At 42.0% G+C, this 276,785-nt stretch overlaps 96 non-coding genes across 96 annotated transcripts; all 96 read left to right on the forward strand.

Annotated features, from left to right (window-relative positions):
- The first annotated feature begins 6,114 nt into the window (after nt 1–6,114).
- Nucleotides 6,115–6,186, forward strand: TRNAG-UCC (transfer RNA glycine (anticodon UCC)). Its single transcript has one exon. It is a non-coding gene; the product is annotated as a tRNA-Gly (tRNA).
- Nucleotides 6,187–7,537: 1,351 nt separating this feature from the next.
- On the forward strand, nt 7,538–7,609 carry TRNAG-UCC (transfer RNA glycine (anticodon UCC)). The gene has a single exon. It is a non-coding gene; the product is annotated as a tRNA-Gly (tRNA).
- A 1,351-nt stretch (nt 7,610–8,960) lies between these two features.
- Nucleotides 8,961–9,032, forward strand: TRNAG-UCC (transfer RNA glycine (anticodon UCC)). Its single transcript has one exon. It is a non-coding gene; the product is annotated as a tRNA-Gly (tRNA).
- Nucleotides 9,033–53,855: 44,823 nt separating this feature from the next.
- On the forward strand, nt 53,856–53,927 carry TRNAG-UCC (transfer RNA glycine (anticodon UCC)). Its single transcript has one exon. It is a non-coding gene; the product is annotated as a tRNA-Gly (tRNA).
- Nucleotides 53,928–72,499: 18,572 nt separating this feature from the next.
- Nucleotides 72,500–72,571, forward strand: TRNAG-CCC (transfer RNA glycine (anticodon CCC)). Its single transcript has one exon. It is a non-coding gene; the product is annotated as a tRNA-Gly (tRNA).
- Nucleotides 72,572–72,667: 96 nt separating this feature from the next.
- On the forward strand, nt 72,668–72,739 carry TRNAV-UAC (transfer RNA valine (anticodon UAC)). The gene has a single exon. It is a non-coding gene; the product is annotated as a tRNA-Val (tRNA).
- A 1,181-nt stretch (nt 72,740–73,920) lies between these two features.
- TRNAG-CCC (transfer RNA glycine (anticodon CCC)) lies at nt 73,921–73,992 on the forward strand. The gene has a single exon. It is a non-coding gene; the product is annotated as a tRNA-Gly (tRNA).
- Nucleotides 73,993–74,088: 96 nt separating this feature from the next.
- On the forward strand, nt 74,089–74,160 carry TRNAE-UUC (transfer RNA glutamic acid (anticodon UUC)). Its single transcript has one exon. It is a non-coding gene; the product is annotated as a tRNA-Glu (tRNA).
- Nucleotides 74,161–78,349: 4,189 nt separating this feature from the next.
- On the forward strand, nt 78,350–78,421 carry TRNAG-UCC (transfer RNA glycine (anticodon UCC)). Its single transcript has one exon. It is a non-coding gene; the product is annotated as a tRNA-Gly (tRNA).
- A 1,181-nt stretch (nt 78,422–79,602) lies between these two features.
- TRNAG-CCC (transfer RNA glycine (anticodon CCC)) lies at nt 79,603–79,674 on the forward strand. Its single transcript has one exon. It is a non-coding gene; the product is annotated as a tRNA-Gly (tRNA).
- Nucleotides 79,675–79,770: 96 nt separating this feature from the next.
- Nucleotides 79,771–79,842, forward strand: TRNAG-UCC (transfer RNA glycine (anticodon UCC)). The gene has a single exon. It is a non-coding gene; the product is annotated as a tRNA-Gly (tRNA).
- A 1,181-nt stretch (nt 79,843–81,023) lies between these two features.
- TRNAW-CCA (transfer RNA tryptophan (anticodon CCA)) lies at nt 81,024–81,095 on the forward strand. The gene has a single exon. It is a non-coding gene; the product is annotated as a tRNA-Trp (tRNA).
- A 1,348-nt stretch (nt 81,096–82,443) lies between these two features.
- TRNAG-CCC (transfer RNA glycine (anticodon CCC)) lies at nt 82,444–82,515 on the forward strand. Its single transcript has one exon. It is a non-coding gene; the product is annotated as a tRNA-Gly (tRNA).
- Nucleotides 82,516–85,284: 2,769 nt separating this feature from the next.
- TRNAG-UCC (transfer RNA glycine (anticodon UCC)) lies at nt 85,285–85,356 on the forward strand. Its single transcript has one exon. It is a non-coding gene; the product is annotated as a tRNA-Gly (tRNA).
- A 1,349-nt stretch (nt 85,357–86,705) lies between these two features.
- Nucleotides 86,706–86,777, forward strand: TRNAG-UCC (transfer RNA glycine (anticodon UCC)). The gene has a single exon. It is a non-coding gene; the product is annotated as a tRNA-Gly (tRNA).
- A 2,429-nt stretch (nt 86,778–89,206) lies between these two features.
- On the forward strand, nt 89,207–89,278 carry TRNAG-CCC (transfer RNA glycine (anticodon CCC)). Its single transcript has one exon. It is a non-coding gene; the product is annotated as a tRNA-Gly (tRNA).
- Nucleotides 89,279–90,796: 1,518 nt separating this feature from the next.
- TRNAG-UCC (transfer RNA glycine (anticodon UCC)) lies at nt 90,797–90,868 on the forward strand. The gene has a single exon. It is a non-coding gene; the product is annotated as a tRNA-Gly (tRNA).
- A 2,592-nt stretch (nt 90,869–93,460) lies between these two features.
- TRNAG-GCC (transfer RNA glycine (anticodon GCC)) lies at nt 93,461–93,532 on the forward strand. Its single transcript has one exon. It is a non-coding gene; the product is annotated as a tRNA-Gly (tRNA).
- A 1,517-nt stretch (nt 93,533–95,049) lies between these two features.
- On the forward strand, nt 95,050–95,121 carry TRNAG-UCC (transfer RNA glycine (anticodon UCC)). The gene has a single exon. It is a non-coding gene; the product is annotated as a tRNA-Gly (tRNA).
- Nucleotides 95,122–96,301: 1,180 nt separating this feature from the next.
- Nucleotides 96,302–96,373, forward strand: TRNAG-CCC (transfer RNA glycine (anticodon CCC)). Its single transcript has one exon. It is a non-coding gene; the product is annotated as a tRNA-Gly (tRNA).
- A 1,347-nt stretch (nt 96,374–97,720) lies between these two features.
- TRNAG-CCC (transfer RNA glycine (anticodon CCC)) lies at nt 97,721–97,792 on the forward strand. Its single transcript has one exon. It is a non-coding gene; the product is annotated as a tRNA-Gly (tRNA).
- Nucleotides 97,793–97,888: 96 nt separating this feature from the next.
- Nucleotides 97,889–97,960, forward strand: TRNAG-UCC (transfer RNA glycine (anticodon UCC)). Its single transcript has one exon. It is a non-coding gene; the product is annotated as a tRNA-Gly (tRNA).
- A 269-nt stretch (nt 97,961–98,229) lies between these two features.
- TRNAG-UCC (transfer RNA glycine (anticodon UCC)) lies at nt 98,230–98,301 on the forward strand. The gene has a single exon. It is a non-coding gene; the product is annotated as a tRNA-Gly (tRNA).
- A 2,259-nt stretch (nt 98,302–100,560) lies between these two features.
- On the forward strand, nt 100,561–100,632 carry TRNAG-CCC (transfer RNA glycine (anticodon CCC)). The gene has a single exon. It is a non-coding gene; the product is annotated as a tRNA-Gly (tRNA).
- Nucleotides 100,633–101,983: 1,351 nt separating this feature from the next.
- TRNAG-CCC (transfer RNA glycine (anticodon CCC)) lies at nt 101,984–102,055 on the forward strand. Its single transcript has one exon. It is a non-coding gene; the product is annotated as a tRNA-Gly (tRNA).
- Nucleotides 102,056–102,151: 96 nt separating this feature from the next.
- Nucleotides 102,152–102,223, forward strand: TRNAG-UCC (transfer RNA glycine (anticodon UCC)). Its single transcript has one exon. It is a non-coding gene; the product is annotated as a tRNA-Gly (tRNA).
- Nucleotides 102,224–103,405: 1,182 nt separating this feature from the next.
- TRNAG-CCC (transfer RNA glycine (anticodon CCC)) lies at nt 103,406–103,477 on the forward strand. The gene has a single exon. It is a non-coding gene; the product is annotated as a tRNA-Gly (tRNA).
- Nucleotides 103,478–103,573: 96 nt separating this feature from the next.
- On the forward strand, nt 103,574–103,645 carry TRNAG-UCC (transfer RNA glycine (anticodon UCC)). Its single transcript has one exon. It is a non-coding gene; the product is annotated as a tRNA-Gly (tRNA).
- Nucleotides 103,646–104,828: 1,183 nt separating this feature from the next.
- TRNAG-CCC (transfer RNA glycine (anticodon CCC)) lies at nt 104,829–104,900 on the forward strand. Its single transcript has one exon. It is a non-coding gene; the product is annotated as a tRNA-Gly (tRNA).
- A 94-nt stretch (nt 104,901–104,994) lies between these two features.
- On the forward strand, nt 104,995–105,066 carry TRNAG-UCC (transfer RNA glycine (anticodon UCC)). The gene has a single exon. It is a non-coding gene; the product is annotated as a tRNA-Gly (tRNA).
- A 1,182-nt stretch (nt 105,067–106,248) lies between these two features.
- On the forward strand, nt 106,249–106,320 carry TRNAG-CCC (transfer RNA glycine (anticodon CCC)). The gene has a single exon. It is a non-coding gene; the product is annotated as a tRNA-Gly (tRNA).
- Nucleotides 106,321–106,416: 96 nt separating this feature from the next.
- Nucleotides 106,417–106,488, forward strand: TRNAG-UCC (transfer RNA glycine (anticodon UCC)). Its single transcript has one exon. It is a non-coding gene; the product is annotated as a tRNA-Gly (tRNA).
- Nucleotides 106,489–107,671: 1,183 nt separating this feature from the next.
- Nucleotides 107,672–107,743, forward strand: TRNAG-CCC (transfer RNA glycine (anticodon CCC)). The gene has a single exon. It is a non-coding gene; the product is annotated as a tRNA-Gly (tRNA).
- Nucleotides 107,744–107,837: 94 nt separating this feature from the next.
- On the forward strand, nt 107,838–107,909 carry TRNAG-UCC (transfer RNA glycine (anticodon UCC)). The gene has a single exon. It is a non-coding gene; the product is annotated as a tRNA-Gly (tRNA).
- A 1,184-nt stretch (nt 107,910–109,093) lies between these two features.
- On the forward strand, nt 109,094–109,166 carry TRNAG-CCC (transfer RNA glycine (anticodon CCC)). The gene has a single exon. It is a non-coding gene; the product is annotated as a tRNA-Gly (tRNA).
- A 96-nt stretch (nt 109,167–109,262) lies between these two features.
- TRNAG-UCC (transfer RNA glycine (anticodon UCC)) lies at nt 109,263–109,334 on the forward strand. The gene has a single exon. It is a non-coding gene; the product is annotated as a tRNA-Gly (tRNA).
- Nucleotides 109,335–110,685: 1,351 nt separating this feature from the next.
- On the forward strand, nt 110,686–110,757 carry TRNAG-UCC (transfer RNA glycine (anticodon UCC)). Its single transcript has one exon. It is a non-coding gene; the product is annotated as a tRNA-Gly (tRNA).
- Nucleotides 110,758–112,106: 1,349 nt separating this feature from the next.
- On the forward strand, nt 112,107–112,178 carry TRNAG-UCC (transfer RNA glycine (anticodon UCC)). The gene has a single exon. It is a non-coding gene; the product is annotated as a tRNA-Gly (tRNA).
- A 1,351-nt stretch (nt 112,179–113,529) lies between these two features.
- On the forward strand, nt 113,530–113,601 carry TRNAG-UCC (transfer RNA glycine (anticodon UCC)). Its single transcript has one exon. It is a non-coding gene; the product is annotated as a tRNA-Gly (tRNA).
- A 439-nt stretch (nt 113,602–114,040) lies between these two features.
- On the forward strand, nt 114,041–114,112 carry TRNAG-UCC (transfer RNA glycine (anticodon UCC)). The gene has a single exon. It is a non-coding gene; the product is annotated as a tRNA-Gly (tRNA).
- Nucleotides 114,113–114,383: 271 nt separating this feature from the next.
- TRNAG-UCC (transfer RNA glycine (anticodon UCC)) lies at nt 114,384–114,455 on the forward strand. The gene has a single exon. It is a non-coding gene; the product is annotated as a tRNA-Gly (tRNA).
- Nucleotides 114,456–116,716: 2,261 nt separating this feature from the next.
- Nucleotides 116,717–116,788, forward strand: TRNAG-CCC (transfer RNA glycine (anticodon CCC)). The gene has a single exon. It is a non-coding gene; the product is annotated as a tRNA-Gly (tRNA).
- Nucleotides 116,789–116,883: 95 nt separating this feature from the next.
- TRNAG-UCC (transfer RNA glycine (anticodon UCC)) lies at nt 116,884–116,955 on the forward strand. The gene has a single exon. It is a non-coding gene; the product is annotated as a tRNA-Gly (tRNA).
- Nucleotides 116,956–118,136: 1,181 nt separating this feature from the next.
- Nucleotides 118,137–118,208, forward strand: TRNAG-CCC (transfer RNA glycine (anticodon CCC)). Its single transcript has one exon. It is a non-coding gene; the product is annotated as a tRNA-Gly (tRNA).
- A 97-nt stretch (nt 118,209–118,305) lies between these two features.
- TRNAG-UCC (transfer RNA glycine (anticodon UCC)) lies at nt 118,306–118,377 on the forward strand. Its single transcript has one exon. It is a non-coding gene; the product is annotated as a tRNA-Gly (tRNA).
- Nucleotides 118,378–120,980: 2,603 nt separating this feature from the next.
- Nucleotides 120,981–121,052, forward strand: TRNAG-CCC (transfer RNA glycine (anticodon CCC)). Its single transcript has one exon. It is a non-coding gene; the product is annotated as a tRNA-Gly (tRNA).
- A 1,348-nt stretch (nt 121,053–122,400) lies between these two features.
- Nucleotides 122,401–122,472, forward strand: TRNAV-CAC (transfer RNA valine (anticodon CAC)). Its single transcript has one exon. It is a non-coding gene; the product is annotated as a tRNA-Val (tRNA).
- Nucleotides 122,473–123,650: 1,178 nt separating this feature from the next.
- TRNAG-CCC (transfer RNA glycine (anticodon CCC)) lies at nt 123,651–123,722 on the forward strand. The gene has a single exon. It is a non-coding gene; the product is annotated as a tRNA-Gly (tRNA).
- A 1,349-nt stretch (nt 123,723–125,071) lies between these two features.
- Nucleotides 125,072–125,155, forward strand: TRNAG-CCC (transfer RNA glycine (anticodon CCC)). Its single transcript has one exon. It is a non-coding gene; the product is annotated as a tRNA-Gly (tRNA).
- Nucleotides 125,156–125,251: 96 nt separating this feature from the next.
- On the forward strand, nt 125,252–125,323 carry TRNAG-UCC (transfer RNA glycine (anticodon UCC)). Its single transcript has one exon. It is a non-coding gene; the product is annotated as a tRNA-Gly (tRNA).
- A 15,363-nt stretch (nt 125,324–140,686) lies between these two features.
- On the forward strand, nt 140,687–140,758 carry TRNAG-CCC (transfer RNA glycine (anticodon CCC)). The gene has a single exon. It is a non-coding gene; the product is annotated as a tRNA-Gly (tRNA).
- Nucleotides 140,759–140,854: 96 nt separating this feature from the next.
- On the forward strand, nt 140,855–140,926 carry TRNAG-CCC (transfer RNA glycine (anticodon CCC)). The gene has a single exon. It is a non-coding gene; the product is annotated as a tRNA-Gly (tRNA).
- Nucleotides 140,927–142,275: 1,349 nt separating this feature from the next.
- TRNAG-UCC (transfer RNA glycine (anticodon UCC)) lies at nt 142,276–142,347 on the forward strand. The gene has a single exon. It is a non-coding gene; the product is annotated as a tRNA-Gly (tRNA).
- A 271-nt stretch (nt 142,348–142,618) lies between these two features.
- Nucleotides 142,619–142,690, forward strand: TRNAG-CCC (transfer RNA glycine (anticodon CCC)). Its single transcript has one exon. It is a non-coding gene; the product is annotated as a tRNA-Gly (tRNA).
- A 96-nt stretch (nt 142,691–142,786) lies between these two features.
- On the forward strand, nt 142,787–142,858 carry TRNAG-UCC (transfer RNA glycine (anticodon UCC)). Its single transcript has one exon. It is a non-coding gene; the product is annotated as a tRNA-Gly (tRNA).
- Nucleotides 142,859–143,940: 1,082 nt separating this feature from the next.
- Nucleotides 143,941–144,012, forward strand: TRNAG-CCC (transfer RNA glycine (anticodon CCC)). The gene has a single exon. It is a non-coding gene; the product is annotated as a tRNA-Gly (tRNA).
- A 95-nt stretch (nt 144,013–144,107) lies between these two features.
- On the forward strand, nt 144,108–144,179 carry TRNAG-UCC (transfer RNA glycine (anticodon UCC)). Its single transcript has one exon. It is a non-coding gene; the product is annotated as a tRNA-Gly (tRNA).
- Nucleotides 144,180–145,360: 1,181 nt separating this feature from the next.
- Nucleotides 145,361–145,432, forward strand: TRNAG-CCC (transfer RNA glycine (anticodon CCC)). Its single transcript has one exon. It is a non-coding gene; the product is annotated as a tRNA-Gly (tRNA).
- Nucleotides 145,433–145,528: 96 nt separating this feature from the next.
- On the forward strand, nt 145,529–145,600 carry TRNAG-UCC (transfer RNA glycine (anticodon UCC)). The gene has a single exon. It is a non-coding gene; the product is annotated as a tRNA-Gly (tRNA).
- A 1,182-nt stretch (nt 145,601–146,782) lies between these two features.
- TRNAG-CCC (transfer RNA glycine (anticodon CCC)) lies at nt 146,783–146,854 on the forward strand. The gene has a single exon. It is a non-coding gene; the product is annotated as a tRNA-Gly (tRNA).
- Nucleotides 146,855–149,623: 2,769 nt separating this feature from the next.
- Nucleotides 149,624–149,695, forward strand: TRNAG-CCC (transfer RNA glycine (anticodon CCC)). Its single transcript has one exon. It is a non-coding gene; the product is annotated as a tRNA-Gly (tRNA).
- A 96-nt stretch (nt 149,696–149,791) lies between these two features.
- Nucleotides 149,792–149,863, forward strand: TRNAG-UCC (transfer RNA glycine (anticodon UCC)). The gene has a single exon. It is a non-coding gene; the product is annotated as a tRNA-Gly (tRNA).
- Nucleotides 149,864–154,230: 4,367 nt separating this feature from the next.
- Nucleotides 154,231–154,302, forward strand: TRNAG-CCC (transfer RNA glycine (anticodon CCC)). The gene has a single exon. It is a non-coding gene; the product is annotated as a tRNA-Gly (tRNA).
- A 438-nt stretch (nt 154,303–154,740) lies between these two features.
- Nucleotides 154,741–154,812, forward strand: TRNAG-UCC (transfer RNA glycine (anticodon UCC)). Its single transcript has one exon. It is a non-coding gene; the product is annotated as a tRNA-Gly (tRNA).
- A 1,008-nt stretch (nt 154,813–155,820) lies between these two features.
- On the forward strand, nt 155,821–155,892 carry TRNAR-UCU (transfer RNA arginine (anticodon UCU)). The gene has a single exon. It is a non-coding gene; the product is annotated as a tRNA-Arg (tRNA).
- A 1,692-nt stretch (nt 155,893–157,584) lies between these two features.
- Nucleotides 157,585–157,656, forward strand: TRNAG-UCC (transfer RNA glycine (anticodon UCC)). The gene has a single exon. It is a non-coding gene; the product is annotated as a tRNA-Gly (tRNA).
- Nucleotides 157,657–158,664: 1,008 nt separating this feature from the next.
- TRNAG-UCC (transfer RNA glycine (anticodon UCC)) lies at nt 158,665–158,736 on the forward strand. Its single transcript has one exon. It is a non-coding gene; the product is annotated as a tRNA-Gly (tRNA).
- A 1,180-nt stretch (nt 158,737–159,916) lies between these two features.
- On the forward strand, nt 159,917–159,988 carry TRNAG-CCC (transfer RNA glycine (anticodon CCC)). The gene has a single exon. It is a non-coding gene; the product is annotated as a tRNA-Gly (tRNA).
- Nucleotides 159,989–160,427: 439 nt separating this feature from the next.
- Nucleotides 160,428–160,499, forward strand: TRNAG-UCC (transfer RNA glycine (anticodon UCC)). The gene has a single exon. It is a non-coding gene; the product is annotated as a tRNA-Gly (tRNA).
- A 3,173-nt stretch (nt 160,500–163,672) lies between these two features.
- On the forward strand, nt 163,673–163,744 carry TRNAG-CCC (transfer RNA glycine (anticodon CCC)). Its single transcript has one exon. It is a non-coding gene; the product is annotated as a tRNA-Gly (tRNA).
- Nucleotides 163,745–165,260: 1,516 nt separating this feature from the next.
- TRNAG-UCC (transfer RNA glycine (anticodon UCC)) lies at nt 165,261–165,332 on the forward strand. The gene has a single exon. It is a non-coding gene; the product is annotated as a tRNA-Gly (tRNA).
- A 1,183-nt stretch (nt 165,333–166,515) lies between these two features.
- TRNAG-CCC (transfer RNA glycine (anticodon CCC)) lies at nt 166,516–166,587 on the forward strand. The gene has a single exon. It is a non-coding gene; the product is annotated as a tRNA-Gly (tRNA).
- A 1,482-nt stretch (nt 166,588–168,069) lies between these two features.
- Nucleotides 168,070–168,141, forward strand: TRNAG-CCC (transfer RNA glycine (anticodon CCC)). Its single transcript has one exon. It is a non-coding gene; the product is annotated as a tRNA-Gly (tRNA).
- A 1,518-nt stretch (nt 168,142–169,659) lies between these two features.
- TRNAG-UCC (transfer RNA glycine (anticodon UCC)) lies at nt 169,660–169,731 on the forward strand. Its single transcript has one exon. It is a non-coding gene; the product is annotated as a tRNA-Gly (tRNA).
- Nucleotides 169,732–170,913: 1,182 nt separating this feature from the next.
- Nucleotides 170,914–170,985, forward strand: TRNAG-CCC (transfer RNA glycine (anticodon CCC)). Its single transcript has one exon. It is a non-coding gene; the product is annotated as a tRNA-Gly (tRNA).
- Nucleotides 170,986–171,081: 96 nt separating this feature from the next.
- Nucleotides 171,082–171,153, forward strand: TRNAG-UCC (transfer RNA glycine (anticodon UCC)). Its single transcript has one exon. It is a non-coding gene; the product is annotated as a tRNA-Gly (tRNA).
- Nucleotides 171,154–172,336: 1,183 nt separating this feature from the next.
- TRNAG-CCC (transfer RNA glycine (anticodon CCC)) lies at nt 172,337–172,408 on the forward strand. Its single transcript has one exon. It is a non-coding gene; the product is annotated as a tRNA-Gly (tRNA).
- Nucleotides 172,409–173,927: 1,519 nt separating this feature from the next.
- On the forward strand, nt 173,928–173,999 carry TRNAG-UCC (transfer RNA glycine (anticodon UCC)). The gene has a single exon. It is a non-coding gene; the product is annotated as a tRNA-Gly (tRNA).
- A 1,183-nt stretch (nt 174,000–175,182) lies between these two features.
- On the forward strand, nt 175,183–175,254 carry TRNAG-CCC (transfer RNA glycine (anticodon CCC)). The gene has a single exon. It is a non-coding gene; the product is annotated as a tRNA-Gly (tRNA).
- Nucleotides 175,255–176,769: 1,515 nt separating this feature from the next.
- On the forward strand, nt 176,770–176,841 carry TRNAG-UCC (transfer RNA glycine (anticodon UCC)). The gene has a single exon. It is a non-coding gene; the product is annotated as a tRNA-Gly (tRNA).
- A 1,183-nt stretch (nt 176,842–178,024) lies between these two features.
- Nucleotides 178,025–178,096, forward strand: TRNAG-CCC (transfer RNA glycine (anticodon CCC)). The gene has a single exon. It is a non-coding gene; the product is annotated as a tRNA-Gly (tRNA).
- Nucleotides 178,097–178,192: 96 nt separating this feature from the next.
- TRNAG-UCC (transfer RNA glycine (anticodon UCC)) lies at nt 178,193–178,264 on the forward strand. The gene has a single exon. It is a non-coding gene; the product is annotated as a tRNA-Gly (tRNA).
- Nucleotides 178,265–179,445: 1,181 nt separating this feature from the next.
- Nucleotides 179,446–179,517, forward strand: TRNAG-CCC (transfer RNA glycine (anticodon CCC)). Its single transcript has one exon. It is a non-coding gene; the product is annotated as a tRNA-Gly (tRNA).
- Nucleotides 179,518–179,613: 96 nt separating this feature from the next.
- Nucleotides 179,614–179,685, forward strand: TRNAG-UCC (transfer RNA glycine (anticodon UCC)). The gene has a single exon. It is a non-coding gene; the product is annotated as a tRNA-Gly (tRNA).
- A 2,603-nt stretch (nt 179,686–182,288) lies between these two features.
- Nucleotides 182,289–182,360, forward strand: TRNAG-CCC (transfer RNA glycine (anticodon CCC)). The gene has a single exon. It is a non-coding gene; the product is annotated as a tRNA-Gly (tRNA).
- Nucleotides 182,361–185,131: 2,771 nt separating this feature from the next.
- TRNAG-CCC (transfer RNA glycine (anticodon CCC)) lies at nt 185,132–185,203 on the forward strand. The gene has a single exon. It is a non-coding gene; the product is annotated as a tRNA-Gly (tRNA).
- A 96-nt stretch (nt 185,204–185,299) lies between these two features.
- Nucleotides 185,300–185,371, forward strand: TRNAG-UCC (transfer RNA glycine (anticodon UCC)). The gene has a single exon. It is a non-coding gene; the product is annotated as a tRNA-Gly (tRNA).
- Nucleotides 185,372–191,457: 6,086 nt separating this feature from the next.
- On the forward strand, nt 191,458–191,529 carry TRNAG-UCC (transfer RNA glycine (anticodon UCC)). Its single transcript has one exon. It is a non-coding gene; the product is annotated as a tRNA-Gly (tRNA).
- Nucleotides 191,530–194,126: 2,597 nt separating this feature from the next.
- On the forward strand, nt 194,127–194,198 carry TRNAG-CCC (transfer RNA glycine (anticodon CCC)). The gene has a single exon. It is a non-coding gene; the product is annotated as a tRNA-Gly (tRNA).
- A 20,953-nt stretch (nt 194,199–215,151) lies between these two features.
- TRNAG-CCC (transfer RNA glycine (anticodon CCC)) lies at nt 215,152–215,223 on the forward strand. Its single transcript has one exon. It is a non-coding gene; the product is annotated as a tRNA-Gly (tRNA).
- Nucleotides 215,224–216,572: 1,349 nt separating this feature from the next.
- TRNAG-CCC (transfer RNA glycine (anticodon CCC)) lies at nt 216,573–216,644 on the forward strand. The gene has a single exon. It is a non-coding gene; the product is annotated as a tRNA-Gly (tRNA).
- A 438-nt stretch (nt 216,645–217,082) lies between these two features.
- On the forward strand, nt 217,083–217,154 carry TRNAE-UUC (transfer RNA glutamic acid (anticodon UUC)). Its single transcript has one exon. It is a non-coding gene; the product is annotated as a tRNA-Glu (tRNA).
- An 839-nt stretch (nt 217,155–217,993) lies between these two features.
- On the forward strand, nt 217,994–218,065 carry TRNAG-CCC (transfer RNA glycine (anticodon CCC)). Its single transcript has one exon. It is a non-coding gene; the product is annotated as a tRNA-Gly (tRNA).
- Nucleotides 218,066–232,679: 14,614 nt separating this feature from the next.
- TRNAG-UCC (transfer RNA glycine (anticodon UCC)) lies at nt 232,680–232,751 on the forward strand. The gene has a single exon. It is a non-coding gene; the product is annotated as a tRNA-Gly (tRNA).
- Nucleotides 232,752–240,047: 7,296 nt separating this feature from the next.
- Nucleotides 240,048–240,119, forward strand: TRNAG-CCC (transfer RNA glycine (anticodon CCC)). The gene has a single exon. It is a non-coding gene; the product is annotated as a tRNA-Gly (tRNA).
- A 3,623-nt stretch (nt 240,120–243,742) lies between these two features.
- TRNAG-UCC (transfer RNA glycine (anticodon UCC)) lies at nt 243,743–243,814 on the forward strand. Its single transcript has one exon. It is a non-coding gene; the product is annotated as a tRNA-Gly (tRNA).
- Nucleotides 243,815–276,785: the final 32,971 nt, after the last annotated feature.

The raw sequence follows: 276,785 nt of genomic DNA on the forward strand, positions 1-276,785 counted from the left end.
TATAAGAGAGGGGACAGAGGACATCCCTGCCTTGTCCCATTGGTGATTGTGAAAGGTGATGAAAATGTTCTGACGCACCCCCTGGGCCTTGGGACACCCGGAAGCCGGACCCTTTTTGGTGGATGCTGGTGGTTGTAGTCTTCGTGGCGGCGATCCGGTTCCGTGGCTCAGGGCGGTCAAACCAGTGGCGGAACTATTTATGTGGTTTTGATGTTTAAATGTCCGACTACGCCACCCGTGGATTGCGGTCAGAGTGAACCGCCGCTACAGGGCAGATCGCTAAGGCTGGTGTTGTGGGTGCAGCAGAGCGTAGCATAACTCCCCACGGGAGGAGTATAGCCTCAGGGCAGTGTATGCGGAGGATGGGGGTGATGGTGCAGGGCAGCAGCAGTAACGACACGGAGTCAGTGATGCAGTTCAGGGCCTTTACTCACAGTTCTTATTATCCAGACCACGTCTGCAGGTAACGGCTGCCCACGTCGTACTGTGCTCACCAGGTGAGGGGCTCAGACAACTCCCAGATAACTTTGGAGCGCTTCACAGGACCCCCTTTGTGTGTCCTTTGTCTGGCCTTTCTTACCAACACTTCTGTCCGGCTGCCTCGGGCCTCCTCTTGGTAAACTTGGCGTCAGTTTCCCTGACCCTATGTGGTGCCTTCCTAGCGGGTGGAGCAAGGGGCTGCGCCACATAAAATGTCAGAGACTCCAGTTTCTAGCTGAGGGTCGTTTCCTGCCTCCACTAGTTCGGGGACCGGTCTCCCCCTTTGGCCTGACCCCTCCACGCAGGTGGATTCGGGCGTGCGGTGGCGACTCGCCCGTCCGCACCCCTGGGATCCCTTCATTCCTCGTTCCTGGAGCCTTCTCCGCTCCTCTTCCTTCCTTCTCCCTCTTGCAGGCCTGGGCCTCTGTTACTAGGCCCGCCTCCGGAGCAGAGCTCATGCAGAGCCCCTGCTCCCTGCCACTTCTGCTCAGACTTCTCTGCACTGAACTAAGATGGTGCCCACCTTTTATACTCCCTTCTCAATGCACCCAGGAACTGCTTCCTCCCTGCTCCTGCACTACAGGGTTCCCCTTCCTCAGTGTTCCCTCCCCCCACTCCAGCCAGGGACAGGGACTGTCGTGCCCATCTCAGGGGCATATTGGTCGCCCTGCCCCACGGCAATGTGGTGTAATGCATGCAGGTGTCGGGTCCTGATCCACACTCCATCCTTACCTGAGAGTGAGATATCACACCTCTGGGTGAGGTGCAATACGTCTGTAGCAACCGAGCCCTCAGGGTGCTACAGTTCCATTTATCTTCAGCCTAGGTGACGTATTTCGATACAGGGCCGTGATTTTGGCTATAAAAGGGTCCCCTAGACCCCAACCCCAAGCTCTTTAAGAGAATCATATATGGCGTGCCAGGAGACTCTATGGAATGCTTTCTCAGCAACCAACGAGAGTATCTAATTACAAATTTTTAACTGCATCTAGCCCAGGAAATACTTTGTGCCTAGTAGCAGTGTCTGCTAGTCAGCGGATTATCCCGGCTGTTAAGCAAGCTACACCACCTGTAGTTTAGACACTTAATTTTTTCAAAGGAAATGCTTCGGGACCATGGGATACTTAGTGAAGAGCATCAGGAGGCACCCCAAGGCATAGGGGCTGGGACTGGCAGTAGGATGCCTTGCGGTGGACAGCCGAGCTCGATCCTTATAAAAGCTTTTTAACTGCAGCAGCTTTAGTGGACGCTACTGGAGCTGGAATTACCGCGGCTGCAGGCATGAGACTTGCCCTCCAATAGATCCTTGTAAATGGATTTAAAGTGTATTCATTCAAATTAGAGAGACAATTTAAATTAAAAAGCTTAGAGCTGCCTCCACCACAGGGGGGCTCACTCGACCCACCAGCGGACAGGCACCAGTATTGGGAGAGGGGGGCTGGCCGTCAGGGTTCACCGCGGCTCTGGCACAAACCCGGCGACACGGAGGTGGCACGGGCAGAAGCGGACTGGCCGTGTCGGCTTCTCACTTTTTGGATTTTAGAAGGGCATGACATGCCTATATCTGTGTCTCCCCCTCCTTTTACTCCTCCACCTGTTTTATTTTCGCATGACTATATGTACTTGTCACTTTTCCATGTGTTAGTTATGTCTTCTGAGCAGTTTGTCAGCTTTTGGACACCTTTGAAGGTGTTTTCTATGTGTTTCTATGTGTTTTTGTTTGCCTGCCATTGGTTTTAACGGTGTTCGAAGGTGTTCGACGAACAGTTCGACGAACAGTTCGGCGAACACACGGGTGTTCGACGAACCGAACCGAACTCGAACACTACGGGGGTGGCTCAACACTACTCCTCTTTCTTCTTAGAGTTTAGCAACCACGAAAATTAGAAAAAAATTGAAGAGAATATTTCTTAGCTTTTTTTCAACTGTCTCATCTAACTGATCTTCTGCTCTTCAGTTGTTGATTAAACACTTTGTAGGGTTTGTCTCCAATATGAAAGCAATGTCAGGGTTGGCATTGGTGTTATGCTGGTGGGTGTAGTTGCTTTTAAAACAATAGACCATAGTTTAATTCTTGAAGAACTCATTGTTTTTTTGCATTTGGTGGTGTTTGGACTCTTTTCACTTTCTGTGCTAAGGCTTATGCTTTTATTTCTTTCTTGGTAACACTTTAGCTACCTTAGTTGGCAAAAAGCAAAGCTAATTGAGAGAATTTGTAGGCAGAGGTGGAAAAGCTACAAAACTGATTCCAAAAACTCCTCTGTCTTTAGAGTTAGTGTTAAAAATGCCAAAAATGGCAGAGGTCTTTAGGGGTAATTTGGTGCTGGTGCTGACTCTTTGTAATCTTTTTGAGCTAAGGCTCATAGTGTACTTTCTTTCTTGGTAAGAGTTTAGTTACCTTATTGGCAAATAAGTGAAAATAATTGAGAGAAATGTAAGAATTGGTGGAAAAGCTCCATAGCTGATTCACAAGAATTCATCTTTGAGTTTTGGACAATGCTTTGCCTTGTTTTTAAACTTTTTAGTAATTGGCTCTTTCAAGACATATTCAGTCCTCCTTTTTTTAAGTAAAACTTTAGCAGATTTAACAGCCATAATCCCAAACCAGTCAAGTTGGTTCATGCATTGGTGGTATAGTGGTGAGCATTGCTGCTTCCCAAGCAGTTGACCCGTGTTCGATTCCTGGCCAATGCAATACTTATGTAGTTTTATTTCTGGCATATCATACATTTTACAAACTATTTTGTACTGTTAGTGCAGAAAATGTAAAAAAAAAAGGTGATCCTGTAAGTATTAGTGGTATAGTGGTGAGCATAGCTGCCTTCCAAGCTGTTGACCTGAGTTCTCTTCCTGGCCAATGCAAAACATGGGTGTGTTTTTTTTTCAGGCACGTCATAATTTTTACTAAGAATTTTGTAGGGTTAGTGCAGAAAATGTGAAAAAAATGCTGGGTACCTTAAGCATTTTTGGTATAGTGGTGAGCAAACCTGCCTTCCAAGCAGTTGACCTGCGATTGATTCCTGGTCAATGCAATACTTATGTGGGTTTTTTTTTCCTGGCACGTCTTACTTTTTACTAATAATTTTGTATTCTTAGTGCAGAAAATGTAAGAAAAAAACGTGGTTTCTATAAGTGTTGGTGGAATAGTGGTGAGCATAGCTGCCTTCCAAGCAGTTGACCCGGGTTCGATTTCCGGCCAACGCATGAATTGTTTTTCACATTTGGTGATGCTTTTAGTCTGTTTTAATTTTTCGTGTTAAGGCTCATGCTCTTCTTTCTTCTTAGAGTTTAGCAACCACGAAAATGAGAAAAAAATTTAAGAGAATATTTCTTAGATTTTTTTCAACTGTCTCATCTAACTGATCTTCTGCTCTTCAGTTGTTGATTAAATACTTTGTAGGGTTAGTCTCCAATATGAAAGCAATGTCAGAGTTGGCATTGGTGTTATGCTGGTGGGTGTAGTTGCTTTTAAAACAATAGGCCATAGTTTAATTCTTGAAGAACTCATTGTTTTTTTGCATTTGGTGGTGTTTGGACTATTTTTCACTTTCTGTGCTAAGGCTTATGCTTTTATTTCTTTCTTGGTAACACTTCAGCTACCTTAGTGGGCAGAAAGCAAAGCTAATTGAGAGAATTTGTAGGCAGAGGTGGAAAAGCTACAAAACTGATTCCAAAAACTCCTCTGTCTTTAGAGTTAGTGTTAAAAATGCCAAAAATGGCAGAGGTGTTTAGGGGTAATTTGGTGCTGGTGCTGACTCTTTGTAATCTTTTTGAGCTAAGGCTCATAGTGTACTTTCTTTCTTGGTAAGAGTTTAGCTACCTTATTGGCAAAAAAGTGAAAATAATTGAGAGAATTGTAAGAATTGGTGGAAAAGCTCCATAGCTGATTCACAGGAATTCACCTTTGAGTTTTGGACAATGGTTTGCCTTGTTTTTAAACTTTTTAGTAATTGGCTCTTTCAAGACATATTCAGTCCTCCATTTTTTAAGTAAAACTTTAGCAGATTTAACAGCCATAATCCCAAGCCATTTAAGTTGGTTCATGCATTGGTGGTATAGTGTTGAGCATAGCTGCTTCCCAAGCAGTTGACCCGAGTTCGATTACCGGCCAATGCAATCCTTAGGTAGTTTTATTTCTGGCTTATCATACATTTTACAAACTATTTTGTAATGTTAGTGCAGAAAATGTTAAAAAAAAGCTGATCCTGTAAGCATTGGTGGTATAGTAGTGAGCATAGCTGCTTTCCAAGCAGTTGACCCGGGTTCAATTCCTGGCCTATGCAAAACATGGGTGTGGTTTTTTTTCAGGCACGTCATAATTTTTACTAACAATTTTGTAGGGTTAGTGCAGAAAATGTGAAAAAAATGCTGGGTACCTTAAGCATTTTTGGTATAGTGGTGAGCAAACCTGCCTTCCAAGCAGTTGACCTGCGATTGATTCCTGGTCAATGCAATACTTATGTGGGTTTTTTTTTCCTGGCACGTCTTACTTTTTACTAATAATTTTGTATTGTTAGTGCAGAAAATGTAAGAAAAAAACATGGCTTCTGTAAGTGTTGGTGGTATAGTGGTGAGCATAGCTGCCTTCCAAGCAGTTGACCCGCGTTGGATTCCCTGCCAATGCCTGAGTTGTTTTTCACGTTTGGTGATGCTTTTAGTCTGTTTTAATTTTTCGTGTTAAGGCTCATGCTCTTCTTTCTTCTTAGAGTTTAGCAACCACGAAAATGAGAAAAAAATTGAAGATAATATTTCATAGATTTTTTTCAACTGTCTCATCTAACTGATCTTCTGCTCTTCAGTTGTTGATTAAATACTTTGTAGGGTTAGTCTCCAAAATGAAAGCAATGTCAGGGTTGGCATTGGTGTTATGCTGGTGGGTGTAGTTGCTTTTAAAACAATAGGCCATAGTTTAATTCTTGAAGAACTCATTGTTTTTTTGCATTTGGTGGTGTTTGGAATCTTTTTCACTTTCTGTGCTAAGGCTTATGCTTTTATTTCTTTCTTGGTAACACTTTAGCTACCTTAGTTGGCAAAAAGCAAAGCTAATTGAGAGAATTTGTAGGCAGAGGTGGAAAAGCTACATAACTGATTCCAAAAACTCCTCTGTCTTTAGAGTTAGTGTTAAAAATGCCAAAAATGGCAGAGGTCTTTAGGGGGAATTTGGTGCTGGTGCTGACTCTTTGTAATCTTTTTGAGCTAAGACTCATAGTGTACTTTCTTTCTTGATAAGAGTTTAGTTACCTTATTGGCAAAAAAGTGAAAATAATTGAGAGAATTGTAAGAATTGGTGGAAAAGCTCCATAGCTGATTCACAAGAATTCATCTTTGAGTTTTGGAAAATGCTTTGCCTTGTTTTTAAACTTTTTAGTAATTGGCTCTTTCAAGACATATTCAGTCCTCCTTTTTTTAAGTAAAACTTTAGCAGATTTAACAGCCATAATCCGAAACCAGTCAAGTTGGTTCATGCATTGGTGGTATAGTGGTGAGCATAGCTGCTTCTCAAGCAGTTGACCCTGGTTCGATTTCCAGCCAATGCAATACTTATGTAGTTTTATTTCTGGCATATCATACATTTTACAAACTATTTTGTAATGTTAGTGCAGAAAATGTAAAAAAAAAAAGCTGACCCTATAAGCATTGGTGGTATAGTGGTGAGCATAGCTGCCTTCCAAGCAGTTGACCTGGGTTCAATTCCCGGCCAATACAAAACATTGGAGTTTTTTTTTTTCAGGCACGTCATACTTTTTACTAACAATTTTGTAGGGTTAGTGCAGAAAATGTGAAAAAAATGCTGGGTACCTTAAGCATTTTTGGTATAGTGGTGAACAAACCTTCCTTCCAAGCAGTTGACCTGCGATTGATTCCTGGTCAATGCAATACTTATGTGGGGGGTTTTTTCCTGGCACGTCTTACTTTTTACTAATAATTTCGTATTGTTAGTGCAGAAAATGTAAGAAAAAAACATGGCTTCTGTAAGTGTTGGTGGTATAGTGGTGAGCATAGCTGCCTTCCAAGCAGTTGACCCGCGTTGGATTCCCTGCCAATGCCTGAGTTGTTTTTCACGTTTGGTGATGCTTTTAGTCTGTTTTAATTTTTCGTGTTAAGGCTCATGCTCTTCTTTCTTCTTAGAGTTTAGCAACCACGAAAATGAGAAAAAAATTGAAGATAATATTTCATAGATTTTTTTCAACTGTCTCATCTAACTGATCTTCTGCTCTTCAGTTGTTGATTAAATACTTTGTAGGGTTAGTCTCCAAAATGAAAGCAATGTCAGGGTTGGCATTGGTGTTATGCTGGTGGGTGTAGTTGCTTTTAAAACAATAGGCCATAGTTTAATTCTTGAAGAACTCATTGTTTTTTTGCATTTGGTGGTGTTTGGAATCTTTTTCACTTTCTGTGCTAAGGCTTATGCTTTTATTTCTTTCTTGGTAACACTTTAGCTACCTTAGTTGGCAAAAAGCAAAGCTAATTGAGAGAATTTGTAGGCAGAGGTGGAAAAGCTACATAACTGATTCCAAAAACTCCTCTGTCTTTAGAGTTAGTGTTAAAAATGCCAAAAATGGCAGAGGTCTTTAGGGGTAATTTGGTGCTGGTGCTGACTCTTTGTAATCTTTTTGAGCTAAGGCTCATAGTGTACTTTCTTTCCTGGTAAGAGTTTAGTTACCTTATTGGCAAAAAAGTGAAAATAATTGAGAGAATTGTAAGAATTGGTGGAAAAGCTCCATAGCTGATTCACAAGAATTCATCTTTGAGTTTTGGACAATGCTTTGCCTTGTTTTTAAACTTTTTAGTAATTGGCTCTTTCAAGACATATTCAGTCCTCCTTTTTTTAAGTAAAACTTTAGCAGATTTAACAGCCATAATCCCAAACCAGTCAAGTTGGTTCATGCATTGGTGGTATAGTGGTGAGCATAGCTGCTTCTCAAGCAGTTGACCCGTGTTTGATTCCCGGCCAATGCAATACTTATGTAGTTTTATTTCTGGCATATCATACATTTTACAAACTATTTTGTAATGTTAGTGCAGAAAATGTAAAAAAAAAAGGCTGATCCTGTAAGCATTGGTGGTATAGTGGTGAGCATAGCTGCCTTCCAAGCAGTTGACCCGGGTTCGATTCCTGGCCAATGCAAAACATGGGTGTGTTTTTTTTTCAGGCACGTCATAATTTTTACTAACAATTTTGTAGGGTTTGTGCAGAAAATGTGAAAAAAATGCTGGGTACCTTAAGCATTTTTGGTATAGTGGTGAGCAAACCTGCCTTCCAAGCAGTTGACCTGCGATTGATTACTGGTCAATGCAATACTTATGTGGGTTTTTTTTTCCTGGCACGTCTTACTTTTTACTAATAATTTTGTATTGTTAGTGCAGAAAATGTAAGAAAAAAACATGGCTTCTGTAAGTGTTGGTGGTATAGTGGTGAGCATAGCTGCCTTCCAAGCAGTTGACCCGCGTTGGATTCCCTGCCAATGCCTGAGTTGTTTTTCACGTTTGGTGATGCTTTTAGTCTGTTTTAATTTTTCGTGTTAAGGCTCATGCTCTTCTTTCTTCTTAGAGTTTAGCAACCACGAAAATGAGAAAAAAATTGAAGAGAATATTTCATAGATTTTTTTCAACTGTCTCATCTAACTGATCTTCTGCTCTTCAGTTGTTGATTAAATACTTTGTAGGGTTAGTCTCCAAAATGAAAGCAATGTCAGGGTTGGCATTGGTGTTATGCTGGTGGGTGTAGTTGCTTTTAAAACAATAGGCCATAGTTTAATTCTTGAAGAACTCATTGTTTTTTTGCATTTGGTGGTGTTTGGAATCTTTTTCACTTTCTGTGCTAAGGCTTATGCTTTTATTTCTTTCTTGGTAACACTTTAGCTACCTTAGTTGGCAAAAAGCAAAGCTAATTGAGAGAATTTGTAGGCAGAGGTGGAAAAGCTACATAACTGATTCCAAAAACTCCTCTGTCTTTAGAGTTAGTGTTAAAAATGCCAAAAATGGCAGAGGTCTTTAGGGGTAATTTGGTGCTGGTGCTGACTCTTTGTAATCTTTTTGAGCTAAGACTCATAGTGTACTTTCTTTCTTGATAAGAGTTTAGTTACCTTATTGGCAAAAAAGTGAAAATAATTGAGAGAATTGTAAGAATTGGTGGAAAAGCTCCATAGCTGATTCACAAGAATTCATCTTTGAGTTTTGGAAAATGCTTTGCCTTGTTTTTAAACTTTTTAGTAATTGGCTCTTTCAAGACATATTCAGTCCTCCTTTTTTTAAGTAAAACTTTAGCAGATTTAACAGCCATAATCCGAAACCAGTCAAGTTGGTTCATGCATTGGTGGTATAGTGGTGAGCATAGCTGCTTCTCAAGCAGTTGACCCGGGTTCGATTTCCAGCCAATGCAATACTTATGTAGTTTTATTTCTGGCATATCATACATTTTACAAACTATTTTGTAATGTTAGTGCAGAAAATGTAAAAAAAAAAAGCTGACCCTATAAGCATTGGTGGTATAGTGGTGAGCATAGCTGCCTTCCAAGCAGTTGACCTGGGTTCAATTCCCGGCCAATACAAAACATTGGAGTTTTTTTTTTTCAGGCACGTCATACTTTTTACTAACAATTTTGTAGGGTTAGTGCAGAAAATGTGAAAAAAATGCTGGGTACCTTAAGCATTTTTGGTATAGTGGTGAACAAACCTTCCTTCCAAGCAGTTGACCTGCGATTGATTCCTGGTCAATGCAATACTTATGTGGGGGGTTTTTTCCTGGCACGTCTTACTTTTTACTAATAATTTCGTATTGTTAGTAGTGTTGAGCCACCCCCGTAGTGTTCGGGTTCGGTTCGGTTCGTCGAACACCGGGATGTTCGAGGAACTGTTCGTCGAACTGTTCGTCGAACACCTTAGAACACCGTCGAACACCGTTAAAACCAATGGCAGGCAAACAAAAACACATAGAAACACATAGAAAACACCTGCAAAGGTGTCCAAAAGCTGACAAACTGCTCAGAAGACACTCTCTTTAAAAAAGCCGGCCGGGAAATTAAGCAGCGGCATACACCGGTACCCGACAATTTAGACAAGAAGGAATAGAGCATCACACATAGATTAGATAGATAGAAACATGTCAGTCACACATATAAGAAGCACAGTGACAGTGTTGGTTACTGCACTTGTCATTTAGTGTAAAGGATTTATTAAAAAAAATATTAGTGTTTTCATGCACCGTCTCTTTAAAAAAGCCGGCCGGCAATTCAGCATCTGTACCCGACAATTTAGAACAGAAAGAATAGAGCTTCACACATAGATTAGATAGATAGAAACATGTCAGTCACATATATAATAAGTACAGTGATAGTGTTGCTTACTATACTTGTCATTTAGTGTAAAGGATTTATTTAAAAAAATAATAGTGTTTTCATGCACTGTCTCTTTAAAAAAGCCGGCTGGCAATTCAGCAGCGGTACCCGACAATTTAGAACAGAAAGATAGAGCATCACACATAGATTAGATAGATAGAAACATGTCAGTCACATATATAATAAGTACAGTGATAGTGTTGCTTACTGTACTTGTCATTTAGTGTAAAGGATTTATTTAAAAAAATAATAGTGTTTTCATGCACTGTCTCTTTAAAAAAGCCGGCCGGCAATTCAGCAGCGGTACCCGACAATTTAGAACAGAAAGATAGAGCTTCACACATAGATTAGATAGATAGAAACATGTCAGTCACATATATAATAAGTACAGTGATAGTGTTGCTTACTGTACTTGTCATTTAGTGTAAAGGATTTATTTAAAAAAATAATAGTGTTTTCATGCACTGTCTCTTTAAAAAAGCCGGCCGGCAATTCAGCAGCGGTACCCGACAATTTAGAACAGAAAGATAGAGCTTCACACATAGATTAGATAGATAGAAACATGTCAGTCACATATATAAGAAGCACAGTGACAGTGTTGCTTACTGTACTTGTCATTTAGTGTAAAGGATTTATTTAAAAAAATAATAGTGTTTTCATGCACTGTCTCTTTAAAAAAGCCGGCCGGCAATTCAGCAGCGATACCCGACAATTTAGAACAGAAAGATAGAGCATCACACATAGATTAGATAGATAGAAACATGTCAGTCACATATATATGAAGTACAGTGATAGTGTTGGTTACTGTACTTGTCATTTAGTATTAAAATAAAGGATTTATTATTAAAAAAATTGGCGTGGGGTTCCCCTTAATTTTAGGCTCTAGCGGAGGTTAAGCAGACGGCTGGGGCAGATGTTTGAAGCCTGGGAAGGGCGTAATACCCATGGAGCTTCCCAGGCTACTAATATCAGCCCCCAGCTGAATACATAGCCTTTACTAGCTATTAAAATGGGGGACCCCCCAAAAAAAATGACGTGGGGTCCCCCCTAATTTAATAGCTAGCAAAGGCTAGGCAGACAGCTGGGGGCTGATATTAATAGCCCAGGAAGGGAGCCATGAATATTTGCCCCCTCCCAGGCTAGAAACACCAGCCGTCAGCCGCCCCAGAAATGGCGCATTCATAGGATGCGCCAATTCTGGCACTTAGCCTCGCTCTTCCACGCTGCCCTGGTGCGGTGGCAGGGGGTAATAGGGTTGGGGTTGATGTCAGCTTATAATGCCAGCTGACATCAAGCCCAGGTTAGTAATGGAGAGGCGTCTATAAGACACCCCCATTACTAACCCCATAGTCAAAGTTAAAAGAAAACACAAACACTCAGAATAAAGTCCTTTAATTGAAATAAAGACACAATCCTTTATTGTTCTAAATTAAACCATACTTACCATCACGCCCATTCCAGCTGAAGCCAACGATCTCCTGCAATAAAAGAAAAATAATAAAGCAACCTCATCCTTACCTTTCCATGGTTCCCACGAAAGCTTCAGCTCTGCTACATCGAGATGACAGGCTGGACCGCAGCAGAACGCTGCCATCCAGCCTGTCATCCCGCAGACATTGAGAAGCACAGGCTTGCTTGCGCTGCTCAGCGTCTCTCTGTGACGACATCCAGATGAGCCGAGTTCATGTCCAATGAACTCGGCTCACCTCATGCACGTCACTGACAGCGTGGGAGAATTCTCCTGCACTCAGCGCTTCAGCGTGGGAGAATTCTCACACTGAAGCGCTGAGTGCAGGAGAATTCTCCCACGCTGTCAGTGACGTGCAGGAGGTGAGCTGAGTTCATTGGACATGAGCTCACCTTATGCACGTCACTGACAGCGTGGGAAAATTCTCCTGCACTCAGCGCTTCAGCGTGGGAGAATTCTCACGCTGAAGCGCTGAGTGCAGGAGAATTCTCCCACGCTGTCAGTGACGTGCAGGAGGTGAGCTGAGTTCATTGGACATGAGCTCACCTTATGCACGTCACTGACAGCGTGGGAGAATTCTCCTGCACTCACCGCTTCAGCGTGAGAATTTTCCCACGCTGTCAGTGACGTGCATGAGGTGAGCCGAGTTCATTGGACATGAACTCGGCTCATCTGGATGTCGTCACAGAGAGACGCTGAGCAGCGCAAGCAAGCCTGCGCTTCTCAGTGTCTGCGGGATGAGAGGCTGGATGGCAGTGTTCTGCTGCGGTCCAGCCTGTCATCTCGATGTAGCAGAGCTGAAGCTGTCGTGGGAACCATGGAAAGGTAAGGATGAGGTTGCTTTATTATTTTTCTTTTATTGCAGGAGATCGTTGGCTTCAGCTGGAATGGGCGTGACGGTAAGTATGGTTTAATTTAGAACAATAAAGGATTGTGTCTTTATTTCAATTAAAGGACTTTATTCTGGGTGTTTGTGTTTTTTTTAACTTTGACTATGGGGTTAGTAATGGGGGTGTCTTATAGATGCCTCTCCATTACTAACCTGGGCTTGATGTCAGCTGGCATTATAAGCTGACATCAACCCCAACCCTATTACCCCCTGCCACCGCACCAGGGCAGCGTGGAAGAGCGAGGCTAAGTGCCAGAATTGGCGCATCCTATGAATGCGCCATTTCTGGGCGGCTCACGGCTGGTGTTTCTAGCCTGGGAGGGGGCCAATATTCATGGCTCCCTTCCTGGGCTATTAATATCAGCCCCCAGCTGTCTGCCTAGCCTTTGCTAGCTATTAAATTAGGGGGGACCCCACGTCATTTTTTTTGGGGGTCCCCCATTTTAATAGCTAGTAAAGGCTATGTATTCAGCTGGGGGCTGATATTAGTAGCCTGGGAAGCTCCGTGGGTATTACCCCCTTCCCAGGTCTCAAACATCTGCCCCAGCCGTCTGCTTAACCTCCGCTAGAGCCTAAAATTAAGGGGAACCCCACGCCAATTTTTTTAATAATAAATCCTTTATTTTAATACTAAATGACAAGTACAGTAACCAACACTATCACTGTACTTCATATATATGTGACTGACATGTTTCTATCTATCTAATCTATGTGTGAAGCTCTATTCTGTCTGTTATAAATTGTCGGGTACCGCTGCTGAATTGCCGGCCGGCTTTTTTAAAGAGACGGTGCATGAAAACACTATTATTTTTTTTGATAAATCCTTTACGCTAAATGACAAGTACAGTAAGCAGCACTTTCACTGTACTTCGTATATATGTGGCTGACATGTTTATATCTATCTAATCTATGTGTGAAGCTCTATTCTTTCGGTTCTAAATTGTCGGGTACAGGTGTATACCGCTGCTGAATTGCCGGCTTTTCATGTTTCACTGTTGGCACTGTTCCCATCGATTTGGGCAATCACTGTAATGCCACAACCACCATGGCTGTGGCATTACAGTGAGTGGCAGACAATCCCTGCATGATTGGTGCTCTAAATAGCGCCAGACATGCAGGACAAGCTTTTGGTGCAGGAACAGTTATCGAACATAACCTCGAACAGCCGAATTTTTTGCAAATCGTTCGGGTTCGTCGAACAACTCGAACACCGCCCAAAACAGCTCGAATTTGAGATTGGCGAACAGTTCTAGTCGAACACCGCTCATCTCTAATTGTTAGTGCAGAAAATGTAAGAAAAAAACATGGTTTCTGTAAGTGTTGGTGGTATAGTGGTGAGAATCGCTGCCTTCCAAGTAGTTGACATGAGTTCGATTCTCAGCCAAGGTATGAATTGTTTTTCACATTTGGTGATGCTTTTAGTCTGTTTTAATTTTTCGTATTAAGTCTCAGGCTCTTCTTTCTTCTTAGAGTTTAGCAACCACGAAAATGAGAAAAAAAATGAAGAGAATATTTCTTAGATTTTTTTCAACTGTCTCATCTAACTGATCTTCTGCTCTTCAGTTGTTGATTAAACACTTTGTAGGGTTAGTCTCCAATATGAAAGCAATGTCAGGGTTGGCATTGGTGTTATGCTGGTGGGTGTAGTTGCTTTTAAAACAATAGGCCATAGTTTAATTCTTGAAGAACTCATTGTTTTTTTGCATTTGGTGGTGTTTGGACTCTTTTTCACTTTCTGTGCTAAGGCTTATGCTTTTATTTCTTTATTGGTAACACTTTAGCTACCTTAGTTGGCAAAAAGCAAAGCTAATTGAGAGAATTTGTAGGCAGAGGTGGAAAAGCTACATAACTGATTCCAAAAACTCCTCTGTCTTTAGAGTTAGTGTTAAAAATGCCAAAATTGGCAGAGGTCTTTAGGGGTAATTTGGTGCTGGTGTTGACTCTTTGTAATCTGTTTGAGCTAAGGCTCATAGTGTACTTTCTTTCTTGGTAAGAGTTTAGTTACCTTATTGGCAAAAAAGTGAAAATAATTGAGAGAATTGTAAGAATTGCTGGAAAAGCTACATAGCTGATTTACAAGAATTCATCTTTGAGTTTTGGACAATGCTTTGCCTTGTTTTTAAACTTTTTAGTAATTGGCTCTTTCAAGACATATTCAGTCCTCCTTTTTTTAAGTAAAACTTTAGCAGATTTAACAGCCATAAGTCCAAACCAGTCAAGTGGCTTCATGCATTGGTGGTATAGTGGTGAGCATAGCTGCTTCCCAAACAGTTGACCCAGGTTCAATTCCCAGCCAATGCAATACTTATGTAGTTTTATTTCTGGCATATCATACATTTTACAAACTATTTTGTAATGTTAGTGCAGAAAATGTAAAAAAAAAAAAAAAAAAGCATATTTCTAAGTGCAATATTCTCAAAGTGCATTGCAGTTTAACATGGCAGTTCGACAGTGCAGGGGACAGGTAAGCACTGCCAGATACTCAAGTAAACATGCTTCCATTTCAGTTCTAGTATATTATTTATTTTCCATATTTCTTTGCTTCATCTATGTTCTAACCCTTTCATCACATCGATCGCCCTTTTACACATTCTGTGGACTCTCTCCACATCAGTCCCTCTCTTCTCTCCTTTCCTATGTACAATGCCCAGGCCCTACTGAGATTTTGCATTCTCTCCAAACCATCCATTACCACCATACAGTGCACAAAACACTCCCATAAATTACTCAACCACCTGCTCTTTCTCTTTTTTTCTCCTTCTCCTAGTTGCTGGTGACATCTTCCCTAACCCCAGCCCTCCTTCCACTAGTATTTATAACTCTTTCCTGCAGCATATAGATATCCTACTAATCTTATTAACATTCATTGTTCGCTTTTTTCTTTATCATTTATCTATGCCCTCTGGAACTCACAGTCACCGTGCAACAAACTCCCCCTATAGCAACGACTTCTTCCTTTCGCATTACTTTATTCTCATGGCTCTCACTGAAACTTGGATCCAGCAGTCAGACAACACCACCACTGCTGCTCTCTCATATAATTTTCACACATACCCCGACCTGACAGCAGACAAGGTAGAAGTAGTGGTCTGCTCCTTTCATCACAACGTGCTTTACAGATTATCCTCTCTGTACTCTTGCTTATGTTATCTTCCTTACTTAAAATTGCGTAAAAAACATATGGTACTTTGCAGACATTTGGGTCAAAATAATTACTTGTCAAACCATTATCAGGTTACTGTGATGACTGGTGTGGGATACATCCTTTCACACACATAAAATCTATGGGAGACTGCCAACCTTGGCTAACCACTCATTTTTGGTTCATTCCAATCTCAGGGATATTTGAGGAGTTTTTCCTAGAATTGATATTTAGAGAATAGGAATGATGTCCTTTGTCACTTGTATCAGAGTACTCGGCACTCAAAATTATGCACAAAATTGATGCAATTTTTTTTTTTATTTCATTATTTCATGAAGCAATCCAAAGTGAATGTGACGTTTCGTCCTTATACACTCAGGCCTTTATCAAACACTATGACACAAAAATAAAATAGAATCAAATTAATTATCAATTGTATGATATGCAGTCTATTAAAATGTCATTGCAATCCTTGCAAAATTATTTATCAAAATATATTCATAATAATTTATATTATAATAATTTATCATATCAATGCTGCTCCAATCAATTACATTCCACATAAATAACAAATATATAGTTACCATGACTTTATTGGACGATATCTCTTGAAATCCCTTGGGTTGCAGTTGTGATTCAGACATAAGATGAATGTCCAGCTGGAGAGTAAAGACAAGCAAAGAAAAGACAAGGGGATGGGGGGGGGCACAACAGAAATCAGAAAAGGACAGAAAAAAATCTATACATACATATATAGTACATATGAATCCAGAGAACATTTAGATTTATGGGAATTTCCAAGGGATTTATGGGAATGTCCAAGGGATTTAAACAAGGGACCTCATACCTCCAACTTCTGAGTCATGTTCCCTCCACCACATCTGTACCTTAGGTCGTGTTATACTTAACTGAAACCAGGGATTGATGACCCATCCGACTAGAGTCAATGAAGCAGATAAATCACGGGGCACATCCTTTCCCCAAAATTTAGATGGAGTCCATTTTCTCATTGTGTATGAAGTTTAGTGTTAATACCTCCCGTGGCTCCAGAGGTAAGGCTAACTACGGCATAGTCCTTGCAGATACTGGGCTGTGTGTGCAAATCCAACAGTCCTTGAGCTTTTCTCCTTCCATGCTCTTTATAGGAAAAGCATGATGTCAAATAAGTTTGTTGTCACAGTCCATAGTTAAAACTTTATCCAGAGTCTCTGTAGGGTGCAATAATCCTGCTACTCCCAGCAGGGTGATTGAAAGGACAGTCCTTCTGCCGACTTTTTTGCAATGACTGACATGGATCTAGGTGGGCCTTGCCTCAAGCTACTCTGAGGTGGATGTGGTCAGCTGGGCTCTGAATGGGCTGTCAAATCGTGGATCTAGGCTCTTTCTCACGTGTCTGCGTATGACCACCCAATCACCTGGATTCAACTGATGCACATCTGTATTTGCATTAGGATCGGGAGTGGATGAAAACACATGTTTATGCATCACATCAAGTCTTTTATGCAAGGCCTGGACATAGGCTGTCATAGTACCGTGTTGCATTTGTAGCACCTGTGGCAAGTACAGACCCATCATTGGGACACTTCCAAACAGGACTTCAAAAGGAGACAGGTTTGTCTTTCTATTTTGAGTGTGTCTGACTGAAAAAAGTGCAAGAGGCAAGCGCTCTACCTAGTTCTCTCCTGGGTCTGCCATGGCCTTTTCAATTTTTAGTTTAAGTGTCCCATTTAACCTTTCCACTTTCTCACTGCTTTGTGACTTATATGGGTGTGAAATGATTGATTTACTCCCAGGGCCTGCATAACTTCCTTCATTATTTCTCCAGTGAAGTGTGTTCCCCTGTCACTCTCTATGGTTTCTCGAACGCCATATCTGCAGCTCAGTTCTTTCATCAGTTTGTCTGCAGTCATTTTAGCATTGGCAAATTTTACTGGATAAGCTTCTGGCCAGCCAGAGAAGAGATCTACACATACCAGGACCAGGGGCGGACCTACCGCCAGTGCTGCCGGGGCAGTTGCCCCGGGGCCCGGCGGTGCAAGGGGGCCCTTGCTGGGTTGTTAACTTTCAGCGATCAAATTTTGTGTGTGCTTTCACCTTGATTATGCCAACTTGGACTGGTAACATCAATGCCTCCATTAATTATTTCACCAGTTCTGCATTTTTAATGGGCTTCCGAGCTGATGTAAGAAAATCTCTGTGTAACGGGTCTGGGAGGTGGAACCTCTGAGCAACTATACAAAGGGGCAGTCCTTGTAAGGAAGCGGGTGGCTCCCAGGGAAGGCGGGCAGGCAGTCACGACTAGTGACGGGGACAGTCACTGGGTAAGAGGGCAGGAGGTCACGGCAAGTGACGGGGACAGTCTCTGGGTAAGAGGGCAGAAGGTCACGGCAAGTGACGGGGACAGTCTCTTGACAGGCGGGTGGTCACAGCAAGTGACCGCTGAGCCTCCAGGTAGGCTAGCAGGCAGGTAGCAGGTGGACGCTCCCAGGTGAGCGGGCGAGAGTCTCTGGACGGGCAGGTGGTCAGAGCAAGTGACGGCTGAGCCTCCAGGTAGGCTAGCAGGCAGGTAGCAGGTAGGCGCTCCCAGGTGAGCGGGTAAGAGTCTCTGGACAGGCAGGTGGTCACAGCACGTGACGGCAGAGCCTCCAGGTAGGCTAGCAGGCAGGTAGCAGGTGAGCACTCCCAGGTGAGCGGGTAAGAGTCTCTGAACAGGCAGGTGGTCACAGCACGTGACGGCAGAGCCTCCAGGTAGGCTAGCAGGCAGGTAGCAGGTGAGCGCTCCCAGGTGAGCGGGCAGACAGGTCCATAGACAGACTGGCAGGGCTGGTAGGCAGACTGTCGGACCGCAGGAATGTCAGCAGAAAGACACGTATCAGGCAGGTATCAAGCAGGAAACTGGCAGGTAACTGCCAGGTAACTGGCAGGTATCTGGTAACGGGACCTGAGGGCTGAAGCAGAGTGATAGGCTATGCAACAACATTGCTCCGGCACCTCCATTTTGGAGGAGGTGCCTTATATATGGTGAGGTCCTCCGGCCATTGGCCGGGGACTCCTTAGGACGGCGCACGCGGCCCCTTTAAGAGAGGGGGAGCGCGCGCACGCGCCCTAAGCACAGTGGCCGGGAAGCAGCGCGCGCTGCCAGCAGAGCGGGAGGAAGACGCCGGGCACGGAGCGGAGAGGTGAGGGGAACAGCGTCCCTGCCTAGCAGGAGGCAAGGACGCCGACACTACACTCTGCTTCTCCAGATAATGCCATAATCATGTGAAATTCCTCATCCATAACTCGAATATGTGTAAATATTAGCGACTTTACATGCAGCAGCTCTACACACCTCAGTGAGTGCCTTCAACTCTGCCTCCTGCGCTGACATGTGAGGAGGAGCGGTTCAGCTCAGATTACCTGATGTGAGGAGGGAGTGGCTCAGCTCGGATCACCTCATGTGAGGAGGGAGTGGCTCAGCTCGGATTACCTCATGTGAGGAGGGAGTGGTTCAGCTCGGATTACCTTATGTGAGGAGAGAGTGGTTCAGCTCGGACTACCTCATGTGAGGAGGGAGTGGCTCAGCTCTGATTACCTCATGTGAGGAGGGAGTGGCTCAGCTCGGAATACCTCATGTGAGGAGAGAGTGGATCAGCTTGAATTACCTCATGTGAGGAGGGAGTGGCTCAGCTCAGATTACCTCATGGAAGGAGGGAGTGGTTCAGCTCGGAATGACTCATGTGAGGAGGGAGTGGCTCAGCTCGGATTACCTCATGTGAGGAGGGAGTGGCTCAGCTCAGATTACCTCATGTGAGGAGAGAGTGGTTCAGCTCGGATTACCTTATGTGAGGAGGCAGTGGTTCAGCTCAAATTATCTCAAGTGAGGAGGGAGTGGATCAGCTCGGATTGCCTCATGTGAGGAGGGAGTGGTTCAGCTCAGATTATCTCATGTGAGGAGGGAGTGGCTCAGCTCAGATTACCTCCTGTAAGGAGGGAGTGGTTCAGCTCGGAATGACTCATGTGAGGAGGGAGTGGCTCAGCTCGGATTACCTCATGTGAGGAGGGAGTGGCTCAGCTCGGATTACCACATGTGAGGAGAGAGTGGTTCAGCTCGGATTACCTCTTGTGAGGAGGGAGTGGTTCAGCTCAGATTATCTCATGTGAGGAGGGAGTGGCTCAGCTCAGATTACCTCATGGAAGGAGGGAGTGGTTCAGCTCGGAATGACTCATGTGAGGAGGGAGTGGCTCAGCCCGGATTACCTCATGTGAGGAGTGAGTGGCTCAGCTCAGATTACCTCATGTGAGGAGAGAGTGGTTCAGCTCGGATTACCTCATGTGAGGAGGGTGTGGTTCAGCTCAAATTATCTCATGTGAGGAGGGAGTGGATCAGCTCGGATTACCTCATGTGAGGAGGGAGTGGTTCAACTCAGATTATCTCATGTGAGGAGGGAGTGGCTCAGCTCAGATTACCTCATGTGAGGAGGGAGTGGATCAGCTCAGAATACCTCATGTGAGGAGGGAGTGGTTCAGATCAGATTATCTCATGTGAGGAGGGAGTGGATCACCTTGGATTACCTCATGTGAGGAGGGAGTGGATCAGCTCAGAATACCTCATGTGAGGAGAGAGCGGTTCAGCTCGGATTACCTCATGTGAGGAGGGAGTGGTTCAACTCAGATTATCTCATGTGAGGAGGGAGTGGCTCAGCTCAGATTACCTCATGTGAGGAGGGAGTGGATCAGCTCAGAATACCTCATGTGAGGAGGGAGTGGTTCAGCTCAGATTATCTCATGTGAGGAGGGAGCGGTTCAGCTCGGATTACCTAATGTGAGGAGGGAGTGGATCACCTTGGATTACCTCATGTGAGGAGGGAGTGGATCAGCTCAGAATACCTCATGTGAGGAGACAGCGGTTCAGCTTGGATTACCTCATGTGAGGAGGGAGTGGTTCAGCTCGGATAACCTCATGTAAGGAGGGAGTGGCTCAGCTCGGAATACCTCATGTGAGGAGAGAGTGGTTCAGCTCGGATTATCTCATGTGAGGAGAGAGCGGTTCAGCTCGGATTACCTCATGTTTTGAGGGAGCGGTTCAGCTCGGATTACCTCATGTGAGGAGCGAACGGTTCAGCTTGGATTTCCTCATGTGAGGAGGGAGGGGATTAGCTTGTATTACCTCATGTGAGGAGGGAGCGGTTCAGCTCGGAATACCTTGTGTGAGGAGGGAGTGGATCTGCTCGTCTTACCTCATGTGAGGAGGGGGTGGTTCAACTTGGTTTACCTCATGTGAGGAGGGGGCGGTTCAGCTTGGATTACCTCTTGTGAGGAGGGGGTGGTTCAGCTCGGATTACCTCATGTGAGGAGGGAGCGGTTCAGCTCGGATTTCCTCATGTGAGGAGGGAGTGGATCAGCTTGGATTACCTCATGTGAGGAGGGAGCGGTTCAGCTCAGAATACCTTGTGTGAGGAGGGAGTGGATCTGCTCGGATTACCTCATGTGAGGAGGGGGTGGTTCAGCTTGGATTACCTCATGTGTTGAGGGAGCGGTTCAGCTCGGATTTCCTCATGTGAGGATACTACTGCATAACCAGGGTAGAATCTCCTATCCTGGTGGTATCTGGAGCCATCTACAAAAAACTCAAAATCTGCATTAGGAACAGGTTTATCATGAACATGTGAAAAACCCACTGTCTCTTGACTCATTAGTTCTATGCAGTCATGTTCGTGCATCATGTCAAAGTACTCTTCCTCACTTGCTAACACTGTCACCAATTCGCCCTTTTCTGAATCCACAGACATAATGGTGGCTGGATTCAAAACATTCCATCTTTTGAGGGTGACATACTCAGGAATCAGAAGAGCAAATTCAAGTCTGAGCTGTCTGGCTGTAGACAGGTGTTTCGGCTGAACTTGTATGAGTATGGCATGGATGTCATGTGGGGGGTAAATTGTCAAAGGCTAAGTCAATGTGATCTCACATGGCTTTAATAGCAGCAGTGCAGCAGCACCTACAGAATGGATACACGTGGGAGATCATCTGATCACTGGATCTAATTTTGCTGAGTAGTAAGCTATTGGCCTTTGTCAGTCACCATGCTGTTGTGTCAGTGCAGCTGTCGCATTACCTCTTTGTTCCGTCCAAAGCAAGAAAAATGGCTGGTTATAGTTTGGGATGCCTAAGGCCCGGGCTGACACAATGAGCAGTTTGGGAAAGTGAAATTAATCAATAGCTTCCTGAGAGAGAACAAAGGGGTCTGAGGACAAACAATCATAGAGTGGTTGCATCATTTAAGAAGCAGACATTATCCAAGGCCTACAATAGGACACCAAACTTAAAAAGGTACGCAACTGTCGGTGCAACCTGGGTAAGGCGAGATTTTAAACTGCCTGTTTTCTCTCTTTAGTCAGGCGTCTTGTACCTTCAGCAGTACAATGGCCTAAAAACATCACCTTTTGTTTGCAAAATTGTAATTTGTCACGTGAGACTTTACAACCTTTTCTGCTAAGAAACATAGCATGGAAACTGTGGCTTCCTTGCAGGATGTCTGGTCCGGACAGCAGAGCAAAAGGTCAACACATACTGTAATAGCACGATCTGTGGATGAGGCGGTTGCCACTGCTCCGGGACCCTGCCATTGTTGATGAATAAATGGTAGGGGAGTTCATTCCTACTTGTGGGAAGACTGTCCAGCAGTACTGCTTCACTTCATGTGTGAAGGTAAAAAGGTACTGACAGTCAGGGTGAAGGGGCACCAAGAAAAATGCATTTGCCAGGACAATTACTATGAAACATTTTGAAGTCGCTGGGATCTGTGACAGTAATGTGTGCGGGTTAGGAATAGTGATGAGCGAGCATGTTCGTTACTGATCAGTGCTCGCCCGAGCATCTCACTGGTCGACATGCCGAGTATTTCCGGGGTTGCTCGGCGGGAGCTCGGGTCTCCTCCCTGCATGTTTGGCGCTCTTTACAGAGCCAATGAACATGCAGGGATTGCCTGCCACTCACTGTAATGCTGTAGCCATGTTGGTTGTGGCATTACAGTGTGTAACATACCTGGTGGCGGGCTTGCATGGTGCACCATCTCTCACTATTAGAGATGAGCGTTGTTCTACTCGAACTGTTCGCCAATCTCAAATTCAAGCTGTTTTGGGCGGTGTTCGAGCCGTTCGGCGAACACAAACAATTTGAGAAAAATTTGGCTGTTCGAGGTTATGTTCGATAACTGTTCGTGCACCAAAATCATAACTGGATTTTTTCTCAGTAATGATGAAAATTAATGTTAATACACAGTTTGAGTGTACAGCAGGGTGGGGGGAGGGGCAGGGGATGGATCTCTGCAGGAACAATGAAGATCTCCATTTTTTTTTCTCTTTCCCGCATTTGCAGTGGGGAGGTGCAATCTGTCAGCCTATCAGCAGCGCACACACGGAGCGAAGTGCTTTTTTTCACACAAGCAAGGGCATGTGTCATTGGCAGTGTATGTCACATGTCCTTGCCCTATAAGACCAAGCCATTTTCCCCGTCGCCACCATTTTCTCACTGCTGCAGCTGCGTGTTAGACGGCACCGCTGTTGCTGTGTGCGCTATACCTTGTTAATTTCAAGCCAATTTTCGCACAAATCTACAGATAGCTTGGGAGTAGGGAATAGTTGTGATTGCAGTCCTTTTAAGGACTAGGTTACAGCATTTCCTACGACTTTTATCAGGCAGGTCTGTGCTCTTAAATAGATAGATTGTGGGAGTAAAGACTAATTGTAATTGGAGTCCTTTTCAGGACTAGGTTACATTAGTTCCTATCAGTTTTGCCAGGCAGGTCTGTGCCAGTGCTGTGCAAGTTTTTTTCACAGCATTTGGCTGAATCTAGCAAAGCTAATCCTTTTTGGCCTATTGCAGAGTGTGTTAGTCAGTGGAGTAGCCTATCTGTGTTGCAAGATATACCACCTGTGTATAGAATACCAATTTTTTTACTGCACCTAGTGAAGTAAAATCTTTTGGGCATAGCATCATTCTATTAGTCCATCTATACTGACCTCCATAAGGTTGCAAACTGAATATAATTTTTTTCTGCACCTACCTCTGAAAAAATATTTGGCCTTCTAGCAGTGTGTGGGTATCATTGTATTAGGCCATCTATACCAAGCTCCACCAGCTTTTCAATTAATAATAATTTTTCGCTGCATCTAGCCCTGAAAATAATTTTTCTTCCCAATAGTGGTAGCAATAGAAATATGGGGCGCGCTCCTGGCTTACAAAAATATACGCTTCATAACAAAAAACACCAGCTTAGCGCACTGCATTAATAAGATGGCATCATCGTCTCTCCCAGTGCTAGGCCTACTACCCAGGCTAGCATTCCTGTGCCTAAAACACAATGTATAGGTCCGCGCTAGCCACTATGCTGAGGGGTCTAAAGCTGCTGCTAACGCTTTATAACAATTCAATTGGCAGATTTTCACAGAGCTCTTCCACAATGCCCACCCATCGGGACAACAGTTGCCCACCTTTCCTATGGGATCTAGTGGCGAATAGTTGATGCCATTAATCAGAGCGTCAGTTGCCCCGTCGACGTGGCAAGCATACGGTAAGGCATGGGAAGAGTGGACACGACTAGTAGCAGGCAGACGGGTTGACCAATGTGAACAAGCCAGATCACAAGTCACCATAGAATTTCTCCACCAGCTAATGATGAGGGGCATATCAGGGGCGTCAGCGCAGCGGTGTCTGACCGGAGTAGCATTTCACTTCCAACTACTGAATTGGGGAGATGTGACAAAGATTCATCATCAGACAATCCATAAAAGGGTGGAAAAGGGGTCAGCCAAGTCAGGAGTGTAGACGTCCCGTCCCGTGTCACTAAAACTGATTTCTCACATCATATCCCTAACACCATTAACATGACACTCACAATTTGAAGCAACACTACTGTCTACTGCATTTGTGATCGCCTTCTTCGGGGCGCTATGCATAAGCGAATTAGTCCCTCAATCCAAAATTAGCACCAGTGGAGGCTTATTACACCAGGACGTAGTCATAGCCAATAATGCAATACGTCTACGCATACACAAATCGAAAATGGTTCCAGCGGGCAGGGGCACTTGGGTACTTCTACAACCCACAAACGGTACACTGAGTCGGGTAACAATAGTAAAACCATATCTAACCATCAGATCACAAAGTAATTTGTTCCTATCACACATTGATGGGACGCCATTAGCAAGATACCAGTTCCAAGCTATATTTAATAAATGCATAACATCGGCAGGGAACCACCCCAAAGATTACGGGACACACTCATTCCGCATAGGCGCTGCCACAGAAGCAGCAAGAGCAGGACTGTCAGAAACGGAAGTTCAGAGGATAGAGAGATGGTGATCCACGTGTTTGGCAAGATACATAAGACCGGACTTGTTATCCTAACGTGGTTTGTTTCTTTTACAGCTGACGCTAAGCCAACAGTGTGGGTGATAGGCCACTCGTATATATATTGGGCAGATTAAAGGGCGAAAGTCCGCCCAGGCGGGAGGAAATTAGAGTTTCATAACACATATTTCAACTGGAGAGGTATTAGAGGCCTGCTATGGCCACAGGTACTAATGGAGGTAATCAAGGTAGGGAGAGAGGCAAGATGTCTGGTCATCTTAGTTATACAGGCCGGGGGAAACAACCTAGGTCATCACAAGAGCGCATAACTAATAGCAATAATGAAACTAGACACTGAGCGCTTCAGAGAATTTTTCACAAAACTAGCTATAGTATGGTCAGAGATTGTGCCGATAGCGGTATGGCAAGGTGCGCGAGACATCACGGCCATCGAACGGACAAGGCGGGTAATAAATATTCGGATGGCAAAATTTAGAAGAGACAGAGGCGGTGTAGTGGTACGACACCGACAACTGGAAGGAGATAAAGCAGGCCTCATACGGCCCGACGGTGTTCACTTAATGGATATTGGACTGGACATATTCCTGTCAGGACTCCAGGACGGAGTGGAACAAGCGTTAAGAGTGATGGGTGGGGGTCAGAGTCCTGCATACGAGTACGCAGGATCCTCCGTGGCCTGGAAATAGAAAGGACATGTTGGAGAGTTACACTTGTTGGCCAAGTTGCGGGAGTGGAGACCCAGGGCATGCTGCAACAAGCTGAATTATTTTAGAAATAAAATGTCTTTCTAATGGAATGAGTATAAAGAGTTAATAAAGCTGTGACCGATCCTCACCCATCCAGTTGTAAGAGTTACATTATTGTATTGTCAAGGAAAGGGGGGTGGTAGGGGGGCTGAGCGTCTGGGTTTGGTTGGGGGTCCCCACAGTCTGCCTAGGCTAGATGCATTTAAAAATTCTTATTAGATACACAGGCGGTGCAGCTTGCTTCGCAGCTGGGCTACTACGCCCAAAGTATTGCCTAGGCTAGATGCAGTTAAAAATTCTACGCTGACTAGCAGACACTGAAGATTTGGAGCAGACCTCTGAGTAAACAGCTCTTCAGACTCAATCATCTGTGTTACTCCAAGCCATAGTGTATGTAGTTTCTTACAGTTAAAAGGGGGGGGAGCGAACCAACCCACCTGGAATTGACGATGCCAACGTCACATAAGACACAGCAAGGGGACTCCAAAAAGAGTTTCCATTTTTTCCCAAAATTGTGGCACAGACACCACTTAACCCTAGAACGCATACCTGGGGCCTCGCAGTCCCGCCCTGTTAATTGTTTTCTATTTTCTGCAAGATTACTTTAGTTAGAATTTTGAAACTCTAGGTATTCTTCATGTATATAGTTGTTTGTCATTTGAGTTTGAGTTATTCAATGTTATTTGCACACGGGCATAAAAGGCCCCAGGTATATGAAAGTGTAGATTTTTATGGTCATGCGTTCTAGGGTTAAGTGGCATCAATTGCCCCACAGTTGCTTAAAACGGTTGGTGAGGTGATATTACCAAATCCTCAAGATTTTAGCCTCCCAAGGATAACATAGGATTAGAAAAGTCCTTGCGAATCCATGATTTGTTCATCTTTATGAACGTGAGTCTGTCTACATTCTCAGTGGACAGCCGCGTGCGCTTATCTGTCAGCACACCATCAGCAGCGCTGAACACACGTTCAGAGAGAACACTGGCTGCAGGGCATGACAAGATCTCAAAGGCATGAGTGGCGAGCTCCGGCCATTTTTCCAGATTGGAATACCAAAATGAGCAAGGGTCCAGTGACACAGTCATGGCTTCGATGTTCACTTGGAGATACTCCTGCACCATCCTCTCTAGGCATTGACTATGTGTCAGACTTCTTGTCTCCTGTGGCCTTGCAAAGGATGGTCTAAAAAAGTGGTGAAACGATTTCACAAAATTGCTGTTACCAGCAGATACTGTGTTACTGTTACGGTTTGAGTGATGAAGACTCGACAGTCCCGCGGTTGGCAAGTTAGAACTGTGAGATTCACTTCGTGCACCACTGGTGTTTTGTGGAAAAGCACATATAAGATTCTGCAACAGCGTCTGCAGATACTCCTGCATGCGTCAATCCCTTTTTATGGCAGGAATTATTTCGGCAAATTTACTTTTGTACCGGGGATCTAAGAGTGTGGCAACCCAGTAGTTGAGATTACTTCGAATTCTGCAATCTGAGGGTCATGTTGCAGGTAGTGCAGCAAGAAGGCACTCATGTGTCTTGCGCATCCAGGAGGACCAAGTCCTTGTTGTGTTGGTAGCGAGGTAAGAATCATGCTTCTTTCCTCTGCCCTCTCCCCCCAACCTCGCACAACAGAAATGTGATCAAGGTCTCCCTCATCTGATGAGTCTTCCATGCCCATCGCCAGTTCATCCTCCACTTCTTCCTCAGCTCCTGCACCTTCCTCAACAGTTTGGCTACTACCATGCGCCCTGTTTAATCCCTCTCCCCCACCCTACCATGCCTGCCTCCTTGGTGCTGCCAACCATCTGGACCTTGGAGATGTTATCCCTTCCGCATACGACTCCTCCTCTACTTCCTCCACCTCCTCTTGTCCGACCACCTGACTCTGAATTCTGTTTAATGTGTGCTCCAGCATGTAAATCACCGGAATAGTTATGCTGATAATGGCATCGTCGTCAGCACTAAACATCTTCGTCGCCATTTCAAAACTGTGCAGAAAGGTGTGTGGCGCCCCTGAGGGTGCAGTCACCACAGAGTTACTGCATCTCACCCAGAGGTGTGGTATCTCACCCTCAGGTAAGGAAGGCGTATGGCTCGGGACCCTAACACCTGCATCCAACACATACCCGCAGTGGGGTTAGGGCGAGATTGCTCCTAAGGGAGAGCACAGTCCCAGGTCCCTAGCTGGTGGGAGGATCCTATGTAGTGGGTGCTTAGGGGAGCAGCTTAGGGGAGCACATGACAGGGAGAGTATAAATAGGAAGCCATCTTAGAAAGAGCAAGCCAGTCAGAGGAGGAAAAGTGACAGGAGCAGAGGCTCGGCATGAGCTCTGCTCCGGAGGCGGGCCTAGCCTGGGAGGCCCAGGAATGAAGGAGAGAAGAGAGGAGTGGGAGCAGGAAGGCTCCAGGAACCGAAGGGACCCTAGGGCTACGGGCCGTGCAGAAGGCCACCTGTACTCCCGCTGCTACCAGGAGGTAGAGGGGTCAGGCCAGATAAGGGGAACCGGTCCCTCAACTAGAGGAGAAACAGCAAGGCTCAACTAGAAACCGGAGGCTGCAGCATTTCATGTACTGCAGGAAAAAGTCCACACCAGTCTCACTAAGAAGGTAGCCACATAGGACCCAGAGGACGGAACACAAGTCGCCCGCCAAGGCCCGAGGATACCGGATAGAAGTGTCACTGGGTGTGAGGTGCAGGGAGAAGGCCAGAGAAAGGACACACAGAAGGGGGTCCTGCTAAGTACTCCGGAGCTATCTGGGGGTGGACTGAGCCCCTCACTGAGTACGCACAGCACGACGGGTGAGATAGCTCTGGTACCTGTAATCTGGACTGCAACAACTGTGAGTAAAGATCTTGGGACTGCATCACACGGACTCTGTGTTCATTACTGACTCCCTGCACTACAACCACCATCATCCACCCACACTGCCCTGAAGCTACACTCTTCCTGTGGTGAGTAATAATTAGTGTTGAGCCACCCCCGTAGTGTTCGGGTTCGGTTCGGTTCGTCGAACACCGGGATGTTCGAGGAACTGTTCGTCGAACTGTTTGTCGAACACCTTAGAACACCGTCGAACACCGTTAAAACCAATGGCAGGCAAACAAAAACACATAGGAACACATAGAAAACACCTTCTAAGGTGTCCAAAAGCTGACAAACTGCTCAGAAGACGCTTTCTTTAAAAAAGCCGGCCGGCAATTCAGCAGCGGCATACACCGGTACCCGACAATTTAGACATGAAGGAATAGAGCATCACACATAGATTAGATAGATAGAAACATGTCAGTCACATATATATGAAGTACAGTGACAGTGTTGCTTACTGCACTTGTCATTTAGTGTAAAGGATTTATTAAAAAATATAATAGTGTTTTCGTGCACCGTCTCTTTAAAAAAGCCGGCCGGCAATTCAGCAGTGGCATACACCGGTACCCGACAATTTAGACATGAAGGAATAGAGCATCACACATAGATTAGATAGATAGAAACATGTCAGTCACATATATATGAAGTACTGTGACAGTGTTGCTTACTGTACTTGTCATTTACTGCAAAGGATTTGTTAAAAAAATTAATAGTGTTTTCATGCGCTGTCTCTTTAAAAAAGCCGGCCGGCAATTCAGCATCTGTACCCGACAATTTAGAATAGAAGGAATAGAGCATCACACATAGATTAGATAGATAGAAACATGTCAGTCACATATATAATAAGTACAGTGATAGTGTTGGTTACTGTACTTGTCATTTAGTATTAAAATAAAGGATTTATTATTAAAAAAAATTGGCGTGGGGTTCCCCTTAATTTTAGTCTCTAGCGGAGGTTAAGCAGACAGCTGGGGCAGATGTTTGAAGCCTGGGAAGGGGGTAATACCCACGGAGCTTCCCAGGCTACTAATATCAGCCCCCAGCTGAATACCTAGCCTTTACTAGCTATTAAAATGGAGGACTCCCCCCAAAAAAATGACGTGGGGTCCCCCCTAATTTAATAGCTAGCAAAGGCTAGGCAGACAGCTGGGGGCTGATATTAATAGCCCAGGAAGGGAGCCATGAATATTGGCCCCCTCCCAGGCTAGAAACACCAGCCGTCAGCCGCCCCAGAAATGGCGCATCCATAGGATGCGCCAATTCTGGCACTTAGCCTCGCTCTTCCCACTGCCCTGGTGTGGTGGCAGGGGGTAATAGGGTTGGGGTTGATGTCAGCTTATAATGCCAGCTGACATCAAACCCAGGTTAGTAATGGAGAGGCGTCTATAAGACACCCCCATTACTAACCCCATAGTCAAAGTTAAAAAAAAAACACAAACACCCAGAATAAAGTCCTTTAATTGAAATAAAGACACAATTCTTTATTGTTCTAAATTAAACTCTACTTACCATCACGCCCATTCCAGCTGAAGCCAACGATCTCCTGCAATAAAAGAAAAATAATAAAGCAACCTCATCCTTACCTTCCCATGGTTCCCAGGACAGCTTCAGCTCTGCTACATCGAGATGACAGGCTGGATCGCAGCAGAACGCTGCCATCCTGCTTGCCATGCCGCAGACACTGAGAAGCGCAGGCATGCTTGCGCTCCTCAGTGTCTGACTGTGACGGCATCCAGATGAGCCGACAATGAACTCGGCTCACCTCATGTACGTCACTGACAGCGTGGGAAAATTCTCCTGCACTCAGCGCTTCAGCGTGAGAATTTTCCCACGCTGTCAGTGACGTGCATGAGGTGAGCTGAGTTCATTGGACATGACCTCGGCTCATCTTTATGCCGTCACAGCCAGACACTGAGGAGCGCAAGCATGCCTGCGCTTCTCAGTGTCTGCGGGATGACAGGCTGGATGGCAGCGTTCTGCTGCGGTCCAGCCTGTCATCTCGATGTAGCAGAGCTGAAGCTGTCGTGGGAGCCATGGAAAGGTAAGGATGATGTTGCTTTATTATTTTACTTTTATTGCAGGAGATCATTGGCTTCAGCTGGAATGGGCGTGGCGGTAAGTAGAGTTTAATTTAGAACAATAAAGAATTGTGTGTTTATTTCAATTAAAGGACTTTTTTCTGGGTGTTTGTGTTTTTTTTAAATACTTTACTAGAAATTCATGGTGGTCATGTCTAATATTTGCGTGACCCCATGAATCTCGGGCTTAGGGCCAGCTGATAATGCCAAGCTGGCCCTAACCCCTTTATTACCCAGTGAGCCACCGCACCAGGGCCCTGGATGAGTTGGGTACAGCGCCAGAAGATGGCGCTTCTATGAACGCGCCATTTTCCGGGGCGGCTGCGGACTGCAATTTGCAACGGGTGGGGCCCAGAAAGCTTGGGCCTCCCTGCGCTGCAGATTCCAGCCCCCAGCTGCCTAGTTGTACCTGGCTGGACACAAAAATAGGGCGAAGCTCCACGTATTTTTTTTTTAAATTCATGAAATTCATGGAATAATTAAGAAAAAAAGGGCTTCCCTATATTGTTGTGTCCGGCTAGGTACAAATAGGCAGCTGGTGGTTGGGAGCAGCCCGTTCCTGCCTGCTGTACCTGACTGGACACAAATATAGGGCGAAGCCCCACATCAATTTTTTTTTCATTATTTCATGAATTTCCTGAAATAGTTTAAAAAAAATTGACGTGGGGCTTCGCCCTATATTTGTGTCCAGTCAGGTACAGCAGGCAGGAACGGGCTGCCCCCAACCACCAGCTGCCTATTTGTACCTGGCTGGACACAACAATATAGGGAAGCCCCTTTTTAAAAAAATTATTTCATGAAATAATTAAAAAAAAATTGACGTGGGGCTTCGCACTATATTTGTGTCCAGCCAGGTACAGCAGGCAGGGACGGGCTGCCCCCAACCACCAGCTGCCTATTTGTACCTGGTTGGACACAACAATATAGGGAAGCCCTTTTTTTCTTAATTATTCCATGAATTTCATGAAATAATTAAAAAAAAAAATGCGTGGGGCTTCGCCCTATTTTTGTGCCCAGACAGGTACAACTAGGCAGCTGGGAGCTGGAATCCGCAGCTCAGGGAGGCCCAAGCTTTCTGGGCCCCACCCGCTGCAAATTGCAGTCCGCAGCCGCCCCAGAAAATGGCGCGTTCATAGAAGCGCCATCTTCTGGCGCTGTACCCAACTCATCCAGGGCCCTGGTGCGGTGGCTCACTGGGTAAAAAAGGGGTTAAGGCCAGCTTGGCATTATCAGCTGGCCCTAAGCCCGAAATTCATGGGGTCACGCCAATATTAGACATGACCACCATGAATTTCTAGTAAAGTATTTAAAAAAACATAACACCCAGAATAAAGTCCTTTAATTGAAATAAACACACAATTCTTTATTGTTCTAAATTAAACCATACTTACCGTCACGCCCATTCCAGCTGAAGCCAACGATCTCCTGCAATAAAAGAAAAATAATAAAGCAACCTCATCCTTACCTTTCCATGGTTCCCACGACAGCTTCAGCTCTGCTACATCGAGATGACAGGCTGGACCGCAGCAGAAAGCTGCCATCCAGCCTGTCATCCCACGGACACTGAGAAGCGCAGGCATGCTTGCGCTCCTCAGTGTCTCGCTGTGACGGCATAAAGATGAGACAAGCTCATGTCCAATGAACTCGGCGCACCTCATGCACGTCACTGACAGCGTGGGAAAATTCTCCTGCACTCAGCGCTACAGCGTGAGAATTCTCCCACGCTGTCAGTGACGTGCATGAGGTGAGCTCATTCATGTTCAATGAACTCAGCTGACCTCATGTACGTCACTGACAGCGTGGGAGAATTCTCACGCTGAAGTGCTGAGTGCAGGAGAATTCTCCCACGCTGTCAGTGACGTGCATGAGGTGCGCCGAGTTCATTGGACATGAACTCGTCTCATCTTTATGCCGTCACAGCCAGACACTGCAGAGCGCAAGCATGCCTGCGCTTCTCAGTGTCTGCGGGATGACAGGCTGGATGGCAGCGTTCTGCTGCGGTCCAGCCTGTTATCTCGATGTAGCAGAGCTGAAGCTGTCGTGGGAACCATGGAAAGGTGAGGATGAGGTTGCTTTATTATTTTTCTTTTATTACAGGAGATCGTTGGCTTCAGCTGGAATGGGCGTGATGGTAAGTATGGTTTAATTTAGAACAATAAAGAATTGTGTCTTTATTTCAATTAAAGGACTTTACTCTGAGTGTTTGTGTTTTCTTTTAACTTTGACTATGGGGTTAGTAATGGGGGTGTCTTATAGACGCCTCTCCATTACTAACCTGGGCTTGATGTCAGCTGGCATTATAAGCTGACATCAACCCCAACCCTATTACCCCACTGCCACCGCTACAGGGCAGTGGGAAGAGCGAGGCTAAGTGCCAGAATTGGCGCATCCTAAGGATGCGCCATTTCTGGGGCGGCTGACGGCTGGTGTTTCTAGCCTGGGAGGGGGCCAATATTCATGGAACCCTTCCTGGGCTATTAATATCAGCCCCCAGCTGTCTGCCTAGCCTTTGCTAGCTATTAAAATAGGGGGGACCCCACGTCATTTTTTTGGGGGGTCCCCCATTTTAATAGCTAGTAAAGGCTAGGTATTCCGCTGGGGGCTGATATTAGTAGCCTGGGAAGCTCCGTGGGTATTACCCCCTTCCCAGGCTTCAAACATCTGCCCCAGCCGTCTGGTTAACCTCCGCTAGAGCCTAAAATTATGGGGATCACCACGCCAATTTTTTTTTAAATAAATCCTTTATTTTAACACTAAATGACAAGTACAGTAAGCAACACTGTCACTGTACTTATTATATATGTGACTGACATGTTTCTATCTATCTAATCTATGTGTGATGCTCTATTCTTTCTGTTATAAATTGTCGGGTACAGATGCTGAATTGCTGGCCGGCTTTTTTAAAGAGACGGTGCATGAAAACACTAATATTTTTTTTAATAAATCCTTTATACTAAATGACAAGTACAGTAAGCAACACTGTCACTGTACTTCATATATATGTGACTGACATGTTTCTATCTATCTAATCTATGTGTGAAGCTCTATTCTGTCTGTTATAAATTGTCGGGTACCGCTGCTGAATTGCCGGCCGGCTTTTTTAAAGAGACGGTGCATGAAAACACTATTATTTTTTTTAATAAATCCTTTACACTAAATGACAAGTACAGTTATCAACACTGTCACTGTACTTCTTATATATGTCACTGACATGTTTCTATCTATCTAATCTATGTGTGAAGCTCTATTCTGTCTGTTATAAATTGTCGGGTCCAGATGCTGAATTGCCGGCCGGCTTTTTTAAAGAGACGGTGCATGAAAACACTATTATTTTTTTTGATAAATCCTTTACACTAAATGACAAGTACAGTAAGCAGCACTTTCACTGTACTTCGTATATATGTGACTGACATGTTTCTATCTATCTAATCTATGTGTGAAGCTCTATTCTTTCGGTTCTAAATTGTCGTGTACCGGTGTATGCCGCTGATGAATTGCCGGCTTTTCATGTTTCACTGTTGGCACTGTTCCCATCGATTTGGGCAATCACTGTAATGCCACAACCACCATGGCTGTGGCATTACAGTGAGTGGCAGACAATCCCTGCATGATTGGTGCTCTAAATAGCGCCAGACATGCAGGACACGCTTTTGGTGCACGAACAGTTATCGAACATAACCTCGAACAGCCGAATTTTTTGCAAATCGTTCGGGTTCGTCGAACAACTCGAACACCGCCCAAAACAGCTCGAATTTGAGATTGGCGAACAGTTCTAGTCGAACACCGCTCATCTCTAGTAATAATACCATTGCAGCAAAACCACCAGCTTCAGAGGACTGTTCCGCAGCGGCGGCCCCTTTGGCCGCACTCCACAGGTGGCGTAGTCGGACATTATAAAATCCATATATACAAATTACCGTTGGATTGACCGCCCTGGGTCACGGACCGGGTCACCGCCACAGTGACTACAACCCCCAGCGTCTACCGGCCCGGCTCCGGGTACCCTACAGCCCAGGGGGCGCGTCAACATCATAGGTCCCTGATCTGAGACCACTCCTGCTGTGTGATTTGCCCCACCTCTGGATCTCGTTGGCCCAGGCTATACGTCAGAAAGTATTGCACCAGGGCTTGTCGGTGCTGCCACAGTCGCTGCAACATGTGCAGAGTTGAATTCCACCGTGTCGGCACATCGCATTTCAGCCGGTGAACTGGCAGGCCCAACGACTTCTGTAGAGATGTAAGTCGCTGAGCTGCGGGACGCGAACGGCGGAAGTGAGCACACAGCGACCGTGCCCTCTGCAGAAGGCCATCTAGTCCGGGATAGTGGGCTAAAAATTTATGGACAACCAGGTTCAACACGTGAGCCATACAAGGCACGTGTGTAACATTGCCCCGGCGAAGGGCCGCACCCAGGTTTGCAGCATTGTCGCACACGGCCTTCCCTGGTTGCAGGTCCAGTGGAGACAACCATTCATGAAACTGGGTCTCCAGAGCTGACCACAAGTCCTCAGCTGTGTGACTCACATTTCCCAGACATTTCAAAGTAAACACTGATGCCGTTGAGCCCTGCTGCCAGCATAGTAAGGAGGTGCGCAGTTAAAAAGCAGGTGGCATTACCAGACAGGCTTTGGGTGCAGGTGGAGGACCGAGAGGAGGTTGAGGAGGCAGAAGCAGTTGAGGAACTTCTAGATAAAGAGGATTGATGTACAACTCGCGGGGACGGCAAGATTTGGACAGCAGCCCCTTGTCCTGCTGTCACCATAGTTACCCAGTGCCCTGTCAGCGACATGTAACGCCCCTGTCCATGCCTACTCGTCCAAGTGTCTGTGGTGAAATGCACCCTGTCACACACAGAGTTTCTCAAAGAAGCGGTGATGTTGTGTGCGACATACTGGTGGAGCGCAGGCACACCTTTCTTTGAGAAGTAGTGCCGACTGGGCATCTGGTACTGGGGCACTGCGACGGACATAAGGTCTCAAAAATCCACTGTGTCCTCCAGGCGGAAAGGCAGCATTTCTGTAGCCAACAGCTTGCAGATGGTGAAATTCAACCTCTTAGCTTTCTCATGGCTAGGAGGAAATGGTCTTTTACTTGTCCACATCTGAGGGACCGAGGGCTGGCTGTTGTGCTTTGACGGGGTTGAGTAGGGTGTCCCTGGCAAACTGCCGGTCTGTGAGGAAGATGCAGGCGGACATGTTAGGTTGCCTTGATCCAAAGGTGGTGCTCTCGATGTCAGAGAGCTCTCAACACCAGCAGGTGTTTCCACTTCCCAATGAACTGACGATCTGCCAATCACACTGGCTGTTGCAGGTAAAGAGGTGGCAGGTCTGCGTCCAAAAACATGTGTGACTGCTGTCCCCCCAGTCACAGAGGATGAAGAGGCCGCGGATGCACAAGATGGGGCAGACGGTGGTTGGCCCAGCCTGCTAGGCCGCATTGTAGCACAGTGAGCTTCCCACTGCAACTTATGCTTCATATCCATGTGACGGTACATGCATGAAGTACTCAAACTATGGATTTTTTGGCCTCTACTTAGCTTTTGGTGACAAATATTACAGATAACACGAGTTGGGTCATCCTTATCGATCTGAATAAATGCCCAGGCTATGCAAGGCTTAGAGTCCATGCGACCTGAAGAGCCACTACGACTTGTGGTCAGAGGCGGAGTTGTGGTTGAGGATGCAGTTGTTGACGTGCTTCCAGTACTCCGTCTCTGTCCAGGAAGGCGCAACCTAACCTCGTCGTCAATAGCATCTGTGACGCCCCGCTGCGCTTGGTATCACAGATCCTAGAAGAGTGTATTGATGGAATCCTCCACAAGAGGCCCCCATAAACATTCACACATCTCCACCTTCCACCTCAGACCAGCAGAGGGAGCCCGTTAGGGATATAAATAGGGAAGGTGGAGCTAGGCAGTTCAGTTCCTCTGAAGAGTTCCTGCAGTAGAGAAGCCTAAGAGAGGTCAGTCTGCAGTGGAGCTCAGTCTAGTCTAGAGAACTCAGTTAATAGTTCAGCAGTGGAGCACGAGGCTCCTGCTAGCTAGATTCAGGGAGCCCAGATAGAGCTTAAGGTGTGCCAGCGTCATAAGATCGGTGAAGCGCGGCAAGCTGCCGTTAGTGTGTATAGCCTATTGAGGGCCCGAGTAGGCCGAAGGCGAGTGGCGAGTTAGTACATAAGGGGCAGAGGAGCTTAACCAGCTCACCCCGAAGCATTTACCGGACACCGGATCCGAGCTTACCGGGATCTCTATGACCCAGTAAGGCATAACCGGAATCCCTGGAGAACTACAAGTCCCAGGATCGCTATGGTGCTGATACGTAACAGAGCCAGGAGACGCTTAGGCCCCGCATACTGGGAGCGTGAACTTCAAGAGAAGGCCCTACCACAAGGTCAGCCAGCACAGGACAGAGACAAAGTTAGGCCTAGCTCCAGGCAGGTCAGAAACTTACTGCGCAGAGGCAAGAAACAGGAGGCCCTACACCCGCTCATTGGGGAGGATCCTGATATGCACCCTTCACCCTACAGTGCTCCAGGATGTGTCTGAATTTCCTCCAGTAAAAGGTACTGAAGTGACTACTGTGTCCGTTTCCGTTCTTGCTCTGACCCAGCTGGGTCTCGCCTGTCCTGCATTCCCCCTGCATACGCTGCCCTGAGACCTAGCTCCACCTGTGGGGAGCTATACCATCGAGCTGCCTTATCACGGGCCTCAGTGGACTGCTGCAGCGCTGGTGCTTCTCACCAGATACCACAGGTGGTGTCACAAACTCTTATAAAATTAACAATTATCCACCCTTTTAAAGAGTGACCCCAGGGTACGGGCCAGGGAGCCGACCACCGCGACATCCCAAAGGCCAGGCAAAGGCCCGGGTGACCTCATCGACTGGCTGACTGTGGGTTGACAGTAAGTGGGATCTCCAACATTGTCATCATCACCCTGTGTGTTATCACACCCGTCGTCCTCAAAGCCAACCTCTTCCTGCCCTGACCGAAAAGTCAAGTTGTCGCTCCAATCAGGTATTTGAGTCTCATCATCGTCTTCATCATTGTCTCCACCAACAGGAGTTAAAGTTTGGGAACGAGGGTCTACATTATGCTCAGAACCTTCTTCATCTGGTCCTGGATCCGACTTATAAAGATTCTGGGCATCAGTGCAGATCATTTCCTCGTCTGGATTAACAGAAGCTCTGGAGCAAACCTCCGTTTCCCAGGCTATAGTATGAGTAAACAGCTGTGCAGACTCAACCATCTGTGTTACCCCATACTCAGACGGGCAGCTGGAGACTTGGGAGCTGTGAGGAAGCAAGTGCGATTGGGGTGACACCTCTGAGGACTGGAGTATTTGTGATGTTGAAGTTGAGGTGGAGGAGAGCCCACTTGAAGGAGCACTTGATATCCGCTGAAGCACCTGCTGTTTTTGTGCCTCATCTGGAATTTGTAGCGATGGGCGTGTCCGTAACAAAGGGATCGTATGACATTGTCCACGAAAAGAAGTCGACATGTTAGTTTGGCTGGAAGATGGTCTTTCTTCTGCAGATGTTACTCCCCCCCACCGCGGGGGGCTCGACCCACCAGCGGACAGGCACCAGTATTAGGAGAGGGGGCTGGCCGTCAGGGTCCACCGCGGCTCTGGCACAAACCGGGCGACACGGAGGTGGCACGGTCAGGAACGGACTGGCCGTGTCGGCTTCTCACTTTTTGGATTTTAGAAGGGCATGACATGCCTATATCTGTGTCTCCCCCTCCTTTCACTCCTCCACCTCTTTTATTTTCGCATGACTATATGTACTTGTCACTTTTCCATGTGTTAGTTATGTCTTCTGAGCAGTTTGTCAGCTTTTGGACACCTTTGAAGGTGTTTTCTATGTGTTTCTATGTGTTTTTGTTTGCCTGCCATTGGTTTAAACGGTGTTCGAAGGTGTTCGACGAACAGTTCGACGAACAGTTCGGCGAACACACGGGTGTTCGACGAACCGAACCGAACTCGAACACTACGGGGGTGGCTCAACACTACTCACTATGCAAGACCGCAAACTTGTTCATCAGTCCAGTCTGCTAGCCTTGCTTCTTTCCAAGCAGTCTGTCTCTGTTCTGGCTGCTTAGGGCGGCGGCCTGGTCACTTCCTGCTTCTTGTAGCTGCTGTGGGCATACGCTTAATGCGTCCTCAGCCTATTGCTGTCAGTCATTGGATATTTAAATCAGCTCCACATACAAACTGGTGCCTGAGCAACTTTAGCATTCAGTGTGCTTCTAGACTCTGAATGTGCCAGATCCTGTTCTGTTTTTCCCTGCTTGTCTGCCTTCCTGGAGGCTGTATTTCCAGGCCTGTCTGAACACGCTCCTAGCCAGTTCGTTTCTGCCTCTGGGGGCCGTATACCCAGGCTCGTTCCTGTATTTCACTGCAGCAACAGTTCCTGTCTGAACTGTCTCCTAACCTGTTACTTGTTTTGTCTCTATGTCCGTTTCCTCCCTTTTTCTGCAGTGTCTGAACCAGCACTTGGCTTTACCTAGGATCGTTCCTGTATTTCGTTGCAGTAACAGTTCCTGTCTGAACTGTCTCCTAACCTGTTACTTGTTTTGTCTCTATGTCCGTTTCCTCCCTTTTGCTGCAGTGTCTGATCCAGCACTTGGCTTTACCTAGGCTTGTTCCTGTATTTCGTTGCAGTACAGTTCTTGTCTGAACTGTTTCCTGGCCTCTTACTTGTTTTGGCTCTGTGTCCGTTTTCTCTCTTTTTCTGCAGAGTCTGCACCTGCATCTAACTCCTACTCGTTGTCGCTGTACTTCTGTTTGTGAGTTTGGAGTCCACTCGCTACTTCTTTGCAAGTACCTTGTATGTATCTGGTTCTGCCTTTCCTTTCCAGTCTGTTCCGTGTGAACAGAGCCCTGTCCCCTCTGCTCTGTCTTTGCTCACCGCTTTGGCGGTTTATCTCTGCTCTGCCTTACTTACCGCTCTAGCGGTTTCTGCCTGCTCTGCTCAGCCTTGTCCACCGCACTTGCGGTTTCGTTCTGCTCAGCCTTGTCCACCGCATCTGCGTTTTCGTTCTGCTCAGCCTTTTCCACCGCACTTGCGGTTTCGCTCTGCTCAGTCCTGTCCACCGCACTTGCAGTTTCGCTCTGCTCAGCCCTGTCCACAGCACTTGCGGTTTCGCTCTGCTCAGCCCTGTCCACCGCACTTGCGGTTTCGCTCTGCTCAGCCCTGTCCACCGCCCTTGCGGTTTTGCTCTGCTCAGCCCTGTCCACCGCACTTGCGGTTTCGCTCTGCTCTGCCTTGTCCATCGCACTTGCGGTTTCGCTCTGCTCAGCCCTGTCCACCGCAGTTGCAGTTTCGCTCTGCTCAGCCCTGTCCACAGCACTTGCTGTTTCGCTCTGCTCAGCCCTGTCCACCGCACTTGCGGTTTTGCTCTGCTCAGCCCTGTCCACCGCACTTGCAGTTTCGCTCTGCTCAGTCCTGTCCACCGCACTTGCGGTTTCGCTCTGCTCAGCCTTGTTCACCGCATCTGTGGTTTCGCTTTACTCTGCTTGATTACCGCATCTGCGGCTCTGAACCCGTCTCCTAGTCTATACTGGACCCTGCCCAGCCTGTGCTCTAACCTGCCTGTTCCTGTATTCACTGGTGTGGGTCAACAGCCGTGTCCGGGGTCTGACCTGGAGTCGCCCCTGGTCCCTCTGCTCGGTTCCTCCCTGGTGCACAGGCGTCGTATGCCGTCGTGCGACCTTGGTCGGATCGGGTAGATACTTAGTTATGCCCCTCCAGGCACTCTCCAGTTGATGGTCCAGTGAGATCACTAAACATGCACACGCCAGCCAGTTCGGGCATGTGCATAACAGTTTGCTCAGGCCATGGTTCCTGTTGAGCCCCACGGCCCTTCGCTCTCTGAGACATTTTGAATCTGTTTCCAGCGAATACGTGCATTAAAAATAAATAAATAAAAATTTTTTTTTTTTTTTCTCTAACTATGGCCCAGGCGATGTATGCACTAGTTCAAATGGAGCTTTCTGCACTCGTTCCTGCGGATCCGCCACGGTACTATGGGGATCCTAAACAAAGCTGTGCATTTGTGGAGCAATGCATGCTGGATTTCAAGTTCTACCCTCTCTATTTTCCTACCGATTGGTCTAAAGTGGCATTTATGTTATCCTACCTAGCGGGTGATGACTTGAAATGGGTCACCCCCCTATGGGAAGCATGGGATCCTATCGTCCTTGACCTGCAGGCCTTCCTGGTGGCCTTTCAAATGGTCTTGGACAACCCTAATCCTGGGGACTCTGCTGAAGTTGCCCTTCCCAGTGTCCCGGAGCAGCCCCGATGGGTGATGTGTGTGGGTAGCGCACCAGTTCTCCTGCCCAAAGAAACTGCTGCCCTCCCAGAAACCAGACTGAAGATGGTCCCTGAGCAGGAACTCTGCATCTTTAATGAATCTGGCGATACGTCCATCGAGGCGGAGGATACACCAAAGTCTCTGCACCCCTCTAACCTGGCGGAGGACCTCCAGTTGCTTCCTGAATCCTCCGGGATGCTACTTGTTAACGAATGGAGAGAGACTTTCCTACACCCTGTACCGGATACCTCGCCCACTACATCCAGTGAGCTTGACCAAGTGTACTCTGAAACAGTGGTTACCCCCGAGTCTCTGCACCCCTCCAACCAGGCAGAGGACCTCCAGTTGCCTCCTGAATCCTTCGGGGTACTGCCTGTTAACGAATGGAGAGAGACTTTCTTACACCCTGTACCGGATACCTCGCCCACTTCATCCAGTGAGCTTGACCAAGTGTACTCTGAAACAGTGTTTACCCCCGAGTCTCTGCACCCCTCCAACCAGGCGGGGGACCTCCAGTTGCCTCCTGAATCCTCCGGGGTGCTGCCTGTTAACGAATGGAGAGAGACTTTCCTACACCTTGTACCGGATACCTCGCCCACTTCATTCAGTGAGCTTGATCAAGTGTACTCTGAAACAGTGGTTACCCCCGAGTCTCTGCACCCCTCCAACTAGGTGGAGGACCTCCAGTTGCCTCCTGAATCTTCCGGGGTGCTGCCTGTTAACGAATAGAGAAAGACTTTTCTACACCCTGTATCGGATACCTCGCCCACTTCTTCCAGTGAATTTGACCAAGTGTACTCCGAAGCAGTGGTTACCCCCGAGTCCCTGCACCCCTCAGGCCAGGCGGAGGATCTCCATTTGTTTCCTGTATTCCCCGGGGTGCTACCTGGTAACAATTGCAGTGAGACTTTCTTACACCCTGTACCTGGTACTGCGCCTACTTCATCTAGTAAGCATGGCAAAATGTACTTCGAAGCAGTAATGATCCCCGAGTCTCCGCACCCCTCTAACCAGGCGGAGGACCTCCAGTTGTCTCCAGAATCTACCGGGGTGTTATCTGATAATAAATGGACAGAGACTTTCCTGTTTGCTGTTCCTGGTACTTCACCCACTTCATCTGTTGCTGAGGTTGGCTTGATGGGAGGAAGCATCCTAGTTACCAAGATGATGAGACCAGTTTTGTTTCCTCTAGTGGACAGAAGAGGTAATCCGCTTGAAGAGAAGGATTGGTCTCCCAATTCTCTGTGGAACACTCTTGCAGGCTTAAAGAAGAGGGGGGCGTAAGGGGGGGGGTACTGTAACATACCTGGTGGCAGGCTTGCATGGTGCACCATCTCTCACTATGCAAGACCGCAAACTTGTTCATCAGTCCAATCTGCTAGCCTGGCTTCTTTCCAAGCTGTCTGTCTCTGTTCTGGCTGCTTATGGCGGCGGCCCGGTCACTTCCTGTTTCTTGTAGCTGCTGTGGGCACACCCCTAATTCGTCCTCAGCCTATTGCTGTCAGTCATTGGATATTTAAACCAGCTCCACATACAAACTGGTGCCTGAGCAACTTTAACATTCAGTGTGCTTCTAGACTTTGAATGTGCCAGGTCCTGTTCTGTTTTTCCCTGCTTGTCTGCCTTCCTGGAGGCTGTATTTCCAGGCCTGTCTGAACACGCTCCTAGCCTGTTCGTTTCTGCCTCTGGGGGCCATATACCCAGGCTCGTTCCTGTATTTCGCTGCAGTAACAGTTCCTGTCTGAACTGTCTCCTAACCTGTTACTTGTTTTGTCTCTATGTCCGTTTCCTCCCTTTTTCTGCAGTGTCTGAACCAGCACTTGGCTATACCTAGGCTCGTTCCTGTATTCTGTTGCAGTAACAGTTCCTGTCTGAACTGTCTCCTAACCTGTTACTTGTTTTGTCTCTATGTTTGTTTCTTCCCTTTTGCTGCTGTGTCTGAACCAGCACTTGGCTTTACCTAGGCTCGTTCCTGTATTTCGTTGCAGTAACAGTTCCTGTCTGAACTGTCTCCTAACCTGTTACTTGTTTTGTCTCTATGTCCGTTTCCTCCCTTTTGCTGCAGTGTCTGAACCAGCAATTGGCTTTACCTAGGCTCATTCCTGTATTTCGTTGCAGTACAGTTCTTGTCTGAACTGTTTCCTGGCCTCTTACTTGTTTTGTCTCTGTGTCCGTTTTCTCTCTTTTTCTGCAGAGTCTGAACCTGCACCTAACTCCTACTCGTTGTCGCTGTACTTCTGTTTGTGAGTTTGGAGTCCACTTTCTACTTCTTTGCAAGTACCTTGTATGTATCTGGTTCTGCCTTTCCTTTCCAGTCTGTTCCGTGTGAACAGAGCCCTGTCCCCTCTGCTCTGTCTTTGCTCACCGCTTTGGCGGTTTATCTCTGCTCTGCCTTACTTACCGCTCTGGTGGTTTCTGCCTGCTCTGCTCAGCCTTGTCCACCGCACTTGCGGTTTCGTTCTGCTCAGCCTTGTCCGCCTCATCTGTGGTTTCGTTCTGCTCAGCCTTGTCCACCGCACTTGCGGTTTCGCTCTGCTCAGCCCTGTCCACCGCACTTGCGGTTTCGCTCTGCTCAGCCCTGTCCACCGCACTTGAGGTTTTGCTCTGCTCAGCCCTGTCCACCGCACTTGCGGTTTCGCTCTGCTCAGCCCTGTCCACCGCACTTGCGGTTTCGCTCTGCTCTGCCTTGTCCACCGCACTTGCGGTTTCGCTCTGCTCTGCCTTGTCCACTGCCTCTGCAGTTTCGCTCTGCTCAGCCCTGTCCACCGCACTTGTGGTTTCGCTCTGCTCAGCCTTGTCCACCGCATCTGTGGTTTCGCTCTGCTCAGCTTTGTTCACCGCATCTGCGGTTTCGCTTTACTCTGCTTGATTACCACATCTGCGGCTCTGAACCCGTCTCCTATTCTGTACTGGACCCTACCCAGCCTTTGCTCTAACCTTCCTCTTCCTCTATTCCCCGGTGTGGGTCAACATCCGTGTCCGGGGTCTGACCTGGAGTCGCACCTGGTCCCTCTGCTCGGTTCCTCCCTGGTGCACAGGCGTCGTATGCCGTCGTGCGACCTTGGTCGGATCGGGTAGATACTTAGTTACCCCCCTCCAGGCACTCTCCGGTTCATGGTCCAGTGGGATCACTAAACATGCACACGCCAGTCAGTACGGGCATGTGCATAACTCAGTGATTGGCTGGCCGCACAGTGTCATCAGGTGTATTTCAGACCTGGCGCCGCCTTGCTCGTCACAGTCACTCCGGATCAGACAGAGTAGGGAGAGGTGCTGCTGAGCTAAGGAGAGATTTGCTTGTTTTTAGTTAGCGCAGGTGTACCAAACTATATTAGAGACACGTATCCATCTCAACAAACAGTCCTTCTGAGGACTAATCCATCGGAAGAGATATCAGACAGGCAGTGTTTATAGGCAGGCAGGGTATATAGCAGACTGCAGAGCACAAAGGACAAGAGGCTCCATCCCAGTTCTGTCTGCTGCTGCTGTTAGATATTTCTAGACAAAGGCCCAGGTCTCAGGGGCCAGGAATAATTTTTTTGGGATCTTAATCCTCATTATTTGCTTATAAAGCAATCCAGAGAACACAGTTTTTCTGTGCCATTTGCTTGTTGGCACTGCAGAATACAGCCAGGTCCTTTCCATATTACAGCGCTAGAAATCCAGCTATTTAAAACGGTGTTTTCTCTGTCACACGGATCACATATACGTTTTCAGAAAATGCTGCCATTTCTGGCCTCCATTTAAAAAAAAATTTCAACGTGCCAGTGAAGCGATTGACACCATATTGCTGTTCAAAATAGTTACCTACAGACCAGGTATTTAAAACTGTGTTTTCTCCTTCACACGGATCACATATACGTTTTCAGAAAATACTGCCCTTTCTGACTTCCATTAAAATGAGTTTCAGTGTGTCAGTGAAGCAATTGACACCAGATTGCTGTTCAAAATAGTTACCTACAGACCAGGTGTTTAAAACTGTGTTTTCTCCGTCACACGGATCACATATACGTTTTCAGAAAATACTGCCATTTCTGGCCTCCATTAAAATTTTGTTTCAGTGTGCCAGTGAAGCAATTGACACCAGATTGCTGTTCAAAATAGTTACCAACAGTCCAGGTATTTAAAACTGTGCTTTCTCCGTCACACGGATCACATATAAGTTTTCATAAAATACTGCCATTTCTGACCTCCATTAAAAATTTGTTTCAGTGTGTCAGTGAAGCAATTGACACAAGATTGCAAATCAAAATAGTTACCTGCAGGCCAGGTATTTAAAACTGTGTTATCTCCGTCACACGGATCACATATACGTTTTCAAAAAATACTGCCATTTCTGGCCTCCATTGAAGATTTGTTTCAGTGTGCCAGTAAAGCAATTCACACCAGATTGCTGTTCAATATAGTTGCCTACAGACCAGGTGTTTAAAACTGTGTTTTCTCTGTCACACGGATCACATATACATTTTCACAAAATACTGCCATTTCTGACCTCCATTAAAAATTTGTTTCAGTGTGTCAGGGAAGCAATTGACACAAGATTGCAAATCAAAATAGTTACCTACAGGCCAGTTATTTAAAACTGTGTTTTCTCTGTCACACGGATCACATATACGTTTTCACAAAATACTGCCATTTCTGACCTCCATTAAAAATTTGTTTCAGTGTGTCAGTGAACCAATTGACACCAGTTTGCTGTTCAAAATAGTTGCCTACAGGCCAGGTATTTAAAACTGTGGTTTGTCCGTCACACGGATAACATATAGGTTTGCTCCAAATTCAGTCATTTGTTGTGAGCTTGGAATATATTGTCCTCCATTTAAAATTGGCAAGGCACGTGGCAAGGGACGGGGAACTGGACGTGATGGTGATGATGGTGCATGCAGAAGCCGAGGCCGTGGGAAAGATGAAATTGTGCCACAACAAACACCCACATCTTCTCGCTCGACCTTCCTGTCCCAATTAATAGGGGACCGCAGAACACCACTATTGAACACAAAGCAGTGTGAAAAGGTTGTTGGTTGGATAGCGGATAATGCTTCCAGTCACTTAGCCACCACCACCACCTTGTCTTCCACACGGTCAAGTCTCAGTAGCTATGAGTCTGGACCGCATATTCCTTACCCTGATCCTCCTTCCTCCCACCATGCCGAGAGCCCAGAGACAACTGATCCCACAATTGGACACTCTGAAGAGCTGTTCACTTTTCCATTAATAGATTCGGGTCTCTCGCCCGGTCCACTTGAAGTGGGGCAAGAGGAGATCGCATGTAGCAATGCCCAAATATTTGAGCAGCCACGGTCACACATAGACGACGGTGGGAAAGCGTAACAAGAGGTGGATGATGATGAGGCACAATTGCAGAAAGTCAGGAAGAGGACCAGGGTGCGGAAGTGGAAGACGAGGTGGTGGATGATATAGTAACTGACACAACCTAGCAGGAAGACATGCAGAGTGAGGAGAGCAGCACACAGAGGGAGGAAGGCAGAGCACCCCAACAGGCAGGCAGAAGCAGTGTGGTGGCCGCAGAAAGAAGGCAGGCAACCGTTCCCCGTAACCCCAGCATGAAGGAAGTTGCTAGTACAACTGTTAGGTCTTCCCGAGTCTGATTGATTTTTAAAGACTCTGCCGATAACCCCAAAAAGGCCATTTGCACCACCTGTCAGGCCAGCATCAGCAGGGGTGGCAAAACGACCAGCCTGACCACCACCAGCATGATCAGGCACAAGGCAGCAAAGCACCCGACTTTGTGGGCCGAACCCCAGGGTCCAGTAACAGTGTCTGCGTGTGGCACCATTGCTTCTTCCTCTGTTGTGCATGCAAGAAAATCCCCTGTCCATGGTGCATGCGAAGATGCATCCTGCCCTACACCTGTCACTGCACACTCTCAAGTAGCAGCATCAGGAAGCAAGTCCACGTCCTTGTCCAAGTGCAGCGTTCAGTTGTCCATACCGCAGTCTTTGAAATGCATGTGCAAATACTCAGCCAACGCACCACATGCCACAGTGCTAAATTCCCACATTTCACGACTGCTTGCGCTCGAAATGTTGCCTTTTAGGCTCGTGGAGACGGAAGCATTCCGCAACCTGATGGCGGCAGTCGTCCCTCGGTACTCGGTCCCCAGCCGCCACCATTTCTTTTGGTGTGCCATCCCAGCATTAAACAAGCACGTGTCCCAAAACATTAGCTGTGCCCTCAACAACGCAGTTACTGGGAAAGTCCACCTAAGTGCTTGTGGGCAGGGATGGTACATCTCGCTGATGGCACACTGGGTTAACATAGTGGAAGCCGGGACCCAGTCAGACCTTGGGACGGAACACGTCCTCCTGACGCCAAGGATTGTGGGCCCTAGGTCAATCAGGGTTGCCCCCACAGTCTACACCTCCTGCACTTCATCCTCCTCAGCCTCCTCCTCCTCTTCAGCCTCCATCTCCAAAATGACCACATCAGTCACAAGCTGGAAGCACTGCAGCCCTGCCTCGGCCAAGCGGCAACAGGCTGTGCTGAAGCTAATATGCATAGGTGACAAACCGCACAATGCTGAAGAGTTGTGGACAGCTCTGAAAGAGAAGGCAGATCTGTGGCTCACACCACTGAACCTACAGCCAGGCATGGTTGTGTGTGACAATGGCCGGAACCTGGTGGTGGCTCTGAGGCGAGGCGAGCTCACACACGTACCATGCCTGGCCCATATGCTTAACCTCGTGGTTCAGCTGTTTCTCAAATCCTACCCGGAGCTGCCGGATCTGCTTGTTAAAATACGCCGCCTGTGTGTCCATTTTAGAAATTCACCTACAGCTTTCGCTTCCCTTGCCGTGTTTCAGCAGCGTTTGTAGCTTCTGGCTCACAGACTGATATGTGATGTCCCCACGCGTTGGAATTCTGCACTGCAGATGTTGGGAAGGATTTGTGAGCAGAAGAGGGCAGTTGTTGCGTACCAGCATCAACAAGGCCGTCAGTATTCAGTTCAGACTCCACACGTAAGACCTCAGGAGTGGACATGGATGTCAGACATATGTACCATCCTCCAAAACTTTGAGGACTCCACCAAGATGGTGAGCGGCGATGATGCCATAATTAGCGTCACCATCCCGATTCTCTGTCTTCTGAAATGCTCTCTGCTCACAATCAAAGAGGATGCATTGCAGGCAGAGCACGATGAGATGGAGTAAGGAACCATGCAGGGTAATTACACACAGCCCAGCCTCATCTCATCCTAACGTGGATTGGGTGACAATGAGGAAGAGGAGGAGGAGGAAGAACAGGAGCTAGTTTCATGCGATATAGACAGTTCTACCTGCACAACTGTCATACAGTCTGTTCAGCGTGGATGGCCAGAGGACAGAGAGGAAGAGGAGGAGGAGAGCATGGTCAGTCTTCCACTTCGTGAGGACACGGAAGTCTTGCCTGTTAGCAGTCTGGCACGCATGGCTGAGTTTATGCTACGCTGCCTTTCCCATGATCCTCGCGTTCTCAAAATTTTGGGTGACAGTCATTACTGGTTGGTGACACTTCTAGACCCACGCTACAAGGAGAACTTTATATCTCTTATTCCTGAGGTTGACAGGTCTACAAAAATGGGGCTGTACCAGAAGGCTCTTGTTGCGGGACTATTAAAAAAATTCCCATCTGAAAACGCTGGTGGCAGAGGGCACAGTTCGTTGGTCAACCAAGGAGTACAGGCGAGAGAGACACAAATGCAATCCAGCAGAGGCAGGGGAACACTGTCAAAGTTCTGGGACAGTTTTCTCAGACCCTCCCATTGCACAGGCCCTGAGGTGCAGGGTACTCTCACAAGGAGTGAAAAGTTTGGGAAGATGCTGAGAGATTACCTTGCCAACTGTACCAAGGTCCTCCGTGATTCCTCTATGCCTTTTAATTATTGGGTATTCAAGCTAGATACGTGGTATGAACTGGCTCTCTACGCCTTAGAGGTCCTGGGCTGCCCTGCCGCCAGCGTTTTATCAGAGCGGGTTTTTAGTGCCACTGGTGGAAATATAACTGATAAGCATATCCACCTGTCAACTGAAAATGCTGACAGGCTGACTATTATTAAAATGAACAAGGGCTGGATTGGACCAGACTTCTCAACACCACTGAATGATAGCAGCGTAACCTAAACTCAAATCCAGTGTCATTTTTTGGGAGGTGTGTTCCCATGCACCTCTTCACACACACATGGGTATACGCTTCCTGATTTTGGCTATTTGCTCTTGTCCTCCTCCTTCTCCTCATCCACATCCTCCAGCACCATATCACCAGGGTGATCGTGGTCTGTGATGTAAAACCCACATCATTTTTTTAAAAGGTGTTTATGATGCCTGTAAAAAAAAAATTATACAGTATGTTCATGCACACCCCCCAGGGGTAAATGTTTGTCAGCCCATACACTTACTGCATGGGCATTCCAAGTATACGAGACCTGCTCCTTTCTAATGGGAACATTTTTTTATGAGACCCTCTAAGTCTCTTCCAAGAGGCATTGGAGTGCCTCCCATATTTTGGCTGCCCTTGCATTCACTGAATAGGACAACACTTTGGGAGACCCTCTGTTTTCTAATGGGAGTTTGTCGTTACTGTGGGTCTGCTCTATGTGTCTTTAAATTCGTGGGGTTTTCTTAAAATTGGTCAGCCATTGGACTCACTGCATACCCTGTAACTGTATAGCAGACCCTCTCCTTTCTAATGGGAATTTGTGGTTACTGTGGCCCTGCTCTATGTGTCTTTAAATTCTTAGTGGAGTTTTTCCTAAAATTGGTCAGCCATTGGACTCACTGTATACCCTTTAACTGTTTAGCAGACTTTCTCCTTTCTAATGGGAATTTGTGGTTACTGTGGCCCTGCTCTATGTGTCTTTTAATTCTTTGTGGGGTTTTTCCTAAAATTGGTCAGTCGTTGGACTCACTGCATACCCTTTAACTGTTTAGCAGACTTTCTCCTTTCTAATGGGAATTTGTCATTACTGTGGCCCTGCTCTATGTGTCTTTAAATTCTTACTGGGGTTTTTCCTAAAATTGGTCAGCCGTTGGACTCACTGCATACCCTATAACTGTATAGCAGACCCTCTCCTTTCTAATGGGAATTTGTGGTTACTGTGGCCCTGCTCTATGTGTCTTTAAATTCTTTGTGGGGTTTTTCCTAAAATTGGTCAGTCGTTGGACTCACTGCATACCCTTTAACTGTTTAGCAGACTTTCTCCTTTCTAATGGGAATTTGTCATTACTGTGGCCCTGCTCTATGTGTCTTTAAATTCTTACTGGGGTTTTTCCTAAAATTGGTCAGCCGTTGGACTCACTGCATACCCTATAACTGTATAGCAGACCCTCTCCTTTCTAATGGGAATTTGTCATTACTGTGGCCCTGCTCTTTGTGTCTTTTAATTCTTAGTGGGGTTTTTCTTAAATTTGGTCAGCCATTGGACTCACTGCATACCCTATAACTGTATAGCAGACCCTCTCCTTTCTAATGGGAACATATCATACTTGTTACTGTAGCCCAGCTCAATGTATCTTTAAATTCTTAGTGAGGTTTTTCCTAAATTTGGTCAGCCATTGGACTCACTGCATACCCTATAACTATATAGCAGACTCTCTCCTTTCTAATGGGAATTTGTGGTTACTGCGGTCCTGCTCTATGTGTCTTTAAATTCTTAGTGGTGTTTTTCCTAAAAATTGTCAGCCGTTGGACTCACTGCATATGACGCGCCCCCTGGGCCAGTGCTGTAGTGCGGCGCGCGTGCGCGCGGGGAATACCCGGAGCCGGATCCGATGGGGGTAGTAGTCTTCGTGTGGCGGTGACCCGGTCCATGCCCAGGGTGGTCAAACTAAGTGGCAGTTATTGGTATGATGGTATTAGTGTCCGACTACGCCACCTGTTGAATGCGGCTATGAAGCCGCCGCTGCAGGGCAGTCCGCTGAGGCCGGTGGTACGGATGTGCAGCGTGGATGGTATAACCCCCAACGGGAGGGGTATGGCCTCAGGGCAGAGGATGAGGTTGATGTTGGGAGTGATGGTGTGGATGTCCCAGCACTAATGGTGCGACAAGGAAGCACGGAGACGCGAGGGTACAGTTCAGGGTCTTTACTGATGGTACAAGGCAAATTCCCTCGGGAGTACTGGCTAGTAGTTGGGGCCTGGTTAGTCTGCGAGTAAGCCGGAGTTCCCCTGGCCAGGTGGAGTTGTAGGCCTTCCCGTTAGTCTGTACCCTTCCTGGCTACCCTGCTTTCGGTGGTTACAAGTAGCCCACGTCCCTGGGTATACCGTGTGGTGCTCACCCGTATGGCTGGTGACCTGGGGCCTCCTGTTAGCCTCCGCTCCGGGATGGCGGTGCTGGTCCCTTCGTTGTGACTGAGCCTCCGGGCTTTTATGGCCAGAGGACCTGGAATCCCCTGCCGGATGGATTCTGCTGCTGGGTATATCTTAGTCCCCACAGCCTCGGACTCCTGTGTCCGGTTTTAGTACCTTCTCCCAGGGCGAGCTCTGCACAGCTCCAGCCCCTGGTGCTTCTCCTTGGCTCCTACAGAGCTCCTGATGTCTATCTGTCCCTGTTTCTGCGTGTCCAGACCAGACTCCGTCTCTGTCTGGAACTCCTCTCTCCTAACCCTGCCTCAGCCCCAGTTTATGTAGGGGAAGTTCTTCCCCTCCCAGGACTGGGCAGGAGGTGTGGCATGCTTAGGATTCCTGCCCAGGAGACCTCCCACCTGCTCACAGACGTAATATTGCTATTACTGTGGAAACCAGACCCCTGGGGTGCCACATTCCCCCCTAGTGAAATTTAGTACTCCCGGACTAAACATATTTTTGAAAACATAACAGGGTATAAACAATAACAATTAAATACATGAGATGGTCACGGCGTGTCCGTAACCGGGAAGCAATAAGGGTGTCCATTTCACCAAAGAACAGGGAGCTGTAACCAGGTAGGGGTCTGTACTGCCCCGAGTCTTTAACAGTCTGTAGTTCATTCCTGGGTTACGCTCCAAACATATTTACAACAGAGTTCCGGTTACTCACTGTCCATAACCTGTCAGTCCATATAAAGAAATGTGTAACTGAAAAACATAATTAGCAACGGCTACAACAAAACAGGTAAACGTAAAATAGTTAAAGCAATTAGCCAACTTAGATTCTCCAACGTACGGGCATCTGGCCTCTGGTAACCCTAGTGGACCTACGGAGCTCACTAACTGGTGCTGCACTACAGGGTGTAGGAGATGTTATGGGCAGGCTGGGCAGCTTTCTGCGCACTCTTTGGCTCACTAAGGGCACGGCAGGCTCACTACTAGCAGAGGGTTGATCCTCCTGTACTGCTGGTGTGGACTCTTCTGCCTCTTGGGCCGGCTGCTCTTCCAGCTCTACTTGTTCTTCTGTAGGCACTTGCGGGGCTGGCTGGAGAAAGGTGAGGACGGGTACCACAACAGCACCGTTTACTTGTGTCCAAGACCGGGGGAAGTCTCCGAGTACAGTCCTGATCATTTCTTCCCTTACCTCTGCGGGTCGAGGGTTTTCTTGATCTTCTTCTTCAGGGTTTTGCAGCTGCTCGGGACACTTCTTCAGGTGGTCTCTGGAGACAACGGCTGTGGTTTCTCCTCCATCCTTACTGATCACGCAAATCTTTGGGTTCTCATGGCTTGATGGCAGTACGGTGTACGGGTCCTTCTCCCACTGGTCGTCCAACTTGTGGAGCCGTCTTTTCCTCTTCAAGACCTGCTCTCCAGGTACCAGGGGAACAGCGGGAGCATACTGATTATAAGCCCTCTCTTGCCTTTCTCTAGCTTGAGACAGACTTCGCTCCACGCTCTCCTGCACTTTCCGATACTGCTGCTGCCGTCCTGTATCCCAGTCTGCCTCTGGCGAGGTGTCCTCGGGCGTCAGGACTCCCATATCCAGGTCGATAGGCAGCTTACCAGGCCTCGCTCTCATTAGGTAAGCCGGGGTACAGTTGGTAGAACCTACAGGGATGTGGTTGTATAGGTCCACCAGATCAGGCAGCTTCTCAGGCCACAGACTGCGTTCTTCCAGGGGCAATGTTTTCAGGAGGTCTATCACCACCTGGTTCATCTTCTCGCAGAGTCCATTAGTATGTGGGTGATAGGGCGTTGTTCTAATCTTCGTGCAGCCATACAGGTTGCAGAACTCCTGGAAGACTTCCGCTTCAAAGGCTGGCCCTTGGTCTGTCAGCACTTGGTCCGGGTACCCGTGTGGACGGCAGAAGTGCTGTTGGAAGGCTCTAGCTGCTGTTTGAGCCGTTAAGTCCTTGACCGGGACCACCACCAGGAACCGGGAGTAATGATCTACGATTGTGAGGGCGTAGACATACCCAGATCTGCTTGGAGCCAGTTTCACATGGTCCAGGGCTACCAGTTCCAGTGGCTGTCGGGTGATGATGGGCTGCAAGGGAGTCTTCTGGCTGGCACGGTCCTTCCTTCTTAGGTGGCACGGTCCACAGTCTCTGCACCACCTCTCGATGGCTCCTCTCATGCCTACCCAGTAGAACCGTTCACGCAATAAGAACTCCAGCTTCTTCCACCCGAAATGTCCTGCTCCGTTGTGGTACGCCTCCAGAATCATAGCCGCGTCTCGTCTGGGGACCACTACCTGCCAGGTCAACTCATGCGTTCGAGAGTTAACCATTCTCCGGCACAACTTCTCCCTGTAGAGGAACAGCCTACTTTTCTCCTTCCACAGTTGCTTAGTCTCCTCTGGGGCGTCTGGGTCCAGACTGGCATCGGCTTGGGTCAGCATTTCCTTCACCAGACGGACTGCGGGATCACTGTCTTGCGTCTCCGCCCAGTTGTAGTGGGGCAAGGGATTGAACGTCGCGGAGCGCCTGCCCTTCACACGGTGGGAATACAGGGTAATCCCATGACGGTGGAACGCAGGGAGCTCAACTTCTTCCAGATCTTCTGGATCTTCCCCTACGTCCGGTAAGTTCGGCATTCTAGACAGGGCATCCGCGTTGGCATTGGAGCGTCCTGCCCGGTATTTGATGGTGAATATTTGATGGGTTCATGCATTGGTGGTATAGTGCTGAGCATAGCTGCTTTCTAACCAGTTGACCCGGGTTTGATTCCCGTCCAATGCAATACTTATGTAGTTTTATTTCTGGCATATCATACATTTTACAAACTATTTTGTAATGTTAGTGCAGAAAATGTAAAAAAAAAGCTGATCCTGTAAGCATTGGTGGTATAGTGGTGAGCATAACTGCCTTCCAAGCAGTTGACTCAGGTTCGATTCCTGACCAATGCAAAACATGGGTGTGTTTTTTTTTCAGGCACGTCATAATTTTTACTAACAATTTTGTAGGGTTAGTGCAGAAAATGTGAAAAAAATGCTGGGTACCTTAAGCATTTTTGGTATAGTGGTGAGCAAACCTGCCTTCCAAGCAGTTGACCTGCGATTGATTCCTGGTCAATGCAATACTTATGTGGGGGTTTTTTTCCTGGCACGTCTTACGTTTTACTAATAATTTCGTATTGTTAGTGCAGAAAATGTAAGAAAAAAACATGGCTTCTGTAAGTGTTGGTGGTATAGTGGTGAGAATCGCTGCCTTCCAAGTATTTAACCCGAGTTCGATTCTCAGCCAACGTGTGAATTGTTTTTCACATTTGGTGATGCTTTTAGTCTGTTTTAATTTTTCGTGTTAATTCTCAGGCTCTTCTTTCTTCTTAGAGTTTAGCAACCACGAAAATGAGAAAAAAATTGAAGAGAATATTTCTTAGCTTTTTTTCAACTGTCTCATCTAACTGATCTTCTGTTCTTCAGTTGTTGATTAAACACTTTGTAGGGTTAGTCTCCAATACGAAATCAATGTCAGGGTTGGCATTGGTGTTATGCTGGTGGGTGTAGTTGCTTTTAAAACAATAGGCCATAGTTTAATTCTTGAAGAACGCAATGTTTTTTTGCATTTGGTGGTGTTTGGACTCTTTTTCACTTTCTGTGCTAAGGCTTATGCTTTTATTTCTTTCTTGGTAACACTTTAGCTACCTTAGTTGGCAAAAAGCAAAGCTAATTGAGAGAATTTGTAGGCAGAGGTGGAAAAGCTACATAACTGATTCCAAAAACTCCTCTGTCTTTAGAGTTAGTGTTAAAAATGCCAAAAATGGCAGAGGTCTTTAGGGGTAATTTGGTGCTGGTGCTGACTCTTTGTAATCTTTTTGAGCTAAGGCTCATAGTGTACTTTCTTTCTTGGTAAGAGTTTAGTTACCTTATTGGCAAAAAAGTGAAAATAATTGAGAGAATTGTAAGAATTGGTGGAAAAGCTCCATAGCTGATTCACAAGAATTCATCTTTGAGTTTTGGACAATGCTTTGCCTTGTTTTTAAACTTTTCAGTAATTGGCTCTTTCAAGACATATTCAGTCCTCCTTTTTTAAGTAAAACTTTAGCAGATTTAACAGCCATAATCCCAAACCAGTCAAGTTGGTTCATGCATTGGTGGTATAGTGGTGAGCATAGCTGCTTCCCAAGCAGTTGACCCGGGTTCGATTTCCAGCCAATGCAATACTTATGTAGTTTTATTTCTGGCATATCATACATTTTACAAACTATTTTGTAATGTTAGTGCAGAAAATGTAAAAAAAAAAGCTGACCCTATAAGCATTGGTGGTATAGTGGTGAGCATAGCTGCCTTCCAAACAGTTGACCTGGGTTCAATTCCCGGCCAATACTAAACATTGGTGTTTTTTTTTTCAGGCACGTCATACTTTTTACTAACAATTTTGTAGGGTTAGTGCAGAAAATGTGAAAAAAATGCTGGGTACCTAAAGCATTTTTGGTATAGTGGTGAGCAAACCTGCCTTCCAAGCAGTTGACCTGCGATTAATTCCTGGTCAATGCAATACTTATGTGGGTTTTTTTTTTTCAGGCACGTCATACTTTTTACTAACAATTTTGTAGGGTTAGTGCAGAAAATGTGAAAAAAATGCTGGGTACCTTAAGCATTTTTGGTATAGTGGTGAGCAAACCTGCCTTCCAAGCAGTTGACCTGCGATTGATTCCTGGTCAATGCAATACTTATGTGGGGGGTTTTTTCTTGGCACGTCTTACTTTTTACTAATAATTTCGTATTGATAGTGCAGAAAATGTAAGAAAAAAACATGGCTTCTGTAAGTGTTGGTGGTATAGTGGTGAGAATCGCTGCCTTCCAAGTAGTTGACGCGAGTTTGATTCTCAGCCAATGTATGAATTGTTTTTCACATTTGGTGATGCTTTTAGTCTGTTTTAATTTTTCGTGTTAAGTCTCAGGCTCTTCTTTCTTCTTAGAGTTTAGCAACCACGAAAATGAGAAAAAAAATGAAGAGAATATTTCTTAGCTTTTTTTCAACTGTCTCATCTAACTGATCTTCTGCTCTTCAGTTGTTGATTAAACACTTTGTAGGGTTAGTCTCCAATATGAAAGCAATGTCAGGGTTGGCATTGGTGTTATGCTGGTGGGTGTAGTTGCTTTTAAAACAATAGGCCATAGTTTAATTCTTGAAGAACTCATTGTTTTTTTGCATTTGGTGGTGTTTGGACTCTTTTTCACTTTCTGTGCTAAGGCTTATGCTTTTATTTCTTTCTTGGTAACACTTTAGCTACCTTAGTTGGCAAAAAGCAAAGCTAATTGAGAGAATTTGTAGGCAGAGGTGGAAAAGCTACATAACTGATTCCAAAAACTCCCCTGTCTTTAGAGTTAGTGTTAAAAATGCCAAAAATGGCAGAGGTCTTTAGGGGTAATTTGGTGCTGGTGCTGACTCTTTGTAATCTTTTTGAGCTAAGGTTCATAGTGTACTTTCTTTCTTGGTAAGAGTTTAGTTACCTTATTGGCAAAAAAGTGAAGATGATTGAGAGAATTGTAAGAATTGGTGGAAAAGCTCCATAGCTGATTCACAAGAATTCATCTTTGAGTTTTGGACAATGCTTTGCCTTGTTTTTAAACTTTTTAGTAATTGGCTCTTTCAAGACATATTCAGTCCTCCTTTTTTTAAGTAAAACTTTAGCAGATTTAACAGCCATAATCCCAAACCAGTCAAGCTGGTTCATGCATTGGTGGTATAGTGGTGAGCATAGCAGCTTCCCAAGCAGTTGACACGGTTTCGATTCCCAGCCAATGCAGTACTTATGTAGTTTTATTTCTGGCATATCATACATTTTACAAACTATTTTGTAATGTTAGTGCAGAAAATGTAAAAAAAAAAGCTGACCCTGTAAGCATTGGTGGTATAGTGGTGAGCATAGCTGCCTTCCAAGCAGTTGACCCGGGTTAAATTCCCGGCCAATACAAAACATCGGTGTTTTTTTTTTTCAGGCACGTCATACTTTTTACTAACAATTTTGTAGGGTTAGTGCAGAAAATGTGAAAAAAATGCTGGGTACCTTAAGCATTTTTGGTATAGTGGTGAGCAAACCTGCCTTCCAAGCAGTTGACCTGCGATTGATTCCTTGTCAAAGCAATACTTATGTGGGTTTTTTTTTCCTGGCACGTCTTACTTTTTACTAATAATTTTGTATTGTTAGTGCAGAAAATGTAAGAAAAAAACATGGCTTTTGTAAGTGTTGGTGGTATAGTGGTGAGCATAGCTTCCTTCCTAGCAGTTGACCAGGGTTCAATTCCTGGCCAACGTATGAATTGTTTTTCACATTTGGTGATGCTTTTAGTCTGTTTTAATTTTTCGTGTTATGGCTCATGGTCTTCTTTCTTCTTGGAGTTTAGCAACCACGAAAATGAGAAAAAATTGAAGAGAATATTTCTTAGATTTTTTTCAACTGTCTCATCTAACTGATCTTCTGCTCTTCAGTTGTTGATTAAACACTTTGTAGGGTTAGTCTCCAATACGAAATCAATGTCAGGGTTGGCATTGGTGTTATGCTGGTGGGTGTAGTTGCTTTTAAAACAATAGGCCATAGTTTAATTCTTGAAGAACTCAATGTTTTTTTGCATTTGGTGGTGTTTGGACTCTTTTTCACTTTCTGTGCTAAGGCTTATGCTTTTATTTCTTTCTTGGTAACACTTTAACTACCTTAGTTGGCAAAAAGCAAAGCTAATTGAGAGAATTTGTAGGCAGAGGTGGAAAAGCTACATAACTGATTCCAAAAACTCCTCTGTCTTTAGAGTTAGTGTTAAAAATGCCAAAAATGGCAGAGGTCTTTAGGGGTAATTTGGTGCTGGTTCTGACTCTTTGTAATCTTTTTGAGCTAAGGCTCATAGTGTACTTTCTTTCTTGGTAAGAGTTTAGTTACCTTATTGGCAAAAAAGTGAAAATAATTGAGAGAATTGCAAGAATTGGTGGAAAAGCTCCATAGCTGATTCACAAGAATTCATCTTTGAGTTTTGGACAATGCTTTGCCTTGTTTTTAAACTTTTCAGTAATTGGCTCTTTCAAGACATATTCAGTCCTCCTTTTTTTAAGTAAAACTTTAGCAGATTTAACAGCCATAATCCCAAACCAGTCAAGTTGGTTCATGCTTTGGTGGTATTGTGGTGAGCATAGCAGCTTCCCAAGCAGTTGACCTGGGTTTGATTTCTAGCCAATGCAATACTTATGTAGCTTTATTTCTGGCATATCATACATTTTACAAACTATTTTGTAATGTTAATGCAGAAAATGTAAAAAAAAAGCTGACCCTATTTGCATTGGTGGTATAGTGGTGAGCATAGCTGCCTTCCAAGCAGTTGACCTGGGTTCAATTCCCGGCCAATACTAAACATTGGTGTTTTTTTTTTCAGACACGTCATACTTTTTACTAACAATTTTGTAGGGTTAGTGCAGAAAATGTGAAAAAAATGCTGGGTACCTTAAGCATTTTTTGTATAGTGGTGAGCAAACCTGCCTTCCAAGCAGTTGACCTGCGATTGATTCCTGGTCAATGCAATACTTATGTGGGGGGGGGTTTTCTTGGCACGTCTTACTTTTTACTAATAATTTCGTATTGATAGTGCAGAAAATGTAAGAAAAAAACATGGCTTCTGTAAGTGTTGGTGGTATAGTGGTGAGAATCGCTGCCTTCCAAGTAGTTGACCCGAGTTTGATTCCCGGCCAATACAAAACATCGGTGTTTTTTTTTTTCAGTCACGTCATACTTTTTACTAACAATTTTGAAGGGTTAGTGCAGAAAATTTGAAAAAAATGCTGGGTACCTTAAGCATTTTTGGTATAGTGGTGAGCAAACCTGCCTTCCAAGCAGTTGACCTGCGATTGATTCCTGGTCAATGCAATACTTATGTGGGGTTTTTTTTTTCAGGCACGTCATACTTTTTACTAACAATTTTGTAGGGTTAGTGCAGAAAATGTGAAAAAAACGCTGGGTACCATAAGCATTTTTGGTATAGTGGTGAGCAAACCTGCCTTCCAAGCAGTTGACCTGCGATTGATTCCTGGTCAATGCAATGCTTATGTGGGGGGTTTTTTCTTGGCACGTCTTACTTTTTACTAATAATTTCGTATTGATAGTGCAGAAAATGTAAGAAAAATACATGGCTTCTGTAAGTGTTGGTGGTATAGTGGTGAGAATCGCTTGCTTCCAAGTAGTTGACCCGGGTTCGATTCCTGGCCAACGCATGAAAACGCATGAATTGTTTTTCACATTTGGTGATGCTTTTAGTCTCTTTTAATTTTTCGTGTTAAGTCTCAGGCTCTTCTTTCTTCTTAGAGTTTAGCAACCACGAAAATGAGAAAAAAATTGAAGAGAATATTTCTTAGATTTTTTTCAACTGTCTCATCTAACTGATCTTCTGCTCTTCAGTAGAGATGAGCGTTGTTCTACTTTAACTGTTCGCCAATCTCAAATTCGAGCTGTTTTGGGCAGTGTTTGAGCCGTTCGGCGAACACGAACAATTTGAGAAAAATTCGGCTGTTCGAGGTTATGTTCGATAACTGTTCGTGCACCAAAATCATAACTGGATTTTTTCTCAGTAATGATGAAAATTAATGTTAATACGCAGTTTGAGTGTACGGCGGGGTGGGGGGAGGGGCAGGGGATGGATCTCTGCAGGAACAATGAAGATCTCCATTTTTTTTTCTCTTTCCCGCATTTGCAGTGGGGAGGTGCAATCTGTCAGCCCATCAGCAGCGCACACACGGAGCGAAGTGCTTTTTTTCACACAAGCAAGGGCATGTGTCATTGGCAGTGTATGTCACATGTCCTTGCCCTATAAGACCAAGCCATTTTCCCCGTCGCCACCATTTTCTCACTGCTGCAGCTGCGTGTTAGACGGCACCGCTCTTGCTGTGTGCGCTATACCTTGTTAATTTCAAGCCAATTTTCACACAAATCTACAGATAGCTTGGGAGTAGGGAATAGTTGTGATTGCAGTCCTTGTAAGTACTAGGTTACAGCATTTCCTACGACTTTTATCAGGCAGGTCTGTGCTCTTAAATAGATAGATTGTGGGAGTAAAGACTAATTGTAATTGGAGTCCTTTTCAGGACTAGGTTACATCAGTTCCTATCAGTTTTTGCCAGGCAGGTCTGTGCCAGTGCTGTGCAAGTTTTTTTCACAGCATTTGGCTGAATCTAGCAAAGCTAATCCTTTTTGGCCTATTGCAGAGTGTGTTAGTCAGTGGAGTAGCCTATCTGTGTTGCAAGATATACCACCTGTGTATAGAATACCAATTTTTTTACTGCACCTAGTGAAGTAAAATCTTTTGGGCATAGCATCATTCTATTAGTCCATCTATACTGACCTCCATCAGGTTGCAAATTGAATATAATTTTTTTCTGCATCTAGCTCTGAAAAAATATTGGGCTTCTAGCTGTGTGTGGGACTTGTTGTATTAGTCCATCTATACTGACCTCCATCAGGTTGCAAACTGCATATATTTTTTTCTTCATCTACCTCTGAAAAAATATTGGGCTTCTAGCTGTGTGTAGGATTTGTTCTATTAATCCATCTATACAGACCTCCATCAGGTTGCAAACTGAATATATTTTTTTCTGCATCTACCTCTGAAAAAATATTGGGCTTCTAGCTGTGTGTGGGACTTGTTCTATTAATCCATCTATACAGACCTCCATCAGGTTGCAAACTGAATATATTTTTTTCTGCATCTACCTCTGAAAAAATATTGGGCTTCTAGCTGTGTGTGGGACTTGTTCTATTAATCCATCTATACAGACCTCCATCAGGTTGCAAACTGAATATATTTTTTTCTGCATCTACCTCTGAAAAAATATTGGGCTTCTAGCTGTGTGTGGGACTTGTTCTATTAATCCATCTATACAGACCTCCATCAGGTTGCAAACTGAATATATTTTTTTCTGCATCTACCTCTGAAAAAATATTGGGCTTCTAGCTGTGTGTGGGACTTGTTCTATAAATCCATCTATACAGACCTCCATCAGGTTGCAAACTGAATATATTTTTTTCTGCATCTACCTCTGAAAAAATATTGGGCTTCTAGCTGTGTGTGGGACTTGTTCTATTAATCCATCTATACAGACCTCCATCAGGTTGCAAACTGAATATATTTTTTTCTGCATCTACCTCTGAAAAAATATTGTCTTCTAGCTGTGTGTGGGACTTGTTGTATTAGTCCATCTATACTGACCTCCATCAGGTTGCAAACTGAATATATTTTTTTCTGCATCTACCTCTGAAAAAATATTGGGCTTCTAGCTGTGTGTGAGACTTGTTGTATTAGTTCATCTATACTGACCTCCATCAGGTTGCAAACTGAATATATTTTTTTCTGCATCTACCTCGGAAAAAATATTGGGCTTCTAGCTGTGTGTGGGACTTGTTCTATTAATCCATCTATACAGACCTCCATCAGGTTGCAAACTGAATATATTTTTTTCTGCATCTACCTCTGAAAAAATATTGGGCTTCTAGCTGTGTGTGGGACTTGTTCTATTAATCCATCTATACAGACCTCCATCAGGTTGCAAACTGAATATATTTTTTTCTGCATCTACCTCTGAAAAAATATTGGGCTTCTAGCTGTGTGTGGGACTTTCTCTATTAGTCCATCTATACTGACCTCCATCAGGTTGCAAATTAAAAATAATTTTTTTCTGCATCTACCTCTGAAAAAATATTGGGCTTCTAGCTGTGTGTGGGACTTTCTCTATTAGTCCATCTATACTGACCTCCATCAGGTTGCAAATTAAAAATAATTTTTATCTGCATCTAGCTCTGAAAAAATATTTGGCCTTCTAGCAGTGTGTGGGACTTTCTCTATTAGTCCATCTATACTGATCTCCATCAGGTTGCAAATTAAAAATAATTTTTTTCTGCATCTACCTCTGAAAAAATATTGGGCTTCTAGCTGTGTGTGGGACTTTCTCTATTAGTCCATCTATACTGACCTCCATCAGGTTGCAAATTAAAAATAATTTTTATCTGCATCTAGCTCTGAAAAAATATTTGGCCTTCTAGCAGTATGTGGGACTTTCTCTATTAGTCCATCTATACTGACCTCCATCAGGTTGCAAATTGAATATAATTTTTTTCTGCATCTAACCCAGCCAATAGTTTTGGCCTAATACCACAGTTTGGCCACTCAGCTCTGCTCGGTTCCCATCCATTGTTTTTTTGTGCAAACAACTCCAGAGTTGTTAATTAGTTAACCACCAAAATGAGTGGAAAAAGGCCTGCTGCTGGTGGAAAGGGGAATAGGCGTGTTGGGAAGGGGAAAAAAGGTTGTGTCCGTGGGGTAGGTGTTAAAGCAACAGTAACATCTGCAGAAGAAAGACCATCTTCCAGCCAAACTAAAATGTCTACTTCTTTTAGCGGACAATGTGATAAGATCCCTTTCTTACGGCCACGCCAATTGCTACAAATTCCAGATGAGGCACAAAAACAGCAGGTGCTTCAACGGATATCAATTGCTCCTTTAAGTGGGCTCTCCTCCACATCAACTTCAACATCACAAATACTCCAGTCCTCAAAGGTGTCACCCCAATCGCACTTGCTTCCTCACAGCTCCCAAATCTCCAGCTGCCCGTCTGAGTATGAGGTAGAACAGATGGTTGAGTCTGCAGAGCTGTTTACTCATACTATAGCCTGGGAATCAGAGGTCGACTCCAGCGCTTCTGTGAATCCAGACGAGGAAATGATCTGCACTGATGCCCAGAATCTTTATGAGTCGGATCCAGGACCAGACGCAGAAGGTTCTGACCATAATGTAGACCCTCATTCCCAAACTGTAACTCCTGTTGGTGGAGACAATGAGGAAGACGATGATAAGACTCAAATACCTGATTGGAGCGACAACTTTAGTTTTTTGTCAGGGCAGGAACAGGTTGGCTCTGAGGACGACGGGTGTGATAACGCACAGGGTGATGATGATGAGGTTGGAGATCCCACTTACTGTGAACCCACAGTCAGCCAAGAGATGAGGTCAGCAGAGGAGGTGGAGGAAGATGCTAGTGACGACGAGGTCAGGTTGCGCCTTCCTGGACAGAGACGTAGTACTGGAAGCACGTCAACAACTGCATCCTCAAACACAACTCTGCCTCTCACCACAAGTCGTGGTGGCTCTTCAGGTCGCATGGGTGCTAAGCCTTGCATACCCTGGGCATTTTTTCAGATCGATAAAGATGACCCAACTCGTGTTATCTGTAACATTTGTCAGCAAAAGCTAAGTAGAGGCCAAAAAATACATAGTTTGAGTACTTCATGCATGAACCGGCACATGGACATGAAGCATAAGTTGCAGTGGGAAGCTCAGTGTGCTACAATGCGGCCTAGCCGGCCGGGCCAACCACCGTCTGCCATATCTTGTGCATCCGCGGCCTCTTCATCCTCTGTGACTGGGGGGACAGCAGTCACACCTATTTTGGGGCGCACACCTGCCACCTCTTTACCCGCAACAGCCAGCGTGATTGGCAGGTCATCATTTTCTTTGGAGGTGGTAACACCAGCTGGTGTTGAGCGCTGTCCGACATCGATAGCACCACCTTTGTATCAAGGCAACCTAACATGTCCGCCTGCATCTTCCTCACAGACCGGCAGTTTGCCGGGGACACCATTATCAACCCCGTCTAAGCACAATAGCCAGCCCTCGGTCCCTCAGATGTGGACAAGTAAAAGACCATTTCCTCCTAGCCATGAGAAAGCTAAGAGGTTGAATTTCACCATCTGCAAGCTCTTGGCTACAGAAATGCTGCCTTTCCGCCTGGTGGACACAGAGGATTTTCGAGACCTTATGTCCGTCGCAGTGCCCCAATACCAGATGCCCAGTCGGCACTACTTCTCAAAGAAAGGTGTGCCTGCGCTCCACCAGCATGTCGCACACAACATCACCGCTTCTTTGAGAAACTCTGCGTGTGACAGGGTGCATTTCACCACAGACACTTGGACGAGTAGGCATGGACAGGGGCGTTACATGTCGCTGACTGGGCACTGGGTAACTATGGTGACAGCAGGACAAGGGGCTGCTGTCCAAGTCTTGCCGTCCCCACGAGTTGTGCGTCAATCCTCTTTATGTCAAAGTTCCTCCACTGCTTCTGCCTCCTCAACCTCCTCTCGGTCTTCCACCTGCACCCAAAGCCTGTCTGGTCATGCCACAAGCTTTCTAACTGCGCAGAAGGGATCCTGCACACCTCCTTACTATGCTGGCAGTAGGGCTCAACGTCATCAGGCGGTTTTTACATTGAAATGTCTGGGAAATGTGAGTCACACAGCTGAGGAGTTGTGGTCAGCTCTGGAGAACCAATTTCATGAATGGTTGTCTCCACTGGACCTGAAACCAGGGAAGGCCGTGTGCGACAATGCTGCAAACCTGGGTGCGGCCCTTCGCCGGGGCAATGTCACACACGTGCCTTGTATGGCTCACGTGTTGAACCTGGTTGTCCAGCAATTTTTAGCCCACTATCCCAGACTAGATGGCCTTCTGCAGAGGGCACGGTCGCTGTGTGCTCACTTCCGCCATTCGCATCCCGCAGCTCAGCGACTTACATCTCTACAGAAGTCATTGGGCCTGCCACTTCACCGGCTAAAATGCGATGTGCCTACCCGGTGGAATTCAACTCTGCACATGTTGCAGCGACTGTGGCAGCACCGACAAGCCCTGGTGCAATACGTTCTGACGTATAGCCTGGGCCAACGAGATCCAGAGGTGGGGCAAATCACGCTGGAGGAGTGGTCTCAGATCAGGGACCTATGCACCCTTCTGCACAGTTTTGAAATGGCGACGAAGATGTTTAGTGCTGACGATGCCATTATCAGCATGACTATTCCGGTGATTTACATGCTGGAGCACATGTTAAACAGAATTCGGAGACAGGTGGTGGCAAAAGAGGAGGTGGAGGAAGTAGAGGAGGAGGAGTTGTATGCGGAAGGGCTAACATCTGCAAGGTCCAGACGGTCGGCAGCACCGAAGCGGCAGGCATGTGAGGGTGGGGGAGATGGTTTTACCAGGGCGCATGGTAGCAGCCAAACTAGTGAGGAAGGTGCAGGAGCCCAGGAAGAAGTGGAGAACGAACTGATGGAAGACTCATCAGATGAGGGAGACCTTGATCACATTTTTGTTGTGCGAGGTTGGGGGGAGAGGACAGAGGAAGGAAGCATGATTGTTACCTCGCCACCAACACAACAGGGACTTGGTGCTCCTGGATGCGCAACACACATGAGTGCCTTCTTGCTGCACTACCTGCAACATCACCCTCGAATTGTGAGAATTAGAAATAATCCTGACTACTGGGTTGCCACACTGTTAGATCCCCGGTACAAAAGTAAATTTGCAGAAATTATTCCTGCCATAGAAAGGGATGCACGCATGCAGGAGTATCAGCAGAGACTGTTGCAGAATCTTACATGTGCTTTTCCACAAAATACCAGTGGTGCACATAGTGAATCTCACAGTTCCAACTTGCCAACCGTGGGACCGTCAAGTGTTCAGCACTCAAACCGTAACAGAACCACAGTATCTGCTGGTAACATCAATTTTGCGGAATCATTTCACCACTTTTTTAGCCCATCCTTTGCAAGGCCACAGGAGACAAGAAGTCTGACACATAGTCAACGCCTAGAGACGATGGTACAGGAGTATCTCCAAGTAAACATTGAAGCCACGACTGTGTCACTGGACCCTTGCTCTTTTTGGGCTTCCAATCTGGATAAATGGCCGGAGCTAGCCATTTACGCCTTGGAGATCTTGTCATGCCCCGCAGCCAGCGTTCTGTCTGAACGTGTGTTCAGCGCTGCTGGTGGTGTGCTGACAGATAAGTGCACGCGGCTCTCCACTGATAATGTAGACAGACTCACGTTCATAAAGATGAACAAATCATGGATCCGAAACGACTTTTCTACCCCTGTGTCATCCTGGGGAGAGTAAAAGCTTGATGATTGGTTAAAATCACCCTACCAACCGTTTTAAGCTTTCAAATTACTAATCATGTTTATCTGTATCTTGGCTGGAAAATAATTTGGGCTTTGTAGCAGTGTGCAGCACTGATCCTATTAGGCCATCTATACTAAAGCTTCACCAGATTTAAAATTAATAATAATTTTTAGCTGCATCTAGCCCGGAAAATAATTTTGGGGCTCCGAGATGCGCAAGACACATAAGTGCCTTCTTGCTGCACTACCTGCAGCATGACCCTCATATTGTCAGAATTCGAAGTAATCATGACTACTGGGTTGCCACACTCTTAGATCCCCCAAACTTTTCGATCAACCTTTTCATTTTAATAAAGACCAAAAAAATGGTCATTTTTGAAATTATAAGCATTAGCAGGTTGTTAGAAACTGAAATCAAACAGTTTTCAACTCAAAACTTTATTCTAGGTGATGTTACATTTTCACATAGGACCCCTTGTTCGAAAGGAGCTTCTGAACTCTCTCTCGTCCATTGAATTTGTCAGGTTTTGGATGGTTTCTGCTTCAATTGTTTTGCATGAGGACAGAATACCCTCCCAGAGCTGTTGCTTAGATGTGAACTGCCTCCCGCCATCATAGACACTCCTTTTAATGATGCTCCAAAGGTTCTGAATGGGGTAGAGGTCAGGGGAGCATGGGGGTCACACCATAAGTTTGTCCCCTTTTATGCCCATATCAGCCAGAGATGCAGATGTTTTATGTGCAGCATGAGATGGTGCATTATCATGCAGAAAAATGATCTTGCTGTGAAATACACGGTTCTTCTTCTTGAACCATGGCAGGAAGTGCTGTTTGAGAAAAATCCACATACATTATGGAGTTCATCTTTAGCGCCTTCAGGGATCCTAAAGGGGCCGACAATCTCTCTCCCCATGATTCCAGCCCAAAACATTACTCCACCTCCTCCTTGTTGGCGCTGTAGCCGTGTTTGCGTGGGGTGTCCATCAACCAGCCATCCTCCACTCCATCCATCTGGACCATCGAGCGCTGCACGGCACTCATCCGTGAACAAAACAGTTTTGAAATCAGTCTTCATGTAATGTTTGGCCCACTGGAGCCGTTTCTGCTTGTGTGAAGTGGATAGAGGAGGTCGACAGGATGGCGTATGCACAGCTGCAAACCTCTGAAGGACCCTGCATCTTGTTGTTCTGGGGACGTTGGAGGCACAAGCAGCTTCAAAAACTTGTCTGCTGCTATGACAAGGCTTTTTTGCCGCTGCTCTTTCAACCTGACGTAATTGCCTGTAGGAAAGAGTCCTCAATTTGCCCTTATCAGCACGCACACGTGTGTACTGTGAATCAGCTACATACTTCTTGATTGCCAAGACACTTCATCCTGATCATCGCACAATGTTGATTGTAGTCATGCCTTGACCTAAACACTCCACAATTTGTTGCTTCTCAGCAGCCGACACATCCTTTTTCTTTCCCATTTTGGCAGAAAATGTAGGCTGCTTAATAATGTGAGAGAGCCTTCTTAAGTAGTCTTGCCTTTCATTGGACACACCTGCCAAACTAATTAGCACAGGTGTCTGCAATTGCTTACAGTGATATAAAGAGCCCTGACATGCATCACCATCAATGAGTTTAACTGACAAACAAACAAATTCTTCCCTTATCACTCCTAAACACTTTTTGCATAATAATTTGGAACACAGTGTACATGTGCTTTTCCACAAAACACCAGTGGTTCACGTAGTGAATCTTACAGTTCTAACTTGCCAACCGTGGTCTGTATGGAGTTGTTCAATAAAGGGCCCAAAATTAAGATAACATAGATGGGAGAGGTCTCTATGAATAGGAATTCCTAAGTATTTGATACCCTGTGAGGGCCAGGCAAAGGGAAAGTTGGACTGGATGGAATCCTATATGGATTTGGGGAGGGAGACATCGAGGGCCTCAGACTTCGCTGCATTGATTTTAAAATTTGACCATGTAACAAAGTGATCTATTTCAGCCATAACAGCATGGATGGATATATGTGATTGAGTGATATATACTAGGACATCATCAGCAAATAGAGAGCACTTGTACTCGGTGCCTCCCACCTCAATCCACCTAATATTGGGGTTATGGCGAATTGATGAGAGCAGGTGCTCCGTCACTAGGATGTATAAGAGAGGGGACAGAGGACATCCCTGCCTTGTCCCATTGGTGATTGTGAAAGGTGATGAAAATGTTCTGATGCACCCCCTGGGCCTTGGGACACCCGAAGCCGGACCCTTTTTGGTGGATGCTGGTGGTTGTAGTCTTCGTGGCGGCGACCCGGTTCCGTGGCTCAGGGTGGTCAAACCAGTGGCGGAACTATTTATGTGGTTTTGATGTTTAAATGTCCGACTACGCCACCCGTGGATTGCGGTCAGAGTGAACTGCTGCTACAGGGCAGACTGCTGAGGCTGGTGCTGTGGGTGCAGCAGAGCGTAGCATAACTCCCCATGGGAGGAGTATAGCCTCAGGGCAGTGTATGCGGAGGATGGGGGTGATGGTGCAGGGCAGCAGCAGTAACGACACGGAGTCAGTGATGCAGTTCAGGGCCTTTACTCACAGTTCTTATTATCCAGACCACGTCTGCAGGTAACGGCTGCCCACGTCGTACTGTGCTCACCAGGTGAGGGGCTCAGACAACTCCCAGATAACTTTGGAGCGCTTCACAGGACCCCCTTTGTGTGTCCTTTGTCTGGCCTTTCTTACCAACACTTCTGTCCGGCTGCCTCGGGCCTCCTCTTGGTAAACTTGGCGCCAGTTTCCCTGACCCTATGTGGTGCCTTCCTAGCGGGTGTAGCGAGGGGCTGCGCCACATAAAATGTCAGAGCCTCCGGTTTCTAGCTGAGGGTCGTTTCCTGCCTCCACTAGTTCGGGGACCGGTCTCCCCCTTTGGCCTGACCCCTCCACGCAGGTGGATTCGGGCGTGCGGTGGCGACTCGCCCGTCCGCACCACTGGGATCCCTTCATTCCTCGTTCCTGGAGCCTTCTCCGCTCCTCCTCCTTCCTTCTCCCTCTTCCAGGCCTGGGCCTCTGTTAGTAGGCCTGCCTCCGGAGCAGAGCTCATGCAGAGCCCCTGCTCCCTGCCACTTCTGCTCAGACTTCTCTGCACTGAACTAAGATGGTGCCCACCTTTTATACTCCCTTCTCAATGCACCCAGGAACTGCTTCCTCCCTGCTCCTGCACTACAGGGTTCCCCTTCCTCAGTGTTCCCTCCCCCCACTCCAGCCAGGGACAGGGACTGTCGTGCCCATCTCAGGGGCATATTGGTCACCCTGCCCCACGGCAATGTGGTGTAATGCATGCAGGTGTCGGGTCCTGATCCACACTCCATCCTTACCTGAGAGTGAGATATCACACCTCTGGGTGAGGTGCAATACCTCTGTAGCAACCGAGCCCTCAGGGTGCTACAGTTCCATTTATCTTCAGCCTAGGTGACGTATTGTGATACAGGGCCGTGATTTTGGCTATAAAAGGGTCCCCTAGACCCCTACCCCAAGCTTTTTAAGAGAATCATATATGGCGTGCCAGGAGACTCTATGGAATGCTTTCTCAGCATCCAACGAGAGTATCTAATTACAAATTTTTAACTGCATCTAGCCCAGGAAATACTTTGTGCCTAGTAGCAGTGTCTGCTAGTCAGCGGATTATCCCGGCTGTTAAGCAAGCTACACCACCTGTAGTTTGGACACTTAATTTTTTCAAAGGAAATGCTTCGGGACCACGGGATACTCAGTGAAGAGCATCAGGAGGCACCCCAAGGCATAGGGGCTGGGACTGGCAGTAGGATGCCTTGCGGTGGACAGCCGAGCTCGATCCTTATAAAAGCTTTTTAATTGCAGCAGCTTTAGTGGACGCTACTGGAGCTGGAATTACGCGGCTGCTGGCATGAGACTTGCCCTCCAATAGATCCTGGTAAATGGATTTAAAGTGTATTCATTCAAATTAGAGAGACAATTTAAATTAAAAAGCTTAGAGCTGCCTCCACCACAGGGGGGCTCACTCGACCCACCAGCGGACAGGCACCAGTATTGGGAGAGGGGGGCTGGCCATCAGGGTTCACCGCGGCTCTGGCACAAACCCGGCGACACGGAGGTGGCACGGGCAGGAGCGGACTGGCCGTGTCGGCTTCTCACTTTTTGGATTTTAGAAGGGCATGACATGCCTATATCTGTGTCTCCCCCTCCTTTTACTCCTCCACCTCTTGTATTTTCGCATGACTATATGTACTTGTCACTTTTCCATGTGTTTGTTATGTCTTCTGAGCAGTTTGTCAGCTTTTGGACACCTTTGAAGGTGTTTTCTATGTGTTTCTATGTGTTTTTGTTTGCCTGCCATTGGTTTTAATGGTGTTCGAAGGTGTTCGACGAACAGTTCGGCGAACACACGGGTGTTCGACGAACCGAACCGAACTCGAACACTACGGGGGTGGCTCAACACTACTCTTCAGTTGTTGATTAAACACTTTGTAGGGTTAGTCTCCAATATGAAAGCAATGTCAGGGTTGGCATTGGTGTTATGCTGGTGGGTGTAGTTGCTTTTAAAACAATAGGCCATAGTTTAATTCTTGAAGAACTCATTGTTTTTTTGCATTTGGTGGTGTTTGGAATCTTTTTCACTTTCTGTGCTAAGGCTTATGCTTTTATTTCTTTCTTGGTAACACTTTAGCTACCTTAGTGGGCAGAAAGCAAAGGTAATTGAGAGAATTTGTAGGCAGAGGTGGAAAAGCTACATAACTGATTCCAAAAACTCCTCTGTCTTTAGAGTTAGTGTTAAAAATGCCAAAAATGGCAGAGGTCTTTAGGGGGAATTTGGTGCTGGTGCTGACTCTTTGAAATCTGTTGGAGCTAAGGCTCATAGTGTACTTTCTTTCTTGGTAAGAGTTTAGTTACCTTATTGGCAAAAAAGTGAAAATAATTGAGAGAATTGTAAGAATTGGGGGAAAAGCTATATAGCTGATTCACAAGAATTCATCTTTGAGTTTTGGACAATGCTTTGCCTTGTTTTTAAACTTTTTAGTAATTGGCTCTTTCAAGACATATTCAATCCTCCTTTTTTAAGTAAAACTTTAGCAGATTTAACTGCCAAAATCCCAAACCAGTCAAGTGGGTTCATGCATTGGTGGTATAGTGGTGAGCATAGCTGCTTCCCAAGCAGTCGACCCGGGTTCGATTTCCAGCCAATGCAATACTTATGTAGTTTTATTTCTGGCATATCATACATTTTACAAACTATTTTGTAATGTTAGTGCAGAAAATGTAAAAAAAAAAAGCTGACCTTGTAAGCATTGGTGGTATAATGGTGAGCATAGCTGCCTTCCAAGCAGTTGACCCGGGTTCAATTCCCGGACAATACAAAACCCTGGTGTTTTATTTTTTCAGGCACGTCATACTTTTTACTAACAATTTTGTAGGGTTAGTGCAGAAAATGTGAAAAAAATGCTGGGTACCTTAAGCATTTTTGGTGTAGTGGTGAGCAAACCTGCCTTCCAAGCAGTTGACCTGCGATTGATTCCTGGTCAATGCAATACTTATGCGCGAGTTTTTTTCCTGGCACGTCTTACTTTTTACTAATAATTTCGTATTGTTAGTGCAGAAAATGTAAGAAAAAAACATGGCTTCTGTAAGTGTTGGTGGTATAGTGGTGAGAATCGCTGCCTTTCCATGTAGTTGACTTGTGTTCGATTCTCAGCCAACGCATGAATTGTTTTTGACATTTGGTGATGCTTTTAGTCTGTTTTAATTTTTCTTGTTAAGGCTCATGCTCTTCTTTCTTCTTAGAGTTTAGCAACCACGAAAATGAGAAAAAAATTGAAGAGAATATTTTTTAGATTTTTTTCAACTGTCTCATCTAACTGATCTTCTGCTCTTCAGTTGTTGATTAAATACTTGGTAGGGTTAGTCTCCAATACGAAAGAAATGTCAGGGATGGCATTGGTTTTATGCTGGTGGGTGTAGTTGCTTTTAAAACAATAGGCCATAGTTTAATTCTTGAAGAACTCATTGTTTTTTGCATTTGGTGGTGTTTGGAATCTTTTTCACTTTCTGTGCTAAGGCTTATGCTTTTATTTCTTTCTTGGTAACACTTTACCTACCTTAGTGGGCAGAAAGCAAAGCTAATTGAGAGAATTTGTAGGCAGAGGTGGAAAAGCTACATAACTGATTCCAAAAACTCCTCTGTCTTTAGAGTTAGTGTTAAAAATGCCAAAAATGGCAGAGGTCTTTAGGGGGAATTTGGTGCTGCTGTTGACTCTTTGTAATCTGTTTGAGCTAAGGCTCATAGTGTACTTTCTTTCTTGGTAAGAGTTTAGTTACCTTATTGGCAAAAAATGAAAATAATTGAGAGAATTGTAAGAATTGGTGGAAAAGCTCCATAGCTGATTCACAAGAATTCATCTTTGAGTTTTGGACAATGCTTTGCCTTGTTTTTAAACTTTTTAGTAATTGGCTCTTTCAAGACATATTCAGTCCTCGTTTTTCTAAGTAAAACTTTAGCAGATTTAACAGCCATAATCCCAAACCAGTCAAGTTGGTTCATGCATTGGTGGTATAGTGGTGAGCATAGCTGCTTCCCAAGCAGTTGACCCGGGTTCGATTCCCGGCCAATGCAATACTTATGTAGTTTTATTTCTGGCATATCATACATTTTACAAACAATTTTGTAATGTTAGTGCAGAAAATGTAAAAAAAAAAGCTGATCCTGTAAGCATTGGTGGTATAGTGGTGAGCATAGCTGCCTTACAAGCAGTTGACCCGGGTTTGATTCCCGGCCAATGCAAAACATGGGTGTGTTTTTTTTTCAGGCACGTCATAATTTTTACTAACAATTTTGTAGGGTTAGTGCAGAAAATGTTAAAAAAATGCTGGGTACCTTAAGCATTTTGGTATAGTGGTGAGCAAACCTGCCTTCCAAGCAGTTGACCTGCGATTGATTCCTGGTCAATGCAATACTTATGTGGGTTTTTTTTTCCTGGCACGTCTTACTCTTTACTAATAATTTTGTATTGTTAGTGCAGAAAATGTAAGAAAAAAACATGGCTTCTGTAAGTGTTGGTGGTATAGTGGTGAGCATAGCTGCCTTCCTAGCATTTGACCCGGGTTCGATTCCCGGCCAACGCATGAATTGTCTTTCACATTTGGTGATGCTTTTAGTCTGTTTTAATTTTTCGTGTTAAGGCTCATGCTCTTCTTTCTTCTTAGAGTTTAGCAACCACGAAAATGAGAAAAAAATTGAAGAGAATATTTCTTAGATTTTTTTCAACTGTCTCATCTAACTGATCTTCTGCTCTTCAGTTGTTGATTAAATACTTTGTAGGGTTAGTCTCCAATATGAAAGCAATGTCAGGGTTGGCATTGGTGTTATGCTGGTGGGTGTAGTTGCTTTTAAAACAATAGGCCATAGTTTAATTCTTGAAGAACTCATTGTTTTTTTGCATTTGGTGGTGTTTGGAATCTTTTTCACTTTCTGTGCTAAGGCTTATGCTTTTATTTCTTTCTTGGTAACACTTTAGCTACCTTAGTGGGCAGAAAGCAAAGCTAATTGAGAGAATTTGTAGGCAGAGGTGGAAAAGCTACATAACTGATTCCAAAAACTCCTCTGTCTTTAGAGTTAGTGTTAAAAATGCCAAAAATGGCAGAGGTCTTTAGGGGGAATTTGGTGCTGCTGTTGACTCTTTGTAATCTGTTTGAGCTAAGGCTCATAGTGTACTTTCTTTCTTGGTAAGAGTTTAGTTACCTTATTGGCAAAAAAGTGAAAATAATTGAGAGAATTGTAAGAATTGGTGGAAAAGCTCCATAGCTGATTCAAAAGAATTCATCTTTGAGTTTTGGACAATGCTTTGCCTTGTTTTTAAACTTTTTAGTAATTGGCTCTTTCAAGACATATTCAGTCCTCCTTTTTCTAAGTAAAACTTTAGCAGATTTAACGGCCATAATCCCAAACCAGTCAAGATGGTTCATGCATTGGTGGTATAGTGGTGAGCATAGCTGCTTCCCAAGCAGTTGACCCGGGTTCGATTCCTGGCCAATGCAATACTTATGTAGTTTTATTTCTGGCATATCATATATTTTACAAACTATTTTGTAATGTTAGTGCAGAAAATGTAAAAAAAAAAGCTGATCCAGTAAGCATTGGTGGTATAGTGGTGAGCATAGCTGCCTTTCAAGCAGTTGACCCGGGTTCGATTCCTGGCCAATGCAAAACATAGGTGTGTTTTTTTTTCAGGCACGTCATAATTTTTACTAACAATTTTGCAGGGTTAGTGCAGAAAATGTGAAAAAAATGTTGGGTACCTTAAGCATTTTTGGTATAGTGGTGAGCAAACCTGCCTTCCAAGCAGTTGACCTGCGATTGATTCCTGGTCAATGCAATACTTATGTGGGTTTTTTTTCCTGGCACGTCTTACTTTTTACTAATAATTTTGTATTGTTAGTGCAGAAAATGTAAGAAAAAAAACCTAGCTTCTGTAAGTGTTGGTGGTATAGTGGTGAGCATAGCTGCCTTCCAAGCAGTTGACCTGGGTTCGATTCCTGGCCAACGCATGAATTGTTTTTGACATTTGGTGATGCTTTTAGTCTGTTTTAATTTTTCGTGTTAAGGCTCATGCTCTTCTTTCTTCTTAGAGTTTAGCAACCACGAAAATGAGAAAAAAATTGAAGAGAATATTTCTTAGATTTTTTTCAACTGTCTCATCTAACTGATCTTCTGCTCTTCAGTTGTTGATTAAATACTTTGTAGGGTTAGTCTCCAATATGAAAGCAATGTCAGGGTTGGCATTGGTGTTATGCTGGTGGGTGTAGTTGCTTTTAAAACAATAGGCCATAGTTTAATTCTTGAAGAACTCATTGTTTTTTTGCATTTGGTGGTGTTTGGAATCTTTTTCACTTTCTGTGCTAAGGCTTATGCTTTTATTTCTTTCTTGGTAACACTTTAGTTACCTTAGTGGGCAGAAAGCAAAGCTAATTGAGAGAATTTGTAGGCAGAGGTGGAAAAGCTAAATAACTGATTCCAAAAACTCCTCTGTCTTTAGAGTTAGTGTTAAAAATGCCAAACATGGCAGAGGTCGTAGGGGAAATTTCGTGCTGCTGTTGACTCTTTGTAATCTGTTTGAGCTAATGCTCTTAGTGTACTTTCTTTCTTGGTAAGAGTTTAGTTACCTTATTGGCAAAAAAGTGAAAACAATTGAGAGAAATGTAAGAATTGGTGGAAAAGCTACATAACTGATTCACAAGAATTCATCTTTGAGTTTTGGACAATGCTTTGCCTTGTTTTTAAACTTTTTAGTAATTGGCTCTTTCAAGACATATTCAGTCCTCCTTTTTTAAGTAAAACTTTAGCAGAATTAACAGCCAAAATCCCAAACCAGTCAAGTTGGTTCATGGATTGGTGGTATAGTGGTGAGCATAGCTGCTTCCCAAGCAGTTGACTCGGGTTCAATTTCCAGCCAATGCAATACTTATGTAGTTTTATTTCTGGCATATCATACATTTTACAAACTATTTTGTAATGTTAGTGCAGAAAATGTAAAAAAAAAAGCTGACCCTGTAATCATTGGTGGTATAGTGGTGAGCATAGCTGCCTTCCAAGCAGTTGACCCAGGTTCTATTCCCGGCCAATATAAAACATTGGTGTTTTTTTTTTCAGGCACGTCATACTTTTTACTAACAATTTTGTAGGGTTAGTGCAGAAAATGTGAAAAAAATGCTGGGTACCTTAAGCATTTTTGGTATAGTGGTGAGCAAACCTGCCTTCCAAGCAGTTGACCTGCGATTGATTCCTGGTCAATGCAATACTTTTGTGGGTTTTTTTTTCCTGGCTAGTCTTACTTTTTACTAATAATTTTGTATTGTTAGTGCAGAAAATGTAAGAAAAAAACATGGCTTCTGTAAGTGTGGTGGTATAGTGGTGAGAATCGCTGCCTTCCAAGTAGTTGACCCGAGTTCGATTCTCAGCCAACGCATGAATTGCTTTTCACATTTGGTGATGCTTTTAGTCTGTTTTAGTTTTTCGTGTTCAGTCTCAGGCTCTTCTTTCTTCTTAGAGTTTAGCAACCACGAAAATGAGAAAAAAATTGAAGAGAATATTTCTTAGCTTTTTTTCAACTGTCTCATCTAACTGATCTTCTGCTCTTCAGTTGTTGATTAAACACTTTGTAGGGTTAGTCTCCAGTAGGAAAGCAATGTCAGGGTTGGCATTGGTGTTATGCTGGTGGGTGTAGTTTCTTTTAAAACAATAGGCAATAGTTTAATTCTTGAAGAACTCATTGTTTTTTTGCATTTGGTGGTGTTTGGACTCTTTTTCACGTTCTGTGCTAAGGCTTATGCTTTTATTTCTTTCTTGGTAACACTTTAGCTACCTTAGTTGGCAAAAAGCAAAGCTAATTGAGAGAATTTGTAGGCAGAGGTGGAAAAGCTACATAACTGATTCCAAAAACTCCTCTGTCTTTAGAGTTAGTGTTAAAAATGCCAAAAATGGCAAAGGTCTTTAGGGGTAATTTGGTGCTGGTGCTGATGCTTTGTAATCTGTTTGAGCTAAGGCTCATAGTGTACTTTCTTTCTTGGTTAGAGTTTAGTTACCTTATTGGCAAAAAAGTGAAAATAATTGAGAGAATTGTAAGAATTGGGGGAAAAGCTATATAGCTGATTCACAAGAATTCATCTTTGAGTTTTGGACAATGCTTTGCCTTGTTTTTAAACTTTTTAGTAATTGGCTCTTTCAAGACATATTCAATCCTCCTTTTTTAAGTAAAACTTTAGCAGATTTAACCGCCAAAATCCCAAACCAGTCAAGTGGGTTCATGCATTGGTGGCATAGTGGTGAGCATAGCTGCTTCCCAAGCAGTCGACCCGGGTTCGATTTCCAGCCAATGCAATACTTATGTAGTTTTATTTCTGGAATATCATACATTTTACAAACTATTTTGTAATGTTAGTGCAGAAAATGTAAAAAAAAAAAGCTGACGTTGTAAGCATTGGTGGTATAATGGTGAGCATAGCTGCCTTCCAAGCAGTTGACCCAGGTTCAATTCCCGGCCAATACAAAACATCGGTGTTTTATTTTTTCAGGCACATCATACTTTTTACTAACAATTTTGTAGGGTTAGTGCAGAAAATGTGAAAAAAATGCTGGGTACCTTAAGCATTTTTGGTGTAGTGGTGAGCAAACCTGCCTTCCAAGCAGTTGACCTGCGATTGATTCCTGGTCAATGCAATACTTATGCGCGAGTTTTTTTCCTGGCACGTCTTACTTTTTACTAATAATTTCGTATTGTTAGTGCAGAAAATGTAAGAAAAAAACATGGCTTCTGTAAGTGTTGGTGGTATAGTGGTGAGAATCGCTGCCTTTCCATGTAGTTGACTTGTGTTCGATTCTCAGCCAACGCATGAATTGTTTTTGACATTTGGTGATGCTTTTAGTCTGTTTTAATTTTTCTTGTTAAGGCTCATGCTCTTCTTTCTTCTTAGAGTTTAGCAACCACGAAAATGAGAAAAAAATTGAAGAGAATATTTTTTAGATTTTTTTCAACTGTCTCATCTAACTGATCTTCTGCTCTTCAGTTGTTGATTAAATACTTGGTAGGGTTAGTCTCCAATACGAAAGAAATGTCAGGGATGGCATTGGTTTTATGCTGGTGGGTGTAGTTGCTTTTAAAACAATAGGCCATAGTTTAATTCTTGAAGAACTCATTGTTTTTTGCATTTGGTGGTGTTTGGAATCTTTTTCACTTTCTGTGCTAAGGCTTATGCTTTTATTTCTTTCTTGGTAACACTTTAGCTACCTTAGTGGGCAGAAAGCAAAGCTAATTGAGAGAATTTGTAGGCAGAGGTGGAAAAGCTACATAACTGATTCCAAAAACTCCTCTGTCTTTAGAGTTAGTGTTAAAAATGCCAAAAATGGCAGAGGTCTTTAGGGGGAATTTGGTGCTGCTGTTGACTCTTTGTAATCTGTTTGAGCTAAGGCTCATAGTGTACTTTCTTTCTTGGTAAGAGTTTAGTTACCTTATTGGCAAAAAATGAAAATAATTGAGAGAATTGTAAGAATTGGTGGAAAAGCTCCATAGCTGATTCACAAGAATTCATCTTTGAGTTTTGGACAATGCTTTGCCTTGTTTTTAAACTTTTTAGTAATTGGCTCTTTCAAGACATATTCAGTCCACGTTTTTCTAAGTAAAACTTTAGCAGATTTAACAGCCATAATCCCAAACCAGTCAAGTTGGTTCATGCATTGGTGGTATAGTGGTGAGCATAGCTGCTTCTCAATCAGTTGACCCGGGTTCGATTCCCGGCCAATGCAATACTTATGTAGTTTTATTTCTGGCATATCATACATTTTACAAACAATTTTGTAATGTTAGTGCAGAAAATGTAAAAAAAAAAGCTGATCCTGTAAGCATTGGTGGTATAGTGGTGAGCATAGCTGCCTTCCAAGCAGTTGACCCGGGTTTGATTCCCGGCCAATGCAAAACATGGGTGTGTTTTTTTTTCAGGCACGTCATAATTTTTACTAACAATTTTGTAGGGTTAGTGCAGAAAATGTGAAAAAAATGCTGGGTACCTTAAGCATTTTGGTATAGTGGTGAGCAAACCTGCCTTCCAAGCAGTTGACCTGCGATTGATTCCTGGTCAATGCAATACTTATGTGGGTTTTTTTTTCCTGGCACGTCTTACTTTTTACTAATAATTTTGTATTGTTAGTGCAGAAAATGTAAGAAAAAAACATGGCTTCTGTAAGTGTTGGTGGTATAGTGGTGAGCATAGCTGCCTTCCAAGCATTTGACCCGGGTTCGTTTCCCGGCCAACGCATGAATTGTTTTTCACATTTGGTGATGCTTTTAGTCTGTTTTAATTTTTCGTGTTAAGGCTCATGCTCTTCTTTCTTCTTAGAGTTTAGCAACCACGAAAATGAGAAAAAAATTGAAGAGAATATTTCTTAGATTTTTGTCAACTGTCTCATCTAACTGATCTTCTGCTCTTCAGTTGTTGATTAAATACTTTGTAGGGTTAGTCTCCAATACGAAAGCAATGTCAGGGTTGGCATTGGTGTTATGCTGGTGGGTGTAGTTGCTTTTAAAACAATAGGCCATAGTTTAATTCTTGAAGAACTCATTGTTTTTTTGCATTTGGTGGTGTTTGGAATCTTTTTCACTTTCTGTGCTAAGGCTTATGCTTTTATTTCTTTCTTGGTAACACTTTAGCTACCTTAGTGGGCAGAAAGCAAAGCTAATTGAGAGAATTTGTAGGCAGAGATGGAAAAGCTACATAACTGATTCCAAAAACTCCTCTGTCTTTAGAGTTAGTGTTAAAAATGCCAAAAATAGCAGAGGTCTTTAGGGGGAATTTGGTGCTGCTGTTGACTCTTTGTAATCTGTTGGAGCTAAGGCTCATAGTGTACTTTCTTTCTTGGTAAGAGTTTAGTTACCTTATTGGCAAAAAAGTGAAAATAATTGAGAGAATTGTAAGAATTGGTGGAAAAGCTCCATAGCTGATTCACAAGAATTCATCTTTGAGTTTTGGACAATGCTTTGCCTTGTTTTTAAACTTTTTAGTAATTGGCTCTTTCAAGACATATTCAGTCCTCCTTGTTCTAAGTAAAACTTTAGCAGATTTAACGGCCATAATCCCAAACCAGTCAAGTTGGTTCATGCATTGGTGGTATAGTGGTGAGCATAGCTGCTTCCCAAGCAGTTGACCTGGGTTCGATTCCTGGCCAATGCAATACTTATGTAGTTTTATTTCTGGCATATCATATATTTTACAAACTATTTTGTAATGTTAGTGCAGAAAATGTAAAAAAAAAAGCTGATCCTGTAAGCATTGGTGGTATAGTGGTGAGCATAGCTGCCTTCCAAGCAGTTGACCCGGGTTCGATTCCTGGCCAATGCAAAACATGGGTGTTTTTTTTTTTCAGGCACGTCATACTTTTTACTAACAATTTTGTAGGGTTAGTGCAGAAAATGTGAAAAAAATGCTGGGTACGTTAAGCATTTTTGGTGTAGTGGTGAGCAAACCTGCCTTCCAAGCAGTTGACCTGCGATTGATTCCTGGTCAATGCAATACTTATGTGGGGGGTTTTTTCCTGGCACGTCTTACTTTTTACTAATAATTTCGTATTGTTAGTGCAGAAAATGTAAGAAAAAAACATGGCTTCTGTAAGTGTTGGTGGTATAGTGGTGAGAATTGCTGCCTTCCAAGTAGTTGACCCGAGTTCGATTCTCAGCCAACGTATGAATTGTTTTTCACATTTGGTGATGCTTTTAGTCTGTTTTAATTTTTCGTGTTAAGTCTCAGGCTCTTCTTTCTTCTTAGAGTTTAGCAACCACGAAAATGAGAAAAAAAATGAAGAGAATATTTCTTAGCTTTTTTTCAACTGTCTCATCTAACTGATCTTCTGCTCTTCAGTTGTTGATTAAACACTTTGTAGGGTTAGTCTCCAATATGAAAGCAATGTCAGGGTTGGCATTGGTGTTATGCTGGTGGGTGTAGTTGCTTTTAAAACAATAGGCCATAGTTTAATTCTTGAAGAACTCATTGTTTTTTTGCATTTGGTGGTGTTTGGACTCTTTTTCACTTTCTGTGCTAAGGCTTATGCTTTTATTTCTTTCTTGGTAACACTTTAGCTACCTTAGTTGGCAAAAAGCAAAGCTAATTGAGAGAATTTGTAGGCAGAGGTGGAAAAGCTACATAACTGATTCCAAAAACTCCTCTGTCTTTAGAGTTAGTGTTAAAAATGCCAAAAATGGCAGAGGTCTTTAGGGGTAATTTGGTGCTGGTGCTGACTCTTTGTAATCTTTTTGAGCTAAGGCTCATAGTGTACTTTCTTTCTTGGTAAGAGTTTAGTTACCTTATTGGCAAAAAAGTGAAAATGATTGAGAGAATTGTAAGAATTGGTGGAAAAGCTCCATAGCTGATTCACAGGAATTCATCTTTGAGTTTTGGACAATGCTTTGCCTTGTTTTTAAACTTTTTAGTAATTGGCTCTTTCAAGACATATTCAGTCCTCCTTTTTTTAAGTAAAACTTTAGCAGTTTAACAGCCATAATCCCAAACCAGTCAAGTTGGTTCATGCATTGGTGGTATAGTGGTGAGCATAGCTGCTTCCAAAGCAGTTGACCTGGGTTCGATTCCCGGCCAATGCAATACTTATGTAGTTTTATTTCTGGCATATCATACATTTTACAAACTATTTTGTAATGTTGGTGCAGAAAATGTCAAAAAAAAGCTGATCCTGTAAGCATTGGTGGTATAGTGTTGAGCATAGCTGCCTTCCAAGCACTTGACCCGGGTTCGATTCCTGGCCAATGCAAAACATGGGTGTGTTTTTTTTTCAGGCACGCCATAATTTTTACTAACAATTTTGTAGGGTTAGTGCAGAAAATGTGAAAGAAATGCTGGGTACCTTAAGCATTTTTGGTATAGTGGTGAGCAAACCTGCCTTCCAAGCAGTTGACCTGCGATTGATTCCTGGTCGATGCAATACTTATGTGGGTTTTTTTTTCCTGGCACGTCTTACTTTTTACTAATAATTTTGTATTGTAAGTGCAGAAAATGTAAGAAAAAAACATGGCTTCTGTAAGTGTTGGTGGTATAGTGGTGAGAGTCGCTGCCTTCCAAGTACTTGACGCGAGTTCGATTCTCAGCCAACGCATAAATTGTTTTACACATTTGGTGATGCTTTTAGTCTGTTTTAATTTTTCGTGTTAAGTCTCAGGCCCTTCTTTCTTCTTAGAGTTTAGCAACCACGAAAATGAGAAAAAAATTGAAGAGAATATTTCTTAGCTTTTTTTCAACTGTCTCATCTAACTGATCTTCTGCTCTTCAGTTGTTGATTAAACACTTTGTAGGGTTAGTCTCCAATATGAAAGCAATGTCAGGGTTGGCATTGGTGTTATGCTGGTGGGTGTAATTGCTTTTAAAACAATAGGCCATAGTTTCATTCTTGAAGAACTCATTGTTTTTTGCATTTGGTGGTGTTTGGACTCTTTTTCACGTTCTGTGCTAAGGCTTATGCTTTTATTTCTTTCTTGGTAACACTTTAGCTACCTTAGTTGGCAAAAAGCAAAGCTAATTGAGAGAATTTGTAGGCAGAGGTGGAAAAGCTACATAACTGATTTCAAAAACTCCTCTGTCTTTAGAGTTAGTGTTAAAAATGCCAAAAATGGCAGAGGTCTTTAGGGGTAATTTGGTGCTGGTGCTGACTCTTTGTAATGTTTTTGAGCTAAGGCTCATAGTGTACTTTCGTTCTTGGTAAGAGTTTAGTTACCTTATTGGCAAAAAATTGAAAATAATTGAGAGAATTGTAAGAAGTGGTGGAAAAGCTCCATAGCTGATTCACAAGAATTCATCTTTGAGTTTTGGACAATGCTTTGCCTTGATTTTAAACTTTTTAGTAATTGGCTCTTTCAAGACATATTCAGTCCTCCTTTTTTTAAGTAAAACTTTAGCAGATTTAACAGATATAATCCCAAACCAGTCAAGTTGGTTCATGCATTGGTGGTATAGTGGTGAGCATAGCTGCTTCCCAAGCAGTTGACCCGGGTTCGATTCCCAGCCAATGCATTACTTATGTTGTTTTATTTCTGGCATATCATACATTTTACAAACAATTTTGTAATGTTAGTGCAGAAAATGTAAAAAAAAAAGCTGATCCTGTAAGTATTGGTGGTATAGTGATGAACATAGCTGCCTTCCAAGCAGTTGACCCAGGTTTGATTCCTGGCCAATGCAAAACATGGTTGTGTTTTTTTTTTCAGGCACGTCATAATTTTTATTAACAATTTTGTAGGGTTAGTGCAGAAAATGTAAGAAAAAAACATGGCTTCTGTAAGTGTTGGTGGTATAGTGGTGAGCATAGCTGCCTTCCAAGCAGTTGACCCGGGTTCGATTCCCGGCCAACGGATGAATTGTTTTTCACATTTGGTGATGCTTTTAGTCTGTTTTAATTTTTCGTGTTAAGGCTCATGCTCTTCTTTCTTCTTAGAGTTTAGCAACCACGAAAATGAGAAAAAAATTGAAGAGAATATTTCTTAGCTTTTTTTCAACTGTCTCATTTAACTGATCTTCTGCTCTTCAGTTGTTGATTAAATACTTTGTAGGGTTAGTCTCCAATATGAAAGCAATGTCAGGGTTGGCATTGATGTTATGCTGGTGGGTGTAGTTGCTTTTAAAACAATAGGCCATAGTTTAATTCTTGAAGAACCCATTGTTTTTTTGCATTTGGTGGTGTTTGAAATCTTTTTCACTTTCTGTGCTAAGGCTTATGCTTTTATTTCTTTCTTGGTAACACTTTAGCTGCATTAATGGGCAAAAAGCAAAGCTAATTGAGAGAATTTGTAGGCAGAGGTGGAAAAGCTACATAACTGATTCCAAAAACTCCTCTGTCTTTAGAGTTAGTGTTAAAAATGCCAAAAGTGGCAGAGGTCTTTAGGGGTAATTTGGTGCTGGTGCTGACTCTTTGTAATCTTTTTGAGCTAAGGCTCATACTGTACTTTCTTTCTTGGTAAGAGTTTAGTTACCTTATTGGCAAAAAAGTGAAAATAATTGAGAGAATTGTAAGAATTGTTGGAAAAGCTCCATAGCTGATTCACAAGAATTCATCTTTGAGTTTTGGACAATGCTTTGCCTTGTTTTTAAACTTTTTAGTAATTGGCTCTTTCAAGACATATTCAGTCCTCCTTTTTCTAAGTAAAACTTTGGCAGATTTAACAGCCATAATCCCAAACCAGTCAAGTTGGTTCATGCATTGGTGGAATAGTGGTGAGCATAGCTGCTTCCCAAGCAGTTGATCCGGGTTCAATTTCCAGCCAATGCAATACTTATGTAGTTTTATTTCTGGCATATCATACATTTTACAAACTATTTTGTAATGTTAGTGCAGAAAATGTAAAAAAAAAAGCTGACGCTGTAAGCATTGGTGGTATAGTGGTGAGCATAGCTGTCTTCCAAGCAGTTGACCCGGGTTCAATTCCTGGCCAATACAAAACATCGGTGTTTTTTTTTTTCAGGCACGTCATACTTTTTACTAACAATTTTGTAGGGTTAGTGCAGAAAATGTGAAAAAAATGCTGGGTACCTTAAGCATTTTTGGTATAGTGGTGAGCAAACCTGCCTTCCAAGCAGTTGACCTGCGATTGATTCCTCGTCAATGCAATACTTATGTGGGGGGTTTTTTCCTGGCACGTCTTACGTTTTACTAATAATTTCGTATTGTTAGTGCAGAAAATGTAAGAAAAAAACATGGCTTCTGTAAGTGTTGGTGGTATAGTGGTGAGAATCGCTGCCTTCCAAATATTTGACACGAGTTTGATTCTCAGCCAACGCATGAATTGTTTTTCACATTTGGTGATGCTTTTAGTCTGTTTTAATTTTTCGTGTTAAGTCTCAGGCTCTTCTTTCTTCTTAGAGTTTAGCAACCACGAAAATGAGAAAAAAATTGAAGAGAATATTTCTTAGCTTTTTTTCAACTGTCTCATCTAACTGATCTTCTGCTCTTCAGTTGTTGATTAAACACTTTGTAGGGTTAGTCTCCAAAACGAAAGCAATGTCAGGGTTGGCATTGGTGTTATGCTGGTGGGTGTAGTTGCTTTTAAAACAATAGGCCATAGTTTAATTCTTGAAGAACTCATAGTTTTTTTGCATTTGGTGGTGTTTGGAATCTTTTTCACTTTCTGTGCTAAAGCTTATGCTTTTATTTCTTTCTTGGTAAGACTTTAGCTACCTTAGTTGGCAAAAAGCAAAGCTAATTGAGAGAATTTGTAGGCAGAGGTGGAAAAGCTACATAACTGATTCCAAAAACTCCTCTGTCTTTAGAGTTAGTGTTAAAAATGCCAAAAATGGCAGAGGTCTTTAGGGGTAATTTGGTGCTGGTGCTGACTCTTTGTAATCTGTTTGAGCTAAGGCTCATAGTGTACTTTCTTTCTTGGTAAGAGTTTAGATACCTTATTGGCAAAAAAGTGAAAATAATTGAGAGAAATGTAAGAATTGGTGGAAAAGCTACATAGCTGATTCACAAGAATTCATCTTTGAGTTTTGGACAATGCTTTGCCTTGTTTTTAAACTTTTTAGTAATTGGCTCTTTCAAGACATATTCAGTCCTCCTTTTTTAAGTAAAACTTTAGCAGATTTAACAGCCAAAATCCCAAACCAGTCAAGTGGGTTCAAGCATTGGTGGTATAGTGGTGAGCATAGCTGCTTCCCAAGCAGTTGACCCGGGTTCAATTTCCAGCCAATGCAATACTTATGTAGTTTTATTTCTGGCATATCATACATTTTACAAACTATTTTGTAATGTTAGTGCAGAAAATGTAAAAAAAAAAGCTGACCCTGTAAGCATTGGTGGTATAGTGGTGAGCATAGCTGCCTTCCAAGCAGTTGACCCTGGTTCAATTCCTGGCCAATGCAAAACATTTCTGTGTTTTTTTTTCAGGCACGTCATACTTTTTACTAACAATTTTGTAGGGTTAGTGCAGAAAATGTGAAAAAAATGCTGGGTACCTTAAGCATTTTTGGTATAGTGGTGAGCAAACCTGCCTTCCAAGCAGTTGACCTGCGATTGATTTCTGGTCAATGCAATACTTATGTGGGGTTTTTTTTCCTGGCACGTCTTACTTTTTACTAATAATTTCGTATTGTTAGTGCAGAAAATGTAAGAAAAAAACATGGCTTCTGTAAGTGTTGGTGGTATAGTGGTGAGAATCGCTGCCTTCCAAATATTTGACACGAGTTTGATTCTCAGCCAACGCATGAATTGTTTTTCACATTTGGTGATGCTTTTAGTCTGTTTTAATTTTTCGTGTTAAGTCTCAGGCTCTTCTTTCTTCTTAGAGTTTAGCAACCACGAAAATGAGAAAAAAATTGAAGAGAATATTTCTTAGCTTTTTTTCAACTGTCTCATCTAACTGATCTTCTGCTCTTCAGTTGTTGATTAAACACTTTGTAGGGTTAGTCTCCAAAACGAAAGCAATGTCAGGGTTGGCATTGGTGTTATGCTGGTGGGTGTAGTTGCTTTTAAAACAATAGGCCATAGTTTAATTCTTGAAGAACTCATAGTTTTTTTGCATTTGGTGGTGTTTGGAATCTTTTTCACTTTCTGTGCTAAAGCTTATGCTTTTATTTCTTTCTTGGTAAGACTTTAGCTACCTTAGTTGGCAAAAAGCAAAGCTAATTGAGAGAATTTGTAGGCAGAGGTGGAAAAGCTACATAACTGATTCCAAAAACTCCTCTGTCTTTAGAGTTAGTGTTAAAAATGCCAAAAATGGCAGAGGTCTTTAGGGGTAATTTGGTGCTGGTGCTGACTCTTTGTAATCTGTTTGAGCTAAGGCTCATAGTGTACTTTCTTTCTTGGTAAGAGTTTAGATACCTTATTGGCAAAAAAGTGAAAATAATTGAGAGAAATGTAAGAATTGGTGGAAAAGCTACATAGCTGATTCACAAGAATTCATCTTTGAGTTTTGGACAATGCTTTGCCTTGTTTTTAAACTTTTTAGTAATTGGCTCTTTCAAGACATATTCAGTCCTCCTTTTTTAAGTAAAACTTTAGCAGATTTAACAGCCAAAATCCCAAACCAGTCAAGTGGGTTCAAGCATTGGTGGTATAGTGGTGAGCATAGCTGCTTCCCAAGCAGTTGACCCGGGTTCAATTTCCAGCCAATGCAATACTTATGTAGTTTTATTTCTGGCATATCATACATTTTACAAACTATTTTGTAATGTTAGTGCAGAAAATGTAAAAAAAAAAGCTGACCCTGTAAGCATTGGTGGTATAGTGGTGAGCATAGCTGCCTTCCAAGCAGTTGACCCTGGTTCAATTCCTGGCCAATGCAAAACATTTCTGTGTTTTTTTTTCAGGCACGTCATACTTTTTACTAACAATTTTGTAGGGTTAGTGCAGAAAATGTGAAAAAAATGCTGGGTACCTTAAGCATTTTTGGTATAGTGGTGAGCAAACCTGCCTTCCAAGCAGTTGACCTGCGATTGATTTCTGGTCAATGCAATACTTATGTGGGGTTTTTTTTCCTGGCACGTCTTACTTTTTACTAATAATTTCGTATTGTTAGTGCAGAAAATGTAAGAAAAAAAGATGGCTACTGTAAGTGTTGGTGGTATAGTGGTGAGAATCTCTGCCTTCCAAGTAGTTGACCCGAATTTGATTCTCAGCCAACGCATGAATTGTTTTTCACATTTGGTGATGCTTTTAGTCTGTTTTAATTTTTCATGTTAAGTCTCAGGCTCTTCTTTCTTCTTAGAGTTTAGCAACCACGAAAATGAGAAAAAAATTGAAGAGAATATTGCTTAGCTTTTTTTCAACTGTCTCATCTAACTGATCTTCTGCTCTTCAGTTGTTGATTAAACACTTTGTAGGGTTAGTCTCCAATATGAAAGCAATGTCAGGGTTGGCATTGGTGTTATGCTGGTGGGTGTAGTTGCTTTTAAAACAATAGGCCATAGTTTAATTCTTGAAGAACTCATTGTTTTTTTGCATTTGGTGGTGTTTGGACTCTTTTTCACTTTCTGTGCTAAGGCTTATGCTTTTATTTCTTTCTTGGTAACACTTTAGCTACCTTAGTTGGCAAAAAGCAAAGCTAATTGAGAGAATTTGTAGGCAGAGGTGGAAAAGCTACATAACCGATTCCAAAAACTCCTCTGTCTTTAGAGTTAGTGTTAAAAATGCCAAAAATGGCAGAGGTCTTTAGGGGTATTTTGGTGCTGGTGCTGACTCTTTGTAATCTTTTTGAGCTAAGGCTCATAGTGTACTTTCTTTCTTGGTAAGAGTTTAGTTACCTTATTGGCAAAAAAGTGAAAATAATTGAGAGAATTGTAAGAATTGGTGGAAAAGCTCCATAGCTGATTCACAAGAATTCATCTTTGAGTTTTGGACAATGCTTGCCTTGTTTTTAAACTTTTTAGTAATTGGCTCTTTCAAGACATATTCAGTCCTCCTTTTTTAAGTGAAACTTTAGCAGATTTAACAGCCATAGTTCCAAACCAGTCAAGTTGGTTCATGCATTGGTGGTATAGTGGTGAGTTATAGCTGCTTCCCAAGCAGTTGACCTGGGCTCGATTCCCGGCCAATGCAATAGTTATGTAGTTTTATTTCTGGCATATCATACATTTTACAAACTATTTTGTAATGTTAGTGCAGAAAATGTAAAAAAAAAAGCTGATCCTGTAAGCATTGGTGGTATAGTAGTGAGCATAGCTGCCTTCCAAGCAGTTGACCCGGGTTCGATTACTGGGCAATACAAAACATCAGTGTTTTTTTTTTCAGGCACGTCATACTTTTTACTAACAATTTTGTAGGGTTAGTGCAGTAAATGTGAAAAAAATGCTGGGTACCTTAAGCATTTTTGTATAGTGGTGAGCATAGCTGCCTTCCAAGCAGTTAACCAGGGTTCGATTCCTGGCCAACGCATGAATTGTTTTTAACATTTGGTGATGCTTTTAGTCTGTTTTAATTTTTCGTGTTAAGGCTCATGCTCTTCTTTCTTCTTAGAGTTTAGCAACCACGAAAATGAGAAAAAAATTGAAGAGAATATTTCTTAGCTTTTTTTCAACTGTCTCATCTAACTGATCTTCTGCTCTTCAGTTGTTGATTAAATACTTTATAGGGTTAGTCTCCAATACGAAAACAATGTCAGGGTTGGCATTGGTGTTATGCTGTTTGGTGTAGTTGCTTTTAAAACAATAGGCCAAAGTTTAATTCTTGAAGAACTCATTGTTTTTTTGCATTTGGTGGTGTTTGGAATCTTTTTCACTTTCTGTGCTAAGGCTTATGCTTTTATTTCTTTCTTGGTAACACTTTAGCTACCTTAGTGGGCAGAAAGCAAAGCTAATTGAGAGAATTTGTAGGCAGAGGTGGAAAAGCTACATAACTGATTCCAAAAACTCCTCTGTCTTTAGAGTTAGTGTTTAAAATGCCAAAAATGGCAGAGGTCTTTAGGGGGAATTTGGTGCTGCTGTTGACTCTTTGTAATCTGTTTGAGCTAAGGCTCATAGTGCACTTTCTTTCTTGGTAAGAGTTTAGTTACCTTATTGGCAAAAAAGTGAAAATAATTGAGAGAAATGTAATAATTGGTGGAAAAGCTCCATAGCTGATTCACAAGAATTTATCTTTGAGTTTTGGACAATGCTTTTCCTTGTTTCTAAACTTTTTAGTAATTGGCTCTTTCAAGACATATTCAGTCCTCCTTTTTTTAAGTAAAACTTTAGCAGATTTAACAGCCATAATTCCAAACCAGTCAAGTTGGTTCATGCATTGGTGGTATAGTGGTGAGCATAGCTGCTTCCCAAGCAGTTGACCTGGATTCAAATCCCGGCCAATGCAATAATTATGTAGTTTTATTTCTGGCATATCATACATTTTACAAACTATTTTGTAATGTTAGTGCAGAAAATGTAAAAAAAAAAGCTGAACCTGTAAGCATTGGTGGTATAGTGGTGAGCATAGCTGCCTTCCAAGCAGTTGACCCGTGTTCAATTCCCAGCCAATACAAAACATCGGTGTTTTTTTTTTTCAGGCACGTCATACTTTTTACTAACAATTTGGTAGGGTTAGTGCAGAAAATGTGAAAAAAATGCTGGGTACCTAAAGCATTTTTGGTATAGTGGTGAGCAAACCTGCCTTCCAAGCAGTTGTCCTGCGATTGATTCCTGGTCAATGCAATACTTATGCGGGGTTTTTTTTCCTGGCACGTCTTACTTTTTACTAATAATTTCGTATTGTTAGTGCAGAAAATGTAAGAAAAAAACATGGCTTCTGTAAGTGTTGGTGGTATAGTGGTGAGAATCGCTGCCTTCCAAGTAGTTGACCCGAATTCGATTCTCAGCCAACGCATGAATAGTTTATCACATTTGGTGATGCTTTTAGTCTGTTTTAATTTTTCGTGTTAAGTCTCAGGCTCTTCTTTCTTCTTAGAGTTTAGCAACCACGAAAATGAGAAAAAAATTGAAGAGAATATTTCTTAGCTTTTTTTCAACTGTCTCATCTAACTGATCTTCTGCTCTTCAGTTGTTGATTAAACAGTTTGTAGGGTTAGTCTCCAATATGAAAGCAATGTCAAGGTTGGCATTGGTGTCATGCTGGTGGGTGTAGTTGCTTTTAAAACAATAGGCCTTAGTTTATTTCTTGAAGAACTCATTGTTTTTTTGCATTTGGTGGTGTTTGGACTCTTTTTCACTTTCTGTGCTAAGGCTTATGCTTTTATTTCTTTCTTGGTAACACTTTAGCTACCTTAGTTGGCAAAAAGCAAAGCTAATTGAGAGAATTTGTAGGCAGAGGTGGAAAAGCTACATAACTGATTCCAAAAACTCCTCTGTCTTTAGAGTTAGTGTTAAAAATGCTAAAAATGGCAGAGGTCTTTAGGGGTAATTTGGTGCTGGTGCTGACTCTTTGTAATCTTTTTGAGCTAAGGCTCATAGTGTACTTTCTTTCTTGGTAAGAGTTTAGTTACCTTATTGCAAAAAAAAAGTGAAAATTATTGAGTGAATTGTAAGAATTGGTGGAAAAGCTCCATAGCTGATTCACAAGAATTCATCTTTGAGTTTTGGACAATGCTTTGCCTTGTTTTTAAACTTTTTAGTAATTGGCTCTTTCAAGACATATTCAGTCCTCCTTTTTTAAGTAAAACTTTAGCAGATTTAACAGCCAAAATCCCAAACCAGTCAAGTGGGTTCATGCATTGGTGGTATAGTGGTGAGCACTGCTGCTTCCCAAGCAGTTGACCCAGGTTCGATTTCCAGCCAATGCAATACTTATGTAGTTTTATTTCTGGCATATCATACATTTTACAAACTATTTTGTAATGTTAGTGCAGAAAATGTAAAAAAAAAGCTGACACTATAAGCATTGGTGGTATAGTGGTGAGCATAGCTGCCTTCCAAGCAGTTGACCTGGGTTCAATTCCCGGCCAATACAAAACATCATTGTTTTTTTTTTCAGGCACATCATACTTTTTACTAACAATTTTGTAGGGTTAGTGCAGAAAATGTGAAAAAAATGCTGGGTACCTTAAGCATTTTTGGTATAGTGGTGAGCAAACCTGCCTTCCAAGCAGTTGACCTGCGATTGATTCCTGGTCAATGCGATACTTATGTGGGGTTTTTTTTCCTGGCACGTCTTACTTTTTACTAATAATTTCGTATTGTTAGTGCAGAAAATGTAAGAAAAAAACATGGCTTCTGTAAGTATTGGTGGTATAGTGGTGAGAATCGCTGCCTTCCAAGTAGTTGACCCGAGTTTGATTCTCAGCCAACGTATGAATTGTTTTTCATATTTGGTGATGCTTTTAGTCTGTTTTAATTTTTCGTGTTAAGTCTCAGGCTCTTCTTTCTTCTTAGAGTTTAGCAACCACGAAAATGAGAAAAAAATTGAAGAGAATATTTCTTAGCTTTTTTTCAACTGTCTCATCTAACTGATCTTCTGCTCTTCAGTTGTTGATTAAACACTTTGTAGGGTTAGTCTCCAATATGAAAGCAATGTCAGGGTTGGCATTGGTGTTATGCTGGTGGGTGTAGTTGCTTTTAAAACAATAGGCCTTAGTTTAATTCTTGAAGAACTCATTGTTTTTTTGCATTTGGTGGTGTTTGGACTCTTTTTCACTTTCTGTGCTAAGGCTTATGCTTTTATTTCTTTCTTGGTAACACTTTAGCTACCTTAGTTGGCAAAAAGCAAAGCTAATTGAGAGAATTTGTAGGCAGAGGTGGAAAAGCTACATAACTGATTCCAAAAACTCCTCTGTCTTTAGAGTTAGTGTTAAAAATGCCAAAAATGGCAGAGGTCTTTAGGGGTAATTTGGTGCTGGTGCTGACTCTTTGTAATCTTTTTGAGCTAAGGCTCATAGTGTACTTTCTTTCTTGGTAAGAGTTTAGTTACCTTATTGGCAAAAAAGTGAAAATAATTGAGAGAATTGTAAGAATTGGTGGAAAAGCTCCATAGCTGATTCACAAGAATTCATCTTTGAGTTTTGGACAATGCTTTGCCTTGTTTTTAAACTTTTTAGTATTTGGCTCCTTCAAGGCATATTCAGTCCTCCTTTTTTTAAGTAAAACTTTAGCAGATTTAACAGCCATAATCCCAAACCAGTCAAGTTGGTTCATGCATTGGTGGTATAGTGGTGAGCATAGCTGCTTCCCAAGCAGTTGACTCGGGTTCGATTCCCAGCCAATGCAATACTTATGTAGTTTTATTTCTGGCATATCATACATTTTACAAACTATTTTGTAATGTTAGTGCAGAAAATGTAAAAAAAAAAGCTGACCCTGTAAGCATTGGTGACCATAGCTGCTTTCCAAACAGTTGACCCGGGTACAATTCCCGGCCAATACAAAACATTGGTGGTTTTTTTTTTCAGGCACATCATACTTTTTACTAACAATTTTGTAGGGTTAGTGCAGAAAATGTGAAAAAAATGCTGGGTACCTTAAGCATTTTTGGTATAGTGGTGAGCAAACCTGCCTTCCAAGCAGTTGACCTGCGATTGATTCCTGGTCAATGCAATACTTATGTGGGTTTTTTTTCCCTGGCATGTCTTACTTTTTACTAATAATTTCGTATTGTTAGTGCAGAAAATGTAAGAAAAAAACATGGCTTCTGTAAGTGTTGGTGGCATAGTGGTGAGAAACGCTGCATTCCAAGTAGTTAATCTGAGTTCGATTCTCAGCCAGCGCATGAATTGTTTTTCACATTTGGTGATGCTTTTAGTCTGTTTTAATTTTTCGTGTTAAGTCTCAGGCTCTTCTTTCTTCTTAGAGTTTAGCAACCACGAAAATGAGAAAAAAATTGAAGAGAATATTTGTTAGCTTTTTTTCAACTGTCTCATCTAACTGATCTTCTGCTCTTCAGTTGTTGATTAAACACTTTGTAGGGTTTGTCTCCAATACGAAAGCAATGTCAGGGTTGGCATTGGTGTTATGCTGGTGGGTGTAGTTGCTTTTAAAACAATAGGCCATAGTTTAATTCTAGAAGAACTCATTGTTTTTTTGCATTTGGTGGTGTTTGGAATCTTTTTCACTTTCTGTGCTAAGGCTTATGCTTTTATTTCTTTCTTGGTAACACTTTAGCTACCTTAGTTGGCAAAAAGCAAAGCTAATTGAGAGAATTTGTAGGCAGAGGTGGAAAAGCTACATAACTGATTCCAAAAACTCCTCTGTCTTTAGAGTTAGTGTTAACAATGCCAAAAATGGCAGAGGTCTTTAGGGGTAATTTGGTGCTGGTGCTGACTCTTTGTAATCTTTTTGAGCTAAGGCTCATAGTGTACTTTCCTTCTTGGTAAGAGTTTAGTTACCTTATTGGCAAAAAAGTGAAAATAATTGAGAGAATTGTAAGAATTGGTGGAAAAGCTCCATAGCTGATTCACAAGAATTCATCTTTGAGTTTTGGACAATGCATTGCCTTGTTTTTAAACTTTTTAGTAATTGGCTCTTTCAAGACATATTCAGTCCTCCTTTTTTTAAGTAAAACTTTAGCAGATTTAACAGCCATAATCCCAAACCAGTCAAGTTGGTTCATGCATTGGTGGTATAGTGGTGAGCATAGCTGTTTGCCAAGCAGTTGACCCGGGTTCGATTCCCGGCCAATGCAATACTTATGTAGTTTTATTTCTGGCATATCATACATTTTACAAACTATTTTGTAATGTTAGTGCAGAAAATGTAAAAAAAAAAAGCTGATCCTGTAAGCATTGATGGTCTGGTGGTGAGCATAGCTGCCTTCCAAGCAGTTGACCTGGGTTCGATTCCTGGCAAATGCAAAACATGGGTGTGTTTTTTTTTCAGGCACGTCATAATTTTTACTAACAATTTTGTAGGGTTAGTGCAGAAAATGTGAAAAAAATGCTGGGTACCTTAATCATTTTTGGTATAGTGGTGAGCAAACCTGCCTTCCAAGCAGTTGACCTGCGATTGATTCCTGGTCAATGCAATACTTATGTGGGTTTTTTTTTCCTGGCACGTCTTACTTTTTACTAATAATTTTGTATTGTTAGTGCAGAAAATGTAAGAAAAAAACATGGCTTCTGTAAGTGTTGGTGGTATAGTGGTGAGCATAGCTGCCTTCCAAGCAGTTGACCCGGGTTTGATTCCCGGCCAATGCATGAATTGTTTTTCACATTTGGTGATGCTTTTAGTCTGTTTTAATTTTTCATGTTAAGGTTCATGCTCTTCTTTCTTCTTAGAGTTTAGCAACCACGAAAATGAGAAAAAAATTGAAGAGAATATTTCTTAGATTTTTTTCAACTGTCTCATCTAACTGATCTTCTGCTCTTCAGTTGTTGATTAAATACTTTGTAGGGTTAGTCTCCAATACGAAAGCAATTTCAGGGTTGGCATTGGTGTTATGCTGGTGGGTGTAGTTGCTTTTAAAACAATAGGCCATAGTTTAATTCTTGAAGTACTCATTGTTTTTTTGCATTTGGTGGTGTTTGGACTCTTTTTCACTTTCTGTGCTAAGGCTTATGCTTTTATTTCTTTCTTGGTAACACTTTAGCTACCTTAGTGGGCAGAAAGCAAAGCTATTTGAGAGAATTTGTAGGCAGAGGTGGAAAAGCTACATAACTGATTCCAAAAACTCCTCTGTCTTTAGAGTTAATGTTAAAAATGCCAAAAATGGCAGAGGTCTTTAGGGGGAAATTGGTGCTGCTGTTGACTCTTTGTAATCTGTTTGATCTAAGGCTCATAGTGTACTTTCTTTCTTGGTAAGAGTTTAGTTACCTTATTGGCAAAAAAGTGAAAATAATTGAGAGAAATGTAAGAATTGGTGGAAAAGCTACATAGCTGATTCACAAGAATTCATCTTTGAGTTTTGGACAATGCTTTGCCTTGTTTTTAAACTTTTTAGTAATTGGCTCTTTCAAGACATATTCAGTCCTCCTTTTTTAAGTAAAACTTTAGCAGATTTAACAGCCAAAATCCCAAACCAGTCAAGCGGTTACATGCATTGGAGATATAGTGGTGAGCATAGCTGCTTCCCAAGCAGTTGACCCGGGTTCAATTTCCAGCCAATGCAATACTTATGTAGTTTTATTTCTGGCATATCATACATTTTAAAACTATTTTGTAATGTTAGTACAGAAAATGTAAAAAAAAAAGCTGACCCTGTAAGTATTGGTGGTATAGTGGTGAGCATAGCTGCCTTCCAAGCAGTTGACCCGGGTTCAATTCCTGGCCAATACAAAACATTGGTGGTTTTTTTATTCAGGCACGTCATACTTTTTACTAACAATTTTGTAGGGTTAGTGCAGAAAATGTGAAAAAAATGCTGGGTACCTTAAGCATTTTTGGTATAGTGGTGAGCAAACCTGCCTTCCAAGCAGTTGACCTGCGATTGATTCCTGGTCAATGCAATACTTATGTGGGTTTTTTTTTCCTGGCACATCTTACTTTTTACTAATAATTTCGTATTGTTAGTGCAGAAAATGTAAGAAAAAAACATGGCTTCTGTAAGTGTTGGTGGTATAGTGGTGAGAATTGCTCCCTTCCAAGCAGTTGACCCAGGTTTGAATCACAGCCAACGCATGGATTGTTTTTCATATTTAGTGATGCTTTTAGTCTGTTTTAATTTTTCGTGTTAAGGCTCATGCTCTTCTTTCTTCTTAGAGTTTAGCAACAACTAAAATGAGAAAAAAATTGAAGAGAATATTTCTTAGATTTTTTTCAACTGTCTCATCTAACTGATCTTCTGCTCTTCAGTTGTTGATTAAATACTTTGTAGGGTTAGTCTCCAATACGAAAGCAATGTCAGGTTTGGCATTGGTGTTATGCTGGTGGGTGTAGTTGCTTTTAAAACAATAGGCCATAGTTTAATTCTTGAAGAACTCATTGTTTTTTGCATTAGGTGGTGTTTGGAATCTTTTTCACTTTCTGTGCTAAGGCTTATGCTTTTATTTCTTTCTTGGTAACACTTCAGCTACCTTAGTGGGCAGAAAGCAAAGCTAATAGAGAGAATTTGTAGGCAGAGGTGGAAAAGCTACAAAACTGATACCAAAAACTCCTCTGTCTTTAGAGTTAGTGTTAAAAATGCCAAAAATGTCAGAGGTCTTTAGGGGGAACTTGGTGCTACTGTTGACTCTTTGTAATCTGTTTGAGCTAAGGCTCATAGTGTACTTTCCTTCTTGGTAAGAGTTTAGTTACCTTATTGGCAAAAAAGTGAAAATAATTGAGAGAAATGTAAGAATTGGTGGAAAAGCTACATAGCTGATTCACAAGAATTCATCTTTGAGTTTTGAACAATGCTTTGCCTTGTTTTTAAACTTTTTAGTAATTGGCTCTTTCAAGACATATTCAGTCCTCCTTTTTTAAGTAAAACTTTAGCAGATTTAACAGCCAAAATCCCAAACCAGTCAAGTTGGTTCATGCATTGGTGGTATAGTGGTGAGCATAGCTGCTTCCCAAGCAGTTGACCCAGGTTCAATTCCCGGCCAATGCAATACTTATGTAGTTTTATTTCTGGCATATCATACATTTTACAAACTATTTTGTAATGTTAGTGCAGAAAATGTAAAAAAAAAAGCTGATCCTGTAAGCATTGGTGGTATAGTGGTGAGCATAGCTGCCTTCCAAGCAGTTGACCCGGGTTTGATTCCTGGCCAATGCAAAACATGGGTGTGTTTTTTTTTCAGGCACTTCATCATTTTTACTAACAATTTTGTAGGGTTAGTGCAGAAAATGTGAAAAAAATGCTGGGTACCTTAAGCATTTTTGGTATAGTGGTGAGCAAACCTGCCTTCCAAGCAGCTGACCTGCGATTGATTCCTGGTCAATGCAATACTTATGTGGGTATTTTTTCCTGGCACGTCTTACTTTTTACTAATAATTTTGTATTGTTAGTGCAGAAAATGTAAGAAAAAAACATGGCCTCTGTAAGTGTTGGTGGTATAGTGGTGAGCTTAGCTGCATTCCAAGCAGTTGGCGCGGGTTCGATTCCCGGCCAACACATGAATTGTTTTTCACATTTGGTGATGCTTTTAGTCTGTTTTAATTTTTCGTGTTAAGGCTCATGCTCTTCTTTCTTCTTAGAGTTTAGCAACAACAAAAATAAGAAAAAAATTGAAGAGAATATTTCTTAGATTTTTTTCAACTGTCTCATCTAACTGATCTTCTGCTCTTCAGTTGTTGATTAAATACTTTGTAGGGTTAGTCTCCAATACGAAAGCAATGTCAGGGTTGGTATTGGTGTTATGCTGGTAAGTGTAGTGCTTTTAAAACAATAGGCCATAGTTTAATTCTTGAAGAACTCATTGTTTTTTTGCATTTGGTGGTGTTTGGAATCTTTTTCACTTTCTGTGCTAAGGATTATGCTTTTATTTCTTTCTTGGTAACACTTTAGCTACCTTAGTGGGCAGAAAGCAAAGCTAATTGAGAGAATTTGTAGGCAGAGGTGGAAAAGCTACATAACTGATTCCAAAAACTCCTCTGTCTTTAGAGTTAGTGTTAAAAATGCCAAAAATGGCAGAGGTCTTTAGGGGGAGTTTGGTGCTGCTGTTGACTCTTTGTAATCTGTTTGAGCTAAGGCTCATAGTGTACTTTCCTTCTTGGTAAGAGTTTAGTTACCTTATTGGCAAAAAAGTGAAAATAATTGAGAGAAATGTAAGAATTGGTGGAAAAGCTACATAGCTGATTCACAAGAATTCATCTTTGAGTTTTGAACAATGCTTTGCCTTGTTTTTAAACTTTTTAGTAATTGGCTCTTTCAAGACATATTCAGTCCTCCTTTTTTAAGTAAAACTTTAGCAGATTTAACAGCCAAAATCCCAAACCAGTCAGGTTCGTTCATGCATTGGTGGTATAGTGGTGAGCATAGCTGCTTCCCAAGCAGTTGACCCAGGTTCAATTCCCGGCCAATGCAATACTTATGTAGTTTTATTTCTGGCATATCATACATTTTACAAACTATTTTGTAATGTTAGTGCAGAAAATGTAAAAAAAAAAGCTGATCCTGTAAGCATTGGTGGTATAGTGGTGAGCATAGCTGCCTTCCAAGCAGTTGACCCGGGTTCGATTCCTGGCCAATGCAAAACATGGGTGTGTTTTTTTTTCAGGCACTTCATAATTTTTACTAACAATTTTGTAGGGTTAGTGCAGAAAATGTGAAAAAAATGCTGGGTACCTTAAGCATTTTTGGTATAGTGGTGAGCAAACCTGCCTTCCAAGCAGTTGACCTGCGATTGATTCTTGGTCAATGCAATACTTATGTGGGTATTTTTTCCTGGCACGTCTTACTTTTTACTAATAATTTTGTTTTGTTAGTGCAGAAAATGTAAGAAAAAAACATGGCCTCTGTAAGTGTTGGTGGTATAGTGGTGAGCTTAGCTGCCTTCCAAGCAGTTGGCCCGGGTTCGATTCCCGGCCAACACATGAATTGTTTTTCACATTTGGTGATGCTTTTAGTCTGTTTTAATTTTTCGTGTTAAGGCTCATGCTCTTCTTTCTTCTTAGAGTTTAGCAACAACAAAAATAAGAAAAAAATTGAAGAGAATATTTCTTAGATTTTTTTCAACTGTCTCATCTAACTGATCTTCTGCTCTTCAGTTGTTGATTAAATACTTTGTAGGGTTAGTCTCCAATACGAAAGCAATGTCAGGGTTGGTATTGGTGTTATGCTGGTAAGTGTAGTTGCTTTTAAAACAATAGGCCATAGTTTAATTCTTGAAGAACTCATTGTTTTTTTTGCATTTGGTGGTGTTTGGAATCTTTTTCACTTTCTGTGCTAAGGATTATGCTTTTATTTCTTTCTTGGTAACACTTTAGCTACCTTAGTGGGCAGAAAGCAAAGCTAATTGAGAGAATTTGTAGGCAGAGGTGGAAAAGCTACATAACTGATTCCAAAAACTCCTCTGTCTTTAGAGTTAGTGTTAAAAATGCCAAAAATGGCAGAGGTCTTTAGGGGGAGTTTGGTGCTGCTGTTGACTCTTTGTAATCTGTTTGAGCTAAGGCTCATAGTGTACTTTCTTTCTTGGTAAGAGTTTAGTTACCTTATTGGCAAAAAAGTGAAAATAATTGAGAGAAATGTAAGAATTGGTGGAAAAGCTCCATAGCTGATTCACAAGAATTCATCTTTGAGTTTTGGACAATGCTTTGCCTTGTTTTTAAACTTTTTAGTAATTGGCTCTTTCAAGACATATTCAGTCCTCCTTTTTTAAGTAAAACTTTAGCAGATTTAACAGCCAAAATCCCAAACCAGTCAAGCGGGTATATGCATTGGTGGTATAGTGGTGAGCATAGCTGTTACCCAAGCAGACGACCCGGGTTCGATTTCCAGCCAATGCAATACTGATGTAGTTTTATTTCTGGCATATCATACATTTTACAAACTATTTTGTAATGTTAGTGCAGAAAATGTAAAAAAAAGCTGATCCTGTAAGCATTGGTGGTATAGGGGTGAGCATAGCTTCCTTCCATGCAGTTGACCCGGGTTCAATTCCCGGCCAATACAAAACAGTGGTGTTTTTTTTTTTCAGGCACGTCATACTTTTTACTAACAATTTTGTAGGGTTAGTGCAGAAAATGTGAAAAAAATGCTGGGTACCTTAAGCATTTTTGGTATAGTGGTGAGCAAACCTGCCTTCCAAGCAGTTGACCTGCGATTGATTCCTGGTCAATGCAATACTTATGTGGGGTTTTTTTTCCTGGCACGTCTTATTTTTACTAATAATTTCGTATTGTTAGTGCAGAAAATGTAAGAAAAAAACTTGGTTGCTGTAAGTGTTGGTGGTATAGTGGTGAGAATCGCTGCCTTCCAAGTAGTTGACCCGAGTTTGATTCTCAGCCAACGCATGAATTGTTTTTCACATTTGGTGATGCTTTTAGTCTGTTTTAATTTTTCGTGTTAAGTCTCAGGCTCTTCTTTCTTCTTAGAGTTTAGCAACCACGAAAATGAGAAAAAAATTGAAGAGAATATTTCTTAGCTTTTTTTCAACTGTCTCATCTAACTGATCTTCTGCTCTTCAGTTGTTGATTAAACACTTTGTAGGGTTAGTCTCCAATATGAAAGCAATGTCAGGGTTGGCATTGGTGTTATGCTGGTGGGTGTAGTTGCTTTTAAAACAATAGGCCATAGTTTAATTCTTGAAGAACTCATTGTTTTTTTGCATTTGGTGGTGTTTGGACTCTTTTTCACTTTCTGTGCTAAGGCTTATGCTTTTATTTCTTTCTTGGTAACACTTTAGCTACCTTAGTTGGCAAAAAGCAAAGCTAATTGAGAGAATTTGTAGGCAGAGGTGGAAAAGCTACATAACTGATTCCAAAAACTCCTCTGTCTTTAGAGTTAGTGTTAAAAATGCCAAAAATGGCAGAGGTCTTTACGGGTAATTTGTTGCAGGTGCCGACTCTTTGTAATCTGTTTGAACTAAGGCTCATAGTGTACTTTCTTTCTTGGTAAGAGTTTAGTTACCTTATTGGCAAAAAAGTGAAAATAATTGAGAGAATTGTAAGAATTGGTGGAAAAGCTCCATAGCTGATTCACAAGAATTCATCTTTGAGTTTTGGACAATGGTTTGCCTTGTTTTTAAACTTTTTAGTAATTGGCTCTTTCAAGACATATTCAGTCCTCCATTTTTTAAGTAAAACTTTAGCAGATTTAACAGCTATAGTCCCAAACCATTCAAGTTGGTTCATGCATTGGTGGTATAGTGGTGAGCATAGCTGCTTCCCAAGCAGTTGACCCGGGTTTGATTCCCGGCCAATGCAATACTTATGTAGTTTTATTTCTGGCTTATCATACATTTTACAAACTATTTTGTAATGTTAGTGCAGAAAATGTAAAAAAAAAAAGCTGATCCTGTAAGCATTGGTGGTATAGTGGTGAGCATAGCTGCTTTCCAAGCAGTTGACCCGGGTTTGATTCCTGGCCAATGCAAAACATGGGTGTGTTTTTTTTTCAGGCACGTCATAATTTTTACTAACAATTTTGTAGGGTTAGTGCAGAAAATGTGAAAAAGATGCTGGGTACCTTAAGCATTTTTGGTATAGTGGTGAGCAAACCTGCCTTCCAAGCAGTTGACCTGCGATTGATTCCTGGTCAATGCAATACTTATGTGGGTTTTTTTTCCCTGGCACGTCTTACTTTTTACTAATAATTTTGTATTGTTAGTGCAGAAAATGTAAGAAAAAAACATGGCTTCTGTAAGTGTTGGTATTATCGTGGTGAGCATAGCTGCCTTCCAAGCAGTTGATCCTGGTTCGCTTCCCGGCCAAAGCATGAATTGTTTTTCACATTTGGTGATGCTTTTAGTCTGTTTTAATTTTTCGTGTTAAGGCTCATGCTCTTCTTTCTTCTTAGAGTTTAGCAACCACGAAAATGAGAAAAAAATTGAAGAGAATATTTCTTAGATTTTTTTCAACTGTCTCATCTAACTGATCTTCTGCTCTTCAGTTGTTGATGAAATACTTTGTAGGGTTAGTCTCCAATACGAAAGCAATGTCAGGGTTGGCATTGGTGTTATGCTGGTGGGTGTAGTTGCTTTTAAAACAAGAGGCCGTAGTTTAATTCTTGAAGAACTCATTGTTTTTTTCCATTTGGTGGTGTTTGGACTCTTTTTCACTTTCTGTGCTAAGGCTTATGCTTTTATTTCTTTCTTGGTAACACTTTAGCTACCTTAGTGGGCAGAAAGCAAAGCTAATTGAGAGAATTTGTAGGCAGAGGTGGAAAAGCTACATAACTGATTCCAAAAACTCCTCTGTCTTTAGAGTTAGTGTTAAAAATGCCAAAAATGGCAGATGTCTTTAGGGGGAATTTGGTGCTGCTGTTGACTCTTTGTAATCTGTTTGAGCTAAGGCTCATAGTTTACTTTCTTTCTTGGTAAGAGTTTAGTTACCTTATTGTCAAAAAAGTGAAACTAATTGAGAGAATTGTAAGAATTGGTGGAAAAGCTCCATAGCTGATTCACAAGAATTCATCTTTGAGTTTTGGACAATGCTTTGCCTTGTTTTTAAACTTTTTAGTAATTGGCTCTTTCAAGACATATTCAGTCCTCCTTTTTCTAAGTAAAACTTTAGCAGATTTAACGGCCATAATCCCAAACCAGTCAAGTTGGTTCATGCATTGGTGGTATAGTGGTGAGCATTGCTGCTTCCCAAGCAGTTGACCCGGGTTCGATTCCCGGCCAATGCAATACTTATGTAGTTTTATTTCTGGCATATCATACATTTTACAAACTATTTTGTAATGTTAGTGCAGAAAATGTAAAAAAAAAAGCTGATCCTGTAAGCATTGGTGGTATAGTGGTGAGCATAGCTGCCTTCCAAGCAGTTAACCCGGGTTTGATTCCCGGCCAATGCAAAACATGGGTGTGTTTTTTTTTCAGGCACGTCATAATTTTTACTAACAATTTTGTAGGGTTAGTGCAGAAAATGTGAAAAAAATGCTGGGTACCTTAAGCATTTTTGGTATAGTGGTGAGCAAACCTGCCTTCCAAGCAGTTGACCTGCGATTGATTCCTGGTCAATGCAATACTTATGTGGGTTTTTTTTTCCTGGCACGTCTTACTTTTTACTAATAATTTTGTATTGTTAGTGCAGAAAATGTAAGAAAAAAAAATGGCTTCTGTAAGTGTTGGTGGTATAGTGGTGAGCATAGCTGCCTTCCAAACAGTTGACCTGGGTTCGATTCCCGGCCAATGCATGAATTGTTTTTCACATTTGGTGATGCTTTTAGTCTGTTTTAATTTTTCGTGTTAAGGCTCATGCTCTTCTTTCTTCTTAGAGTTTAGCAACCACGAAAATGAGAAAAAAATTGAAGAGAATATTTCTTAGATTTTTTTCAACTGTCTCATCTAACTGATCTTCTGCTCTTCAGTTGTTGATTAAATACTTTGTAGGGTTAGTCTCCAATACGAAAGCAATGTCAGGGTTGGCATTGGTGTTATGCTGGTGGGTGTAGTTGCTTTTAAAACAATAGGCCGTAGTTTAATTCTTGAAGAACTCATTGTTTTTTTCCATTTGGTGGTGTTTGGACTCTTTTTCACTTTCTGTGCTAAGGCTTATGCTTTTATTTCTTTCTTGGTAACACTTTAGCTACCTTAGTGGGCAGAAAGCAAAGCTAATTGAGAGAATTTGTAGGCAGAGGTGGAAAAGCTACATAACTGATTCCAAAAACTCCTCTGTCTTTAGAGTTAGTGTTAAAAATGCCAAAAATGGCAGAGGTCTTTAGGGGGAATTTGGTGCTACTGTTGACTCTTTGTAATCTGTTTGAGCTAAGGCTCATAGTTTACTTTCTTTCTTGGTAAGAGTTTAGTTACCTTATTGTCAAAAAAGTGAAACTAATTGAGAGAATTGTAAGAATTGGTGGAAAAGCTCCATAGCTGATTCACAAGAATTCATCTTTGAGTTTTGGACAATGCTTTGCCTTGTTTTTAAACTTTTTAGTAATTGGCTCTTTCAAGACATATTCAGTCCTCCTTTTTCTAAGTAAAACTTTAGCAGATTTAACGGCCATAATCCCAAACCAGTCAAGTTGGTTCATGCATTGGTGGTATAGTGGTGAGCATAGCTGCTTCCCAAGCAGTTGACCCGGGTTCGATTCCCGGCCAATGCAATACTTATGTAGTTTTATTTCTGGCATATCATACATTTTACAAACTATTTTGTAATGTTAGTGCAGAAAATGTAAAAAAAAAAGCTGATCCTGTAAGCATTGGTGGTATAGTGGTGAGCATAGCTGCCTTCCAAGCAGTTGACCCGGGTTTGATTCCCGGCCAATGCAAAACATGGGTGTGTTTTTTTTTCAGGCACGTCATAATTTTTACTAACAATTTTGTAGGGTTAGTGCAGAAAATGTGAAAAAAATGCTGGGTACCTTAAGCATTTTTGGTATAGTGGTGAGCAAACCTGCCTTCCAAGCAGTTGACCTGCGATTGATTCCTGGTCAATGCAATACTTATGTGGGTTTTTTTTTTCCTGGCACGTCTTACTTTTTACTAATAACTTTGTATTGTTAGTGCAGAAAATGTAAGAAAAAAAAATGGCTTCTGTAAGTGTTGGTGGTATAGTGGTGAGCATAGCTGCCTTTCAAACAGTTGACCTGGGTTCGATTCCCGGCCAATGCATGAATTGTTTTTCACATTTGGTGATGCTTTTAGTCTGTTTTAATTTTTCGTGTTAAGGCTCATGCTCTTCTTTCTTCTTAGAGTTTAGCAACCACGAAAATGAGAAAAAAATTGAAGAGAATATTTCTTAGATTTTTTTCAACTGTCTCATCTAACTGATCTTCTGCTCTTCAGTTGTTGATTAAATACTTTGTAGGGTTAGTCTCCAATACGAAAGCAATGTCAGGGTTGGCATTGGTGTTATGCTGGTGGGTGTAGTTGCTTTTAAAACAATAGGCCATAGTTTAATTCTTGAAGAACTCATTGTTTTTTTCCATTTGGTGGTGTTTGGAATCTTTTTCACTTTCTGTGCTAAGGCTTATGCTTTTATTTCTTTCTTGGTAACACTTTAGCTACCTTAGTGTGCAGAAAGCAAAGCTAATTGAGAGAATTTGTAGGCAGAGGTGGAAAAGCTACATAACTGATTCCAAAAACTCCTCTGTCTTTAGAGTTAGTGTTAAAAATGCCAAAAATGGCAGAGGTCTTTAGGGGGAATTTGGTGCTGGTGCTGACTCTTTGTAATCTTTTTGAGCTAAGGCTCATAGTGTACTTTCTTTCTTGGTAAGAGTTTAGTTACCTTATTGTCAAAAAAGTGAAACTAATTGAGAGAATTGTAAGAATTGGTGGAAAAGCTCCATAGCTGATTTACAAGAATTCATCTTTGAGTTTTGGACAATGCTTTGCCTGGTTTTTAAACTTTTTAGTAATTGGCTCTTTCAAGACATATTCAGTCCTCCTTTTTCTAAGTAAAACTTTAGCAGATTTAACGGCCATAATCCCAAACCAGTCAAGTTGGTTCATGCATTGGTGGTATAGTGGTGAGCATAGCTGCTTCCCAAGCAGTTGACCCGGGTTCGATTCCCGGCCAATGCAATACTTATGTAGTTTTATTTCTGGCATATCATACATTTTACAAACTATTTTGTAATGTTAGTGCAGAAAATGTAAAAAAAAGCTGATCCTGTAAGCATTGGTGGTATAGTGGTGAGCATAGCTGCCTTCCAAGCAGTTGACCCGGGTTCGATTCCTGGCCAATGCAAAACATGGGTGTGTTTTTTTTTCAGGCACGTCATAATTTTTACTAACAATTTTGTAGGGTTAGTGCAGAAAATGTGAAAAAAATGCTGGGTACCTTAAGCATTTTTGGTATAGTGGTGAGCAAACCTGCCTTCCAAGCAGTTGACCTGCGATTGATTCCTGGTCAATGCAATACTTATGTGGGTTTTTTTTTCCTGGCACGTCTTACTTTTTACTAATAATTTTGTATTGTTAGTGCAGAAAATGTAAGAAAAAAACATGGCTTCTGTAAGTGTTGGTGGTATAGTGGTGAGCATAGCTGCCTTCCAAGCTGTTGACCCGAGTTTGATTCCCGGCCAATGCATGAATTGTTTTTCACATTTGGTGATGCTTTTAGTCTGTTTTAATTTTTCGTGTTAAGGCTCATGCTCTTCTTTCTTCTTAGAGTTTAGCAACCACGAAAATGAGAAAAAAATTGAAGAGAATATTTCTTAGATTTTTTTCAACTGTCTCATCTAACTGATCTTCTGCTCTTCAGTTGTTGATGAAATACTTTGTAGGGTTAGTCTCCAATACGAAAGCAATGTCAGGGTTGGCATTGGTGTTATGCTGGTGGGTGTAGTTGCTTTTAAAACAATAGGCCGTAGTTTAATTCTTGAAGAACTCATTGTTTTTTTCCATTTGGTGGTGTTTGGACTCTTTTTCACTTTCTGTGCTAAGGCTTATGCTTTTATTTCTTTCTTGGTAACACTTTAGCTACCTTAGTGGGCAGAAAGCAAAGCTAATTGAGAGAATTTGTAGGCAGAGGTGGAAAAGCTACATAACTGATTCCAAAAACTCCTCTGTCTTTAGAGTTAGTGTTAAAAATGCCAAAAATGGCAGAGGTCTTTAGGGGGAATTTGGTGCTACTGTTGACTCTTTGTAATCTGTTTGAGCTAAGGCTCATAGTTTACTTTCTTTCTTGGTAAGAGTTTAGTTACCTTATTGTCAAAAAAGTGAAACTAATTGAGAGAATTGTATGAATTGGTGGAAAAGCTCCATAGCTGATTCACAAGAATTCATCTTTGAGTTTTGGACAATGCTTTGCCTTGTTTTTAAACTTTTTAGTAATTGGCTCTTTCAAGACATATTCAGTCCTCCTTTTTCTAAGTAAAACTTTAGCAGATTTAACGGCCATAATCCCAAACCAGTCAAGTTGGTTCATGCATTGGTGGTATAGTGGTGAGCATAGCTGCTTCCCAAGCAGTTGACCCGGGTTCGATTCCCGGCCAATGCAATACTTATGTAGTTTTATTTCTGGCATATCATACATTTTACAAACTATTTTGTAATGTTAGTGCAGAAAATGTAAAAAAAAAAGCTGATCCTGTAAGCATTGGTGGTATAGTGGTGAGCATAGCTGCCTTCCAAGCAGTTGACCCGGGTTTGATTCCCGGCCAATGCAAAACATGGGTGTGTTTTTTTTTCAGGCACGTCATAATTTTTACTAACAATTTTGTAGGGTTAGTGCAGAAAATGTGAAAAAAATGCTGGGTACCTTAAGCATTTTTGGTATAGTGGTGAGCAAACCTGCCTTCCAAGCAGTTGACCTGCGATTGATTCCTGGTCAATGCAATACTTATGTGGGTTTTTTTTTTCCTGGCACGTCTTACTTTTTACTAATAATTTTGTATTGTTAGTGCAGAAAATGTAAGAAAAAAAAATGGCTTCTGTAAGTGTTGGTGGTATAGTGGTGAGCATAGCTGCCTTCCAAACAGTTGACCTGGGTTCGATTCCCGGCCAATGCATGAATTGTTTTTCACATTTGGTGATGCTTTTAGTCTGTTTTAATTTTTCGTGTTAAGGCTCATGCTCTTCTTTCTTCTTAGAGTTTAGCAACCACGAAAATGAGAAAAAAATTGAAGAGAATATTTCTTAGATTTTTTTCAACTGTCTCATCTAACTGATCTTCTGCTCTTCAGTTGTTGATTAAATACTTTGTAGGGTTAGTCTCCAATACGAAAGCAATGTCAGGGTTGGCATTGGTGTTATGCTGGTGGGTGTAGTTGCTTTTAAAACAATAGGCCATAGTTTAATTCTTGAAGAACTCATTGTTTTTTTCCATTTGGTGGTGTTTGGAATCTTTTTCACTTTCTGTGCTAAGGCTTATGCTTTTATTTCTTTCTTGGTAACATTTTAGCTACCTTAGTGTGCAGAAAGCAAAGCTAATTGAGAGAATTTGTAGGCAGAGGTGGAAAAGCTACATAACTGATTCCAAAAACTCCTCTGTCTTTAGAGTTAGTGTTAAAAATGCCAAAAATGGCAGAGGTCTTTAGGGGGAATTTGGTGCTGGTGCTGACTCTTTGTAATCTTTTTGAGCTAAGGCTCATAGTGTACTTTCTTTCTTGGTAAGAGTTTAGTTACCTTATTGTCAAAAAAGTGAAACTAATTGAGAGAATTGTAAGAATTGGTGGAAAAGCTCCATAGCTGATTTACAAGAATTCATCTTTGAGTTTTGGACAATGCTTTGCCTGGTTTTTAAACTTTTTAGTAATTGGCTCTTTCAAGACATATTCAGTCCTCCTTTTTCTAAGTAAAACTTTAGCAGATTTAACGGCCATAATCCCAAACCAGTCAAGTTGGTTCATGCATTGGTGGTATAGTGGTGAGCATAGCTGCTTCCCTAGCAGTTGACCCGGGTTCGATTCCCGGCCAATGCAATACTTATGTAGTTTTATTTCTGGCATATCATACATTTTACAAACTATTTTGTAATGTTAGTGCAGAAAATGTAAAAAAAAGCTGATCCTGTAAGCATTGGTGGTATAGTGGTGAGCATAGCTGCCTTCCAAGCAGTTGACCCGGGTTCGATTCCTGGCCAATGCAAAAACATGGGTGTGTTTTTTTTTCAGGCACGTCATAATTTTTACTAACAATTTTGTAGGGTTAGTGCAGAAAATGTGAAAAAAATGCTGGGTACCTTAAGCATTTTTGGTATAGTGGTGAGCAAACCTGCCTTCCAAGCAGTTGACCTGCGATTGATTCCTGGTCAATGCAATACTTATGTGGGTTTTTTTTTTCCTGGCACGTCTTACTTTTTACTAATAATTTTGTATTGTTAGTGCAGAAAATGTAAGAAAAAAACATGGCTTCTGTAAGTGTTGGTGGTATAGTGGTGAGCATAGCTGCTTTCCAAGCAGTTGACCCGGGTTCGTTTCCCGGCCAATGCATGAATTGTTTTTCACATTTGGTGATGCTTTTAGTCTGTTTTAATTTTTCGTGTTAAGGCTCATGCTCTTCTTTCTTCTTAGAGTTTAGCAACCACGAAAATGAGAAAAAAATTGAAGAGAATATTTCTTAGATTTTTTTCAACTGTCTCATCTAACTGATCTTCTGCTCTTCAGTTGTTGATTAAATACTTTGTAGGGTTAGTCTCCAATACGAAAGCAATGTCAGGGTTGGCATTGGTGTTATGCTGGTGGGTGTAGTTGCTTTTAAAACAATAGGCCATAGTTTAATTCTTGAAGAACTCATTGTTTTTTTCCATTTGGTGGTGTTTGGAATCTTTTTCACTTTCTGTGCTAAGACTTATGCTTTTATTTCTTTCTTGGTAACACTTTAGCTACCTTAGTGGGCAGAAAGCAAAGCTAATTGAGAGAATTTGTAGGCAGAGGTGGAAAAGCTACATAACTGATTCCAAAAACTCCTCTGTCTTTAGAGTTAGTGTTAAAAATGCCAAAAATGGCAGAGGTCCTTAGGGGGAATTTGGTGCTGGTGCTGACTCTTTGTAATCTTTTTGAGCTAAGGCGCATAGTGTACTTTCTTTCTTGGTAAGAGTTTAGTTACCTTATTGTCAAAAAAGTGAAACTAATTGAGAGAATTGTAAGAATTGGTGGAAAAGCTCCATAGCTGATTCACAAGAATTCATCTTTGAGTTTTGGACAATGCTTTGCCTTGTTTTTAAACTTTTTAGTAATTGGCTCTTTCAAGACATATTCAGTCCTCCTTTTTCTAAGTAAAACTTTAGCAGATTTAACGGCCATAATCCCAAACCAGTCAAGTTGGTTCATGCATTGGTGGTATAGTGGTGAGTCATAGCTGCTTCCCAAGCAGTTGACCCGGGTTCGATTCCCGGCCAATGCAATACTTATGTAGTTTTATTTCTGGCATATCATACATTTTACAAACTATTTTGTAATGTTAGTGCAGAAAATGTAAAAAAAAAAGCTGATCCTGTAAGCATTGGTGGTGTAGTGGTGAGCATAGCTGCCTTCCAAGCAGTAGACCCGGGTTCGATTCCCGGCCAATGTAAAACATGGGTGTGTTTTTTTTTCAGGCACGTCATAATTTTTACTAACAATTTTGTAGGGTTAGTGCAGAAAATGTGAAAAAAATGCTGGGTACCTTAAGCATTTTTGGTATAGTGGTGAGCAAACCTGCCTTCCAAGCAGTTGACCTGCGATTGATTCCTGGTCAATGCAATACTTATGTGGGTTTTTTTTTTCCTGGCACGTCTTACTTTTTACTAATAATTTTGTATTGTTAGTGCAGAAAATGTAAGAAAAAAACATGGCTTCTGTAAGTGTAGGTGGAATAGTGGTGAGAATAGCTGCCTTACAAGCTGTTGACCCGGGTTTGATTCCCGGCCAATGCATGAAATGTTTTTCACATTTGGTGATGCTTTTAGTCTGTTTTAATTTTTCGTGTTAAGGCTCATGCTCTTCTTTCTTCTTAGAGTTTAGCAACCACGAAAATGAGAAAAAAATTGAAGAGAATATTTCTTAGATTTTTTTCAACTGTCTCATCTAACTGATCTTCTGCTCTTCAGTTGTTGATTAAATACTTTGTAGGGTTAGTCTACAATATGAAAGCAATGTCAGGGTTGGCATTGGTGTTATGCTGGTGGGTGTAGTTGCTTTTAAAACAATAGGCTATAGTTTAATTCTTGAAGAACTCATTGTTTTTTTGCATTTGGTGGTGTTTGGAATCTTTTTCACTTTCTGTGCTAAGGCTTATGCTTTTATTTCTTTCTTGGTAACACTTTAGCTACCTTAGTGGGCAGAAAGCAAAGCTAATTGAGAGAATTTGTAGGCAGAGGTGGAAAAGCTACATAACTGATTCCAAAAACTCCTCTGTCTTTAGAGTTAGTGTTAAAAATGCCAAAAATGGCAGAGGTCTTTAGGGGGAATTTGGTGCTGGTGCTGACTCTTTGTAATCTGTTTGAGCTAAGGCTCATAGTGTACTTTCTTTCTTGGTAAGAGTTTAGTTACCTTATTGTCAAAAAAGTGAAACTAATTGAGAGAATTGTAAGAATTGGTGGAAAAGCTCCATAGCTGATTCACAAGAATTCATCTTTGAGTTTTGAACAATGCTTTGCCTTGTTTTTAAACTTTTTAGTAATTGGCTCTTTCAAGACATATTCAGTCCTCCTTTTTCTAAGTAAAACTTTAGCAGATTTAACGGCCATAGTCCCAAAACAGTCAAGTTGGTTCATGCATTGGTGGTATAGTGGTGAGCATAGCTGCTTCCCAAGCAGTTGACCCGGGTTTGATTCCTGGCCAATGAAATACTTATGTAGTTTTATTTCTGGCATATCATACATTTTACAAACTATTTTGTAATGTTAGTGCAGAAAATGTTAAAAAAAAAGCTGATCCTGTAAGCATTGGTGGTATAGTGGTGAGCATAGCTGCCTTCCAAGCAGTTGACCCGGGTTCGATTCCCGGCCAATACAAAACATAGGTGTGTTTTTTTTTCAGGCACGTCATAATTTTTACTAACAATTTTGTAGGGTTAGTGCAGAAAATGTGAAAAAAATGCTGGGTACCTTAAGCATTTTTGGTATAGTGGTGAGCAAACCTGCCTTCCAAGCAGTTGACCTGCGATTGATTCCTGGTCAATGCAATACTTATGTGGGTTTTTTTTTTCCTGGCATTTCTTACTTTTTACTAATAATTTTGTATTGTTAGTGCAGAAAATGTAAGAAAAAAACATGGCTTCTGTAAGTGTTGGTGGTATAGTGGTGAGAATAGCTGCATTCCAAGCAGTTGACCCGGGTTCAATTCCTGGCCAACGCATGAATTGTTTTTCACATTTGGTGATGCTTTTAGTCTGTTTTAATTTTTCGTGTTAAGGCTCATGCTCTTCTTTCTTCTTAGAGTTTAGCAACCACGAAAATGAGAAAAAAATTGAAGAGAATATTTCTTAGCTTTTTTTCAACTGTCTCATCTAACTGATCTTCTGCTCTTCAGTTGTTGATTAAATACTTTGTAGGGTTAGTCTCCAATACGAAAGCAATGTGAGGGTTGGCATTGGTGTTATGCTGGTGGGTGTAGTTGCTTTTAAAACAATAGGCCATAGTTTAATTCTTGAAGAACTCATTGTTTTTTTGCATTTGGTGGTGTTTGGAATCTTTTTCACTTTCTGTGCTAAGGCTTATGCTTTTATTTCTTTCGTGGTAACACTTTAGCTACCTTAGTGGGCAAAAAGCAAAGCTAATTGAGAGAATTTGTAGGCAGAGGTGGAAAAGCTACATAACTGATTCCAAAAACTCCTCTGTCTTTAGAGTTAGTGTTAAAAATGCCAAAAATGGCAGAGGTCTTTAGGGGGAATTTGGTGCTGCTTTTGACTCTTTGTAATCTGTTTGAGCTAAGGCTCATAGTGTACTTTCTTTCTTAGTAAGAGTTTAGTTACCTTATTGCAAAAAAGTGAAAATAATTGAGAGAATTGTAAGAATTGGTGGAAAAGCTCCATAGCTGATTCACAAGAATTCATCTTTGAGTTTTGGACAAAGCTTTTCCTTGTTTTTAAACTTTTTAGTAATTGGCTCTTTCAAGACATATTCAGTCCTCCTTTTTTTAAGTAAAACTTTAGCAGATTTAACAGCCATAATCCCAAACCAGTCAAGTTGGTTCATGCATTGGTGGTATAGTGGTGAGCATAGCTGCTTCCCAAGCAGTTGACCCGGATTCTATTCCCGGCCAATGCAATACTTATGTAGTTTTATTTCTGGCATATCATACATTTTACAAACTATTTTGTAATGTTAGTGCAGAAAATGTAAAAAAAAAGCTGATCCTGTAAGCATTGGTGGTATAGTGGTGAGCATAGCTGCCTTCCAAGCAGTTGACCTGGGTTCGATTCCCAGCCAATGCAAAACATGGGTGTGTTTTTTATTCAGGGACTTCAAAATTTTTACTAACAATTTTGTAGGGTTAGTGCAGAAAATGTGAAAAAAATGCTGGGTACCTTAAGCATTTTTGGTATAGTGGTGAGCAAACCTGCCTTCCAAGCAGTTGACCAGCGATTGATTCCTGGTCAATGCAATACTTATGTGGGTTTTTGTTTTCCTGGCACGTCTTACTTTTTACTAATAATTTTGTATTGTTAGTGCAGAAAATGTAAGAAAAAAACATGGCTTCTGTAAGTGTTGGTGGTATAGTGGTGAGCATAGCTGCCTTCCAAGCTGTTGACCCGGGTTCAATTCCTGGCCAACGCATGAATTGTTTTTCACATTTGGTGATGCTTTTAGTCTGTTTTAATGTTTCGTGTTAAGGCTCATGCTCTTCTTTCTTCTTAGAGTTTAGCGACCACGAAAATGAGAAAAAAATTGAAGAGAATATTTCTTAGATTTTTTTCAACTGTCTCATCTAACTGATCTTCTGCTCTTCAGTTGTTGATTAAATACTTTGTAGGGTTAGTCTCCAATACGAAAGCAATGTCAGGGTTGGCATTGGTGTTATGCTGGTGGGTGTAGTTGCTTTTAAAACAATAGGCCATAGTTTAATTCTTGAAGAACTCATTGTTTTTTTGCATTTGGTGGTGTTTGGAATCTTTTTCACTTTCTGTGCTAAGGCTTATGCTTTTATTTCTTTCTTGGTAACACTTTAGCTACCTTAGTGGGCAGAAAGCAAAGCTAATTGAGAGAATTTGTAGGCAGAGGTGGAAAAGCTACATAACTGATTCCAAAAACTCCTCTGTCTTTAGAGTTAGTGTTAAAAATGCCAAAAATGGCAGAGGTCTTTAGGGGAAATTTGGTGCTGCTGTTGACTCTTTGTAATCTGTTTGAGCTAAGGCTCAAAGTGTGCTTTCTTTCTTGGTAAGAGTTTAGTTACCTTATTGTCAAAAAAAGTGAAACTAATTGAGAGAATTGTAAGAATTGGTGGAAAAGCTCGATAGCTGATTCACAAGAATTCATCTTTGAGTTTTGGACAAAACTTTTCCTTGTTTTTAAACTTTTTAGTAATTGGCTCTTTCAAGACATATTCAGTCCTCCTTTTTTTAAGTAAAACTTTAGCAGATTTAACAGCCATAATCCCAAACCAGTCAAGTTGGTTCATGCATTGGTGGTATAGTGGTGAGCATAGCTGCTTCCCAAGCAGTTGACCCGGATTCTATTCCCGGCCAATGCAATACTTATGTAGTTTTATTTCTGGAATATCATACATTTTACAAACTATTTTGTAATGTTAGTGCAGAAAATGTAAAAAAAAAGCTGATCCTGTAAGCATTGGTGGTATAGTGGTGAGCATAGCTGCCTTCCAAGCAGTTGACCCGGGTTAGATTCCCGGCCAATGCAAAACATAGGTGTGTTTTTTATTCAGGGACTTCATAATTTTTACTAACAATTTTGTAGGGTTAGTGCAGAAAATGTGAAAAAAATGCTGGGTAACTTAAGCATTTTTGGCATAGTGGTGAGCAAACCTGCCTTCCAAGCAGTTGACCTGCGATTGATTCCTGGTCAATGCAATACTTATGTGGGTTTTTTTTTTCCTGGCACGTCTTACTTTTTACTAATAATTTTGTATTGTTAGTGCAGAAAATGTAAGAAAAAAACAAGGCTTCTGTAAGTGTTGGTGGTATAGTGGTGAGCATAGCTGCCTTCCAAGCAGTTGACCCGGATTCTATTCCCGGCCAATGCAATACTTATGTAGTTTTATTTCTGGCAAATCATACATTTTACAAACTATTTTGTAATGTTAGTGCAGAAAATGTAAAAAAAAAAGCTGATCCTGTAAGCATTGGTGGTATAGTGGTGAGCATAGCTGCCTTCCAAGCAGTTGACCCGGGTTCGATTCCTGGCCAATGCAAAACATGGGTGTGTTTTTTTTTCAGGCACGTCATAATTTTTACTAACAATTTGGTAGGGTTAGTGCAGAAAATGTGAAAAAAATGCTGGGTACCTTAAGCATTTTTGGTATAGTGGTGAGCAAACCTGCCTTCCAAGCAGTTGACCTGCGATTGATTCCTGGTCAATGCAATACTTATGTGGGTTTTTTTTTTCCTGGCACGTCTTACTTTTTACTAATAATTTTGTATTGTTAGTGCAGAAAATGTAAGAAAACAAAATGGCTTCTGTAAGTGTTGGTGGTATAGTGGTGAGCATAGCTGCTTTCCAAGCAGTTGACCCGGGTTCGATTCCCGGCCAATGCATGAATTGTTTTTCACATTTGGTGATGCTTTTAGTCTGTTTTAATTTTTCGTGTTAAGGCTCATGCTCTTCTTTCTTCTTAGAGTTTAGCAACCACGAAAATGAGAAAAAAATTGAAGAGAATATTTCTTAGATTTTTTCAACTGTCTCATCTAACTGATCTTCTGCTCTTCAGTTGTTGATTAAATACTTTGTAGGGTTAGTCTCCAATACGAAAGCAATGTGAGGGTTGGCATTGGTGTTATGCTGGTGGGTGTAGTTGCTTTTAAAACAATAGGCCATAGTTTAATTCTTGAAGAACTCATTGTTTTTTTGCATTTGGTGGTGTTTGGAATCTTTTTCACTTTCTGTGCTAAGGCTTATGCTTTTATTTCTTTCTTGGTAACACTTTAGCTACCTTAGTGGGCAGAAAGCAAAGCTAATTGAGAGAATTTGTAGGCAGAGGTGGAAAAGCTACATAACTGATTCCAAAAACTCCTCTGTCTTTAGAGTTAGTGTTAAAAATGCCAAAAATGGCAGAGGTCTTTAGGGGGAATTTGGTGCTGCTTTTGACTCTTTGTAATCTGTTTGAGCTAAGGCTCATAGTGTACTTTCTTTCTTGGTAAGAGTTTAGTTACCTTATTGCAAAAAAGTGAAAATAATTGAGAGAATTGTAAGAATTGGTGGAAAAGCTTCATAGCTGATTCACAAGAATTCATCTTTGAGTTTTGGACAAAGCTTTTCCTTGTTTTTAAACTTTTTAGTAATTGGCTCTTTCAAGACATATTCAGTCCTCCTTTTTTTAAGTAAAACTTTAGCAGATTTAACAGCCATAATCCCAAACCAGTCAAGTTGGTTCATGCATTGGTGGTATATTGGTGAGCATAGCTGCTTTCCAAGCAGTTGACCTGGATTCTATTCCCGGCCAATGCAATACTTATGTAGTTTTATTTCTGGCATATCATACATTTTACAAACTATTTTGTAATGTTAGTGCAGAAAATGTAAAAAAAAAAGCTGATCCTGTAAGCACTGGTGGTATAGTGGTGAGCATATCTGCCTTCCAAGCAGTTGACCCGGGTTCGATTCCCAGCCAATGCAAAACATGGGTGTGTTTTTTTTTCAGGCACGTCATAATTTTTACTAACAATTTGGTAGGGTTAGTGCAGAAAATGTGAAAAAAATGCTGGGTACCTTAAGCATTTTTGGTATAGTGGTGAGCAAACCTGCCTTCCAAGCAGTTGACCTGCGATTGATTCCTGGTCAATGCAATACTTATGTGGGTTTTTTTTTTCCTGGCACGTCTTACTTTTTACTAATAATTTTGTATTGTTAGTGCAGAAAATGTAAGAAAAAAACATGGCTTCTGTAAGTGTTGGTGGTATAGTGGTGAGCATAGCTGCCTTCCAAGCTGTTGACCCAGGTTCGATTCCTTGCCAACGCATGAATTGTTTTTCACATTTGGTGATGCCTTTAGTCTGTTTTAATTTTTCGTGTTAAGGCTCATGCTCGTCTTTCTTCTTAGAGTTTAGCAACCACGAAAATGAGAAAAAAATTGAAGAGAATATTTCTTAGATTTTTTTCAACTGTCTCATGTAACTGATCTTCTGCTCTTCAGTTGTTGATTAAACACTTTGTAGGGTTAGTCTCCAATACGAAAGCAATGTCAGGGTTGGCATTGGTGTTATGCTGGTGGGTGTAGTTGCTTTTAAAACAATAGGCCATAGTTTAATTCTTGAAGAACTCATTGTTTTTTTCCATTTGGTGGTGTTTGGAATCTTTTTCACTTTCTGTGCTAAGGCTTATGCTTTTATTTCTTTCTTGGTAACACTTTAGCTACCTTAGTGGGCAGAAAGCAAAGCTAATTGAGAGAATTTGTAGGCAGAGGTGGAAAAGCTACATAACTGATTCCAAAAACTCCTCTGTCTTTAGAGTTAGTGTTAAAAATGCCAAAAATGGCAGAGGTCTTTAGGGGGAATTTTGTGCTGCTGTTGACTCTTTGTAATCTGTTTGAGCTAAGGCTCATAGTGTACTTTCTTTCTTGGTAAGAGTTTAGTTACCTTATTGTCAAAAAAGTGAAACTAATTGAGAGAAATGTAAGAATTGGTGGAAAAGCTCCATAGCTGATTCACAAGAATTCATCTTTGAGTTTTGGACAAAGCTTTTCCTTGTTTTTAAACTTTTTAGTAATTGGCTCTTTCAAGACATATTCAGTCCTCCTTTTTTTAAGTAAAACTTTAGCAGATTTAACAGCCATAATCCCAAACCAGTTAAGTTGGTTCCTGCATTGGTGGTATAGTGGTGAGCATAGCTGCTTCCCAAGCAGTTGACCCGGGTTCGATTCCCGGCCAATGCAATACTTATGTAGTTTTATTTCTGGCATATCATACATTTTACAAACTATTTTGTAATGTTAGTGCAGAAAATGTAAAAAAAAAAGCTGATCTGTAAGCATTGGTGGTATAGTGGTGAGCATAGCTGCCTTCCAAGCAGTTGACCCGGGTTCGATTCCTGGCCAATGCAAAACATAGGTGTGTTTTTTTTTCAGGCACGTCAGAATTTTTACTAACAATTTTGCAGGGTTAGTGCAGAAAATGTGAAAAAAATGCTGGGTACCTTAAGCATTTTTGGTATAGTGGTGAGCAAACCTGCCTTCCAAGCAGTTGACCTGCGATTGATTCCTGGTCAATGCAATACTTATGTGTGTTTTTTTTTCCTGGCACGTCTTACTTTTTACTAATAATTTTGTATTGTTAGTGCAGAAAATGTAAAAAAAAAACATGGCTTCTGTAAGTGTTGGTGGTATAGTGGTGAGCATAGCTGCCTTCCAAGCTGTTGACCCGGGTTCGATTCCTGGCCAACGCATGAATTGTTTTTCACATTTAGTGATGCTTTTAGTCTGTTTTAATTTTTCGTGTTAAGGCTCATGCTCTTCTTTCTTCTTAGAGTTTAGCAACCACGAAAATGAGAAAAAAATTGAAGAGAATATTTCTTAGATTTTTTTCAACTGTCTCATCTAACTGATCTTCTGCTCTTCAGTTGTTGATTAAATACTTTGTAGGGTTAGTCTCCAATACGAAAGCAATGTGAGGGTTGGCATTGGTGTTATGCTGGTGGGTGTAGTTGCTTTTAAAACAATAGGCCATAGTTTAATTCTTGAAGAACTCATTGTTTTTTTGAATTTGGTGGTGTTTGGAATCTTTTTCACTTTCTGTGCTAAGGCTTATGCTTTTATTTCTTTCTTGGTAACACTTTAGCTACCTTAGTGGGCAGAAAGCAAAGCTAATTGAGAGAATTTGCAGGCAGAGGTGGAAAAGCTACATAACTGATTCCAAAAACTCCTCTGTCTTTAGAGTTAGTGTTAAAAATGCCAAAAATGGCAGAGGTCTTTAGGGGGAATTTGGTGCTGCTTTTGACTCTTTGTAATCTGTTTGAGCTTAGGCTCATAGTGTACTTTCTTTCTTGGTAAGAGTTTAGTTACCTTATTGCAAAAAAGTGAAACTAATTGAGAGAATTGTGAGAATTGGTGGAAAAGCTCCATAGCTGATTCACAAGAATTCATCTTTGAGTTTTGGACAATGCTTTGCCTTGTTTTTAAACTTTTTAGTAATTGGCTCTTTCAAGACATATTCAGTCCTCCTTTTTCTAAGTAAAACTTTAGCAGATTTAACGGCCATAATCCCAAACCAGTCAAGTTTGTTCCTGCATTGGTAGTATAGTGGTGAGCATAGCTGCTTCCCAAGCAGTTGACCCGGGTTCGATTCCCGGCCAATGCAATACTTATGTAGTTTTATTTCTGGCATATCATACATTTTACAAACTATTTTGTAATGTTAGTGCAGAAAATGTAAAAAAAAAAAACTGACCCTGTAAGCATTGGTGGTATAGTGGTGAGCATAGCTGCCTTCCAAGCAGTTGACCCGGGTTCAATTCCCGGCCAATACAAAACATCGGTGTTTTTTTTTTTTCAGGCACGTCATACTTTTTACTAACAATTTTGTAGGGTTAGTGCAGAAAATGTGAAAAAGATGCTGGGTACGTTAAGCATTTTTGGTATAGTGGTGAGCAAACCTGCCTTCCAAGCAGTTGACCTGCGATTGATTCCTGGTCAATGCAATACTTATGTGGGTTTTTTTTTCCTGGCACGTCTTACTTTTTACTAATAATTTTGTATTGTTAGTGCAGAAAATGTAAGAAAAAAACATGACTTCTGAAAGTGTTGGTGGTATAGTGGTCAGCATATCTGCCTTCCAAGCATTTGACCCGGGTTCAATTCCCTGCCAACGCATGAATTGTTTTTCACATTTGGTGATGCTTTTAGTCTGTTTTAATTTTTCGTGTTAAGGCTCATGCTCCTCTTTCTTCTTAGAGTTTAGCAACCACGAAAATGAGAAAAAAATTGAAGAGAATATTTCTTAGATTTTTTTCAACTGTCTCATCTAACTGATCTTCTGCTCTTCAGTTGTTGATTAAATACTTTGTAGGGTTAGTCTCCAATACGAAAGCAATGTCAGGGTTGGCATTGGTATTATGCTGGTGGGTGTAGTTGCTTTTTAAACAATAGGCCATAGTTTAATTCTTGAAGAACTCATTGTTTTTTGCATTTGGTGGTGTTTGGAATCTTTTTCACTTTCTGTGCTAAGGCTTATGCTTTAATTTCTTTCTTGGTAACACTTTAGCTACCTTAGTGGGCAGAAAGCAAAGCTAATTGAGAGAATTTGTAGGCAGAGGTGGAAAAGCTACATAACTGATTCCAAAAACTCCTCTGTCTTTAGAGTTAGTGTTAAAAATGCCAAAAATGGCAGAGGTCTTTAGGGGGAATTTGGTGCTGCTGTTGACTCTTTGTAATCTGTTTGAGCTAAGGCTCATAGTGTACTTTCTTTCTTGGTAAGAGTTTAGTTATCTTATTGGCAAAAAAGTGAAAATAATTGAGAGAAATGTAAGAATTGGTGGAAAAGCTCCATAGCTGATTCACAAGAATTCATCTTTGAGTTTTGGACAATGCTTTGCCTTGTTTTTAAACTTTTTAGTAATTGGCTCTTTCAAGACATATTCAGTCCTCCTTTTTTAAGTAAAACTTTAGCAGATTTAACAGCCAAAATCCCAAACCAGTCAAGTGGATTCATGCATTGGTGGTATAGTGGTGAGCATAGCTGCTTCCTAACCAGTTGACCCGGGTTTGATTCCCGGCCATTGCAATACTTATGTAGATTTATTTCTGGCATATCATACATTTTACAAACTATTTTGTAATGTTAGTGCAGAAAATGTAAAAAAAAAACCTGGTCTTGTAAGCATTGGTGGTATAGTGGTGAGCATAGCTGCCTTCCAAGCAGTTGACCCGTGTTCAATTTCCTGCCAATACAAAACATCTGTGTTTTTTTTTTTCAGGCACGTCATACTTTTTACTAACAATTTTGTAGGGTTAGTGCAGAAAATGTGAAAAAAATGCTGGGTACCTTAAGCATTTTTGGTATAGTGGTGAGCAAACCTGCCCTCCAAGCAGTTGACCTGTGATTGATTCCTGGTCAATGCAATACTTATGTGGGGTTTTTTTTCCTGGCACGTCTTACTTTTTACTAATAATTTCGTATTGCTAGTGCAGAAAATGTAAGAAAAAAACATGGCTTCTGTAAGTGTTGGTGGTATAGTGGTGAGAATCGCTGCTTTCCAAGTAGTTGATCCAAGTTCGATTCTCAGCCAACGCATGAATTGTTTTTCACATTTGGTGATGCTTTTAGTCTGTTTTAATTTTTCGTGTTAAGTCTCAGGCTCTTCTTTCTTCTTAGAGTTTAGCAACCACGAAAATGAGAAAAAAATTGAAGAGAATATTTCTTAGCTTTTTTTCAACTGTCTCATCTAACTGATCTTCTGCTCTTCAGTTGTTGATTAAACACTTTGTAAGGTTAGTCTCCAATATAAAAGCAATGTCAGGGTTGGCATTGGTGTTATAATGGTGGGTGTAGTTGCTTTTAAAACAATAGGCCATAGTTTAATTCTTGAAGAACTCATTGTTTTTTTGCATTTGGTGGTGTTTGGACTCTTTTTCACTTTCTGTGCTAAGGCTTATGCTTTGATTTCTTTCTTGGTAACACTTTAGCTAACTTAGTGGGCAGAAAGCAAAGCTAATTGAGAGAATTTGTAGGCAGAGGTGGAAAAGCTACATAACTGATTCCAAAAACTCCTCTGTCTTTAGAGTTAGTGTTAAAAATGCCAAAAATGGCAGAGGTCTTTAGGGGTAATTTGGTGCTGGTGCTGACTCTTTGTAATCTTTTTGAGCTAAGGCTCATAGTGTACTTTCTTTCTTGGTAAGAGTTTAGTTACCTTATTGGCAAAAAAGTGAAAATAATTGAGAGAATTGTAAGAATTGGTGGAAAAGCTCCATAGCTGATTCACAAGAATTCATCTTTGAGTTTTGGAAAATGCTTTGCCTTGTTTTTAAACTTTTTAGTAATTGGCTCTTTCAAGACATATTCAGTCCTCCTTTTTTTAAGTAAAACTTTAGCAGATTTAACAGCCATAATCCCAAACCAGTCAAGTTGGTTCATGCATTGGTGGTATAGTGGTGAGCATAGCTGCTTCCCAAGCAGTTGACCCGGGTTCGATTCCCGGCCAATGCAATACTTATGTAGTTTTATTTCTGGCATAACATACATTTTACAAACTATTTTGTAATGTTAGTGCAGAAAATGTAAAAAAAAAGCTGATCCTGTAAGCATTGGTGGTATAGTGGTGAGCATAGCTGCCTTCCAAGCAGTTGACCCGGGTTCAATTCCCAGCCAATACGAAACATCGGTGGTTTTTTTTTTCAGGCACGTCATACTTTTTACTAACAATTTTGTAGGGTTAGTGCAGAAAATGTGAAAAAAATGCTGGGTACCTTAAGCATTTTTGGTATAGTGGTGAGCAAACCTGCCTTCCAAGCAGTTGACCTGCGATTGATTCCTGGTCAATGCAATACTTATGTGGGGGTTTTTTTCCTGGCACGTCTTACTTTTTACTAATAATTTCGTATTGTTAGTGCAGAAAATGTAAGAAAAAAACATGGCTTCTGTAAGTGTTGGTGGTATAGTGGTGAGCATAGCTACCTTTCAAGTAGGTGATCCGAGTTTGATTCTCAGCCAACGCATGAATTGTCTTTCACATTTGGTGATGCTTTTAGTCTGTTTTAATTTTTCGTGTTAAGGCACATGCTCTTCTTTCTTCTTAGAGTTTAGCAACCACGAAAATGAGAAAAAAATTGAAGAGAATATTTCTTAGATTTTTTTCAACTGTCTCATCTAACTGATCTTCTGCTCTTCAGTTGTTGATTAAATACTTTGTAGGGTTAGTCTCCAATACGAAAGCAATGTCAGGGTTGGCATTGGTGTTATGCTGGTGGGTGTAGTTGCTTTTAAAACAATAGGCCATAGTTTAATTCTTGAAGAACTCATTGTTTTTTTGCATTTGGTGGTGTTTGGAATCTTTTTCACTTTCTGTGCTAAGGATTATGCTTTTATTTCTTTCTTGGTAACACTTTAGCTACCTTAGTGGGCAGAAAGCAAAGCTAATTGAGAGAATTTGTAGGCAGAGGTGGAAACGCTACATAACTGATTCCAAAAACTCCTCTGTCTTTAGAGTTAGTGTTAAAAATGCGAAAAATGGCAGAGGTCTTTAGGGGTAATTTGGTGCTGGTGCTGACTCTTTGTAATCTTTTTGAGCTAAGGCTCATAGTGTACTTTCTTTCTTGGTAAGAGTTTAGTTACCATATTGGCAAAAAAGTGAAAATAATTGAGAGAATTGTAAGAATTGGTGGAAAAGCTCCATAGCTGATTCACAAGAATTCATCTTTGAGTTTTGGACAATGCTTTGCCTTGTTTTTAAACTTTTTAGTAATTGGCTCTTTCAAGACATATTCAGTCCTCCTTTTTTAAGTAAAACTTTAGCAGATTTAACAGCCATAATTCCAAACCAGTCATTTTGGTTCATGCATTGGTGGTATAGTGGTGAGCATAGCTGCTTCACAAGCAGTTGACCCGTGTTCGATTCCCGGCCAATGCAATACTTATGTAGTTTTATTTCTGGCATATCATACATTTTACAAACTATTTTGTAATGTTAGTGCAGAAAATGTAAAAAAAAAAGCTGATCCTGTAAGCATTGGTGGTATAGTGGTGAGCATAGCTGCCTTCAAAGCAGTTGACCCGGGTTCGATTCCTGGTCAATGCAAAACATGGGTGTGTTTTTTTTTCAGGCACGTCATAATTTTTACTAATAATTTTGTATTATTAGTGCAGAAAATGTAAGAAAAAAACATGGCTTCTGTAAGTGATGGTGGTATAGTGGTGAGCATAGCTGCCTTCCAAGCAGTTGACCCTGGTTCGGTTCTCAGCCAATGCATGAATTGTTTTTCACATTTGCTGATGCTTTTAGTCTGTTTTAATTTTTCGTGTTAAGGCTCATGCTCTTCTTTCTTCTTAGAGTTTAGCAACCACGAAAATGAGAAAAAAATTGAAGAGAATATTTCTTAGATTATTTTCAACTGTCTCATCTAACTGATCTTCTGCTCTTCAGTTGTTGATTAAATACTTTGTAGGGTTAGTCTCCAATATGAAAGCAATGTCAGGGTTGGCATTGTTGTTATGCTGGTGGGTGTAGTTGCTTTTAAAACAATAGGCCATAGTTTAATTCTTGAAGAACTCATTGTTTTTTTGCATTTGGTGGTATTTGGAATCTTTTTCACTTTCTGTGCTAAGGCTTATGCTTTTATTTCTTTCTTGGTAACACTTTAGGTACCTTAGTGGGCAGAAAGCAAAGCTAATTGAGAGAATTTGTAGGCAGAGGTGGAAAAGCTACATAACTGATTCCAAAAACTCCTCTGTCTTTAGAATTAGTGTTAAAAATGCCAAAAATGACAGAGGTCTTTAGGGGGAATTTGGTACTGCTGTTGACTCTTTGTAATCTGTTTGAGCTAAGGCTCATAGTGTACTTTCTTTCTTGGTAAGAGTTTAGTTACCTTATTGGCAAAAAAGTGAAAATAATTGAGAGAAATGTAAGAATTGGCTTCAAAGCTACATAGCTGATTCACAAGAATTCATCTTTGAGTTTTGGACAATGCTTTGCCTTGTTTTTAAACTTTTTAGTAATTGGCTCTTTCAAGACATATTCAGTCCTCCTTTTTTAAGTAAAACTTTAGCAGATTTAACAGCCAAAATCCCAAACCAGTCTAGTGGGTTCATGCATTGGTGGTGTAGTGGTGAGCATAGCTGCTTCCCAAGCAGTTGACCCGGGTTCGATTTCCAGCCAATGCAATACTTATGTAGTTTTATTTCTGGCATATCATACATTTTACAAACTATTTTGTAATGTTAATGCAGAAAATGTAAAAAAAAAAGCTGACTCAGTAAGCATTGGTGGTATAGTGGTGAGCATAGCTGCCTTCCAAGCAGTTGACCTGGGTTCAATTCCCGGCCAATACTAAACATTGGTGTTTTTTTTTTCAGGCACGTCATACTTTTTACTAACAATTTTGTAGGGTTAGTGCAGAAAATGTGAAAAAAATGCTGGGTACCTTAAGCATTTTTGGTATAGTGGTGAGCAAACCTGCCTTCCAAGCAGTTGACCTGCGATTGATTCTTGGTCAATGCAATACTTATGTGGGGGGTTTTTTCTTGGCACGTCTTACTTTTTACTAATAATTTCGTATTGATAGTGCAGAAAATGTAAGAAAAAAACATGGCTTCTGTAAGTGTTGGTGGTATAGTGGTGAGAATCACTGCCTTCCAAGTAGTTGACCCGAGTTTGATTCTCAGCCAATGTATGAATTGTTTTTCACATTTGGTGATGCTTTTAGTCTGTTTTAATTTTTCGTGTTAAGTCTCAGGCTCTTCTTTCTTCTTAGAGTTTAGCAACCACGAAAATGAGAAAAAAAATGAAGAGAATATTTCTTAGCTTTTTTTCAACTGTCTCATCTAACTGATCTTCTGCTCTTCAGTTGTTGATTAAACACTTTGTAGGGTTAGTCTCCAATATGAAAGCAATGTCAGGGTTGGCATTGGTGTTATGCTGGTGGGTGTAGTTGCTTTTAAAACAATAGGCCATAGTTTAATTCTTGAAGAACTCATTGTTTTTTTGCATTTGGTGGTGTTTGGACTCTTTTTCACTTTCTGTGCTAAGGCTTATGCTTTTATTTCTTTCTTGGTAACACTTTAGCTACCTTGGTGGGCAGAAAGCAAAGCTAATTGAGAGAATTTGTAGGCAGAGGTGGAAAAGCTACATAACTGATTCCAAAAACTCCTCTGTCTTTAGAGTTAGTGTTAAAAATGCCAAAAATGGCAGAGGTCTTTAGGGGTAATTTGGTGCTGCTGTTGACTCTTTGTAATCTGTTTGAGCTAAGGCTCATAGTGTACTTTCTTTCTTGGTAAGAGTTTAGTTACCTTATTGGCAAAAAAGTGAAAATAATTGAGAGAATTGTAAGAATTGGTGGAAAAGCTCCATAGCTGATTCACAAGAATTCATCTTTGAGTTTTGGACAATGCTTTGCCTTGTTTTTAAACTTTTTAGTAATTGGCTCTTTCAAGACATATTCAGTCCTCCTTTTTTTAAGTAAAACTTTAGCAGATTTAACAGCCATAATCCCAAACCAGTCAAGTTGGTTCATGCATTGGTGGTATAGTGGTGGGTATAGTGGTGAGCATAGCTGCTTCCCAAGCAGTTGACCCGGGTTCGATTCCCGGCCAATGCAATACATATGTAGTTTTATTTCTGGCATATCATACATTTTACAAACTATTTTGTAATGTTAGTGCAGAAAATGTAAAAAAAAAAGCTAACCCTGTAAGCATTGGTGGTATAGTGGTGAGCATAGCTGCCTTCCAAGCAGTTGACCTGGGTTCAATTCCCGGCCAATACAAAACATCAGTGTTTTTATTTTTCAGGCACGTCATACTTTTTACTAACAATTTTGTAGGGTTAGTGCAGAAAATGTGAAAAAAATGCTGGGTACCTTAAGCATTTTTGGTATAGTGGTGAGAAAACCTGCCTTCCAAGCAGTTGGCCAGCGATTGATTCCTGGTCAATGCAATACTTATGTGGGTTTTTTTTTCCTAGCACGTCTTACTTTTTACTAATAATTTCGTATTGTTAGTGCAGAAAATGTAAGAAAAAAACATGGCTTCTGTAAGTGTTGGTGGTATAGTGGTGAGAACTGCTGCCTTCCAAGTAGTTGACCTGAGTTCGATTCTCAGCTAACGCATGAATTGTTTTTCACATTTGGTGATGCTTTTAGTCTGTTTTAATTTTTCGTGTTAATTCTTAGGCTCTTCTTTCTTCTTAGAGTTTAGCAACCACGAAAATTAGAAAAAAATTGAAGAGAATATTTCTTAGCTTTTTTTCAACTGTCTCATCTAACTGATCTTCTGCTCTTCAGTTGTTGATTAAACACTTTGTAGGGTTAGTCTCCAATATGAAAGCAATGTCAGGGTTGGCATTGGTGTTATGCTGGTGGGTGTAGTTGGTTTTAAAACAATAGGCCATAGTTTAATTCTTGAAGAACTCATTGTTTTTTTGCATTTGGTGGTGTTTGGACTCTTTTTCACTTTCTGTGCTAAGGCTTATGCTTTTATTTCTTTCTTGGTAACACTTTAGCTACCTTAGTTGGCAAAAAGCAAAGCTAATTGAGAGAATTTGTAGGCATAGGTGGAAAAGCTACATAACTGATTCCAAAAACTCCTCTGTCTTTAGAGTTAGTGTTAAAAATGCCAAAAATGAAATTAAGGGGTAATTTGGTGCTGGTGCTGACTCTTTGTAATCTTTTTGAGCTAAGACTCATAGTGTACTTTCTTTCTTGGTAAGAGTTTAGTTACCTTATTGGCAAAAAAGTGAAAATAATTGAGAGAATTGTAAGAATTGGTGGAAAAGCTCCATAGCTGATTCACAAGAATTCATCTTTGAGGTTTGGACAATGCTTTGCCTTGTTTTTAAACTTTTTAGTAATTGTCTCTTTCAAGACATATTCAGTCCTCCTTTTTTAAGTAAAACTTTAGCAGATTTAACAGCCAAAATCCCAAACCAGTCAAGTGGGTTCATTCATTGGTGGTATAGTGGTGAGCATAGCTGCTTCCCAAGCAGTTGACCCGTGTTCGATTTCCAGCCAATGCAATACTTATGTAGTTTTATTTCTGGCATATCATACATTTTACAAACTATTTTGTAATGTTAGTTCAGAAAATGTAAAAAAAAAAGCTGACCCTGTAAGCATTGGTGGTATAGTGGTGAGCATTGCTGCCTTCCAAGCAGTTGACCCAGGTTCAATTCCCGGGCAATACAAAACATTGGTGTTTTTTTTTTTCAGGCATGTCATACTTTTTACTAACAATTTTGTAGGGTTAGTGCAGAAAATGTGAAAAAAATGCTGGGTACCTTAAGCATTTTTGGTATAGTGGTGAGCAAACCTGCCTTCCAAGCAGTTGACCTGCGATTGATTCCTGGTCAATGCAATACTTATGTGGGTTTTTTTTTCCTGGCTCGTCTTACTTTTTACTAATAATTTCGTATTGTTAGTGCAGAAAATGTAAGAAAAAAACATGGCTTCGGTAAGTGTTGGTGGTATAGTGGTGAGAATCGCTGCCTTCCAAGTAGTTGACCCGAGTTCGATTCTCAGCCAACGCATGAAATGTTTTTCACATTTGGTGATGCTTTTAGTCTCTTTTAATTTTTCGTGTTAAGTCTCAGGCTCTTCTTTCTTCTTAGAGTTTAGCAACCACGAAAATGAGAAAAAAATTGAAGAGAATATTTCTTAGCTTTTTTTCAACTGTCTCATCTAACTGATCTTCTGCTCTTCAGTTGTTGATTAAATACTTTGTAGGGTTTGTCTCCAATATGAAAGCAATGTCAGGGTTGGCATTGGTGTTATGCTGGTGGGTGTAGTTGCTTTTAAAACAATAGGCCATAGTTTAATTCTTGAAGAACTCATTGTTTTTTTGCATTTGGTGGTGTTTTGACTCTTTTTCACTTTCTGTGCTAAGTCTTATGCTTTTATTTCTTTCTTGGTAACACTTTAGCTACCTTAGTGGGCAAAAAGCAAAGCTAATTGAGAGAATTTGTAGGCAGAGGTGGAAAAGCTACATAACTGATTCCAAAAACTCCTCTGTCTTTAGAGTTAGTGTTAAAAATGCCAAAAATGGCAGAGATCTTTAGGGGGAATTTGGTGCTGCTGTTCACTCTTTGTAATCTGTTTGACCTAAGGCTCATAGTGTACTTTCTTTCTTGGTAAGAGTTTAGTTACCTTATTGGCAAAAAAGTGAAAATAATTGAGAGAATTGTAAGAATTGGCGGAAAAGCTCCATAGCTGATTCACAAGAATTCATCTTTGAGTTTTGGACAATGCTTTGCCTTGTTTTTAAACTTTTTAGTATTTGGCTCTTTCAAGACATATTCAGTCCTCCTTTTTTTTAAGTAAAACTTTAGCAGATTTAACAGACATGATCCCAAACCAGTCAAGCTGGTTCATGCATTGGTGGTATAGTGGTGAGCATAGCTGCTTCCCAAGCAGTTGTCCCCGGTTTGATTCCCAGCCAATGCAATACTTATGTAGTTTTATTTCTGGCATATCATACATTTTACAAACTATTTTGTAATGTTAGTGCAGAAAATGTAAAAAAAAAAGCTGATCTTGTAAGCATTGGTGGTATAGTGGTGAGCATAGCTGCCTTCCAAGCAGTTGACCCGGGTTTGATTACTGGCCAATGTAAAACATGGGTGTGTTTTTTTTTCAGGCACGTCATAATTTTTACTAACAATTTTGAAGGGTTAGTGCAGAAAATGTGAAAAAAATGCTGGGTACCTTAAGCATTTTTGGTATAGTGGTGAGCAAACCTGCCTTCCAAGCAGTTGACCTGCGATTAATTCCTGGTCAATGCAATACTTATGTGGGTTTTTTTTTCCTGGCACGTCTTACTTTTTACTAATAATTTCGTATTGTTAGTGCAGAAAATGTAAGAAAAAAACATGGCTTCTGTAAGTGTTGGTGGTATAGTGGTGAGAATCGCTTCCTTCCAAGTAGTTGACCCGGGTTCGATTCCTGGCCAACGAATGAAAACGCATGAATTGTTTTTCACATTTGGTGATGCTTTTAGTCTCTTTTAATTTTTCGTGTTAAGTCTCAGGCTCTTCTTTCTTCTTAGAGTTTAGCAACCACGAAAATGAGAAAAAAATTGAAGAGAATATTTCTTAGATTTTTTTCAACTGTCTCATCTAACTGATCTTCTGCTCTTCAGTAGAGATGAGCGTTGTTCTACTCGAACTGTTCGCCAATCTCAAATTCGAGCTGTTTTGGGCAGTGTTTGAGCCGTTCGGCGAACACGAACAATTTGAGAAAAATTCGGCTGTTCGAGGTTATGTTCGATAACTGTTCGTGCACCAAAATCATAACTGGATTTTTTCTCAGTAATGATGAAAATTAATGTTAATACGCAGTTTGAGTGTACAGCGGGGTGGGGGGAGGGGCAGGGGATGGATCTCTGCAGGAACAATGAAGATCTCCATTTTTTTTTCTCTTTCCCGCATTTGCAGTGGGGAGGTGCAATCTGTCAGCCCATCAGCAGCGCATACACGGAGCGAAGTGCTTTTTTTCACACAAGCAAGGGCATGTGTCATTGGCAGTGTATGTCACATGTCCTTGCCCTATAAGACCAAGCCATTTTCCCCGTCGCCACCATTTTCTCACTGCTGCAGCTGCGTGTTAGACGGCACTGCTCTTGCTGTGTGCGCTATACCTTGTTAATTTCAAGCCAATTTTCGCACAAATCTACAGATAGCTTGGGAGTAGGGAATAGTTGTGATTGCAGTCCTTGTAAGGACTAGGTTACAGCATTTCCTACGACTTTTATCAGGCAGGTCTGTGCTCTTAAATAGATAGATTGTGGGAGAAAAGACTAATTGTAATTGGAGTCCTTTTCAGGACTAGGTTACATCAGTTCCTATCAGTTTTTGCCAGGCAGGTCTGTGCCAGTGCTGTGCAAGTTTTTTTCACAGCATTTGGCTGAATCTAGCAAAGCTAATCCTTTTTGGCCTATTGCAGAGTGTGTTAGTCAGTGGAGTAGCCTATCTGTATTGCAAGATATACCACCTGTGTATAGAATACCAATTTTTTTACTGCACCTAGTGAAGTAAAATCTTTTGGGCATAGCATCATTCTATTAGTCCATCTATACTGACCTCCATCAGGTTGCAAATTGAATATAATTTTTTTCTGCATATAGCTCTGAAAAAATATTGGGCTTCTAGCTGTGTGTGGGACTTGTTGTATTAGTCCATCTATACTGACCTCCATCAGGTTGCAAACTGCATATATTTTTTTCTTCATCTACCTCTGAAAAAATATTGGGCTTCTAGCTGTGTGTGGGACTTGTTCTATTAATCCATCTATACAGACCTCCATCAGGTTGCAAACTGAATATATTTTTTTCTGCATCTACCTCTGAAAAAATATTGGGCTTCTAGCTGTGTGTGGGACTTGTTCTATTAATCCATCTATACAGACCTCCATCAGGTTGCAAACTGAATATATTTTTTTCTGCATCTACCTCTGAAAAAATATTTGGCTTCTAGCTGTGTGTGGGACTTGTTCTATTAATCCATCTATACAGACCTCCATCAGGTTGCAAACTGAATATATTTTTTTCTGCATCTACCTCTGAAAAAATATTGGGCTTCTAGCTGTGTGTGGGACTTGTTCTATTAATCCATCTATACAGACCTCCATCAGGTTGCAAACTGAATATATTTTTTTCTGCATCTACCTCTGAAAAAATATTGGGCTTCTAGCTGTGTGTGGGACTTGTTCTATTAATCCATCTATACAGACCTCCATCAGGTTGCAAACTGAATATATTTTTTTCTGCATCTACCTCTGAAAAAATATTGGGCTTCTAGCTGTGTGTGGGACTTGTTCTATTAATCCATCTATACAGACCTCCATCAGGTTGCAAACTGAATATATTTTTTTCTGCATCTACCTCTGAAAAAATATTGGGCTTCTAGCTGTGTGTGGGACTTGTTCTATTAATCCATCTATACAGACCTCCATCAGGTTGCAAACTGAATATATTTTTTTCTGCATCTACCTCTGAAAAAATATTGGGCTTCTAGCTGTGTGTGGGACTTGTTCTATTAATCCATCTATACAGACCTCCATCAGGTTGCAAACTGAATATATTTTTTTCTGCATCTACCTCTGAAAAAATATTGGGCTTCTAGCTGTGTGTGGGACTTGTTCTATTAATCCATCTATACAGACCTCCATCAGGTTGCAAACTGAATATATTTTTTTCTGCATCTACCTCTGAAAAAATATTGGGCTTCTAGCTGTGTGTGGGACTTGTTGTATTAGTCCATCTATACTGACCTCCATCAGGTTGCAAACTGAATATATTTTTTTCTGCATCTACCTCTGAAAAAATATTGGGCTTCTAGCTGTGTGTGGGACTTGTTGTATTAGTCCATCTATACTGACCTCCATCAGGTTGCAAACTGAATATATTTTTTTCTGCATCTACCTCTGAAAAAATATTGGGCTTCTAGCTGTGTGTGGGACTTGTTCTATTAATCCATCTATACAGACCTCCATCAGGTTGCAAACTGAATATATTTTTTTCTGCATCTACCTCTGAAAAAATATTGGGCTTCTAGCTGTGTGTGGGACTTGTTCTATTAATCCATCTATACAGACCTCCATCAGGTTGCAAACTGAATATATTTTTTTCTGCATCTACCTCTGAAAAAATATTGGGCTTCTAGCTGTGTGTGGGACTTTCTCTATTAGTCCATCTATACTGACCTCCATCAGGTTGCAAATTAAAAATATTTTTTTTCTGCATCTACCTCTGAAAAAATATTGGGCTTCTAGCTGTGTGTGGGACTTTCTCTATTAGTCCATCTATACTGACCTCCATCAGGTTGCAAATTAAAAATTATTTTTATCTGCATCTAGCTCTGAAAAAATATTTGGCCTTCTAGCAGTGTGTGGGACTTTCTCTATTAGTCCATCTATACTGATCTCCATCAGGTTGCAAATTAAAAATAATTTTTTTCTGCATCTACCTCTGAAAAAATATTGGGCTTCTAGCTGTGTGTGGGACTTTCTCTATTAGTCCATCTATACTGACCTCCATCAGGTTGCAAATTAAAAATAATTTTTATCTGCATCTAGCTCTGAAAAAATATTTGGCCTTCTAGCAGTATGTGGGACTTTCTCTATTAGTCCATCTATACTGACCTCCATCAGGTTGCAAATTGAATATAATTTTTTTCTGCATCTAACCCAGCCAATAGTTTTGGCCTAATACCACAGTTTGGCCACTCAGCTCTGCTCGGTTCCCATCCATTGTTTTTTTGTGCAAACAACTCCAGAGTTGTTAATTAGTTAACCACCAAAATGAGTGGAAAAAGGCCTGCTGCTGGTGGAAAGGGGAATAGGCGTGTTGGGAAGGGGAAAAAAGGTTGTGTCCGTGGGGTAGGTGTTAAAGCAACACTAACATCTGCAGAAGAAAGACCATCTTCCAGCCAAACTAAAATGTCTACTTCTTTTAGCGGACAATGTGATAAGATCCCTTTCTTACGGCCACGCCAATTGCTACAAATTCCAGATGAGGCACAAAAACAGCAGGTGCTTCAACGGATATCAATTGCTCCTTTAAGTGGGCTCTCCTCCACATCAACTTCAACATCACAAATACTCCAGTCCTCAAAGGTGTCACCCCAATCGCACTTGCTTCCTCACAGCTCCCAAATCTCCAGCTGCCCGTCTGAGTATGAGGTAGAACAGATGGTTGAGTCTGCAGAGCTGTTTACTCATACTATAGCCTGGGAATCAGAGGTCGACTCCAGCGCTTCTGTGAATCCAGACGAGGAAATGATCTGCACTGATGCCCAGAATCTTTATGAGTCGGATCCAGGACCAGACGCAGAAGGTTCTGACCATAATGTAGACCCTCATTCCCAAACTGTAACTCCTGTTGGTGGAGACAATGAGGAAGACGATGATAAGACTCAAATACCTGATTGGAGCGACAACTTTAGTTTTTTGTCAGGGCAGGAACAGGTTGGCTCTGAGGACGACGGGTGTGATAACGCACAGGGTGATGATGATGAGGTTGGAGATCCCACTTACTGTCAACCCACAGTCAGCCAAGAGATGAGGTCAGCAGAGGAGGTGGAGGAAGATGCTAGTGACGACGAGGTCAGGTTGCGCCTTCCTGGACAGAGACGTAGTACTGGAAGCACGTCAACAACTGCATCCTCAAACACAACTCTGCCTCTCACCACAAGTCGTGGTGGCTCTTCAGGTCGCATGGGTGCTAAGCCTTGCATACCCTGGGCATTTTTTCAGATCGATAAAGATGACCCAACTCGTGTTATCTGTAACATTTGTCAGCAAAAGCTAAGTAGAGGCCAAAAAATACATAGTTTGAGTACTTCATGCATGAACCGGCACATGGACATGAAGCATAAGTTGCAGTGGGAAGCTCAGTGTGCTACAATGCGGCCTAGCCGGCCGGGCCAACCACCGTCTGCCATATCTTGTGCATCCGCGGCCTCTTCATCCTCTGTGACTGGGGGGACAGCAGTCACACCTATTTTGGGGCGCACACCTGCCACCTCTTTACCCGCAACAGCCAGCGTGATTGGCAGGTCATCATTTTCTTTGGAGGTGGTAACACCAGCTGGTGTTGAGCGCTGTCCGACATCGATAGCACCACCTTTGTATCAAGGCAACCTAACATGTCCGCCTGCATCTTCCTCACAGACCGGCAGTTTGCCGGGGACACCCTTATCAACCCCGTCTAAGCACAATAGCCAGCCCTCGGTCCCTCAGATGTGGACAAGTAAAAGACCATTTCCTCCTAGCCATGAGAAAGCTAAGAGGTTGAATATCACCATCTGCAAGCTCTTGGCTACAGAAATGCTGCCTTTCCGCCTGGTGGACACAGAGGATTTTCGAGACCTTATGTCCGTCGCAGTGCCCCAATACCAGATGCCCAGTCGGCACTACTTCTCAAAGAAAGGTGTGCCTGCGCTCCACCAGCATGTCGCACACAACATCACCGCTTCTTTGAGAAACTCTGTGTGTGACAGGGTGCATTTCACCACAGACACTTGGACGAGTAGGCATGGACAGGGGCGTTACATGTCACTGACTGGGCACTGGGTAACTATGGTGACAGCAGGACAAGGGGCTGCTGTCCAAGTCTTGCCGTCCCCACGAGTTGTGCGTCAATCCTCTTTATGTCAAAGTTCCTCCACTGCTTCTGCCTCCTCAACCTCCTCTCGGTCTTCCACCTGCACCCAAAGCCTGTCTGGTCATGCCACAAGCTTTCTAACTGCGCAGAAGGGATCCTGCACACCTCCTTACTATGCTGGCAGTAGGGCTCAACGTCATCAGGCGGTTTTTACATTGAAATGTCTGGGAAATGTGAGTCACACAGCTGAGGAGTTGTGGTCAGCTCTGGAGAACCAATTTCATGAATGGTTGTCTCCACTGGACCTGAAACCAGGGAAGGCTGTGTGCGACAATGCTGCAAACCTGGGTGCGGCCCTTCGCCGGGGCAATGTCACACACGTGCCTTGTATGGCTCACGTGTTGAACCTGGTTGTCCAGCAATTTTTAGCCCACTATCCCAGACTAGATGGCCTTCTGCAGAGGGCACGGTCGCTGTGTGCTCACTTCCGCCATTCGCATCCCGCAGCTCAGCGACTTACATCTCTACAGAAGTCGTTGGGCCTGCCACTTCACCGGCTAAAATGCGATGTGCCTACCCGGTGGAATTCAACTCTGCACATGTTGCAGCGACTGTGGCAGCACCGACAAGCCCTGGTGCAATACGTTCTGACGTATAGCCTGGGCCAACGAGATCCAGAGGTGGGGCAAATCACGCTGGAGGAGTGGTCTCAGATCAGGGACCTATGCACCCTTCTGCACAGTTTTGAAATGGCGACGAAGATGTTTAGTGCTGACGATGCCATTATCAGCATGACTATTCCGGTGATTCACATGCTGGAGCACATGTTAAACAGAATTCGGAGACAGGTGGTGGCAAAAGAGGAGGTGGAGGAAGTAGAGGAGGAGGAGTTGTATGCGGAAGGGCTAACATCTGCAAGGTCCAGACGGTCGGCAGCACCGAGGCGGCAGGCATGTGAGGGTGGGGGAGATGGTTTTACCAGGGCGCATGGTAGCAGCCAAACTAGTGAGGAAGGTGCAGGAGCCCAGGAAGAAGTGGAGAACGAACTGATGGAAGACTCATCAGATGAGGGAGACCTTGATCACATTTTTGTTGTGCGAGGTTGGGGGGAGAGGACAGAGGAAGGAAGCATGATTGTTACCTCGCCACCAACACAACAGGGACTTGGTGCTCCTGGATGCGCAACACACATGAGTGCCTTCTTGCTGCACTACCTGCAACATGACCCTCGAATTGTGAGAATTAGAAATAATCCTGACTACTGGGTTGCCACACTGTTAGATCCCCGGTACAAAAGTAAATTTGCAGAAATTATTCCTGCCATAGAAAGGGATGCACGCATGCAGGAGTATCAGCAGAGACTGTTGCAGAATCTTACATGTGCTTTTCCACAAAATACCAGTGGTGCACACAGTGAATCTCACAGTTCCAACTTGCCAACCGTGGGACCGTCAAGTGTTCAGCACTCAAACCGTAACAGAACCACAGTATCTGCTGGTAACATCAATTTTGCGGAATCATTTCACCACTTTTTTAGCCCATCCTTTGCAAGGCCACAGGAGACAAGAAGTCTGACACATAGTCAACGCCTAGAGACGATGGTACAGGAGTATCTCCAAGTAAACATTGAAGCCACGACTGTGTCACTGGACCCTTGCTCTTTTTGGGCTTCCAATCTGGATAAATGGCCGGAGCTAGCCACTTACGCCTTGGAGATCTTGTCATGCCCCGCAGCCAGCGTTCTGTCTGAACGTGTGTTCAGCGCTGCTGGTGGTGTGCTAACAGATAAGTGCACGCGGCTCTCCACTGATAATGTAGACAGACTCACGTTCATAAAGATGAACAAATCATGGATCCGAAACGACTTTTCTACCCCTGTGTCATCCTGGGGAGAGTAAAAGCTTGATGATTGGTTAAAATCACCCTACCAACCGTTTTAAGCTTTCAAATTACTAATCATGTTTATCTGTATCTTGGCTGGAAAATAATTTGGGCTTTGTAGCAGTGTGCAGCACTGATCCTATTAGGCCATCTATACTAAAGCTTCACCAGATTTAAAATTAATAATAATTTTTAGCTGCATCTAGCCCGGAAAATAATTTTGGGGCTCCGAGATGCGCAAGACACATAAGTGCCTTCTTGCTGCACTACCTGCAGCATGACCCTCATATTGTCAGAATTCGAAGTAATCATGACTACTGGGTTGCCACACTCTTAGATCCCCCAAACTTTTCGATCAACCTTTTCATTTTAATAAAGACCAAAAAAATGGTCATTTTTGAAATTATAAGCATTAGCAGGTTGTTAGAAACTGAAATCAAACAGTTTTCAACTCAAAACTTTATTCTAGGTGATGTTACATTTTCACATAGGACCCCTTGTTCGAAAGGAGCTTCTGAACTCTCTCGTCCATTGAATTTGTCAGGTTTTGGATGGTTTCTGCTTCAATTGTTTTGCATGAGGACAGAATACCCTCCCAGAGCTGTTGCTTAGATGTGAACTGCCTCCCGCCATCATAGACACTCCTTTTAATGATGCTCCAAAGGTTCTGAATGGGGTAGAGGTCAGGGGAGCATGGGGGTCACACCATAAGTTTGTCTCCTTTTATGCCCATATCAGCCAGAGATGCAGATGTTTTATGTGCAGCATGAGATGGTGCATTATCATGCAGAAAAATGATCTTGCTGTGAAATACACGGTTCTTCTTCTTGAACCATGGCAGGAAGTGCTGTTTGAGAAAAATCCACATACATTATGGAGTTCATCTTTAGCGCCTTCAGGGATCCTAAAGGGGCCGACAATCTCTCTCCCCATGATTCCAGCCCAAAACATTACTCCACCTCCTCCTTGTTGGCGCTGTAGCCGTGTTTGCGTGGGGTGTCCATCAACCAGCCATCCTCCACTCCATCCATCTGGACCATCGAGCGCTGCACGGCACTCATCCGTGAACAAAACAGTTTTGAAATCAGTCTTCATGTAATGTTTGGCCCACTGGAGCCGTTTCTGATTGTGTGAAGTGGATAGAGGAGGTCGACAGGATGGCGTATGCACAGCTGCAAACCTCTGAAGGACCCTGCATCTTGTTGTTCTGGGGACGTTGGAGGCACAAGCAGCTTCAAAAACTTGTCTGCTGCTATGACAAGGCTTTTTTGCCGCTGCTCTTTCAACCTGACGTAATTGCCTGTAGGAAAGAGTCCTCAATTTGCCCTTATCAGCATGCACACGTGTGTACTGTAAATCAGCTACATACTTCTTGATTGCCAAGACACTTCATCCTGATCATCGCACAATGTTGATTGTAGTCATGCCTTGACCTAAACACTCCACAATTTGTTGCTTCTCAGCAGCCGACACATCCTTTTTCTTTCCCATTTTGGCAGAAAATGTAGGCTGCTTAATAATGTGAGAGAGCCTTCTTAAGTAGTCTTGCCTTTCATTGGACACACCTGCCAAACTAATTAGCACAGGTGTCTGCAATTGCTTACAGTGATATAAAGAGCCCTGACACGCATCACCATCAATGAGTTTAACTGACAAACAAACAAATTCTTCCCTTATCACTCCTAAACACTTTTTGCATAATAATTTGGAACACAGTGTACATGTGCTTTTCCACAAAACACCAGTGGTTCACGTAGTGAATCTTACAGTTCTAACTTGCCAACCGTGGTCTGTATGGAGTTGTTCAATAAAGGGCCCAAAATTAAGATAACATAGATGGGAGAGGTCTCTATGAATAGGAATTCCTAAGTATTTGATACCCTGTGAGGGCCAGGCAAAGGGAAAGTTGGACTGGATGGAATCCTATATGGATTTGGGGAGGGAGACATCGAGGGCCTCAGACTTCGCTGCATTGATTTTAAAATTTGACCATGTAACAAAGTGATCTATTTCAGCCATAACAGCATGGATGGATATATGTGATTGAGTGATATATACTAGGACATCATCAGCAAATAGAGAGCACTTGTACTCGGTGCCTCCCACCTCAATCCACCTAATATTGGGGTTATGGCGAATTGATGAGAGCAGGTGCTCCGTCACTAGGATGTATAAGAGAGGGGACAGAGGACATCCCTGCCTTGTCCCATTGGTGATTGTGAAAGGTGATGAAAATGTTCTGATGCACCCCCTGGGCCTTGGGACACCCGAAGCCGGACCCTTTTTGGTGGATGCTGGTGGTTGTAGTCTTCGTGGCGGCGACCCGGTTCCGTGGCTCAGGGTGGTCAAACCAGTGGCGGAACTATTTATGTGGTTTTGATGTTTAAATGTCCGACTACGCCACCCGTGGATTGCGGTCAGAGTGAACTGCCGCTACAGGGCAGACTGCTGAGGCTGGTGTTGTGGGTGCATCAGAGCGTAGCATAACTCCCCACGGGAGGAGTATAGCCTCAGGGCAGTGTATGCGGAGGATGGGGGTGATGGTGCAGGGCAGCAGCAGTAACGACACGGAGTCAGTGATGCAGTTCAGGGCCTTTACTCACAGTTCTTATTATCCAGACCACGTCTGCAGGTAACGGCTGCCCACGTCGTACTGTGCTCACCAGGTGAGGGGCTCAGACAACTCCCAGATAACTTTGGAGCGCTTCACAGGACCCCCTTTGTGTGTCCTTTGTCTGGCCTTTCTTACCAACACTTCTGTCCGGCTGCCTCGGGCCTCCTCTTGGTAAACTTGGCGCCAGTTTCCCTGACCCTATGTGGTGCCTTCCTAGCGGGTGTAGCGAGGGGCTGCGCCACATAAAATGTCAGAGCCTCCGGTTTCTAGCTGAGGGTCGTTTCCTGCCTCCACTAGTTCGGGGACCGGTCTCCCCCTTTGGCCTGACCCCTCCACGCAGGTGGATTCGGGCGTGCGGTGGCGACTCGCCCGTCCGCACCACTGGGATCCCTTCATTCCTCGTTCCTGGAGCCTTCTCCGCTCCTCCTCCTTCCTTCTCCCGCTTCCAGGCCTGGGCCTCTGTTACTAGGCCCGCCTCCGGAGCAGAGCTCATGCAGAGCCCCTGCTCCCTGCCACTTCTGCTCAGACTTCTCTGCACTGAACTAAGATGGTGCCCACCTTTTATACTCCCTTCTCAATGCACCCAGGAACTGCTTCCTCCCTGCTCCTGCACTACAGGGTTCCCCTTCCTCAGTGTTCCCTCCCCCCACTCCAGCCAGGGACAGGGACTGTCGTGCCCATCTCAGGGGCATATTGGTCGCCCTGCCCCACGGCATTATGGTGTAATGCATGCAGGTGTCGGGTCCTGATCCACACTCCATCCTTACCTGAGAGTGAGATATCACACCTCTGGGTGAGGTGCAATACCTCTGTAGCAACCGAGCCCTCAGGGTGCTACAGTTCCATTTATCTTCAGCCTAGGTGACGTATTGTGATACAGGGCCGTGATTTTGGCTATAAAAGGGTCCCCTAGACCCCTACCCCAAGCTTTTTAAGAGAATCATATATGGCGTGCCAGGAGACTCTATGGAATGCTTTCTCAGCATCCAACAAGAGTATCTAATTACAAATTTTTAACTGCATCTAGCCCAGGAAATACTTTGTGCCTAGTAGCAGTGTCTGCTAGTCAGCGGATTATCCCGGCTGTTAAGCAAGCTACACCACCTGTAGTTTGGACACTTAATTTTTTCAAAGGAAATGCTTCGGGACCACGGGATACTCAGTGAAGAGCATCAGGAGGCACCCCAAGGCATAGGGGCTGGGACTGGCAGTAGGATGCCTTGCGGTGGACAGCCGAGCTCGATCCTTATAAAAGCTTTTTAACTGCAGCAGCTTTAGTGGACGCTACTGGAGCTGGAATTACGCGGCTGCTGGCATGAGACTTGCCCTCCAATAGATCCTGGTAAATGGATTTAAAGTGTATTCATTCAAATTAGAGAGACAATTTAAATTAAAAAGCTTAGAGCTGCCTCCACCACAGGGGGGCTCGCTCGACCCACCAGCAGACAGGCACCAGTATTGGGAGAGGGGGGCTGGCCATCAGGGTTCACCGCGGCTCTGGCACAAACCCGGCGACACGGAGGTGGCACGGGCAGGAGCGGACTGGCCGTGTCGGCTTCTCACTTTTTGGATTTTAGAAGGGCATGACATGCCTATATCTGTGTCTCCCCCTCCTTTTACTCCTCCACCTCTTGTATTTTCGCATGACTATATGTACTTGTCACTTTTCCATGTGTTTGTTATGTCTTCTGAGCAGTTTGTCAGCTTTTGGACACCTTTGAAGGTGTTTTCTATGTGTTTCTATGTGTTTTTGTTTGCCTGCCATTGGTTTTAATGGTGTCCGAAGGTGTTCAACGAACAGTTCGGCGAACACACGGGTGTTCGACGAACCGAACCGAACTCGAACACTACGGGGGTGGCTCAACACTACTCTTCAGTTGTTGATTAAACACTTTGTAGGGTTAGTCTCCAATATGAAAGCAATGTCAGGGTTGGCATTGGTGTTATGCTGGTGGGTGTAGTTGCTTTTAAAACAATAGGCCATAGTTTAATTCTTGAAGAACTCATTGTTTTTTTGCATTTGGTGGTGTTTGGACTCTTTTTCACTTTCTGTGCTAAGGCTTATGCTTTTATTTCTTTCTTGGTAACACTTTAGCTACCTTAGTTGGCAAAAAGCAAAGCTAATTGAGAGAATTTGTAGGCAGAGGTGGAAAAGCTACATAACTGATTCCAAAAACTCCTCTGTCTTTAGAGTTAGTGTTAAAAATGCCAAAAATGGCAGAGGTCTTTAGGGGTAATTTGGTGCTGGTGCTGACCCTTTGTAGTCTTTTTGAGCTAAGGCTCATAGTGTACTTTCTTTCTTGGTAAGAGTTTAGTTACCTTATTGGCAAAAAAGTGAAAATAATTGAGAGAATTGTAAGAATTGGTGGAAAAGCTCCATAGCTGATTCACAAGAATTCATCTTTGAGTTTTGGACAATGCTTTGCCTTGTTTTTAAACTATATAGTAATTGGCTCTTTCAAGACATATTCAGTCCTACTTTTTTAAGTAAAAGTTTAGCAGATTTAACAGCCATAATCCCAAACCAGTCAAGTTGGTTCATGCATTGGTGGTATAGTGGTGAGCATAGCTGCTTCCCAAGCAGTTGACCCGGGTTCGATTCGCGGCCAATGCAATACTTATGTAGTTTTATTTCTGGCATATCATACATTTTACAAACTATTTTGTAATGTTAGTGCAGAAAATGTAAAAAAAAAAGCTGACCTTGTAAGCATTGGTGGTATAGTGGTGAGCATAGCTGCCTCCCAAGCAGTTGACCTGGGTTCGATTCCCGGCCAATACAAAACACCGGTGTTTTTTTTTTTCAGGCACGTCATACTTTTTACTAACAATTTTGTAGGGTTAGTGCAGAAAATGTGAAAAAAATGCTGGGTACCTTATGCATTTTTGGTATAGTGGTGAGCAAACCTGCCTTCCAAGCAGTTGACCTGCGATTGATTCCTGGTCAATACAATACTTATGTGGGTTTTTTTTTCCTGGCACGTCTTACTTTTTACTAATAATTTCGTATTGTTAGTGCAGAAAATGTAAGAAAAAAACATGGCTTCTGTAAGTGTTGGTGGTATAGTGGTGGGAATCGCTGCCTTCCAAGTAGTTGACCCGAGTTCGTTTCTCAGCTAACGCATGAATTGTTTTTCACATTTCGTGATGCTTTTAGTCTGTTTTAATTTTTCATGTTAAGTCTCAGGCTCTTCTTTCTTCTTAGAGTTTAGCAACCACGAAAATGAGAAAAAAATTGAAGAGAATATTTCTTAGCTTTTTTTCAACTGTCTCATCTAACTGATCTTCTGCTCTTCAGTTGTTGATTAAACACTTTGTAGGGTTAGTCTCCAATACAAAAGCAATGTCAGGGTTGGCATTGGTGTTATACTGGTGGGTGTAGTTGCTTTTAAAACAATAGGCCATAGTTTAATTCTTGAAGAACTCATTGTTTTTTTGCATTTGGTGGTGTTTGGACTCTTTTTCACTTTCTGTGCTAAGGCTTATGCTTTTATTTCTTTCTTGGTAACACTTTAGCTACCTTAGTTGGCAGAAAGCAAAGCTAATTGACAGAATTTGTAGGCAGAAGTGGAAAAGCTACATAACTGATTCCAAAAACTCCTCTGTCTTTAGAGTTAGTGTTAAAAATGCCAAAAATGGCAGAGGTCTTTAGGGGTAATTTGGTGCTGGTGCTGACACTTTGTAATCTTTTTGAGCTAAGGCTCATAGTGTACTTTCTTTCTTGGTAAGAGTTTAGTTACCTTATTGGCAAAAAAGTGAAAATAATTGAGAGAATTGTAAGAATTGGTGGAAAAGCTCCATAGCTGATTCACAAGAATTCATCTTTGAGTTTTGGACAATGCTTTGCCTTGTTTTTAAACTTTTTAGTAATTGGCTCTTTCAAGACATACTCAGTCCTCCTTTTTTAAGTAAAACTTTAGCAGATTTAACAGCCAAAATCCCAAACCAGTCAAGTGGGTTCATGCATTGGTGGTATAGTGGTGAGCATAACTGCTTCCCAAGCAGTTGACCCGGGTTTGATTTCCAGCCAATGCAATACTTATGTAGTTTTATTTCTGGCATATCATACATTTTACAAACTATTTTGTAATGTTAGTGCAGAAAATGTAAAAAAAAAAGCTGACCCTGTAAGCATTGGTGGTATAGTGGTGAGCATAGCTGCCTTCCAAGCAGTTGACCTGGGTTCAATTCCCGGCCAATACATAACATGGTTGTTTTTTTTTTTTCAGGCACGTCATAATTTTTACTAACAATTTTGTAGGGTTAGTGCAGAAAATGTGAAAAAAATGCTGGGTACCTTAAGCATTTTTGGTATAGTGGTGAGCAAACCTGCCTTCCAAGCAGTTGACCTGCGATTGATTCCTGGTCAATGCAATACTTATGTGGGTTTTTTTTTCCTGGCATGTCTTACTTTTTACTAATAATTTTGTATTGTTAGTGCAGAAAATGTAAGAAAAAAACACGGCTTCTTTAAGTGTTGGTGGTATAGTGGTGAGCATAGCTGCTTCCCAAGCAGTTGACCCGGGTTCGATTCCCGGCCAATGCAATACTTATGTAGTTTTATTTCTGGCATATCATACATTTTACAAACTATTTTGTAATGTTAGTGCAGAAAATGTAAAAAAAAAAGCTGATCCTGTAAGCATTGGTGGTATAGTGGTGAGCATAGCTGCCTTCCAAGCAGTTGACCCGGGTTCGATTCCCGGCCAATGCAAAACATGGGAGTTTTTTTTTTTCAGGCACGTCATAATTTTTACTAACAATTTTGTAGGGTTAGTGCAGAAAATGTTAAAAAAATGCTGGGTACCTTAAGCATTTTTGGTATAGTGGTGAGCAAACCTGCCTTCCAAGCAGTTGACCTGCGATAAAAACATGGCTTCTGTAAGTGTTGGTGGTATAGTGGTGAGCATAGCTGCCTTCCAAGCTGTTGACCCAGGTTCAATTCCTGGCCAACGCATGAATTGTTTTTCACATTTGGTGATGCTTTTAGTCTGTTTTAATTTTTCGTGTTAAGGCTCATGCTCTTCTTTCTTCTTAGAGTTTAGCAACCACGAAAATGAGAAAAAAATTGAAGAGAATATTTCTTAGATTTTTTTCAACTGTCTCATCTAACTGATCTTCTGCTCTTCAGTTGTTGATTAAATACTTTGTAGGGTTAGTCTCCAATACGAAAGCAATGTCAGGGTTGGCATTGGTGTTATGCTGGTGGGTGTAGTTGCTTTTAAAACAATAGGCCATAGTTTAATTCTTGGAGAGCTCATTGTTTTTTTGCATTTGTTGGTGTTTGGACTCTTTTTCACTTTCTGTGCTAAGGCTTATGCTTTTATTTCTTTCTTGGTAACACTTTAGCTACCTTAGTGGGCAGAAAGCAAAGTTAATTGAGAGAATTTGTAGGCAGAGGTGGAAAAGCTACATAACTAATTCCAAAAACTCCTCTGTCTTTAGAGTTAGTGTTAAAAATGCCAAAAATGGCAGAGGTCTTTAGGGGGAATTTGGTGCTGGTGCTCACTCTTTGTAATATTTTGAGCTAAGGCTCATAGTGTACTTTCTTTCTTGGTAAGAGTTTAGTTACCTTATTGTCAAAAAAGTGAAAATAATTGAGAGAATTGTAAGAATTGGTGGAAAAGCTCCATAGCTGATTCACAAGAATTCATCTTTGAGTTTTGGACAATGCTTTGCCTTGTTTTTAAACTTTTTAGTAATTGGCTCTTTCAAGACATATTCAGTCCTCCTTTTTCTAAGTAAAACTTTAGCAGATTTAACGGCCATAATCCCAAACCAGTCAAGTTGGTTCATGCATTGGTGGTATAGTGGTGAGCATAGCTGCTTCCCAAGCAGTTGACCAGGGTTTGATTCCCGGCCAATGCAATACTTATGTAGTTTTATTTCTGGCATATCATACATTTTACAAACTATTTTGTAATGTTAGTGCAGAAAATGTAAAAAAAAAGCTGATCCTGTAAGCATTGGTGGTATAGTGGTGAGCATAGCTGCCTTCCAAGCAGTTGACCTGGGTTCGATTCCCGGCCAATGCAAAACATGGGTGTGTTTTTTTTTCAGGCACGTCATAATTTTTACTAACAATTTTGTAGGGTTAGTGCAGAAAATGTGAAAAAAATGCTGGGTACCTTAAGCATTTTTGGTATAGTGGTGAGCAAACCTGCCTTCCAAGCAGTTGACCTGCGATTGATTCCTGGTCAATGCAATACTTATGTGGGTTTTTTTTTCCTGGCACGTCTTACTTTTTACTAATAATTTTGCATTGTTAGTGCAGAAAATGTAAGAAGAAAACATGGCTTCTGTAAGTGTTGGTGGTATAGTGGTGAGAATAGCTGCCTTCCAAGCTGTTGACCCGGGTTTGATTCCCGGCCAATGCATGAATTGTTTTTCACATTTGGTGATGCTTTTAGTCTGTTTTAATTTTTCGTGTTAAGGCTCATGCTCTTCTTTCTTCTTAGAGTTTAGCAACCACGAAAATGAGAAAAAAATTGAAGAGAATATTTCTTAGATTTTTTTCAACTGTCTCATCTAACTGATCTTCTGCTCTTCAGTTGTTGATTAAATACTTTGTAGGGTTAGTCTCCAATACGAAAGCAATGTCAGGGTTGGCATTGGTGTTATGCTGGTGGGTGTAGTTGCTTTTAAAACAATAGGCCATAGTTTAATTCTTGAAGAACTCATTGTTTTTTTGCATTTGGTGGTGTTTGGAATCTTTTTCACTTTCTGTGCTAAGGCTTATGCTTTTATTTCTTTCTTGGTAACACTTTAGCTACCTTAGTGGGCAGAAAGCAAAGCTAATTGAGAGAATTTGTAGGCAGAGGTGGAAAAGCTACATAACTGATTCCAAAAACTCCTCAGTCTTTAGAGTTAGTGTTAAAAATGCCAAAAATGGCAGAGGTCTTTAGGGGGAATTTGGTGCTGCTGTTGACTCTTTGTAATCTGTTTGAGCTAAGGCTCATAGTGTACTTTCTTTCTTGGTAAGAGTTTAGTTACCTTATTGCAAAAAAGTGAAACTAATTAAGAGAATTGTAAGAATTGGTGGAAAAGCTCCATAGCTGATTCACAAGAATTCATCTTTGAGTTTTGGACAATGCTTTGCCTTGTTTTTAAACTTTTTAGTAATTGGCTCTTTCAAGACATATTCAGTCCTCCTTTTTCTAAGTAAAACTTTAGCAGATTTAACGGCCATAATCCCAAACCAGTCAAGTTGGTTCATGCATTGGTGGTATAGTGGTGAGCATAGCTGCTTCCCAAGCAGTTGACCCAGGTTCGATTCCCGGCCAATGCAATACTTATGTAGTTTTATTTCTGGCATATCATACATTTTACAAACTATTTTGTAATGTTAGTGCAGAAAATGTAAAAAAAAAAGCTGATCCTGTAAGCATTGGTGGTATAGTGGTGAGCATAGCTGCCTTCCAAGCAGTTGACCCGGGTTCGATTCCCGGCCAATGCAAAACATGGGTGTGTTTTTTTTTCAGGCACGTCATTATTTTTACTAACAATTTTGTAGGGTTAGTGCAGAAAATGTGAAAAAAATGCTGGGTACCTTAAGCATTTTTGGTATAGTGGTGAGCAAACCTGCCTTCCAAGCAGTTGACCTGCGATTGATTCCTGGTCAATGCAATACTTATGTGTTTTTTTTTTTCCTGGCACGTCTTACTTTTTACTAATAATTTTGTATTGTTAGTGCAGAAAATGTAAGAAAAAAACATGGCTTCTGTAAGTGTTGTTGGTATAGTGGTGAGCATAGCTGCCTTCCAAACAGTTGACCTGGGTTCAATTCCTGGCCAACGCATGAATTGTTTTTCACATTTGGTGATGCTTTTAGTCTGTTTTAATTTTTCGGGTTAAGGCTCATGCTCTTCTTTCTTCTTAGAGTTTAGCAACCACGAAAATGAGAAAAAAATTGAAGAGAATATTTCTTAGATTTTTTTCAACTGTCTCATCTAACTGATCTTCTGTTCTTCAGTTGTTGATTAAACACTTTGTAGGGTTAGTCTCCAATATGAAAGCAATGTCAGGGTTGGCATTGGTGTTATGCTGGTGGGTGTAGTTGCTTTTAAAACAATAGGCCATAGTTTAATTCTTGAAGAACTCATTGTTTTTTTGCATTTGGTGGTGTTTGGACTCTTTTTCACTTTTTGTGCTAAGGCTTATGCTTTTATTTCTTTCTTGGTAACACTTTAGCTACCTTAGTTGGCAAAAAGCAAAGCTAATTGAGAGAATTTGTAGGCATAGGTGGAAAAGCTACATAACTGATTCCAAAAACTCCTCTGTCTTTAGAGTTAGTGTTAAAAATGCCAAAAATGGCAGAGTTCTTTAGGGGGAATTTGGTGCTGGTGCTGACTCTTTGTAATCTGTTTGAGCTAAGGCTCATAGTGTACTTTCTTTCTTGGTAAGAGTTTAGTTACCTTATTGTCAAAAAAGTGAAACTAATTGAGAGAATTGTAAGAATTGGTGGAAAAGCTCCATAGCTGATTCACAAGAATTCATCTCTGAGTTTTGGACAATGCTTTGCCTTGTTTTTAAACTTTTTAGTAATTGGCTCTTTCAAGACATATTCAGTCCTCCTTTTTCTAAGTAAAACTTTAGCAGATTTAACAGCCATAATCCCAAACCAGTCAAGTTGGTTCATGCATTGGTGGTATAGTGGTGAGCATAGCTGCTTCCCAAGCAGTTGACCCGGGTTCGATTCCCGGCCAAAGCAATACTTATGTAGTTTTATTTCTGGCATATCATACATTTTACAAACTATTTTGTAATGTTAGTGCAGAAAATGTAAAAAAAAAAGCTGATCCTGTAAGCATTGGTGGTATAGTGGTGAGCATAGCTGCCTTCCAAGCAGTTGAACCGGGTTCGATTCCTGGCCAATGCAAAACATTGGTATGTTTTTTTTTCAGGCACGTCATAATTTTTACTAACAATTTTGCAGGGTTAGTGCAGAAAATGTGAAAAAAATGCTGGGTACCTTAAGCATTTTTGGTATAGTGGTGAGCAAACCTGCCTTCCAAGCAGTTGACCTGCGATTGATTCCTGGTTAATGCAATACTTATGTGGGTTTTTTTGTCCTGGCACGTCTTACTTTTTACTAATAATTTTGTATTGTTAGTGCAGAAAATGTAAGAAAAAAACATGGCTTCTGTAAGTGTTGGTGGTATAGTGGTGAGCATAGCTGCCTTCCAAGCTGTTGACCCGGGTTCGATTACTGGCCAATGCATGAATTGTTTTTCACATTTGGTGATGCTTTTAGTCTGTTTTAATTTTTCGTGTTAAGGCTCATGCTCTTCTTTCTTCTTAGAGTTTAGCAACCACGAAAATGAGAAAAAAATTGAAGAGAATATTTCTTAGATTTTTTTCAACTGTCTCATCTAACTGATCTTCTGCTCTTCAGTTGTTGATTAAATACTTTGTAGGGTTTGTCTCCAATACGAAAGCAATGTCAGGGTTGGCATTGGTGTTATGCTGGTGGGTGTAGTTGCTTTTAAAACAATAGGCCATAGTTTAATTCTTGAAGAACTCATTGTTTTTTTCCATTTGGTGGTGTTTGGAATCTTTTTCACTTTCTGTGCTAAGGCTTATGCTTTTATTTCTTTCTTGGTAACACTTTAGCTACCTTAGTGGGCAGAAAGCAAAGCTAATTGAGAGAATTTGTAGGCAGAGGTGGAAAAGCTACATAACTGATTCCAAAAACTCCTCTGTCTTTAGAGTTAGTGTTAAAAATGCCAAAAATGGCAGAGGTCTTTAGGGGGAATTTGTTGCTGCTGTTGACTCTTTGTAATTTGTTTGAGCTAAGGCTCATAGTGTACTTTCTTTCTTGGTAAGAGTTTAGTTACCTTATTGGCAAAAAAGTGAAAATAATTGAGAGAAATGTAAGAATTGGTGGAAAAGCTCCATAGCTGATTCACAAGAATTCATCTTTGAGTTTTGGACAATGCTTTGCCTTGTTTTTAAACTTTTTAGTAATTGGCTCTTTCAAGACATATTCAGTCTTCCTTTTTTAAGTAAAACTTTAGCAGATTTAACAGCCAAAATCCCAAACCAGTCAAGTGGGTTCATGCATTGGTGGTATAGTGGTGAGCATAGCTGCTTCTTAACCAGTTGACCCTGGTTTGATTCCCGGCCAATGCAATACTTATGTAGTTTTATTTCTGGCATATCATACATTTTACAAACTATTTTGTAATGTTAGTGCAGAAAATGAAAAAAAAAGCTGACCCTGTAAGCATTGGTGGTATAGTGGTGAGCATAGCTGCCTTCCAAGCAGTTGACCCGGGTTCAATTCCCGGCAAATACAAAACATTGGTGTTTTTTTTTTTTCAGGCACGTCAAACTTTTTACTAACAATTTTGTAGGGTTAGTGCAGAAAATGTGAAAAAAATGCTCGGTACCTTAAGCATTTTTGGTATAGTGGTGAGCAAACCTGCCTTCCAAGCAGTTGACCTGCGATTGATTCCTGGTCAATGCAATACTTATGTGGTTTTTTTTTTCCTGGCACGTCTTACTTTTTACTAATAATTTCGCTTTGTTAGTGCAGAAAATGTAAGAAAAAAACATGGCTTCTGTAAGTGTTGGTGGTATAGTGGTGAGAATCGCTGCCTTTCAAGTAGTTGACCCGCGTTTGATTCCCGGCCAACGCATGAATTGTTTTTCACATTTGGTGATGCTTTTAGTCTGTTTTAATTTTTCGTGTTAAGTCTCAGGCTCTTCTTTCTTCTTTGAGTTTAGCAACCACGAAAATGAGAAAAAAATTGAAGAGAATATTTCTTAGATTTTTTTCAACTGTCTCATCTAACTGATCTTCTGTTCTTCAGTTGTTGATTAAACACTTTGTAGGGTTAGTCTCCAATATGAAAGCAATGTCAGGGTTGGCATTGGTGTTATGCTGGTGGGTGTAGTTGCTTTTAAAACAATAGGCCATAGTTTAATTCTTGAAGAACTCATTGTTTTTTTGCATTTGGTGGTGTTTGGACTCTTTTTCACTTTTTGTGCTAAGGCTTATGCTTTTATTTCTTTCTTGGTAACACTTTAGCTACCTTAGTTGGCAAAAAGCAAAGCTAATTGAGAGAATTTGTAGGCATAGGTGGAAAAGCTACATAACTGATTCCAAAAACTCCTCTGTCTTTAGAGTTAATGTTAAAAATGCCAAAAATGGCAGAGTTCTTTAGGGGGAATTTGGTGCTGGTGCTGACTCTTTGTAATCTTTTTTAGCTAAGGCTCATAGTGTACTTTCTTTCTTGGTAAGAGTTTAGTTACCTTATTGGCAAAAAAGTGAAAATAATTGAGAGAATTGTAAGAATTGGTGGAAAAGCTCCATAGCTGATTCACAAGAATTCATCTTTGAGTTTTGGACAATGCTTTGCCTTGTTTTTAAACTTTTTAGTAATTGGCTCTTTCAAGACATATTCAGTCCTCCTTTTTTTAAGTAAACTTTAGCAGATTTAACAGCCATAATCCCAAACCAGTCAAGTTGGTTCATGCATTGGTGGTATAGTGGTGAGCATAGCTGCTTCCCAAGCAGTTGACCCGGGTTCTATTCCCGGCCAATGCAATCCTTATGTAGTTTTATTTCTGGCATATCATACATTTTACAAACTATTTTGTAATGATAGTGCAGAAAATGTAAAAAAAAAAGCTGATCCTGTAAGCATTGGTGGTATAGTGGTGAGCATAGCTGCCTTCCAAGCAGTTGACCCGAGTTCGATTCCCGGCCAATGCAAAACATGGGTGTGTTTTTTTTTCAGGCACGTCATAATTTTTACTAACAATTATGTAGGGTTAGTGCAGAAAATGTGAAAAAAATGCTGGGTACCATAAGCATTTTTGGTATAGTGGTGAGCAAACCTGCCTTCCAAGCAGTTGACCTGCAATTGATTCCTGGTCAATGCAATACTTACGTGGGTTTTTTTTTTCCTGGCACGTCTTACTTTTTACTAATAATTTCGTATTGTTAGTGCAGAAAACGTAAGAAAAAAACATGGCTTCTGTAAGTGCTGGTGTTATAGTGGTGAGCATAGCTGCCTTCCAAGCTGTTGACCCGGGTTCGATTCCTGGCCAACGCATGAATTGTTTTTCACATTTGGTGATGCTTTTAGTCTGTTTTAATTTTTCGTGTTAAGGCTCATGCTCTTCTTTTTTCTTAGAGTTTAGCAACCACGAAAATGAGAAAAAAATTGAAGAGAATATTTCTTAGATTTTTTTCAACTGTCTCATCTAACTGATCTTCTGCTTTTCAGTTGTTGATTAAATACTTTGTAGGGTTAGTCTCCAATACGAAAGCAATGTCAGGGTTGGCATTGGTGTTATGCTGGTGGGTGTAGTTGCTTTTAAAACAATAGGCCATAGTTTAATTCTTGAAGAACTCATTGTTTTTTTGCATTTGGTGGTGTTTGGAATCTTTTTCACTTTCTGTGCTAAGGCTTATGCTTTTATTTCTTTCTTGGTAACACTTTAGCTACCTTAGTGGGCAGAAAGCAAAGCTAATTGAGAGAATTTGTAGGCAGAGGTGGAAAAGCTACATAACTGATTCCAAAAACTCCTCTGTCTTTAGAGTTAGTGTTAAAAATGCCAAAAATGGCAGAGGTCTTTAGGGGTAATTTGGTGCTGGTGCTGACTCTTTGTAATCTTTTTGAGCTAAGGCTCATAGTGTACTTTCTTTCTTGGTAAGAGTTTAGTTACCTTATATGCAAAAAAGTGAAAATAATTGAGAGAATTGTAAGAATTGGTGGAAAAGCTCCATAGCTGATTCACAAGAATTCATCTTTGAGTTTTGGACAATGCTTTGCCTTGTTTTTAAACTTTTTAGTAATTGGCTCTTTCAAGACATATTCAGTCCTCCTTTTTTAAGTAAAACTTTAGCAGATTTAACAGCCAAAATCCCAGACCAGTCAAGTGGGTTCATGCATTGGTGGTATAGTGGTGAGCCTAGCTGCTTCCCAAGCAATTGACCCGGGTTCAATTTCCAGCCAATGCAATACTTATGTAATTTTAATTCTGGCATATCATACATTTTACAAACTATTTTGTAATGTTAGTGCAGAAAATGTAAAAAAAAAAGCTGACCCTGTAAGCATTGGTGGTATAGTGGTGAGCATAGCTGCCTTCCAAGCAGTTGACCTGGGTTTAATTCCCAGCCAATACATAACATTAGTGTTTTTTTTTTCAGGCACGTCATACTTTTTACTAACAATTTTGTAGGGTTAGTGCAGAAAATGTGCAAAAAAATGCTGGGTACCTTAAGCATTTTTGGTATAGTGGTGAGCAAACCTGCCTTCCAAGCAGTTGACCTGCGATTGATTCCTGGTCAATGCAATACTTATGTGGGATTTTTTTTCCTGGCACGTCTTACTTTTTACTAATAATTTCGTATTGTTAGTGCAGAAAATTTTGGAAAAAAACATGGCTTCTGTAAGTGTTGGTGGTATAGTGGTGAGAATTGCTGCCTTCCAAGAAGTTGACCCGAGTTCGATTCTCAGCCAACGCATGAATTGTTTTTCACATTTGGTGATGCTTTTAGTCTGTTTTAATTTTTCGTGTTAAGTCTCAGGCTCTTCTTTCTTCTTAGAGTTTAGCAACCACGAAAATGAGAAAAAAATTTAAGAGAATATTTCTTAGCTTTTTTTCAACTGTCTCATCTAACTGATCTTCTGCTCTTCAGTTGTTGATTAAACACTTTGTAGAGTTAGTCTCCAATACGAAAGCAATGTCAGGGTTGGCATTGGTGTTATGCTGGTGGGTGTAGTTGCTTTTAAAACAATAGGCCATAGTTTAATTCTTGAAGAACTCATTGTTTTTTTGCATTTGGTGGTGTTTGGAATCTTTTTCACTTTCTGTGCTAAGGCTTATGCTTTTATTTCTTTCTTGGTAACACTTTAGCTACCTTAGTTGGCAAAAAGCAAAGCTAATTGAGAGAATTTGTAGGCAGAGGTGGAAAAGCTACATAACTGATTCCAAAAACTCCTCTGTCTTTAGAGTTAGTGTTAAAAATGCCAAAAATGGCAGAGGTCTTTAGGGGGAATTTGGTGCTGCTGTTGACTTTTTGTAATCTGTTTGAGCTAAGGCTCATAGTGTACTTTCTTTCTTGGTAAGAGTTTAGTTACCTTATTGGCAAAAAAGTGAAAATAATTGAGAAAAATGTAAGAATTGTTGGAAAAGCTACATAGCTGATTCACAAGAATTCATCTTTGAGTTTTGGACAATGCTTTGCCTTGTTTTTAAACTTTTTAGTAATTGGCTCTTTCAAGACATATTCAGTCCTCCTTTTTTTAAGTAAAACTTTAGCAGATTTAACAGCCAAAATCTCAAGCCAGTCAAGTGGGTTCATGCATTGGTGGTATAGTGGTGAGCATAGCTGCTTCCCAAGCAGTTGACCCGGGTTCGATTTCCAGCCAATGCAATACTTATGTAGTTTTATTTCTGGCATATCATACATTTTACAAACTATTTTGTAATGTTAGTGCAGAAAATGTTAAAAAAAAAGCTGACCCTGTAAGCATTGGTGGTATAGTGGTGAGCATAGCTGCCTTCCAAGCAGTTGACTTGGGTTCAATTCCCGGCCAATGCAAAACATGGGTGTGTTTTTTTTTCAGGCACGTCATAATTTTTACTAACAATTTTGTAGGGTTAGTGCAGAAAATGTGAAAAAAATGCTGGGTACCTTAAGAATTTTTGGTATAGTGGTGAGCAAGCCTGCCTTACAAGCAGTTGACCTGCGATTGATTCCTGGTCAATGCAATACTTATGTGTTTTTTTTTTCCTGGCACGACTTACTTTTGACTAATAATTTTGTATTGTTAGTGCAGAAAACGTAAGAAAAAAACTTGGCTTCTGTAAGTGTTGGTGGTATAGTGGTGAGCATAGCTGCCTTCCAAGCAGTTGACCCGGGTTCAATTCTCGGCCAATACAAAACATTGGTGTTTTTTTTTTTCAGGCACGTCATACTTTTTACTTACAATTTTGTAGGGTTAGTGCAGAAAATGTGAAAAAAATGCTGGGTACCTTAAGCATTTTTGGTATAGTGGTGAGCAAACCTGCCTTCCAAGCAGTTGACCTGCGATTGATTTCTGGTCAATGCAATACTTATGTGAGGTTTTTTTTCCTGGCACGTCTTACTTTTTACTAATAATTTCGTAGTGTTAGTGCAGAAAATGTAAGAAAAAAACATGGCTTCTGTAAGTATTGGTGGTATAGTGGTGAGAATCGCTGCCTTCCAAGTAGTTGACCTGAGTTCGATTCTCAGCCAACGTATGAATTGTTTTTCACATTTGGTGATGCTTTTAGTCTGTTTTAATTTTTCGTGTTAAGTCTCAGGCTCTTCTTTCTTCTTAGAGTTTAGCAACCACGAAAATGAGAAAAAAATTGAAGAGAATATTTCTTAGCTTTTTTTCAACTGTCTCATCTAACTGATCTTCTGCTCTTCAGTTGTTGATTAAACACTTTGTAGAGTTAGTCTCCAATATGAAAGCAATGTCAGGGTTGGCATTGGTGTTATGCTGGTGGGTGTAGTTGCTTTTAAAACAATAGGCCTTAGTTTAATTCTTGAAGAACTCATTGTTTTTTTGCATTTGGTGGTGTTTGGACTCTTTTTCACTTTCTGTGCTAAGGCTTATTCTTTTATTTCTTTCTTGGTAACACTTTAGCTACCTTAGTTGGCAAAAAGCAAAGCTAATTGAGAGAATTTGTAGGCAGAGTTGGAAAAGCTACATAACTGATTCCAAAAACTCCTCTGTCTTTAGAGTTAGTGTTAAAAATGCCAAAAATGGCAGAGGTCTTTAGGGGTAATTTGGTGCTGGTGCTGACTTTTTGTAATCTTTTTGAGCTAAGGCTCATAGTGTACTTTCTTTCTTGGTAAGAGTTTAGTTACCTTATTGGCAAAAAAGTGAAAATAATTGAGAGAATTGTAAGAATTGGTGGAAAAGCTCCATAGCTGATTCACAAGAATTCATCTTTGAGTTCTGGACAATGCTTTGCCTTGTTTTTAAACTTTTTAGTAATTGGCTCTTTCAAGACATATTCAGTCCTCCTTTTTTTAAGTAAAACTTTAGCAGATTTAACAGCCATAATCCCAAACCAGTCAAGTTGGTTCATGCATTGGTGGTATAGTGGTGAGCATAACTGCTTCCCAAGCAGTTGACCCGGGTTCGATTCCCGGCCAATGCAATACTTATGTAGATTTATTTCTGGCATATCATACATTTTACAAACTATTTTGTAATGTTAGTGCAGAAAATGTAAAAAAAAAAACAGACTCTGTAAGCATTGGTGGTATAGTGGTGAGCATAGCTGCCTTCCAAGCAGTTGACTCGGGTTCAATTCCCAGCCAATACCAAACATCGGTGTTTTTTTTTTTCGGTCACGCCATACTTTTTACTAACAATTTTGTAGGGTTAGTGCAGAAAATGTGAAAAAAATGCTGGGTACCTTAAGCATTTTTGGTATAGTGGTGAGCAAGCCTGCCCTCCAAGCAGTTGACCTGCGATTAATTCCTGGTCAATGCAATACTTATGTGTGGTTTTTTTTCCTGGCACGTCTTACTTTTTACTAATAATTTTTTATTGTTAGTGCAGAAAATGTAAGAAAAAAACATGGCTTCTGTAAGTGTTGGTGGTATAGTGGTGAGCATAGCTGCCTTCCAAGCAGTTGACCCGGGTTCGATTCCCGGCCAACACATGAATTGTTATTCACATTTGGTGATGCTTTTAGTCTGTTTTAATTTTTCGTGTTAAGGCTCATGCTCTTCTTTCTTCTTAGAGTTTAGCAACCACGAAAATGAGAAAAAAATTGAAGAGAATATTTCTTAGATTTTTTTCATCTGTCTCATCTAACTGATCTTCTGCTCTTCAGTTGTTGATTAAATACTTTGTAGGGTTAGTCTCCAATACGAAAGCAATGTCAGGGTTGGCATTGGTGTCATGCTGGTGGGTGTAGTTGCTTTTAAAACAATAGGCCATAGTTTAATTCTTGAAGAACTCATTGTTTTTTTGCATTTGGTGGTGTTTGGAATGTTTTTCACTTTCTGTGCTAAGGCTTATGCTTTTATTTCTTTCTTGATAACACTTTAGCTACCTTAGTGGGCAGAAAGCAAAGCTAATTGAGAGAATTTGTAGGCAGAGGTGGAAAAGCTACATAACTGATTCCAAAAACTTCTCTGTCTTTAGAGTTAGTGTTAAAAATGCCAAAAATGGCAGAGGTCTTTAGGGGGAATTTGGTGCTGCTGTTGACTCTTTGTAATCTGTTTGAGCTAAGGCTCATAGTGTACTTTCTTTCTTGGTAAGAGTTTAGTTACCTTATTGGCAAAAAAGTGAAAATAATTGAGAGAAATGTAAGAATTGGTGGAAAAGCTACATAGCTGATTCACAAGAATTCAACTTTGAGTTTTGGACAATGCTTTGCCTTGTTTTTAAACTTTTTAGTAATTGGCTCTTTCAAGACATATTCAGTCCTCCTTTTTTAAGTAAAACTTTAGCAGATTTAACAGCCAAAATCCCAAACCAGTCAAGTGGGTTCATGCATTGGTGGTATAGTGGTGAGCATAGCTGCTTCCCAAGCAGTTTACCCAGGTTCGATTTCCAGCCAATGCATTACTTATGTAGTTTTATTTCTGGCATATCATACATTTTACAAACTATTTTGTAATGTTAGTTCAGAAAATGTAAAAAAAAAAAGCTGACCCTGTAAGCATTGGTGGTATAGTGGTGAGCATAGCTGTCTTCTGAGCAGTTGACCTGGGTTCGATTCCTGGCCAATGCAAAACATGGGTGTTTTTTTTTTTTCAGTCACGTCATAATTTTTACTAACAATTTTGTAGGGTTAGTGCAGAAAATGTGAAAAAAATGCTGGGTACCTTAATCATTTTTGGTATAGTGGTGAGCAAACCTGCCTTCCAAGCAGTTGACCTGCGATTGATTCCTGGTCAATGCAATACTTATGTGGGTTTTTTTTTCCTGGCACGTCTTACTTTTTACTAATAATTTTTTATTGTTAGTGCAGAAAATGTAAGAAAAAAACATGGCGTCTGTAAGTGTTGGTCTTATAGTGGTGAGCATAGCTGCCTTCCAAGCAGTTGACCCAGGTTCAATTCCTGGCCAACTCATGAATTGTTTTTCACATTTGGTGATGCTTTTAGTCTGTTTTAATTTTTCGTGTTAAGGCTCATGCTCTTCTTTTTTCTTAGAGTTTAGCAACCACGAAAATGAGAAAAAAATTGAAGAGAATATTTCTTAGATTTTTTTCAACTGTCTCATCTAACTGATCTTCTGCTCTTCAGTTGTTGATTAAACACTTTGTAGGGTTAGTCTCCAATATGAAAGCAATGTCAGGGTTGGCATTGGTGTTATGCTGGTGGGTGTAGTTGCTTTTAAAACAATAGGCCATAGTTTAATTCTTGAAGAACTCATTGTTTTTTTGCATTTGGTGGTGTTTGGACTCTTTTTCACTTTCTGTGCTAAGGCTTATGCTTTTATTTCTTTCTTGGTAACACTTTAGCTACCTTAGTTGGCAAAAAGCAAAGCTAATTGAGAGAATTTGTAGGCAGAGGTGGAAAAGCTACATAACTGATTCCAAAAACTCCACTGTCTTTAGAGTTAGTGTTAAAAATGCCAAAAATGGCAGAGGTCTTTAGGGGTAATTTGTTGCTGGTGCTGACTCTTTGTAATCTTTTTGAGCTAAGGCTCATAGTGTACTTTCTTTCTTTGTAAGAGTTTAGTTACCTTATTGGCAAAAAAGTGAAAATAATTAAGAGAAATGTAAGAATTGGTGGAAAAGCTACATAGCTGATTCACAAGAATTCATCTTTGAGTTTTGGACAATGCTTTGCCTTGTTTTTAAACTTTTTAGTAATTGGCTCTTTCAAGACATAGTCAGTCCTCCTTTTTTAAGTAAAACTTTAGCAGATTTTTCAGCCAAAATCCCAAACCAGTCAAGTGGGTTCATGCATTGGTGGTATTGTGGTGAGCATAGCTGCTTCCCAAGCAGTTGACCCGGGTTCGATTTCCAGCCAAAGCAATACTTATGTAGTTTTATTTCTGGCATATCATACATTTTACAAACTATTTTGTAATGTTAGTGCAGAAAATGTAAAAAAAAAAGCTGTCCTTGTAAGCTTTGGTGGTATAGTGGTGAGCATAGCTGCTTTCCAAGCAGTTGACTCGGGTTCAATTCCCAGCCAACACCCAGCATCGGTGTTTTTTTTTTTCGGTCACGCCATACTTTTTACTAACAATTTTGTAGGGTTAGTGCAGAAAATGTGAAAAAAATGCTGGGTACCTTAAGCATTTTTGGTATAGTGGTGAGCAAACCTGCCTTCCAAGCAGTTGACCTGCGATTAATTCCTGGTCAATGCAATACTTATGTGGGGTTTTTTTTCCTGGCACGTCTTACTTTTTACTAATAATTTTGTATTGTTAGTGCAGAAAATGTAAGAAAAAAACATGGCTTCTGTAAGTGTTGGTGGTATAGTGGTGAGCATAGCTGCCTTCCAAGCAGTTGACCCGGGTTCGATTCCCGGCCAACACATGAATTGTTATTCACATTTGGTGATGCTTTTAGTCTGTTTTAATTTTTCGTGTTAAGGCTCATGCTCTTCTTTCTTCTTAGAGTTTAGCAACCACGAAAATGAGAAAAAAATTGAAGAGAATATTTCTTAGATTTTTTTCATCTGTCTCATCTAACTGATCTTCTGCTCTTCAGTTGTTGATTAAATACTTTGTAGGGTTAGTCTCCAATACGAAAGCAATGTCAGGGTTGGCATTGGTGTCATGCTGGTGGGTGTAGTTGCTTTTAAAACAATAGGCCATAGTTTAATTCTTGAAGAACTCATTGTTTTTTTGCATTTGGTGGTGTTTGGAATGTTTTTCACTTTCTGTGCTAAGGCTTATGCTTTTATTTCTTTCTTGGTAACACTTTAGCTACCTTAGTGGGCAGAAAGCAAAGCTAATTGAGAGAATTTGTAGGCAGAGGTGGAAAAGCTACATAACTGATTCCAAAAACTCCTCTGTCTTTAGAGTTAGTGTTAAAAATGCCAAAAATGGCAGAGGTCTTTAGGGGGAATTTGGTGCTGCTGTTGACTCTTTGTAATCTGTTTGAGCTAAGGCTCATAGTGTACTTTCTTTCTTGGTAAGAGTTTAGTTACCTTATTGGCAAAAAAGTGAAAATAATTGAGAGAAATGTAAGAATTGGTGGAAAAGCTACATAGCTGATTCACAAGAATTCAACTTTGAGTTTTGGACAATGCTTTGCCTTGTTTTTAAACTTTTTAGTAATTGGCTCTTTCAAGACATATTCAGTCCTCCTTTTTTTAAGTAAAACTTTAGCAGATTTAACAGCCAAAATCCCAAACCAGTCAAGTGGGTTCGTGCACTGGTGGTACAGTGGTGAGCATAGCTGCTTCCCAAGCAGTTGACCCAGGTTCGATTTCCAGCCAATGCAATACTTATGTAGTTTTATTTCTGGCATATCATACATTTTACAAACTATTTTGTAATGTTAGTGCAGAAAATGTAAAAAAAAAAGCTGACCCTGTAAGCATTGGTGGTATAGTGGTGAGCATAGCTGCCTTCCAAGCAGTTGACCCGGGTTCAATTCCCGGCCAATACAAAACATCCTTTTTTTTTTTTTCAGGCACGTCATACTTTTTACTAACAATTTTGTAGGTTTAGTGCAGAAAATGTGAAAAAAATGCTGGGTACCTTAAGCATTTTTGGTATAGTGGTGAGCAAACCTGCCTTCCAAGCAGTTGACCTGCGATTGATTCTTGGTCAATGCAATACTTATGTGGGTTTTTTTTCCTGGCACGTCTTACTTTTTACTAATAATTTCGTATTGTTAGTGCAGAAAATGTAAGAAAAAAACGTGGCTTCTGTTAGTGTTGGTGGTATAGTGGTGGGAATCGCTGCCTTCCAAGTAGTTGACCCGAGTTTGATTCTCAGCCAACACATGAATTGTTTTTCACATTTGGTGATGCTTTTAGTCTGTTTTAATTTTTCGTGTTAAGGCTCATGCTCTTCTTTCTTCTTAGAGTTTAGCAACCACAAAAATGAGAAAAAAATTGAAGAGAATATTTCTTAGCTTTTTTTCAACTGTCTCATCTAACTGATCTTCTGCTCTTCAGTTGTTGATTAAACACTTTGTAGGGTTAGTCTCCAATATGAAAGCAATGTCAGGGTTAGCATTGGTGTTATGCTGGTGGGTGTAGTTGCTTTTAAAACAATAGGCCATAGTTTAATTCTTGAAGAACTCATTGTTTTTTTGCATTTGGTGGTGTTTGGACTCTTTTTCACTTTCTGTGCTAAGGCTTATGCTTTTATTTCTTTCTTGGTAACACTTTAGCTACCTTAGTTGGCAGAAAGCAAAGCTAATTGAGAGAATTTGTAGGCAGAGGTGGAAAAGCTACATAACTGATTCCAAAAACTCCTCTGTCTTTAGAGTTAGTGTTAAAAATGCCAAAAATGGCAGAGGTCTTTAGGGGTAATTTGGTGCTGGTGCTGACTCTTTGTAATCTTTTAGAGCTAAGGCTCATAGTGTACTTTCTTTCTTGGTAAGAGTTTAGTTACCTTATTGGCAAAAAAGTGAAAATAATTGAGAGAATTGTAAGAATTGGTGGAAAAGCTCCATAGCTGATTCACAAGAATTCATCTTTGAGTTCTGGACAATGCTTTGCCTTGTTTTTAAACTTTTTAGTAATTGGCTCTTTCAAGACATATTCAGTCCTCCTTTTTTTAAGTAAAACTTTAGCAGATTTAACAGCCATAATCCCAAACCAGTCAAGTTGGTTCATGCATTGGTGGTATAGTGGTGAGCATAACTGCTTCCCAAGCAGTTGACCCGGGTTCGATTCCCGGCCAATGCAATACTTATGTAGATTTATTTCTGGCATATCATACATTTTACAAACTGTTTTGTAATGTTAGTGCAGAAAATGTAAAAAAAAAAAGCTGACCCTGTAAGCATTGGTGGTATAGTGGTGAGCATAGCTGCCTTCCAAGCAGTTGACTCGGGTTCAATTTCCGGCCAATACCAAACATCGGTGTTTTTTTTTTTCGGTCACGCCATACTTTTTACTAACAATTTTGTAGGGTTAGTGCAGAAAATGTGAAAAAAATGCTGGGTACCTTAAGCATTTTTGGTATAGTGGTGAGCAAGCCTGCCCTCCAAGCAGTTGACCTGCGATTAATTCCTGGTCAATGCAATACTTATGTGTGGTTTTTTTTCCTGGCACGTCTTACTTTTTACTAATAATTTTTTATTGTTAGTGCAGAAAATGTAAGAAAAAAACATGGCTTCTGTAAGTGTTGGTGGTATAGTGGTGAGCATAGCTGCCTTCCAAGCAGTTGACCCGGGTTCGATTCCCGGCCAACACATGAATTGTTATTCACATTTGGTGATGCTTTTAGTCTGTTTTAATTTTTCGTGTTAAGGCTCATGCTCTTCTTTCTTCTTAGAGTTTAGCAACCACGAAAATGAGAAAAAAATTGAAGAGAATATTTCTTAGATTTTTTTCATCTGTCTCATCTAACTGATCTTCTGCTCTTCAGTTGTTGATTAAATACTTTGTAGGGTTAGTCTCCAATACGAAAGCAATGTCAGGGTTGGCATTGGTGTCATGCTGGTGGGTGTAGTTGCTTTTAAAACAATAGGCCATAGTTTAATTCTTGAAGAACTCATTGTTTTTTTGCATTTGGTGGTGTTTGGAATGTTTTTCACTTTCTGTGCTAAGGCTTATGCTTTTATTTCTTTCTTGATAACACTTTAGCTACCTTAGTGGGCAGAAAGCAAAGCTAATTGAGAGAATTTGTAGGCAGAGGTGGAAAAGCTACATAACTGATTCCAAAAACTTCTCTGTCTTTAGAGTTAGTGTTAAAAATGCCAAAAATGGCAGAGGTCTTTAGGGGGAATTTGGTGCTGCTGTTGACTCTTTGTAATCTGTTTGAGCTAAGGCTCATTGTGTACGTTCTTTCTTGGTAAGAGTTTAGTTACCTTATTGGCAAAAAAGTGAAAATAATTGAGAGAAATGTAAGAATTGGTGGAAAAGCTACATAGCTGATTCACAAGAATTCAACTTTGAGTTTTGGACAATGCTTTGCATTGTTTTTAAACTTTTTAGTAATTGGCTCTTTCAAGACATATTCAGTCCTCCTTTTTTAAGTAAAACTTTAGCAGATTTAACAGCCAAAATCCCAAACCAGTCAAGTGGGTTCATGCATTGGTGGTATAGTGGTGAGCATAGCTGCTTCCCAAGCAGTTTACCCAGGTTCGATTTCCAGCCAATGCATTACTTATGTAGTTTTATTTCTGGCATATCATACATTTTACAAACTATTTTGTAATGTTAGTTCAGAAAATGTAAAAAAAAAAAGCTGACCCTGTAAGCATTGGTGGTATAGTGGTGAGCATAGCTGTCTTCTGAGCAGTTGACCTGGGTTTGATTCCTGGCCAATGCAAAACATGGGTGTTTTTTTTTTTTCAGTCACGTCATAATTTTTACTAACAATTTTGTAGGGTTAGTGCAGAAAATGTGAAAAAAATGCTGGGTACCTTAATCATTTTTGGTATAGTGGTGAGCAAACCTGCCTTCCAAGCAGTTGACCTGCGATTGATTCCTGGTCAATGCAATACTTATGTGGGTTTTTTTTTCCTGGCACGTCTTACTTTTTACTAATAATTTTTTATTGTTAGTGCAGAAAATGTAAGAAAAAAACATGGCGTCTGTAAGTGTTGGTCTTATAGTGGTGAGCATAGCTGCCTTCCAAGCAGTTGACCCAGGTTCAATTCCTGGCCAACTCATGAATTGTTTTTCACATTTGGTGATGCTTTTAGTCTGTTTTAATTTTTCGTGTTAAGGCTCATGCTCTTCTTTTTTCTTAGAGTTTAGCAACCACGAAAATGAGAAAAAAATTGAAGAGAATATTTCTTAGATTTTTTTCAACTGTCTCATCTAACTGATCTTCTGCTCTTCAGTTGTTGATTAAACACTTTGTAGGGTTAGTCTCCAATATGAAAGCAATGTCAGGGTTGGCATTGGTGTTATGCTGGTGGGTGTAGTTGCTTTTAAAACAATAGGCCATAGTTTAATTCTTGAAGAACTCATTGTTTTTTTGCATTTGGTGGTGTTTGGACTCTTTTTCACTTTCTGTGCTAAGGCTTATGCTTTTATTTCTTTCTTGGTAACACTTTAGCTACCTTAGTTGGCAAAAAGCAAAGCTAATTGAGAGAATTTGTAGGCAGAGGTGGAAAAGCTACATAACTGATTCCAAAAACTCCACTGTCTTTAGAGTTAGTGTTAAAAATGCCAAAAATGGCAGAGGTCTTTAGGGGTAATTTGTTGCTGGTGCTGACTCTTTGTAATCTTTTTGAGCTAAGGCTCATAGTGTACTTTCTTTCTTTGTAAGAGTTTAGTTACCTTATTGGCAAAAAAGTGAAAATAATTAAGAGAAATGTAAGAATTGGTGGAAAAGCTACATAGCTGATTCACAAGAATTCATCTTTGAGTTTTGGACAATGCTTTGCCTTGTTTTTAAACTTTTTAGTAATTGGCTCTTTCAAGACATAGTCAGTCCTCCTTTTTTAAGTAAAACTTTAGCAGATTTTTCAGCCAAAATCCCAAACCAGTCAAGTGGGTTCATGCATTGGTGGTACTGTGGTGAGCATAGCTGCTTCCCAAGCAGTTGACCCGGGTTCGATTTCCAGCCAAAGCAATACTTATGTAGTTTTATTTCTGGCATATCATACATTTTACAAACTATTTTGTAATGTTAGTGCAGAAAATGTAAAAAAAAAAGCTGTCCTTATAAGCAACCACGAAAATGAGAAAAAAATTGAAGAGAATATTTCTTAGATTTTTTTCATCTGTCTCATCTAACTGATCTTCTGCTCTTCAGTTGTTGATTAAATACTTTGTAGGGTTAGTCTCCAATACGAAAGCAATGTCAGGGTTGGCATTGGTGTCATGCTGGTGGGTGTAGTTGCTTTTAAAACAATAGGCCATAGTTTAATTCTTGAAGAACTCATTGTTTTGGTGGTGTTTGGAATGTTTTTCACTTTCTGTGCTAATCTTATGCTTTTATTTCTTTGTTGGTAACACTTTAGCTACCTTAGTGGGCAGAAAGCAAAGCTAATTGAGAGAATTTGTAGGCAGAGGTGGAAAAGCTACATAACTGATTCCAAAAACTCCTCTGTCTTTAGATTTAGTGTTAAAAATGCCAAAAATGGCAGAGGTCTTTAGGGGGAATTTGGTGCTGCTGTTGACTCTTTGTAATCTGTTTGAGCTAAGGGTCATAGTGTAATTTCTTTCTTGGTAAGAGTTTAGTTACCTTACTGGCAAAAAAGTGAAAATAATTGAGAGAAATGTAAGAATTGGTGGAAAAGCTCCATAGCTGATTCACAAGAATTCATCTTTGAGTTTTGGACAATGCTTTGCCTTGTTTTTAAACTTTTTAGTAATTGGCTCTTTCAAGACATATTCAGTCCTCCTTTTTTTAAGTTAAACTTTAGTAGATTTAGCAGCCATAATCCCAAACCAGTCAAGTTGGTTCATGCATTGGTGGTATAGTGGTGAGCATAGCTGCTTCCCAAGCAGTTGACCCGGGTTCAATTCCCGGCCAATGCAATACTTATGTAGTTTTATTTCTGGCATATCATACATTTTACAAACTATTTTGTAATGTTAGTGCAGAAAATGTAAAAATAAAAGCTGATCCTGTAAGTATTGGTGGTATAGTGGTGAGCATAGCTTCCTTCCAAGCAGTTGACCCGGGTTCGATTCCCGGCCAATGCAAAACATGGGTGTGTTTTTTTTTCAGGCACGTCATAATTTTAACTAACAATTTTGTAGGGTTAGTGCAGAAAATGTGAAAAAAATGCTGGGTACCTTAAGCATTTTGGTATAGTGGTGAGCAAACCTGCCTTCCAAGCAGTTGACCTGTGATTGATTCCTGGTCAATGCTATACTTATGTGGGTTTTTTTTTCCTGGCACGTTTTACTTTTTACTAATAATTTTGTATTGTTAGTGCAGAAAATGTAAGAAAAAAACATGGCTTCTGTAAGTGTTGGTGGTATATTGGTGAGAATCGCTGCCTTCCAAGCAGTTGACCCTACTTCGATTCTCAGCCAACACATGAATTGTTTTTCACATTTGGTGATGCTTTTAGTCTGTTTTAATTTTTCGTGTTAAGTCTCAGGCTCTTCTTTCTTCTTAGAGTTTAGCAACCACGAAAATGAGAAAAAAATTGAAGAGAATATTTCTTAGCTTTTTTTCAACTGTCTCATCTAACTGATCTTCTGCTCTTCAGTTGTTGATTAAACACTTTGTAGGGTTAGTCTTCAATATGAAAGCAATGTCAGGGTTGGCATTGGTGTTATGCTGGTGGGTGTAGTTGCTTTTAAAACAATAGGCCATAGTTTAATTCTTGAATAACTCATTGTTTTTTTGCATTTGGTGGTGTTTGGACTCTTTTTCACTTTCTGTGCTAAGGCTTATGCTTTTATTTCTTTCTTGGTAACACTTTAGCTACCTTAGTTGGCAAAAAGCAAAGCTAATTGAGAGAATTTGTAGGCAGAGGTGGAAAAGCTACATAACTGATTCCAAAAACTCCTCTGTCTTTAGAGTTAGTGTTAAAAATGCCAAAAATGGCAGAGGTCTTTAGGGGGAATTTGGTGCTGGTACTGACTCTTTGTAGTCTTTTTGAGCAAAGGCTCATAGTGTACTTTCTTTCTTGGTAAGAGTTTAGTTACCTTATTGTCAAAAAAGTGAAACTAATTGAGAGAATTGTAAGAATTGGTGGAAAAACACCATAGCTGATTCACAAGAATTCATCTTTGAGTTTTGGACAATGCTTTGCCTTGTTTTTAAACTTTTAGTAATTGGCTCTTTCAAGACATATTCAGTCCTCCTTTTTCTAAGTAAAACTTTAGCAGATTTAACGGCCATAATCCTAAACCAGTCAAGTTGGTTCATGCATTGATGGTATAGTGGTGAGCATAGCTGCTTCCCAAGCAGTTGACCCAGGTTCGATTCCCGGCCAATGCAATACTTATGTAGTTTTATTTCTGGCATATCATACATTTTACAAACTATTTTGTAATGTTAGTGCAGAAAATGTAAAAAAAAAAGCTGATCCTGTAAGCATTGGTGGTATAGTGGTGAGCATAGCTGCCTTCCAAGCAGTTGACCTGGGTTCGATTCCCGGCCAATGCAAAACATGAGTGTGTTTTTTTTTCAGGCACGTCATAATTTTTACTAACAATTTTGTAGGGTTAGTGCAGAAAATGTGAAAAAAATGCTGGGTACCTTAAGCATTTTTGGTATAGTGGTGAGCAAGCCCGCCTTCCAAGCAGTTGATCTGCGATTGATTCCTGGTCAATGCAATACTTCTGTGGGTTTTTTTTTTCCTGGCACGTCTTACTTTTTACTAATAATTTTGTATTGTTAGTGCAGAAAATGTAAGAAGAAAACATGGCTTCTGTAAGTGTTGGTGGTATAGTGGTGAGAATAGCTGCCTTCCAAGCTGTTGACCCGGGTTTGATTCCCGGCCAATGCATGAATTGTTTTTCACATTTGGTGATGCTTTTAGTCTGTTTTAATTTTTCGTGTTAAGTCTCAGGCTCTTCTTTCTTCTTAGAGTTTAGCAACCACGAAAATGAGAAAAAAATTGAAGAGAATATTTCTTAGATTTTTTTCAACTGTCTCATCTAACTGATCTTCTGCTCTTCAGTTGTTGATTAAATACTTTGTAGGGTTAGTCTCCAATACGAAAGCAATGTCAGGGTTGGCATTGGTGTTATGCTGGTGGGTGTAGTTGCTTTTAAAACAATAGGCCATAGTTTAATTCTTGAAGAACTCATTGTTTTTTTGCATTTGGTGGTGTTTGGACTCTTTTTCACTTTCTGTGCTAAGGCTTATGCTTTTATTTCTTTCTTGGTAACACTTTAGCTACCTTAGTTGGCAAAAAGCAAAGCTAATTGAGAGAATTTGTAGGCAGAGGTGGAAAAGCTACATAACTGATTCCAAAAACTCCTCTGTCTTTAGAGTTAGTGTTAAAAATGCCAAAAATGGCAGAGGTCTTTAGGGGGAATTTGGTGCTGGTGCTGACTCTTTGTAGTCTTTTTGAGCAAAGGCTCATAGTGTACTTTCTTTCTTGGTAAGAGTTTAGTTACCTTATTGTCAAAAAAGTGAAACTAATTGAGAGAATTGTAAGAATTGGTGGAAAAACACCATAGCTGATTCACAAGAATTCATCTTTGAGTTTTGGACAATGCTTTGCCTTGTTTTTAAACTTTTTAGTAATTGGCTCTTTCAAGACATATTCAGTCCTCCTTTTTCTAAGTAAAACTTTAGCAGATTTAACGGCCATAATCCTAAACCAGTCAAGTTGGTTCATGCATTGATGGTATAGTGGTGAGCATAGCTGCTTCCCAAGCAGTTGACCCGGGTTCGATTCCCGGCCAATGCAATACTTATGTAGATTTATTTATGGCATATCATACATTTTACAAACTATTTTGTAATGTTAGTGCAGAAAATGTAAAAAAAAAAGCTGATCCTGTAAGCATTGGTGGTATAGTGGTGAGCATAGCTGCCTTCCAAGCAGTTGACCTGGGTTCGATTCCCGGCCAATCCAAAACATGGGTGTGTTTTTTTTTCAGGCACGTCATAATTTTTACTAACAATTTTGTAGGGTTAGTGCAGAAAATGTGAAAAAAATGCTGGGTACCTTAAGCATTTTTGGTATAGTGGTGAGCAAGCCCGCCTTCCAAGCAGTTGACCTGCGATTGATTCCTGGTCAATGCAATACTTCTGTGGGTTTTTTTTTTCCTGGCACGTCTTACTTTTTACTAATAATTTTGTATTGTTAGTGCAGAAAATGTAAGAAGAAAACATGGCTTCTGTAAGTGTTGGTGGTATAGTGGTGAGAATAGCTGCCTTCCAAGCTGTTGACCCGGGTTTGATTCCCGGCCAATGCATGAATTGTTTTTCACATTTGGTGATGCTTTTAGTCTGTTTTAATTTTTCGTGTTAAGTCTCAGGCTCTTCTTTCTTCTTAGAGTTTAGCAACCACGAAAATGAGAAAAAAATTGAAGAGAATATTTCTTAGATTTTTTTCAACTGTCTCATCTAACTGATCTTCTGCTCTTCAGTTGTTGATTAAATACTTTGTAGGGTTAGTCTCCAATACGAAAGCAATGTCAGGGTTGGCATTGGTGTTATGCTGGTGGGTGTAGTTGCTTTTAAAACAATAGGCCATAGTTTAATTCTTGAAGAACTCATTGTTTTTTTGCATTTGGTGGTGTTTGGACTCTTTTTCACTTTCTGTGCTAAGACTTATGCTTTTATTTCTTTCTTGGTAACACTTTAGCTACCTTAGTTGGCAAAAAGCAAAGCTAATTGAGAGAATTTGTAGGCAGAGTGCATTTGGTGGTGTTTGGACTCTTTTTCACTTTCTATGCTAAGGCTTATGCTTTTATTTCTTTCTTGGTAACACTTTAGCTACCTTAGTTGGCAAAAAGCAAAGCTAATTGAGAGAATTTGTAGGCAGAGGTGGAAAAGCTACATAACTGATTCCAAAAACTCCTCTGTCTTTAGAGTTAGTGTTAAAAATGCCAAAAATGGCAGAGGTCTTTAGGGGGAATTTGGTGCTGGTGCTGACTCTTTGTAGTCTTTTTGAGCAAAGGCTCATAGTGTACTTTCTTTCTTGGTAAGAGTTTAGTTACCTTATTGTCAAAAAAGTGAAACTAATTGAGAGAATTGTAAGAATTGGTGGAAAAACACCATAGCTGATTCACAAGAATTCATCTTTGAGTTTTGGACAATGCTTTGCCTTGTTTTTAAACTTTTTAGTAATTGGCTCTTTCAAGACATATTCAGTCCTCCTTTTTCTAAGTAAAACTTTAGCAGATTTAACGGCCATAATCCTAAACCAGTCAAGTTGGTTCATGCATTGATGGTATAGTGGTGAGCATAGCTGCTTCCCAAGCAGTTGACCCGGGTTCGATTCCCGGCCAATGCAATACTTATGTAGATTTATTTATGGCATATCATACATTTTACAAACTATTTTGTAATGTTAGTGCAGAAAATGTAAAAAAAAAGGCTGATCCTGTAAGCATTGGCGGTATAGTGGTGAGCATAGCTGCCTTCCAAGCAGTTGACCCGGGTTCAATTCCTGGCCAATGCAAAACATGGGTGTGTTTTTTTTTCAGGCACGTCATAATTTTTACTAACAATTTTGTAGGGTTAGTGCAGAAAATGTGAAAAAAATGCTGGGTACCTTAAGCATTTTTGGTATAGTGGTGAGCAAACCTGCCTTCCAAGCAGTTGATCTGCGATTGATTCCTGGTCAATGCAATACTTATGTGGGGTTTTTTCTCCTGGCACGTCTTACTTTTTACTAATAATTTTGTATTGTTAGTGCAGAAAATGTAAGAAAAAAACATGGCTTCTGTAAGTGTTGGTAGTATAGTGGTGAGCATAGCTGCCTTCCAAGCTGTTGACCCGGGTTTGATTCCCGGCCAACGCATGAATTGTTTTTCACATTTGGTGATGCTTTTTGTCTGTTTTAATTTTTCGTGTTAAGGCTCATGCTCTTCTTTCTTCTTAGAGTTTAGCAACCACGAAAATGAGAAAAAAATTGAAGAGAATATTTCTTAGATTTTTTTCAACTGTCTCATCTAACTGATCTTCTGCTCTTCAGTTGTTGATGAAATACTTTGTAGGGTTAGTCTCCAATATGAAAGCAATGTCAGGGTTGGCATTGGTGTTATGCTGGTGGGTGTAGTTGCTTTTAAAACAATAGGCCATAGTTTAATTCTTGAAGAACTCATTGTTTTTTTCCATTTGGTGGTGTTTGGACTCTTTTTCACTTTCTGTGCTAAGGCTTATGCTTTTATTTCTTTCTTGGTAACACTTTAGCTACCTTAGTGGGCAGAAAGCAAAGCTAATTGAGAGAATTTGTAGGCAGAGGTGGAAAAGCTACATAACTGATTCCAAAAACTCCTCTGTCTTTAGAGTTAGTGTTAAAAATGCCAAAAATGGCAGAGGTCTTTAGGGGGAATTTGGTGCTGCTGTTGACTCTTTGTAATCTGTTTGAGCTAAGGCTCATAGTTTACTTTCTTTCTTGGTAAGAGTTTAGTTACCTTATTGTCAAAAAAGTGAAACTAATTGAGAGAATTGTAAGAATTGGTGGAAAAACTCCATAGCTGATTCACAAGAATTCATCTTTGAGTTTTGGACAATGCTTTGCCTTGCTTTTAAACTTTTTAGTAATTGGCTCTTTCAAGACATATTCAGTCCTCCTTTTTCTAAGTAAAACTTTAGCAGATTTAACGGCCATAATCCCAAACCAGACAAATTGGTTCATGCATTGATGGTATAGTGGTGAGCATAGCTGCTTCCCAAGCAGTTGACCCAGGTTCAAATCCCGGCCAATGCAATACTTATGTAGTTTTATTTCTGGCATATCATACATTTTACAAACTATTTTGTAATGTTAGTGCAGAAAATGTAAAAAAAAAAGCTGATCCTGTAAGCATTGGTGGTATAGTGGTGAGCATAGCTGCCTTCCAAGCAGTTGACCTGGGTTCGATTCCCGGCCAATGCAAAACATGGGTGTGTTTTTTTTTCAGGCACGTCATAATTTTTACTAACAATTTTGTAGGGTTAGTGCAGAAAATGTGAAAAAAATGCTGGGTACCTTAAGCATTTTTGGTATAGTGGTGAGCAAGCCTGCCTTCCAAGCAGTTGACCTGCGATTGATTCCTGGTCAATGCAATACTTCTGTGAGTTTTTTTTTTCCTGGCACGTCTTACTTTTTACTAATAATTCTGTATTGTTAGTGCAGAAAATGTAAGAAGAAAACATGGCTTCTGTAAGTGTTGGTGGTATAGTGGTGAGATTAGCTGCCTTCCAAGCTGTTGACCCGGGTTTGATTCCCGGCCAATGCATGAATTGTTTTTCACATTTGGGGATGCTTTTAGTCTGTTTTAATTTTTCGTGTTAAGGCTCATGCTCTTCTTTCTTCTTAGAGTTTAGCAACCACGAAAATGAGAAAAAAATTGAAGAGAATATTTCTTAGATTTTTTTCAACTGTCTCATCTAACTGATCTTCTGCTCTTCAGTTGTTGATTAAATACTTTGTAGGGTTAGTCTCCAATACGAAAGCAATGTCAGGGTTGGCATTGGTGTTATGCTGGTGGGTGTAGTTGCTTTTAAAACAATAGGCCATAGTTTAATTCTTGAAGAACTCATTGTTTTTTTGCATTTGGTGGTGTTTGGAATCTTTTTCACTTTCTGTGCTAAGGCTTATGCTTTTATTTCTTTCTTGGTAACACTTTAGCTACCTTAGTGGGCAGAAAGCAAAGCTAATTGAGAGAATTTGTAGGCAGAGGTGGAAAAGCTACATAACTGATTCCAAAAACTCCTCTGTCTTTAGAGTTAGTGTTAAAAATGCCAAAAATGGCAGAGGTCTTTAGGGGGAATTTGGTGCTGCTGTTGACTCTTTGTAATCTGTTTGAGCTAAGGCTCATAGTGTACTTTCTTTCTTGGTAAGAGTTTAGTTACCTTATTGCAAAAAAGTGAAACTAATTGAGAGAATTGTAAGAATTGGTGGAAAAGCTCCATAGCTGATTCACAAGAATTCATCTTTGAGTTTTGGACAATGCTTTGCCTTGTTTTTAAACTTTTTAGTAATTGGCTCTTTCAAGACATATTCAGTCCTCCTTTTTCTAAGTAAAACTTTAGCAGATTTAACGGCCATAATCCCAAACCAGTCAAGCTGGTTCATGCATTGGTGGTATAGTGGTGAGCATAGCTGCTTCCCAAGCAGTTGACCCGGGTTCAATTCCCGGCCAATGCAATACTTATGTAGTTTTATTTCTGGCATATCATACATTTTACAAACTATTTTGTAATGTTAGTGCAGAAAATGTAAAAAAAAAAGCTGATCCTGTAAGCATTGGTGGTATAGTGGTGAGCATAGCTGCCTTCCAAGCAGTTGACCCGGGTTCGATTCCCGGCCAATGCCAAACATGAGTGTGTTTTGTTTTCAGGCACGTCATAATTTTTACTAACAATTTTGTAGGGTTAGTGCAGAAAATGTGAAAAAAATGCTGGGTACCTTAAGCATTTTTGGTATAGTGGTGAGCAAACCTGCCTTCCAAGCAGTTGACCTGCGATTGATTCCTGGTCAATGCAATACTTATGTGGGTTTTTTTTTTCCTGGCACGTCTTACTTTTTACTCATAATTTTGTATTGTTAGTGCAGAAAATGTAAGAAAAAAACATGGCTTCTGTAAGTGTTGGTGGTATAGTGGTGAGCATAGCTGCCTTCCAAGCTGTTCACCCAGGTTCGATTCCTGGCCAACGCATGAATTGTTTTTCACATTTGGTGATGCTTTTAGTCTGTTTTAATTTTTCGTGTTAAGGCTCATGCTCTTCTTTCTTCTTAGAGTTTAGCAACCACGAAAATGAGAAAAATATTGAAGAGAATATTTCTTAGATTTTTTTCAACTGTTTCATCTAACTGATCTTCTGCTCTTCAGTTGTTGGTTAAATACTTTGTAGGGTTAGTCTCCAATACGAAAGCAATGTCAGGGTGGGCATTGGTGTTATGCTGGTGGGTGTAGTTGCTTTTAAAACAATAGGCTATAGTTTAATTCTTGAAGAACTCATTGTTTTTTTGCATTTGGTGGTGTTTGGAATCTTTTTCACTTTCTGTGCTAAGGCTTATGCTTTTATTTCTTTCTTGGTAACACTTTAGGTACCTTAGTGGGCAGAAAGCAAAGCTAATTGAGAGAATTTGTAGGCAGAGGTGGAAAAGCTACATAACTGATTCCAAAAACTCCTCTGTCTTTAGAGTTAGTGTTAAAAATGCCAAAAATGGCAGCGGTCTTTAGGGGGAATTTGGTGCTGCTGTTGACTCTTTGTAATCTGTTTGAGCTAAGGCTCATAGTTTACTTTCTTTCTTGGTAAGAGTTTAGTTACCTTATTGTCAAAAAAGTGAAACTAATTGAGAGAATTGTAAGAATTGGTGGAAAAACTCCATAGCTGATTCACAAGAATTCATCTTTGAGTTTTGGACAATGCTTTGCCTTGTTTTTAAACTCTTTAGTAATTGGCTCTTTCAAGACATATTCAATCCTCCTTTTTCTAAGTAAAACTTTAGCAGATTTAACGGCCATAATCCCAAACCAGTCAAGCTGGTTCATGCATTGGTGGTATAGTGGTGAGCATAGCTGCTTCCCAAGCAGTTGACCCGGGTTCGATTCCCGGCCAATGCAATACTTATGTAGTTTTATTTCTGGCATATCATACATTTTACAAACTATTTTGTAATGTTAGTGCAGAAAATGTAAAAAAAAAAACTGATCCTGTAAGCATTGGTGGTATAGTGTTGAGCATAGCTGCCTTCCAAACAGTTGACCCGGGTTCGATTCCTGGCCAATGCAAAACATGGGTGTGTTTTTTTTTCAGGCACGTCATAATTTTTACTAACAATTTTGTAGGGTTAGTGCAGAAAATGTGAAAAAAATGCTGGGTACCTTAAGCATTTTTGGTATAGTGGTGAGCAAACCTGCCTTCCAAGCAGTTGACCTGCGATTGATTCCTGGTCAATGCAATACTTATGAGGGTTTTTTTTTTCCTGGCACGTCTTACTTTTTACTAATAATTTTGTATTGTTAGTGCAGAAAATGTAAGAAAAAAACATGGCTTCTGTAAGTGTTGGTGGTATAGTGGTGAGCATAGCTGCCTTCCAAGCTGTTGACCCAGGTTCGATTCCTGGCCAACGCATGAATTGTTTTTCACATTTGGTGATGCTTTTAGTCTGTTTTAATTTTTCGTGTTAAGGCTCATGCTCTTCTTTCTTCTTAGAGTTTAGCAACCACGAAAATGAGAAAAAAATTGAAGAGAATATTTCTTAGATTTTTTTCAACTGTTTCATCTAACTGATCTTCTGCTCTTCAGTTGTTGATTAAATACTTTGTAGGGTTAGTCTCCAATACGAAAGCAATGTCAGGGTGGGCATTGGTGTTATGCTGGTGGGTGTAGTTGCTTTTAAAACAATAGGCTATAGTTTAATTCTTGAAGAACTCATTGTTTTTTTGCATTTGGTGGTGTTTGGAATCTTTTTCACTTTCTGTGCTAAGGCTTATGCTTTTATTTCTTTCTTGGTAACACTTTAGCTACCTTAGTGGGCAGAAAGCAAAGCTAATTGAGAGAATTTGTAGGCAAAGGTGGAAAAGCTACATAACTGATTCCAAAAACTCCTCTGTCTTTAGAGTTAGTGTTAAAAATGCCAAAAATGGCAGAGGTGTTTAGGGGGAATTTGGTGCTGCTGTTGACTCTTTGTAATCTGTTTGAGCTAAGGCTCATAGTGTACTTTCTTTCTTGGTAAGAGTTTAGTTACCTTATTGTCAAAAAAGTGAAACTAATTGAGAGAATTGTAAGAATTGGTGGAAAAGCTCCATAGCTGATTAACAAGAATTCATCTTTGAGTTTTGGACAATGCTTTGCCTTGTTTTTAAACTATTTAGTAATTGGCTCTTTCAAGACATATTCAGTCCTCCTTTTTGTAAGTAAAACTTTAGCAGATTTAACAGCCATAATCCCAAACCAGTCAAGTGGGTTCATGCGTTGGTGGTATATTGGTGAGCATAGCTGCTTCCCAAGCAGTTGACCCGGGTTCGATTCCCAGCCAATGCAATACTTATGTAGTTTTATTTCTGGCATATCATACATTTTACAAACTATTTTGTAATGTTAGTGCAGAAAATGTAAAAAAAAAAGCTGATCCTGTAAGCATTGGTGGTATAGTGGTGAGCATAGCTGCCTTCCAAGCAGTTGACCCGGGTTCGATTCCCGGCCAATGCAAAGCATGGGTGTATTTTTTTTTCAGGCACGTCATAATTTTTACTAACAATTTTGTAGGGTTAGTGCAGAAAATGTGAAAAAAATGCTGGGTACCTTAAGCATTTTTGGTATAGTGGTGAGCAAACCTGCCTTCCAAGCAGTTGACCTGCGATTGATTCCTGGTCAATGCAATACTTATGTGGGTTTTTTTTTTCCTGGCACGTCTTACTTTTTACTAATAATTTTGTATTGTTAGTGCAGAAAATGTAATAAAAAAACATGGCTTCTGTAAGTGTTGGTGGTATAGTGGTGAGCATAGCTGCCTTCCAAGCTGTTGACCCAGGCTCGATTCCTGGCCAACGCATGAATTGTTTTTCACATTTGGTGATGCTTTTAGTCTGTTTTAATTTTTCGTGTTAAGGCTCATGCTCTTCTTTCTTCTTAGAGTTTAGCAACCACGAAAATGAGAAAAAAATTGAAGAGAATATTTCTTAGATTTTTTTCAACTGTCTCATCTAACTGATCTTCTGCTCTTCAGTTGTTGATTAAATACTTTGTAGGGTTAGTCTCCAATACGAAAGCAATGTCAGGGTTGGCATTGGTGTTATGCTGGTGGGTGTAGTTGCTTTTAAAACAATAGGCCATAGTTTAATTCTTGAAGAACTCATGGTTTTTTTCCATTTGGTGGTGTTTGGAATCTTTTTCACTTTCTGTGCTAAGGCTTATGCTTTTATTTCTTTCTTGGTAACACTTTAGCTACCTTAGTGGGCAGAAAGCAAAGCTAATTGAGAGAATTTGTAGGCAGAGGTGGAAAAGCTACATAACTGATTCCAAAAACTCCTCTGTCTTTAGAGTTAGTGTTAAAAATGCCAAAAATGGCAGAGGTCTTTAGGGGGAATTTGGTGCTGCTGTTGACTCTTTGTAATCTGTTTGAGTTAAGGCTCATAGTGTGCTTTCTTTCTTGGTAAGAGTTTAGTTACCCTATTGTCAAAAAAGTGAAACTAATTGAGAGAATTGTAAGAATTGGTGGAAAAGCTCCATAGCTGATTCACAAGAATTCATCTTTGAGTTTTGGACAATGCTTTGCCTTGTTTTTAAACTTTTTAGTAATTTGCTCTTTCAAGACATATTCAGTCCTCCTTTTTCTAAGTAAAACTTTAGCAGATTTAACGGCCATAATCCCAAACCAGTCAAGTTGGTTCATGCATTGGTGGTATAGTGGTGAGCATAGCTGCTTCCCAAGCAGTTGACCTGGGTTCGATTCCCGGCCAATGCAATACTTATGTAGTTTTATTTCTGGCATATCATACATTTTACAAACTATTTTGTAATGTTAGTGCAGAAAATGTAAAAAAAAAAGCTGATCCTGTAAGCATTGGTGGTATAGTGGTGAGCATAGCTGCCTTCCAAGCAGTTGACCCGGGTTTGATTCCCAGCCAATGCAAAACATGGGTGTGTTTTTTTTTCAGGCACGTCATAATTTTTACTAACAATTTTGTAGGGTTAGTGCAGAAAATGTGAAAAAAATGCTGGGTACCTTAAGCATTTTTGGTATAGTGGTGAGCAAACCTGCCTTCCAAGCAGTTGACCTGCGATTGATTCCTGGTCAATGCAATACTTATGTGGGTTTTTTTTTCCTGGCACGTCTTACTTTTTACTAATAATTTTGTATTGTTAGTGCAGAAAATGTAAGAAAAAAACATGGCTTCTGTAAGTGTTGGTGGTATAGTGGTGAGCATAGCTGCCTTCCAAATAGTTGACCCGGGTTCAATTCCTGGCCAACGCATGAATTGTTTTTCACATTTGGTGATGCTTTTAGTCTGTTTTAATTTTTCGTGTTAAGGCTCATGCTCTTCTTTCTTCTTAGAGTTTAGCAAACACGAAAATGAGAAAAAAATTGAAGAGAATATTTTTTAGATTTTTTCAACTGTCTCATCTAACTGATCTTCTGCTCTTCAGTTGTTGATTAAATACTTTGTAGGGTTAGTCTCCAATACGAAAGCAATGTGAGGGTTGGCATTGGTGTTATGCTGGTGGGTGTAGTTGCTTTTAAAACAATAGGCCATAGTTTAATTCTTGAAGAACTCATTGTTTTTTTGCATTTGGTGGTGTTTGGAATCTTTTTCACTTTCTGTGCTAAGGCTTATGCTTTTATTTCTTTCTTGGTAACACTTTAGCTACCTTAGTGGGCAGAAAGCAAAGCTAATTGAGAGAATTTGTAGGCAGAGGTGGAAAAGCTCCATAACTGATTCCAAAAACTCCTCTGTCTTTAGAGTAAGTGTTAAAAATGCCAAAAATGGCAGAGGTCTTTAGGGGGAATTTGGTGTTGCTTTTGACTCTTTGTAATCTGTGTGAGCTAAGGCTCATAGTGTACTTTCTTTCTTGGTAAGAGTTTAGTTACCTTATTGCAAAAAAGTGAAAATAATTGAGAGAATTGTAAGAATTGGTGGAAAAGCTCCATAGCTGATTCACAAGAATTCATCTTTGAGTTTTGGACAAAGCTTTTCCTTGTTTTTAAACTTTTTAGTAATTGGCTCTTTCAAGACATATTCAGTCCTCCTTTTTTTAAGTAAAACTTTAGCAGATTTAACAGCCATAATCCCAAACCAGTCAAGTTGGTTCATGCATTGGTGGTATAGTGGTGAGCATAGCTGCTTCCCAAGCAGTTGACCAGGATTCTATTCCCGGCCAATGCAATACTTATGTAGTTTTATTTCTGGCATATCATACATTTTACAAACTATTTTGTAATGTTAGTGCAGAAAATGTAAAAAAAAAGCTGATCCTGTAAGCATTGGTGGTATAGTGGTGAGCATAGCTGCCTTCCAAGCAGTTGACCCGGGTTCGATTCCCGGCCAATGCAAAACATAGGTGTGTTTTTTGTTCAGGCACGTCATAATTTTTACTAACAATTTTGTAGGGTTAGTGCAGAAAATGTGAAAAAAATGCTGGGTACCTTAAGCATTTTTGGTATAGTGGTGAGCAAACCTGCCTTCCAAGCAGTTGACCTGCGATTGATTCCTGGTCAATGCAATACTTATGTGGGTTTTTTTTTTCCTGGCACGTCTTACTTTTTACTAATAATTTTGTATTGTTAGTGCAGAAAATGTAAGAAAAAAACATGGCTTCTGTAAGTGTTGGTGGTATAATGGTGAGCATAGCTGCCTTCCAAGCTGTTGACCCAGGTTCGATTCCTGGCCAACGCATGAATTGTTTTTCACATTTGGTGATGCTTTTAGTCTGTTTTAATTTTTCGTGTTAAGGCTCATGCTCTTCTTTCTTCTTAGAGTTTAGCAACCACGAAAATGAGAAAAAAATTGAAGAGAATATTTCTTAGATTTTTTTCAACTGTCTCATCTAACTGATCTTCTGCTCTTCAGTTGTTGATTAAATACTTTGTAGGGTTAGTCTCCAATACGAAAGCAATGTCAGGGTTGGCATTGGTGTTATGCTGGTGGGTGTAGTTGCTTTTAAAACAATAGGCCATAGTTTAATTCTTGAAGAACTCATTGTTTTTTTCCATTTGGTGGTGTTTGGAATCTTTTTCACTTTCTGTGCTAAGGCTTATGCTTTTATTTCTTTCTTGGTAACACTTTAGCTACCTTAGTGGGCAGAAAGCAAAGCTAATTGAGAGAATTTGTAGGCAGAGGTGGAAAAGCTACATAACTGATTCCAAAAACTCCTCTGTCTTTAGAGTTAGTGTTAAAAATGCCAAAAATGGCAGAGGTCTTTAGGGGGAATTTGGTGCTGCTGTTGACTCTTTGTAATCTGTTTGAGCTAAGGCTCATAGTGTACTTTCTTTCTTGGTAAGAGTTTAGTTACCTTATTGTCAAAAAAGTGAAACTAATTGAGAGAATTGTAAGAATTGGTGGAAAAGCTCCATAGCTGATTCACAAGAATTCATCTTTGAGTTTTGGACAATGCTTTGCCTTGTTTTTAAACTTTTTAGTAATTGGCTCTTTCAAGACATATTCAGTCCTCCTTTTTCTAAGTAAAACTTTAGCAGATTTAACGGCCATAATCCCAAACCAGTCAAGTTGGTTCATGCATTGGTGGTATAGTGGTGAGCATAGCTGCTTCCCAAGCAGTTGACCCGGGTTCGATTCCCGGCCAATGCAATACTTATGTAGTTTTATTTCTGGCATATCATACATTTTACAAACTATTTTGTAATGTTAGTGCAGAAAATGTAAAAAAAAAAGCTGATCCTGTAAGCATTGGTGGTATAGTGGTGAGCATAGCTGCCTTCCAAGCAGTTGACCCGGGTTCGATTCCCAGCCAATGCAAAACATGGGTGTGTTTTTTTTTCAGGCACGTCATAATTTTTACTAACAATTTTGTAGGGTTAGTGCAGAAAATGTGAAAAAAATGCTGGGTACCTTAAGCATTTTTGGTATAGTGGTGAGCAAACCTGCCTTCCAAGCAGTTGACCTGCGATTGATTCCTGGTCAATGCAATACTTATGTGGGTTTTTTTTTCCTGGCACGTCTTACTTTTTACTAATAATTTTGTATTGTTAGTGCAGAAAATGTAAGAAAAAAACATGGCTTCTGTAAGTGTTGGTGGTATAGTGGTGAGCATAGCTGCCTTCCAAACAGTTGACCCGGGTTCAGTTCCTGGCCAACGCATGAATTGTTTTTCACATTTGGTGATGCTTTTAGTCTGTTTTAATTTTTCGTGTTAAGGCTCATGCTCTTCTTTCTTCTTAGAGTTTAGCAAACACGAAAATGAGAAAAAAATTGAAGAGAATATTTCTTAGATTTTTTCAACTGTCTCATCTAACTGATCTTCTGCTCTTCAGTTGTTGATTAAATACTTTGTAGGGTTAGTCTCCAATACGAAAGCAATGTGAGGGTTGGCATTGGTGTTATGCTGGTGGGTGTAGTTGCTTTTAAAACAATAGGCCATAGTTTAATTCTTGAAGAACTCATTGTTTTTTTGCATTTGGTGGTGTTTGGAATCTTTTTCACTTTCTGTGCTAAGGCTTATGCTTTTATTTCTTTCTTGGTAACACTTTAGCTACCTTAGTGGGCAGAAAGCAAAGCTAATTGAGAGAATTTGTAGGCAGAGGTGGAAAAGCTACATAACTGATTCCAAAAACTCCTCTGTCTTTAGAGTTAGTGTTAAAAATGCCAAAAATGGCAGAGGTCTTTAGGGGGAATTTGGTGCTGCTGTTGACTCTTTGTAATCTGTTTGAGCTAAGGCTCATAGTGTACTTTCTTTCTTGGTAAGAGTTTAGTTACCTTATTGTCAAAAAAGTGAAACTAATTGAGAGAATTGTAAGAATTGGTGGAAAAGCTCCATAGCTGATTAACAAGAATTCATCTTTGAGTTTTGGACAATGCTTTGCCTTGTTTTTAAACTTTTTAGTAATTGGCTCTTTCAAGACATATTCAGTCCTCCTTTTTCTAAGTAAAACTTTAGCAGATTTAACGGCCATAATCCCAAACCAGTCAAGTGGGTTCATGCATTGGTGGTATAGTGGTGAGCATAGCTGCTTCCCAAGCAGTTGACCCGGGTTCGATTCCCAGCCAATGCAATACTTATGTAGTTTTATTTCTGGCATATCATACATTTTACAAACTATTTTGTAATGTTAGTGCAGAAAATGTAAAAAAAAAAGCTGAACCTGTAAGCATTGGTGGTATAGTGGTGAGCATAGCTGCCTTCCAAGCAGTTGACCCGGGTTCGATTCCCGGCCAATGCAAAACATGGGTGTATTTTTTTTTCAGGCACGTCATAATTTTTACTAACAATTTTGTAGGGTTAGTGCAGAAAATGTGAAAAAAATGCTGGGTACCTTAAGCATTTTTGGTATAGTGGTGAGCAAACCTGCCTTCCAAGCAGTTGACCTGCGATTTATTCCTGGTCAATGCAATACTTATGTGGGTTTTTTTTTCCTGGCACGTCTTACTTTTTACTAATAATTTTGTATTGTTAGTGCAGAAAATGTAAGAAAAAAACATGGCTTCTGTAAGTGTTGGTGGTATAGTGGTGAGCATAGCTGCCTTCCAAACAGTTGACCCGGGTTCAGTTCCTGGCCAACGCATGAATTGTTTTTCACATTTGGTGATGCTTTTAGTCTGTTTTAATTTTTCGTGTTAAGGCTCATGCTCTTCTTTCTTCTTAGAGTTTAGCAAACACGAAAATGAGAAAAAAATTGAAGAGAATATTTCTTAGATTTTTTCAACTGTCTCATCTAACTGATCTTCTGCTCTTCAGTTGTTGATTAAATACTTTGTAGGGTTAGTCTCCAATACGAAAGCAATGTGAGGGTTGGCATTGGTGTTATGCTGGTGGGTGTAGTTGCTTTTAAAACAATAGGCCATAGTTTAATTCTTGAAGAACTCATTGTTTTTTTGCATTTGGTGGTGTTTGGAATCTTTTTCACTTTCTGTGCTAAGGCTTATGCTTTTATTTCTTTCTTGGTAACACTTTAGCTACCTTAGTGGGCAGAAAGCAAAGCTAATTGAGAGAATTTGTAGGCAGAGGTGGAAAAGCTACATAACTGATTCCAAAAACTCCTCTGTCTTTAGAGTTAGTGTTAAAAATGCCAAAAATGGCAGAGGTCTTTAGGGGGAATTTGGTGCTGCTTTTGACTCTTTGTAATCTGTTTGAGCTAAGGCTCATAGTGTACTTTCTTTCTTGGTAAGAGTTTAGTTACCTTATTGCAAAAAAGTGAAAATAATTGAGAGAATTGTAAGAATTGGTGGAAAAGCTCCATAGCTGATTCACAAGAATTCATCTTTGAGTTTTGGACAAAGCTTTTCCTTGTTTTTAAACTTTTTAGTAATTGGCTCTTTCAAGACATATTCAGTCCTCCTTTTTTTAAGTAAAACTTTAGCAGATTTAACAGCCATAATCCCAAACCAGTCAAGTCGGTTCATGCATTGGTGGTATAGTGGTGAGCATAGCTGCTTCCCAAGCAGTTGACCCGGATTCTATTCCCGGCCAATGCAATACTTATGTAGTTTTATTTCTGGCATATCATACATTTTACAAACTATTTTGTAATGTTAGTGCAGAAAATGTAAAAAAAAAAGCTGATCCTGTAAGCACTGGTGGTATAGTGGTGAGCATAGCTGCCTTCCAAGCAGTTGACCCGGGTTCGATTCCCAGCCAATGCAAAACATGGGTGTGTTTTTTTTTCAGGCACGTCATAATTTTTACTAACAATTTTGTAGGGTTAGTGCAGAAAATGTGAAAAAAATGCTGGGTACCTTAAGCATTTTTGGTATAGTGGTGAGCAAACCTGCCTTCCAAGCAGTTGACCTGCGATTGATTCCTGGTCAATGCAATACTCATGTGGGTTTTTTTTTTCCTGGCACGTCTTACTTTTTACTAATAATTTTGTATTGTTAGTGCAGAAAATGTAAGAAAAAAACATGGCTTCTGTAAGTGTTGGTGGTATAGTGGTGAGCATAGCTGCCTTCCAAGCTGTTGACCCAGGTTCGATTCCTGGCCAACGCATGAATTGTTTTTCACATTTGGTGATGCCTTTAGTCTGTTTTAATTTTTCGTGTTAAGGCTCATGCTCTTCTTTCTTCTTAGAGTTTAGCAACCACGAAAATGAGAAAAAAATTGAAGAGAATATTTCTTAGATTTTTTTCAACTGTCTCATGTAACTGATCTTCTGCTCTTCAGTTGTTGATTAAATACTTTGTAGGGTTAGTCTCCAATACGAAAGCAATGTCAGGGTTGGCATTGGTGTTATGCTGGTGGGTGTAGTTGCTTTTAAAACAATAGGCCATAGTTTAATTCTTGAAGAACTCATTGTTTTTTTCCATTTGGTGGTGTTTGGAATCTTTTTCACTTTCTGTGCTAAGGCTTATGCTTTTATTTCTTTCTTGGTAACACTTTAGCTACCTTAGTGGGCAGAAAGCAAAGCTAATTGAGAGAATTTGTAGGCAGAGGTGGAAAAGCTACATAACTGATTCCAAAAACTCCTCTGTCTTTAGAGTTAGTGTTAAAAATGCCAAAAATGGCAGAGGTCTTTAGGGGGAATTTGGTGCTGCTGTTGACTCTTTGTAATCTGTTTGAGCTAAGGCTCATAGTGTACTTTCTTTCTTGGTAAGAGTTTAGTTACCTTATTGTCAAAAAAGTGAAACTAATTGAGAGAATTGTAAGAATTGGTGGAAAAGCTCCATAGCTGATTAACAAGAATTCATCTTTGAGTTTTGGACAATGCTTTGCCTTGTTTTTAAACTTTTTAGTAATTGGCTCTTTCAAGACATATTCAGTCCTCCTTTTTCTAAGTAAAACTTTAGCAGATTTAACGGCCATAATCCCAAACCAGTCAAGTGGGTTCATGCATTGGTGGTATAGTGGTGAGCATAGCTGCTTCCCAAGCAGTTGACCCGGGTTCGATTCCCGGCCAATGCAATACTTATGTAGTTTTATTTCTGGCATATCATACATTTTACAAACTATTTTGTAATGTTAGTGCAGAAAATGTAAAAAAAAAAGCTGATCCTGTAAGCATTGGTGGTATAGTGGTGAGCATAGCTGCCTTCCAAGCAGTTGACCCGGTTTCGATTCCCAGCCAATGCAAAACATGGGTGTGTTTTTTTTTCAGGCACGTCATAATTTTTACTAACAATTTTGTAGGGTTAGTGCAGAAAATGTGAAAAAAATGCTGGGTACCTTAAGCATTTTTGGTATAGTGGTGAGCAAACCTGCCTTCCAAGCAGTTGACCTGCGATTGATTCCTGGTCAATGCAATACTTATGTGGGTTTTTTTTTCCTGGCACGTCTTACTTTTTACTAATAATTTTGTATTGTTAGTGCAGAAAATGTAAGAAAAAAACATGGCTTCTGTAAGTGTTGGTGGTATAGTGGTGAGCATAGCTGCCTTCCAAACAGTTGACCCGGGTTCAGTTCCTGGCCAACGCATGAATTGTTTTTCACATTTTGTGATGCTTTTAGTCTGTTTTAATTTTTCGTGTTAAGTCTCAGGCTCTTCTTTCTTCTTAGAGTTTAGCAAACACGAAAATGAGAAAAAAATTGAAGAGAATATTTCTTAGATTTTTTCAACTGTCTCATCTAACTGATCTTCTGCTCTTCAGTTGTTGATTAAATACTTTGTAGGGTTAGTCTCCAATACGAAAGCAATGTGAGGGTTGGCATTGGTGTTATGCTGGTGGGTGTAGTTGCTTTTAAAACAATAGGCCATAGTTTAATTCTTGAAGAACTCATTGTTTTTTTGCATTTGGTGGTGTTTGGAATCTTTTTCACTTTCTGTGCTAAGGCTTATGCTTTTATTTCTTTCTTGGTAACACTTTAGCTACCTTAGTGGGCAGAAAGCAAAGCTAATTGAGAGAATTTGTAGGCAGAGGTGGAAAAGCTACATAACTGATTCCAAAAACTCCTCTGTCTTTAGAGTTAGTGTTAAAAATGCCAAAAATGGCAGAGGTCTTTAGGGGGAATTTGGTGCTGCTTTTGACTCTTTGTAATCTGTTTGAGCTAAGGCTCATAGTGTACTTTCTTTCTTGGTAAGAGTTTAGTTACCTTATTGCAAAAAAGTGAAAATAATTGAGAGAATTGTAAGAATTGGTGGAAAAGCTCCATAGCTGATTCACAAGAATTCATCTTTGAGTTTTGGACAAAGCTTTTCCTTGTTTTTAAACTTTTTAGTAATTGGCTCTTTCAAGACATATTCAGTCCTCCTTTTTTTAAGTAAAACTTTAGCAGATTTAACAGCCATAATCCCAAACCAGTCAAGTCGGTTCATGCATTGGTGGTATAGTGGTGAGCATAGCTGCTTCCCAAGCAGTTGACCCGGATTCTATTCCCGGCCAATGCAATACTTATGTAGTTTTATTTCTGGCATATCATACATTTTACAAACTATTTTGTAATGTTAGTGCAGAAAATGTAAAAAAAAAAGCTGATCCTGTAAGCACTGGTGGTATAGTGGTGAACATAGCTGCCTTCCAAGCAGTTGACCCGGGTTCGATTCCCAGCCAATGCAAAACATGGGTGTGTTTTTTTTTCAGGCACGTCATAATTTTTACTAACAATTTTGTAGGGTTAGTGCAGAAAATGTGAAAAAAATGCTGGGTACCTTAAGCATTTTTGGTATAGTGGTGAGCAAACCTGCCTTCCAAGCAGTTGACCTGCGATTGATTCCTGGTCAATGCAATACTTATGTGGGTTTTTTTTTTCCTGGCACGTCTTACTTTTTACTAATAATTTTGTATTGTTAGTGCAGAAAATGTAAGAAAAAAACATGGCTTCTGTAAGTGTTGGTGGTATAGTGGTGAGCATAGCTGCCTTCCAAGCTGTTGACCCAGGTTCGATTCCTGGCCAACGCATGAATTGTTCTTCACATTTGGTGATGCTTTTAGTCTGTTTTAATTTTTCGTGTTAAGGCTCATGCTCTTCTTTCTTCTTAGAGTTTAGCAACCACGAAAATGAGAAAAAAATTGAAGAGAATATTTCTTAGATTTTTTTCAACTGTCTCATCTAACTGATCTTCTGCTCTTCAGTTGTTGATTAAATACTTTGTAGGGTTAGTCTCCAATACGAAAGCAATGTCAGGGTGGGCATTGGTGTTATGCTGGTGGGTGTAGTTGCTTTTAAAACAATAGGCTATAGTTTAATTCTTGAAGAACTCATTGTTTTTTTGCATTTGGTGGTGTTTGGAATCTTTTTCACTTTCTGTGGTAAGGCTTATGCTTTTATTTCTTTCTTGGTAACACTTTAGCTACCTTAGTGGGCAGAAAGCAAAGCTAATTGAGAGAATTTGTAGGCAGAGGTGGAAAAGCTACATAACTGATTCCAAAAACTCCTCTGTCTTTAGAGTTAGTGTTAAAAATGCCAAAAATGGCAGAGGTGTTTAGGGGGAATTTGGTGCTGCTGTTGACTCTTTGTAATCTGTTTGAGCTAAGGCTCATAGTGTACTTTCTTTCTTGGTAAGAGTTTAGTTACCTTATTGTCAAAAAAGTGAAACTAATTGAGAGAATTGTAAGAATTTCTGGAAAAGCTCCATAGCTGATTCACAAGAATTCATCTTTGAGTTTTGGACAATGCTTTGCCTTGTTTTTAAACTTTTTAGTAATTGGCTCTTTCAAGACATATTCAGTCCTCCTTTTTCTAAGTAAAACTTTAGCAGATTTAACGGCCATAATCCCAAACCAGTCAAGTTGGTTCATGCATTGGTGGTATAGTGGTGAGCATAGCTGCTTCCCAAGCAGTTGACCCGGGTTTGATTCCCGGCCAATGCAATACTTATGTAGTTTTATTTCTGGCATATCATACATTTTACAAACTATTTTGTAATGTTAGTGCAGAAAATGTAAAAAAAAAAGCTGATCCTGTAAGCATTGGTGGTATAGTGGTGAGCATAGCTGCCTTCCAAGCAGTTGACCCGGGTTCGATTCCCGGCCAATGCAAAACATGGGTGTGTTTTTTTTTCAGGCACGTCATAATTTTTACTAACAATTTTGTAGGGTTAGTGCAGAAAATGTGAAAAAAATGCTGGATACCTTAAGCATTTTTGGTATAGTGGTGAGCAAACCTGCCTTCCAAGCAGTTGACCTGCGATTGATTCCTGGTCAATGCAATACTTATGTGGGTTTTTTTTTCCTGGCACGTCTTACTTTTTACTAATAATTTTGTATTGTTAGTGCAGAAAATGTAAGAAAAAAACATGGCTTCTGTAAGTGTTGGTGGTATAGTGGTGAGCATAGCTGCCTTCCAAACAGTTGACCCGGGTTCAATTCCTGGCCAACGCATGAATTGTTTTTCACATTTGGTGATGCTTTTAGTCTGTTTTAATTTTTCGTGTTAAGGCTCATGCTCTTCTTTCTTCTTAGAGTTTAGCAAACACGAAAATGAGAAAAAAATTGAAGAGAATATTTCTTAGATTTTTTCAACTGTCTCATCTAACTGATCTTCTGCTCTTCAGTTGTTGATTAAATACTTTGTAGGGTTAGTCTCCAATACGAAAGCAATGTGAGGGTTGGCATTGGTGTTATGCTGGTGGGTGTAGTTGCTTTTAAAACAATAGGCCATAGTTTAATTCTTGAAGAACTCATTGTTTTTTTGCATTTGGTGGTGTTTGGAATCTTTTTCACTTGCTGTGCTAAGGCTTATGCTTTTATTTCTTTCTTGGTAACACTTTAGCTACCTTAGTGGGCAGAAAGCAAAGCTAATTGAGAGAATTTGTAGGCAGAGGTGGAAAAGCTACATAACTGATTCCAAAAACTCCTCTGTCTTTAGAGTTAGTGTTAAAAATGCCAAAAATGGCAGAGGTCTTTAGGGGGAATTTGGTGCTGCTTTTGACTCTTTGTAATCTGTTTGAGCTAAGGCTCATAGTGTACTTTCTTTCTTGGTAAGAGTTTAGTTACCTTATTGCAAAAAAGTGAAAATAATTGAGAGAATTGTAAGAATTGGTGGAAAAGCTCCATAGCTGATTCACAAGAATTCATCTTTGAGTTTTGGACAAAGCTTTTCCTTGTTTTTAAACTTTTTAGTAATTGGCTCTTTCAAGACATATTCAGTCCTCCTTTTTGTAAGTAAAACTTTAGCAGATTTAACAGCCATAATCCCAAACCAGTCAAGTTGGTTCATGCATTGGTGGTATAGTGGTGAGCATAGCTGCTTCCCAAGCAGTTGACCCTGATTCTATTCCCGGCCAATGCAATACTTATGTAGTTTTATTTCTGGCATATCATACATTTTACAAACTATTTTGTAATGTTAGTGCAGAAAATGTATAAAAAAAAAGCTGATCCTGTAAACATTGGTGGTATAGTGGTGAGCATATCTGCCTTCCAAGCAGTTGACCCGGGTTCGATTCCCGGCCAATGCAAAACATGGGTGTGTTTTTTATTCAGGCACGTCATAATTTTTACTAACAATTTTGTAGGGTTAGTGCAGAAAATGTGAAAAAAATGCTGGGTACCTTAAGCATTTTTGGTATAGTGGTGAGCAAACCTGCCTTCCAAGCAGTTGACCTGCGATTGATTCCTGGTCAATGCAATACTTATGTGGGTTTTTTTTTTCCTGGCACGTCTTACTTTTTACTAATAATTTTGTATTGTTAGTGCAGAAAATGTAAGAAAAAAACATGGCTTCTGTAAGTGTTGGTGGTATAGTGGTGAGCATAGCTGCCTTCCAAGCTGTTGACCCAGGTTCGATTCCTGGCCAACGCATGAATTGTTTTTCACATTTGGTGATGCTTTTAGTCTGTTTTAATTTTTCGTGTTAAGGCTCATGCTCTTCTTTCTTCTTAGAGTTTAGCAACCACGAAAATGAGAAAAAAATTGAAGAGAATATTTCTTAGATTTTTTTCAACTGTCTCATCTAACTGATCTTCTGCTCTTCAGTTGTTGATTAAATACTTTGTAGGGTTAGTCTCCAATACGAAAGCAATGTCAGGGTGGGCATTGGTGTTATGCTGGTGGGTGTAGTTGCTTTTAAAACAATAGGCTATAGTTTAATTCTTGAAGAACTCATTGTTTTTTTGCATTTGGTGGTGTTTGGAATCTTTTTCACTTTCTGTGCTAAGGCTTATGCTTTTATTTCTTTCTTGGTAACACTTTAGCTACCTTAGTGGGCAGAAAGCAAAGCTAATTGAGAGAATTTGTAGGCAGAGGTGGAAAAGCTACATAACTGATTCCAAAAACTCCTCTGTCTTTAGAGTTAGTGTTAAAAATGCCAAAAATGGCAGAGGTCTTTAGGGGGAATTTGGTGCTGCTTTTGACTCTTTGTAATCTGTTTGAGCTAAGGCTCATAGTGTACTTTCTTTCTTGTTAAGAGTTTAGTTACCTTATTGCAAAAAAGTGAAAATAATTGAGAGAATTGTAAGAATTGGTGGAAAAGCTCCATAGCTGATTCACAAGAATTCATCTTTGAGTTTTGGACAAAGCTTTTCCTTGTTTTTAAACTTTTTAGTAATTGGCTCTTTCAAGACATATTCAGTCCTCCTTTTTGTAAGTAAAACTTTAGCAGATTTAACAGCCATAATCCCAAACCAGTCAAGTTGGTTCATGCATTGGTGGTATAGTGGTGAGCATAGCTGCTTCCCAAGCAGTTGACCCTGATTCTATTCCCGGCCAATGCAATACTTATGTAGTTTTATTTCTGGCATATCATACATTTTACAAACTATTTTGTAATGTTAGTGCAGAAAATGTATAAAAAAAAAGCTGATCCTGTAAACATTGGTGGTATAGTGGTGAGCATATCTGCCTTCCAAGCAGTTGACCCGGGTTCGATTCCCGGCCAATGCAAAACATGGGTGTGTTTTTTATTCAGGCACGTCATAATTTTTACTAACAATTTTGTAGGGTTAGTGCAGAAAATGTGAAAAAAATGCTGGGTACCTTAAGCATTTTTGGTATAGTGGTGAGCAAACCTGCCTTCCAAGCAGTTGACCTGCGATTGATTCCTGGTCAATGCAATACTTATGTGGGTTTTTTTTTTCCTGGCACGTCTTACTTTTTACTAATAATTTTGTATTGTTAGTGCAGAAAATGTAAGAAAAAAACATGGCTTCTGTAAGTGTTGGTGGTATAGTGGTGAGCATAGCTGCCTTCCAAGCTGTTGACCCAGGTTCGATTCCTGGCCAACGCATGAATTGTTTTTCACATTTGGTGATGCTTTTAGTCTGTTTTAATTTTTCGTGTTAAGGCTCATGCTCTTCTTTCTTCTTAGAGTTTAGCAACCACGAAAATGAGAAAAAAATTGAAGAGAATATTTCTTAGATTTTTTTCAACTGTCTCATCTAACTGATCTTCTGCTCTTCAGTTGTTGATTAAATACTTTGTAGGGTTAGTCTCCAATACGAAAGCAATGTCAGGGTGGGCATTGGTGTTATGCTGGTGGGTGTAGTTGCTTTTAAAACAATAGGCTATAGTTTAATTCTTGAAGAACTCATTGTTTTTTTGCATTTGGTGGTGTTTGGAATCTTTTTCACTTTCTGTGCTAAGGCTTATGCTTTTATTTCTTTCTTGGTAACACTTTAGCTACCTTAGTGGGCAGAAAGCAAAGCTAATTGAGAGAATTTGTAGGCAGAGGTGGAAAAGCTACATAACTGATTCCAAAAACTCCTCTGTCTTTAGAGTTAGTGTTAAAAATGCCAAAAATGGCAGAGGTCTTTAGGGGGAATTTGGTACTGCTTTTGACTCTTTGTAATCTGTTTGAGCTAAGGCTCATAGTGTACTTTCTTTCTTGGTAAGAGTTTAGTTACCTTATTGCAAAAAAGTGAAAATAATTGAGAGAATTGTAAGAATTGGTGGAAAAGCTCCATAGCTGATTCACAAGAATTCATCTTTGAGTTTTGGACAAAGCTTTTCCTTGTTTTTAAACTTTTTAGTAATTGGCTCTTTCAAGACATATTCAGTCCTCCTTTTTTTAAGTAAAACTTTAGCAGATTTAACAGCCATAATCCCAAACCAGTCAAGTTGGTTCATGCATTGGTGGTATAGTGGTGAGCATAGCTGCTTCCCAAGCAGTTGACCCGGATTCTATTCCCGGCCAATGCAATACTTATGTAGTTTTATTTCTGGCATATCATACATTTTACAAACTATTTTGTAATGTTAGTGCAGAAAATGTATAAAAAAAAAGCTGATCCTGTAAACATTGGTGGTATAGTGGTGAGCATAGCTGCCTTCCAAGCAGTTGACCCGGTTTCGATTCCCGGCCAATGCAAAACATGGGAGTGTTTTTTATTCAGACACGTCATAATTTTTACTAACAATTTTGTAGGGTTAGTGCAGAAAATGTGAAAAAAATGCTGGGTACCTTAAGCATTTTTGGTATAGTGGTGAGCAAACCTGCCTTCCAAGCAGTTGACCTGCGATTGATTCCTGGTCAATGCAATACTTATGTGGGTTTTTTTTTTCCTGGCACGTCTTACTTTTTACTAATAATTTTGTATTGTTAGTGCAGAAAATGTAAGAAAAAAACATGGCTTCTGTAAGTGTTGGTGGTATAGTGGTGAGCATAGCTGCCTTCCAAGTAGTTGAACCTGGTTCGATTCCTGGCCAATGCATGAATTGTTTTTCACATTTGGTGATGCTTTTAGTCTGTTTTAATTTTTCGTGTTAAGGCTCATGCTCTTCTTTCTTCTTAGAGTTTAGCAACCACGAAAATGAGAAAAAAATTGAAGAGAATATTTCTTAGATTTTTTTCAACTGTCTCATCTAACTGATCTTCTGCTCTTCAGTTGTTGATTAAATACTTTGTAGGGTTAGTCTCCAATACGAAAGCAATGTCAGGGTTGGCATTGGTGTTATGCTGGTGGGTGTAGTTGCTTTTAAAACAATAGGCCATAGTTTAATTCTTGAAGAACTCATTGTTTTTTTGCATTTGGTGGTGTTTGGACTCTTTTTCACTTTTTGTGCTAAGGCTTATGCTTTTATTTCTTTCTTGGTAACACTTTAGCTACCTTAGTTGGCAAAAAGCAAAGCTAATTGAGAGAATTTGTAGGCATAGGTGGAAAAGCTACATAACTGATTCCAAAAACTCCTCTGTCTTTAGAGTTAGTGTTAAAAATGCCAAAAATGGCAGAGTTCTTTAGGGGTAATTTGGTGCTGGTGCTGACTCTTTGTAATCGTTTTTAGCTAAGGCTCACAGTGTACTTTCTTTCTTGGTAAGAGTTTAGTTACCTTATTGGCAAAAAAGTGAAAATAATTGAGAGAATTGTAAGAATTGGTGGAAAAGCTCCATAGCTGATTCACAAGAATTCATCTTTGAGTTTTGGACAATGCTTTGCCTTGTTTTTAAACTTTTTAGTAATTGGCTCTTTCAAGACATATTCAGTGCTACTTTTTTAAGTAAAACTTTAGCAGATTTAACAGCCAAAATCCCAAACCAGTCAAGTGGGTTCATGCATTGGTGGTATAGTGTTGAGCATAAATGCTTCCCAAGCAGTTGACCCGGATTCGATTTCCAGCCAATGCAATACTTATGTAGTTTTATTTCTGGCATATCATACACTTTACAAACTATTTTGTAATGTTAGTGCAGAAAATGGCAGAGGTCTTTAGGGGTAATTTGGTGCTGGTGCTGACTCTTTGTAATCTTTTTGAGCTAAGGCTCATAGTGTACTTTCTTTCTTGGTAAGAGTTTAGTTACCTTATTGGCAAAAAAGTGAAAATAATTGAGAGAATTGTAAGAATTGGTGGAAAAGTTCCATAGCTGATTCACAAGAATTCATTTTTGAGTTTTGGACAATGCGTTGCCTTGTTTTTAAACTTTTTAGTAATTGGCTCTTTCAAGACATATTCAGTCCTCCTTTTTTTAAGTAAAACTTTAGCAGATTTAACAGCCATAATCCCAAACCAGTCAAGTTGGTTCATGCATTGGTGGTATAGTGGTGAGCATAGCTGCTTCTCAAGCAGTTGACCCGGGTTCGATTCCCGGCCAATGCAATACTTATGTAGTTTTATTTCTGGCATATCATACATTTTACAAACTATTTTGTAATGTTAGTGCAGAAAATGTAAAAAAAAAGCTGATCCTGTAAGCATTGGTGGTATAGTGGTGAGCATAGCTGCCTTCCAAGCAGTTGACCCGGGTTCGATTCCTGGCCAATGCAAAACATAGGTGTGTTTTTTTTTCAGGCACGTCATAATTTTTACTAACAATTTTGCAGGGTTAGTGCAGAAAATGTGAAAAAAATGCTGGGTACCTTAAGCATTTTTGGTATAGTGGTGAGCAAACCTGCCTTCCAAGCAGTTGACCTGCGATTGATTCCTGGTCAATGCAATACTTATGTGGGTTTTTTTTTTCCTGGCACGTCTTACTTTTTACTAATAATTTTGTATTGTTAGTGCAGAAAATGTAAGAAAAAAACATGGCTTCTGTAAGTGTTGGTGGTATAGTGGTGAGCATAGCTGCCTTCCAAGCTGTTGACCTGGGTTCGATTCCTGGCCAACGCATGAATTGTTTTTCACATTTGGTGATGCTTTTAGTCTGTTTTAATTTTTCGTGTTAAGGCTCATGCTCTTCTTTCTTCTTAGAGTTTAGCAACCACGAAAATGAGAAAAAAATTGAAGAGAATATTTCTTAGATATTTTTCAACTGTCTCATCTAACTGATCTTCTGCTTTTCAGTTGTTGATTAAATACTTTGTAGGGTTAGTCCCCAATACGAAAGCAATGTCAGGGTTGGCATTGGTGTTATGCTGGTGGGTGTAGTTGCTTTTAAAACAATAGGCCATAGTTTAATTCTTGAAGAACTCATTGTTTTTTTCCATTTGGTGGTGTTTGGAATCTTTTTCACTTTCTGTGCTAAGGCTTATGCTTTTATTTCTTTCTTGGTAACACTTTAGCTACCTTAGTGGGCAGAAAGCAAAGCTAATTGAGAGAATTTGTAGGCAGAGGTGGAAAAGCTACATAACTGATTCCAAAAACTCCTCTGTCTTTAGAGTTAGTGTTAAAAATGCCAAAAATGGCAGAGGTCTTTAGGGGGAATTTGGTGCTGCTGTTGACTCTTTGTAATCTGTTTGAGCTAAGGCTCATAGTGTACTTTCTTTCTTGGTAAGAGTTTAGTTACCTTATTGTCAAAAAAGTGAAACTAATTGTAAGAATTGGTGGAAAAGCTCCATAGCTGATTCACAAGAATTCATCTCTGAGTTTTGGACAATGCTTTGCCTTGTTTTTAAACTTTTTAGTAATTGGCTCTTTCAAGACATATTCAGTCCTCCTTTTTCTAAGTAAAACTTTAGCAGATTTAACAGCCAAAATCCCAAATCAGTCAAGTGGGTTCATTCATTGGTGGTATAGTGGTGAGCATAGCTGCTTCCCAAGCAGTTGACCCGGTTTCGATTTCCAGCCAATGCAATACTTATGTAGTTTTATTTCTGGCATATCATACATTTTACAAACTATTTTGTAATGTCAGTGCAGAAAATGTAAAAAAAAAAAGCTGACCCTGTAAGCATTGGTGGTATAGTGGTGAGCATAGCTGCCTTCCAAGCAGTTGACCTGTGTTCAATTCCCGGGCAATACAAAACATCGGTGTTTTTTTTTTTCAGGCACGTCATACTTTTTACTAACAATTTTGTAGGGTTAGTGCAGAAAATGTGAAAAAAATGCTGGGTACCTTAAGCATTTTTGGTATAGTGGTGAGCAAACCTGCCTTCCAAGCAGTTGACCTGCGTTTGATTCCTGGTCAATGCAATACTTATGTGGGGTTTTTTTTCCTGGCACGTCTTACTTTTTTCTGATAATTTCATATTGTTAGTGCAGAAAATGTAAGAAAAAAACATGGCTTCTGTAAGTGTTGGTGATATAGTGGTGAGAATCGCTGCCTTCCAAGTAGTTGACCAGAGTTCGATTCTCAGCCAATTCATGAAATGTTTTTCACATTTGGTGATGCTTTTAGTCTGTTTTAATGTTTCGTGTTAAGGCTCAGGCTCTTCTTTCTTCTTAGAGTTTAGCAACCACGAAAATGAGAAAAAAATTGAAGAGAATATTTCTTAGATTTTTTTCAACTGTCTCATCTAACTGATCTTCTGCTCTTCAGTTGTTGATTAAATACTTTGTAGGGTTAGTCTCCAATATGTAAGCAATGTCAGGGTTTTCATTGGTGTTATGCTGGTGGGTGTAGTTGCTTTTAAAACAATAGGCCATAGTTTAATTCTTGAAGAACTCATTGTTTTTTTGCATTTGGTGGTGTTTGGACTCTTTTTCACTTTCTGTGCTAAGGCTTATGCTTTTATTTCTTTCTTGGTAACACTTTAGCTACCTTAGTTGGCGAAAAGCAAAGCTAATTGAGAGAATTTGTAGGCAGAGGTGGAAAAGCTACATAACTAATTGCAAAAACTCCTCTGTCTTTAGCGTTAGTGTTAAAAATGCCAAAAATGGCAGAGGTCTTTAGGGGGAATTTGGTGCTGCTGTTGACTCTTTGTAATCTGTTTGAGCTAAGGCTCATAGTGTACTTTCTTTCTTGGTAAGAGTTTAGTTACCTTATTGGCAAAAAAGTGAAAATAATTGAGAGAATTGTAAGAATTGGCGGAAAAGCTCCATAGCTGATTCACAAGAATTCATCTTTGAGTTTTGGACAATGCTTTGCCTTGTTTTTAAACTTTTTAGTAATTGGCTCTTTCAAGACATATTCAGTCCTCCTTTTTTTAAGTAAAACTTTAGCAGGTTTAACAGCCATAATCCCAAACCAGTCAAGTTGGTTCATGCATTGGTGGTATAGTGGTGAGCATAGCTGCTTCCCAAGCAGTTGACCCGGGTTCGATTCCCAGCCAATGCAATACTTATGTAGTTTTATTTCTGGCATATCATACATTTTGCAAACTATTTTGTAATGTTAGTGCAGAAAATGTAAAAAAAAAAGCTTATCCTGTAAGCATTGGTGGTATAGTGGTGAGCATAGCTGCCTTCCAAGCAGTTGACCCGGGTTTGATTCCAGGCCAATGCAAAACATAGGTGTGTTTTTTTTTCAGGCACGTCATAATTTTTACTAACAATTTTGAAGGGTTAGTGCAGAAAATGTGAAAAAAATGCTGGGTACCTTAAGCATTTTTGGTATAGTGGTGAGCAAACCTGCCTTCCAAGCAGTTGACCTGCGATTGATTCCTGGTTAATGCAATACTTATGCGGGTTTTTTTTTCCTGGCACGTCTTACTTTTTACTAATAATTTCGTATTGTTAGTGCAGAAAATGTAAGAAAAAAACATGGATTCTGTAAGTGTTGGTGGTATAGTGGTGAGAATTGCTGCCTTCCAAGTAGTTGACCCGGGTTCGATTCCTGGCCAAGGCATGAATTGTTTTTCACATTTGGTGATGCTTTTAGTCTGTTTTAATTTTTCGTGTTAAGTCTCAGGCTCTTCTTTCTTCTTAGAGTTTAGCAACCACGAAAATGAGAAAAAAATTGAAGAGAATATTTCTTAGATTTTTTTCAACTGTCTCATCTAACTGATCTTCTGCTCTTCAGTAGAGATGAGCGTTGTTCTACTCGAACTGTTCGCCAATCTCAAATTCGAGCTGTTTTGGGCGGTGTTCGAGCCGTTCGGCGAACACGAACAATTTGAGAAAAATTCGGCTGTTCGAGGTTATGTTCGATAACTGTTCGTGCACCAAAATCATAACTGGATTTTTTCTCAGTAATGATGAAAATTAATGTTAATACGCAGTTTGAGTGTACAGCGGGGTGGGGGGAGGGGCAGGGGATGGATCTCTGCAGGAACAATGAAGATCTCCATTTTTTTTTCTCTTTCCCGCATTTGCAGTGGGGAGGCGCAATCTGTCAGCCCATCAGCAGCGCACACACGGAGCGAAGTGCTTTTTTTCACACAAGCAAGGGCATGTGTCATTGGCAGTGTATGTCACATGTCCTTGCCCTATAAGACCAAGCCATTTTCCCCGTCGCCACCATTTTCTCACTGCTGCAGCAGTTAATTTCAATCCAATTTTCGCACAAATCTACAGATAGCTTGGGAGTAGGGAATAGTTGTGATTGCAGTCCTTTTAAGGACTAGGTTACAGCATTTCCTACGACTTTTATCAGGCAGGTCTGTGCTCTTAAATAGATAGATTGTGGGAGTAAAGACTAATTGTAATTGGAGTCCTTTTCAGGACTAGGTTACATCAGTTCTTATCAGTTTTTGCCAGGCAGGTCTGTGCCAGTGCTGTGCAAGTTTTTTTCACAGCATTTGGCTGAATCTAGCAAAGCTAATCCTTTTTGGCCTATTGCAGAGTGTGTTAGTCAGTGGAGTAGCCTATCTATGTTGCAAGATATACCACCTGTGTATAGAATACCAATTTTTTTACTGCACCTAGTGAAGTAAAATATTTTGGGCATAGCATCATTCTATTAGTCCATCTATACTGACCTCCATCAGGTTGCAAATTGAATATAATTTTTTTCTGCATCTAGCTCTGAAAAAATATTGGGCTTCTAGCTGTGTGTGGGACTTGTTGTATTAGTCCATCTATACTGACCTCCATCAGTTTGCAAACTGCATATATTTTTTTCTTCATCTACCTCTGAAAAAATATTGGGCTTCTAGCTGTGTGTGGGACTTGTTCTATTAATCCATCTATACAGACCTCCATCAGGTTGCAAACTGAATATATTTTTTTCTGCATCTACCTCTGAAAAAATATTGGGCTTCTAGCTGTGTGTGGGACTTGTTCTATTAATCCATCTATACAGACCTCCATCAGGTTGCAAACTGAATATATTTTTTTCTGCATCTACCTCTGAAAAAATATTGGGCTTCTAGCTGTGTGTGGGACTTGTTCTATTAATCCATCTATACAGACCTCCATCAGGTTGCAAACTGAATATATTTTTTTCTGCATCTACCTCTGAAAAAATATTGGGCTTCTAGCTGTGTGTGGGACTTGTTCTATTAATCCATCTATACAGACCTCCATCAGGTTGCAAACTGAATATATTTTTTTCTGCATCTACCTCTGAAAAAATATTGGGCTTCTAGCTGTGTGTGGTACTTGTTGTATTAGTCCATCTATACTGACCTCCATCAGGTTGCAAACTGAATATATTTTTTTCTGCATCTACCTCTGAAAAAATATTGGGCTTCTAGCTGTGTGTGGGACTTGTTCTATTAATCCATCTATACAGACCTCCATCAGGTTGCAAACTGAATATATTTTTTTCTGCATCTACCTCTGAAAAAATATTGGGCTTCTAGCTGTGTGTGGGACTTGTTCTATTAATCCATCTATACAGACCTCCATCAGGTTGCAAACTGAATATATTTTTTTCTGCATCTACTTCTGAAAAAATATTGGGCTTCTAGCTGTGTGTGGGACTTGTTGTATTAGTTCATCTATACTGACCTCCATCAGGTTGCAAACTGAATATATTTTTTTCTGCATCTACCTCTGAAAAAATATTGGGCTTCTAGCTGTGTGTGGGACTTGTTCCATTAATCCATCTATACAGACCTCCATCAGGTTGCAAACTGAATATATTTTTTTCTGCATCTACCTCTGAAAAATATTGGGCTTCTAGCTGTGTGTGGGACTTGTTCTATTAATCCATCTATACAGACCTCCATCAGGTTGCAAACTGAATATATTTTTTTCTGCATCTACCTCTGAAAAAATATTGGGCTTCTAGCTGTGTGTGGGACTTGTTGTATTAGTCCATCTATACTGACCTCCATCAGGTTGCAAACTGAATATATTTTTTTCTGCATCTACCTCTGAAAAAATATTAGGCTTCTAGCTGTGTGTGGGACTTGTTCTATTAATCCATCTATACAGACCTCCATCAGGTTTCAAACTGAATATATTTTTTTCTGCATCTACCTCTGAAAAAATATTGGGCTTCTAGCTGTGTGTGGGACTTGTTCTATTAATCCATCTATACAGATCTCCATCAGGTTGCAAACTGAATATATTTTTTTCTACATCTACCTCTGAAAAAATATTGGGCTTCTAGCTGTGTGTGGGACTTGTTCTATTAATCCATCTATACAGACCTCCATCAGGTTGCAAACTGAATATATTTTTTTCTGCATCTACCTCTGAAAAAATATTGGGCTTCTAGCTGTGTGTGGGACTTTCTCTATTAGTCCATCTATACTGACCTCCATCAGGTTGCAAATTAAAAATAATTTTTTTCTGCATCTACCTCTGAAAAAATATTGGGCTTCTAGCTGTGTGTGGGACTTTCTCTATTAGTCCATCTATACTGACCTCCATCAGGTTGCAATTTAAAAATAATTTTTATCTGCATCTAGCTCTGAAAAAATATTTGGCCTTCTAGCAGTGTGTGGGACTTTCTCTATTAGTCCATCTATACTGACCTCCATCAGGTTGCAAATTGAATATAATTTTTTTCTGCATCTAACCGAGCCAATAGTTTTGGCCTAATACCACAGTTTGGCCACTCAGCTCTGCTCGGTTACCATCCATTGTTTTTTTGTGCAAACAACTCCAGAGTTGTTAATTAGTTAACCACCAAAATGAGTGGAAAAAGGCCTGCTGCTGGTGGAAAGGGGAATAGGCGTGTTGGGAAGGGGAAAAAAGGTTGTGTCCGTGGGGTAGGTGTTAAAGCAACAGTAACATCTGCAGAAGAAAGACCATCTTCCAGCCAAACTAAAATGTCTACTTCTTTTAGCGGACAATGTGATAAGATCCCTTTCTTACGGCCACGCCAATTGCTACAAATTCCAGATGAGGCACAAAAACAGCAGGTGCTTCAACGGATATCAAGTGCTCCTTTAAGTGGGCTCTCCTCCACATCAACTTCAACATCACAAATACTCCAGTCCTCAAAGGTGTCACCCCAATCGCACTTGCTTCCTCACAGCTCCGAAATCTCCAGCTGCCCGTCTGAGTATGAGGTAGAACAGATGGTTGAGTCTGCAGAGCTGTTTACTCATACTATAGCCTGGGAATCAGAGGTTGACTCCAGCGCTTCTGTGAATCCAGACGAGGAAATGATCTGCACTGATGCCCAGAATCTTTATGAGTCGGATCCAGGACCAGACGCAGAAGGTTCTGACCATAATGTAGACCCTCATTCCCAAACTGTAACTCCTGTTGGTGGAGACAATGAGGAAGACGATGATAAGACTCAAATACCTGATTGGAGCGACAACTTTAGTTTTTTGTCAGGGCAGGAACAGGTTGGCTCTGAGGACGACGGGTGTGATAACGCACAGGGTGATGATGATGAGGTTGGAGATCCCACTTACTGTCAACCCACAGTCAGCCAAGAGATGAGGTCAGCAGAGGAGGTGGAGGAAGATGCTATTGACGACGAGGTCAGGTTGCGCCTTCCTGGACAGAGACGTAGTACTGGAAGCACGTCAACAACTGCATCCTCAAACACAACTCTGCCTCTCACCACAAGTCGTGGTGGCTCTTCAGGTCGCATGGGTGCTAAGCCTTGCATAGCCTGGGCATTTTTTCAGATCGATAAAGATGACCCAACTCATGTTATCTGTAACATTTGTCAGCAAAAGCTAAGTAGAGGCCAAAAAATACATAGTTTGAGTACTTCATGCATGAACCGGCACATGGACATGAAGCATAAGTTGCAGTGGGAAGCTCAGTGTGCTACAATGCGGCCTAGCCGGCCGGGCCAACCACCGTCTGCCATATCTTGTGCATCCGCGGCCTCTTCATCCTCTGTGACTGGGGTGACAGCAGTCACACCTGTTTTGGGGCGCACACCTGCCACCTCTTTACCCGCAACAGCCAGCGTGATTGGCAGGTCATCATTTTCTTTGGAGGCGGTAACACCAGCTGGTGTTGAGCGCTGTCCGACATCGATAGCACCACCTTTGGATCAAGGCAACCTAACATGTCCGCCTGCATCTTCCTCACAGACCGGCAGTTTGCCGGGGACACCCTTATCAACCCCGTCTAAGCACAATAGCCAGCCCTCGGTCCCTCAGATGTGGACAAGTAAAAGACCATTTCCTCCTAGCCATGAGAAAGCTAAGAGGTTGAATTTCACCATCTGCAAGCTCTTGGCTACAGAAATGCTGCCTTTCCGCCTGGTGGACACAGAGGATTTTCGAGACCTTATGTCCGTCGCAGTGCCCCAGTACCAGATGCCCAGTCAGCACTACTTCTCAAAGAAAGGTGTGCCTGCGCTCCACCAGCATGTCGCACACAACATCACCGCTTCTTTGAGAAACTCTGTGTGTGACAGGGTGCATTTCACCACAGACACTTGGACGAGTAGGCATGGACAGGGGCGTTACATGTCGCTGACTGGGCACTGGGTAACTATGGTGACAGCAGGACAAGGGGCTGCTGTCCAAGTCTTGCCGTCCCCACGAGTTGTGCGTCAATCCTCTTTATGTCAAAGTTTCTCCACTGCTTCTGCCTCCTCAACCTCCTCTCGGTCTTCCACCTGCACCCAAAGCCTGTCTGGTCATGCCACAAGCTTTCTAACTGCGCAGAAGGGATCCTGCACACCTCCTTACTATGCTGGCAGTAAGGCTCAACGTCATCAGGCGGTTTTTACATTGAAATGTCTGGGAAATGTGAGTCACACAGCTGAGGAGTTGTGGTCAGCTCTGGAGAACCAATTTCATGAATGGTTGTCTCCACTGGACCTGAAACCAGGGAAAGCCGTGTGCGACAATGCTGCAAACCTGGGTGCGGCCCTTCGCCGGGGCAATGTCACACACGTGCCTTGTATGGCTCACGTGTTGAACCTGGTTGTCCAGCAATTTTTAGCCCACTATCCCAGACTAGATGGCCTTCTGCAGAGGGCACGGTCGCTGTGTGCTCACTTTCGCCGTTCGCATCCCGCAGCTCAGCGACTTACATCTCTACAGAAGTCGTTGGGCCTGCCACTTCACTGGCTAAAATGCGATGTGCCTACCCGGTGGAATTCAACTCTGCACATGTTGCAGCGACTGTGGCAGCACCGACAAGCCCTGGTGCAATACGTTCTGACGTATAGCCTGGGCAAACGAGTTCCAGAGGTGGGGCAAATCACGCTGGAGGAGTGGTCTCAGATCAGGGACCTATGCACCCTTCTGCACAGTTTTGAAATGGCGACGAAGATGTTTAGTGCTGACGATGCCATTATCAGCATGACTATTCCGGTGATTTACATGCTGGAGCACATGTTAAACAGAATTCGGAGTCAGGTGGTGGCACAAGAGGAGGTGGAGGAAGTAGAGAAGGAGGAGTTGTATGCGGAAGGGCTAACATCTGCAAGGTCCAGACGGTCGGCAGCACCAAGGCGGCAGGCATGTGAGGGTGGGGGAGATGGTTTTACCAGGGCACATGGTAGCAGCCAAACTAGTGAGGAAGGTGCAGCAGCCCAGGAGAAGTGGAGGACGAACTGATGGAAGACTCATCAGATGAGGGAGACCTTGATCACATTTTTGTTGTGCGAGGTTGGGGGGAGAGGACAGAGGAAGGAAGCATGATTGTTACCTCGCCACCAACACAACAGGGACTTGGTGCTCCTGGATGCGCAACACACATGAGTGCCTTCTTGCTGCACTACCTGCAACATGACCCTCGAATTGTGAGAATTAGAAATAATCCTGACTACTGGGTTGCCACACTGTTAGATCCCCGGTACAAAAGTAAATTTGCAGAAATTATTCCTGCCATAGAAAGGGATGCACGCATGCAGGAGTATCAGCAGAGACTGTTGCAGAATCTTACATGTGCTTTTCCACAAAATACCAGTGGTGCACGTAGTGAATCTCACAGTTCCAACTTGCCAACCGTGGGACCGTCAAGTGTTCAGCACTCAAACCGTAACAGAACCACAGTATCTGCTGGTAACATCAATTTTGCGGAATCATTTCACCACTTTTTTAGCCCATCCTTTGCAAGGCCACAGGAGACAAGAAGTCTGACACATAGTCAACGCCTAGAGACGATGGTACAGGAGTATCTCCAAGTAAACATTGAAGCCACGACTGTGTCACTGGACCCTTGCTATTTTTGGGCTTCCAATCTGGATAAATGGCCGGAGCTAGCCACTTACGCCTTGGAGATCTTGTCATGCCCCGCAGCCAGCGTTCTGTCTGAACGTGTGTTCAGCGCTGCTGGTGGTGTGCTGACAGATAAGCGCACGCGGCTCTCCACTGATAATGTAGACAGACTCACGTTCATAAAGATGAACAAATCATGGATCCGAAATGACTTTTCTACCCCTGTGTCATCCTGGGGAGAGTAAAAGCTTGATGATTGGTTAAAATCACCCTACCAACGGTTTTAAGCTTTCAAATTACTAATCATGTTTATCTGTATCTTGGCTGGAAAATAATTTGGGCTTTGTAGCAGTGTGCAGCACTGATCCTATTAGGCCATCTATACTAAAGCTTCACCAGATTTAAAATTAATAATAATTTTTAGCTGCATCTAGCCCGGAAAATAATTTTGGGGCTCCGAGATGCGCAAGACACATAAGTGCCTTCTTGCTGCACTACCTGCAGCATGACCCTCATATTGTCAGAATTCGAAGTAATCATGACTACTGGGTTGCCACACTCTTAGATCCCCCACACTTTTCGATCAACCTTTTCATTTTAATAAAGACCAAAAAAATGGTCATTTTTGAAATTATAAGCATTAGCAGGTTGTTAGAAACTGAAATCAAACAGTTTTCAACTCAAAACTTTATTCTAGGTGATGTTACATTTTCACATAGGACCCCTTGTTCGAAAGGAGCTTCTGAACTCTCTCGTCCATTGAATTTGTCAGGTTTTGGATGGTTTCTGCTTCAATTATTTTGCATGAGGACAGAATACCCTCCCAGAGCTGTTGCTTAGATGTGAACTGCCTCCCGCCATCATAGACACTCCTTTTAATGATGCTCCAAAGGTTCTGAATGGGGTAGAGGTCAGGGGAGCATGGGGGTCACACCATAAGTTTGTCCCCTTTTATGCCCATATCAGCCAGAGATGCAGATGTTTTATGTGCAGCATGAGATGGTGCATTATCATGCAGAAAAATGATCTTGCTGTGAAATACACGGTTCTTCTTCTTGAACCATGGCAGGAAGTGCTGTTTGAGAAAATCCACATACATTATGGAGTTCATCTTTAGCGCCTTCAGGGATCCTAAAGGGGCCGACAATCTCTCTCCCTATGATTCTAGCCCAAAACATGACTCCACCTCCTCCTTGTTGGCGCTGTAGCCGTGTTTGCGTGGGGTGTCCATCAACCAGCCATCCTCCACTCCATCCATCTGGACCATCGAGCGCTGCACGGCACTCATCCGTGAACAAAACAGTTTTGAAATCAGTCTTCATGTAATGTTTGGCCCACTGGAGCCGTTTCTGCTTGTGTGAAGTGGATAGAGGAGGTCGACAGGATGGCGTATGCACAGCTGCAAACCTCTGAAGGACCCTGCATCTTGTTGTTCGGGGGACGTTGGAGGCACAAGCAGCTTCAAAAGCTTGTCTGCTGCTATGACAAGGCTTTTTTGCCGCTGCTCTTTCAACCTGACGTAATTGCCTGTAGGAAAGAGTCCTCAATTTGCCCTTATCAGCACGCACACGTGTGTACTGTGAATCAGCTACATACTTCTTGATTGCCAAGACACTTCATCCTGATCATCGCACAATGTTGATTGTAGTCATGCCTTGACCTAAACACTCCACAATTTGTTGCTTCTCAGCAGCCGACACATCCTTTTTCTTTCCCATTTTGGCAGAAAATGTAGGCTGCTTAATAATGTGAGAGAGCCTTCTTAAGTAGTCTTGCCTTTCATTGGACACACCTGCCAAACTAATTAGCACAGGTGTCTGCAATTGCTTACAGTGATATAAAGAGCCCTGACACACATCACCATCAATGAGTTTAACTGACAAACAAACAAATTCTTCCCTTATCACTCCTAAACACTTTTTGCATAATAATTTGGAACACAGTGTACATGTGCTTTTCCACAAAACACCAGTGGTTCACGTAGTGAATCTTACAGTTCTAACTTGCCAACCGTGGTCTGTATGGAGTTGTTCAATAAAGGGCCCAAAATTAAGATAACATAGATGGGAGAGGTCTCTATGAATAGGAATTCCTAAGTATTTGATACCCTGTGAGGGCCAGGCAAAGGGAAAGTTGGACTGGATGGAATCCTATATGGATTTGGGGAGGGAAACATCGAGGGCCTCAGACTTCGCTGCATTGATTTTAAAATTTGACCATGTAACAAAGTGATCTATTTCAGCCATAACAGCATGGATGGATATATGTGATTGAGTGATATATACTAGGACATCATCAGCAAATAGAGAGCACTTGTACTCGGTGCCTCCCACCTCAATCCACCTAATATTGGGGTTATGGCGAATTGATGAGAGCAGGTGCTCCGTCACTAGGATGTATAAGAGAGGGGACAGAGGACATCCCTGCCTTGTCCCATTGGTGATTGTGAAAGGTGATGAAAATGTTCTGATGCACCCCCTGGGCCTTGGGACACCCGAAGCCGGACCCTTTTTGGTGGATGCTGGTGGTTGTAGTCTTCGTGGCGGCAACCCGGTTCCGTGGCTCAGGTTGGTCAAACCAGTGGCGAAACTATTTATGTGGTTTTGATGTTTAAATGTCCGACTACGCCACCCGTGGATTGCGGTCAGAGTGAACTGCCGCTACAGGGCAGACCGCTGAGGCTGGTGTTGTGGGTGCAGCAGAGCGTAGCATAACTCCCCACGGGAGGAGTATAGCCTCAGGGCAGTGTATGCGGAGGATGGGGGTGATGGTGCAGGGCAGCAGCAGTAACGACACGGAGTCAGTGATGCAGTTCAGGGCCTTTACTCACAGTTCTTATTATCCAGACCACGTCTGCAGGTAACGGCTGCCCACGTCGTACTGTGCTCACCAGGTGAGGGGCTCAGACAACTCCCAGATAACTTTGGAGCGCTTCACAGGACCCCCTTTGTGTGTCCTTTGTCTGGCCTTTCTTACCAACACTTCTGTCCGGCTGCCTCGGGCCTCCTCTTGGTAAACTTGGCGCCAGTTTCCCTGACCCTATGTGGTGCCTTCCTAGCGGGTGTAGCGAGGGGCTGTGCCACATAAAATGTCAGAGCCTCCGGTTTCTAGCTGAGGGTCGTTTCCTGCCTCCACTAGTTCGGGGACCAGTCTCCCCCTTTGGCCTGACCCCTCCACGCAGGTGGATTCGGGCGTGCGGTGGCGACTCGCCCGTCCGCACCCCTGGGATCCCTTCATTCCTCGTTCCTGGAGCCTTCTCCGCTCCTCTTCCTTCCTTCTCCCTCTTCCAGGCCTGGGCCTCTGTTACTAGGCCCGCCTCCGGAGCAGAGCTCATGCAGAGCCCCTGCTCCCTGCCACTTCTGCTCAGACTTCTCTGCACTGAACTAAGATGGTGCTCACCTTTTATACTCCCTTCTCAATGCACCCAGGAACTGCTTCCTCCCTGCTCCTGCACTACAGGGTTCCCCTTCCTCAGTGTTCCCTCCCCCCACTCCAGCCAGGGACAGGGACTGTCGTGCCCATCTCAGGGGCATATTGGTCGCCCTGCCCCACGGCAATGTGGTGTAATGCATGCAGGTGTCGGGTCCTGACCCACACTCCATCCTTACCTGAGAGTGAGATATCACACCTCTGGGTGAGGTGCAATACCTCTGTAGCAACCGAGCCCTCAGGGTGCTACAGTTCCATTTATCTTCTGCCTAGGTGACGTATTGTGATACAGGGCCGTGATTTTGGCTATAAAAGGGTCCCCTAGACCCCTACCCCAAGCTTTTAAGAGAATCATATATGGCGTGCCAGGAGACTCTATGGAATGCTTTCTCAGCATCCAACGAGAGTATCAAATTACAAATTTTTAACTGCATCTAGCCCAGGAAATACTTTGTGCCTAGTAGCAGTGTCTGCTAGTCAGCGGATTATCCCGGCTGTTAAGCAAGCTACACCACCTGTAGTTTGGACACTTAATTTTTTCAAAGGAAATGCTTCGGGACCACGGGATACTCAGTGAAGAGCATCAGGATGCACCCCAAGGCATAGGGGCTGGGACTGGCAGTAGGATGCCTTGCGGTGGACAGCCGAGCTCGATCCTTATAATAGCTTTTGAACTGCAGCAGCTTTAGTGGACGCTACTGGAGCTGGAATTACGCGGCTGCTGGCATGAGACTTGCCCTCCAATAGATCCTTGTAAATGGATTTAAAGTGTATTCATTCAAATTAGAGAGACAATTTAAATTAAAAAGCTTAGAGCTGCCTCCACCACAGGGGGGCTCGCTCGACCCACCAGCGGACAGGCACCAGTATTGGGAGAGGGGGGCTGGCCATCAGGGTTCACCGCGGCTCTGGCACAAACCCGGCGACACGAGGTGGCACGGGCAGGAGCGGACTGGCCGTGTCGGCTTCTCACTTTTTGGATTTTAGAAGGGCATGACATGCCTATATCTGTGTCTCCCCCTCCTTTTACTCCTCCACCTCTTTTATTTTCGCATGACTATATGTACTTGTCACTTTTCCATGTGTTAGTTATGTCTTCTGAGCAGTTTGTCAGCTTTTGGACACCTTTTAAGGTGTTTTCTATGTGTTTCTATGTGTTTTTGTTTGCCTGCCATTGGTTTTAACGGTGTTCGAAGGAGTTCGACGAACAGTTCGATGAACACACGGGTGTTCGACGAACCGAACCGAACTCGAACACTACGGGGGTGGCTCAACACTACTCTTCAGTTGTTGATTAAACACTTTGTAGGGTTAGTCTCCAATATGAAAGCAATGTCAGGGTTGGCATTGGTGTTATGCTGGTGGGTGTAGTTGCTTTTAAAACAATAGGCCATAGTTTAATTCTTGAAGAACTCATTGTTTTTTTGCATTTGGTGGTGTTTGGAATCTTTTTCACTTTCTGTGCTAAGGCTTATGCTTTTATTTCTTTCTTGGTAACACTTTAGCTACCTTAGTGGGCAGAAAGCAAAGGTAATTGAGAGAATTTGTAGGCAGAGGTGGAAAAGCTACATAACTGATTCCAAAAACTCCTCTGTCTTTAGAGTTAGTGTTTAAAATGCCAAAAATGGCAGAGGTCTTTAGGGGGAATTTGGTGCTGCTGTAGTCTCTTTGTAATCTGTTGGAGCTAAGGCTCATAGTGTACTTTCTTTCTTGGTAAGAGTTTAGTTACCTTATTGGCAAAAAAGTGAAAATAATTGAGAGAAATGTAAGAATTGGTGGAAAAGCTACATAGCTGATTCACAAGAATTCATCTTTGAGTTTTGGACAATGCTTTGCCTTGTTTTTAAACTTTTTAGTAATTGACTCTTTCAAGACATATTCAGTCCTCCTTTTTTAAGTAAAACTTTAGCAGATTTAACAGCCAAAATCCTAAACCAGTCAAGTGGGTTCATGTATTGGTGGTATAGTGGTGAGCAAAGCTGCTTGCCGAGCAGTTGACCCAGGTTCGATTTCCAGTCAATGCAATACTTAGGTAGTTTTATTTCTGGCATATCATACATTTTATAAACTATTTTGTAATGTTAGTACAGAAAATGTAAAAAAAAAAAGCTGACCCTGTAAGCATTGGTGGTATAGTGGTGAGCATAGCTGCCTTCCAAGCAGTTCACCCGGGTTCAATTCCCGGCCAATACAAAACATCGGTGTTTTTTTTTTTCAGGCACGTCATACTTTTTACTAACAATTTTGTAGGGTTAGTGCAGAAAATGTGAAAAAAATGCTGGGTACCTTAAGCATTTTTGGTATAGTGGTGAGCAAACCTGCCTTCCAAGCAGTTGACCTGCGATTGATTCCTGGTCAATGCAATACTTATGTGGGGTTTTTTTCCTGGCACGTCTTACTTTTTACTAATAATTTCGTATTGTTAGTGCAGAAAATGTGAGGAAAAAGCATGGCTTCTGTAAGTGTTGGTGGTATAGTGGTGAGCATAGCTGCTTTCCAAGTAGTTGACCAGAGTTTGATTCTCAGCCAACTCATGAATTGTTTTTCACATTTGGTGATGCTTTTAGTCTGTTTTAATTTTTCGTGTTAAGTCTCAGGCTCTTCTTTCTTCTTAGAGTTTAGCAACCACGAAAATGAGAAAAAAATTGAAGAGAATATTTCTTAGCTTTTTTTCAACTGTCTCATCTAACTGATGAGAGTCCAGGGGAGGAGTCCTGAGGAGATAATTTGCATATTCCCACTGCATTTTGGGGTAAGTGAAGAGTCTCCGAGAGCTCAAAGAACACTGGATTTTGGCTGTTGGAGCTGAAAAGAGGACATCAGTAAACCGCATTTTGAAGCTTTTTTTTTTAAGCTTTTTTCACTGTTTTCAGAACATTAACAATAAGAACATGGAAGAGTCCAGGAGCCATTTGGTGAGCTGCATATCCTGCTACATGTTCACAGACTTGCCAGTGGAAAAGCCAAATTTCACATGCCAGAAATGCAAGCTTGTGTCCCTGTTGGAGGAAAAGTTGCGAAATCTAGAAGAGAGGTTAACTACCTTGAAAATCATTAAGGAAGGTGAAGAGTTCTTAGACAGAGCAGAATTATCTCTTCATGATTCAGAAAGAGAAGAAATTCGAACTGCACCTGACGAAACAGAGGAATGGAAGCATGTGACCCACAGAAGCAGGAGGATCGAGAGGCAGTCAGCACCCATACTGCTCAGGAACCAGTACCAGGCTCTCACGCAGGAGAACCATGAAGAAATACAGCAAAATAAGACTTTGCCAGCAATGAATAACCTTGTAAGCCCTCAGAATACTCCTGGATGGAGAACGAAGAATGTTGTGAAGAAAAAACGGAGAGTGGTGGTTATGGGGGATTCCCTGTTAAGAGGAACAGAGGCCGCTATCTGCAGACCAGACATAACCTCAAGAGAAATGTGCTGTCTTCCAGGAGCAAAAATTAAAGATGTGTCTGACAGGATATCAAGACTCTTCAGACCTACAGATCACTACCCATTCCTGCTAATACATGTGGGGACAAATGACACCGCAAGAAAGGACCTGGAAACCATCTGCAGTGACTTTGAAGACTTAGGCAAGAAAGTGAAAGAATTGGGAGCGCAGGTGGTCTTCTCATCCATCCTCCCAGTGGATGGCCATGGAACAATGAGGTGGAATAAGATTCTACAGGTGAACAACTGGCTACGTCGATGGTGCCGTCAACAAGGATTTGGATTTCTGGATCACGGAATGAATTACCTATACGATGGACTACTTGCTAGAGATGGGGTGCACCTTACGAAGACTGGAAAACATGTATTTGGAAGTCGCCTTGCTACACTCATCAGAAGAGCTTTAAACTAGAACAATGTGGGAAGGGAAGCAAAAGGCCAGAAAAAGCCATACAGCTGACAAATACTATTGAGATCTCTGCTACTGGAAGTGGAAAAGAAGAACAAAGACAAAACAATTTAAATAATAAAAATATGAGAGGAAGAGAAACCAATCACAAACTAAAATGTTTTTATACAAATGCACAAAGCATGGGCAACAAACAAGGAGAATTGGAACTACTAATGCAGGAAAAGGAATATGATGTCATTGGAATCACTGAAACTTGGTGGGACGATACACATGATTGGAATAAAAGGCTAAAAGGATACAACTTATTTGCAAGAAACAGACTTGATAAACGAGGAGGAGGTGTTGCATTGTATGTTAGAAAAGCGTATATCTGCACAGAGATTGAAGCTTCAGAGACTGGGAGTTCTGTGGAAACTGTTTGGGTAAGAATACAAGGAGAGAACAACGGAAAGGACACCATTGTAGGCATTTACTACAGGCCACCTGGGCAAGCTGAAGATATGGATGAACTCTTTATGTATCAAATGACCAAGTTCTCCAAAAAATATGACGTAGTGGTCATGGGAGATTTCAACTATCCAGACATTTGTTGGGAATCTCTCTCAAGTAAAACTAACAGGTCAAGCAAATTCTTATCCTCTCTTGCTGACAACTTTATCTTCCAAAAGGTAGGGGAGAAAACAAGGGGATCTGCTACTTTGGATCTAATCCTTATAAACAGGGAGGAAATGGTTGAGGAGGTAAAGGTGGCTGGGACCCTAGGAGGCAGCGATCATGCTATTATAGAATTTTGGATAACTAGAGGAGGAAGACATGTGAAGACTCAAACTTCAAGGTTAGATTTTAGAAAGGCAGATTTTAAGAGACTCAGAAAGAGAATAGGAGGGATCCAATGGCTGGATGTCCTTAAGGACAAAAATGTCCAGGAAGGATGGAAAATTTTTAAAAATGAGATTCTCAAAGCACAATCGTTAACAATCCCGAAAAGTAGGAAGAATGGGAAGCATTTAAGGAAACCAGGATGGATGAACACAGAACTTAAACACATGCTAAAAAGAAAGAAAAAAATGTTTATTAAATGGAAAGAGGGAGGCATATCTAAAGAAGATTATAATGCAGTCTGCAGATCCTGCAGGGCACGTATCAGGTTAGCTAAAGCTGACAATGAATTAAGGCTTGCAAGAGATGTCAAAAGCAATAAAAAAGGATTTTGGGGGTATGTCAAAAGTAAAAGAAAAGTCAAAGATGCTATAGGATTTTTACAGGATGAAAATGGAGAAATGGTAAGAGAGGATGTTGAGAAGGCCGAACTTTTTAATTCCTATTTTGCATCTGTTTTCTCTCAGAAAGAAAATGTAACATCAACTGATCTTCACTGTCCTTTTAAAGGAATAGAGGAATCCAAGTTATCTGTAAACCGAAAGATTGTGAGGGAATATTTAGCTAACATAAATGAGTTCAAGTCTCCAGGTCCAGATGAATTACACCCCAGAGTACTGAAGGAGATCGTAGAAGAAATTTTAGAACCACTCTCCATAATCTTTGAAAATTCTTGGAGAACAGGAGAAGTCCCAGAAGACTGGAGAAGAGCAAATGTTGTTCCTATCTTCAAAAAGGGGAAGAAGGTGGACCCAGGGAACTATAGGCCGGTGAGTCTGACTTCTATACCAGGAAAGATCTTTGAACAAATTATTAAACAACATGTATGTAAGTACATGGATAAGAATGAAGTGATTAACCAGAGTCAGCATGGGTTTGTAACTAACAAGTCATGTCAGACTAACTTAATTTCCTTCTATGACAGAATCACTGACTGGGTGGATCAGGGAAATGCTGTAGATATAGTATATCTTGACTTCAGCAAAGCATTTGACAAAGTATCTCACACCATCCTTATTGAAAAAATGACTAAGTATGCAATGGACCAGGCAACTGTTAGGTGGATTCATAACTGGCTTAGTGATCGGACTCAAAGGGTGGTTGTAAATGGCTTCACATCCAGCTGGATGAATGTCTCAAGTGGGGTACCACAGGGCTCCGTCCTGGGACCTGTATTGTTCAACATCTTTATCAATGATTTAGATGAAGGAATTGAGGGTAAGCTGATTAAATTTGCTGATGACACAAAGCTAGGAGGGATAGCTAATACTAGAGAAGAGAGAGAGAGGATTCAAAAAGACCTAAATAAACTGGAGCAGTGGGCAGCAACCAACAGAATGGTTTTTAACAGGGAAAAATGCAAAGTACTACATCTGGGCAATAAAAATGAAAAAAGCATATACAGAATGGGAGGAATAGAGCTAAGCAACAGTACATGTGAAAAAGACTTAGGTATACTAATAGATCATAGACTGAACATGAGTCAACAGTGTGATGCAGCAGCAAAAAAGGCAAATACAATTCTGGGATGTATTAACAGAAGCATACAGTCTAGATCACGTGAAGTCATTATCGGTCTTTACTCCTCTTTGGTCAGACCTCATCTGGAATACTGTGTACAGTTTTGGGCACCACATTTTAAAAAAGACATAGACAAACTGGAGCAAGTTCAGAGAAGAGCGACCAGAATGGTGACTGGTCTGCAAACCATGTCCTATGAGGAACGGTTGCAGGATTTGGGAATGTTTAGCTTGCAAAAAAGAAGACTGAGAGGAGACTTAATAGCTGTCTACAAATATGTCAAGGGCTGTCACATTGTAGAAGGATCATCTTTATTCTCATTTGCACAAGGAAAGACTAGAAGCAATGGGATGAAACTAAATGGGAGGAGACACAGATTAGATATTAGAAAAAACTTTTTGGCAGTTAGGGTGATTAATGAGTGGAACAGGCTGCCACGAGAGGTGGTGAGTTCCCCTTCAATGGACGTCTTCAAACAGAGGCTGGACAGACATCTGTCTGAGATGATCTAGTGAATCCTGCTTTGAGCAGGGGGTTGGACCAGATGACCCAGGAGGTCCCTTCCAACTCTACCATTCTATGATTCTATGATTCTATGATCTTCTGCTCTTCAGTTGTTGATTAAACACTTTGTAGGGTTAGTCTCCAATATGAAAGCAATGTCAGGGTTGGCATTGGTGTTATGCTGGTGGGTGTAGTTGCTTTTAAAACAATAGGCCATAGTTTAATTCTTGAAGAACTCATTGTTTTTTTGCATTTGGTGGTGTTTGGACTCTTTTTCACTTTCTGTGCTAAGGCTTTTGCTTTTATATCTTTCTTGGTAACACTTTAGCTTCCTTAGTTGGCAGAAAGCAAAGCTAATTGAGAGAATTTGTAGGCAGAGGTGGAAAAGCTACATAACTGATTCCAAAATCTCCTCTGTCTTTAGAGTTAGTGTTAAAAATGCCAAAAATGGCAGAGGTCTTTAGGGGTAATTTGGTGCTGCTGTTGACTCTTTGTAATCTGTTTGAGCTAAGGCTCATAGTGTACTTTCCTTCTTGGTAATAGTTTAGTTACCTTATTGGCAAAAAAAGTGAAAATAATTGAGAGAATTGTAAGAATTGGTGGAAAAGCTCCATAGCTGATTCACAAGAATTCATCTTTGAGTTTTGGACAATGCTTTGCCTTGTTTTTAAACTTTTTAGTAATTGGCTCTTTCAAGACATATTCAGTCCTACTTTTTTTAAGTAAAACTTTAGCAGATTTAACAGCCATAATCCCAAACCAGTCAAGTTGGTTCATGCATTGGTGGTATAGTGGTGAGCATAGCTGCTTCCCAAGCAGTTGACCCAGGTTTGATTCCCGGCCAATGCAATACTTATGTAGTTTTATTTCTGGCATATCATTCATTTTACAAACTATTTTGTAATGTTAGTGCAGAAAATGTAAAAAAAAAAGCTGATCCTGTAAGCATTGGTGGTATAGTGGTGAGCATAGCTGCATTCCAAGCAGTTGACCCAGGTTCAATTCCCAGCCAATACAAAACATCAATGTTTTTTTTTTTCAGGCACGTCATACTTTTTACTAACAATTTTGTAGGGTTAGTGCAGAAAATGTGAAAAAAATGCGGGGTACCTTAAGCATTTTTGGTATAGTGGTGAGCAAACCTGCCTTCCAAGCAGATGACCTGCGATTGATTCCTGGTCAATGCAATACTTATGTGGGGGGCTTTTTCCTGGCACGTTTTACTTTTTACTAATAAATTCGTATTGTTAGTGCAGAAAATGTAAGAAAAAAACATGGCTTCTGTAAGTGTTGGTGGTATAGTGGTGAGCATAGCTGCCTTCCATGTAGTTGACCCAAGTTCGATTATCAGCCAACGCATGAATTGTTTTTCACATTTGGTGATGCTTTTAGTCTGTTTTAATTTTTCATGTTAAGTTTCAGGCTCTTCTTTCTTCTTAGAGTTTAGCAACCACGAAAATGAGAAAAAAATTGAAGAGAATATTTCTTAGCTTTTTTTCAACTGTCTCATCTAACTGATCTTCTGCTCTTCAGTTGTTGATTAAACACTTTGTAGGGTTAGTCTCCAATATGAAAGCAATGTCAGGGTTGGCATTGGTGTTATGCTGGTGGGTGTAGTTGCTTTTAAAACAATAGGCCATAGTTTAATTCTTGAAGAACTCATTGTTTTTTTGCATTTGGTGGTGTTTGGACTCTTTTTCACTTTCTGTGCTAAGGCTTATGCTATTATTTCTTTCTTGGTAACACTTTAGCTACCTTAGTTGGCAAAAAGCAAAGCTAATTGAGAGAATTTTTAGGCAGAGGTGGAAAAGCTACATAACTGATTCCAAAAACTCCTCTGTCTTTAGAGTTAGTGTTAAAAATGGAAAAAATAGCAGAGGTCTTTAGGGGTAATTTGGTGCTGGTGCTGACTTTTTGTAATCTTTTTGAGCTAAGGCTCATAGTGTACTTTCTTTCTTGGTAAGAGTTTAGTTACCTTATTGGCAAAAAAAGTGAAAATAATTGAGAGAATTGTAAGAATTGGTGGAAAAGCTCCATAGCTGATTCACAAGAATTCATCTTTGAGTTTTGGACAATGCTTTGCCTTGTTTTTAAACTTTTTAGTAATTGGCTCTTTCAAGACATATTCAGTCCTACTTTTCTTAAGTAAAACTTTAGCAGATTTAACAGCCATAATCCCAAACCAGTCAAGTTGGTTCATGCATTGGTGGTAAAGTGGTGAGCATAGCTGCTTCCCAAGCAGTTGACCCGGGTTCGATTCCCGGAGAATGCAATACTTATGTAGTTTTATTTCTGGCATATCATACATTTTACAAACTATTTTGTAATGTTAGTGCAGAAAATGTAAAAAAAAAAGCTGATCCTGTAAGCATTGGTGGTATAGTGGTGAGCATAGCTGCATTCCAAGCAGTTGACCCAGGTTCAATTCCCGGCCAATACAAAACATCAACGTTTTTTTTTTTCAGGCACGTCATACTTTTTACTAACAATTTTGTAGGGATAGTGCAGAAAATGTGAAAAAAATGCGAGGTACCTTAAGCATTTTTGGTATAGTGGTGAGCAAACCTGCCTTCCAAGCAGTTGACCTGCGATTGATTCCTGGTCAATGCAATACTTATGTGGGGTTTTTTTTCCTGGCACGTCTTACTTTTTACTAATAATTTCGTATTGTTCGTGCAGAAAATGTAAGAAAAAAACATGGCTTCTGTAAGAGTTGGTGGTATAGTGGTGAGAATCGCTGCCTTCCAAGTAGTTGACCCGAGTTTGATTCTCAGCCAACGCATGAATTGTTTTTCACATTTGGTGATGCTTTTAGTCTGTTTTAATTTTTCGTGTTAAGTCTCAGGCTCTTCTTTCTTCTTAGAGTTTAGCAACCACGAAAATGAGAAAAAAAATTAAGAGAATATTTCTTAGCTTTTTTTCAACTGTCTCATCTAACTGATCTTCTGCTCTTCAGTTGTTGATTAAACACTTTGTAGGGTTAGTCTCCAATACGAAAGCAATGTCAGGGTTGGCATTGGTGTTATGCTGGTGGGTGTAGTTGCTTTTAAAACAATAGGCCATAGTTTAATTCTTGAAGAACTCATTGTTTTTTTGCATTTGGTGGTGTTTGGAATCTTTTTCACTTTCTGTGCTAAGGCTTATGCTTTTATTTCTTTCTTGGTAACACTTTAGCTACCTTAGTTGGCAAAAAGCAAAGTTAATTGAGAGAATTTGTAGGCAGAGGTGGAAAAGCTACATAACTGATTCCAAAAATTCCTCTGTCTTAAGAGTTAGTGTTAAAAATGCCAAAAATGGCAGAGGTCTTTAGGGGTAATTTGGTGCTGGTGCTGACTCTTTGTAATCTTTTTGAGCTAAGGCTCATAGTGTACTTTCTTTCTTAGTAAGAGTTTAGTTACCTTATTGGCAAAAAAGTGAAAATAATTGAGAGAATTGTAAGAATTGGTGGAAAAGCTCCATAGCTGATTCACAAGAATTCATCTTTGAGTTTTGGACAATGCCTTGCCTTGTTTTTAAACTTTTTAGTAATTGGCTCTTTCAGGACATATTCAGTCCTCCTTTTTTTAAGTAAAACTTTAGCAGATTTAACAGCCATAATCCCAAACCTGTCAAGTTAGTTCATGCATTGGTGGTATAGTGGTGAGCATAGCTGCTTCCCAAGCAGTTGACCCAGGTTCGATTCCTGGCCAGTGCAATACTTATGTAGTTTTATTTCTGGCATATCATACATTTTACAAACTATTTTGTAATGTTAGTGCAGAAAATGTAAAAAAAAAGCTGACCCTGTAAGCATTTGTGGTGTAGTGGTGAGCATAGCTGCCTTCCAAGCAGTTGACCTGGGTTTGATTCCTGGCCAATGCAAAACATGGGTGTATTTTTTTTTCAGGCACGTCATAATTTTTACTAACAATTTTGTAGGGTTAGTGCAGAAAATGTGAAAAAAATGCTGGGTACCTTAAGCATTTTTGGTATAGTGGTGAGCAAACCTGCCTTCCAAGCAGTTGACCTGCGATTGATTCCTGGTCAATGCAATACTTATGTGGGTTTTTTTTTCCTGGCACGTCTTACTTTTTACTAATAATTTCGTATTGTTAGTGCAGAAAATGTAAGAAAAAAACATGGCTTCTGTAAGTGTTGGTGGTATAGTGGTGAGAATTGCTGCCTTCCAAGTAGTTGACCCGAGTTCGATTCTCAGCCAACACATGAATTGTTTTTCACATTTGGTGATGCTTTTAGTCTGTTTTAATTTTTCGTGTTAAGTCTCAGGCTCTTCTTTCTTCTTAGAGTTTAGCAACCACGAAAATGAGAAAAAAATTGAAGAGAATATTTCTTAGCTTTTTTTCAACTGTCTCATCTAACTGATCTTCTGCTCTTCAGTTGTTGATTAAACACTTTGTAGGGTTAGTCTCCAATATGAAAGCAATGTCAGGGTTGGCATTGGTGTTATGCTGGTGGGTGTAGTTGCTTTTAAAACAATAGGCCATAGTTTAATTCTTGAAGAACTCATTGTTTTTTTGCATTTGTTGGTGTTTGGACTCTTTTTCACTTTCTGTGCTAAGGCTTATGCTTTTATTTCTTTCTTGGTAACACTTTAGCTACCTTAGTTGGCAAAAAGCAAAGCTAATTGAGAGAATTTGTAGGCAGAGGTGGAAAAGCTACATAACTGATTCCAAAAACTCCTCTGTCTTTAGAGTTAGTGTTAAAAATTCCAAAAATGGCAGAGGTCTTTAGGGGTAATTTGGTGCTGGTGCTGACTCTTTGTAATCTTTTTGAGCTAAGGCTCATAGTGTACTTTCTTTCTTGGTAAGAGTTTAGTTACCTTATTGGCAAAAAAGTGAAAATAATTGAGAGAAATGTAAGAATTGGTGGAAAAGCTCCATAGCTGATTCACAAGAATTCATCTTTGAGTTTTGGACAATGCTTTGCCTTGTTTTTAAACTTTTTAGTAATTGGCTCTTTCAAGACATATTCAGTCCTTCTTTTTTTAAGTAAAACTTTAGCAGATTTAACAGCCATAATCCCAAACCAGTCAAGTTGGTTCATGCATTGGTGGTATAGTGGATAGCATAGCTGCTTCCCAAGCAGTTGACCCGGGTTCGATTCCCGGCCAATGCTATACTAATGTAGTTTTATTTCTGGCATATCATACATTTCACAAACTATTTTGTAAGGTTAGTGCAAAAAATGTAAAAAAAAGAACTGATCCTGTAAGCGTTGGTGGTATAGTGGTGAGCATAACTGCCTTCCAAGCAGTTGACCTGGGTTCTATTCCTGGCCAATGCAAAACATGGGTGTGTTTTTTTTTCAGGCACGTCATAATTTTTAATAACAATTTTGTAGGGTTAGTGCAGAAAATGTGAAAAAAATGCTGGGTACCTTAAGCATTTTTGGTATAGTGGTGAGCAAACCTGCCTTCCAAGCAGTTGACCTGCGATTGATTCCTGGTCAATGCAATACTTATGTGGGTTTTTTTTCCCTGGCACGTCTTACTTTTTACTAATAATTTTGTATTGTTAGTGCAGAAAATGTAAGAAAAAAACATGGCTTCTGTAAGTGTTGGTGGTATAGTGGTGAGCATAGCTGCCTTTCAAGCAGTTGACCCAGGTTCAATTCCCGGCCAATGCATGAATTTTTTTTCACATTTGGTGATGCTTTTAGTCCGTTTTAATTTTTCGTGTTAAGGCTCATGCTCTTCTTTCTTCTTAGAGTTTCGCAACCACGAAAATGAGAAAAAAATTGAAGAGAATATTTCTTAGATTTTTTTCAACTGTCTCATCTAACTGATCATCTGCTCTTCAGTTGTTGATTAAATACTTTGTAGGGTTAGTCTCCAATACGAAAGCAATGTCAGGGTTGGCATTGGTGTTATGCTGGTGGGTGTAGTTGCTTTTAAAACAATAGGCCATAGTTTAATTCTTGAAGAACTCATTGTTTTTTTGCATTTGGTGGTGTTTGGACTCTTTTTCACTTTCTGTGCTAAGGTTTATGGTTTTATTTCTTTCTTGGTAACACTTTAGCTACTTTAGTGGGCAAAAAGCAAAGCTAATTGAGAGAATTTGTAGGCAGAGATGGAAAAGCTACATAACTGATTCCAAGAACTCCTCTGTCTTTAGGGTTAGTGTTAAAAATGCCAAAAATGGCAGAGATCTTAGGGGTAATTTGGTGCTGGTGCTGACTCTTTGTAATCTTTTTGAGCTAAGGCTCATAGTGTACTTTCTTTCTTGGTAAGAGTTTAGTTACCTTATTGGCAAAAAAGTGAAATAAATTGAGAGAATTGTAAGAATTGGTGGAAAAGCTTCATAGCTGATTCACAAGAATTCATCTTTGAGTTTTGGACAATGCTTTGCCTTGTTTTTAAACTTTTTAGTAATTGGCTCTTTCAAGACATATTCAGTCCTCCTTTTTTTAAGTAAAACTTTAGCAGATTTAACAGCCATAATCCCAAACCAGTCAAGTTGGTTCATGCATTGGTGGTATAGTGGTGAGCATAGCTGTTTCCCAAGCAGTTCACCCGGGTTCGATTCCCGGCCAATGCATTACTTATGTAGTTTTATTTCTAGCATATCATACATTTTACAAACTATTTTGTAATGTTAGTGCAGAAAATGTAAAAAAAAAAGCTGATCCGGTAAGCATTGGTGGTATAGTGGTGAGCATAGCTGCCTTCCAAGCAATTGACCCGGGTTTGATTCCTAACCAATGGAAAACATGGGTGTGTTTATTTTTCAGGCACGTCATAATTTTTACTAACAATTTTGTAGGGTTAGTGCAGAAAATGTGAAAAAAATGCTGGGTACCTTAAGCATTTTTGGTATAGTGGTGAGCAAAACTGCCTTCCAAGCAGTTGACCTGAGATTGATTCCTGGTCAAGGCAATACTTATGGGTTTTTTTTTTTCCTGGCACGTCTTACTTTTTACTAATAATTTTGTATTGTTAGTGCAGAAAATGTAAGAAAAAAACATGGTTTCTGTAAGTGTTGGTGGTATAGTGGTGAGCATAGCTGCCTTCCAAGCGGTTGACCCGGGTTCGATTCCTGGCCAATGCATGAATTGTTTTTCACATTTGGTGATGCTTTTAGTCTGTTTTAATTTTTCGTGTTAAGGCTCATGCTCTTCTTTCTTCTTAGAGTTTAGCAACCACGAAAATGAGAAAAAAATTGAAGAGAATATTTCTTAGATTTTTTTCAACTGTCTCATCTAACTGATCTTCTGCTCTTCAGTTGTTGATTAAATACTTTGTAGGGTTAGTCTCCAATACGAAAGCAATGTCAGGGTTGGCATTGGTGTTATGCTGGTGGGTGTAGTTGCTTTTAAAACAATAGGCCATAGTTTAATTCTTGAAGAACTCATTGTTTTTTTGCATTTGGTGGTGTTTGGAATCTTTTTCACTTTCTGTGCTAAGGCTTATGCTTTTATTTCTTTCTTGGTAACACTTTAGCTACCTTAGTGGGCAGAAAGCAAAGCTAATTGAGAGAATTTGTAGGCAGAGGTGGAAAAGCTACATAACTGATTCCAAAAACTCCTCTGTCTTTAGAGTTAGTGTTAAAAATGCCAAAAATGGCAGAGGTCTTTAGGGGTAATTTGGTGCTGTTGACTCTTTGTAATCTGTTTGAGCTAAGGCTCATAGTGTACTTTCTTTCTTGGTAAGAGTTTAGTTACCTTATTGGCAAAAAAGTGAAAATAATTGAGAGAAATGTAAGAATTGGTGGAAAAGCTACATAGCTGAATCACAAGAATTCATCTTTGAGTTTTGGACAATGCTTTGCCTTGTTTTTAAACTTTTAAGTAATTGGCTCTTTCAAGACATATTCAGTCCTCCTTTTTTAAGTAAAACTTTAGCAGATTTAACAGCCAAAATCCCAAACCAGTCAAGTGGGTTCATGCATTGGTGGTATAGTGGTGAGCATAGCTGCTTCCCAAGCAGTGTACCCGGGTTCGATTTCCAGCCAATGCAATACTTATGTAGTTTTATTTCTGGCATATCATACATTTTACAAACTATTTTGTAATGTTAGTGCAGAAAATGTAAAAAAAAAAGCTGACGCTGTAAGCGTTGGTGGTATAGTGGTAAGCATAGCTGCCTTCCAAGCAGTTTACCTGGGTTCAATTCCCAGCCAATACAAAACTTTGGTGTTTTTTTTTTTCAGGCACCTCATACTTTTTACTAACAATTTTGTAGGGTTAGTGCAGAAAATGTGAAAAAAATGCTGGGTACCTTAAGCTTTTTTGGTATAGTGGTGAGCAACCTGCCTTACAAGCAGTTGACCTGCGATTGATTCCTGGTCAATGCAATACTTATGTGGGTTTTTTTTTCCTGGCACATCTTACTTTTTACTAATAATTTCGTATTGTTAGTGCAGAAAATGTAAGAAAAAAACATGGCTTCTGTAAGTGTTGGTGGCATAGTGGTGAGAATCGCTGCCTTCCAAGTAGTTGACCCGAGTTCGATTCTCAGCCAACGCATGTATTGTTTTTCACATTTGGTGATGCTTTTAGTCTGTTTTAATTTTTCGTGTTAAGTCTCAGGCTCTTCTTTAGAGATGAGCGTTGTTCTACTCGAACTGTTCGCCAATCTCAAATTCGAGCTGTTTTGGGCGGTGTTCGAGCCGGTCGGCGAACACGAACAATTTGAGAAAAATTCGGCTGTTCGAGGTTATGTTCGATAACTGTTCGTGCACCAAAATCATAACTGGATTTTTTCTCAGTAATGATGAAAATTAATGTTAATACGCAGTTTGAGTGTACAGCGGGGCGGGGGGAGGGGCAGGGGATGGATCTCTGCAGGAACAATGAAGATCTCCATTTTTTTTTCTCTTTCCCGCATTTGCAGTGGGGAGGTGCAATCTGTCAGCCTATCAGCAGCGCACACACGGAGCGAAGTGCTTTTTTTCACACAAGCAAGGGCATGTGTGATTGGCAGTGTATGTCACATGTCCTTGCCCTATAAGACCAAGCCATTTTCCCCGTCGCCACCATTTTCTCACTGCTGCAGCTGCGTGTTAGACGGCACCGCTGTTGCTGTGTGCGCTATACCTTGTTAATTTCAAGCCAATTTTCGCACAAATATACAGATAGCTTGGGAGTAGGGAATAGTTGTGATTGCAGTCCTTTTAAGGACTAGGTTACAGCATTTCCTACGACTTTTATCAAGCAGGTCTGTGCTCTTAAATAGATAGATTGTGGGAGTAAAGACTAATTGTAATTGGAGTCCTTTTCAGGACTAGGTTACATCAGTTCCTATCAGTTTTTGCCAGGCAGGTCTGTGCCAGTGCTGTGCAAGTTTTTTTCACAGCATTTGGCTGAATCTAGCAAAGCTAATCCTTTTTGGCCTATTGCAGAGTGTGTTAGTCAGTGGAGTAGCCTATCTGTGTTGCAAGATATACCACCTGTGTATAGAATACCAATTTTTTTACTGCACCTAGTGAAGTAAAATCTTTTGGGCATAGCATCATTCTATTAGTCCATCTATACTGACCTCCATCAGGTTGCAAACTGAATATAATATTTTTCTGCATCTAGCTCTGAAAAAATATATGGGCTTCTAGCAGTGTGTGGGACTTGGTCTATTAGTCCATCTATACTGACCTCCATCAGGTTGCAAATTAAAAATAATTTTTTTCTTCATTTAGCTCTGAAAAAATATTTGGGCTTCTAGCAGTGTGTGGGACTTGTTCTATTAGTCCTTCTATACTGACCTCCAGCAGGTTGCAAATTGAATATAATTTTTTTCTGCATCTAGCTCTGAAAAAATATTTGGGCTTCTAGCGGTGTGTGGGACTTGGTCTATTAGTCCATCTATACTGAACTCCATCAGGTTGCAAATTAAAAATAATTTTTTTCTGCATCTAGCTCTGAAAAAATATTTGGGCTTCTAGCAGTGTGTGGGACTTGGTCTATTAGTCCATCTATACTGACCTCCATCAGGTTGCAAATTAAAATAATTTTTTTCTTCATTTAGCTCTGAAAAAATATTTGGGCTTCTAGCAGTGTGTGAGACTTGTTCTTTTAGTCCTTCTATACTGACCTCCAGCAGGTTGCAAATTGAATATAATTTTTTTCTGCATCTAGCTCTGAAAAAATATTTGGGCTTCTAGCAGTGTGTGGGACTTGGTCTATTAGTCCATCTATACTGACCTCCATCAGGTTGCAAATTAAAAATAATTTTTTTCTGCATCTAGCTCTGAAAAAATATTTGGGCTTCTAGCAGTGTGTGGGACTTGGTCTATTAGTCCATCTATACTGACCTCCATCAGGTTGCAAATTAAAATAATTTTTTTCTTCATTTATCTCTGAAAAAATATTTGGGCTTCTAGCAGCGTGTGGGACTTGTTCTATTAGTCCATCTATACTGACCTCCATCAGGTTGCAAATTAAAAATAATTTTTTTCTGCATCTAGCTCTGAAAAAATATTTGGGCTTCTAGCAGTGTGTGGGACTTGGTCTATTAGTCCATCTATACTGACCTCCATCAGGTTGCAAATTAAAAATAATTTTTTTCTGCATCTAACCCAGCCAATAGTTTTGGCCTAATACCACAGTTTGGCCACTCAGCTCTGCTCGGTTACCATCCATTGTTTTTTTGTGCAAACAACTCCAGAGTTGTGAATTAGTTAACCACCAAAATGAGTGGAAAAAGGCCTGCTGCTGGTGGAAAGGGGAATAGGCGTGTTGGGAAGGGGAGAAAAGGTTGTGTCCGTGGGGTAGGTGCAGAAGAAAGACCATCTTCCAGCCAAACTAAAATGTCTACTTCTTTTAGCGGACAATGTGATAAGATCCCTTTCTTACGGCCACGCCAATCGCTACAAATTCCAGATGAGGCACAAAAACAGCAGGTGCTTCAACGGATATCAAGTGCTCCTTTAAGTGGGCTCTCCTCCACATCAACTTCAACATCACAAATACTCCAGTCCTCAAAGGTGTCACCCAAATCGCACTTGCTTCCTCACAGCTCCCAAATCTCCAGCTGCCCGTCTGAGTATGAGGTAGAACAGATGGTTGAGTCTGCAGAGCTGTTTACTCATACTATAGCCTGGGAATCAGAGGTCGACTCCAGCGCTTCTGTGAATCCAGACGAGGAAATGATCTGCACTGATGCCCAGAATCTTTATGAGTCGGATCCAGGACCAGACGCAGAAGGTTCTGACCATAATGTAGACCCTCATTCCCAAACTGTAACTCCTGTTGGTGGAGACAATGAGGAAGACGATGATAAGACTCAAATACCTGATTGGAGCGACAACTTTAGTTTTTTGTCAGGGCAGGAACAGGTTGGCTCTGAGGACGACGGGTGTGATAACGCACAGGGTGATGATGATGAGGTCGGAGATCCCACTTACTGTCAACCCACAGTCAGCCAAGAGATGAGGTCAGCAGAGGAGGTGGAGGAAGATGCTAGTGACGACGTTGTCAGGTTGCGCCTTCCTGGACAGAGACGTAGTACTGGAAGAACGTCAACAACTGCATCCTCAAACACAACTCTGCCTCTCACCACAAGTCGTGGTGGCTCTTCAGGTCGCATGGGTGCTAAGCCTTGCATAGCCTGGGCATTTTTTCAGATCGATAAAGATGACCCAACTCATGTTATCTGTAACATTTGTCAGCAAAAGCTAAGTAGAGGCCAAAAAATACATAGTTTGAGTACTTCATGCATGAACCGGCACATGGACATGAAGCATAAGTTGCAGTGGGAAGCTCAGTGTGCTACAATGCGGCCTAGCCGGCCGGGCCAACCACCGTCTGCCATATCTTGTGCATCCGCGGCCTCTTCATCCTCTGTGACTGGGGGGACAGCAGTCACACCTGTTTTGGGGCGCAGACCTGCCACCTCTTTACCCGCAACAGCCAGCGTGATTGGCAGGTCATCATTTTCTTTGGAGGTGGTAACACCAGCTGGTCTTGAGCGCTGTCCGACATCGATAGCACCACCTTTGGATCAAGGCAACCTAACATGTCCGCCTGCATCTTCCTCACAGACCGGCAGTTTGCCGGGGACACCCTTATCAACCCCGTCTAAGCACAATAGCCAGCCCTCGGTTCCTCAGATGTGGACAAGTAAAAGACCATTTCCTCCTAGCCATGAGAAAGCTAAGAGGTTGAATTTCACCATCTGCAAGCTCTTGGCTACAGAAATGCTGCCTTTCCGCCTGGTGGACACAGAGGATTTTCGAGACCTTATGTCCGTCGCAGTGCCCCAGTACCAGATGCCCAGTCGGCACTACTTCTCAAAGAAAGGTGTGCCTGCGCTCCACCAGCATGTCGCACACAACATCACCGCTTCTTTGAGAAACTCTGAGTGTGACAGGGTGCATTTCACCACAGACACTTGGACGAGTAGGCATGGACAGGGGCGTTACATGTCGCTGACTGGGCACTGGGTAACTATGGTGACAGCAGGACAAGGGGCTGCTGTCCAAGTCTTGCCGTCCCCACGAGTTGTGCGTCAATCCTCTTTATGTCAAAGTTCCTCCACTGCTTCTGCCTCCTCAACCTCCTCTCGGTCTTCCACCTGCACCCAAAGCCTGTCTGGTCATGCCACAAGCTTTCTAACTGCGCAGAAGGGATCCTGCACACCTCCTTACTATGCTGGCAGTAGGGCTCAACGTCATCAGGCGGTTTTTACATTGAAATGTCTGGGAAATGTGAGTCACACAGCTGAGGAGTTGTGGTCAGCTCTGGAGAACCAATTTCATGAATGGTTGTCTCCACTGGACCTGAAACCAGGGAAGGCCGTGTGCGACAATGCTGCAAACCTGGGTGCGGCCCTTCGCCGGGGCAATGTCACACACGTGCCTTGTATGGCTCACGTGTTGAACCTGGTTGTCCAGCAATTTTTAGCCCACTATCCCAGACTAGATGGCCTTCTGCAGAGGGCACGGTCGCTGTGTGCTCACTTCCGCCGTTCGCATCCCGCAGCTCAGTGACTTACATCTCTACAGAAGTCGTTGGGCCTGCCACTTCACCGGCTAAAATGCGATGTGCCTACCCGGTGGAATTCAACTCTGCACATGTTGCAGCGACTGTGGCAGCACCGACAAGCCCTGGTGCAATACGTTCTGACGTATAGCCTGGGCCAACGAGATTCAGAGGTGGGTCAAATCACGCTGGAGGAGTGGTCTCAGATCAGGGACCTATGCACCCTTCTGCACAGTTTTGAAATGGCGACGAAGATGTTTAGTGCTGACGATGCCATTATCAGCATGACTATTCCGGTGATTTACATGCTGGAGCACATGTTAAACAGAATTCGGAGTCAGGTGGTGGCACAAGAGGAGGTGGAGGAAGTAGAGGAGGAGGAGTTGTATGCGGAAGGGCTAACATCTGCAAGGTCCAGACGGTCGGCAGCACCAAGGCGGCAGGCATGTGAGGGTGGGGGAGATGATTTTACCAGGGCGCATGGTAGCAGCCAAACTAGTGAGGAAGGTGCAGGAGCCCAGGAAGAAGTGGAGGACGAACTGATGGAAGACTCATCAGATGAGGGAGACCTTGATCACATTTCTGTTGTGCGAGGTTGGGGGGAGAGGACAGAGGAAGGAAGCATGATTGTTACCTCGCCACCAACACAACAGGGACTTGGTGCTCCTGGATGCGCAACACACATGAGTGCCTTCTTGCTGCACTACCTGCAACATGACCCTCGAATTGTGAGAATTAGAAATAATCCTGACTACTGGGTTGCCACACTGTTAGATCCCCGGTACAAAAGTAAATTTGCAGAAAATATTCCTGCCATAGAAAGGGATGCACGCATGCAGGAGTATCAGCAGAGACTGTTGCAGAATCTTACATGTGCTTTTCCACAAAATACCAGTGGTGCACGTAGTGAATCTCACAGTTCCAACTTGCCAACCGTGGGACCGTCAAGTGTTCAGCACTCAAACCGTAACAGAACCACAGTATCTGCTGGTAACATCAATTTTGCGGAATCATTTCACCACTTTTTTAGCCCATCCTTTGCAAGGCCACAGGAGACAAGAAGTCTGACACATAGTCAACGCCTAGAGACGATGGTACAGGAGTATCACCAAGTAAACATTGAAGCCACGACTGTGTCACTGGACCCTTGCTCTTTTTGGGCTTCCAATCTGGATAAATGGCCGGAGCTAGCCACTTACGCCTTGGAGATCTTGTCATGCCCCGCAGCCAGCGTTCTGTCTGAACGTGTGTTCAGCGCTGCTGGTGGTGTGCTGACAGATAAGCGCACGCGGCTCTCCACTGATAATGTAGACAGACTCACGTTCATAAAGATGAACAAATCATGGATCCGAAACGACTTTTCTACCCCTGTGTCATCCTGGGGAGAGTAAAAGCTTGATGATTGGTTAAAATCACCCTACCAACCGTTTTAAGCTTTCAAATTACTAATCATGTTTATCTGTATCTTGACTGGAAAATAATTTGGGCTTTGTAGCAGTGTGCAGCACTGATCCTATTAGGCCATCTATAATAAGCTTCACCAGATTTAAAATTAAAAATAATTTTTAGCTGCATCTAGCCCGGAAAATAATTTTGGGGCTCCGAGATGCGCAAGACACATAAGTGCCTTCTTGCTGCACTACCTGCAGCATGACCCTCATATTGTCAGAATTCGAAGTAATCATGACTACTGGGTTGCCACACTCTTAGATCCCCCAAACTTTTCGATCAACCTTTTCATTTTAATAAAGACCAAAAAAATGGTCATTTTTGAAATTATAAGCATTAGCAGGTTGTTAGAAACTGAAATCAAACAGTTTTCAACTCAAAACTTTATTCTAGGTGATGTTACATTTTCACATAGGACCCCATGTTCGAAAGGAGCTTCTGAACTCTCTCGTCCATTGAATTTGTCAGGTTTTGGATGGTTTCTGCTTCAATTGTTTTGCATGAGGACAGAATACCCTCCCAGAGCTGTTGCTTAGATGTGAACTGCCTCCCGCCATCATAGACACTCCTTTTAATGATGCTCCAAAGGTTCTGAATGGGGTAGAGGTCAGGGGAGCATGGGGGTCACACCATAAGTTTGTCCCGTTTTATGCCCATATCAGCCAGAGATGCAGATGTTTTATGTGCAGCATGAGATGGTGCATTATCATGCAGAAAAATGATCTTGCTGTGAAATACACGGTTCTTCTTCTTGAACCATGGCAGGAAGTGCTGTTTGAGAAAATCCACATACATTATGGAGTTCATCTTTAGCGCCTTCAGGGATCCTAAAGGGGCCGACAATCTCTCTCCCCATGATTCCAGCCCAAAACATTACTCCACCTCCTCCTTGTTGGCGCTGTAGCCGTGTTTGCGTGGGGTGTCCATCAACCAGCCATCCTCCACTCCATTCATCTGGACCATCGAGCGCTGCACGGCACTCATCCGTGAACAAAACAGTTTTGAAATCAGTCTTCATGTAATGTTTGGCCCACTGTAGCCGTTTCTGCTTGTGTGAAGTGGATAGAGGAGGTCGACAGGATGGCGTATGCACAGCTGCAAACCTCTGAAGGACCCTGCATCTTGTTGTTCGGGGGACGTTGGAGGCACAAGCAGCTTCAAAAACTTGTCTGCTGCTATGACAAGGCTTTTTTGCCGCTGCTCTTTCAACCTGACGTAATTGCCTGTAGGAAAGAGTCCTCAATTTGCCCTTATCAGCACGCACACGTGTGTACTGTGAATCAGCTACATACTTCTTGATTGCCAAGACACTTCATCCTGATCATCGCACAATGTTGATTGTAGTCATGCCTTGACCTAAACACTCCACAATTTGTTGCTTCTCAGCAGCCGACACATCCTTTTTCTTTCCCATTTTGGCAGAAAATGTAGGCTGCTTAATAATGTGAGAGAGCCTTCTTAAGTAGTCTTGCATTTCATTGGACACACCTGCCAAACTAATTAGCACAGGTGTCTGCAATTGCTTACAGTGATATAAAGAGCCCTGACACACATCACCATCAATGAGTTTAACTGACAAACAAACAAATTCTTCCCTTATCACTCCTAAACACTTTTTGCATAATAATTTGGAACGCGGTGTACATGTGCTTTTCCACAAAACACCAGTGGTTCACGTAGTGAATCTTACAGTTCTAACTTGCCAACGGTGGTCTGTATGGAATTGTTCAATAAAGAGCCCAAAATTAAGATAACATAGATGGGAGAGGTCTCTATGAATAGGAATTCCTAAGTATTTGATACCCTGTGAGGGCCAGGCAAAGGGAAAGTTGGACTGGATGGAATCCTATATGGATTTAGGGAGGGAGACATCAAGGGCCTCAGACTTCGCTGCATTGATTTTAAAATTTTACCATGTAACAAAGTGATCTATTTCAGCCATAACAGCAGGGATGGATATATGTGATTGAGTGATATATACTAGGACATCATCAGCAAATAGAGAGCACTTGTACTCGGTGCCTCCCACCTCAATCCACCTAATATTGGGGTTATGGCGAATTGATGAGAGCAGGTGCTCCGTCACTAGGATGTATAAGAGAGGGGACAGAGGACATCCCTGCCTTGTCCCATTGGTGATTGTGAAAGGTGATGAAAATGTTCTGACGCACCCCCTGGGCCTTGGGACACCCGGAAGCCGGACCCTTTTTGGTGGATGCTGGTGGTTGTAGTCTTCGTGGCGGCGATCCGGTTCCGTGGCTCAGGGCGGTCAAACCAGTGGCGGAACTATTTATGTGGTTTTGATGTTTAAATGTCCGACTACGCCACCCGTGGATTGCGGTCAGAGTGAACCGCCGCTACAGGGCAGATCGCTAAGGCTGGTGTTGTGGGTGCAGCAGAGCGTAGCATAACTCCCCACGGGAGGAGTATAGCCTCAGGGCAGTGTATGCGGAGGATGGGGGATGATGGTGCATGGCAGCAGCAGTAACGACACGGAGTCAGTGATGCAGTTCAGGGCCTTTACTCACAGTTCTTATTATCCAGACCACGTCTGCAGGTAACGGCTGCCCACGTCGTACTGTGCTCACCAGGTGAGGGGCTCAGACAACTCCCAGATAACTTTGGAGCGCTTCACAGGACCCCCTTTGTGTGTCCTTTGTCTGGCCTTTCTTACCAACACTTCTGTCCGGCTGCCTCGGGCCTCCTCTTGGTAAACTTGGCGCCAGTTTCCCTGACCCTATGTGGTGCCTTCCTAGCGGGTGGAGCAAGGGGCTGCGCCACATAAAATGTCAGAGACTCCGGTTTCTAGCTGAGGGTCGTTTCCTGCCTCCACTAGTTCGGGGACCGGTCTCCCCCTTTGGCCTGACCCCTCCACGCAGGTGGATTCGGGCGTGCGGTGGCGACTCGCCCGTCCGCACCCCTGGGATCCCTTCATTCCTCGTTCCTGGAGCCTTCTCCGCTCCTCTTCCTTCCTTCTCCCCCTTGCAGGCCTGGGCCTCTGTTACTAGGCCCGCCTCCGGAGCAGAGCTCATGCAGAGCCCCTGCTCCCTGCCACTTCTGCTCAGACTTCTCTGCACTGAACTAAGATGGTGCCCACCTTTTATACTCCCTTCTCAATGCACCCAGGAACTGCTTCCTCCCTGCTCCTGCACTACAGGGTTCCCCTTCCTCAGTGTTCCCTCCCCCCACTCCAGCCAGGGACAGGGACTGTCGTGCCCATCTCAGGGGCATATTGGTCGCCCTGCCCCACGGCAATGTGGTGTAATGCATGCAGGTGTCGGGTCCTGATCCACACTCCATCCTTACCTGAGAGTGAGATATCACACCTCTGGGTGAGGTGCAATACGTCTGTAGCAACCGAGCCCTCAGGGTGCTACAGTTCCATTTATCTTCAGCCTAGGTGACGTATTGCGATACAGGGCCGTGATTTTGGCTATAAAAGGGTCCCCTAGACCCCATACCCCAAGCTCTTTAAGAGAATCATATATGGCGTGCCAGGAGACTCTATGGAATGCTTTCTCAGCATCCAACGAGAGTATCTAATTACAAATTTTTAACTGCATCTAGCCCAGGAAATACTTTGTGCCTAGTAGCAGTGTCTGCTAGTCAGCGGATTATCCCGGCTGTTAAGCAAGCTACACCACCTGTAGTTTAGACACTTAATTTTTTCAAAGGAAATGCTTCGGGACCATGGGATACTTAGTGAAGAGCATCAGGAGGCACCCCAAGGCATAGGGGCTGGGACTGGCAGTAGGATGCCTTGCGGTGGACAGCCGAGCTCGATCCTTATAAAAGCTTTTTAACTGCAGCAGCTTTAGTGGACGCTACTGGAGCTGGAATTACCGCGGCTGCAGGCATGAGACTTGCCCTCCAATAGATCCTTGTAAATGGATTTAAAGTGTATTCATTCAAATTAGAGAGACAATTTAAATTAAAAAGCTTAGAGCTGCCTCCACCACAGGGGGGCTCACTCGACCCACCAGCGGACAGGCACCAGTATTGGGAGAGGGGGGCTGGCCGTCAGGGTTCACCGCGGCTCTGGCACAAACCCGGCGACACGGAGGTGGCACGGGCAGAAACGGACTGGCCGTGTCGGCTTCTCACTTTTTGGATTTTAGAAGGGCATGACATGCCTATATCTGTGTCTCCCCCTCCTTTTACTCCTCCACCTCTTTTATTTTCGCATGACTATATGTACTTGTCACTTTTCCATGTGTTAGTTATGTCTTCTGAGCAGTTTGTCAGCTTTTGGACACCTTTGAAGGTGTTTTCTATGTGTTTCTATGTGTTTTTGTTTGCCTGCCATTGGTTTTAACGGTGTTCGAAGGTGTTCGACGAACAGTTCGACGAACAGTTCGGCGAACACACGGGTGTTCGACGAACCGAACCGAACTCGAACACTACGGGGGTGGCTCAACACTACTCCTCTTTCTTCTTAGAGTTTAGCAACCACGAAAATGAGAAAAAAATTGAAGAGAATATTTCTTAGCTTTTTTTCAACTGTCTCATCTAACTGATCTTCTGCTCTTCAGTTGTTGATTAAATACTTTGTAGGGTTAGTCTCCAATATGAAAGCAATGTCAGGGTTGGCATTGGTGTTATGCTGGTGGGTGTAGTTGCTTTTAAAACAATAGGCCATAGTTTAATTCTTGAAGAACTCATTGTTTTTTTGCATTTGGTGGTGTTTGGACTATTTTTCACTTTCTGTGCTAAGGCTTATGCTTTTATTTCTTTCTTGGTAACACTTCAGCTACCTTAGTGGGCAGAAAGCAAAGCTAATTGAGAGAATTTGTAGGCAGAGGTGGAAAAGCTACAAAACTGATTCCAAAAACTCCTCTGTCTTTAGAGTTAGTGTTAAAAATGCCAAAAATGGCAGAGGTGTTTAGGGGTAATTTGGTGCTGGTGCTGACTCTTTGTAATCTTTTTGAGCTAAGGCTCATAGTGTACTTTCTTTCTTGGTAAGAGTTTAGCTTCCTTATTGGCAAAAAAGTGAAAATAATTGAGAGAATTGTAAGAATTGGTGGAAAAGCTCCATAGCTGATTCACAAGAATTCATCTTTGAGTTTTGGACAATGCTTTGCCTTGTTTTTAAACTTTTTAGTAATTGGCTCTTTCAAGACATATTCAGTCCTCCTTTTTTAAGTAAAACCTTACCAGATTTAACAGCCAAAATCCCAAACCAGTCAAGTGGGTTCATGGATTGGTGGTATAGTGGTGAGCATAGCTGCTTCCCAAGCAGTTGACCCAGGTTCAATTTCCAGCCAATGCAATACTTATGTAGTTTTATTTCTGGCATATCATACATTTTACAAACTATTTTGTAATGTTAGTGCAGAAAATGTAAAAAAAAAAGGCTGATCCTGTAAGCATTGGTGGTATAGTGGTGAGCATAGCTGCCTTCCAAGCAGTTGACCCGGGTTTGATTCCTGGCCAATGCAAAGCATGGGTGTGTTTTTTTTTCAGGCACGTCATAATTTTTACTAACAATTTTGTAGGGTTTGTGCAGAAAATGTGAAAAAAATGCTGGGTACCTTAAGCATTTTTGGTATAGTGGTGAGCAAACCTGCCTTCCAAGCAGTTGACCTGCGATTGATTACTGGTCAATGCAATACTTATGTGGGTTTTTTTTTCCTGGCACGTCTTACTTTTTACTAATAATTTTGTATTGTTAGTGCAGAAAATGTAAGAAAAAAACATGGCTTCTGTAAGTGTTGGTGGTATAGTGGTGAGCATAGCTGCCTTCCAAGCAGTTGACCCGCGTTGGATTCCCTGCCAATGCCTGAGTTGTTTTTCACGTTTGGTGATGCTTTTAGTCTGTTTTAATTTTTCGTGTTAAGGCTCATGCTCTTCTTTCTTCTTAGAGTTTAGCAACCACGAAAATGAGAAAAAAATTGAAGAGAATATTTCATAGATTTTTTTCAACTGTCTCATCTAACTGATCTTCTGCTCTTCAGTTGTTGATTAAATACTTTGTAGGGTTAGTCTCCAATATGAAAGCAATGTCAGGGTTGGCATTGGTGTTATGCTGGTGGGTGTAGTTGCTTTTAAAACAATAGGCCATAGTTTAATTCTTGAAGAACTCATTGTTTTTTTGCATTTGGTGGTGTTTGGAATCTTTTTCACTTTCTGTGCTAAGGCTTATGCTTTTATTTCTTTCTTGGTAACACTTTAGCTACCTTAGTTGGCAAAAAGCAAAGCTAATTGAGAGAATTTGTAGGCAGAGGTTTAAAAGCTACATAACTGATTCCAAAAACTCCTCTGTCTTTAGAGTTAGTGTTAAAAATGCCAAAAATGGCAGAGGTCTTTAGGGGTAATTTGGTGCTGGTGCTGACTCTTTTTAATCTTTTTGAGCTAAGACTCATAGTGTACTTTCTTTCTTGATAAGAGTTTAGTTACCTTATTGGCAAAAAAGTGAAAATAATTGAGAGAATTGTAAGAATTGGTGGAAAAGCTCCATAGCTGATTCACAAGAATTCATCTTTGAGTTTTGGAAAATGCTTTGCCTTGTTTTTAAACTTTTTAGTAATTGGCTCTTTCAAGACATATTCAGTCCTCCTTTTTTTAAGTAAAACTTTAGCAGATTTAACAGCCATAATCCCAAACCAGTCAAGTTGGTTCATGCATTGGTGGTATAGTGGTGCGCATAGCTGCTTCCCAAGCAGTTGACCCGGGTTCGATTTCCAGCCAATGCAATACTTATGTAGTTTTATTTCTGGCATATCATACATTTTATAAACTATTTTGTAATGTTAGTGCAGAAAATGTAAAAAAAAAAAGCTGACCCTATAAGCATTGGTGGTATAGTGGTGAGCATAGCTGCCTTCCAAGCAGTTGACCTGGGTTCAATTCCCGGCCAATACAAAACATCGGAGTTTTTTTTTCAGGCACGTCATACTTTTTACTAACAATTTTGTAGCGTTAGTGCAGAAAATGTGAAAAAAATGCTGGGTACCTTAAGCATTTTTGGTATAGTGGTGAACAAACCTTCCTTCCAAGCAGTTGACCTGCGATTGATTCCTGGTCAATGCAATACTTATGTGGGGGGTTTTTTCCTGGCACGTCTTACTTTTTACTAATAATTTCGTATTGTTAGTAGTGTTGAGCCACCCCCGTAGTGTTCGGGTTCGGTTCGGTTCGTCGAACACCGGGATGTTCGAGGAACTGTTCGTCGAACTGTTCGTCGAACACCTTAGAACACCGTCGAACACCGTTAAAACCAATGGCAGGCAAACAAAAACACATAGAAACACATAGAAAACACCTGCAAAGGTGTCCAAAAGCTGACAAACTGCTCAGAAGACACTCTCTTTAAAAAAGCCGGCCGGCAAATTCAGCAGCGGCATACACCGGTACCCGACAATTTAGACAAGAAGGAATAGAGCATCACACATAGATTAGATAGATAGAAACATGTCAGTCACACATATAAGAAGCACAGTGACAGTGTTGGTTACTGCACTTGTCATTTAGTGTAAAGGATTTATTAAAAAAAATATTAGTGTTTTCATGCACCGTCTCTTTAAAAAAGCCGGCCGGCAATTCAGCATCTGTACCCGACAATTTAGAACAGAAATAATAGAGCTTCACACATAGATTAGATAGATAGAAACATGTCAGTCACATATATAATAAGTACAGTGATAGTGTTGCTTACTATACTTGTCATTTAGTGTAAAGGATTTATTTAAAAAAATAAAAGTGTTTTCATGCACTGTCTCTTTAAAAAAGCCGGCTGGCAATTCAGCAGTGGTACCCAACAATTTAGAACAGAAAGATAGAGCATCACACATAGATTAGATAGATAGAAACATGTCAGTCACATATATAATAAGTACAGTGATAGTGTTGCTTACTGTACTTGTCATTTAGTGTAAAGGATTTATTTAAAAAAATAATAGTGTTTTCATGCACTGTCTCTTTAAAAAAGCCGGCCGGCAATTCAGCAGCGGTACCCGACAATTTAGAACAGAAAGATAGAGCTTCACACATAGATTAGATAGATAGAAACATGTCAGTCACATATATAAGAAGCACAGTGACAGTGTTGCTTACTGTACTTGTCATTTAGTGTAAAGGATTTATTTAAAAAAATAATAGTGTTTTCATGCACTGTCTCTTTAAAAAAGCCGGCCGGCAATTCAGCAGCGGTACCCGACAATTTAGAACAGAAAGATAGAGCATCACACATTGATTAGATAGATAGAAACATGTCAGTCACATATATATGAAGTACAGTGATAGTGTTGGTTACTGTACTTGTCATTTAGTATTAAAATAAAGGATTTATTATTAAAAAAATTGGCGTGGGGTTCCCCTTAATTTTAGGCTCTAGCGGAGGTTAAGCAGACGGCTGGGGCAGATGTTTGAAGCCTGGGAAGGGCGTAATACCCATGGAGCTTCCCAGGCTACTAATATCAGCCCCCAGCTGAATACATAGCCTTTACTAGCTATTAAAATGGGGGACCCCCCAAAAAAAATGACGTGGGGTCCCCCCTAATTTAATAGCTAGCAAAGGCTAGGCAGACAGCTGGGGGCTGATATTAATAGCCCAGGAAGGGAGCCATGAATATTTGTCCCCTCCCAGGCTAGAAACACCAGCCGTCAGCCGCCCCAGAAATGGCGCATTCATAGGATGCGCCAATTCTGGCACTTAGCCTCGCTCTTCCACGCTGCCCTGGTGCGGTGGCAGGGGGTAATAGGGTTGGGGTTGATGTCAGCTTATAATGCCAGCTGACATCAAGCCCAGGTTAGTAATGGAGAGGCGTCTATAAGACACCCCCATTACTAACCCCATAGTCAAAGTTAAAAAAAACACAAACACCCAGAATAAAGTCCTTTAATTGAAATAAAGACACAATCCTTTATTGTTCTAAATTAAACCATACTTACCATCACGCCCATTCCAGCTGAAGCCAACGATCTCCTGCAATAAAAGAAAAATAATAAAGCAACCTCATCCTTACCTTTCCATGGTTCCCACGACAGCTTCAGCTCTGCTACATCGAGATGACAGGCTGGACCGCAGCAGAACGCTGCCATCCAGCCTGTCATCCCGCAGACATTGAGAAGCGCAGGCTTGCTTGCGCTGCTCAGCGTCTCTCTGTGACGACATCCAGATGAGCCGAGTTCATGTCCAATGAACTCGGCTCACCTCATGCACGTCACTGACAGCGTGGGAAAATTCTCACGCTGAAGCGCTGATTGCAGGAGAATTTTCCCACGCTGTCAGTGACGTGCAGGAGGTGAGCTGAGTTCATTGGACATGAGCTCACCTCATGCACATCACTGACAGCGTGGGAGAATTCTCCTGCACTCAGCACTTCAGCGTGAGAATTTTCCCACGCTGTCAGTGACGTGCATGAGGTGAGCCGAGTTCATTGGACATAACCTCGGCTCATCTGGATGCCGTCACAGCGAGACAGTGAGGAGCGCAAGCATGCCTGCTCTTCTCAGTGTCTGCGGGATGACAGACTGGATGGCAGCGTTCTGCTGCAGTCCAGCCAGTCATCTCGATGTAGCAGAGCTGAAGCTGTCGTGGGAACCATGGAAAGGTAAGGATGAGGTTGGTTTATTATTTTTCTTTTATTGCAGGAGATCGTTGGCTTCAGCTGGAATGGGTGTGATGGTAAGTATGGTTTAATTTAGAACAATAAAGAATTGTGTCTTTATTTCAATTAAAGGACTTTATTCTGGGCGTTGTGTTTTTTTTAAATACTTTACTAGAAATTCATGGCGGTCATGTCTAATACTGGCGTGACCCCATGAATTTTGGGCTTGGGGCCAGCTGATAATACCAAGCTGGCCCTAACCCCTTTATTACCCAGTGAGCCACCGCATCAGGGCCCTGGATGAGTTGGGTACAGCGCCAGAAGATGGCGCTTCTATGAACGCGCCATTTTCCGGGGTGGCTGCGGACTGCAATTTGTAGCGGGGGGGGGCCAGAAAGCTTGGGCCTCCCTGCGCTGTGGATTCCAGCCCCCAGCTGCCTAGTTGTACCTGGCTGGACACAAAAATAGGGCGAAACCCCACGTACTTTTTTTTTAATTATTTCATGAAATTCATGAAATAATTAAGAAAAAAAGGCCTTCCCTATATTGTTGTGTCCGGCCAGGTACAAATAGGCAGCTGGTGGTTGGGGGCAGCCCGTTCCTGCCTGCTGTACCTGGCTGGACACAAATATAGTGCGAAGCCCCACTTCAATTTTTTTTAATTATTTCATGAAATTCATGAAATAATTAAGAAAAAAAGGGCTTCCCTATATTGTTGTGTCCGGCCAGGTACAAATAGGCAGCTGGTGGATGGGGGCAGCACGTTCCTGCCTGCTGTACCTGGCTGGACACAATATAGTGCGAAGCCCCACTTCAATTTTTTTAAATTATTTCAGGAAATTCATGAAATAATTTAAAAAAAATTGACGTGGGGCTTCGCACTATATTTGTGTCCAGCCAGGTACAGCAGGCAGGAACGGGCTGCCCCCATCCACCACCTGCCTATTTGTACCTGGCTGGACACAACAATATAGGGAAGCCCTTTTTTTCTTAATTATTTCATGAAATAATTTAAAGAAAATTGACGTGGGGCTTCGCCCTGTTTTTGTGTCCAGCCAGGTACAACTAGGCAGCTGGGGGCTGGAATCCGCAGCGCAGGGAGGCCCAAGCTTTCTGGCCCCCCCCCCCGCTACAAATTGCAGTCCGCAGCCACCCCGGAAAATGGCGCGTTCATAGAAGCGCCATCTTCTGGCGCTGTACCCAACTCATCCAGGGCCCTGATGCGGTGGCTCACTGGGTAATAAAGGGGTTAGGGCCAGCTTGGCATTATCAGCTGGCCCTAAGCCCGAAATTCATGGGGTCACGCCAATATTAGACATGACCACCATGAATTTCTAGTAAAGTATTTAAAAAAAACACAACACCCAGAAAAAAGTCCTTTAATTGAAATAAACACACAATTCTTTATTGTTCTAAATTAAACCATACTTACCATCACGCCCATTCCAGCTGAAGCCAACGATCTCCTGAAATAAAAGAAAAATAATAAAGCAACATCATCCTTACCTTTCCATGGTTCCCATGACAGCTTCAGCTCTGCTACATCGAGATGACAGGCTGGACCGCAGCAGAACGCTGCCATGTAGCCTGTCATCCCGCAGACACTGAGAAGCGCAGGCTTGCTTGCGCTCCACAGTGTCTCTCTGTGAGGGCATCCAGATGAGCCGAGTTAATGTCCAATGAACTCGGCTCACCTCATGCACGTCACTGACAGCGTGGGAAAATTCTCCTGCACTCAGCGCTTCAGCGTGGGAGAATTCTCACACTGAAGCGCTGAGTGCAGGAGAATTCTCCCACGCTGTCAGTGACGTGCAGGAGGTGAGCTGAGTTCATTGGACATGAGCTCACCTTATGCACGTCACTGACAGCGTGGGAAAATTCTCCTGCACTCAGCGCTTCAGCGTGGGAGAATTCTCACGCTGAAGCGCTGAGTGCAGGAGAATTCTCCCACGCTGTCAGTGACGTGCAGGAGGTGAGCTGAGTTCATTGGACATGAGCTCACCTTATGCACGTCACTGACAGCGTGGGAGAATTCTCCTGCACTCAGCGCTTCAGCGTGGGAGAATTCTCACGCTGAAGCGCTGAGTGCAGGAGAATTTTCCCACGCTGTCAGTGACGTGCATGAGGTGAGCCGAGTTCATTGGACATGAACTCGGCTCATCTGGATGTCGTCACAGAGAGACGCTGAGCAGCGCAAGCAAGCCTGCGCTTCTCAGTGTCTGCGGGATGAGAGGCTGGATGGCAGCGTTCTGCTGCGGTCCAGCCTGTCATCTCGATGTAGCAGAGCTGAAGCTGTCGTGGGAACCATGGAAAGGTAAGGATGAGGTTGCTTTATTATTTTTCTTTTATTGCAGGAGATCGTTGGCTTCAGCTGGAATGGGCGTGACGGTAAGTATGGTTTAATTTAGAACAATAAAGGATTGTGTCTTTATTTCAATTAAAGGACTTTATTCTGGGTGTTTGTGTTTTTTTTAACTTTGACTATGGGGTTAGTAATGGGGGTGTCTTATAGATGCCTCTCCATTACTAACCTGGGCTTGATGTCAGCTGGCATTATAAGCTGACATCAACCCCAACCCTATAACCCCCTGCCACCGCACCAGGGCAGCGTGGAAGAGCGAGGCTAAGTGCCAGAATTGGCGCATCCTATGAATGCGCCATTTCTGGGGCGGCTCACGGCTGGTGTTTCTAGCCTGGGAGGGGGCCAATATTCATGGCTCCCTTCCTGGGCTATTAATATCAGCCCCCAGCTGTCTGCCTAGCCTTTGCTAGCTATTAAATTAGGGGGGACCCCACGTCATTTTTTTGGGGGGGTCCCCCATTTTAATAGCTAGTAAAGGCTATGTATTCAGCTGGGGGCTGATATTAGTAGCCTGGGAAGCTCCGTGGGTATTACCCCCTTCCCAGGTCTCAAACATCTGCCCCAGCCGTCTGCTTAACCTCCGCTAGAGCCTAAAATTAAGGGGAACCCCACGCCAATTTTTTTAATAATAAATCCTTTATTTTAATACTAAATGACAAGTACAGTAACCAACACTATCACTGTACTTCATATATATGTGACTGACATGTTTCTATCTATCTAATCTATGTGTGAAGCTCTATTCTTTCTGTTATAAATTGTCGGGTACCGCTGCTGAATTGCCGGCCGGCTTTTTTAAAGAGACGGTGCATGAAAACACTATTATTTTTTTTGATAAATCCTTTACGCTAAATGACAAGTACAGTAAGCAGCACTTTCACTGTACTTCGTATATATGTGGCTGACATGTTTATATCTATCTAATCTATGTGTGAAGCTCTATTCTTTCGGTTCTAAATTGTCGGGTACAGGTGTATACCGCTGCTGAATTGCCGGCTTTTCATGTTTCACTGTTGGCACTGTTCCCATCGATTTGGGCAATCACTGTAATGCCACAACCACCATGGCTGTGGCATTACAGTGAGTGGCAGACAATCCCTGCATGATTGGTGCTCTAAATAGCACCAGACATGCAGGACAAGCTTTTGGTGCAGGAACAGTTATCGAACATAACCTCGAACAGCCGAATTTTTTGCAAATCGTTCGGGTTCGTCGAACAACTCGAACACCGCCCAAAACAGCTCGAATTTGAGATTGGCGAACAGTTCTAGTCGAACACCGCTCATCTCTAATTGTTAGTGCAGAAAATGTAAGAAAAAAACATGGTTTCTGTAAGTGTTGGTGGTATAGTGGTGAGAATCGCTGCCTTCCAAGTAGTTGACATGAGTTCGATTCTCAGCCAAGGTATGAATTGTTTTTCACATTTGGTGATGCTTTTAGTCTGTTTTAATTTTTCGTGTTAAGTCTCAGGCTCTTCTTTCTTCTTAGAGTTTAGCAACCACGAAAATGAGAAAAAAAATGAAGAGAATATTTCTTAGATTTTTTTTAACTGTCTCATCTAACTGATCTTCTGCTCTTCAGTTGTTGATTAAACACTTTGTAGGGTTAGTCTCCAATATGAAAGCAATGTCAGGGTTGGCATTGGTGTTATGCTGGTGGGTGTAGTTGCTTTTAAAACAATAGGCCATAGTTTAATTCTTGAAGAACTCATTGTTTTTTGCATTTGGTGGTGTTTGGACTCTTTTTCACTTTCTGTGCTAAGGCTTATGCTTTTATATCTTTCTTGGTAACACTTTAGCTACCTTAGTTGGCAAAAAGCAAAGCTAATTGAGAGAATTTGTAGGCAGAGGTGGAAAAGCTACATAACTTTCTTCCAAAAACTCCTCTGTCTTTAGAGTTAGTGTTAAAAATGCCCAAAATGGCAGAGGTCTTTAGGGGTAATTTGGTGCTGGTGCTGACTCTTTGTAATCTTTTTGAGCTAAGGCTCATAGTGTACTTTCTTTCTTGGTAAGAGTTTAGTTACCTTATTGGCAAAAAAGTGAAAATGATTGAGAGAATTGTAAGAATTGGTGGAAAAGCTCCATAGCTGATTCACAAGAATTCATCTTTGAGTTTTGGACAATGCTTTGCCTTGTTTTTAAATTTTTTAGTAATTGGCTCTTTCAAGACATATTCAGTCCTCCTTTTTTTAAGTAAAACTTTAGCAGATTTAACTGCCATAATCCCAAACCAGTCAAGTTGGTTCATGCATTGGTGGTGTAGTGGTGAGCATAGCTGCTTCCCAAGCAGTTGACCCGGGTTCGATTCCCAGCCAATGCTATACTTATGTAGTTTTATTTCTGGCATATCATACATTTTACAAACTATTTTGTAATGTTAGTGCAGAAAATGTAAAAAAAAAAGCTGACCCTCTAAGCATTGGTGATATAGTGGTGAGCATAGCTGCCTTCCAAGCAGTTGACCCGGGTTCAATTCCCGGCCAATATAAAACATTGGTGTTTTTTTTTTTCAGGCACGTCATACTTTTTACTAACAATTTTGAAGGGTTAGTGCAGAAAATGTGAAAAAAATGCTGGGTACCTTAAGCATTTTTGGTATAGTGGTGAGCAAACCTGCCTTCCAAGCAGTTGACCTGCGATTGATTCCTGGTCAATGCAATACTTATGTGGTGTTTTTTTTCCTGGCACGTCTTACTTTTTACTAATAATTTCGTATTGTTAGTGCAGAAAATGTAAGAAAAAAACATGGCTTCTGTAAGTGTTGGAGGCATAGTGGTGAGAATCGCTGCCTTCCAAGTAGTTGAACCGAGTTCGATTCTCAGCCAACGCATGAATTGTTTTTCACATTTGGTGATGCTTTTAGTCTGTTTTAATTTTTCGTGTTAAGTTTCAGGCTCTTCTTTCTTCTTAGAGTTTAGCAACCACGAAAATGAGAAAAAAATTGAAGAGAATATTTCTTCGCGTTTTTTCAACTGTCTCATCTAACTGATCTTCTGCTCATCAGTTGTTGATAAAACACTTTGTAGGGTTAGTCTCCAATATGAAAGCAATGTCAGGGTTGGCATTGGTGTTATGCTGGTGGGTGTAGTTGCTTTTAAAACAATAGGCCATAGTTTAATTCTTGAAGAACTCATTGTTTTTTTGCATTTGGTGGTGTTTGGAATCTTTTTCACTTTCTGTGCTAAGGCTTATGCTTTTATTTCTTTCTTGGTAACACTTTAGCTACCTTAGTTGGCAAAAAGCAAAGCTAATTGAGAGAATTTGTAGGCAGAGGTGGAAAAGCTACATAACTGATTCCAAAAACTCCTCTTTCTTTAGAGTTAGTGTTAAAAATGCCAAAAATGGCAGAGGTCTTTAGGGGTAATTTGGTGCTGGTGTTGACTCTTTGTAATCTGTTTGAGCTAAGGCTCATAGTGTACTTTCTTTCTTGGTAAGAGTTTAGTTACCTTATTGGCAAAAAAGTGAAAATAATTGAGAGAATTGTAAGAATTGCTGGAAAAGCTCCATAGCTGATTCACAAGAATTCATCTTTGAGTTTTGGACAATGCTTTGCCTTGTTTTTAAACTTTTTAGTAATTGGCTCTTTCAAGACATATTCAGTCCTCCTTTTTTTAAGTAAAACTTTAGCAGATTTAACAGCCATAAGTCCAAACCAGTCAAGTGGCTTCATGCATTGGTGGTATAGTGGTGAGCATAGCTGCTTCCCATGCAGTTGACCCAGGTTTGATTTCCAGCCAATGCAATACTTATGTAGTTTTATTTCTGGCATATCATACATTTTACAAACTATTTTGTAATGTTAGTGCAGAAAATGTAAAAAAAAAAAAAAGCAGATCCTGTAAGCATTGGTGGTATAGTGGTGAGCATAGCTACCTTCTAAGCAGTTGACCTGGGTTCGATTCCTGTCCAATGCAAATCATGGGTGTGGTTTTTTTTCTGGCACTTCATACTTTTTGCTAACAATTTCGTAGTGTTAGTGCAGAAAAGGTAAAACAAAAAAAATGGGTTCCATAAATCTTGGTGGTATAATGGTGAGCATAGCTGCATTCCATGCAGTTGACCCTTGTTTGATAACCAGCCAATGCAATACTTATGTGGGTTTTTATTCTGGCACATCATAATTTTTACTAACAATTTTGTAGGGTTAGTGCAGAAAATGTGAAAAAAATGCTGGGTACCTTAAACATTTTTGGTATAGTGGTGAGCAAACCTGCCTTCCAAGCAGTTGACCTGCGATTGATTCCTGGTCAATGCAATACTTATGTGTGGGTTTTTTTCCTGGCACGTCTTACTTTTTACTAATAATTTCGTATTGTTAGTGCAGAAAATATAAGAAAAAAACATGTCTTCTGTAAGTGTTGGTGGTATAGTGGTGAGCATACCTGCCTTCCAAGCAGTTGACCCGGGTTCGATTCCCGGCCAACGCATGAATTGTTTTTCACATTTGGTGATGCTTTTAGTCTGTTTTAAGTTTTCGTGTTAAGGCTCATGCTCTTCTTTCTTCTTAGAGTTTAGCAACCACGAAAATGAGAAAAAAATTGAAGAGAATATTTCTTAGCTTTTTTTCAACTGTCTCATCTAACTGATCTTCTGCTCTTCAGTTGTTGATTAAATACTTTGTAGGGTTAGTCTCCAATATGTAAGCAATGTCAGGGTAGGCATTGGGGTTATGCTGGTGGGTGTAGTTGCTTTTAAAACAATAGGCCATAGTTTAATTCTTGAAGAACTCATTGTTTTTTGGCATTTGGTGGTGTTTGGAATCTTTTTCACTTTCTGTGCTAAGGCTTATGCTTTTATTTCTTTCTTGGTAACACTTTAGCTACCTTAGTGGGCAGAAAGCAAAGCTAATTGAGAGAATTTGAAGGCAGAGGTGGAAAAGCTACATAACTGATTCCAAAAACTCCTCTGTCTTTAGAGTTAGTGTTAAAAATGCCAAAAATGGCAGAGGTCTTTAGGGGGAATTTGGTGCTGCTGTTGACTCTTTGTAATCTTTTTGAGCTAAGGCTCATAGTGTACTTTCTTTCTTGATAAGAGTTTAGTTACCTTATTGGCAAAAAGGTGAAAATAATAGAGAGAATTGTAAGAATTGGTGGAAAAGCTACATAGCTGATTCACAAGAATTCATCTTTGAGTTTTGGACAATGCTTTGCCTTGTTTTTAAACTTTTTAGTAATTGGATCTTTCAAGACATAGTCAGTCCTCCTTTTTTCTAGTAAAACTTTAGCAGATTTAACAGCCAAAAGCCCAAACCAGTCAAGTGGGTTCGTGCATTGGTGGTATATTGGAGAGCGTAGCTGCTTCCCAAGCAGTTGACTCAGGTTGGATTCCCGGCCAATGCAATACTTATGTAGTTTTATTTCTGGCATATCATACATTTTACAAACTATTTTGTAATGTTAGTGCAGAAAATGTAAAAAAAAGCAGATCCTGTTAGCATTGGTGGTATAGTGGTGAGCATAGCTGCCTTTCAAGCAGTTGACGTGGGTTCGATTCCGGGCCAATACAAAACAGGGGTGTGTTTTTTTTTCTGGCACGTCATACTTTTTGCAAACAATTTCGTAGTGTTAGTGCAGAAAAGGTAAAACAAAAAAAATGGGTCCAATAAATCTTGGTGGTATAGTGGTGAGCATAGCTGCATTCCATGCAGTTGACCCTTGTTTGATACCCAGCCAATGCAGTACTTATGTGGGTTTTTTTTCTGGCACGTCATAATTTTTACTAACAATTTTGTAGGGTTAGTGCAGAAAATGTGAAAAAAATGCTGGGTACCTTAAGCATTTTTGGTATAGTGGTGAGCAAACCTGCCTTCCAAGCAGTTGACCTGCGATTGATTCCTGGTCAATGCAATACTTATGTGGGTTTTTTCCTGGCACGTCTTACTTTTTACTAATAATTTCGTATTGTTAGTGCAGAAAATATAAGAAAAAAACATGGCTTCTGTAAGTGTTGGTGGTATAGTGGTGAGCATAGCTGCCTTCCAAGCAGTTGACCCGGGTTCGATTCCCGGCCAACGCATGAATTGTTTTTCACATTTGGTGATGCTTTTAGTCTGTTTTAATTTTTCGTGTTAAGGCTCATGCTCTTCTTTCTTCTTAGAGTTTAGCAACCACGAAAATGAGAAAAAAATTGAAGAGAATATTTCTTAGCTTTTTTTCAACTGTCTCATCTAACTGATCTTCTGCTCTTCAGTTGTTGATTAAATACTTTGTAGGGTTAGTCTCCAATATGAAAGCAATGTCAGGGTTGGCATTGGTGTTATGCTGGTGGGTGTAGTTGCTTTTAAAACAATAGGCCATAGTTTAATTCTTGAAGAACTCATTGTTTTTTTACATTTGGTGGTGTTTAGAATCTTTTTCACTTTCTGTGCTAAGGCTTATGCTTTTATTTCTTTCTTGGTAACACTTTAGCTACCTTAGTGGGCAAAAAGCAAAGCTAATTGAGAGAATTTGTAGGCAGAGGTGGAAAAGCTACATAACTGATTCCAAAAACTCCTCTGTCTTTAGAGTCTTTAGAGTTAGTGTTAAAAATGCCAAAAGTGGCAGAGGTCTTTAGGGGTAATTTGGTGCTGGTGTTGACTCTTCGTAAGCTTTTTGAGCTAAGGCTCATAGTGTACTTTCTTTCTTGGTAAGAGTTTAGTTACTTTATTGGCAAAAAAGTGAAAATAATTGAGAGAATTTTACTGGAACATGATCCTGGCTGCTGCATACAGGATGAATTGGAGAGGGGCGATCTTAGTTCGAGGGAGACTGATTAGTAGAGAGTAGCAATAGTCTAGATGAAAATGAATTAGATTGACAATAAGAGATTTTTCAGAATCAATGAGAAAAAAGTTTGATTTCTAGAGATGTTTTTAAGGTGTACATGACATGAGCAAGCGAGTGATCAGTTGTATTGGGTAAAAGAAAAATCTGAATCAAATATGTTCCCAAGACAGCGGGCATGTTGCTAGCGATTAATGGTAGAACCAGACTCGGATTTGGCAATATCGGGCATAGATAGTTTAGTGGAGGGAGGAGACACAAGGAGTTCAGTTTTTCTAAGATTCCATTTTAGATAGAGAGAGGACATATTGTTATAGACAGCGGAAATAATCACTGGTATTTTGTAGTAATGCAGGGGTGATGTCAAGACACAATGTGTTTCTTTTGTTGTCATCAGCATAGAAATGTTACTGAAAACCGAATCTACCTATGATTCTTCCAATAGAGGCAGTATATAAGGCGAGGAAAGGAGGATATAGGACTAATCTTTGAAGATCCCCGGCAGTAAAACAAAGAGGAGAGGAAGAGCAGCCAGCAAAAGATAGAAACTTTCTTGCATAATAATGCCTGCTTTCGTCTCTTGCTAATTGATTAATCATTTAACAATGTTAATTGGTGCTTGATCCTAGCAGATGCTTGCTATATATTTAGATATGGCTTAGGGGTAGCACATGTGCAAAATATTTCTAAGTGCAATATTCTCAAAGTGCATTGCAGTTTAACATGGCATTTCGACAGTGCAGGGGACAGGTAAGCACTGCCAGATACTCAAGTAAACATGCTTCCATTTCAGTTCTAGTATATTATTTATTTTCCATATTTCTTTGCTTCATCTATGTTCTAACCCTTTCATCACATCGATCGCCCTTTTACACATTCTGTGGACTCTCTCCACATCAGTCCCTCTCTTCTCTCCTTTCCTATGTACAATGCCCAGGCCCTACTGAGATTTTGCATTCTCTCCAAACCATCCATTACCACCATACAGTGCACAAAACACTCCCATAAATTACTCAACCACCTGCTCTTTCTCTTTTTTTCTCCTTCTCCTAGTTGCTGGTGACATCTTCCCTAACCCCAGCCCTCCTTCCACTAGTATTTATAACTCTTTCCTGCAGCATATAGATATCCTACTAATCTTATTAACATTCATTGTTCGCTTTTTTCTTTATCACTTATCTATGCCCTCTGGAACTCACAGTCACCGTGCAACAAACTCCCCCTATAGCAACGACTTCTTCCTTTCGCATTACTTTATTCTCATGGCTCTCACTGAAACTTGGATCCAGCAGTCAGACAACACCACCACTGCTGCTCTCTCATATAATTTTCACACATACCCCGACCTGACAGCAGACAAGGTAGAAGTAGTGGTCTGCTCCTTTCATCACAACGTGCTTTACAGATTATCCTCTCTGTACTCTTGCTTATGTTATCTTCCTTACTTAAAATTGCGTAAAAAACATATGGTACTTTGCAGACATTTGGGTCAAAATAATTACTTGTCAAACCATTATCAGGTTACTGTGATGACTGGTGTGGGATACATCCTTTCACACACATAAAATCTATGGGAGACTGCCAACCTTGGCTAACCACTCATTTTTGGTTCATTCCAATCTCAGGGATATTTGAGGAGTTTTTCCTAGAATTGATATTTAGAGAATAGGAATGATGTCCTTTGTCACTTGTATCAGAGTACTCGGCACTCAAAATTATGCACAAAATTGATGCAATTTTTTTTTTTATTTCATTATTTCATGAAGCAATCCAAAGTGAATGTGACGTTTCGTCCTTATACACTCAGGCCTTTATCAAACACTATGACACAAAAATAAAATAGAATCAAATTAATTATCAATTGTATGATATGCAGTCTATTAAAATGTCATTGCAATCCTTGCAAAATTATTTATCAAAATATATTCATAATAATTTATATTATAATAATTTATCATATCAATGCTGCTCCAATCAATTACATTCCACATAAATAACAAATATATAGTTACCATGACTTTATTGGACGATATCTCTTGAAATCCCTTGGGTTGCAGTTGTGATTCAGACATAAGATGAATGTCCAGCTGGAGAGTAAAGACAAGCAAAGAAAAGACAAGGGGATGGGGGGGGGGCACAACAGAAATCAGAAAAGGACAGAAAAAAATCTATACATACATATATAGTACATATGAATCCAGAGAACATTTAGATTTATGGGAATGTCCAAGGTATTTATGGGAATTTCCAAGGGATTTATGGGAATGTCCAAGGGATTTAAACAAGGGACCTCATACCTCCAACTTCTGAGTCATGTTCCCTCCACCACATCTGTACCTTAGGTCGTGTTATACTTAACTGAAACCAGGGATTGATGACCCATCCGACTAGAGTCAATGAAGCAGATAAATCACGGGGCACATCCTTTCCCCAAAATTTAGATGGAGTCCATTTTCTCATTGTGTATGAAGTTTAGTGTTAATACCTCCCGTGGCTCCAGAGGTAAGGCTAACTACGGCATAGTCCTTGCAGATACTGGGCTGTGTGTGCAAATCCAACAGTCCTTGAGCTTTTTTCCTTCCATGCTCTTTATAGGAAAAGCATGATGTCAAATAAGTTTGTTGTCACAGTCCATAGTTAAAACTTTATCCAGAGTCTCTGTAGGGTGCAATAATCCTGCTACTCCCAGCAGGGTGATTGAAAGGACAGTCCTTCTGCCGACTTTTTTGCAATGACTGACATGGATCTAGGTGGGCCTTGCCTCAAGCTACTCTGAGGTGGATGTGGTCAGCTGGGCTCTGAATGGGCTGTCAAATCGTGGATCTAGGCTCTTTCTCACGTGTCTGCGTATGACCACCCAATCACCTGGATTCAACTGATGCACATCTGTATTTGCATTAGGATCGGGAGTGGATGAAAACACATGTTTATGCATCACATCAAGTCTTTTATGCAAGGCCTGGACATAGGCTGTCATAGTACCGTGTTGCATTTGTAGCACCTGTGGCAAGTACAGACCCATCATTGGGACACTTCCAAACAGGACTTCAAAAGGAGACAGGTTTGTCTTTCTATTTTGAGTGTGTCTGACTGAAAAAAGTGCAAGAGGCAAGCGCTCTACCTAGTTCTCTCCTGGGTCTGCCATGGCCTTTTCAATTTTTAGTTTAAGTGTCCCATTTAACCTTTCCACTTTCTCACTGCTTTGTGACTTATATGGGTGTGAAATGATTGATTTACTCCCAGGGCCTGCATAACTTCCTTCATTATTTCTCCAGTGAAGTGTGTTCCCCTGTCACTCTCTATGGTTTCTCGAACGCCATATCTGCAGCTCAGTTCTTTCATCAGTTTGTCTGCAGTCATTTTAGCATTGGCAAATTTTACTGGATAAGCTTCTGGCCAGCCAGAGAAGAGATCTACACATACCAGGACCAGGGGCGGACCTACCGCCAGTGCTGCCGGGGCAGTTGCCCCGGGGCCCGGCGGTGCAAGGGGGCCCTTGCTGGGTTGTTAACTTTCAGCGATCAAATTTTGTGTGTGCTTTCACCTTGATTATGCCAACTTGGACTGGTAACATCAATGCCTCCATTAATTGTTTCACCAGTTCTGAATTTTTAATGGGCTTCCGAGCTGATGTAAGAAAATCTCTGTGTAACGGGTCTGGGAGGTGGAACCTCTGAGCAACTATACAAAGGGGCAGTCCTTGTAAGGAAGCGGGTGGCTCCCAGGGAAGGCGGGCAGGCAGTCACGACTAGTGACGGGGACAGTCACTGGGTAAGAGGGCAGGAGGTCACGGCAAGTGACGGGGACAGTCTCTGGGTAAGAGGGCAGAAGGTCACGGCAAGTGACGGGGACAGTCTCTTGACAGGCGGGTGGTCACAGCAAGTGACCGCTGAGCCTCCAGGTAGGCTAGCAGGCAGGTAGCAGGTGGACGCTCCCAGGTGAGCGGGCGAGAGTCTCTGGACGGGCAGGTGGTCAGAGCAAGTGACGGCTGAGCCTCCAGGTAGGCTAGCAGGCAGGTAGCAGGTAGGCGCTCCCAGGTGAGCGGGTAAGAGTCTCTGGACAGGCAGGTGGTCACAGCACGTGACGGCAGAGCCTCCAGGTAGGCTAGCAGGCAGGTAGCAGGTGAGCACTCCCAGGTGAGCGGGTAAGAGTCTCTGAACAGGCAGGTGGTCACAGCACGTGACGGCAGAGCCTCCAGGTAGGCTAGCAGGCAGGTAGCAGGTGAGCGCTCCCAGGTGAGCGGGCAGACAGGTCCATAGACAGACTGGCAGGGCTGGTAGGCAGACTGTCGGACCGCAGGAATGTCAGCAGAAAGACACGTATCAGGCAGGTATCAAGCAGGAAACTGGCAGGTAACTGCCAGGTAACTGGCAGGTATCTGGTAACGGGACCTGAGGGCTGAAGCAGAGTGATAGGCTATGCAACAACATTGCTCCGGCACCTCCATTTTGGAGGAGGTGCCTTATATATGGTGAGGTCCTCCGGCCATTGGCCGGGGACTCCTTAGGACGGCGCACGCGGCCCCTTTAAGAGAGGGGGAGCGCGCGCACGCGCCCTAAGCACAGTGGCCGGGAAGCAGCGCGCGCTGCCAGCAGAGCGGGAGGAAGACGCCGGGCACGGAGCGGAGAGGTGAGGGGAACAGCGTCCCTGCCTAGCAGGAGGCAAGGACGCCGACACTACACTCTGCTTCTCCAGATAATGCCATAATCATGTGAAATTCCTCATCCATAACTCGAATATGTGTAAATATTAGCGACTTTACATGCAGCAGCTCTACACACCTCAGTGAGTGCCTTCAACTCTGCCTCCTGCGCTGACATGTGAGGAGGAGCGGTTCAGCTCAGATTACCTGATGTGAGGAGGGAGTGGCTCAGCTCGGATCACCTCATGTGAGGAGGGAGTGGCTCAGCTCGGATTACCTCATGTGAGGAGGGAGTGGTTCAGCTCGGATTACCTTATGTGAGGAGAGAGTGGTTCAGCTCGGACTACCTCATGTGAGGAGGGAGTGGCTCAGCTCTGATTACATCATGTGAGGAGGGAGTGGCTCAGCTCGGAATACCTCATGTGAGGAGAGAGTGGATCAGCTTGAATTACCTCATGTGAGGAGGGAGTGGCTCAGCTCAGATTACCTCATGGAAGGAGGGAGTGGTTCAGCTCGGAATGACTCATGTGAGGAGGGAGTGGCTCAGCTCGGATTACCTCATGTGAGGAGGGAGTGGCTCAGCTCGGATTACCTCATGTGAGGAGAGAGTGGTTCAGCTCGGATTACCTTATGTGAGGAGGGAGTGGTTCAGCTCAAATTATCTCATGTGAGGAGGGAGTGGATCAGCTCGGATTGCCTCATGTGAGGAGGGAGTGGTTCAGCTCAGATTATCTCATGTGAGGAGGGAGTGGCTCAGCTCAGATTACCTCCTGTAAGGAGGGAGTGGTTCAGCTCGGAATGACTCATGTGAGGAGGGAGTGGCTCAGCTCGGATTACCTCATGTGAGGAAGGAGTGGCTCAGCTCGGATTACCACATGTGAGGAGAGAGTGGTTCAGCTCGGATTACCTCTTGTGAGGAGGGAGTGGTTCAGCTCAGATTATCTCATGTGAGGAGGGAGTGGCTCAGCTCAGATTACCTCATGGAAGGAGGGAGTGGTTCAGCTCGGAATGACTCATGTGAGGAGGGAGTGGCTCAGCCCGGATTACCTCATGTGAGGAGTGAGTGGCTCAGCTCAGATTACCTCATGTGAGGAGAGAGTGGTTCAGCTCGGATTACCTCATGTGAGGAGGGTGTGGTTCAGCTCAAATTATCTCATGTGAGGAGGGAGTGGATCAGCTCGGATTACCTCATGTGAGGAGGGAGTGGTTCAACTCAGATTATCTCATGTGAGGAGGGAGTGGCTCAGCTCAGATTACCTCATGTGAGGAGGGAGTGGATCAGCTCAGAATACCTCATGTGAGGAGGGAGTGGTTCAGATCAGATTATCTCATGTGAGGAGGGAGCGGTTCAGCTCAGATTACCTCATGTGAGGAGGGAGTGGATCACCTTGGATTACCTCATGTGAGGAGGGAGTGGATCAGCTCAGAATACCTCATGTGAGGAGAGAGCGGTTCAGCTCGGATTACCTCATGTGAGGAGGGAGTGGTTCAACTCAGATCATCTCATGTGAGGAGGGAGTGGCTCAGCTCAGATTACCTCATGTGAGGAGGGAGTGGATCAGCTCAGAATACCTCATGTGAGGAGGGAGTGGTTCAGCTCAGATTATCTCATGTGAGGAGGGAGCGGTTCAGCTCGGATTACCTCATGTGAGGAGGGAGTGGATCACCTTGGATTACCTCATGTGAGGAGGGAGTGGATCAGCTCAGAATACCTCATGTGAGGAGACAGCGGTTCAGCTTGGATTACCTCATGTGAGGAGGGAGTGGTTCAGCTCGGATAACCTCATGTAAGGAGGGAGTGGCTCAGCTCGGAATACCTCATGTGAGGAGAGAGTGGTTCAGCTCGGATTATCTCATGTGAGGAGAGAGCGGTTCAGCTCGGATTACCTCATGTTTTGAGGGAGCGGTTCAGCTCGGATTACCTCATGTGAGGAGCGAACGGTTCAGCTTGGATTTCCTCATGTGAGGAGGGAGGGGATTAGCTTGTATTACCTCATGTGAGGAGGGAGCGGTTCAGCTCGGAATACCTTGTGTGAGGAGGGAGTGGATCTGCTCGTCTTACCTCATGTGAGGAGGGGGTGGTTCAACTTGGTTTACCTCATGTGAGGAGGGGGCGGTTCAGCTTGGATTACCTCTTGTGAGGAGGGGGTGGTTCAGCTCGGATTACCTCATGTGAGGAGGGAGCGGTTCAGCTCGGATTTCCTCATGTGAGGAGGGAGTGGATCAGCTTGGATTACCTCATGTGAGGAGGGAGCGGTTCAGCTCGGAATACCTTGTGTGAGGAGGGAGTGGATCTGCTCGGATTACCTCATGTGAGGAGGGGGTGGTTCAGCTTGGATTACCTCATGTGTTGAGGGAGCGGTTCAGCTCGGATTTCCTCATGTGAGGATACTACTGCATAACCAGGGTAGAATCTCCTATCCTGGTGGTATCTGGAGCCATCTACAAAAAACTCAAAATCTGCATTAGGAACAGGTTTATCATGAACATGTGAAAAACCCACTGTCTCTTGACTCATTAGTTCTATGCAGTCATGTTCGTGCATCATGTCAAAGTACTCTTCCTCACTTGCTAACACTGTCACCAATTCGCCCTTTTCTGAATCCACAGACATAATGGTGGCTGGATTCAAAACATTCCATCTTTTGAGGGTGACATACTCAGGAATCAGAAGAGCAAATTCAAGTCTGAGCTGTCTGGCTGTAGACAGGTGTTTCGGCTGAACTTGTATGAGTATGGCATGGATGTCATGTGGGGGGTAAATTGTCAAAGGCTAAGTCAATGTGATCTCACATGGCTTTAATAGCAGCAGTGCAGCAGCACCTACAGAATGGATACACGTGGGAGATCATCTGATCACTGGATCTAATTTTGCTGAGTAGTAAGCTATTGGCCTTTGTCAGTCACCATGCTGTTGTGTCAGTGCAGCTGTCGCATTACCTCTTTGTTCCGTCCAAAGCAAGAAAAATGGCTGGTTATAGTTTGGGATGCCTAAGGCCCGGGCTGACACAATGAGCAGTTTGGGAAAGTGAAATTAATCAATAGCTTCCTGAGAGAGAACAAAGGGGTCTGAGGACAAACAATCATAGAGTGGTTGCATCATTTAAGAAGCAGACATTATCCAAGGCCTACAATAGGACACCAAACTTAAAAAGGTACGCAACTGTCGGTGCAACCTGGGTAAGGCGAGATTTTAAACTGCCTGTTTTCTCTCTTTAGTCAGGCGTCTTGTACCTTCAGCAGTACAATGGCCTAAAAACATCACCTTTTGTTTGCAAAATTGTAATTTGTCACGTGAGACTTTACAACCTTTTCTGCTAAGAAACATAGCATGGAAACTGTGGCTTCCTTGCAGGATGTCTGGTCCGGACAGCAGAGCAAAAGGTCAACACATACTGTAATAGCACGATCTGTGGATGAGGCGGTTGCCACTGCTCCGGGACCCTGCCATTGTTGATGAATAAATGGTAGGGGAGTTCATTCCTACTTGTGGGAAGACTGTCCAGCAGTACTGCTTCACTTCATGTGTGAAGGTAAAAAGGTACTGACAGTCAGGGTGAAGGGGCACCAAGAAAAATGCATTTGCCAGGACAATTACTATGAAACATTTTGAAGTCGCTGGGATCTGTGACAGTAATGTGTGCGGGTTAGGAATAGTGATGAGCGAGCATGTTCGTTACTGATCAGTGCTCGCCCGAGCATCTCACTGGTCGACATGCCAGGTATTTCCGGGGTTGCTCGGCGGGAGCTCGGGTCTCCTCCCTGCATGTTTGGCGCTCTTTACAGAGCCAATGAACATGCAGGGATTGCCTGCCACTCACTGTAATGCTGTAGCCATGTTGGTTGTGGCATTACAGTGTGTAACATACCTGGTGGCGGGCTTGCATGGTGCACCATCTCTCACTATTAGAGATGAGCGTTGTTCTACTCGAACTGTTCGCCAATCTCAAATTCGAGCTGTTTTGGGCGGTGTTCGAGCCGTTCGGCGAACACAAACAATTTGAGAAAAATTCGGCTGTTCGAGGTTATGTTCGATAACTGTTCGTGCACCAAAATCATAACTGGATTTTTTCTCAGTAATGATGAAAATTAATGTTAATACACAGTTTGAGTGTACAGCAGGGTGGGGGGAGGGGCAGGGGATGGATCTCTGCAGGAACAATGAAGATCTCCATTTTTTTTTCTCTTTCCCGCATTTGCAGTGGGGAGGTGCAATCTGTCAGCCTATCAGCAGCGCACACACGGAGCGAAGTGCTTTTTTTCACACAAGCAAGGGCATGTGTCATTGGCAGTGTATGTCACATGTCCTTGCCCTATAAGACCAAGCCATTTTCCCCGTCGCCACCATTTTCTCACTGCTGCAGCTGCGTGTTAGACGGCACCGCTGTTGCTGTGTGCGCTATACCTTGTTAATTTCAAGCCAATTTTCGCACAAATCTACAGATAGCTTGGGAGTAGGGAATAGTTGTGATTGCAGTCCTTTTAAGGACTAGGTTACAGCATTTCCTACGACTTTTATCAGGCAGGTCTGTGCTCTTAAATAGATAGATTGTGGGAGTAAAGACTAATTGTAATTGGAGTCCTTTTCAGGACTAGGTTACATTAGTTCCTATCAGTTTTGCCAGGCAGGTCTGTGCCAGTGCTGTGCAAGTTTTTTTCACAGCATTTGGCTGAATCTAGCAAAGCTAATCCTTTTTGGCCTATTGCAGAGTGTGTTAGTCAGTGGAGTAGCCTATCTGTGTTGCAAGATATACCACCTGTGTATAGAATACCAATTTTTTTACTGCACCTAGTGAAGTAAAATCTTTTGGGCATAGCATCATTCTATTAGTCCATCTATACTGACCTCCATAAGGTTGCAAACTGAATATAATTTTTTTCTGCATATACCTCTGAAAAAATATTTGGCCTTCTAGCTGTGTGTGGGACTTGTTCTATTAGTCCATCTATACTGACCTCCATATGGTTGCAAACTGAATATAATTTTTTTCTGCACCTACCTCTGAAAAAATATTTGGCCTTCTAGCAGTGTGTGGGTATCATTGTATTAGGCCATCTATACCAAGCTCCACCAGCTTTTCAATTAATAATAATTTTTCGCTGCATCTAGCCCTGAAAATAATTTTTCTTCCCAATAGTGGTAGCAATAGAAATATGGGGCGCGCTCCTGGCTTACAAAAATATACGCTTCATAACAAAAAACACCAGCTTAGCGCACTGCATTAATAAGATGGCATCATCGTCTCTCCCAGTGCTAGGCCTACTACCCAGGCTAGCATTCCTGTGCCTAAAACACAATGTACGGGTCCGCGCTAGCCACTATGCTGAGGGGTCTAAAGCTGCTGCTAACGCTTTATAACAATTCAATTGGCAGATTTTCACAGAGCTCTTCCACAATGCCCACCCATCGGGACAACAGTTGCCCACCTTTCCTATGGGATCTAGTGGCGAATAGTTGATGCCATTAATCAGAGCGTCAGTTGCCCCGTCGACGTGGCAAGCATACGGTAAGGCATGGGAAGAGTGGACACGACTAGTAGCAGGCAGACGGGTTGACCAATGTGAACAAGCCAGATCACAAGTCACCATAGAATTTCTCCACCAGCTAATGATGAGGGGCATATCAGGGGCGTCAGCGCAGCGGTGTCTGACCGGAGTAGCATTTCACTTCCAACTACTGAATTGGGGAGATGTGACAAAGATTCGTCATCAGACAATCCATAAAAGGGTGGAAAAGGGGTCAGCCAAGTCAGGAGTGTAGACGTCCCGTCCCGTGTCACTAAAACTGATTTCTCACATCATATCCCTAACACCATTAACATGACACTCACAATTTGAAGCAACACTACTGTCTACTGCAGTTGTGATCGCCTTCTTCGGGGCGCTATGCATAAGCGAATTAGTCCCTCAATCCAAAATTAGCACCAGTGGAGGCTTATTACACCAGGACGTAGTCATAGCCAATAATGCAATACGTCTACGCATACACAAATCGAAAATGGTTCCAGCGGGCAGGGGCACTTGGGTACTTCTACAACCCACAAACGGTACACTGAGTCGGGTAACAATAGTAAAACCATATCTAACCATCAGATCACAAAGTAATTTGTTCCTATCACACATTGATGGGACGCCATTAGCAAGATACCAGTTCCAAGCTATATTTAATAAATGCATAACATCGGCAGGGAACCACCCCAAAGATTACGGGACACACTCATTCCGCATAGGTGCGGCCACAGAAGCAGCAAGAGCAGGACTGTCAGAAACGGAAGTTCAGAGGATAGAGAGATGGTGATCCACGTGTTTGGCAAGATACATAAGACCGGACTTGTTATCCTAACCTGGTTTGTTTCTTTTACAGCTGACGCTAAGCCAACAGTGTGGGTGATAGGCCACTCATATATATATTGGGCAGATTAAAGGGCGAAAGTCCGCCCAGGCGGGAGGAAATTAGAGTTTCATAACACATATTTCAACTGGAGAGGTATTAGAGGCCTGCTATGGCCACAGGTACTAATGGAGGTAATCAAGGTAGGGAGAGAGGCAAGATGTCTGGTCATCTTAGTTATACAGGCCGGGGGAAACAACCTAGGTCATCACAAGAGCGCATAACTAATAGCAATAATGAAACTAGACACTGAGCGCTTCAGAGAATTTTTCACAAAACTAGCTATAGTATGGTCAGAGATTGTGCCGATAGCGGTATGGCAAGGTGCGCGAGACATCACGGCCATCGAACGGACAAGGCGGGTAATAAATATTCGGATGGCAAAATTTAGAAGAGACAGAGGCGGTGTAGTGGTACGACACCGACAACTGGAAGGAGATAAAGCAGGCCTCATACGGCCCGACGGTGTTCACTTAATGGATATTGGACTGGACATATTCCTGTCAGGACTCCAGGACGGAGTGGAACAAGCGTTAAGAGTGATGGGTGGGGGTCAGAGTCCTGCATACGAGTACGCAGGATCCTCCGTGGCCTGGAAATAGAAAGGACATGTTGGAGAGTTACACTTGTTGGCCAAGTTGCGGGAGTGGAGACCCAGGGCATGCTGCAACAAGCTGAATTATTTTAGAAATAAAATGTCTTTCTAATGGAATGAGTATAAAGAGTTAATAAAGCTGTGACCGATCCTCACCCATCCAGTTGTAAGAGTTACATTATTGTATTGTCAAGGAAAGGGGGGTGGTAGGGGGGCTGAGCGTCTGGGTTTGGTTGGGGGTCCCCACAGTCTGCCTAGGCTAGATGCATTTAAAAATTCTTATTAGATACACAGGCGGTGCAGCTTGCTTCGCAGCGGGGCTACTACGCCCAAAGTATTGCCTAGGCTAGATGCAGTTAAAAATTCTACGCTGACTAGCAGACACTGAAGATTTGGAGCAGACCTCTGAGTAAACAGCTCTTCAGACTCAATCATCTGTGTTACTCCAAGCCATAGTGTATGTAGTTTCTTACAGTTAAAAGGGGGGGGAGCGAACCAACCCACCTGGAATTGACGATGCCAATGTCACATAAGACACAGCAAGGGGACTCCAAAAAGAGTTTCCATTTTTTCCCAAAATTGTGGCACAGACACCACTTAACCCTAGAACGCATACCTGGGGCCTCGCAGTCCCGCCCTGTTAATTGTTTTCTATTTTCTGCAAGATTACTTTAGTTAGAATTTTGAAACTCTAGGTATTCTTCATGTATATAGTTGTTTGTCATTTGAGTTTGAGTTATTCAATGTTATTTGCACACGGGCATAAAAGGCCCCAGGTATATGAAAGTGTAGATTTTTATGGTCATGCGTTCTAGGGTTAAGTGGCATCAATTGCCCCACAGTTGCTTAAAACGGTTGGTGAGGTGATATTACCAAATCCTCAAGATTTTAGCCTCCCAAGGATAACATAGGATTAGAAAAGTCCTTGCGAATCCATGATTTGTTCATCTTTATGAACGTGAGTCTGTCTACATTCTCAGTGGACAGCCGCGTGCGCTTATCTGTCAGCACACCATCAGCAGCGCTGAACACACGTTCAGAGAGAACACTGGCTGCAGGGCATGACAAGATCTCAAAGGCATGAGTGGCGAGCTCCGGCCATTTTTCCAGATTGGAATACCAAAATGAGCAAGGGCCCAGTGACACAGTCATGGCTTCGATGTTCACTTGGAGATACTCCTGCACCATCCTCTCTAGGCATTGACTATGTGTCAGACTTCTTGTCTCCTGTGGCCTTGCAAAGGATGGTCTAAAAAAGTGGTGAAACGATTTCACAAAATTGCTGTTACCAGCAGATACTGTGTTACTGTTACGGTTTGAGTGATGAAGACTCGACAGTCCCGCGGTTGGCAAGTTAGAACTGTGAGATTCACTTCGTGCACCACTGGTGTTTTGTGGAAAAGCACATATAAGATTCTGCAACAGCGTCTGCAGATACTCCTGCATGCGTCAATCCCTTTTTATGGCAGGAATTATTTCGGCAAATTTACTTTTGTACCGGGGATCTAAGAGTGTGGCAACCCAGTAGTCGAGATTACTTCGAATTCTGCAATCTGAGGGTCATGTTGCAGGTAGTGCAGCAAGAAGGCACTCATGTGTCTTGCGCATCCAGGAGGACCAAGTCCTTGTTGTGTTGGTAGCGAGGTAAGAATCATGCTTCTTTCCTCTGCCCTCTCCCCCCAACCTCGCACAACAGAAATGTGATCAAGGTCTCCCTCATCTGATGAGTCTTCCATGCCCATCGCCAGTTCATCCTCCACTTCTTCCTCAGCTCCTGCACCTTCCTCAACAGTTTGGCTGCTACCATGCGCCCTGTTTAATCCCTCTCCCCCACCCTACCATGCCTGCCTCCTTGGTGCTGCCAACCATCTGGACCTTGGAGATGTTATCCCTTCCGCATACGACTCCTCCTCTACTTCCTCCACCTCCTCTTGTCCGACCACCTGACTCTGAATTCTGTTTAATGTGTGCTCCAGCATGTAAATCACCGGAATAGTTATGCTGATAATGGCATCGTCGTCAGCACTAAACATCTTCGTCGCCATTTCAAAACTGTGCAGAAAGGTGTGTGGCGCCCCTGAGGGTGCAGTCACCACAGAGTTACTGCATCTCACCCAGAGGTGTGGTATCTCACCCTCAGGTAAGGAAGGCGTATGGCTCGGGACCCTAACACCTGCATCCAACACATACCCGCAGTGGGGTTAGGGCGAGATTGCTCCTAAGGGAGAGCACAGTCCCAGGTCCCTAGCTGGTGGGAGGATCCTATGTAGTGGGTGCTTAGGGGAGCATCTTAGGGGAGCACATGACAGGGAGAGTATAAATAGGAAGCCATCTTAGAAAGAGCAAGCCAGTCAGAGGAGGAAAAGTGACAGGAGCAGAGGCTCGGCATGAGCTCTGCTCCGGAGGCGGGCCTAGCCTGGGAGGCCCAGGAATGAAGGAGAGAAGAGAGGAGTGGGAGCAGGAAGGCTCCAGGAACCGAAGGGACCCTAGGGCTACGGGCCGTGCAGAAGGCCACCTGTACTCCCGCTGCTACCAGGAGGTAGAGGGGTCAGGCCAGATAAGGGGAACCGGTCCCTCAACTAGAGGAGAAACAGCAAGGCTCAACTAGAAACCGGAGGCTGCAGTATTTCATGTACTGCAGGCAAAAGTCCACACCAGTCTCACTAAGAAGGTAGCCACATAGGACCCAGGGGACGGAACACAAGTCGCCCGCCAAGGCCCGAGGATACCGGATAGAAGTGTCACTGGGTGTGAGGTGCAGGGAGAAGGCCAGAGAAAGGACACACAGAAGGGGGTCCTGCTAAGTACTCCGGAGCTATCTGGGGGTGGACTGAGCCCCTCACTGAGTACGCACAGCACGACGGGTGAGATAGCTCTGGTACCTGTAATCTGGACTGCAACAACTGTGAGTAAAGATCTTGGGACTGCATCACACGGACTCTGTGTTCATTACTGACTCCCTGCACTACAACCACCATCATCCACCCACACTGCCCTGAAGCTACACTCTTCCTGTGGTGAGTAATAATTAGTGTTGAGCCACCCCCGTAGTGTTCGGGTTCGGTTCGGTTCGTCGAACACCGGGATGTTCGAGGAACTGTTCGTCGAACTGTTTGTCGAACACCTTAGAACACCGTCGAACACCGTTAAAACCAATGGCAGGCAAACAAAAACACATAGGAACACATAGAAAACACCTTCTAAGGTGTCCAAAAGCTGACAAACTGCTCAGAAGACGCTTTCTTTAAAAAAGCCGGCCGGCAATTCAGCAGCGGCATACACCGGTACCCGACAATTTAGACATGAAGGAATAGAGCATCACACATAGATTAGATAGATAGAAACATGTCAGTCACATATATATGAAGTACAGTGACAGTGTTGCTTACTGCACTTGTCATTTAGTGTAAAGGATTTATTAAAAAATATAATAGTGTTTTCGTGCACCGTCTCTTTAAAAAAGCCGGCCGGCAATTCAGCAGTGGCATACACCGGTACCCGACAATTTAGACATGAAGGAATAGAGCATCACACATAGATTAGATAGATAGAAACATGTCAGTCACATATATATGAAGTACTGTGACAGTGTTGCTTACTGTACTTGTCATTTACTGCAAAGGATTTGTTAAAAAAATTAATAGTGTTTTCATGCGCTGTCTCTTTAAAAAAGCCGGCCGGCAATTCAGCATCTGTACCCGACAATTTAGAATAGAAGGAATAGAGCATCACACATAGATTAGATAGATAGAAACATGTCAGTCACATATATAATAAGTACAGTGATAGTGTTGGTTACTGTACTTGTCATTTAGTATTAAAATAAAGGATTTATTATTAAAAAAAATTGGCGTGGGGTTCCCCTTAATTTTAGCCTCTAGCGGAGGTTAAGCAGACAGCTGGGGCAGATGTTTGAAGCCTGGGAAGGGGGTAATACCCACGGAGCTTCCCAGGCTACTAATATCAGCCCCCAGCTGAATACCTAGCCTTTACTAGCTATTAAAATGGAGGACTCCCCCCAAAAAAATGACGTGGGGTCCCCCCTAATTTAATAGCTAGCAAAGGCTAGGCAGACAGCTGGGGGCTGATATTAATAGCCCAGGAAGGGAGCCATGAATATTGGCCCCCTCCCAGGCTAGAAACACCAGCCGTCAGCCGCCCCAGAAATGGCGCATCCATAGGATGCGCCAATTCTGGCACTTAGCCTCGCTCTTCCCACTGCCCTGGTGTGGTGGCAGGGGGTAATAGGGTTGGGGTTGATGTCAGCTTATAATGCCAGCTGACATCAAACCCAGGTTAGTAATGGAGAGGCGTCTATAAGACACCCCCATTACTAACCCCATAGTCAAAGTTAAAAAAAAAACACAAACACCCAGAATAAAGTCCTTTAATTGAAATAAAGACACAATTCTTTATTGTTCTAAATTAAACTCTACTTACCATCACGCCCATTCCAGCTGAAGCCAACGATCTCCTGCAATAAAATAAAAATAATAAAGCAACCTCATCCTTACCTTCCCATGGTTCCCAGGACAGCTTCAGCTCTGCTACATCGAGATGACAGGCTGGATCGCAGCAGAACGCTGCCATCCAGCTTGCCATGCCGCAGACACTGAGAAGCGCAGGCATGCTTGCGCTCCTCAGTGTCTGACTGTGACGGCATCCAGATGAGCCGACAATGAACTCGGCTCACCTCATGTACGTCACTGACAGCGTGGGAAAATTCTCCTGCACTCAGCGCTTCAGCGTGAGAATTTTCCCACGCTGTCAGTGACGTGCATGAGGTGAGCTGAGTTCATTGGACATGACCTCGGCTCATCTTTATGCCGTCACAGCCAGACACTGAGGAGCGCAAGCATGCCTGCGCTTCTCAGTGTCTGCGGGATGACAGGCTGGATGGCAGCGTTCTGCTGCGGTCCAGCCTGTCATCTCGATGTAGCAGAGCTGAAGCTGTCGTGGGAGCCATGGAAAGGTAAGGATGATGTTGCTTTATTATTTTACTTTTATTGCAGGAGATCATTGGCTTCAGCTGGAATGGGCGTGGCGGTAAGTAGAGTTTAATTTAGAACAATAAAGAATTGTGTGTTTATTTCAATTAAAGGACTTTTTTCTGGGTGTTTGTGTTTTTTTTAAATACTTTACTAGAAATTCATGGTGGTCATGTCTAATATTGGCGTGACCCCATGAATCTCGGGCTTAGGGCCAGCTGATAATGCCAAGCTGGCCCTAACCCCTTTATTACCCAGTGAGCCACCGCACCAGGGCCCTGGATGAGTTGGGTACAGCGCCAGAAGATGGCGCTTCTATGAACGCGCCATTTTCCGGGGCGGCTGCGGACTGCAATTTGCAACGGGTGGGGCCCAGAAAGCTTGGGCCTCCCTGCGCTGCAGATTCCAGCCCCCAGCTGCCTAGTTGTACCTGGCTGGACACAAAAATAGGGCGAAGCTCCACGTATTTTTTTTTTAAATTCATGAAATTCATGGAATAATTAAGAAAAAAAGGGCTTCCCTATATTGTTGTGTCCGGCTAGGTACAAATAGGCAGCTGGTGGTTGGGAGCAGCCCGTTCCTGCCTGCTGTACCTGACTGGACACAAATATAGGGCGAAGCCCCACATCAATTTTTTTTTCATTATTTCATGAATTTCCTGAAATAGTTTAAAAAAAATTGACGTGGGGCTTCGCCCTATATTTGTGTCCAGTCAGGTACAGCAGGCAGGAACGGGCTGCCCCCAACCACCAGCTGCCTATTTGTACCTGGCTGGACACAACAATATAGGGGAGCCCTTTTTTAAAAAAATTATTTCATGAAATAATTAAAAAAAAATTGACGTGGGGCTTCGCACTATATTTGTGTCCAGCCAGGTACAGCAGGCAGGGACGGGCTGCCCCCAACCACCAGCTGCCTATTTGTACCTGGTTGGACACAACAATATAGGGAAGCCCTTTTTTTCTTAATTATTCCATGAATTTCATGAAATAATTTAAAAAAAAAATGCGTGGGGCTTCGCCCTATTTTTGTGCCCAGACAGGTACAACTAGGCAGCTGGGAGCTGGAATCCGCAGCGCAGGGAGGCCCAAGCTTTCTGGGCCCCACCCGCTGCAAATTGCAGTCCGCAGCCGCCCCAGAAAATGGCGCGTTCATAGAAGCGCCATCTTCTGGCGCTGTACCCAACTCATCCAGGGCCCTGGTGCGGTGGCTCACTGGGTAAAAAAGGGGTTAAGGCCAGCTTGGCATTATCAGCTGGCCCTAAGCCCGAAATTCATGGGGTCACGCCAATATTAGACATGACCACCATGAATTTCTAGTAAAGTATTTAAAAAAACATAACACCCAGAATAAAGTCCTTTAATTGAAATAAACACACAATTCTTTATTGTTCTAAATTAAACCATACTTACCGTCACGCCCATTCCAGCTGAAGCCAACGATCTCCTGCAATAAAAGAAAAATAATAAAGCAACCTCATCCTTACCTTTCCATGGTTCCCACGACAGCTTCAGCTCTGCTACATCGAGATGACAGGCTGGACCGCAGCAGAAAGCTGCCATCCAGCCTGTCATCCCGCGGACACTGAGAAGCGCAGGCATGCTTGCGCTCCTCAGTGTCTCGCTGTGACGGCATAAAGATGAGACAAGCTCATGTCCAATGAACTCGGCGCACCTCATGCACGTCACTGACAGCGTGGGAAAATTCTCCTGCACTCAGCGCTACAGCGTGAGAATTCTCCCACGCTGTCAGTGACGTGCATGAGGTGAGCTCATTCATGTTCAATGAACTCAGCTGACCTCATGTACGTCACTGACAGCGTGGGAGAATTCTCACGCTGAAGTGCTGAGTGCAGGAGAATTCTCCCACGCTGTCAGTGACGTGCATGAGGTGCGCCGAGTTCATTGGACATGAACTCGTCTCATCTTTATGCCGTCACAGCCAGACACTGCAGAGCGCAAGCATGCCTGCGCTTCTCAGTGTCTGCGGGATGACAGGCTGGATGGCAGCGTTCTGCTGCGGTCCAGCCTGTTATCTCGATGTAGCAGAGCTGAAGCTGTCGTGGGAACCATGGAAAGGTGAGGATGAGGTTGCTTTATTATTTTTCTTTTATTACAGGAGATCGTTGGCTTCAGCTGGAATGGGCGTGATGGTAAGTATGGTTTAATTTAGAACAATAAAGAATTGTGTCTTTATTTCAATTAAAGGACTTTACTCTGAGTGTTTGTGTTTTCTTTTAACTTTGACTATGGGGTTAGTAATGGGGGTGTCTTATAGACGCCTCTCCATTACTAACCTGGGCTTGATGTCAGCTGGCATTATAAGCTGACATCAACCCCAACCCTATTACCCCACTGCCACCGCTACAGGGCAGTGGGAAGAGCGAGGCTAAGTGCCAGAATTGGCGCATCCTAAGGATGCGCCATTTCTGGGGCGGCTGACGGCTGGTGTTTCTAGCCTGGGAGGGGGCCAATATTCATGGAGCCCTTCCTGGGCTATTAATATCAGCCCCCAGCTGTCTGCCTAGCCTTTGCTAGCTATTAAAATAGGGGGGACCCCACGTCATTTTTTTGGGGGGTCCCCCATTTTAATAGCTAGTAAAGGCTAGGTATTCCGCTGGGGGCTGATATTAGTAGCCTGGGAAGCTCCGTGGGTATTACCCCCTTCCCAGGCTTCAAACATCTGCCCCAGCCGTCTGGTTAACCTCCGCTAGAGCCTAAAATTATGGGGATCACCACGCCAATTTTTTTTTAAATAAATCCTTTATTTTAACACTAAATGACAAGTACAGTAAGCAACACTGTCACTGTACTTATTATATATGTGACTGACATGTTTCTATCTATCTAATCTATGTGTGATGCTCTATTCTTTCTGTTATAAATTGTCGGGTACAGATGCTGAATTGCCGGCCGGCTTTTTTAAAGAGACGGTGCATGAAAACACTAATATTTTTTTTAATAAATCCTTTATACTAAATGACAAGTACAGTAAGCAACACTGTCACTGTACTTCATATATATGTGACTGACATGTTTCTATCTATCTAATCTATGTGTGAAGCTCTATTCTGTCTGTTATAAATTGTCGGGTACCGCTGCTGAATTGCCGGCCGGCTTTTTTAAAGAGACGGTGCATGAAAACACTATTATTTTTTTTAATAAATCCTTTACACTAAATGACAAGTACAGTTATCAACACTGTCACTGTACTTCTTATATATGTCACTGACATGTTTCTATCTATCTAATCTATGTGTGAAGCTCTATTCTGTCTGTTATAAATTGTCGGGTCCAGATGCTGAATTGCCGGCCGGCTTTTTTAAAGAGACGGTGCATGAAAACACTATTATTTTTTTTGATAAATCCTTTACACTAAATGACAAGTACAGTAAGCAGCACTTTCACTGTACTTCGTATATATGTGACTGACATGTTTCTATCTATCTAATCTATGTGTGAAGCTCTATTCTTTCGGTTCTAAATTGTCGTGTACCGGTGTATGCCGCTGATGAATTGCCGGCTTTTCATGTTTCACTGTTGGCACTGTTCCCATCGATTTGGGCAATCACTGTAATGCCACAACCACCATGGCTGTGGCATTACCGTGAGTGGCAGACAATCCCTGCATGATTGGTGCTCTAAATAGCGCCAGACATGCAGGACACGCTTTTGGTGCACGAACAGTTATCGAACATAACCTCGAACAGCCGAATTTTTTGCAAATCGTTCGGGTTCGTCGAACAACTCGAACACCGCCTAAAACAGCTCAAATTTGAGATTGGCGAACAGTTCTAGTCGAACACCGCTCATCTCTAGTAATAATACCATTGCAGCAAAACCACCAGCTTCAGAGGACTGTTCCGCAGCGGCGGCCCCTTTGGCCGCACTCCACAGGTGGCGTAGTCGGACATTATAAAATCCATATATACAAATTACCGTTGGATTGACCGCCCTGGGTCACGGACCGGGTCACCGCCACAGTGACTACAACCCCCAGCGTCTACCGGCCCGGCTCCGGGTACCCTACAGCCCAGGGGGCGCGTCAACATCATAGGTCCCTGATCTGAGACCACTCCTGCTGTGTGATTTGCCCCACCTCTGGATCTCGTTGGCCCAGGCTATACGTCAGAAAGTATTGCACCAGGGCTTGTCGGTGCTGCCACAGTCGCTGCAACATGTGCAGAGTTGAATTCCACCGTGTCGGCACATCGCATTTCAGCCGGTGAACTGGCAGGCCCAACGACTTCTGTAGAGATGTAAGTCGCTGAGCTGCGGGACGCGAACGGCGGAAGTGAGCACACAGCGACCGTGCCCTCTGCAGAAGGCCATCTAGTCCGGGATAGTGGGCTAAAAATTTATGGACAACCAGGTTCAACACGTGAGCCATACAAGGCACGTGTGTAACATTGCCCCGGCGAAGGGCCGCACCCAGGTTTGCAGCATTGTCGCACACGGCCTTCCCTGGTTGCAGGTCCAGTGGAGACAACCATTCATGAAACTGGGTCTCCAGAGCTGACCACAAGTCCTCAGCTGTGTGACTCACATTTCCCAGACATTTCAAAGTAAACACTGATGCCGTTGAGCCCTGCTGCCAGCATAGTAAGGAGGTGCGCAGTTAGAAAGCAGGTGGCATTACCAGACAGGCTTTGGGTGCAGGTGGAGGACCGAGAGGAGGTTGAGGAGGCAGAAGCAGTTGAGGAACTTCTAGATAAAGAGGATTGATGTACAACTCGCGGGGACGGCAAGATTTGGACAGCAGCCCCTTGTCCTGCTGTCACCATAGTTACCCAGTGCCCTGTCAGCGACATGTAACGCCCCTGTCCATGCCTACTCGTCCAAGTGTCTGTGGTGAAATGCACCCTGTCACACACAGAGTTTCTCAAAGAAGCGGTGATGTTGTGTGCGACATACTGGTGGAGCGCAGGCACACCTTTCTTTGAGAAGTAGTGCCGACTGGGCATCTGGTACTGGGGCACTGCGACGGACATAAGGTCTCAAAAATCCACTGTGTCCTCCAGGCGGAAAGGCAGCATTTCTGTAGCCAACAGCTTGCAGATGGTGAAATTCAACCTCTTAGCTTTCTCATGGCTAGGAGGAAATGGTCTTTTACTTGTCCACATCTGAGGGACCGAGGGCTGGCTGTTGTGCTTTGACGGGGTTGAGTAGGGTGTCCCTGGCAAACTGCCGGTCTGTGAGGAAGATGCAGGCGGACATGTTAGGTTGCCTTGATCCAAAGGTGGTGCTCTCGATGTCAGAGAGCTCTCAACACCAGCAAGTGTTTCCACTTCCCAATGAACTGACGATCTGCCAATCACACTGGCTGTTGCAGGTAAAGAGGTGGCAGGTGTGCGTCCAAAAACATGTGTGACTGCTGTCCCCCCAGTCACAGAGGATCAAGAGGCCGCGGATGCACAAGATGGGGCAGACGGTGGTTGGCCCAGCCTGCTAGGCCGCATTGTAGCACAGTGAGCTTCCCACTGCAACTTATGCTTCATATCCATGTGACGGTACATGCATGAAGTACTCAAACTATGGATTTTTTGGCCTCTACTTAGCTTTTGGTGACAAATATTACAGATAACACGAGTTGGGTCATCCTTATCGATCTGAATAAATGCCCAGGCTATGCAAGGCTTAGAGTCCATGCGACCTGAAGAGCCACTACGACTTGTGGTCAGAGGCGGAGTTGTGGTTGAGGATGCAGTTGTTGACGTGCTTCCAGTACTCCGTCTCTGTCCAGGAAGGCGCAACCTAACCTCGTCGTCAATAGCATCTGTGACGCCCCGCTGCGCTTGGTATCACAGATCCTAGAAGAGTGTATTGATGGAATCCTCCACAAGAGGCCCCCATAAACATTCACACATCTCCACCTTCCACCTCAGACCAGCAGAGGGAGCCCGTTAGGGATATAAATAGGGAAGGTGGAGCTAGGCAGTTCAGTTCCTCTGAAGAGTTCCTGCAGTAGAGAAGCCTAAGAGAGGTCAGTCTGCAGTGGAGCTCAGTCTAGTCTAGAGAACTCAGTTAATAGTTCAGCAGTGGAGCACGAGGCTCCTGCTAGCTAGATTCAGGGAGCCCAGATAGAGCTTAAGGTGTGCCAGCGTCATAAGATCGGTGAAGCGCGGCAAGCTGCCGTTAGTGTGTATAGCCTATTGAGGGCCCGAGTAGGCCGAAGGCGAGTGGCGAGTTAGTACATAAGGGGCAGAGGAGCTTAACCAGCTCACCCCGAAGCATTTACCGGACACCGGATCCGAGCTTACCGGGATCTCTATGACCCAGTAAGGCATAACCGGAATCCCTGGAGAACTACAAGTCCCAGGATCGCTATGGTGCTGATACGTAACAGAGCCAGGAGACGCTTAGGCCCCGCATACTGGGAGCGTGAACTTCAAGAGAAGGCCCTACCACAAGGTCAGCCAGCACAGGACAGAGACAAAGTTAGGCCTAGCTCCAGGCAGGTCAGAAACTTACTGCGCAGAGGCAAGAAACAGGAGGCCCTACACCCGCTCATTGGGGAGGATCCTGATATGCACCCTTCACCCTACAGTGCTCCAGGATGTGTCTGAATTTCCTCCAGTAAAAGGTACTGAAGTGACTACTGTGTCCGTTTCCGTTCTTGCTCTGACCCAGCTGGGTCTCGCCTGTCCTGCATTCCCCCTGCATACGCTGCCCTGAGACCTAGCTCCACCTGTGGGGAGCTATACCATCGAGCTGCCTTATCACGGGCCTCAGTGGACTGCTGCAGCGCTGGTGCTTCTCACCAGATACCACAGGTGGTGTCACAAACTCTTATAAAATTAACAATTATCCACCCTTTTAAAGAGTGACCCCAGGGTACGGGCCAGGGAGCCGACCACCGCGACATCCCAAAGGCCAGGCAAAGGCCCGGGTGACCTCATCGACTGGCTGACTGTGGGTTGACAGTAAGTGGGATCTCCAACCTTGTCATCATCACCCTGTGTGTTATCACACCCGTCGTCCTCAAAGCCAACCTCTTCCTGCCCTGACCGAAAAGTCAAGTTGTCGCTCCAATCAGGTATTTGAGTCTCATCATCGTCTTCATCATTGTCTCCACCAACAGGAGTTAAAGTTTGGGAACGAGGGTCTACATTATGCTCAGAACCTTCTTCATCTGGTCCTGGATCCGACTTATAAAGATTCTGGGCATCAGTGCAGATCATTTCCTCGTCTGGATTAACAGAAGCTCTGGAGCAGACCTCCGTTTCCCAGGCTATAGTATGAGTAAACAGCTGTGCAGACTCAACCATCTGTGTTACCCCATACTCAGACGGGCAGCTGGAGACTTGGGAGCTGTGAGGAAGCAAGTGCGATTGGGGTGACACCTCTGAGGACTGGAGTATTTGTGATGTTGAAGTTGAGGTGGAGGAGAGCCCACTTGAAGGAGCACTTGATATCCGCTGAAGCACCTGCTGTTTTTGTGCCTCATCTGGAATTTGTAGCGATGGGCGTGTCCGTAACAAAGGGATCGTATCACATTGTCCACGAAAAGAAGTCGACATGTTAGTTTGGCTGGAAGATGGTCTTTCTTCTGCAGATGTTACTCCCCCCCACCGCGGGGGGCTCGACCCACCAGCGGACAGGCACCAGTATTAGGAGAGGGGGCTGGCCGTCAGGGTCCACCGCGGCTCTGGCACAAACCGGGCGACACGGAGGTGGCACGGTCAGGAACGGACTGGCCGTGTCGGCTTCTCACTTTTTGGATTTTAGAAGGGCATGACATGCCTATATCTGTGTCTCCCCCTCCTTTTACTCCTCCACCTCTTTTATTTTCGCATGACTATATGTACTTGTCACTTTTCCATGTGTTAGTTATGTCTTCTGAGCAGTTTGTCAGCTTTTGGACACCTTTGAAGGTGTTTTCTATGTGTTTCTATGTGTTTTTGTTTGCCTGCCATTGGTTTTAACGGTGTTCGAAGGTGTTCGACGAACAGTTCGACGAACAGTTCGGCGAACACACGGGTGTTCGACGAACCGAACCGAACTCGAACACTACGGGGGTGGCTCAACACTACTCACTATGCAAGACCGCAAACTTGTTCATCAGTCCAGTCTGCTAGCCTTGCTTCTTTCCAAGCAGTCTGTCTCTGTTCTGGCTGCTTAGGGCGGCGGCCTGGTCACTTCCTGCTTCTTGTAGCTGCTGTGGGCATACGCTTAATGCGTCCTCAGCCTATTGCTGTCAGTCATTGGATATTTAAATCAGCTCCACATACAAACTGGTGCCTGAGCAACTTTAGCATTCAGTGTGCTTCTAGACTCTGAATGTGCCAGATCCTGTTCTGTTTTTCCCTGCTTGTCTGCCTTCCTGGAGGCTGTATTTCCAGGCCTGTCTGAACACGCTCCTAGCCAGTTCGTTTCTGCCTCTGGGGGCCGTATACCCAGCCTCGTTCCTGTATTTCGCTGCAGCAACAGTTCCTGTCTGAACTGTCTCCTAACCTGTTACTTGTTTTGTCTCTATGTCCGTTTCCTCCCTTTTTCTGCAGTGTCTGAACCAGCACTTGGCTTTACCTAGGATCGTTCCTGTATTTCGTTGCAGTAACAGTTCCTGTCTGAACTGTCTCCTAACCTGTTACTTGTTTTGTCTCTATGTCCGTTTCCTCCCTTTTGCTGCAGTGTCTGATCCAGCACTTGGCTTTACCTAGGCTTGTTCCTGTATTTCGTTGCAGTACAGTTCTTGTCTGAACTGTTTCCTGGCCTCTTACTTGTTTTGGCTCTGTGTCCGTTTTCTCTCTTTTTCTGCAGAGTCTGCACCTGCATCTAACTCCTACTCGTTGTCGCTGTACTTCTGTTTGTGAGTTTGGAGTCCACTCGCTACTTCTTTGCAAGTACCTTGTATGTATCTGGTTCTGCCTTTCCTTTCCAGTCTGTTCCGTGTGAACAGAGCCCTGTCCCCTCTGCTCTGTCTTTGCTCACCGCTTTGGCGGTTTATCTTTGCTCTGCCTTACTTACCGCTCTAGCGGTTTCTGCCTGCTCTGCTCAGCCTTGTCCTCCGCACTTGCGGTTTCGTTCTGCTCAGCCTTGTCCACCGCATCTGCGTTTTCGTTCTGCTCAGCCTTTTCCACCGCACTTGCGGTTTCGCTCTGCTCAGTCCTGTCCACCGCACTTGCAGTTTCGCTCTGCTCAGCCCTGTCCACAGCACTTGCGGTTTCGCTCTGCTCAGCCCTGTCCACCGCACTTGCGGTTTCGCTCTGCTCAGCCCTGTCCACCGCCCTTGCGGTTTTGCTCTGCTCAGCCCTGTCCACCGCACTTGCGGTTTCGCTCTGCTCTGCCTTGTCCATCGCACTTGCGGTTTCGCTCTGCTCAGCCCTGTCCACCGCAGTTGCAGTTTCGCTCTGCTCAGCCCTGTCCACAGCACTTGCTGTTTCGCTCTGCTCAGCCCTGTCCACCGCACTTGCGGTTTTGCTCTGCTCAGCCCTGTCCACCGCACTTGCAGTTTCGCTCTGCTCAGTCCTGTCCACCGCACTTGCGGTTTCGCTCTGCTCAGCCTTGTTCACCGCATCTGTGGTTTCGCTTTACTCTGCTTGATTACCGCATCTGTGGCTCTGAACCCGTCTCCTAGTCTATACTGGACCCTGCCCAGCCTGTGCTCTAACCTGCCTGTTCCTGTATTCACTGGTGTGGGTCAACAGCCGTGTCCGGGGTCTGACCTGGAGTCGCCCCTGGTCCCTCTGCTCGGTTCCTCCCTGGTGCACAGGCGTCGTATGCCGTCGTGCGACCTTGGTCAGATCGGGTAGATACTTAGTTATGCCCCTCCAGGCACTCTCCAGTTGATGGTCCAGTGAGATCACTAAACATGCACACGCCAGCCAGTTCGGGCATGTGCATAACAGTTTGCTCAGGCCATGGTTCCTGTTGAGCCCCACGGCCCTTCGCTCTCTGAGACATTTTGAATCTGTTTCCAGCGAATACGTGCATTAAAAATAAATAAATAAAAATTTTATTTTTTTTTTCTCTAACTATGGCCCAGGCGATGTATGCACTAGTTCAAATGGAGCTTTCTGCACTCGTTCCTGCGGATCCGCCACGGTACTATGGGGATCCTAAACAAAGCTGTGCATTTGTGGAGCAATGCATGCTGGATTTCAAGTTCTACCCTCTCTATTTTCCTACCGATTGGTCTAAAGTGGCATTTATGTTATCCTACCTAGCGGGTGATGACTTGAAATTGGTCACCCCCCTATGGGAAGCATGGGATCCTATCGTCCTTGACCTGCAGGCCTTCCTGGTGGCCTTTCTAATGGTCTTGGACAACCCTAATCCTGGGGACTCTGCTGAAGTTGCCCTTCCCAGTGTCCCGGAGCAGCCCCGATGGGTGATGTGTGTGGGTAGCGCACCAGTTCTCCTGCCCAAAGAAACTGCTGCCCTCCCAGAAACCAGACTGAAGATGGTCCCTGAGCAGGAACTCTGCATCTTTAATGAATCTGGCGATACGTCCATCGAGGCGGAGGATACACCAAAGTCTCTGCACCCCTCTAACCTGGCGGAGGACCTCCAGTTGCTTCCTGAATCCTCCGGGATGCTACTTGTTAACGAATGGAGAGAGACTTTCCTACACCCTGTACCGGATACCTCGCCCACTACATCCAGTGAGCTTGACCAAGTGTGCTCTGAAACAGTGGTTACCCCCGAGTCTCTGCACCCCTCCAACCAGGCAGAGGACCTCCAGTTGCCTCCTGAATCCTTCGGGGTACTGCCTGTTAACGAATGGAGAGAGACTTTCTTACACCCTGTACCGGATACCTCGCCCACTTCATCCAGTGAGCTTGACCAAGTGTACTCTGAAACAGTGTTTACCCCCGAGTCTCTGCACCCCTCCAACCAGGCGGGGGACCTCCAGTTGCCTCCTGAATCCTCCGGGGTGCTGCCTGTTAACGAATGGAGAGAGACTTTCCTACACCCTGTACCGGATACCTCGCCCACTTCATTCAGTGAGCTTGATCAAGTGTACTCTGAAACAGTGGTTACCCCCGAGTCTCTGCACCCCTCCAACTAGGTGGAGGACCTCCAGTTGCCTCCTGAATCTTCCGGGGTGCTGCCTGTTAACGAATAGAGAAAGACTTTTCTACACCCTGTATCGGATACCTCGCCCACTTCTTCCAGTGAATTTGACCAAGTGTACTCCGAAGCAGTGGTTACCCCCGAGTCCCTGCACCCCTCAGGCCAGGCGGAGGATCTCCATTTGTTTCCTGTATTCCCCGGGGTGCTACCTGGTAACAATTGCAGTGAGACTTTCTTACACCCTGTACCTGGTACTGCGCCTACTTCATCTAGTAAGCATGGCAAAATGTACTTCGAAGCAGTAATGACCCCCGAGTCTCCGCACCCCTCTAACCAGGCGGAGGACCTCCAGTTGTCTCCAGAATCTACCGGGGTGTTATCTGATAATAAATGGACAGAGACTTTCCTGTTTGCTGTTCCTGGTACTTCACCCACTTCATCTGTTGCTGATGTTGGCTTGATGGGAGGAAGCATCCTAGTTACCAAGATGATGAGACCAGTTTTGTTTCCTCTAGTGGACAGAAGAGGTAATCCGCTTGAAGAGAAGGATTGGTCTCCCAATTCTCTGTGGAAAACTCTTGCAGGCTTAAAGAAGAGGGGGGCGTAAGGGGGGGGGTACTGTAACATACCTGGTGGCAGGCTTGCATGGTGCACCATCTCTCACTATGCAAGACCGCAAACTTGTTCATCAGTCCAATCTGCTAGCCTGGCTTCTTTCCAAGCTGTCTGTCTCTGTTCTGGCTGCTTATGGCGGCGGCCCGGTCACTTCCTGTTTCTTGTAGCTGCTGTGGGCACACCCCTAATTCGTCCTCAGCCTATTGCTGTCAGTCATTGGATATTTAAACCAGCTCCACATACAAACTGGTGCCTGAGCAACTTTAACATTCAGTGTGCTTCTAGACTCTGAATGTGCCAGGTCCTGTTCTGTTTTTCCCTGCTTGTCTGCCTTCCTGGAGGCTGTATTTCCAGGCCTGTCTGAACACGCTCCTAGCCTGTTCGTTTCTGCCTCTGGGGGCCATATACCCAGGCTCGTTCCTGTATTTCGCTGCAGTAACAGTTCCTGTCTGAACTGTCTCCTAACCTGTTACTTGTTTTGTCTCTATGTCCGTTTCCTCCCTTTTTCTGCAGTGTCTGAACCAGCACTTGGCTATACCTAGGCTCGTTCCTGTATTCTGTTGCAGTAACAGTTCCTGTCTGAACTGTCTCCTAACCTGTTACTTGTTTTGTCTCTATGTTTGTTTCTTCCCTTTTGCTGCTGTGTCTGAACCAGCACTTGGCTTTACCTAGGCTCGTTCCTGTATTTCGTTGCAGTAACAGTTCCTGTCTGAACTGTCTCCTAACCTGTTACTTGTTTTGTCTCTATGTCCGTTTCCTCCCTTTTGCTACAGTGTCTGAACCAGCAATTGGCTTTACCTAGGCTCATTCCTGTATTTCGTTGTAGTACAGTTCTTGTCTGAACTGTTTCCTGGCCTCTTACTTGTTTTGTCTCTGTGTCCGTTTTCTCTCTTTTTCTGCAGAGTCTGAACCTGCACCTAACTCCTACTCGTTGTCGCTGTACTTCTGTTTGTGAGTTTGGAGTCCACTTTCTACTTCTTTGCAAGTACCTTGTATGTATCTGGTTCTGCCTTTCCTTTCCAGTCTGTTCCGTGTGAACAGAGCCCTGTCCCCTCTGCTCTGTCTTTGCTCACCGCTTTGGCGGTTTATCTCTGCTCTGCCTTACTTACCGCTCTGGTGGTTTCTGCCCGCTCTGCTCAGCCTTGTCCACCGCACTTGCGGTTTCGTTCTGCTCAGCCTTGTCCGCCTCATCTGTGGTTTCGTTCTGCTCAGCCTTGTCCACCGCACTTGCGGTTTCGCTCTGCTGAGCCCTGTCCACCGCACTTGCGGTTTCGCTCTGCTCAGCCCTGTCCACCGCACTTGAGGTTTTGCTCTGCTCAGCCCTGTCCACCGCACTTGCGGTTTCGCTCTGCTCAGCCCTGTCCACCGCACTTGCGGTTTCGCTCTGCTCTGCCTTGTCCACCGCACTTGCGGTTTCGCTCTGCTCTGCCTTGTCCACTGCCTCTGCAGTTTCGCTCTGCTCAGCCCTGTCCACCGCACTTGTGGTTTCGCTCTGCTCAGCCTTGTCCACCGCATCTGTGGTTTCGCTCTGCTCAGCTTTGTTCACCGCATCTGCGGTTTCGCTTTACTCTGCTTGATTACCACATCTGCGGCTCTGAACCCGTCTCCTATTCTGTACTGGACCCTACCCAGCCTTTGCTCTAACCTTCCTCTTCCTCTATTCCCCGGTGTGGGTCAACATCCGTGTCCGGGGTCTGACCTAGAGTCGCACCTGGTCCCTCTGCTCGGTTCCTCCCTGGTGCACAGGCGTCGTATGCCGTCGTGCGACCTTGGTCGGATCGGGTAGATACTTAGTTACCCCCCTCCAGGCACTCTCCGGTTCATGGTCCAGTGGGATCACTAAACATGCACACGCCAGTCAGTACGGGCATGTGCATAACTCAGTGATTGGCTGGCCGCACAGTGTCATCAGGTGCATTTCAGACCTGGCGCCGCCTTGCTCGTCACAGTCACTCCGGATCAGACAGAGTAGGGAGAGGTGCTGCTGAGCTAAGGAGAGATTTGCTTGTTTTTAGTTAGCGCAGGTGTACCAAACTATATTAGAGACACGTATCCATCTCAACAAACAGTCCTTCTGAGGACTAATCCATCGGAAGAGATATCAGACAGGCAGTGTTTATAGGCAGGCAGGGTATATAGCAGACTGCAGAGCACAAAGGACAAGAGGCTCCATCCCAGTTCTGTCTGCTGCTGCTGTTAGATATTTCTAGACAAAGGCCCAGGTCTCAGGGGCCAGGAATAATTTTTTTGGGATCTTAATCCTCATTATTTGCTTATAAAGCAATCCAGAGAACACAGTTTTTCTGTGCCATTTGCTTGTTGGCACTGCAGAATACAGCCAGGTCCTTTCCATATTACAGCGCTAGAAATCCAGCTATTTAAAACGGTGTTTTCTCTGTCACACGGATCACATATACGTTTTCAGAAAATGCTGCCATTTCTGGCCTCCATTTAAAAAAAAATTTCAACGTGCCAGTGAAGCGATTGACACCATATTGCTGTTCAAAATAGTTACCTACAGACCAGGTATTTAAAACTGTGTTTTCTCCTTCACACGGATCACATATACGTTTTCAGAAAATACTGCCCTTTCTGACTTCCATTAAAATGAGTTTCAGTGTGTCAGTGAAGCAATTGACACCAGATTGCTGTTCAAAATAGTTACCTACAGACCAGGTGTTTAAAACTGTGTTTTCTCCGTCACACGGATCACATATACGTTTTCAGAAAATACTGCCATTTCTGGCCTCCATTAAAATTTTGTTTCAGTGTGCCAGTGAAGCAATTGACACCAGATTGCTGTTCAAAATAGTTACCAACAGTCCAGGTATTTAAAACTGTGCTTTCTCCGTCACACGGATCACATATAAGTTTTCATAAAATACTGCCATTTCTGACCTCCATTAAAAATTTGTTTCAGTGTGTCAGTGAAGCAATTGACACAAGATTGCAAATCAAAATAGTTACCTGCAGGCCAGGTATTTAAAACTGTGTTATCTCCGTCACACGGATCACATATACGTTTTCAAAAAATACTGCCATTTCTGGCCTCCATTGAAGATTTGTTTCAGTGTGCCAGTAAAGCAATTCACACCAGATTGCTGTTCAAAATAGTTGCCTACAGACCAGGTGTTTAAAACTGTGTTTTCTCTGTCACACGGATCACATATACATTTTCACAAAATACTGCCATTTCTGACCTCCATTAAAAATTTGTTTCAGTGTGTCAGGGAAGCAATTGACACAAGATTGCAAATCAAAATAGTTACCTACAGGCCAGTTATTTAAAACTGTGTTTTCTCTGTCACACGGATCACATACACGTTTTCACAAAATACTGCCATTTCTGACCTCCATTAAAAATTTGTTTCAGTGTGTCAGTGAAGCAATTGACACCAGTTTGCTGTTCAAAATAGTTGCCTACAGGCCAGGTATTTAAAACTGTGGTTTGTCCGTCACACGGATAACATATAGGTTTGCTCCAAATTCAGTCATTTGTTGTGAGCTTGGAATATATTGTCCTCCATTTAAAATTGGCAAGGCACGTGGCAAGGGACGGGGAACTGGACGTGATGGTGATGATGGTGCATGCAGAAGCCGAGGCCGTGGGAAAGATGAAATTGTGCCACAACAAACACCCACATCTTCTCGCTCGACCTTCCTGTCCCAATTAATAGGGGACCGCAGAACACCACTATTGAACACAAAGCAGTGTGAAAAGGTTGTTGGTTGGATAGCGGATAATGCTTCCAGTCACTTAGCCACCACCACCACCTTGTCTTCCACACGGTCAAGTCTCAGTAGCTATGAGTCTGGACCGCATATTCCTTACCCTGATCCTCCTTCCTCCCACCATGCCGAGAGCCCAGAGACAACTGATCCCACAATTGGACACTCTGAAGAGCTGTTCACTTTTCCATTAATAGATTCGGGTCTCTCGCCCGGTCCACTTGAAGTGGGGCAAGAGGAGATCGCATGT

The sequence above is a fragment of the Phyllobates terribilis genome, unplaced genomic scaffold (genome assembly GCF_046119375.1).
Source record: "Phyllobates terribilis strain yellow unplaced genomic scaffold, ASM4611937v1 Scaffold_3__8_contigs__length_932513732, whole genome shotgun sequence".
Classification (NCBI taxonomy): Eukaryota; Metazoa; Chordata; class Amphibia; order Anura; family Dendrobatidae; genus Phyllobates; species Phyllobates terribilis.